Source organism: Equus asinus, chromosome 9 (assembly GCF_041296235.1).
Source record: "Equus asinus isolate D_3611 breed Donkey chromosome 9, EquAss-T2T_v2, whole genome shotgun sequence".
Taxonomy (NCBI): Eukaryota; Metazoa; Chordata; class Mammalia; order Perissodactyla; family Equidae; genus Equus; species Equus asinus.
This window is the reverse complement of record NC_091798.1, coordinates 75,703,007-75,932,148: the sequence shown is the minus strand read 5'-3', so window position 1 is coordinate 75,932,148 and position 229,142 is coordinate 75,703,007. Positions and strand designations below refer to the sequence as shown.

At 39.8% G+C, this 229,142-nt stretch overlaps 1 protein-coding gene and 1 long non-coding RNA gene across 2 annotated transcripts; one reads left to right on the top strand and one right to left on the bottom strand.

Moving 5' to 3' along the window:
• Window positions 1-48,685: 48,685 nt before the first annotated feature.
• ELL2 (elongation factor for RNA polymerase II 2) lies at window positions 48,686-122,261 on the bottom strand. The gene is made up of 12 exons (XM_070517744.1): window positions 122,110-122,261; window positions 106,013-106,060; window positions 79,206-79,327; window positions 74,254-74,417; window positions 67,089-67,348; window positions 63,760-63,884; window positions 63,505-63,592; window positions 61,114-61,684; window positions 58,487-58,553; window positions 54,919-55,090; window positions 52,672-52,716; window positions 48,686-52,580 (listed from the first exon to the last, which is right to left on the bottom strand). The coding sequence occupies exons 1-12, from the start codon at window positions 122,254-122,256 to the stop codon at window positions 52,464-52,466; spliced, it is 1,926 nt and encodes a 641-aa protein (XP_070373845.1). The 5' UTR covers window positions 122,257-122,261; the 3' UTR covers window positions 48,686-52,463.
• Window positions 122,262-122,748: 487 nt separating this feature from the next.
• LOC123289800 (uncharacterized) lies at window positions 122,749-206,953 on the top strand. Its single transcript, XR_006533991.2, has 5 exons — window positions 122,749-123,357; window positions 189,542-189,608; window positions 205,041-205,078; window positions 205,987-206,092; window positions 206,834-206,953. It is a non-coding gene; the product is annotated as an uncharacterized lncRNA (long non-coding RNA).
• Window positions 206,954-229,142: the final 22,189 nt, after the last annotated feature.

Genomic DNA, 229,142 nt, shown 5'->3' with positions numbered 1-229,142 from the left:
TTTGTATCCACAGGCTGATGAGGGCTGGGAAAATTTGGCCACAAATGAACATTTTTTGGGATTTTTCCTTACTTGCCCTTTTGCAGGATTTGACCATGTGGGTCACTGTCCCCCTCTGAAGCTCTCTTCTTCCCAACATCATTAGCAGCTTGATCTTTAAATTCTGCCTGTATCTCTGGGTATCCTGTCTCAGCCTCTTTCTCAGGAATTTTGCCTACACACGTGGTATATCCTAGGCCTTGATCCTCTTCTCACTGTGTACACACCCTCCTTGAAAGATTTTATCTGCATTCTCCGCTCCAGGGGTCACCTTTTTGTTGATGAGTACACATTTATTTGTCTTGTCTAGACCTCTCTCCTAAGCCTCATGAATGGATGGTTCACTGCCTGCTGAGAAGACCCACCTGGGGTTCCTCAGGTGTCTCAGCCTCAGTGTGACCAAAACTGAAGCCACCCTCCTCTGTCTTCCATACCTGCTCATCCTCCCGTGAGTACTGTAGTCTACCCTGTTGGCCAGGGCAGAAACCTGGGAGGCATCTTTACTGCCCTTTCCTCCCCTGCTGTTATGCAGAGTGACCAAGCTCTAACAATTCTGCCTCCTGAGTACCTCTGCAGTCTGCTCCTGCCCTGCCTTGGTGCAGCCCTCACCCGTTCTCCCCTACATCTTGTAGAATCTCCACTTTGACCTCACTGTCTGGCCCTCCACTGCTGCTGGGGTGATCTTTATGTATGCAAATCCCATCATCTTCTCTCTTTTTCTTAGAAGACTTCTGTTTTTCTCTAGGATAAACTCCAGATTCCCTAGTGAGGATGTGGCCCTTGTGACCGGTCCTCATCACCTCCTTGGCCGTATCACCGCCTTTTATTCCAGGTGTATGGAGTCTGAGCCGGCGCCACGCTTCTGCTGCTCAGACCTTCGTTGCTTTGGACTCGCTACTCACTCTCCCTAGAGTGCCTGCCCCCCACCATTTCTGTGTGGCTGACTCCTGCTGGTCCAGCAGGAGCCCGATCACGTGTTGACTTCTCTAGGAAGTACTCCTGAACACATACATCTTTTCCCCATTGGATTGGATGCCCCTCAGCTGAGCTCACACAGTGTTCTGTGCCCTGATCCATTTCATTTTCTTTTTTATTCTTTTTCTGTCATCTACAGTGAGCTCCTTGAGGGCAGAGAAAGGGCTTTCATCCCTGTTTTATCAGAGCCCAAATGTACACTAGTCCTTATCCATCTTACAAACGTTTATTAATTGACTACTTGGGCCCGACAACAAAGATCAGTCATATGCAGACCCAGTCCTTAGCAGTTTACAATCTACTGGGGGACGCAGACAGGGAAAATGGACACAGTGATATAGTGTTTTCTAGGGTAGTATAATAGAAGTTCAAATGGGCACTAGGGGAACCAAAAGAGAGTGCCCATTCCTGCCTGGAGGCTGCTTAGGGAAAGGCTAACAAAGGTGAGCTAGGCTGAGTCTTGAGAGAGGAGATGTTTGTGAGTCTACAAAGTAGGGAAGGGCACTGCAGGCAGAGGGACAGGAAAAGCAAGGATGACATAAACAGCTCGTGGTGTTGAGTGTAGTTGCGTGCAGATGAGAAGATGGGGAGAGACAGCTGGAGAGCAGGCAGATGACGAGTGTCCTTTACCTAGTTAAGGAGTAAGGACTCTACACATAGGCAAAGAAGAGCCATAATGGGTATGTTTGAAGCATGAGGATTTGCAGTTAAATGTTTGATGAATTAAGGACTCTGCCCCACCTCCTGAGTAACACAATGAGTGCCTAAATGCAGTTTGCCCACAGAAGGGCTCTGAGGAGTGGTAGGAATGCTCTGGAGCAGGCAAACCTTTCAGGGTGCTTCAAGGCTCACCCTGGGACCAGTCCTGGCTTTCACAGGACTTGAAATGGTGCAAAGGGGCAGCTCAGCAGGTGATGGGGTCTGAGCTGCCCTCAAGACTTCCCAGACTGCTCCTGGCTGCCCTTGGCCCTTTAGATGTGCTGCTGTGGGGGTCAGGTGAATGAGCCGTGTGACCAGCAGCCCTTTCCAACCTTAGACATGTGAAGATTCTGGTTTGTGGCTGTGCCTGTTTTCAGAGTCAGATCCTGTTTGATGCTCTCTCTGGATCTCTCTAGGTTTGACCACAGAGGACCACTGACTCTGCCTCTAGCTGTAGTCCCTCTGGTCTCACTATTTCCTCCCCTTCCACCTCTATGCCAGGCTGCTCGATGCTGAGCTTGGTAACACTGACAGCTGTTACTATGTACCTACTGTGTGGCAGGCTTGGCACTAAGAGCTTTACATATACTGTCTCTAATCCTCACAGCAACTTTGAAAGACAGACACTTTGGATTCCAAATGACTGGGGAAATAAGGAGAGGGAGGAGGTCCCTGACTTGGAGGACTCGAAGTTCAACCAAACTCAGAAGTATAGGCTGCTTTCCAAGAGGCTCCACCATGTATTTGCACTGTCTCTCTTGTTGTCACCTTTTCTAAGATCCAGGCTCAGTTTAGGGATGGTGTGTCACCTACTAGCACTGGTGACCTGAGAATGCCTGGGTCCCACTGAGGTTTCTTGCTGTCATTTAACTTCAAGACTGTGTCCTTGACCTTTCCAGGTGTTTTACCATATGTAGAGCTCACTGTTGGCCTCACGGAGGGAATGACCCCTATCCCTCTGCTCTCCTTAACCTAATTGTGTCAGGGAAGCCAGACTTAGCCCTTTATTAGGAATCTCTCTATTTGGGGCCCCAAGAAGGAAGCAGCATTATGTTTCTCTCTTTCTTCCCAGCCCTCAATGCCGAGGTAGGACATGTCACAGGACATCATACCTATCTCCTTTGGGATGGGTATGGTTATGATAGATGGAGGGTTAATGATTCCCCTTGGGCTGTGACTTGGACTCCTTCTAAGGGGTTCTGGAGTACTTTGAGGGAAAGCAGGTTGATTTAGATTTCAGAGCATCATCTGAACAAGCAGAATTTAATACCCAGCTTTTGTAGCCCCAGCCTCTAACCAGGTTTATCAATTCAGATATTTTAGGTAGAAAGTAGCATAATTCCCAATTAAAACTGGTTTTGATTAGAGGGGTTCGTTTTCTTGGCTTTCGGGGAGGAGGGAGGTAGGAAGTTGGCTCAGAGGCTCAGTGGTCCAGGGCTGTGGGCAGGTTCTCTGAGATTGTCTTGGTCCTCCCCATCAGGATTGCAGTTTGGCTGCAGCTTGTCCAAGCATCCATCCCCCACATAACCATGTTCAAAGTTAGGAGACAGAGGGTGGCAGAGAAAGGGCATTCCTCCTTCCATGCTTTTGCCCCAGCAGACTTCCCTTATATCTCTTGGGCTGGAACTGCTTTACATGGTCATCTCAAGGTCAGGGTCTCTCTTCCCTAGGCATATTGATGTGTGCTTGATAGCTGAGGTCTTTGGACCAGCAAGCAGAGATAGCACAGTTGTTGGATAATGAACCTTACCATGTGCCGCATGTGGCACTCTGATTTTGTTGTCTATCACCATCCTTTACCATCAAGAGCAGAGGTCTGCTTTTCACTGTGCATCCTTCCCAAGGTAGCTACATCAGAGGGAAAGGGGTTTTCTGTACTGATCACTCCGGTATCTCTTAGGATGCCTTTGGCTGTAAGGAGCAGAAATCCCAACTCAAACTGGCTTAAATAATAATATCCAAAAAACCAAAGTCTGCAATAGAGCTAACTTTGGAGCTGGCATAATTCAGTGGCTTCAACTCCATTTCCCTGCCCTCATCCTTGTGATGAATTGACCCTCAGCCTGGTGGTAAGATGCCTCTTCTCCATGAACAACAATGTCCAGAGGAAATAAGAGGCTTGCTTATGAAGTTTTCCCTCAACAAACCTCACCTTGTGTTATTGGTCCAAATTGCCTTACAGGCTCATTTCTGACCCAAAGATTAGCAAAAGGAATGGAATGAGCCCACTCTTGGAGAAGGTCAGGTCCACGGTCTAGAGTGGAGATGGTTTAGCTTCTCCTGAGGGAAAGGGCTATGTTGGGGAGGAGAGGATTCCTGAGCAAAGCTGGAGTTCTGTAGGAAGCAGGAAGAGGAAAATGGATGTGGAGACGGCAACCAACAGCATTCACCACCAGCTCCTAGGACAAAGTTCTTAGAAGCAGTGAACTGCCAATAAGAACTTTATCTTGCTTAGTCAAACAAAGCTGAAAACACTGAAATAAAAGATGACAGCTTCTGCTGTTTAGTAGACCATTTTATCCACTTCCTTTACAATTCAATGCCTTTCATGCCTAACCGTTTTCAGCAGTTTCATCTCTGTCACTTCCTCTTTCCCCAGGGTAGGTTATCAAAATCATATTTATTTAACCAATAAATATCCCCCAATAGTACGTATCACTCCCTGCCATTTGCAGATAAGAAAGCAGACTCAGGCAGGTGTGGAGACTGTCCAAGGCCCCCGATGAGGAAGTGGAAGCGGTAGACTGAGGTTTCCAGCCCAGCTGTGTCTGGATCCAAATCAGGCGCTCTTTCTGCTGCTCCCCTAAGCAACGTCCGTTGTCGTAGGCCAGTGCAAGGCTGGAAGGGGCCTCAAAGGCTACCTACTCTAGACCCATCGCATGCTTACATCCCTGCCAGGACCTTTTTCTGCTGGGTGCCTGCCCAGCCTGCCCTTGAGGCCGTCTGTGGAACAGCCAGGAATTCTATTCAGTGACACGTATGCGAATGTCGCTCCGGGAGGGTGGAGCCTTCTCTGAGGTGAACTGAATGCCCATACCCAGCACAAACACACCTTTCAAGAGGGACCATTTTATATTTTCATTCAGGATTATGGATCCAGGATGAGGAGGAAAACAGCGCATGTGTGCAAAGACATCATATGAGATACAATCACAGACTTGTTTGTGAGAAAAAAGTGGTCCCAAATGGGGGTGAAGATAAAATCGCATGGCTAGGCTTTTCTGAAACGGCACTGAGCACGTTTCTGCTTGAAGCCTATCAGTGACCTTTCTCCTAGCTGGTAGTACACTGAGTACCCACTCCCTCCTTGAAGCCAGACTTTACCCCGCAGAGCTCATAAAGGCTCAGAAAGCTTAAGTAGACCTTGATGAACTCACCCTATGACTCAGATTAGACATTCCTGTTGTTATCTTATCTCTAGTCTAACTTTTACCTGGATGCCCCTTTTTGTCTATAGACATCCACTCCCTCAAACAGTCTATGAATTGGCTTTAGTTCTTGAGAATTCCTTTGTTGTAAATACAAAATGAAATATTGACAAGTCCTCAACTTAAATTCTCATCAAAGGGGCACTAGTTTCGTAGCGATATATCAATAAAATGGAATACTATGACATGTTTTTAAAAAGAGGGAGAGCTCTGTGAACTGGGTTGGAACAATCTCTAAGATGTGTTGTTAAGCTGTGGCACAATGGCAGCAGTACACTACCATTTGGGTAAAAAGAGGTGGTATGTTGAGTGGGACTTTCTTGTTGCAGTGGAATTGGGAGGCCAAAGCTGGAGATGAACAAGGGTAAATACTGCATCTTCTATAGAAAGCCAACAACAACTGGAGAGACTTCCTTTCTAGGGCTTACTGGAAGATGATAGAACTGACCCCATGATCATCAGTACACACTCCCCACAACCTCCTTCTACCCTGATTAGCCTAGAAAGGAGTGTTGGAGTTTTTCGTTTTCTTCCCACAAGCCAAGTGAGGAGGGCTTCAAGAGAAACATTCTTAAAGATTGAATTATACCTGCAAGAAGGGAGATTGGTATCTCACTTGCCAGTTGGTCTGCTGCTCAGGTTGTTGATACATTGATCTGCCCTGTGCCTACTGAGGTGGGGAGAGGGAGGGCGAAGAACCTTGGGAGAGATAGCAGGGTCTGGCTTGGAAGAGATGTGCTGGTTTCCCGTGGGATGAATGGACACCATGGAGACTGACAGCATTGAGCTATCTTGTTGCCTGTCACAGGGTGAGGAGATCCCGGCAGCAGGAGGCTAGGGAGATTGGAAGAGGTCAACCCCCAGCTGGCTCTGCCTCGTGGGAAAATCATGTGGGAGAGCCCCTCTCTGAAGAACTTACCTGAGAGGCTGCATTAGGATGCCAGCCACTCAGAGAGCATCGCCAGATGGCTAATGTTAGCCGGGAAGCTGTGACCATTCACAGAGAGAGGAGCACAATGGGAGCAGTTAAGAGACATTGACCCTTCCCACCTGCTGTCCCTCCCAGTCCCCAGCCTTGAAAAAGGAGGGGGAGATATCATGGAACCAAGCATGTCCCTCCCGTCTCCACTCCAAGAGCTGTGGCAGGGACAGGAGTGAAGGAGCAGGCATGCCCACTGCAGTGCCCCCAGCCGGTGATGGGGTGAGTTTGAGTTGATATGAGATGAGAGTTTTAAACTAGGTTAGACAAGACTCTTGATAACTAAAGGTGAGCAGAAAGCTATGGGATCTGTTCATCTTTTGCCCAGCCAGTAAAGAAGGGAGATTGGACAGAGCACAGTAATAAGTCATAATCAGTGAAAAATAAAACCACTCCCTGTTAGTTTCCTGCAGCTTCATATATCTGGATATGTGTAGACCTTGTCCAGGTGGACCTGCAAGAAACAAGGAACAGAGACTGACTCTTGGAAGACGACTTGGGGACCAAGTACAGGTCAGGTATGAGAGGAAAACCTGTTTCCTGCATACCTTTTGTGCTGGTTTTTGTTTGCTTGTTACTGTATACATGTATTATACAAAATAGGCAGAAGGCATGCCAAAAGCAGTGAGATGGGACAGGAGGATGGCGCAAGTGGAGACGGGGCCCTCAGATCTCAGAAAGAGCTGGCCAAGTTCAGCTCTTTAGGGTAATGGGCTCACACTGAGGTGCAAATCCCCTTTTTGCCCCAGCAGGAGCAGGGGCAGGGGTGGTGGGAGCTACCCTGCACCCAGTTCATTCCTGAGAAGCAGAGGAGGTGAGGATGAATCAGGACACTCACAGACAAGCCATATGCTGGAACCAGCCACATGTCGCCATCCTGGTGACAGGGGACTGAAGAGGGGCTCTGCTGCATGCAGCCCTCCACCTGCCCGTCCTGCTGCCTAAAGGAATCTCTGACCCACATCTGGGCTCAGGAGGACATTCTCGAATGCTTGGAACCTGACCTTGGTCTTCTACCCAGAGGGATCTCCTGCAAGTGATTGTCTAGAAAAACTCACCTCATTCAAGGATGAGTAGTCAAAGAGGAGCCATCACGAGATCTATGTGCAGATAGTGCAAGAGGAAGGGTCTGGGAGCAGGAAGAGAAGAAGTGTCACCAAAGCATTCCGAGGTATACGTACGAGCATTCTCCTTGTGGCATTGTTGGTGATAATAATAACAACAACCCTAAAACGTGAGAATGACCCAAACTCCCATGAAAAGGGAATTAATTACAAAAATAATCACCACCTGTATAACTGACTACTTTGAAGTCATTAAAAATAAAGTTATATCTGGATGTGCTAATATGGAAAGATCTTCAAGATATATAATTTTAAGTGATTTATTTATTGAATAGGCAATGTGTAGACATATTACAAAATTCTAATAATACAAAACAGTATAAGTGAAATGTAAGTTGCTTCTTCACCCCCTTGTCCCAGCTGCTCAGAGCCTTTCACCAGGAACAGCCACTGTTCCCAGATTCCTGTGCAGAGATATATTATTTATTTTATTTTTTTAAAGTAAGGTCAGAAGAGTGTGTGATTCCATTTGAGTAAAACTGTAAAGTGTATATATACATATGCAGATGTATGTATAAAATATATAACATATACACACACAAATACATGCATGACGTAATATATAAAAGTAATATATATAATATATAAAAGTAATATATATTACTTTTCTGAAAAGTGACTCCGGATGCTTTGAATTAATTAGTTTCCCCTATCTCCTGTAGGGAAAATGAGTAGCAGTCAGATGGAGGTAGGGTAACTTGGTCAAATTGGTGATATTTTATTTTGAAAATATTTTAAATCATAAAATACATTCTCACTGTAAAAGTTTCAAACCATATAAAAGTACAGTCATGTGCTGCATAATACGTTTTCGTCAATGATGGGCCGCATATATGACAGAGGTCCCATAAGATTAGTACCACACAGCCTAGGCATGCAGTAGGCTATACCATCTAGGTTTGTGTAAGTACACTCTATGATGTTTGCACAACAATGAAATTGCCTAATCACACATTTCTGAGAACATTATCACTGTCATGAAGCAACATGTGATTGTCTTTAAGGTCACAGGTGGTCACTGTTCAGATGGCAGTTTGAGGCCTACCAAACAGAAGTATCACGATGCCAGCCAAGAACAAGCAAGAACTGGTGGGATGCTAGGAACCAGGCAGAAGTGCAGTTGTAAAGCTGTGGGAGCCAGTGTCCAGGCTGGCCCCCATGATACTGGCCTCCTGGAATTCGTGCCCTGTGTAGTTCCCTCTCACATTGAATAGGGCTGACCTGTATGAACCAACAGGATGTTGTGGAAACAGTGTACATGACTTCAGAGGCTAGGTCATAAAAGACATTGTGGCCTCTGCTTTGCTTTTTCTTGGGTCACTCACTCTGGGGGAAGTGAGCTGCCATGTTGTGAGGACACTCAAGCAGCCCCATGTAGAGGCCCATGTGGCAAAGAACTGAGGCCTCCAGTCAACAACCATTGAGTGAGCCATCATGGAAGTGGATCCTTCAGCTCCAGTCAGGCCTTTACATGACTGCAGCCACGGCCAACATCTTGACTGCAACCTTATGACAGACTCCAAAACACCCGGTTGTCCCTGGGTTCCTGATCTTAAAAACTGTATGAAATAACAAATGCCTGTTGTCTATGTGGATATGTTTTGGGGTAATTTGTTGCGCTACAATGGAGAATTAATACAAAGGCCTAGCACCCTGGACCTCACCCCACATACCACAGGGAGCTGGAAAGTCAGCTACTCCAGCACCATTTGCAGGTGGGGACAGGATTTCTGCAAAGCACTCACTCAGGGTCAACTTAGGGTATGGTCAGGCTTCAGCGTAAAGATCCTCAGAGCATACAGGTGGGAAGGGATGTTTGGGACATGTGTGTATGTGTGTATGTGTGTGTGTGTGCACAGATACAGATGGAGTGTGTATATGTGAATCAATGTTGTTCCTTTGTGCCCTCCATAAGGAAAAGGAGTTTCCTGTGCCCTCTGCCCCCAGGGCTGCTGTGAACCCTACTTTAGTTATGAAAACTCTTCAGTTTTTTTTTTTTTTTTAACAGTCTTTATGTTTTAGAGCAGTTTTAGGTTCACAGAAAAAATTGAGTGGAAGATACAGAGATTTTCCATATACCTGCTGCCTTCACACATGCTTAGTCTCTCCCATTATCCACATCCCCATCATATTGGTATGTTGGTTACAATTGATAAACCTGTGTGGACATGTCATAATCACCCAAAGCCCATAGTCTACCACAGGGCTCTCCCCTGGTGGCGTACATTCTGTGGGTCTGTAAAAGTGACATGTATCCACCAAGGGCAGTTTCACTGCCCTAAGAATCCTCTGTGGTCTGCTTCTTCATCTCTCCCTCCCAAGTAGGGGCTTTTTGTTTTCCACTTTGTACCTTCTTCATTTCCCATTTTTATACCTCCTTCATTGACTCTTTACCATACGCATGTATTACTTTTATGTTTAACTTTTTACTTATTTAAAGTAATGATTGGGCAGTAAGGATGTGGAGAAAACCAGTGCGGCATAGCCTTCAAAGAACTTTGGCAGAAGGAGATGTGATAAGGCAGTATCTTAAGGAAATAACAGGGCTGAGACAAAGTGTCTTTAGTATGAGGGAGCTTGAGTACATGTTTCTGGTTTTGCAGAAGAAGCAACCAGTTGAAGGTGGAAAATATGAGTGAGTGCGAGGATGCTCGATGGAGCAAGGTCGCAGACAGAGCTGAGGGTAGAAGACAGAGGGCCAGGCAGTGGGGTTAACCTGGCAAGGAGGGGCACATCTTCAGGGGCAGTGCTGGGGTGGTGGGGACAGTAGGGGGGCTTCTGGGCTAAGGATGGGCAAGCCAATTGGCCACAGTGAGACCCCAAGAGACAAGGGATTCTGGACTCTGCTACATGCCTGAAATAGCCAACCATGGGTTCCAGGCTAAAGAGGAGGCACATAGACGCAGGAGAAGATGATGAAAGAGCAGGATGGGGTGGGGTTAACGTCAAAATGAAGATGAAAAACTGGTTCAGTGGCGTGGATTAAAAACATAAAAATAATAAAAAGTTATGCTCAGTGACAGGAAATTCAGGCTCATAAACAAGCACTCAGTGGATGCATGGCTGCATGACTAGATATGAGCGACAGTGTCAGAAATACTGAAACAAAACAAGGGAGGTTTTTGAAAAAGCAGTTTCAAGCCTTTCTTGGGATACATAACTTCATTTTGGCTAAAGTGACCCCACGACTCTATGAGGTCTCTTTGACCAGGGAGGCAGAACTAGAGGAAAGCAAACCACCAAGACCAATTAGTTACCAATGCTTCAAAACATTACATTGATATTTTCAGATTGTCAGGTGAACAGCAGCCGCCTCATTCAGAAGTAGAAGCTACATTCATGCACAACTGGTTCTGAACAGAATTCCTCACACCTGAGCTTAGATGCTCAAAGGAGATGAGTCACTTAAGGACAGAGCATCTTTAATGGGAAAGGACAGCTTGTCCTACCCAGAGACAATCACTGGGCACACATGTATGGAGCTGTCATTTGGAATGACTTGCCCAAAGAGCTTGAGGTCAAACTAAAGCTGAAAGTGGAAAATAAAGATCTAAGCTGACACTAAGCATCAAACAACAAAAGGGTTAGGAGATGAATCAAGAGTCTCTTAGCCCTTCCTTGCCCAGGAATCCTTCCTTTCTTCCTTTCTGTCCAGCATGCTTTCTCCACGTAACAACTCTTAGGTTTCATGATTCCTCCACAGAATACGAGGTTCAATTAAAGATAGAGGAGAAGGATACTTGTAACAAAAACGTTCTTCAGTGGGCTTCTGGTTAATAAATTTTGGCACATCCAAATGATGAAAGAGGATGCAGTTAATAATAACAAGGGAGATTCATAGGTGCTGAGTTTTCTAGGGTCTAAAAATCAAAGTGCAAAAGCATGTGTATAGAACCTTCTCTTTTGTATGAATGTAAAAATGTAGGGTATGAGCGTATTATATATGCACGTGTGTATGTACACATATATGACATATATCAATACTTCCTAACTTGAAAGATTTCCAAGTGAAAAACATCACATTTTAAAAGTTGCAAAATAACATCTGTATCTAAAAAAGTGAGAAATAAAAAAACGATATACGTTCAAGAATCCATGGACTGTGTCTGATGTAAGTGTCCAGAAAAGGGGCCGAAAGGTTACCTAGCCAACTGTGGGCAGTGTGGCCATGGAAGGGCTGGTGCAGGTTTCATCTCTGCTCTGTAGACTTCTGTATTATTTGACACTTGTGCAATTAGGAGGTATTCATGTATTACTTATGTAAGAAAAAAAAGAAACAATAAAGACCAAAAATGAAAACTATGTGATCAACCCTTGATATCTACCTGGGAAATTAGAGATGCAGAAAGGTGGTAATTCAGACCTGAGGTGACATCTCCCAGGTTTATTCAGCACGACCATGCTGGGAACTGAGCAGCAGAGAAGGTCATACAAGAGACGCAACAGAGAGTTTGGTAGCCATCCCAGGTCCAAATCCCTCACTTGTGTAGATTGGGGACCACCAGAGAACTGTGAAGAGACTGGGCTTGAAAGTCCATCTCAAAAGTCATAACCCCCGAGCAGCTACACGGCAGTAGGGAGAGGAGAAGACACAACTACAGCCATATTGAGGTTGCTAAAATGTTCAGGAGAATATGGAATTTTACAGCTTCCTCTTTGGACTCTGAATTACTAAAAAGTGGAACAATTTCTGGAGAAGACAGATTGTCACCCTGTGGCTGGTGATGCCTGAGTGCTGGAGCACAAGACCACCTCGTGGTCCTGTGACGTGAGCCAACGTGTAGGGGCAGGTGGCCATGAAGGCGAGTCTGCAAATGATGGAAACAGCAGATGACCAGCAAATGGGGATCTTATCTGAGAATAAAACTGTCATTCCATAGGAGGAACATCTGAATCTCTACTCAAACTAAGGTGTGGGAAGAGTGATTGGTCTCTGGTGGAACAACAGCCACTGATGGGATGTCTTAGAGACCCAGCCTTTGAGGTCCTTCTTGTGCTCAGGGTGAGCATTGCCTGACTCTAACTGGATTCCCGAGACCCCTCAGGCACCATCTCAGCTGAGATCTGGGGAGAGATACAAGTCAGACTTCTGAATCCCCTATGAAAATTCGGGGAAAAGGTATTTTTCTAAGCACAAAGGTTAGAAATATTGGTGCAGAGGATGCTCATTACGGCGGGGCCAGGCCTGTCTATTTATGATAGGACCCACAGGGCCATCTTGAGTGACATCTCCATTCTCAACCAGCCTGACTGACCTTGAACCCTTCCTGAACTTCACTGCTGAAGAGTAACCAGTCATGTTGTCTCCACAGCGGGAGAGCAGCTGGACCTACAGCTAGTAAAGCTGGTGAAGGAAGAGGAGAGACGAAGTGCTTGTCTATCTCCCTGGGTGAGGGGAGTGCAGCACGGAAGTAGGGGTCCAGGTCCTGCCAGGTAGGGAGATGGGAGTGTACGACACCGCCGTAGAAACCCTGGACCACCAATCTACAGCTTTCCCAAAGCCTGCTGTGGCACTTGATTGCCATCCTGCTCTCTCACATCCCATCTGGCCACCAAGGCAAAAGGGTCTCAGCTTTCCTCTCTCTAATGCCCAATGAGGGTACTAAGGGCTCCACCTCCAACATCCAGGAACCACAAGGGAGACCCAGGAGGAGGAAAGGACTAACAGGATAAGGGGACATCAGCATCTAAACGTATTGACCCGGAGACTGTTGGAGCATGAAAACTTGGACAACACGTGGGGGTTTATCTGAGGACGCACGATGGGGAGATGGAGATTGGGTGGAAAAGCAACCCATAGCACCAGTGAACGGGAAAGCCTTAGGCCTACACATAGTCAGCTTTCAATCCTGGCTACACATGAGATGCACCTGGGGAGCTTTAAAAACACCTGCCTGGGCCCCACCTGGGACCAGTTGAATCAGAACCCCTTGGGTTCATGCTCCTACCAAAGATATTCCACCTTCTGAGGAAGACCCACCCAAAGATGTCGCCTCTGTCCTTGCTAGGGGGCAGGAAATTCCCTTTGTACTCAGGCTCACCTGCCAAACCCTGGGAAGCTCATCTACCCTGTGAAGTGCCGTTTTACTGTGCAAGTTACTCTCCTGTGACATTAAATCCACAAAAGTGAGTCGCAGGTACCCTGGCTGAGAAGTGCCCTTGCCTCCCCTTTGGACGTATCCTCATTTATTCATGGAAAGTATTTCCCCTGATAAAGCACAATGATTTATTGAGAGGAGGGTGTAACAGAGTAGTGGCTTGATGATTCCTGTGTGGACTTTTTTTGTGGCGCGGGTAACTTCCCCTGCCTCCTTACAGAGAAGACGAGCAAGCCTGTGTGTTCTGGATTCCCTTGTCCTGGATGGGAAGGGCCAGTGTCACGCTCTTTTACATTTTAGAATGGAAACATTCTAAAGTTTTGAAGTGAAAGGAGGAGCTAGAGAGAGGCAGGGATGGGAAGTGGGCTTTGAGGGGAAGCAGGGAGTGGCCTGGATCCAATGGCAGAGAGAGGGTGGCAGGTCTTGAGTAGGGGGAACTCGTGTGCCTCACCATCCAGCACCCCGTGCTGTGATACACTTGGGGGGAATTGAGTGAACGAGGCTGTGGAGACTGAGGGTGAGCACTGAGTCTCAGGACCTGGGGGCCAAAGGCGAGTGCTCTGGGCCTGGCCTGGCCTGGAGGTGGTGGAGGAGCTTGCAGGTAGAGCCGAAGGCCAGATGATGAGCAGCTCGCTGGCTGCCACGATGCACACGAGGCCCCTGCCCAATGTTCCTGGATCCTGGAAACTTTAGAATTCTTGAGTTCTTTGATGATCCCAAAGGAGGGGCAGGGGCAGGGTGGCTGGAGACCGAGCCAGATTACATTTTCTTTAGAGAAATTAAGAAACGAGGCAATTCTTATGCTCTAGGGTAGTGGAGGGCTCCCCATCACGCACAGAGGTTTGTCGGTAGATCATTGAGGAAGGGAATTTCTGTCCAGCTTTAAAGAAGGGGGAGAATTGAAGTTTGCTGTGTGGAGAATGGAGAAGGCGTGAAAAGAGCCAGTGGAGCCCCAAGGTGTGGTGGGGAGGGGCTGGCAGAGGAGCTCCTTAGTAGCAGGCGTTCAAAAAGGGACTTGGGGACCTGAAATCTCTGCAGTTTCCTGTGGCCTGTGGATGTCAAGCCCTCCTCTGGCCCTCTAGGACATCTTCCGTGAAGTGGAAACATTCCCTAATGCTTCTGTGCGGGCGGCGTCTCCTCCCCCTTCCTCATTAGAAAGGTTTTAAAGTAACTCTTGCTCGTCATTACCAAAAAATCATATAAAAAGACATACTTCATCTTTTCCTGACTCCTAGCCTCAAGTTCCTCTCTCCAAATGCTACCGTGGTTACCTGATTGCCCAGGTACCCAGCTCTTGTTTCCAGTGATGGTTGTTCATGTATTTTTTCTTAAACAGTAGCCCCTCTGCCCCCTGTTTTACCCTTGCTTTGGTCACGTGACAATTTATCTAGAGTATATGTGGCTCAACTCATTGTTACAATGCTACTTAGTATTTTATTTTATGAATGTTCCATAGGACATTTAACTAGTTTCCTCTTGCTGGGGTTGGGTCGTTTTGGTTTACAGTAACGCTACAGTGAATTTCCTGGTTGTGGGAGTGTGTCCTTTCTGGGAACTCAGACAGGAGGAGAGCCAGGGTGTTGCACGGATAGCTGGAGGGGACTCAGGAGCTTGAAGTCAGAGGACTGAGACAGATGAAATCCCAGGGAAGTATCCATAGTGGGGGATTTTGGGCTTCCTCAGCCCAGGACTGGAGATTTGAGGTGACCCTAAAGAGATCTCGAGGGCTCATCGTTCACTTTCTTGCTCCTCAGAAGCCCAGAAATAGCTTGACTAACCTCCGTGATGTGCTTGCAGGAGAGTCTCAGGGGGAAATTCACCCTTACCTCACCTGCCACACCTACCCACAGGCCCTCCACAAAATTTGATTGAACTGAATATATCTTATTTTTTTGTGAACAAAAATGTAGCATCTGTTTCAGTGTTGTTGTTTTGTTTCCCTTTGGATCTTCCAGGGGAGAACTTTTTTGTCTTTGCAGCCCTAGCAAAAGAGACCTTCCCATTATTTTTGGGACTCAACAGAGGCTTTTTCACATACGTAAGTCGTTTCAGCGACTACCTGATGGCCCTGATACTTTTCACCGTCCTCCTGACTCTGGCTCCGTCTCTTTGGGGCCCTCTTGCTGTTTTGGCAGGTCGAGCAGTGTTCCTCACTTTTGACATCCCCCTGAAGGCTCTGCGCTGTGCGCCTCATGTCAGAGGAGCACAGGTCCTTTGAGTTCCCTGGGTGTCACCAGGCTCCTCTTCTAACACAGGCAAGAGCAGAAATGTTCAAGTTTGGATGTTGGCTTCTTCCAGGACTGGGTCAGTGTTCAAGGATTATGAAACCAAGTGCCTCACCCCCTCATGAACTGAAAAGCAACTATAAATTCCTTTGTGAGGAATAAGTGGTTGGCTGCTGTGTAGATACCTGCTGAGTTTCCTAATAGTTCAATATTGAGATGAGCCATAGGGTAAGTCTGCCTGGCAGCCACTTAATGGACTGCAGGGCCTCATTCTGACACATGGTAACACACCTGGCTGTTGTTACTCATCTGTGGTAATTCCATCCGTTGTACACGAAGAAACTGGTTAAGAAGGAAGGTTTATGTAAAAGAAAAGAGAAAGAGAATTATGCAATCTCCATTTTTGTTTGTTCCTCACCTAGTGAAGTTCTGTGGCAACCTAGCAGAAACACTAGGACCTACTTCAATGACTTGTTTTCAGTTGCGGTGGTGGGGGAGGTCCCCTCAGGAAGTACTGCAGGACTCCTGGCTGGGGTGTACGCAGGACTGATGTTCTGCTGGTCTTCACCGGTATGCTGTAGGGACTAGCAGCAGTTCTGATTGGTTTGGGACCATGCCACAAAGGTGGTAAATATTTTAAATATGTCTGGGTGTATTCTGAAAATCATATTCAACATTATAGAATAATTTTGTTTTACAGAAACAGAAAAGAAGAAAGGGTATTTCTTTTGTAATTCAAACTACAGGAAGTAAAGTTTGGGAAAATCCTTTGGCTGGTGAGATGGGGAAATGCAGAAGATAGAATGGGAAGGAAGAGACTACTGGAGACCATACCAGAATTTGGGATGGTGGTAGTAAGAATTTTGCACTTATCAGAAGGGCACTTTGATGAAACAAGGTTGAGAAACATTCAACTACATAAAATAGAGGTGATTCTGGTAGGTACCAACTGGGGTAATGCACGAAGAAAACCCCTGCTATAACCTCTTCTGTGTATGTTGGTTGGAGAGGGTGCATTGTCAGACACTGAGATTGAAATCACTCAGCCCTGTGGTCATCAGAGGTGTCATTTGCCTTTCTGAGTCTTTGGGGGCTCCTGAGTGGCCTTCCAGTACACCCTTGTTTGTTCTTGTCATTCCGTGCATTCAGGCTTCCATGCTGGAGAAGGGCTTCCTGAAGCAGAGGTCCAAAGAGGACAGTGTGTAGTGGTCAAGAGCATGGCTCCAAGGTCAGGCAGACCTAGTTCTTTGGCTGCCACAGACTGGTCATGTGAATTCAGGCAAGTGACTTCACCTCTCCAAGCCCCAGATTCCTCTTTGGTGAATGGTATTAGATTGGATGGTATTGGAACCTCCCTCAGAGGCGAGGTGAGGATGACATGAGATAATACACTGAAGAATTTCCCATAGTGCCCAGTCCAATGTGAGGCTCGGTAAGTGGCAGCTGAGACTGCTGATACACAGGAGTGGGAGAGAGATTCTGGGAGTTCCATTGCATGCACGGAAGAGGAGATAGAAATGTCATGACGGTTTAGGAACCCCCCTAACCTTGGGAACCTGAAAAGGATGATGATCAGGAACAATGACCGTTAGAAAACTGTAAGACTTCTGAATCTTTGAAATTTTCCCAGTCCTCAGTGTATTTCTAGTTCTAATGAAGAAGAAAATCTTGATCCTTGTTTTCTAGAGTGTCAAAGGTAGATGGAAAGACATGTCCTAGGCCGAGTCGAAGTTATGATCAGAGAAAAACTCCCAGGAAACAGAGTAGATAGAAAAAGCAAAAAGGCTGGTACCCTGGGGCCTGCAGGAAGAAAGAAAAGATAGCTGACAACCAGCCAAGGCTCAAAATACGGCCCTAGGGACTCGCCCTGTGGTTTTTTCCTGACACTCTCCTGGAAGCCAGTTTACCTGGTAACACTCCCTGCATGTGCTCAATCCATGTGCATGGCTTACTACAAACAGACATTTGTTTAATGAACAAAGAATTGAGTGGGCTGGCTAGCTTAGCTAACAGTTCCTGTTATTTAGCTGCTCCCCAGCCCTCCAAAGGCATCAGGTATGCATTATCTGATGAGCACAGAGAGCAGGAGAGCTGGGTAGATGAAGGGAGTACACAGCTGTGGTTTTCGCCTGTTCAACATCCCTTCTTCCAGCAACAGAACCTATCTTTTCCTTTTGGGGAACTGCCCCTCCCCTACTCTTAGCCTTTGGTTTGGGTTCCGTCTTTTAAGACTCACTTCTAACAAGATGTGACCTCTGGTAAGTTCTCAGTTCCCAGGGCCAAGGGTGGGCATGTGACACAGGATGACCAATCAGAATCAAACCAATATCTTCAATGAGGGGCATATCATACAATCCAAGCCAATGAGATGCAAGTTCCCATACCTAGAGCTATTGGGACACAGGTGCTCTCTTCCTGGAGGGCTTTGAGTTTGCATGCCTACAACTGTCGGAGTTTTGCCTTCCCTCCAGGAGAGCCTGAATGAGGATGAAGTCAATCAGAATAAAGCAGAGGCAAGAGAGGGAGAAATAGATGCCTGATGACACCATGTGAGCACCTGCCACCTTAAGCATGCTCCACCCCTGCACTTTCCCATCTCCTGGGCTTGTAAATTCTCTTTTTTTGCTTAATTTGGTTTGAGCTGGGCTTCTTTCACCTGAATACAGCAGGAAACTGAGGGGACACCTTCTGTTTTCTCTTCATCAGCAGAGTAGAAAAGCAAGAGGGTCCTTTTCCTTGTGACCTGAATTATAGATTTCCCACCACTTTTCAAGTTAATCTTTTCGTGCTGACTCTTGGTTTTCCCAATTTATGTCTTGACCCCAGCTCTTGAATTTAGTCTGAAATTAATTCCACATTTTGTAAAATAAGGGGAAACACAAGTTGGTGAGAAAGAGGAAATATTTTACAATAAGAGGATTTTTTGCCAAACGTCTACCAGTGTATTTACTGCTAAGCCTGGCTCAGAGTCAGTGACGGTCAGCGACGTAGCCCCAGGAGGGAGAGGTGCCTTTTTCTTAATTGTAATTTGACAGAGTAGTAAATAGCTTTAAGACAGTAAGTGAAAAGATGGAAAAGAGAAAAAACTCATGTGGACCATGGACATGTATTCTATTACTTTTCAAGTTCTGTGGACATAGGTTTGGGGTTTAGTAAGTATTAAATATGTGTTGCATCTGAGGCTCAATGTCTGTGTCTCTGGTCAGAGAAAATGGATTTCTTAGAACCTAAGAGGTAAATACAAACTGCCTTTAGGTTCCTATGGTTGGACAAACTTGCTTTTCTAATGTGTGGATCAAATGAGATGTGGTTCTTTCTTGTTCCCATGTGTTCTCCCTTCTTCAGCATATCCAAAATGTTCTCCACCGTGTGTGACTTTAGGCAGGTCCCCAGTGTGCTTCAATGTTCTCATCTGTAAAATGAGCAGTTTGGACTAGATCAGTGATTCCAACTTAAAGTAGAAAGAAGAGGGGCTGGCTCGGTGGCATAGCGGTTAAGTTTACCTGCTCCGCTTTGGTGGCCCAGGGTTCACAGGTTTGGATCCTGGGCACAGACCTACACACTGCTCATCAAGCCGTGCTGTGGAGGCATCCCACATACAAAATAGAGGAAGGTTGGCATGGATGTTATCTCAGTGACAATCTTCCTCAAGCAAAAATAGGAAGATTGGCAACAAATGTTAGCTCAGGGCTAATCTCCCTCACCAAAACCAAAAACAAAAAACAGTGGGATTCTTTGTCCAAACATAGCTTGTGCTGAACCCCCAAAACTGGAGCTGTTTAGGCTGAAGTGGGGGTTGACTGTTGGGACTCCTCCTTGCTCGGCCCCCAGGATGGTTCCTGAGGTACCTCCTTGCACCCCTAGGATCCTGGGGGACTCTATGAAACACCCTGCCCAGATGTTCGCCACAGCCCTTTCCAGCTCCAAGCACTACAGTTCTCATTCTCAGTGCCACCTCTTTCATGAAACCTTTCTAGTCCCCTGGCTCACACAGAGTGCTTCTTTTTCTGTGTCACTGTAGCATTTGTGAGTATACCACGCACTCGGCATGTTTGCAAACTGACCTAGATGTGGAGATTTGGCTTCCGTTAAGGCTGGCAGGTCCATGTATTTCTTTTGGGAAGTGGCTCAGAACTTACTTGGGAAACTGAATGTAACTGAAGGAACTCCAGGAAATGGGGAGAAAAGCTTTGTTCACAGACAGGGGAAATCTGGATCTTTGCCTCCTGAGGCAAATCGCCTGTGCTGGCAGAAGCTGAACTGCTAGCCCAGGGCACATCCCAGGCCAAAGCAGGGCCAGCACAGACCTAAGGCTGCCACATTGCTTCTCTCTCAGACTTCCTTTCCCCAGTGCACATATTGGGCAGGCTGTGGTAGTTGGAAGGTCATGGAAGATATCTGCGTCAGCATCACTGGGCCATCCCTGGAGTGGGAGAAGTTACTATTGAAGGCATCACCAGGAGGGGCTATCACTCATGCCCTACCAGCCTTAGTCATCTCTGTACCATTGTGGGTAGAGTTCTGCTTCCTGAATAGAGTGCTTTACCTCTGTCATCCTCACTCCATGGTTCTGTGTAAACTTTAGTGGGCTTGGAAACATACTTCACACGGTGCGATTTCATTCAAGACTGGCTTTGTCCAGTATGGAGCCTAAGCTAGGACCTGTGTGTAGGGAACAGGTTCCTGAGGCTCAGGTAACAACATTATGGTTGGACTACCACCTAGTGGCAGCAAAGAATACTGTGTGTGATGAATGACAGGACTCTTTCAGTGGATGGATAGGAAGCTTTGATCTCCAAATACAATTCCAATGAAAATATGCTTTAAAGCAAAATTATACTGAACAAAAATTTTAGTCTTTTCTTAATATTCCAAAGACATGCCAGTGTCATCATAATGAACACTAGTTATTATTATAGAGTGCTATAAATGTAGGAGATTGAAAAAAATCTGTAAGAAACTTTCCGTTCCATTTAAGTTTCTATTTTAAAAAAATTTGATACATCCAGAAATAATATACCGTGTACCCATTAGAAAGAAAGAAGCTTATATATAGAACTGACTCAGAGATATTAAAAGAAAGAAGTAGGATGTACAGCAGTATAAATAGAGTGCTAAAATTTATGTGAGAAATGCGTTAGGAGATATATATATGTATATATACACACACACATATATATGATTTACAATATAACAATATATGCTTGTTTTGTTACCCTGGAAGGATACCTAATAAACTAATAATTGTGGCGGCCTCTGGAGAGAGGAACCAAGGGAATGGGGAAAGGAATGGAAAGAAAAAAATCTGTATATATGTAATTTGTTGTATCTATGTTTCTTTTATATCTTTTTGATTCTGGCAAGTAATGTGTTACCTATTCAATTAAAAAAATTAAACTATAAAGTCCTTAATAGTACTTACCAATGCATAGCAGCCAGTATTATTATTACTGGTAATAGTAGTAGTTGCAGTAGTCATAATATTGTTGTTTTCCTCTTCCTTCTAGAAAAGCTGAGTGCAGAAAATAAATCTGGTTCTTTGAGCTCTCTGGTTATTTGCATTCTGGATAAGTGGTATTTGAAGGTACTTTCTGGGCAAATTAATTCAGTTCAGGAGCTCAGTGCCAATGAGTCACAGGAAAGAGTTCTCAGTGATGACATTCTTAATACCAGCCTATAAATGATTATCACCATTTAAAGGAGAAAGAAGTAGTTGATTCAGTGAAAACTCACTGCTGAAAAATAATTCAAGCTGCCGGAAGCTCTTCTGAAATACTAAATCTTGGAATCTTTGTGTTGTAAACAGTCTCAAAGATACTCTAGCCCTGTGCTTAATGTTTTCTTGGCCATGGAACTCTTTCTTCTAGTGAAATCTTCTTCCGCAGCTTGTATTTAGGTTTGTAATACATAGAGTCGGCAAGAAGGGAAGCCGTGTGGTTGTCTGTATGTTCGAATTCAATGTACGTGTGAGGTACCACTCATGCTGTGTCACACTGAGTTTTACAACAAACATGCTAACCCATAGACACCTAATAATCATCATTGAAGTAATGGTCTTGGGAGGCAATGAGTTTATTCCAATAGCACTGTCATCAGTCAAGGCAATTTGGGGACTCTTTTGGAATTGCCTTTGTATCACTTTTACTGGTGATGTTACTTTGGGTTGCACTCCTTTGGGAACTAAACACTGCATTATACAGCTCACTCAACTCTCTTAGTCATCAGATTTATCATATATTGTCTATTTCTAAAAATTAAATCTCCCCAAATAATGAGAAGACAATGGTCACAGGTTTCACAGCATGTCACTGTTCCTCTCTAACTCCAGGGGACATTTCATTTTTCAAGGGGTTTAAGGTGACAACCTTCAAAGGGTCTGAAGATGCAAGGAAAGGGATAGATGGGCAAACACGTGCAATTAATTTCCAATTAGCAAATATTCCTCGTGTGAAGTTTTAAAGTGATGGAACAGGTGAGACTATGGTGGGTGGAGGGGACGAGAATGAGAAAGTCTTTTCAAAAGGGGACTCCCACTCACACCTTCCGGATGATGTTAGTATAAAGTATGCGAGAGACTAACTTGGTTCCTATGAAAACAGAAGATGTAAAAATTAAGAGGCAACTACATCCTCTTATTTTCTCCACGAAATATCCAACATTTACAAAGTAGTTCACAAAGTTTAAAGTCAGGTCTCAAGTTAAACCTAGCATTTAACTAGTCATAATACTAATCACACATAATACTAATCATAGTACTGTTTGAATTAATATTTATTCATTTAACTCAGTTGAAATGAAAAAATAAAATTTATAAATATAATTTTAATAACAAATTGTTTTAAATAAGCAACTACATCAATAATTGGTTTTAGATCTGTGCTTGGCGGTTGAGAACAGGGTTGGGAGTGTGGGCTCTGACCCCTCCCCCCAGGTGTGAATTCTCTCTTGACTTTGGGCAAATTACTTAACATCTGATTCCTTCCTCTCACAATTATTACTTTAATCTGATGCCCTCTTCTGAGCCATGAGGCAACAAACTTTCAGGCTACGAGGCTCACAGAGTTGAGGACATATTTAAAAGTGCTTATGGGGCCGGCCCGGTGGTGCAGCGGTTAAGTGCACATGTTCCGCTTTGGCGATCCAGGGTCCACCCGTTGGGATCCTGGGTGCGGACATGGCATCACTTGGCAAGCCATTCTGTGGTAGGTGTCCCACATATAAAGTAGAGGAAGATGGGCATGATGTTAGCTCAGGGCCAGTCTTCCTCAGCAAAAAGAGGAGGATTGGCAGTAGTTAGCTCAGGGCTAATCTTTCTCAAAAAAAACCAAAAACACAAAGGTGCTTATGTTTTATTAGCAAAATGTATTAAGTTCCTACTGTGTAGAGAGAACTAGACAACAGATCACTTTGAGCAAATACAGTTTCTGCCTCAGAGAACAGGCCCCCAGACAAGATTTTAAAACAGTACAATTTGTTTTACCTGATTGATAAAGTGACACATAAATATAGACAAAATTAGAATGTAGAAAATACAAAAAGTAAAAATAAAAAAATTGGTCATAATTTCATCATCTAGAAACAGTACTATTAAGCATTTTGATTTATTTCCATCTAGTTTTTCATTTATTTTTAGTTTGTTAACAAAAGTAATAGATTTCATTTTTTAGAAGACTTTTAGGTTTACAGAGAAATTGAGCAGATAGTACAAATATTTTTCCTATAGCCTTCCCCACACACGGTTCCCTTAGTATTAATATCCTGCATTAGGTGGTACAGTTGTTAAATTGATGAACCAATATTGAAACACTGTTATTAACTCAAGTCCATCATTTACATTAAGTTTTATCTTTGTGTCATTCAGTTCCATGGGTTTTCACAAATGCATGAGATCCCGTGTTCACCATGACAGATTGTGACAATTAGGTTTACCAGTTATCTTTCGTATGTCAGTTCCTACCATGATACGCTTCTGCAGGCAGCATTTTTCTCTGATTTTCACGTCAGAGCCTAACGCAAGCCTTCCTTTACGTTATGGCGCTCCTCCTCCACCTGTTGATAAACTCTCATAAACAGCGTAGAATATGCCAGCCTCTCCTTAATCATTCCCCTAATGGGAGACGCACATGCTGCTGACAACTGTCCACTTATCATATAGGATATTTTAAAGTCAGTTCAGGGAAATAGCTTTTCAGGACCTAGATAACATTCAGAACAAACATCACGTTAGGAAGAAGTGGCTGTGTGGCATCCCCCAGCCCTCCCAGACAAGAGGGTTTTGTCTGAAGGCCTGAGGCCTGAGCCAACTAGAGAGTGCCAGTTTCCCCCAGGGAATGGGGCTCCCCTGGAACCCAGGAAGGGGAGAGGCTGGCATATTCAGCTTCCCTGCTCCCACGGGGAGGACCGGGCTTCAGCATTCCCTTCTCTCTCCCTCTCATCCATCCAGTGCCCCTCAGAGCCTTTAGACGTAAACCTGGCACCATTTTCTTTTGCCCTTAGGACTGGTTGGCTTAATGGAGAAGATAGCACTGCCTGTGGTGGAAGTGAACTTAGGTTTTGATGGACACGTCCGTCTGATTACCCAGCCAGGTCAAACTACCTCCCGGAAACGTCAAACTATGTACCTCTGTCCAGAAAGCTTTCACCAGAGGGCAAAGACTGCCAGGATAATATCCCTCTGCCATTTGTCATTCAAGTGCATGCCAGAATTAATGAGAACAATAGTACTTTTTTTTTTTTTGCTGGGGAACTGATAACCATAAAACTGTTTCTACAGAGCCCTGGAGCATAACCACACTTTCTCATACTTTGGCTCACATTACCCCACAATTCAGTGTGGTGGGTGCCATTATTGCCGCTTTATATTGAGAAGCCTTGGAATCTCTGAAGTTCTCAGAGATGCTGCTGCCGTATGCTGCTCCTTGCATCTGTCCCACAAGTTCCACAGAATGCGGCATGAGGAATGTGGTGGAACTGGAAGTCGAATCCAGGACAGTGCTTTCCCCACCTGCCCCCACAACCTAAGAACAGGCCAGGCTGCCCTTCAGACCCGGTCCATTCCATTCGGAGACGTGTGTGCAAGGCCCAGCCTGCGGGTCCCCACATGGCACTGACGGCCTCTGTGAGAGGCCCTGTTTGTTTTTGCTGTCACAGTCCAGACTGCCCTTGACCTCTGACCCAGAACTCTTTGTTCCAACCATTTCCAGTCTGTTGCCCTGGCTCAAAACAAAGTGGACGAAAGCCCTTTCCTCAAGCCCTGCTTTCATATGCAGGGGGTCAGGAAAACGAGTGGTGTGGTCATGTGGCTGCTGAGTCATTTTGGCCCTGAAATAAACAGTAAACCGCAGCACAGTTCAGGGCCTATAGGGCCCTCACAGCTGGGAAGCAGCAGAGTAAACACCAGCAGCATAGTCTTTGGGCCAGCGAGACCGGGCCTGGACTCCTGCCTCTACTCTTCTGAGCTGTGTAACCTTAGACAGGCCATTTAACCTCTCTGGGCCTCAGTTTCCTCATCTGTAAAGCAGGGTTGATCATAGTGCTTATCTTATAGGGCAGTTGTGAGGATTACAGGAAAAAAAAAAACCCCAAAGGTAAAGTGCTTAGCCTACTGCCTGGCATAAAAGAGTCCTCAGGATATTGTAGTTTTTATTATTCAGTCGCCAGGAAAATCCAGAAGACTCCATCGCCTGGGTCACTGGCGTTCCTAGGACTGTCAGCAAACACTTCTACATTGCCAAAGCAGCAGCACCCTTCCTTGCTTTGTCTTTCGGGCCTTCTGCTTTAACAGATGCGCATGGTTTTCAGTCAGTGACCTCTTAGGCTGGGACAGTCGCCTGGTGATTGTGGCATCCGCCAGCAAATCTCTAAAGAGCCAACGAGATTCTGGCAGAAGCCCACACATGCCGACGCGCTGAGTTTTCTGACATACCCACCCCCGGCCGCGTGGAAGGGTTGACGCTTGACATCAGACCGCTCCACCCCACGGCCGGCTGGAATTGACTTCATCTCCGAGTCAGTCTTGATCGCCTCCTGCTGCCAGCCGGTCCTCCCCGGCTGGGGGATTGGGACAGTCTTTGTTTCCATGTGGGCGAAGTCTTTTGAAAAGGGGAAAGCTCATTAGTTAGCTGTCATCCTGCAACGTGGTTAGGGTATGAGTAATTCTACGAGGAGAGCCAGGGTGCTGGCAGTTTATTAGGCTGACTGTTTTATCTACGTGTACAGAGTAGTGGAGATTAAATGGGATAATTGATGGAGAGGCTTCTGTCAGCTGTAGAATTCCTTCAAATCCAGCAAGGAGGAGGAGGAGAAGGAGATCACAGACAGACACACCCAAATGTCCAACCATGATATAGCTCCCGACAGGGGCGCGTGGACACACACCACACCACACTCCGCAGAGAGGAAAGGATGGCATGTAGCCTGGAGGATTGGTTTGGATAAACGGTGCGTATTTCTGCTACTGTTTTTGTTCTCCTTCCAGTCAGGCCTGGCTGTCGCCCCGAAGCCAACAGGGCACCCAGCGCTGGTCTTTTTGGTCTCCGCGGTCTAGTCCCGTCTGCGGCTCTATCACTCGGCTTCCAGCAGGTGGCGCTGCATCCCGCGTGGACCGGCCGGCCTGGCCTCGCGCCCGGGGAGACCAGAGTTACTGGCAAGTCGGGGAGCGGGTCTTCGCGCGCGGCCGGCGAGCTGCGGCCGTGGCAAACGCAAACGATGACACACCGGCTTGACGAAGGCCTTTGTCAGAAGCAATGGGCGGCTGGTGTCGCCACACAATGGAAAACAAAGTGCTTCTGCCTGCCTGGCCAGAGTTCACGTTTGCTTACCATTGAGTCCAGGGCATTTACAGGCAGAATGAGATCGTGCAGAATTTCAGGATCTTGTCATGACTCAGATTCACTTTCTGTAAACCGGAGTCAACATTACATACACTTCCCCTCACTCTGGGCCATTACTTGAACTTTTAGGTCACTCATTGTATTTGTGCTAACTGAAGAGATTCAAGTATTTCATAAGCACTTTTTTTTTAAGGGCAAAACTAACTTGGCACAGATTTGGATTTCGAGACTTTTGTCATTCGTAGCTCCCAAAACAAGTTGGCCTTGTATATTGTTTACATGTTCAAAAGTGTGTCCTGTATAAATTCAAGCGAAACTTGCCAAATATTTTTCCGGCAGGAAACCCGAGAGGGGCTGGTTCACAGAGACAATGATTGAAACGCAGGTGAGGCGGCCATGAACTGGCAGATCCACCCAGAACTTTTTTTTTTTGCGCCTGGAAAAAAAAAAGTGAATTACTAGAGTCGATCTGTTCTGAGGATTATGGCAGAATTTTGAAATTGGGGGAAAGAGATAAGGTGGAGTTAGAACTGGAGAGAAACAACAGGCCAGGGCAGGACGGGGGGGGGGGGGGGGGGGGGGGGGGCGGTGAAAGGGTGAAGGGAACAAGAAGGAGCCCGAGTAATACCCCGGATTTACATCAGAGAAGCACCTGAAGAGAATTAACTTGAGAGGAGGAGGGGCAGGGAAAGCTTTTCATCTGCAGGACAGCGAGGGGAACAGCTGCTGGCCCGAACTTGAAGGTACAGCAGGTAGCGTCCCCAGGCCGTTCAAAGGTGATTCTCTTACCTGCCTCTCTCCAGCTCTCCTGACTCTTCTCTACTGCATTTAGAGGGGAATACATCCCCATTCTTAGTTTCCGCTAATGGTTCCCTCGGGATTTTTTTCTACTGAAATCCAATCCCACTTCTCACCTAGTGAAATCTCAAATTCTGTTGTCCCCTAAAAGTTCTCCTACAAAAATCTCTACGGCTGGTTGAATTTCTTGTGCTTTTATTTGAGATATATAGTTTTTGGTCCTTTCAGGTTTTTACTAAGAAAAAGGATCCTTGGGGACCCGAGAAGGTAGGACACCGTCTGTGGCCTCTCCCGAGCTCCCTTTTCCTTCCAGGCCTCGCCGGGTGGGGGAGGGGCTCTCCGGGGGCCTGGCTGATTTCTCGCTTTAGTGGAATTGGGTGGGGCTGACCGGAGGGGCGTGACTACCCGGACTGAGCACCTTTTGGACACAAGGATATGGATGTTTCGTCGGAGTGAGCAAGCAAAGAAACAACCTCAACCCCAAACACTGTGAAAACCAAGTCCCGCAGAGTTTAGCTTTGTCGAACTAACCTCACCCCCATCCCCACCCCTCAGGGCACACAGGAAGAATGATGCTCGCTTGTGTAATATGTTCTCATGAGCGTATGCAACGTTATGAGTAATTCTTGGCTTGTAATGTAAATTCCATCCTTTTCTTCCTCAGTCAAGAGACATACTGGGGTTGAAGAAAAGGAAAGAATTCTTATTCTTTGCGTGTGTTTGTATGTGTTTTATATGAGAGAGGAAACATGCAAACTGAAACTTTGCTAAGTAATAGATTATGACTGACCCCGAGGCATCAGGGTAATAGGAAACAGTAAAGCCAAAAGAACCCAAAAACCTGTTATCCCTACACACACATACACACATTCGCACCCATAAAGAACCGTGCTTTGGTATGGCATTTTTAATACCTGACCTTTGTAGAATAGGTAAGGGGGATTCACATCCTTTTGAAGATGGGGGGACTGAGTCTTACAGGGGCCTCAAGTGAATTTCCTGAGACCACGGTACGTCAGAGGTGCAACTAAGCCTTTCGACTTCCAATTCAAGCCTTGGAACTCCTGCCTCCTCTCCTTCGCAAGGGCACTGGGGAGACCAGGTGCAGGTGTGTAAGAGCCTCATCCGTTTTCAGAGGAGCTGAGGGCAGGTGCCTCCTACCATCGGAGGAGGCTGGCCAAGGCCTCAGGTGAGCGCTCCCTGCCTGCTGACGCCAGCGCTCTCTCTCGGCGAGCACGCAGGCAGCCCGCGAGACTGGCTAGACGGTTGCTCAATCGTCTCAGGTTGACAGCGTGGGTTTTCTGTAATTTGAGAGGAGTGTGGTATGTCAGCCAGGCTTTTATCATGAACTCCTCTTCCCTTCCTGAGAATTGTTTGCGTTATGGAGATTTCCTGTCTGTATTTTTAGCGTCTAATTCTCCGTGGTTGCTCAAGCATCTGTGGCCGTGTTTTACTGACTCACGCAGATGCCCTGGTAGAAGTGACGACTTTTGAACAGAAAGCAGTCAGCGTGGAAAGTCCAGGAATTGTCCCATAGCTCGCCTTACGGCTTCCAGCTGATTTTTCACAAGTTTTGTAGATAGCTTACCCTCCAGAATTACAGTTTCATTAGTTACCCTTCTTCATGCTGAATTGGAAAAAAGATATATTCTGGGGTAAAGCAAAAAGGAACCGGAGCAGCAAATATTCCTACGCCGTTGTTTTGGTGGTCCCCTCTCCCTGCTGCCTTTTCCACAGCGGCTGGCTCTCCCGACACCCCGTGTCTGTGGCCTGGCCACGCGGTGAAGTGGCTGAGTCAGGGTTTTGCTGCTTCTCTATAATTACAAATTTTATCACCTCATCTGACATAGAAAGGGTGTTGGTTGGAAATGAAATACGCATTAGAAATAAGCTCTTTAGAAACAGCAAAAAAAAAACAACAACAACAACAAAAAAACCCCAAACAGAAACAAAGCAAAAAACAGGTTTCATAATGTGGAGGCTTTTTTCCAAAAGTCTGGAGCTAGAGGTATGAAGAAACAGGAGTTATCTCCCCTTTCCACCCGTACAATCATGAAAATTAAAACATCCAAATATCACTGTACTTTTCTCGTTCTGTCAACACATCTTCTGGTTATTTTGTTTCACGTCCTCAGCACAGGCACCTGGCTGACGTGCCATGCCAGTTGCCCCTCCTCGGCTTTTCTCCCATCTTCTTCGCTGTCCTCAGTGTCTCTCAAGACCTTATTGAAAATCACCTTCACCTTGAAATCTCGTCTCCCTAGTAGATATTCCTTCATGGTCTATTATTTTGCTTCTGAAACTTAAAAAGAGAATTGTTCTCAGGTCATCCTCTGTGTCCATCACATCCCCAATAGACAGAAGCTCTCCCAGAGTAGAGGCCACGCCTTCTGAGCCTTTGTATTCTCCCTGTGCTTAGTCCTTCCACGGGGTAGTCTCCAGGACAAGTAGCATCCAATCTCAACTCTCTCTCATTTCCAACTTATACCAACCAAGCGCCCTCCCAGACGAGTTAAGAAAAAAGCCCCCTTCTAAACCACAGGTCGTTAGCCCCCAAAATAGCCAGGACGTGCAAACTCATTAAGTTTCCTATTCCGCCTCTACCCAAATATGACCTTGCCAATACCATCTCCTATTAGATGACAGATCCGGATGTTTCTATTGCACGGTTGCTATTTGCCACATGCTTCCTGGACAGGTTTCTAGGTAACCTTAATGGCTGTGCTTCTGGGGAAGGAGGAGTAGAAAATAATTCACCTCCTCGGTAAGTGGTTTTTAAAATATAACAGCAGTTAAAAGCTTTTAAAGAGCAGCTCTCTCCTTCCGGCCGCTCAGACCCTGTTTGCTTTGCGACAGGAGTCCCCCGTAGTGCTTTGCGCTTGGCAACCTCTGACTAGGCCAGAGGGCAGATATAAAGCCAGGAGATTGATTTTTCCACGGAGGGCTTTCGGTGAGGGCTGTGGGAGAGAAATCGCTGGGGGAAGCAGTGGTCAGCGAGCTTACTTCTCCACATGCTCTTCATTCATGTGTAAGGCTCAACAAACTCTTTGTCTCAACAAGCAAATTCCAAACCACAGTGGGAGCAGTGTGTCCTGGAGGTCCTAAGGTGACCAGGGACCTGGAGGGTAAGAGGTTGGGGCCCGTCACAGCTTCTCCTCCCACTTGCATTTCCATCCAAAACTTCAGGGGAAATGTCCTCAAGTTGCTGTGTGTTTTCTTTAATGTGGCCACAGTGGCCACCCAGACTTACTCCGGTGCAGCTGGATCACATGGTTCAAACCAGGCCTGACTGTCCAGTTTTGGAAACTGGGAGGCGTTTTCCCCTTTGCCAAGGCTTGGGTTTACCTTCCCTAGAGCATTGAGCAAGAACCTCCTGTTTACAAAATCCCAGGTCCCGTGGTTTCTTCCTGTCAGGGCAGGAGGAGGAGAGGGAGGCACACAATGACAAGTAGACCTTGCAACTTCGGCCCCTTCGTTCCTGCCCAGCACAAAGTTACCAGGGAAAGAAAAGGCATGGGGAGAGTGCTGGCGGTGAGGGGATGTACTGGCTGTTTGAGCTCAAAAAGTATAATTTAAAAATTCTCACTCCCAATCAAATGAATAGATCTTCTGCATACACTTTTATTTTTTCCAAAACTGTTTCTAAAAGTCGTATATAAATTAAATTTAAAAGCCTACACTATATCTGGGCAATGTAGTTTTTTTTTTCCTAAGAAGTGCTGTTCTGAGTCCTCTAAAAGATGTACACTCTCTAGGGGCTGGCCCGGTGGCAAAGTGGTTAGGTTTGCACATTTTGCTTCAGCAGCCCAGGGTTTGCAGGTTCAGATTGTGGTGCTGACCTATACACTGTTCATCAAGCTATGCGGTGGCAGTGTCCCGCATACAAAATAGGAAGATTGGCACAGATGTTAGCTCAAGGACAATCTTCTTCAAGCAGAAGGAGGAAGATTGGTAACAGATGTTAGCTCATGGCCAATCTTCCTCATAAAAAAAAGATGTACACTGTACCTGGTTTATTTTTTGTGCAAATTTGTATATTTTTTAATATATCAAAGTTTTTTGAAATCATGCCCTCATACAGTATTTGATGATATCAAACAGCTGCTAAATCAACCCCAAAGCTTCTCTGGGTTCCTTTACCCTTTGGTGTTGCCTTGAACAGAAAACCACTTAGGCACAGCAGCCGCGTGCCCATCCAGGTTGACTCTCATGGACATCAATGGTGGGCTTTTCTACCATGGCGTACAAATTGCTTCTCACAGTTATGGAGAACTTGGTTACATAGCATGTCCTAGGCTTTAAAATAAAAAATAATCACGTCCATTTTATATAGTGAATCTTGTGTGACCTAGTTAAAATATGCATGTAAGTGTTTTAGAAGACAAGAAAGGTGGGGGTCATGCAATACTCTATATGTGTGAAAAGATAGCTGTATATATTTTGGTGTTCATCAACTCCATGAAAATAAAGATTCCAAACTACTACCAACATATCATTTGGTTCTAAAGATGGAAAATACTGGGTTTCTACAATTTCCTTAGGTAATTGGGGTTGTGCAAGGGTGGAACCACACGAGCTAAAAAGTGCTTGTTAAGGCAGATTGAGGCTCAACAAGCCCCAGATTTCCAGTAGGATTGAACTCTGAGTCACGTCCACGTTGGGTGCAAGATGCCCTGGGGAGCAGGGAGGGGCAAAAACCAATCTGTAGGACACTAGAAAGCAGGGCCTGCTATGAACCCTAGAGTACCCATGAAACAAAAATATTAAGATTCCTTTTCCCCCAGCCCACCATATATATTTCAAAATAGACTATTCAAAGCCACAACATAAATGTAAAAAATTCTCCCATGGTAACTACCTGGTTGATTAAAATATTTTCAGTTTTTCTTTTCTCTCTGAATTGCCGCTGCCCTAAGCATGTGCGTGGTCTGCCTGTTAGCTGCCTTAGCAAAGCTAGCAAGGTGGGAAGAGGTGGGGAAGGGCAGCTGTCAAGGTAGTCATTGAGAGAATGTGAGTGCAAGGCTAGGGTCAGCTCTAGCTACAGGGATGTGCTCCTGCCCAGCCGCAGGGCCAACAGAGTAAAGAGACAGCCCCAGCAGCATCTCTAGATGTCTGGATTGCAAAATGTATAGAACAGCTCCTTGTAGGTGCCAAGCACTGGATACTTAGTTTACGATTTGCACACATTCATCTTCTGGCTGGAAGGCTGGAGGCAAACGGACAGCTCATTAGGAAAATAACCGAAGAGCTAAATATAATGGAGAAGTAGGCAGCAGATCCCAGACAGATGAGCATGGCTCACAGTCCTTCATGGGAGATCAGAGGCCAAGCCAAACCAATGTGTGTGTCCCTCAAAGGTCAGTCACCCAGGGCTTTGTCACACCAGGAAGGGGAAGGAGTTTCAAAGGGCCTTTTGTGGAGCACACACAGCTCTGGCCCCTGAGATTGAAGTCAGGATCTGGAAACTTGTGTAGCAACCGCTTACACATTCGGTGCTTAGAGACTAGCCAGGGCCCTCCGTCCTCCTTGTTTTTTTTCCTTTTCTTTTTATGAGCACTAAGCTTTCCCCGTAGTTGGGAAAGAGATCCTTAAAAAGCAAAACAAAAATAACCAAAGGTTATTTATTCATTTTTGAATAAAACCAAAGAGTGTTACATAATATTTTTTGTTGGATATTACTCAGAAAACTAAGAAATATATTTTAAAACAATTTAAGATATTATTGTTCATATTATAGATCATATATAGATCATATAGGTAGTGCAATATATATATATATTTCAATATATATATCAAAATATACCAAACTTACGAATAGATCAGCAATAAACTTGTTAAAAATTAAAATATAACCTAAAGTAAATTCTCACTTGTTTTTGACTCCAGTTTCTTTTGCTAGATCCTATCTTCTATGTTTATTATCATTTTTTTCTTTTGCTTAGAATGGCCAATCATGCTTCTCTGTTCTTTTCTATCTTCAGTGAGTGTTATAAACATCAGGAACTTTCTCTCTCAGAAAACCTGGGAATTGTGCCTATGTTTACTATTTTCTCCTGAGTCTTATTTAGTTTTCAATCAGCACACAGTGTTTGTTTCTTTTGTTTACTTAGTTTTCCTAGAGCAGTACCCTCAAGGGCTTTGGGCTTCTCAGATTTTGTGTTGAGGAGTAGCCCACGCCCCCAGAGCAGAAGGCCTAGCCCCCCGGCTCTGGCTGGTGCCCCACTTTCTAATCTAGGGCCTCGGGCTGGTCCTTTAGGTTGTCTGAGATTCAGCTTTTGTGACTGCTGACAGAGTTGTTAAGGGCACCGGACAAAAATAATGACCATAAAAGCACTACTCAAATGTAAATTATGTTACCATTAGTAAAGTTTCTATTTTATTCCAAGACAAAAGAACACTGTAGTCATTCATTTGGTATGTTTTCTTTTTATTCCTATCATTCATTTTACATGTTTTCCCCTTCTATTTCTGTCCATGGTTCTCTTCAAATTTTATAAGCTTAAAATGATGTCGTCATTATTGAGTCATGACTCTGAGTCAGCCGTTGAGGAAGGATATGAATCAGTTGAAATTGAGGGAAGAATCATCTCAGGTCCAGTAGGAGATCATTCTATGGAGTTAACTTCTGTTGGAGACAAGGAACTTTTCTGGTAAAGTTCTAATGAAACCCTAAGTCAAAGTAATAAGCTGGAACTTCTACGGCAAAGAACCAGGGAAGTCAACAGGTAATAAATAGTCAGAGGAATTTACAAATAGCTGCAGAGGGCAGTTTTGAACCTGTAGGCCTAGTAACCTATAATCATCCTTGAAGACAAGAATATCATAATCTCAGCAAGCCGAAGAAAGGAGGCCAACCAGTGAATCAAGTCTATGGTTGTGCAGTGGCTTGCCTTGCAGTTTCAAAAGCTTGCTGACAATAGGTCCTTTTTCTCTCCACCCTTTCATTGAAGTTTCTTGTCCCAGGAGGATTGAACACCTGTTAGAAGCCCATGCTTAAAGCAAATTCCTTAAGCATTGGTCATTATCATCTGCTATGTTTCTATTGTGATTGATGTATTCATAAAGCAACAATTCAAGCTCATCTTATAAAACCCTAGTGCAAGGATCCCCAATCTTTGATTTTGAGCCATAGCCCCCTTTGGAAGTCTGGTTAGAGCTTATAGACTGCTTCTCAGAATGATGTTCTTAAAATATAAAACAAAATACGTAGGATACTAAGGAAACCAATTATATTGAAGCATAGTTATCAAACACATTTTAAAAAATATGTGATATGTAACATTGATGCTTCTTTATTAACACATTAAATAAGATCTACTGATGGGTTTAGTAAGTATTGTATCTTAAAAGTAGTGATGAATGTTAATGATATTTCAAGGTATTGGAAACAACTAATGGTGACAAAGTCATAGGTAACTTATAGTTTGTTACCTATCTTCATAATTGAAAGAAATGCTAAATTTCAGTTACAGGTTAATGAAAATAAATAAATGGGTCTTTTCCCCATCCAAACTTATAGACCTCTAGAATTCTACCCAAGAGCCCCTTGGGCATCTGTAGACCCCAGGGTAAGCCCCTTGCCAGAGTGGCTTCTTTGCTACTGGCCCAAAGGATAGCCACATGGATTAAGAAGAATAGGATTATTTGTATCTTCTTGGTATCTACTTATAAAACCCAGTTTTCACAGCTCATCTCCAAATGGCATACTTCTGTTTAATGACAAGAAATGAAGGCAAAATTCATTTGGGAACAAGAGTCAACGTATGCTTGTTTTGTGTTTTTGCTAAGGTAACCAGATATCCCTACAATATGTAGCCAAGGTTTTAGAGTACGTTTGAAAATAAACTGCTAAAGTCATCTTGACTTTATTTCAGGGCTTCCAGGCCTCTTAGGGAAGCTGAGAAGGCTACAAAAGTGGGCTAATAGCCAGATGGAGGTAAGCTAAGGCCCACATTATGATGTGAGATGAGAGTGGGAGCAGGAAGGGGCAAGAAATGTTTGGGCTCAGGCGTCGGAAGGAGCCCAGGGTGGGCAGAGTTTTGCACAAGTTCATCCCCCAGCCCCAGGCCTGGGGCAGCCACAGAATGTGGGCCAAACAAGGCATTTTTACCAATTTCACAGTGAGTACATTTGCCATCACTTTCCCAGCATGAACTGAGATACCACATGAGTAGTGTTACTGAGTTACCTACCAGTAGTAACTGAGACACCTACCATTTTTTGGTTTGGAGGAACTGGTTTTATTTTAGGGGCTAGAAGGAAGCAAAGAATGTACTGCTGTCCACAGTTAGGCAATATCCGTATAGCATGTGTGTTCAAGGAAGTAACAGGCTTGAATCTTAGCGATAATATGCTGCATTTAACCTTTTCAGTGACATGGTTTTTAATTTCAGCATCAGTTTTTAGATGTTGCTATGATGTTTTTCTTTTAATATGTACAACTTTTGCAGTAAATTATATTAGCATCCACCAAATTTTATAGACATACATATTTAGGTATGGTGGTAATTTTCCTATAGTTAAATTTTGAGACTACCTCCCTCCATAGAACCAGGGATGTAGTCTCAAAATTTATATACGTAATACATAAATTTACATACATATTTAGGTGTGCATATAAAATATGTATTATCTATGCACATATGTATATATGTGTACATGTACAGTTTTGTTTTTCTATGTGTTAGTAGCTAATACTTGGATAAAGGTATCACTTTATTATTAGTATTATTTATTAGCATCACTTTTATAAAATAAAGGATAGTAAACCAAAGGGATGACACTGCGTGCTCATGTTTACTTACTTGTTTGTTCCTGAGTCACATACTCAGTATTTCCAGACAAATGTCTGAGGGAGCAACACATGTTTGATCAAAGTTGAGTTGAAACTGGATGAGGGAACTGCTATGAATAGAAAAAAGGGAATTCAAGTTGTGTGGTCGTTTTAGGAACGGTGGAAATGAGATCATATTCAGAGAACAACAAATTTTCTTTTGAAAATAACTGCTTTTCTGAAATGGTAAATCGCATGTCGTCTAGCTGGGGGACAATACTCATGGCGATGGAGGGAAACAGCCTTGGTGGCCTCTGCTGAAGGCCGAGATTTGGGAGCAGCTTGGTTCCTCATGAGAAGTGGCAGTGCTCAGGGAGCAAGGGGGCAGCTTTCCAGCTTGGCCTAGCTGTTTTCTGTGTTGTTCAATGCCACGTCTTCCCTAGCAGGCTGAGTGTGCCCCATGGCACTCCCAGAGTTTCTTTTGAGTTCTGTGTTTCTGAGAAGCAATGTAGTCTTACTTTGGTCCCAGCTTGGTGGTCACTGGGTTTACTGGAAACTCTCCAGCCATGCTTCATACCATCCTCTGCACTCAAGTGTGGTGATTCTGGCCTGTGGAATCCTCTCATTCTCCATTCTCTTTCACAGAAGGTTAATGGTTAAAGTCCCAGCCAAGGTTCTACACAGGGATGTAGTCTCAAAATTTAACTATAGGAAAACTACTACCATGAAGTTTCCCTAGAATTCATCTTTTTTTTTTTTTTGGTGAGGAAGACTGGCCCTGGGCTAACATCCATGCCAATCTTCCTCTATTTTGTATGTGGGATGCTGGTGCAGCATGGCTTGATGAGTAGCAATCAGGTCCATACCCGGGATCCGAACCTGAGAACCCTGGGCCACCAATGCAGAGCATGTGAACTTAACCACCATGCCACCAGGCTGGACGCATCTTTGCAGTTTTAAATGGAATTGTGAAACATTCGGGGTCCCTTGCTCCCATGAAGAATCTGTTCCCTGCCCTTCTTTATAGAAGCCATTTCCTTCCTGGAACATTTTAAAAACCGCTGCACACAGCGTGCTGGGAGCTGTAGGAGGATTAAGAATGACCTTTAGCTGAGGAACCAGGGAGCACAACTACAGGAGATTCTGACCTATTTTTCTTTTTATGGGTATAATGTTGCACCTCTATGGAAAATACTGGCAATTTCCCAAGCTAGCCTCAAGCAGACTCTAAATATTCTCAGAAAAATGGCCTTCAATCAGTAGAGAAATTGTCTAAATAGACACCAGAGTACAACCGAGTTCAAATCTGCCAAAGGTGTCTCCCATTCAAGGTGAGGGGTGGGGCGCTGGGATTTCTCTTTAAAGGATGGAACATAAGATAAGGTATACATTAGCATAATGCCCTTTCCTTACGCTGGTTATTACCTGACAGTTTGTGGAGCACTTTCATGATTGTCTCATTTGATTTTTTAGAGATAAGGTTAATAGAGCAATGATATAGTAAAGAATTATAAATATAATAACAAGGGGTAAGAACACTCATCTTTTCTAAAAAAAAATCTTCCTATGTATTAAATAGTTAATACAACAGATACAGCAACTAAGGGATGAAGCATGATAAATGAATAGAATTAATTCAGGCAAAAAAAAAAAAAACATTTATGAAACACCTACTATGAGCCAGGCACTGTGCAGGGATCTTGACACACATTGTTCCACTTGATCCTTATAACAGGTTGATAGTGTTAGGTCTTTTACCAAAGGCAAAACTGATGGTCAGAGAGGAGTGGTGTTCCCGAGGGCACATAGTGATGTACGATCTGAGAGGTGAGCCTGTGACTGTCTAACTCCAAAGCCCGTTGTCTTGCCGTCATGCCACCCTGTCTCAAGTTACTTAGGATGAATGTTGCCCATCATTTCTTCTCTTCCCTTTTGACTTTTGTCAACCCTTCAACTGGATGTGATCACACTCTCCATAGCTCATTTCATCATCATGATCACCATGATAATGATGATGATCATTCATTGACCCCATTTAATGCATCTTACTCCTGTTACTGATGGATTTCTCTTCTTACTCATCTTATATGTTCCTTGAAAGTAGGTCTTATTCATTTTTATATCTTAAGCAGCATCTTACATACTGTTCTGCATTTAATATCTACTCAATAATTTTTTTGCCTGAAACTAAATGAAGCAAAGTGCTCATAATTCAGGGAATCTATTAATTAGAGAGTTTGAAAAAAAATGATCTAGCTAAAAGATGGTGGTGAAAGTTGTTTTCTTTACCCATTCCATGAAACCCTCAAAACGCATGAAATTAAAATGAATGAAATTTTGATAAGAAAAGTCCATCTGCAATGAAAGCAGGAAATAGCTAAACTCTCAAATTACATTATTCACCAAATATGGTGAATCTGGACTGGGCAAGGGAGGCTGTAGAGAGTTGAAACGCACCTTCTGGGTTCCAATTAGGATTCAGATTTCTCTGAAAGTAAGTGATATAAGGGGCCCAGGTGAAGTTCTTTTCCTCAGAGCAAGGACTGAGGGTGTGGATGGAACACAGGAGAAAGGCAGAACACCCCTCTGGGGATTTGGTCTACACTGCAGAGAAGAGAGGATGGTCAGACAGATGGAGGGAGGTTATTGGGCAACACATATTTATTCTTTCCAAAATAGAATTCCAAATTAGGAGGCGAGGCAAGGTGGATAAAAAAGTGGTAATGGCAACCAGCCTTGCAGTGATTGATCAGATTCAAACAAGCAGCTACAGATGAACATAAATAATCAAACAAAAGATGAGAGAGCTGGGAGTACCCACCATGATCCTTACTGACATCCTGCTTGGCGATCCACTCACTCAAGAGGTCAGAGAATACGGCAGATATGGCTAAAGACTATTGTGAGCAGTCAGACCCAACGTGAAGCTTTAGCTGTCCCAGCTTTCCCCCTGACTCCTCTCCATAATTTGTAAACAGATAGTATAAGCCAGGAGAGAACTGCCTTCCCTCCAGAGCAGAGTCCCTGTTTTCATGTAGACTTAGGCATATTAATAACATTAAAAGCAAGTAAAAACAAAAAATGGGAACAGAGGAAAGAGACTCAACAATCAAAAGGCAGATGAAAAATAATACTCTTAGGAAGAATTATTCCAGCAAACCAAAAAATTTCAGATGCATATTTATCTATACTTTCAAAGAAATTAAAAAAGTCAACAAGGCCTTTGTGAAAATAATTGTAAAATGAAGAGCTCAAAGAAAAATGGGCAAAAGAAGATAAAGTAAGCTGAGTGATGAAAGAAACTGAGGATAATAAAACCATCATTGAAAGTCATATTAGAACAAACATTGTTGAAAACATATTCAGTGATGCAGATGTCAGACTAAAGAGAATAAAATAGCATTTTCAGGGGGAAAAAACCCCCAAATAAATGAAATTAAGCAGAGAGAAGATGACGACTATTAATATTAAAGACAGCCAACAGACGGTCAGCATGTGGGATAACAGTGTCCCTGAAGTAGAGAACAGAACAAATGGAACAGGAAGTAAAAATGCAAAAATAAAATTAAAGAAAACTCCAGTGAAATAAAGTATGATCCAATTCTGTAGACTGAAAGAGACTTTGGGGGAAAAACACCCCTGATAACAGAATAATCAACGTGAAGGAAGATAGTAAGTCGTTACTGAACTTTAAGGACAATATAAGAAATCCATGGGCATCTAGGCAGAAAAAGCAAGTTTCCTGAAAGGAGGAAAAGAGCAGGTTGACCTCAGATTTCTCAACAGAGATATTCAATGAGAGAAAAAAGTGGACAATAAAATCTGGTTAACTATGAGATGAATCAAAATAAAGTCTTAAGAAAGGGGAAGGCTTAGTGTCAAAGGACTGAGGTAGAATCTTGAGTCCATTTAAATATAGAACTAAACCAAATGCATGCAAAATTATGGTCAAAGAGCAGAATGCATAACTATTGTAAGTCCTAAACATATAAATATATAATCTAATAGTCCAAAATTGTCAGTAGGGAAATTAGCTTTTTTTTCTTCTCTCCTTATTCACAGCATGGAGCCATACCACAAAAGGTTGTTGAATTCAAGAAACAAAACGTACTTGATCGCTTCTAGAAATTGATGTACTTTAAATTTTTGCATTTGTAAGTGATTTCTGAACATCCTCTCAACAGTCTTTAAATTTTTATGGTTTTTCCAGGCTTTAAGAGGATTTGGTGAATAAGGCAAGGTAAGGCAGAGATTGTCAGCAGGGATAGTGACTAAAATGTTAAACCATTTAGTTAAAAAAGAGAATTGGGGCCGGCTCCGTGGCCGAGTGGTTAAGTTCGCGTGCTCCGCTGCAGCGGCCCAGGGTTCAGATCCTGGGTGCGGACATGGCACCGCTCGTCAGGCCATGTTGAGGCGGCGTCCCACATCCCACAACTAGAAGGACCTGCAACTAAGATATACGACTATGTCGGGGGGGGGGGGCAGGGGGGGTGGTGGGTGTTGGGAAATAAAGCAGAAAACAAAAAGATTGGCAACAGTTGTTAGCCCAGGTGCCAATCCTTAAAAAAAAAAAGGAAGATTGGTAACAGTTGTTAGCCTAGGTGCCAATCTTAAAAAAAAAAAAATTTATCTGACTATTGTTGGTGATGATTTCAGTTCTTCATTATTAGGAATAAAATGAATCTTAATCAGGAGTGGTTAAATTATGAAAGCATGATATAAGGAATGTAATATCATACAGCTGTTAAAAAGAATGAAATAAGTCAACAGGGACTAACATTGAATGATGTTTAAGCAATGTTGTTAAGTAAAAAATTAAGTTGCAGATCTATAGTTTGATATCCTGTTTGAACAAAAGAGGAAAGTGTGCACTGTGAGTGGCTACCTCTGGAGCCTGAGGTAGGTGAGTGAGAACAGGGGGCTTCTGCTTTTTATTTTATTTACTATGTAATATTTGAAATTTTTGCAAAGAGCAGAAATGACTTTTTTTTTAACAACAGATTAAGAAAAAGACTGAGAACAAACTAATTTTGGATGACCATAACAGTCATGGTCAGGTAGTTATATAAAGATAATCTGGTGAAAATGATTCGCTTAGGAGCGTCCTTTAAGATTCTGTTCCCACTGCTAGGTGGAAGCTCAGTCTGGTTGTGATGGAGCGCATCCCACCTCCGGGCAGAATACAAAAGGAGGGAGCGGCTCCAATGGTGGATGGGAGCCTGGGAAGGCCGTCAGTGATCCGTGGATTGGCCACACTCAAGTGTGGTGCTGGCAGAAAGGGAGGCATTTTTATAGCCAATGGAGGTGTTTACCCGGTTGAAGAAGCCAGGGCAGTGAGGAACACCTGGCCCAGAGAGCACAGGCGGGGAATAGAAATTTTACCTCCTGTAAATAGGGGTTTATTTCAACATTCTTAGAGGAAAAACTAAATTTCAAGGAGGCAGAACATGAGTGGGCTGTGAGGAGACCTTGCTGGTCCCTCAGGTACCAGGTGCATCTTGGGGATCAGCACCAAGTCTGAGAGGGCAGGCTCCTGAGGCAGGCTGGCAGAAAGCCAGGTACAGCAGAGCTTCGAGATTTGTCTTCTTGTCCTAGTGCTGATATCATGTGATCCCTCTGGGCCTGATTCTGGTGGGATGTCCCACCTCATGCTAAAAAGGGTTTAAAGCGCGGCTCGCTTGAGCACGTCGGCGAAAATGCTTGGAAAAGGCCCAAAGCATTGTGGGTTGTAAAGTGGTCTATACAAAAATATCCACTTCACTTGCCTGCTTGTGCTCATTTGCCCAGAAGTGCTCTTTTCAGCTTCTCTGACCTTTGGGCATCTTTCTCCCTCCCTTCTTGTTTCAGTTTCCTGCTTGTCCACCAATTACCTTGTTTAGAGTCACACCACACAGGTGGTTTGCCTGGCTGCTGACGGGAGAGAACTGGTCAGCAGCTTTAATAGTACAGATGTTCTTTCTTTTTTTCTTAGGGAAACAGCCTCTGATAGGGCTCTATCACTGTGGCCAAGACTTCTTGCTATAACTCCAGAAACCTTTGCCAGTGGAGGGCACCTGCCAATCTTGGCTTTCTGTGCACTCATTCTGCACCAGACCTCAGAGAAGATGGCGGGCTCGCCAATTCCTGGGAAAAGCAGTCACTGTTCCTCCCCAGCTCAGGTTTTCCACGTGAAAGCTCACAGACTGTTTGAGCCACAGGCCACTAAACCGATACCTCTCTATTTTGGAAACTTTCCTCGGAACTTATTAGCAACATGAGAAGGCCACCAGATAACAAGCTCAAGTACTGAAACGCCTCTGATAAGGCAATAATTACCTGAAGTGCCTGGAGCCCAGGAGGGAATCATGTCTGGGCTTCGTCTCCCCAGAATGCTTTGTAAGGGTAAAGGAGCAATGGAGCGAAGAAGTTCAACAACAAAAAAGGAAGATCCTAAGTGGCTTTTGTTAATGAAAAGTGATTTGGATAAACATGCAGTGAGAGCTAAAGGCCTTCTTCCCATGGCCTCTCCAACATGTTCTTTTTCTGGTACATTCTTGTCTCATCCAACTCCTACTCATCCGTCAAATATCAGCTTCCATGCCACTTTCCCAGGGAAGCCTTGCCCTGTTCCCTTACTGTCGTATGTCCCCTTATTCAGTCTCATGGCTACCATTTTATTTTGCAGCATTCACCACAATTGGAATCAAATAATTTGTGTAATTCGCATTTGCCTTGTTCAACGGTGTATTCTCACCACCCAGCACAATGTCTGGGTGCACATAAATATTGTTGGATCAATGCACAGATGCTAGCACTGAAAATTCACAAACATATATAACAGGGTTGAACACACAACTCTTTCTGACAGCTTTAGTTAGAGTCACAAGACAATAGATGCTGTCTACCCCTACGATGTAAAGCAAGATGCCAGACCACACACGCAGGACTTGCAGAGGAGTGTTTCAAGAGAGTTGAGAGTGTGCTTCCCCTTACCACAGGCGAATGGGAGGGGCTTCATGAAGACCACTGAGATGTCGGTGAGGATGTGAAGAAAATGGAAACGGGTGCACTGTTGGTGGAAATGTAAACTGGTGCAGCCACCATGGGAAACAGTATGGGAGTTCCTTAAAAAATCATAAATAGAACTACCATATGACCCAGCAAGGCCACTTCTGAATACTGCACTCCCATGTTCACTGCAAAACTATTCACAATAGCCAAAATATGGAAACAACCTAGATGTCCACTGATGGATGAATGGCTCGAGAAAATGTGGTATATAGATACACAACGGGCTATTATTCAGCCTAAAAAAGAAATCCTGCCATTTGCAACATGAATAGACCCGGAGGATATTATGCTAAATGAAATAAGCCAGGGAACGACAAATACTGTATTTTCTCACTTGTGTGGAATCTAAAATAGACTCATAGAAGCAGGGTAGAATGGTGAGCCCCAGGGGCTGGGGAAGGGGACATGGGGAGATGATGATCAAAGGGTACAATGTAGTTATGCAGGATGAGTAAGTTCTGGAGATGCATAATACAGCATGGTGCCTATAGCTAACAATATTGTATTGCATACTTAAAATTTGCTAATAGGGTAGATCTTAAGTATTCTTATCACACATGCACACAAATAATAAAGAGGCAAGAGGAAAACCTTGGGAGGTGATGGATATATTTGTGGCCTTGATGGTGGTGATGGTTTCATGGATATATACTTATCAACAAATTTATTAAATTGTATACATTAAATATGTACAGCTTTTTACATGTCAATCATACCTGAATAAAATTTTTTTTTTTAAAGAAAAGAAAACCTGATTTGTGACTCCTCAAGCTTGGGGGACACAGAGGGTTGGTATCTGATTCATGCCTGAGGAAAAAAAAACCCCTACAACAGAGTTGAGGAGGCATTTAGGAAGTCACTACACTCTCACAGGTAGCAGGCCCAAAGTGCTCATTTCTGTTAATGGCTGGGGTTGGAGGGCGGATGAGAGACCAGATATAACACCTCTAGATGGCATGTTGGCATAGTCCTTTAGAAAGGGGCCTTAAGCTACTAGCTTCCTGCCTGAAGAGGTGGGGGGTGTGCTATTGGAGGGCTGGCCAAAGGAGAGGCCTGCAACATCCCGAGAGGCCAGAGCAGCTCAGCAGGGCACTGTCCAAGGCGCCCAGCACGGGCTCTGACAATGCCCAGAGGAAGCCAAGGCCAGATTTCAGAGGTGCTGGGAAATAAGACCTCTCCTGCCCCTTATTTCTCCTCCCTACCTTCTGCTCCTTCGACCCTGGGGGATGCTGAGGGGTGGGAGGAGGAGGGAGAATGGCAAGAAGCACTTGGCTTCTAGCCTAAAGCAGGCCTAAGCTGAAAGAGGGGAGAAGTTTTAATTTTAAATGTATTTCAGAGTTTTGGCTATTATACGAGACTAGACTTACTAGTTGCTGAAATGAGACCTGTGCTAAAAGTGACCTCAGGACTTATCATCTAGGAGTAGCTGTCCTGGAGGAATTATGAGACGTGCCAAAGACATCATCGCTGAGGGCAGCCACTACAGTTGGTTTGCAGGGGCACACACAAGAACAAATAGCGGGCCCTGGCTTTATGATTGCCCCACCCACTCCCTGTGGTTGAATGCAACAATCTCTATTTAATCCTCACATAACCATGGTATGTAGGTATCATCCTAATTTACCAGAGATGATGAAAGGAAGATCCAGGGGTTTAGGCAAATAGCCCCGGGTCAGAGGTTGGTAAATCTCAGGAGGACTCAGAGCCAAGTGTAGGACTCTGTGTTCCATTCTTTAGTCTCTACATCACAAAGCATTTTCAACTTTACTTCTCAAACTTCTTATGTCTTGCTTGCAGGTTCCTGGTTCTGACCCAGTCATCTCACTACCTATAAGCCAAGTCATCTTTAATCAAAGAGACAGGAAAAATATAAGATGTGCACCTTCACAGGAGGAGCCATCATAATTCATTCAGGTGAGAATAGTGAGTTAAAAGAAGGGAGGAGCAGGTGGGCTGGTGATAATTGGCTACCACAGCAATAAAGACTTGTCAACAGGGGCAGAGAGAGGGGAAGGGAGTGTGAGGGTAGATAGGAGGCAGCTTTGCCAACACTCCCCAGTGCCTCCTTACAGCTGTTCTCAGCTGCAGAGTTCTGTAGCTCAGGTGGCCATGAGACCCCTGGAGACCCTCTTGGCACTCCTTTGGCAAGGCTGACTTAAATAAACTCTATCCTTGAGAGAAGGAAAAGCTTACAGGTGCAAGAGAGAGTTATTTTCATAGCAGACTTTTCCCCAAAACATCTTACCTGAAATGAACCGTGACAACCCCTCCTAGTAACTAGGTGGCAAGAAGCACTTAAGCTTACAGACAACAAGGCTTTTTAAAAACTCTCCACTATGAAGACAACTGGAAAAGAGAATTAATCGAATATGAAAAGCTAAGCTCAAGTTTGGAACAAATGCATCAGCACTATACCTAAGTTACTGGTAGCCATGATGTTAGGAAGTTAATGTGGTACCTGAAAAGATTCACACAGAAAATTTATTTCATAGAGAAACTGGGAACAGAGACTTTAAAATGTTCTGGGTTGTGTCTATCTCCCATAGGAGCTCCATCACTATTATGCAAAAATCTAAATTAACCCAAAAGGGTTTTCAGTTCTCGCTGGCTGCCTGTTTGTCTGGTATATTGCCACAAAAGAAATAAAAGATGGAAAGAAATAATTAGAAAATAAACAACAAAATTACATATAGAAAACTTACTAGGGCCATGCACCACTCTACATATAGGTTATCACAACAACCCTCCGAGGTAGGTACTGTCCCATGCAAGGTGGGAAACTGAGGCTATAGGATTTTATAAACTTGCCCACTGCTGTAACTTTTGAGGGCAGGATAGGACTCCAAGCCAGGCTGTCTGGCTTGACTCTGTGCTCTAAACCACTTGTGTTTGGCACATCTTGTTTGGCATTTGGCCACTCTCTGTCTTTGTACCCTCTTCCAGCAGTGGCTGGTAGGATGTTCTCAGCCGCCCCCCCCCCCCCCCGCCCCCAGGAAGAGTGTGTAAGCTCTTGGGGTCTCAATCCTGCTCTGCTGTGGGCTAGCATTTAAACATCTTCATTTCATCATCTATGAAATGAAGGCATTTGTTCTGGATGCTGTCGATGGGCTCTGCTAGCTCAATCATTACGAGAATCACAAAGTCCTTTGATTATTGTCAAAATGTCTATGGTTTGGAAGGTTACAGAGGTGCTGGGCAGAAAATAAATGTCGATAAAAGCACATGTCGAATTTAAAGAAAGGAACATGGAGTCCCATAGAGATGCTTTAATGAAGATGCAAAACTGATATACAACACTGTCTTTAGACTGCTGTCCTCTACCATGTCCTTGAGAAGTGAGAAAAAAGCTACTGAAAAAATACCTTAGGAAATGAAATCAGAAACTGTCAGTTATGATAAAAAAATAACTTTTTAAACCATTTCATTTTATATTCCAAACCATTACAGACCAATATAGATGCTCATATCCCAGAGGTGACTAGAGGGGTGAATGCCAATGTTGCAAAGAGATGTCCCCTTTGAAGGTGTCTAGTTAGTTAATCATGGCAAAGGGATTAGTCAGTAAAGTCAAGTCAGTCTGCCATAGGTAACTAATTCCTAAATCATGACCTTGGGAAGATGAAGTGGCAAAGCACACAAACCTGAATGATACAGTGGACCTCTGAGTAATCCAAATCCTCTGGCCACATGAATTTTAAACACGTATGAATGGTCTGCTTCATTCAACCTTGCAATAAATTATTTTTGAGTACCTTCTATATGCCAGGCACTAGGCTAGGAGCTGGGGACACCCTAGTGAACAAGACAGTCTCTCATGGAACTTATTTAATAATACAATTAGCATTTGGTTATAATTGTGATAAATGCCACCAAGGAGACAAGAAAGGCCTTGAGATAGGAGGAGCAACAGGAGGAGACTGGCAAGGTAGATCATGTTGCCCATCTACACCACAGTGGAATTTTGTAAGCCCGCTGGAATCCATGAAGTAGAGAAAGGCAGTTGGCCATTCCTTTAGAAACCGCAGCTTTAGAACTTAAATATGGTGGCTAGCTTTGTGGGCTCATCTTTAGGAAGCAGTCTCCCACATCTCATAGACCCAGATGGGGAATTCTTATCATCCATCTAGAAATGCCCTTACAGTACCAAGTATCTAATCACAGTAAGACAAACCAGCCTGGCTGGCCAGTTGAATTAAGCAAGCAGGAGTTGAAAATGACACATCACCATCACACACAGCAGAATCATCTGACCCCAACTTGAGAATTAAGTATCATAAAAATATCAGAGCCACCTACTGCCACTGACAGCCTCCGGTCTCGTCTCGAAAGGTAAAACCAGTGGAGCAGGTACATGTGGGTCCAGCATTCAGTAAAACAAACCCCAAACACCCCACCTTGAAACCTCATGCCTCTCTCTGCCTTTGGCCCCTTTGCAATCAGTCAAAATGGACTCCTTCTCACCTGGAAAATAATGCTCCAATTCTCGCTACTGCCTTCAGCAGCTAATCCGTTAATTTAGACACCTGTTTTTCATGAACTACAAAGAGCTTTACAAACAGTAATTAAACCTCTTCCAAACCCCAGTAAGAAGGAATATTTCCAATTTACAGCTGAGGAAAGGAGTTAAGGTAAAAGACAAGAACAATGTCAAATGTCTGGGGGTGGCAGGGGAGGGCTACTGACACAATTATAACATTAGGAACCTCATTCATCCTTGAGACTCCTCGTAAACCTCCCCAGAATCATTGTTGGCACTGATCATTCTAGGTTTTAGTACCAATGCTTAATTGAGGCTTTCTTCCTTTCCTCCTCCATTGTTCCTACAGAAAACTTGTAGAAACTGGAGGTTAAGGATCCAGCTAAGAGAATGTCCTGATGTCTAATTCAGAGGGATACCCTCTACAGCTGGAGTCTGTTCCTGAGGCAGCCTTTTAATATGAAGACAGCAAGATTCTAAGAGCGCACCCCTGCCTCCTATCTCCACCTGCACTGCCCCAATCTCCTTCAAACTGCACACATAGCTTTTCTCAAAAAGTACTTTGGCCTCCGAGTTTATCATTTCTGACAAAATAAACTCGCTGAGAATAATCCACTAGACATCACCCTGACCCCCAGATTCTAGGCTCCTTTGAATCAAAAGCATTTGTCAGCCTGTGTGGTATTACTGGAATTTGTGAAGATTACACTAACCCTAAATAGGTCCCAACAAATGAGGGGTGGTATGGAGAAGTGGTTAGGAACAGACACTGGGGCCAGGCTTCTGAGGCTCCACCGTTCACTAGCTGTGTGATGGGCAAGCTCCTTAATTTCTCTAAGCCTCAGTTTACTCACCTATAAAATGGGGATAACAGGTTTGTGGTGAGGAGAAACAGGACAAGGCATGCAAAAAGGGTGTAACCCAGAGGAAACCCTCAATAGATGGTAATTGTGATTATTATCCCCCTAGTAGATGTCACCTCTAGAGGAGACGTCCTTATAACACAGGCAGGTCCCGGAGCAAGTACGCTGCTCTCGCTTTCTAGAGTCACCAGCGATAACCTCTCTATCCCAGGAGGATGTCTTACATGAGGGCACCAGAGAGCACTTTCTTGCAGGGTTTTTCTCTTTTTTTTTTAAGACAAAGTTAAGAGCCTTGAAATGAGACAAGGAAAAACAAGTACCAGAATTGCAAAGTTAACATTTTTATTGAACTGAAATTGTTGTCGAACAACAGGGGCCACCACAGCTGCTGAGCTCTTAACAACTGAGAACTCCCGGTGACATTTTACCTTTGAGAACCCTGACATGTTTGGGGTGGAACAACTGAGAAACAGCGTAAATATAGATATATTTTTAACACTTCAAAATATTTTGAAATGAGCCTCACAGCCTTGCTCAGTTTTCAGGTTACAAAGTACATTGATAACATCTTCTGTTGCCTTCGTTTAGTAGTGTCAGTTAATATCCTTTCCCAAAAAGTTCCTCTCCAAGTGCCGGCTATAGTTTTTCCCCCGTCCAGTACACGTAAGAAAAGGATTTAGTTAACACTTAGGCAAGTAATAAACTGTAAGAACTTCAAAAGTAGTAAAGGCATATACCAAGCATATGGGCTCAACACTCACACTGCCAGAAAGACAATGACCTGGCTAAAGAGTTTCAGCCAAGTTCCAGAAGCAAAGACTGTACTAATGGAAGGGGTAAGGCAACCAAGCAGTGTCGGAACTGATGGACCAGTGGTGTCTAAACCTCATTTCAACATCTTGCTTCCAACATGCAAGTATGTGTTTGGTTTGCATAATAAGGTGAAATACTTTAAGGGAAAAGAAAATTCCTATAAAGGTTAAAAGATCAATCAGAGATGAAGGAAAATTAATACTGAATTTTTACAGTCAATGCATAGAGCAATGATATAAACTGACTACACCAATTACTTTTTGGAGAGCAAGTACTGAACATCTATGACTACTCAGAGCTGAAGTTAACCCCTCTGAATTATTCCAAGGGAAATAAATAACCAACGAGATAGGAAATGAAATCCCCACATAAAAAACAAAACCACATCTAGTTAATGTTCTTTTTGGTTTGTATTAAATCAGCTGTTCGTGCAATCTGGAGTTAACTTATGGGTGTTGGTAAAAATCTTCAAGAATGCTTCAAATTATTTTAGATGAAATGTGATGGAAAAATAACACAACTCATTCTCTCATCCTGACAATGCTGTTTTATACTTTTACTGTTTCTCTATCTCAAAAAAAAAAAACCTAAATAAATTCTTCCACCACAGTAACTGATACTAAGTGGCCACCCATTCCTGCAGCAATTATTTGAGAGAATCTAAAAATCTTACAGTAGGAGATAAAGAATGATTATAAATATTTTAATAGGCTCATGCCCAGCTTCAAAAGGGACGCAGCTGCAGGTAATAGCAGATTCAGAGATTTATGACTCCCAAATTTGTGACTGATAGACATTTTGCAAGATCTGCCCACTGTACACAACAAACATCTAAATTAAGGCTTTTATAGGTAAGTGGTCAAGTGTATGGGTGTGCAATGCTGGATTTTCATAAAGCATCTCCAGCTTCCATTTTACCCTATTTGTAAACCAGAAGATGTGCTGATGTAGGTGGGTAGGAGCTCCAAGGACTGACAATTAACCAACTGAAAGGCTTGTTTGTAAACAAGTTCTGAAATAAGAGTTGGCAGTGAAACAATTGAGAGGGTGCCTCACATCATGTAGAGGGGAAAAGTGATTTGCGCCTGCTGATAGGGACAGGTTTTTAAAAAAGCTGGTAGTTGAACTTCAGTTCAAGACTTGGAGATTTAGAAACCTAAAGATTTAGTGCTACATCCAAGCCAATGGTTCTCCCATTTTAGCTTGCAAAAGTCACCTGGAGGATACGTATGAAAATGCAGATACATGGGCCCTATACCCAGTGATTCTAATTCGGGCGATGGAAGTGGTCCAAGCACTTTGCTTTTGAGAAACACTGCTCCTAGCAAATAGCAGCACACAATCTTTGATTAAAAGGCCAAGATGTCCAAGAAATGACACCAATGAGGTCATTACCTACAGACAAATCCCTCAGGAGACTCCACCATAAAATGAGGATCAAATTTATCCCCAATTAGGTTTCCTTTCCTATGTTTTTTCAACTGAAAGTTTGAAATCAATGAACATTTAAAAATGATTGTACCAATTCTGAGGTAAAAGGAAGAGCACCAGGGATCTCAATGCTAAAAGAAATCCAATTCCCTAGGAGGTCCATACTACACCGAAATCAAATTTCCGCAGTAATGTTACAGAGTTATAGCGCACAGGGTCTTGTTGCATTCTTTGTATAGTTTGTACACTTTTACTTTATTATCTACTTTCCAGTTAATGTTTTAGAAGAACTCCAAAGAGAAAAGTTCATCTACATGCTCTCTCAGGTTTTCTAGACACCAACATTTTCTGGTTTACAACGATAAACAACAAAGTTATTTATTTATTTTTTTTGGATGCTGGAGACAAACATCTTTATTAAAGATACTACCAAAATTTTGGCAAACATTTCAAAACAGATTTGTAAACATAATGCTTCCCTTTTCAACTGGCAGCACTTTGAAACGACAATACGATAAGACAACACAACTTGAATCAACATTAGTTCAAAATCCTTATATTTTGACCACATAACTTATGTTCCCACATGATAAAACAAGTGATAGTTTAAACCAACGTCAACAGATAAACTCCATGAAATGAAAGTTTGTGCTGTTTGATGAATCACAGTATGTTATGGTTAAATATATCTGCTCTTTTTTATATTCCTGGCATCCAGGATGAAAAAAAAAATCTTTAAATATACATTTCATGTAGGTAATAGCTTCTTTGCATATCTCTCTTCAAAAAATACTTTATAGCAGAATATAAATAGGTTTACCTACACATTTAATTTTATAATTTTGTCCCAAAACTATAGATCTGTTTCATTTTCAAAACATATCGATTTCGCCCAACATTAATAAAGCTGACAAACTGTTGAAATGGAAATGCTTTTGTCTTCCACGATAGAAGTAGCAATTTGACAGAAAAAACAAACAAACAAAAAACCTACAGTAACACTCGTCAGTTGTTGAACCTGAGCGTTTGGCCTACGGAGAGTAGCAGCTTTTTTTCCTTCATGCACGCTCACATCCACACCACCTCTGCACACAGACAGGTCGAGCACACGCGTTCAGACGCTGGTAGGCCACAGTGTGCTTCCCACTGCTGTACTCAATTGGGAAGCAGTGTAGCTAATGATTAACCACACTATGTACACAACTAGCAAACACCTTAAGGCAACCATTGCAATGGGGGGTTAACTTGCAGGGCGGATTTACTGTTCTAGATCAAGTCAGCCTGTATATACATACACGTATGTATATCTACACACATACACGGGCTCATACACCTTTCTATTTCTTAACCCTCCAAAACAATGTTTTAAATTTTTTTTGTATTTTGTGCAAATTTCTAAATATTCTACCATTTAAGGCAAAGAGTTTGCATTAAGAAAGGTCAGAAAATAGGCTTATGTTTATCCAAAAGCATTTCACCTTGCACATTACTGTTTTTTTTTTTAAACACACATAACTTTGAGGTGTGGACACTGGATCCCCAATATCTAAAAAAATCATTTCTAATGACAAACACAAGTTTTTAAGGAAAAGAAAAATTGATTTGAAGTATAGACACTGGATCCCCAATATCTAAAAAATAGTTATTTCTATTGACAAACACAAGTCTTGAGGGAAAAAAGCAGCTTCAAAAATGCAGGGAAGCAAAGTAAAATGGAAAAAAAGAAAGCAACTCAAGTTTACTAATACTGAAACTTTCAACAGGCAAAGTTTCATTTTTTTAGAATCTTAGAGCAACTCATTTGGGATTTTAAATAAATAAGCTTAAGTTTATTCACATCTTCTGGTCCAAGCAGGGCTCTAGTGCCATGACTCTGCTTGCTGTTGGTCAAATTCACCTATTAGTCTTTTGATGTGAGCCAGCTTGTTATGAAGATACTCGCATCTGTATTTTTCTTCATGGTAATTGGGACTAGACTGTGGATGAAAAAAATAGTGAGGAATTAGGTTGAAGAATTTATAAAACTTCCCAACTACGGGTCAGAAAACCAACAGTGATGATAACTACCTGCTTGATCTTCTGATATTCTTGTAAGACTTCTTCATGAACATTCTAGAAAATTGAAAATTAGAAATCAGAAGAGAACAACTGTTTTTTTTTTTGGCAATATAAACAGCTAATACACACATTCGGCAAGGGTGTGGGAAATATTGACGATGGGAATGTAAATTGGTACGATCTTTAAGGAAGGCAATTTTGCAACTGCTATCAAAATAGAAGATGGAAAACTGACTCAGCACTTACACTTCTCTTTCAGATTTACTTGTGCCCGAGTGAAATGACGCGTGTACAAGGTTACTTGCTACAGCACTGTTTGTAAGGCAAAAGACAGTAAACAAAATCTAAATGTCCATCAAACCACAGAAAGGAATACTAAGAAACCATTAGAAAAGGAGGAAGTGCTTTATGAACTTATATAAAAAATCCTCTAAGATGCATTATATAGTGAAAAAAGCAAAGTGATCAGATAAAAACTAGACTATTTGTGGTGAACCCGATGCAATCTATACAGAAACTGAAATATAATAATATACACCTGAAATTTATAATAATGTTAAAAGCCAATATGACCTCAATAAAAAAATAATTTAAAAAAGACATTATAATGCAAAACAAAAAGCAAAGTGCAGAATGATTTATATAATTTGATATCATTTCTTTAAAGGGGGAAGGAATAATTATAGTCTAAGAATTTCATTACTTCTAAGATGCACATTTCTTCTCATTTTAATGAAATCAGATAATAAGGTATCATAGTTTAACTTGCTGGAACATAAGACAATGGTGCATCTTATAAATTGATGACTCTCAGATTCACTTAAATATGGTATATCTGTGAATTTGTTTGTGTGTATATGTCTTATACACACACACACACCCCCCCAGATCTCTGAAAGAATACACTGGAAACCAGTACTACTTGATTGTCTCTAGGGAGGGAAACTGGGTGGCTGAGGAAAATGGCTAACCCTTGTGTACCATATAATCTGATGTACTATGGATCTAAGGAGTTTCCAAATGCTTACATTTATTCTGCACAACTCTATAATCACCTCATTTTATGGATGGGGATTTCTGAAGATTTTGAGGCAAGTTAAGTAATTCGCCCAACATCATACAAGTACTAAACAGTCGAGCTGGGAACCAAACCCAGGGAATCGGGCTCCGGAGCCTGCTCCTGATCACTAAGCAATCCTTGGAATTACAGTTTAGTTTAAATACAATCATAGTACACTGGTAAATAACTATGTAGGAAAAAAATCCCAAACCACCAAATCACGGACCTCTTGCACCCACAAACATCAACTCCTCTGGCAAAGTCTTCTATAACTCTAGGCACCTTGTTTAAAAGATTTAGGGCCACTAATAGAAGACATAATGAATCTCTAGGGCGCAGACACTCTCAGGCTGTGTTCCCCATTGTGGGAAAAGCCATCCATCATCTCACATAGGTTCCTGTCAGAACAACGGTAGTGGCCAGGCTGGAAGCGCCATCTATGGCTGTGAAGTGTGACAAAGTTATCTGGCCTATATAAAGAGGGAAAGATTCCTTTTATCATTCCTTTTGCTAAGAGTTATGAGAACATTCAGTACACAGGTCAGGTTCCACTGCTCTTTATCAGCTGTAGCAATACTACCAATTAAAATAGGGAAGTAAAAACAGATTAATACCTGTTAACAAATGTCAGTTGTTGAATAGCTGGAGGCACCAAGCTTTTCTTCACTTAAACATCAAACCTCTCTGGTATTAAGTCCCCTTTATATTCTATATCTTCTCTATTCTATGCCAGACTGAGGTTTTTAAAAAAAATACATTTACTTGAAATACCAGTTTTAGGAAATAGCACTAGATCTAGGAACTGTCGTCTGAGTTCAGTTGGTAATGCAATCAAATACTTCAATGAATCAAATTCAGTATTTTTTTCCTATTTAGTTGTGTTTGGTACTTTTCTCAATATACTATATATCATATTATAGTAAATATATAAGTATATATTACATATTTTATACATATTATATTATATAAAAAATATAGTTATTTTTTCCACGGGCAAGAAATACAGGTTCACTGTGTTTACTTATTTTCAAGAACTATTTCAAATACTCAGTTTCCTAGCTAATTTTAAATGAAGAGTGGTCAGTCTGAGAGAGGACTTGCTCTGAAGGCTAGCAGGATGCCTGGGGATGGGCAAGGCAGAGAAAGAAAGAAGGTAAAATATGAAAATCAGTCCACCTAGGAACAAACGCGTTTACCTGATACTCTTTTGAGCCTGGAGAAAGGCGCTTTCGTTGCGCATCCAGTTTGATAAATCTTCTAGCTACAGTCTCCATTCTGGCATGCAAGGCTCTGTACTCATCGTACTCCGCATTGAAGTCATCCTTGTAATTCTGGCGTTGCTCATAGGAGACGATAGCAATATATTTACTAATAAGAAAAAAAGCAAAAGAGAAATGGAGAGTAGCTACAGAATAAACATAATGTACTAGTCTCAGATTTAAACCAAAGCTTTAGAAACTATATCCATGCATGTTTCCCTGGATTGAATGCTGCTCTGCCATTGTTTGCTGCCACGTTTTTCAAAGACCTTCCAGGTGAAATTATTCCACAGGAGAGCTTAGGCGCTTCAACGAAGGAGAGTAAATGTGAAAAAGACAGGGTGGCAACAGAATTAAAGTGCAACAGTGTAAAAAGAAAACAGTCACGCACACGTGGCTCCCTAAACCTTTCTCTACCCAAAATAATTATCACACTGGCGGCAGAGGCCAACCCATCTGTTATGAGTCACATGGAGACCTCGATTGGTAATGTGAAACCAGGAGGCTGTCATACAGTCACTAAGCGCTGAAGTCCCGCTCTCTCCGGACCTGCTGCTTCCTGAGAGGAGTCTGTCTTTTGGCTTTTCCCACCTGCTGACAGCAAGATGCCTCAGGCCCGTTTCCTCTATCCCTCTCCTCCCAGTTCTGATTAGGCAAATACATAAAATACAAAGGGGAAACTGTTTATCATTTTTTAAAATGAGAGCAGAAAAAAAAAGAAAAAAGGTATATTGCTTTAGTTCTTTTCAAGCACCTAAATGTCATACTATGTGTAATGGGAAGGCAGTGCTGTAGTACTGGTCTAATTTACTTGCTTAATAAAAATGCCACAAATCTGTTTTACTTTGGGGTGTGAATACTTCTAGGGACCTGGTGAGTAAAGGCCATTTTCCAGAGTGTCAGTTTATTCAGTGGTAAATTAAAACAGCATTTTCATATTAAAACAGAGTTACTATTATTTATGGATCAGGGAACGGGGATCACAGCAGGGCCTGGCCTGGGTCTTTGCACTCTGTGCTTCTGTCACGGAATGTAAAATTCCCTTGACTTTTTGAGATAAAAATGAGAGATTTCAAAGCAATTTCAGGCAAGTGGCAGAAGCTTCAGAATGCCCCTGGGGGTACACATACACACTTCACTGCAGGAAAACCTGGAATTCAGTCCCCTCCAAAATGGTTTGAGATAACCTTACCAGTTTTATATAAAACGTGATAGCACAGATGCCTTGTTGGCATGTGAGAAAGTGACGCAGTGAGCAACCTTACTGTCTGCATTAATATTTTTATTCACTCTGAGTTAGTGCAGAGGTTTAATTTTCCAACTGTAATTGGGACAACAGTAGTAAGCTGCCTTGCTGGAGTCTTTGCTGCAAAAGGAGCACCGCCAGCCAAGCCGTGAGGCAGCCCTTTCCAGACTCGGGGCGTCCTGACTGCAGAGCAGAGGGAGCCCAGGGGAGAAAGAGGTTCTCGGGATAAGCAGACGTAAGTGAAATGGCTAAACGGATCATGAAACTCAGGTTCAATTTGTTACATGAAATACTCACTCTGCTTTCTCCAAATCACACCCGGGGCCACACCCTCAGTATTTTATTTAATAATTTCTTTAGGGAAAAACACCAAATGCGCCAACAGTCGTGTTGCTATTAGAGAAGATTGTTTATACTGGCATTTTAACGAAAATCATTCACTATTTTTAACAAAAATTGTTATGGTTCTACAGTTGGCTCTTAATGCAGTGATGGAATGAAATTTTAAACAGTTTGGACAATTCACAACCACAAGTAACAGAAGTATTCTTATTATATAAAAGTTAGGAATACTGTGGTTAAGTATGAATTATTCAGAGGCTGATCATTAAGGTTTTATAATATGTCCTTTTGGTTTTCTTATGAAGCAACTTAAGTTTAAGTTCTGTATGTTTGGTGATCTTTAGAAAATTTACTGTATTTATATACGACAATTTTTGGTTAAAATAAACTGCTTTTACTTAAATTAAGCAAACCATCACATAAGTTACATATTTTCAAGATTTTTTAAAAGAGCTGGAAACATGACAAACACACAGAAATGCACTGAGGCAGACGCAACAAGCATCCTTAGATCAGTAGGTTGAAAACGAGCTTTTAAATACAGAATTAACTGATTGGCAAAACACAGCAACACCCTGAATCCAGGGGGAAACAGAATTATTTTTCAGTCTCCCCATAGGATTTTGTCAGATGTAACAAGTATACATCACTATTATAAAAAAGAGGAATTCAAAATCCGTCACAAGAGAATGAGAGCACGACAGTGCAGTTTATTTGAGGGGGCTGCCTTCCACAAGACTTTTTAAGGAGAAGTGGGTTTGCAGTTGGAGAGGTGACCCACTCATCAGTGGAGCCAGGCGCCGTCCCACAGCTGACCCTCCCTGGGCCAACTTGGTGACGGCTGCTTTTCAAAGCCATCCCCAACCCCTGGCAAACTCTAAAACCATACACTACCTTAGATGAGAGAGTACTCAGCAGGATTTCTTGGGTTCCTTTTAGTTAAGAGATGTTAATCAGCATTATGGTTTCATGCTGTATCATTCCCCAATAAGTATAGCTTTCACACTACCGTTAAGCAAAAGTAACACATCTGAAGTATAAAATGTTCTCTACTCTGGAAATGAGCATTTCATGGGACGTGGAGGGCTAAACAGTATAGTTTAACTTTGTCTACCATGAGATGCTGCTAACAGAGGAAAAATGTCCACATAGCCCAGTTCCATTTTCCATTCTACACCAAGCTGTTTTGCACATTTGTTCATTTTCAAAGCTAGCTAGAGTCAGATCTGTTTGCTCTTTCACTCTCCATTTTTCCAGGCTCTTGCAACTTAATTATTTTCTTCTTACAGAAGCCTTTGAGTCTGTAAAAAAGCTAGAATTATGTGTCCAAGTTATAATTTCTGTGATAACCAGTTACAAAAATGTCCCCAGCTCAGCATTTAGCAACTTGTTGTCATAACAAGAAAAACATTATAACTGGTACTAATGTGAAATGATCAAATTGTGCTATTCTCTCCTCTTAAAATTAATTTGATGGCAGAGCTTTATTTAAATGAAAATCAATCTACCTCTACTTTGTATTAACTGCAGAGGTTTAAGCACTTTATTGGTAATAAACTATCCCTGTGGGGGGCCCAAGTAAATGTCTGTGCATTGACAGACTGTCAGCTTTGAAGAGTCAGATCCCTGAAATCTGCCATAATCAAATGCTGGACCTGGCCCCGGAACAAAGGGCAGGCGTCTCTATACTTAAAGGCCGCAGAGCTGAGCTCAGAGCAGGGGGAGGCACAACCTGCTCAAGCAGACAAGGGTGGATTTGGGACAAGCAGGCTTAATGGCAGCCTTTCAATTGCAGGGGTGGCTCCAGGACTCTATTTCTGGAACTTCTTCTTTTCTGATTTGCAAATTATGGGAAAAGAATTTGCAAACTTTCTAAAATTAAACACTTCTCTCCCATTGGCAGACATCTGAACTTACATCAAATAATCTGGGAGTTCAATTGTTGAAGAAGGCTCCGTGGAGGCAGTGCAACCCTCTTTAACTCCTACAATGAAAAAAAATTCAAGCATTCACCAAACAGTATGGTTATAAAATGCCTATAATTCTAAAATAGATCAGAAACATCTGGAACACTTTTCCTCAAATTCTATTCTTCCATCTCAGTAAGCAACAGTGAGCAAGGAATACAATTGAACACGAACAATAGAGGCCCTATGACCAGCGCCAGCAGAACCGACGCCAGGCATTGAAAGCACCCTGGCTACTGCAGTGTCTGCACAATAAAGGAATTCCATCTTAACCCAAGGTCAATCTTCTATTCTTTCCACAACAGTTGTGGCATCTGCCCAGCAATTCAAAGATTGTGGTGGCAGATGCAGCCAGACAATGGGAGATACAAATTTTACATCAACATCTACTTTTCATAGGATTCAAACAAGGCAGATGAGACAATGAAGTCAGGTAGCAGACTGCTTTGGTCACTGTATTTTTACTGCTACTCTTTCTGTATGCACACAGTGGAATAAGTTTTCCCATCAGTTTAAAGTAATTTAAAATAAGTTATTACTGAATGCCAATTTACACTCCTCTAATCTCTAACCCTCATAATACCACACAGATTTGCTTTTTAAAATGACAAATAAACAGATAAATAAAGTGCCAGTCACTCAGGACTATGCTATGAAAGTGTGTAAAATCCCTCAGTATTCCATTTGTTTGAATGTACCATTTCCAGAGGGTATGTTTAGACTTCTTATTAGGGTCATTTATATCATTCAAAGTAGAATTAAACTTTTAACTCAAACCTTAATTGTGCCTACTGGCAAAACATACATGTTCAATGTAAAACAAAAGTGACTATTTGATAATTCCTTGGTTTAGTATTTGAAATGACAAAGCGCACAATGAATTATGCAGACTCTATGGGCTTATTGTTCATGTGCGTGTGTGTGCGTGTGTGTGTGTGTGTGTATTTAAGTCATGCTTGGGGAAAAGAGCTTGTTTTAACAACAGTCTGAGTCTTAAAGAAAAAGGCATCAGGTACAGGTCACCTGGCTTTGCCTTTGCCACAGACAGCAGATAAGTTCCAATAGATGCAGGGGATGTGGGTCTGGATCTATCCTGTTTGTGATCATCTCAACTGGCTTTGAAAGGCACTACTTCCTGAGCGAGTGATTCAAAAGGACAAGGTCTGCTTCTCCAGGCCTCCAACTCTGAGAACATTCAAACTCTGCTGCAAGTCTCAACATACTGGGATTCAGTCCTCCACTAGCCTGACTCAGGATGAAGGTGGGAAGTGTGGAAAGTGGGGCATTCCCAGGAACCCGACTTACTAACTCTGAACATGAAGTTTTATTGCCTCTTGCCTTTTCCTGACCTGGTAAATTCAAATACGATAGTGTTTGAGGGAAAGAGCTTACACTACCTCTTGGGCCACTACAGTACCATACCGATCTAAATATTTCAACAGATATGCTTTGACATGCAATACACTCAATCCACGTCAATAAAGGCACTGTATCATACCACTCTACAATCAAAGCTTCTCTCATATGATAAAAATGGTCAGTTAAATCTAAGGATTATAGACTTTCAGTGTTACAGGCAAATTACATAAGACAACACTCCTTAAACTCTATTCATTAAAGTAACTTTTCCAAAGTTATATTTTCCTGGGGAATTTTACCTTAGTTACACTGGGTTTAAAATTGGCAGCAATGCTAAATGATAGACTTGAATCTTCCATGTGCTGGCATGCAAAATACTAAGTTTTGGAGGACATTTTTTTTAAAGTAAGAAAAATCTAATTTTGTCATTAGGTTTTCAAGATCACTACACTTGAAGTAAGCAGTCTTTCTACTGATCAGCTTTTCTTTAGAGGTAAAGCATTATTTTAAGGTTCTTTAGGTCTCTAGATATTTGGCTTTTAAAGCTTCCAAAAGCTTGAAATGGTTAATTTTACTAATAACAATTAATGTTAATTTACTACAACAGTGTTCTCAAAATTGAAAAACATTCTTAAGATCTATCAAGCTAATTGCCAATAGCCTCGCATAAGAAGAACTGCTTTCATTCTGAATGATGATGGTGTCATGGATCTGTAAATGTAATTTTACCTTGCCTGTTTTATAAAGATTCTGACATTTCCTCTGTGCTAATATTAATTAAAGCAGGGTGACCCTGTTTCTTTCACAAAGAAGGAAATGAATATTTTTATTGCTAATTATGTGTGTGGTTAAATCAGTTCAAGAATGGCATATAATAGGTCATCTTGAGGTTGCACAATACCATTATGGGGAAAGAGCAAGAAGGTTCGTCTGCTAAAAGGGGGTCTCTGGACAATGACAGGGTCATTTTCAAATGCCATCATCTTATTAACAAATAGAAACCATGTTTAATAGCTGGCTAGAAAGAGACCAAAAATGACTGATGTAAAATGCAAGGAAAAATCTGCTCAAAAGCGCAATACTAAGATTAATAACTAAAGGGAAGTTTATCTGATAAAGAAGCATTACTGATTCTAAACAGCATAATCTCATACTCATGATTGTCCACTCTTCCTGTTCATTTAACACATCTAGTCGGCTTTTACAAATATAAAATACCTTCATTGGAATCCGGACTGGAGTCATTCAGCTTGGCAATTTCCTCTTCTCTTTTAAGGTCCTCTTCTTTTTCCTCAATCATCTCAATGTCGTGCTTTTTTATTTGGTCCTTTTCCCTGTGTTTTTTAGACTTCTTTTTGGACTTTTTGTGAGACATTGAATGGTTTTCTTCCATAGGCTTTGGACACTTTAGTAGAACTGAACCAGGGGGTAAGGTTTCCAGAGAAGTCCTAGAGGTATATTTGTCTTGCTGGTCCTCATAGACACTACCGTTTTGACTAAAACTGTCAACGGGTAGGTCTTGAGTCCCCCGGCCTTCTGGAGTGCTAGGGGAATTGGAGTTCGAGTTTACAGTCTGAGGAGGATTGGAGCCGGGCAGGTGGGCTGAAGGTGGCGGTGGAGGGGTGGAGATGGCGGCAGCTGCAGGGGGCGGCGGGAGGCCTGTGGCCGACTTTTCACTGGTGGGATTCAAATGACCATTTAATGTTGGTGGCACTCTGTTTGTTAGGTGAGATATTCGAGCTTTTTTATTCATTAAAGGATCAATGAAGTCTGAATCTAAAAGCCGTTTCTGGAGGGAAAAAAAAACAGGAAAAAAAATGAGCCAGTGTGCACTAAAATTCAGTACATGTGTGTCTGGTTACCATATGAACAACTAAGTAATTTTATTCATACTTAAGTTTATCGCCAGTGTTGTGTTAACCTTTCTTCAAGCTTAAGCAAAAAGAAAAAACAATCCACAGAAACAAAAGTGAAATAAATTTTCATGTCTAATGTGAAAAAGCAGAATCTGGCAAATAATGTTTCCTGGTGTACTTATACTTTCTGATCATACAGCCCCACCCGAAGTTCCTTGAGAGACTATGCCAATTTATGTGGATTATGCCATTCAGGAGAGTATTCAGTAGAAGTGGCGTCCTTCCTCTGCTGGCCATGGCTGACCTAGTTATAGTGAGAGGAGGAAGCAGTTTGTACCATTTCACTCGGTCAGAACTAACACGGGCAGGTAAAGGGCAATAAGCCTACATTTATTTAATCTCCTCTCATGTGCTAAGATGCTCCAGTTATGAATACTTTGGCTGTCGTTTATTATTTCACCTGTCTTAAGATGGGAATAGCCAGCAACTTCAGAGTAATTTCTCTAAATATCTCTATCATTGCTGAAATGCTATTCAATTCCCTCCCCTCACCTTAACAGATATCTCTTTACCGGATTGGAAAATAAATCTTAATAACTGGTCAATAAAACTGATATGGAATTCCTGTTTCAAAAATTTAAAAAATCATGCTAATATTAGCCCAATCCAGCAACAGCAACAATAATATTCAAATTAAAAAGGAAATTCAGACAGTTGAAAAGTACAAAGCATCCACCCAATAGAATACTGTGGCTTAAACTTCAGCTTGAAAGAAAACTAATAGTTAATCGTTCCATTAATTTATTCTATTTTCAATTTAGTGCCGTCGATTTGGCACCCAGTATATAATCAGATCAGAGTAGAAGCAGCTTCCTAGTAGCTGGGATTGAGAGGGAGGCTTCTATAGACAATGCACATGGAAGGATAGAATTGCTTTTATTTTGTTCCTCACAATAGGTTTCTAACATTTTCTGACGTGTGAATAGCCTTTTGCCCAGGGCAGGCTTACTGTTCACACATCTGTTGGGTCTTCCTAATCCTTGGGAGGAGTGTTCAGAGAGAGGAGCGCTCTCCAGCAGCACTGGGGTAGAGAGGTCTGTCCCACTGTCAGTCCCAAAGACCAGGGAAACTGAGAGAGTTCAAGACTGGCTGGGTCATCTGAGAGCCAGGTGGACTGGAACACTAACACTGCCCAGGATCTCCCCACCTTTTTCCAAGGAGGGTTGAATCTCTTGGGGGAAACTTTAAGCTAGAATGGAGTCTAATCAAATGGAGTCTAATAGATCTAATCAAAAAGTGTTTTAAGAAAACATGTATGAAAATAGCAGAGTTTTTTATTTGCTTATTATAAAAACATGTTTCCCCAAGAATATTTTACTGGAATACACTTCAGATAAAATTAAACATCTTCAATTTTCTATATAATCTAAGACTGGATATAGGACTGGTTAAGTCTTCTAGTTAGTGACCAAATGGAAAAGTAGATCAACCTTATAACAAAATGCAGACTTTAAAAATGGAACAGCAAGATAGACATCAAGTATTTTGACAAGCAGTGCTCTGGTGGAAAACGGTTCTGGGCTTTCAGGACCTGAATTTTAGACTGAGCTCTGCCATGGACTAGGTATATGACTTTGGGGAGGCAAGCTGTGCGGCTTCACTGGGCCTCATTTCTCTCATGTGTAAATCAGAGGACCCGATCTAGATGGCCCCTCAGGTCCGTTTCAGGGCCTTATATAATTTTATGAAATACCTGAGGAGAAGATGCAGTGTCTCTACTAGAACATACTGGAGATTCTGAACGGCTGGTGCTGGCAGCATTCTGAGATGGATTTAGTTTTCTGTAAAGGATACACATGTTCCAGTTATGGAGAGAATTTTTAAATGTTCATGATAGAAAGCTTACCCTTGCTTCTCTTTTCCCAGCTCAACACGAAAATAACGATGACTAAAATAATTACTTATTTGCATCATTTTTTAAACAAAAAGAAATAAAAAAAGAACTTACCTAGAGAGCACTGACTCTAATGACCGTCTGTCTATTTCATTGTATCCAGGCCAGTCTCTTTGAAGCTCTTTAAAAACATAATCCTTTAAGGTATACGAGAGGTCTTTAGGATTCAGATTGGCTACCTGGTACATGGCATGAAAACCAAGCATTAGATCTTTTTGCTATTTCCTAACCTAAAACAGGCAACCTTTGGATTTATCCTGAGAATAACTATAACAAGGGACTGCTAGTTTTGTATATGCCAGATCTTAATAAATGCTGTTTGATTTCATTTGGGGAATTAAAACTTTATATACACAGATGAGTATTTTTTTTCCTGAATATCCACTGCATTTGTCATATTTCTAATCAAATATGGCCCACATTAGGCAAAAAGTGAGGAAGATTCTTTTTAAATCAATTTTTTGACTCCTAGTCAAAGGAGTCCAAAACCCTTTTATGCTAACAACTTCATTATATACTTCTGGCCAATAACTCCACCACTTTTGAGTCACCATAAAAATTCTTGATTAGTTGTATTAAATAGAAACCAAACAGTGCCCAAATGTTGGGTTATAAACTTTCCCTTTAGTAATCAAAAGAAATGATCTCCATAAACAGTATCAATTCTGATAACCGTTTGCCATTTTCTTGGCTCGCTAAACTTGCTCCTTGCAGCTGCCAGCTCTCCTGAAGAACCACTTATTCAAAGTCCTTGAAATTCCCAAAAACCAATAAACTGACCCATAAACCAAAATAACCCCCAAATTACTGTTATTAGTCAGCCAGTTTATTCCCAAATGTAATCTTTAGTTATCCCTTCACTATAATTCCTAGAGCGTCCAGGCCTAGATTCCATTAACAACACAAATGTACGGATTCATACTGTTGCCAAACCAACAGTCATTTTTAAAGCCGGCAGAAAGGTATTCCTCCAGTCATTTCCTACTGGAATGGTCTTTTCTTTTTCTTTCTTTCTTTTTTTTTTTTGAGGAAGATTGGCCCTGTGCTAACTGCTGCCAGTCCTCCTCTTTTTGCTGAGGAAGACTGGCCCTGAGCTAACATACGTGCCCACCTTTCTCTACTTTATATGTGGGATGCCTACCATAGCATGGCTTGCCAAGCAGTGCCATGTACGCATCCGGGATGTGAACCGGTGAACCCTGGGCCGCCAAAGTGGAACGTGCGCACTTAACCGGGCCGGCCCCTGGAATGGTCTTTTCAAAAACTCAAGTTCTTTCTGTGTCTTTTAAAAGTACTATCAAACACATTATGATAGCTTATGCTTTTCTCACAGCTCAGCTGAATACTAATTTAAGGTTAATGTTGTTAGAAAGTAGAAAATGGTAGGCTTATCCAAAAATTCGAATTTGCAAATAAGTTAACATGAGATAACAACCAGATTTCTCAGAGTGAAATAAATACAACAATCCTTAGATTCCCTGTCATCCGCGGCACCACACACACTAACCCCACCCCACCCCTTCTCTAGGCTTCTGTAATTGGACCGCTTCCTGGTTTCCTCTTCCTCCCTTCAGGATCTTTTTTCCTCAAGTCTCCTTTGCTCACTCCTCTTTATGTTGAAGTGCTCAGGACCTGTCTACTATCTTATTTTCTTCATTATCCCCATCTCCTAAGACTACTTCATTGAGCTCTAAGGTTTTCAATACCCAAACTATGTGCTATCTCCTAAATTATAACTCCAGTTCCACTGTCCTCTGAACACCAGACTTTTATATACGTAGCTACCTACTGAACATCTATGTCCACTTGGGTACGTCTGATAGACATCTTCCAAACAGAATGTATGAAAGACAGAATCCCTGATTCCCCTCCATACACCTGTTCCGTTTCCATCCCTCCCAATCTCAGTCAATGACTCAACATCCATTCATTGCTCCATTTAGTTGGTCTGGGGTGGAGTCCAGGCACTGGCATTTTTTAAAAGCTCCCTAGGGGATTCTAATATACAGCTATGATGAGACTATGCTCTAGATTCTACCAAATGATCAACACTAAAGACACTCATGTCTCACTTGCCCAGGAGTTAAGTACACCTACATTTTAAACTATGTATGTATATCTGCATATACATAATCTCATAACTACTGACATATGTCAATAGGAGCCCTCTGTGTGAAGTGCCTCTGCCATCATTTTGCCCTCTCATCCTCTAACCTAGAAGGTAATTACAACCTTTCTGGAGATTCAGTGGCCAAATATCTTGTGATTTGTAACCTGAACTTCCCCCTTCCCCAAATTAAGAAAACGAACACACATGCCCTCATCCTCACTTATTCTTTCATCCTGTCTTTTGAGCTCTTAAAATTGCTGTGTGACATATGAACTTAAATTGTTTCCAAAAAGTGCGCAAATGATTTAATAAAATTCTTGCCCATGATACCTTGGGGATTGTTTAACCCAGAACTGGAGATTATGGTTTCACTCTTGCATAACATTTAGTATCATGTCTTGAATGTAAGAGAGAATGGATGAAAAAACAGACTTACAAGTGTTATTCTTTGAATAGTAGATGAAAATCTGTAGGGTTTTTTTTTAATGATGAAATTTAAGAACAACTTTGGAAATGTTACTGCTTTAGAAAAAAATAAAGAAAACAGATGGACTACTTATGGTGTTTTTAAATGCTAATCAACATTTACGGCCCAAAATCAGTATGAAAAATACAGGAAGTTATAGTCTGACAAACCAGTGATTTTAAAAAATTAATGACTGACTTTTATACTTAAGCTTGCGATTATAAGGAACTGATCAGAGCTGATGCTTTACACATTCAGGTCCTTTAATGACAAGAAGTGACTGATCTCAGCATACCCAATGGCAGAAAAAGGCAGAGTCATACAGGCAGCAAAGAATACGCAGGGCAAGACACCTTCTAAACTGTTAACAGGCAAAAATATTCTAGCTTATCCAAAGACTGATAAAAATACACTGCATAACTTCACGATCTACACCAACAAAAATTAGTTTAGGTAATTCAAGACTAAAAACAGGCAACAAAAACCTCTGGCTTACTTTTTTTTATGGAATTTCAAGGCAAAATTTGTTTAACCCAAATGAAAATAATGACTCAAAATTTTAATTTTTTAATTAATTCAAAAGCCTCTGACTTATAAAACCTAGTATAAATGATCATATTTAGTTCTTATTAAATGTTTAAAGCAAGTTGATTTAACTTAACATTCAGTAGTTATATTTCATATATAATTGATCAAAATGATCCTGAAATTTCTCTACCCCAATAAGAATGATAACAACAACAAGCCTTCTTAATGAACTTCTCAACAAGAAGGTAACCGGAAGGAACTCTCTCCAGCTTTCCTCACCTGCTGCAGAATTGCTCCGAGGGAGTTCTTGTCTTTTTGATTGACACCATCTTTCTGCAGTCGAGCCAGCAGCTCAGGTTTCTTGTAGGCCTTCAGTGCCAGCAAGTGAATCACTCTGTCCCTATATGGCCGCTGAGAAACACTGCTGCTGCCGTGTGTCTTTCGAATCGTATTTGCAGGGTTCATAGGGGTTGACCTTTTCCTCTCAGGCACTGCATCTGAAACAGCTTGAGGCGCTTTCCGAATTTGCACTCTCTTCCCTAAAGTCCAGTGGAAATGACACTGTTACACATTTGTGGGTAATAATATAATGAGCATCTCAGTTTCCACAACTCTGATTTAGGTACCTCTTCATTTCTGAAGGGAATAAACATCACTTTGTTTCAGTTTTTACTTTAAAGAGATAGGCAAACAGAAAGCGGTCTGAATAAATGGCCTAAAATATGAATTAGCAATTTTTTGATGGAATCATTTATTGGAATAAATATGTATTATAGAAGTATTTTGGCGAATTAACTACACATGGATAATAATAGTGACACACACCATAGGAACAGACTGGAAATTTTAAGGTTGTAGGTATTTGAGGTTAAATGGAAATAAACTAATTTCCATGCTCACCTGTGCTATTTACAGAACTTAAATGCACATACTACATGTCATTTCTTTGGCAGACATGAATATAGCGAACAAGCGGAATGTGAGCAACACCTGTTGTTCCTCACTAAAAACACACTCCTGGCTTAGCTGGGCCACTGCCTTAATAATTTCAGATTCAGAAGCCACAGAGAGGGGAGTCAACATCTACAAGGGCATCCATGAGAGAGATTCCTTTTCAACAGGCCATAATGAATTTTAGGAGTCAAAAAAGCAAAAACAGACAAAACCAACCAACCAACAAAACCATCTCAGAGGGCCAGACAAGCAGATCCTCTGTGGTCCTCAGACTACACAGATGAGTTACAGGAATGGGGAAGGCAAAAAGGCCCTCACACCATTCCCATACAGACCAGTGCCATTCACATAATTAACCACTTTCTGCTTAGACTTAATACTGACAAGTGTTTGGGAAGTGGCTACTTCCAGAAAACATTGTGGGCTGAAGTGACCTAGATATTATGTGGATGTGCGAAACCACCAGGACACGGCTGGTCACTGACAACACCTACTAACAATTCCTTATTGAAGAAACGGAAATTAGAATAAAACTGTGTAAGACCCTCATTTCATGATCTCTGAGGTGGAATCTTATAGCTCATTTAGTACACTCTAAGCCCTTAACTCTATGCCCTCTGGTTAAAGAGGGGGAAGAACTGGTAATGACATACAATGTGGGGCAACTGCACTGGGGACAAAACTCAAAACTGGAAACAACGGTAAGAGTCATCTCTTCAGTGCTGTGGTCTGGGGTAAAAAGAGCTTAATGGGGGGAGCTTTACTGAATAGTAATTCTGTCCCTGCTGGGCTCCTGAGGCCTGGCCAGAAGGGCTGTTTGACACCATCCTACCTAGAGTAAAGGAGAAAGGATGAATGATCTCACTGGCTCTTATACTTCCTTACTATCTGGACATAACTAATTGCAAATATCAGATCAAAATATTGCACAACAAACGAACTCAACATGAAAGAGCCTGCCCAATGATAAGAAAAGCTACAAAACTAAGGTACAATTAGTTTTAGAAGTTTAGATCTGGTTTCTGTATTTTTCTTAGACACAGCTAGATCAATGTCAGATGGGCAGGTAACGAATATTTATCAGCACCAATTATGTCTTGAGGGGGGCACTGTGCTAATAGCTATTATACACACCAAGTCTCACAGTAACCTGATGAGGTGGGCATCGGTCCTGTTTCACAGATGAGAAAATTGGGGCTTTCGATGAGATACGCTAAATGGTAAGGTTTAGCATTTGGAAAGTTCTGTGATTAATATCCAAGTTTTCCTACTTGTAGTACTTCTTTGTGGGACAGGCTTTATGAACAAACGCCTATGTCCACTATTGCTTCATGGTAGGCTGCAAGCTCCCTGTGGTTAGGGCTGTGGCTGCTTTGCCCATCAGCAGACCTGGAATCAGTATGTGATGACTAGCAAAGAGTCAGAGTGATTAACAGCAAGAGAGTAAGTAGACAGCAGAGGAGCCAGAATCAATGCAGCCCGTATTTTCTCACGTTGCTAGGCTGCCAGAGTCTGAAGACACATTGAAATTTCTAACATGGCAAATGCACACCTTCCTATCCACTATTTCTCAGTTGCCATAGTGTTAACAAACAGTACTATTCCTTGAAATTTTAATAGGAATTTGTGGGGAAAAAAATAGAGTCAGGGTCACAAAAGTTTAGGAAATGCTATAAATTCCACGTCCTTCTCCCTTTTGAAACCTGTTTAACTTACTCTTCCCCAACCAAGCTGACTGTGGAGCCCTTCCTCCATTCACTCTCTGGGAAGTGGGATGGGCAGAGAATTTTTTTAGCTAAACTCACACACACGATGATAGCTCATTTAGGATTCAAGCAAGCAAGGAAGGCAAATAAAAACAAAACTAGAAAGGGACAGTATTATCACTGTGTTCCAGGCTGCCCTACCTCTTCTGTCTGACCCACCTCTGATCCTCAGTCTCAGGAGAGCCCCAAGGTCTCCTGAGTTTACCCCCACCCATCCCTGAAGTAGGCATAGGGCAGACAAATAACGGAGGCTCACTTCACCCTTAAGAGAGGTGTAAATATGATGCTTGACAAGAAACTAGAATCTGGTCAGGGATATGACTGGAGTCTTACCTGGGGCCTAACGCTAGGATGCCATCAGTCCCTGAATCTCCTACCCCCAAAACTCACTTCCCTTTACCTCATTTTTCTTTTAAACAGCCAGTCATGGGGTAACCCATTTCTTTCAAATGATGAAAGAACAATCCGGCCACACTGAGCCACTGAGTTTTATGCAAAGATCACTTGCTCACTGTCTCCCCAGCAATTTGTGCCTATTCAACCAGGAAGGAGTCCTCTGGTTTAAAGTAAGTCAGCTTAAAGATGAAGAAAACATCAGTGCTCTATGAGTGGTTACTGAATTGAGATGCTAAAGAAAAAAAGTAAAGCAGGAAAATGTCAGGTTCAAAGTTGGCAGAAGAAAGGCTTTATTGTTACTTTTTACATTTGTCTCAGAAAAGCCCTTTTAATAAAGCCTGTGGGAGAACCTAATTCTCCTCCCAGACCCAACTGCTAATCAATTCCCTGGGCTCTTTATATAAACAGCAGCAGTGGGTCCGGCAGGGATGGGTAATCTGGGACTATATCTGAACCGTTGTTTCCTAACAAGGAGTCCACTTCTAGCTTCTCCAATTAATACGAGGTGGTAAAAGTACTGTCCATCTGTCTAATGGCTCTCAGTAAACAATCTGAAAGGAAGGTGTTAAAACAGTACAGCAGACAGAGCAGGCACTGCAGCTGTCTTCTCCAGTTGTTCTTCTGTTCTGTGGAACCTGACCAAGAAGCCCTGGCAACACTGACCCAAGGCTTTAAAATACTGTCAGGACCTTGATGATGGTGTGATTCCATCATGGTTTAAATACATAATCCATTGCAGCGGACTCCATCTCCACTGTCTGGCGTTTGTGATCACTTCTTCAAAGGATTTACTATCAAAATATATAATTTACTGTCTAAAACAGTCACAAAATGTTAGAACTACAAAGGACTTTAGATGTTATCCAGTTCAAACACCCCTTATTTAATATTTGAGAAAATTAAGGCCTGCAGATGCAAAGTCCAAGGTCACTCAAACTTGTACTAACTCCTCAGAAATAAGGACGATGGAGGCAGAAGGTGGGAAAATTGGGGGCAGAAACATAGAATTAGATTGGTTGGGTTATTTTATACACCTAATATTGGCATGTATAAAAATTTGCAATTCAACAAAATTCTGGAATTTAGGTAGGAGTCAGTGAGGTAAACTGGAAGCAGTGGTGATTAGTGACTTTTTTTTTTAATGAAAGGGAAGGATTACAACAAGCCAATAATGCTTATTACCACTGATATAAACGCCACAACTAGAAGTGGAAAAATTACTGAAAAAATGATAATAATGTTTTCTGGGTTAAAGCCTCTCCGGCTCCTCTCCAGGCAGAACAGGCTTTGTTTGTTTTTCAGCCCACAGGAGGACTGCAGCAGCTCACATTCCCAGCGGACTAGGCCAGGTGAACCCTAGGAGCAGTCTCCACCCTCCTAAACTTGGCCTGTGCTCTAACTCGGCTGACAGTGGCCTGGCCTGGCGTTATGCCACCAGAGCCCCACAGTGGGACAGCATTATTCCCATTTGTCCTCTGCCCAGGCTGACACTATTGAAAGAAACCTTGTTCTGTAGAAACCTCTAAGCTGGTGTGCTTTTGGTATTATTTTATATGATATATTAAAATAATGAACTAAAGAGGTATCTCCTATTGTCTTAAGAAAATACAACTTGTTATTGAGGCCAAACCCATATCATTTGCTATTTCTGATACCAACAACTTGCTATGTAAAATGGAGAGGTACTCATAACCTATCTCATACAGTGACTGTGAGATTTAGGTGAGTAACTACAGGTAAAGTGCTAACCAGTGCCTCATGCATGGCAAGCAGTCAATAACTGCTGGGTAATATTAGAACTGAAGGGTGACTGACTAGCATTTTAAAGAAGTGAATGAGTCAGATAGTTTTGAGATACTGAAAAAAGGCAGAAAGTACACACTGAGATGCTCAGAAGGAAAGAAACATGGTAAAGGACTGGCAATAGATAAGGTTAAAAGAAAAAGATCAAAATGTGTCATAACAAAGAGGAGAAAAAATCAAACACAAACATAAAAGCCAATCAGGATACTAGTTTTTGCTCCCCTGTATTCAGAATTGATTGACTTCTCCTAAGAGTAGCATGTCCAGTTTTGAATTTTGAGGTGAAGAATTGGAGGCAGTCCAGAGGGGAGTAATAAAAATAATTAAAGGGTTGGGATACAGGCCATATTAAGAAAAGTTAAAAGGAGCTGGGGTTATTTGACCTAGAGAATAAAGGCTGAGGAGGTTAACGACAAGATTTAAGACCAGAGAAGAACACTGTGCTGTGATGGTAAGCAGCCGGGGCACTGATGACACAGCACAGAGGAAAAGGCTAAACAGAGACGAGGGCTAGTAGAGATCACTGCAAGGTCTCGAGGCAGGAAGAAACGTGTGCGGAGAGGGCAGCCAGCTCTTCTTAGAATGGTGTAGATATAACGTGGGTCAGATTTAAATAGATAACCCCAAATTTTATGTAGTCACTCCCCAAAATGTATATAAATTGTTTGTAGTACCTATGGAAACCCTGCAAGTTCTAAAATTCCTGTGCCACTAGGGAGTGTATAGTCTATGGGATTCTGGGTGCTGAAAAGTCTGTTGTACAAGCTGTGGATGAGCTGTATCTGACCCTATCAAAACAAACAAAAATATGTGAACAGAGAGGACACCCGAGGATCACTCAATGGAAAAGTACAGTAATCATGGCTGATTTTCAAGCTTTGGAATAAATCAAGGTAAGTGGTTTCAGCTATTTATATTGGGAGGAAAAAAAAAATCATTTTGATGGCTTGAGTCTTCTATTCCTTTGTCAAATAAACCAGTCTGTCTCACTCTTTATAAAATGGTGGTACAGGACAGAGGGAAAAAAACACTTTCAAGCAACAAGGACAGCAAATTCATAGTTGGTACTTAAATTTAAATGTGGCAGATCCTGTGCATTTTAAAAACAGTTTAAGATTTAGGCAGAGAAAGTTAATTAAGTTACTTGTGAGGAGAAAGGAAGGAGGTTGGAAGTTGTTACCTCACTGAGCAGGAAAGTGAAAAATCCTCACTGCTGGTAACTTACTGGGAACTGGGCCCTGTGGGTACAGATGCCTGGGGAAGCCATGAATTGTTGTTAAACCAAACTAAATGTATCTAAGCTAAGCCACCAAGTCCCAGGAGCATTGGCTTTGTTCCAAAGAAATACTTATTAAGGATACTAGTGGAGCTTCTCAAAGCTGAATGTATGGTAGCTGGGTCAACAATGGGAAAATAGAGAAGTAGAATTATACCAAACCACAGAAAGATGTTAAGGGATTTGGTTCTTCAAGAGACTGTTTGTGAGAATTTATGTTTCCAAATAAGTATTCTTTCATCATTTATTACCCAGTGACTTGTATTATTAAACTGACTAAGGCCTCAAAAAGCTCATTTGCACTCTTGTAATTCTATTATAGTCATGCTCTGCATAACAATGTTTTGGTCAATGACAAACCGCATAAGATGGTCCCATAAGATTAGTACCACACAGCCTAGGTGTGTAGTAGGCTATACCATCTAAGTTTGTGTAAGTACACTCCGTGATGTTTGCACAATGACAAAAGCACCTAGGGATGCATTTCTCAGACTGTATCCTCGTTGATAAGCGACACATGACTGTACTGTTAGCCACTGTGAATCGACCCTAAAATGGATAGAGTCACTGCTCATAAAGGAGAGACTCATCTTGCTAGTCTGATCTTACTTCCCTTCAATCTGATGGATATTTGAGAGAGCTGATGATAAAGATGTAGGGGGTGGGGCAGGCTCTTAATTAATGAATAGATGAGGATGAGGATCCATAAACGACATCATAATTGAGGTACCGAAGAAGCATCACTCTAATGCTTTGCTATAAGCACAGTTTATAGTTTTGCAATAAAAATTCCTTGTTGTATAAAGTTCCTCTGAAAACGTAAGCAAAACCTGCAAGGTTATCAACTCATAAATTCTACTCAGACTTTATTGTAAAAATAACCCTACGAAAGTGCAAAACAAGAACCATACTGTCCATCATTGAAATTACATCATCCAGTGACAAAAAACACAATGGTACCACTATTACAACCTCACAAGTAAAGTAACTTGACCAGATCCCAAGATTATAAAATAATAACAAATAGCCAACAGAGGATTCATGATTTATAAAAGAAGTAAAAGTTTTAAATCTGTTCTTTAATTAATCAGCAGTCTGAAGAAAATAAATGACTTCTGACCATATTATCCAAAATGTTCTGAAAACTAATTTCTGTTTTCTCATTGAGTTAATATTACCAGTATTTACCGATAGTGATCTTGAATTATTCCCATCAATCAGCGAGAAGGAGAAAGGTATCTATACAAACCTACATATGGTCCACCGGGTTTGATAACTTTTGCGCTTCGGTTGCGGGATTCCTCCTCTGCCTGGGTCATTCTTTCTCGTGTCATCTGATACGAGTCGTTTGTTGCACACACTGTAATTTTATCTTGTATAAATCCCAGGCAATTGAGCTGGGAGGCTCCAGAGCTGACAAGTAAGATGGTGGCTTTGTTAGAGATGCCCCTCATTTTGCACAATAAAGGCAAGCAAGAACTGTGTAATCCTAAAATCAGCAGCCCAAATAATAGCTTTGTAATCCTAAAATAACTGATATTATTATTAATTTTTAAATGTAAAGATTATTTAAAACATTTAAGTTCCTCCTCTTCATTTCATAGCACACTTTTTTTCATATTCTGAATAGAACAGGTGAAATGAGTTCTTAAGAGACCCAATCTACAAAATTTTGAAAAAAATCAGTATCTGGAGTAAAGAGTCTCGATGGGCACTGTAATTCTACTTTCATTTAATAGTCAACTATTTCTAAGAATTATGTGCCACTGATACAAGAAATGTTAAAAGTTTACTTTTAGAGGAACCATAATATGCATGTTTTAGAACTGACTAGATGAAATAGACCTGCCAAAATTTTTAAAAAGATACTAATTTTAATGCTAAAATACTGCCAAACATTAAAACTTACTTTATTATTATTAGCCCAAAGATCCTAAACATTTGTAGAATTTACATTTACCACTTTGTTAAATCTCTATGTAAGATGACCTATTTATATAGCAAATATTTAAGAAAATACTAGACAGATTTTTGCAGAAATATTAAAAGAAACTTTTATTTAAATAATCACGAATATAACATTAGCCCAAAAGATGGCTCTGTTTCAAAGTATTAACGCTAAGATGAGGGGATGATGGTAACAGTTATACTCATATTTTAAAAAGTGATTACTATGGCCTTAAAACAGACTAGAATATAAAAGTAATGAAAATGCCATTGCAGCTCTGATATTTCTATTTCCAAACTTAATTCAAAATAGCTTTGTTATGACGCTAAAAAATAAGAGTTGATAAAACTTTGGTAACTTACTAGAAACTGTCTGTACAAATGCTGTTTTTAAAAGATCACTTCATTCATTTCATAAATATTCATTGGGCAAGAACTGCATGCCAGGCAATGTGTGAGGTATACAGGGTGTGACAAGGACTAAGACAGATGTGGTCCCTCCTTCAATGAGCGCTCTGCCTACCGGGTGACAAGGATGAGCAAACTGGAAATTATAACCGAGTGTGACGAATGTCACAGGGGAAGGGAACCCCCAGGAAGGTACTTCACCTGGACTTGTGGGTGAAGCAAAGGCATCCTAGAGGAAGTGATGCCCGAGCTGATTTAGAAGGATGACCAGACAAGAGGGAAGAAGGATAGAAGTGTTCTAGGGGGATAACCAACCTGTGCAGGCCCAGGCGGAGCAAGGAGGGGGTTTTCAGTTTGGGGAAAGAGAGTTGGAAGGGACAATTAGAGATGAGGCTGAAGAGGGCATGAGAAGTACATCACACAGGGCTTCGGAGGCCATGGATTTTGGACTTTATCCCAAGAATAATGGATGCTGAAAACAAGGGAGAGAAAAATACTCACCTGTATTGGAGAAAGATCAATTTGGATGGAGAATGAATTGCGAGGAAGGGGGACACAAGAGTAAAAGCAGGAGACCAGTTAGCAGGATGCTGAAGGATTATAGGCAAGAAGTGATGGCTTGAACCAGTGTAGGGCAGTGTGAATGCAGAACAGTAGACAGATTCCAGAGATAGGGAGGAGGCAGAATTGACAGGATTTGGTAAGTAATTAGCCACAGGGGGAGAAAAAGGGGATGAAGTTAACGATTGTGCCTAGGGTATTAGGCAGGTGGAGCTGCCATTTATTGAGACACTGGGGTAGGGTTGGAAGAGAGAAAAAGAAATCAGTGTTGTACACAGTGATTTTGAAGAAATGAAGAGAGGTCTCAGGAGGGAACCAAGTATGAAGAACACTAATATTTAAAATAAGCAATAGCACGGGGAAAAGAAGACCACAGGAGACTTAAAAGACACAGCCAAAGAGGTAGAGGGAAATCAGAAGAGCAGTGTGTCAGGGAAGCCACTGGAATCAGAGCAGTCAACAGTATGAAATGGTGGGAACAGTCCAGAATAATAAAGAACCAATAAGCATCTACTGGATGCTTCAAGAGCAAGGAGGTCAAGGGCCCCTTGGGGGAGCAGTTTCAGTGCAATGATGGAGACTAAAGTCAGACTTCAGCCCCAAAAGACAGTGCAAGGGAAGTTGTTTTTGTTTTTATTTTTTAATAAGAGTTGAGCATGTATGAATGCTGAAAAGCCACTGATCCGAGGGGAAGGAGGAAATGAGGGAGGAAGGAAGGTTTAACCCTCAGGGGAAGAGGGTTGGAGGAGGAAGAATGGAAAGAAAAGATTGTAGTAGAGAAGAGACTACAGTATGAAGGTCTGTGCAGGAAGTTTGAATTTCAACATCTCCCTCTATTATTTACCAAGTAATTTACATAGTGAGAATAAGCTGAAGCTATTACCAATCACGGATGAAGTTACAGCTTATACAAGTATACAGCTTATACTATTCAAGGTCAAGAAATAGATCTTCACATGAAAACAAAATAGAGCTAAACCCGGCAAGAAGGTACTCTCTTGAATTCTCTACTCATCCTCAACTGAGTCACCTTAAAAGTTAAATACTTTGACATATGAATATAAACATTCCTGTAGTCTTTCTCTAGCCTCGCTCACAGTTCCTCACATTTGAGTGTGTATTACTGTAGAGGGCTGGATATATTTTCACTAGGTCTGTGAATGGGCAGATTTAAGGAATTTTTAAAAGGTAATTTTGATTTTGGGATTTCCTCCATCTTACATATGAGAAAAGTGAGGTACAAGGAGATTTAAAAAGAAAGATAAGAAAGGAGACTAGTTAAAATGTTTCTGAACATCTGTTTATTGAGCATCTAGTATGAGTTCTAAGACTAGAAAAAGGGTGTCAGAAAGCCCTTGCCGTTGAGGAGCTTGTACTACTGCAGGAGAGACAAGATCTACGGGAAAAATAAAATTCAATTACATAGAAAAAGTAAGGCCAGATTATGAAAAGGTTTGCTTGCTAGGATGAGAACTGAAAGTTTGAGTGCTTTTGTTTTTATAGTGGCAAATTTCAATTTATACCCATACCACACATTTAATACAGCACCTTGGATCATACTAATGCATTTACCCCAATTTTCTCACAATAATGGTTTCTTTTATCTTGCTGCATCATGTATAGTTTTTTTGTGAATGACCTTAATTCCGTCTCTAAACAAGCAAGGTAGAAATAAACACACAAGGTCTTTATGAGGCAAGGGAGAAACTATATTACCTATGATGATATGACTGGTTTTGAAGAGGGGATTAAGTTCCTTAATAAAATTCCTAATGGGACATGGTTCAATTTGGCGTCAAAATGTTCTCACTATAATAAAATAACTCTTATCTAAAGACAAGCATTACAGGTGATGGCACCACAATGAGAAATCAGTGCCCTGTGGTATGTAAAGAACACTGGACTAGGAGTTAGTATAACTCAGTACTCATTTAGCCCAGTTACTAACCAGCTATGCAACTGTGGCTAAGTCATCTGCGAAATGAAGCACTTGAACTGCACAATCACCAAGGTCCCTAATACTTGGTGATTCTATAATCTATTGCAATGCTGTGCCACAGAACTTTCGCAATGTTGAAAATGTTCTGTATAGCCACTAGCCATGTCGCTACTGAGCCTGTAATATGTGGTTAATGTGAGTGAAGAACTAAATTTTTAATTTTATTTCACTTTTATCAACTGAAATGTAAATAGCCACGTGTGGCCAGTGGACAGTGCAGAAAAGGCAATATAATCTATAATGTATGCAATTTATACCAAAAAATATAAGTTTGGGGGTGAGCAATTTTTAGAAAGCAAAATTAACATATACTTAGGGAAAATGGCAGATTAAGATAAAACATACAGTTATTTAGTCACCTTAAATGGGAAGAGAACTTTAGCACTCTTTCAGTGAAGTGTCTTATTCTGTATCCCTGCCTCCTGTGCTCACTTGAAACTAGGTTCCTTTCCTCTCTCTCCAATGCACAGCAAGGCCTACACAGTTTCAAGTACCACGCAGATGAGAGAGAGAGATGCACGGCCCAGGGTACTTTGGGCCAACGTCAGTGTCTCCGGGGAAGCTGGGGGCTCTAGGGGCTTGTCTTTATCCACAGGCAGAACAAACTCCCCCTACTCAAGGGGGCCATTCTTTAATCAGAAACAACCACAGCAAAGAAGAGTGAAACAAGTAGCTTATTGTTTACAGAGGACCTAAGTAGATAAGGGTTCCATGGTACCCTGGGATGTGGGTGTGTATTCTTGTCTTCCTCGCTCCTTTGTTTTTTTTTTTCAAAATCAGAAGTGACTGCTATACTGGGGTTAATTTCCATTCTGCTGCAGAATAAAGATTTTTAAAAGTCTACCTTACAACAAGGCTTGCACAGGGAAGAAGGAAGGAAATATACAAGATATATATATATATATTTTTTTCCTCCTTTGCCCTTGAGTGCGAGCCTTGAGTACACTATAAGGCACTCTTATTTAAATGCACTGAATAAAGACTTTTTTTAAAAACCTCAATCTTGGCTTTAAAACAAACAAACAAACCATGTTTTACAGGCAAAAAATCTGGATGTTTAAAATCCCTCGAGGGCAAAAAACTTAAAATTTTTCTAATGGTATCCCACAGTGACAAATATAATTTCTAGCACATAGTAGTTGCTCATTATTTCTCAAATAAATAAATAAGCTCCACAATTCAATTCAATAAATATTTATGGAATGACTACTATGTATTTTATTAATTTTTTAAGAACCCTCAAAGAAAAATTACTTTCCCTCCAGCATACCTTGAAATGTACTTACCTGGAGAATGTTTGCTGGATGCAGTCAAAGCTGCCCTGAGGGTTGTCTTTACCCACATTTGACAAATAGAAGTTAAAGGTATGCACTTCATTGGGGGGATCATTTTTGGGAATTTTGATAAGCTAAAAGGAGGGAAAGAGAGAAACACCTCAAATTATAAATTTGCCATAGAACGATCTGATAACTGACTTTGTTTTCAAGTGACATTCATTTTATACCCAAGCTCTCTTGAACATTTAAGTTACCAAGTCATTCAAGTAATCTGGCAAGCATGCCTATAACTCACCACATTCATATTTCCATTTTCTACCCTTAAGTATCAGTAGTCAGTAATTAGTTTATAAGAGGAACCCTCTTCATTTCATCTAGTAAATGATTATAATTCAGGTGGAAGAGTTATTAGTGAATTTAATCTCTTCCTTTTTTGAGCAATACAGGTTCTGTCTTTAGCTGACATGACCCTTTGCTGAATACCTTCTAGACATTTAAATAGTCTCTGACAGACAGCCCATATTTAAATCTTTTGTCTCTTATTATATACACGTTTCATATTAATTCTTGCTTCTTTGTGTAATATTTTGAAGAACAACTAGCAGCGTAAGGTGAATGTCATAATTACATTCACATCAAAATGCAGCTGGGTGTTTCTCCCTGCCCTATGAATCCCTTCCTCATCTTCCTCTTCACAGAACAGGGTCAGCAGCCTACAGAGAGGATTCTGCAGGGCACTCCAAGGCTGAGCCCCAGGTAACACTGCTGAACAGGCAGACATTTCTTGCTCTTGCTCAAGGTCTGCTTTCTGTACTAGATGGGAAGCTCCACGAGCGAAGGGATAGGGTTGCTCTAGATGACTGAGCCCCTCTACCAGACACATTTTCCTGGCACAGAGTAGAAGCTCAATAAATGTCTGCAAACAAATGAACTGGAAAATTCTCAGTCTTTCAACTGTTCCACCCTTCCCAGATCCCAAGACTTTCCTTCCCTTGGGTCTGCAGAGGCCACCACAGTGTTAGGTGATAATTATAAAAAAGATTCATTTACATTCAAGAAGGTAAAATATGATCTCCTGCTCTCCAGCATGCGCACCTTACCCCTCCCCCCCCCACCGCTGCCCCCAGAGTCTTAGCAACTTAGTAGACAAGTTGCAACGGGGAAAGTATTTTCTAATTCTCATTCTTCTCCCCCAAATCTGCCCTTTCCATTATTAGAAGATTAACACTCAGAGGTAACTGGCTGCCATATATATATATATATATATATATATATAAATACACCCTGCAACTCTGACTTGTTCACTCAAAGACTCCTAACCTTTGACCTACAGGAAAGAATTTGGAGCCACTAATTCCAACCCACATCCCTCCCCCTAAAAAAGTAAAGGAAGGTAAGAAGAGAGACCATCTACAGTGTGTGGCGCATAGTAGACATGCAATAAATGTTTGTTGAAAGAATGAACGAACAAGGAGAAGAAATAAGTCAAAGAAAAACATCTTTTCAAGGGCGATTCAGAAGACTCATGGAGAGCTTGAAAGGCCAAATTTCACCAAAGATGTTGAGCATTAGATAACTCCACAGTGCCTCCCTCAGCCATGAATCTAAACTATCTCTGACTCCCTATTTTAAATTAGTTACAATTGCTAGAGTAACAAGCTTTTACATTTATTATTTACTCTATAAATTATATCTTTTTTGGGCCCTAAAGTTACTCTTTTATTTCCCCTAGTTCTAAAAGCTGGAACTTTGTGAACAAGTCTTAACTTACTCTGTCCATAAGTACTCATTAGGTTGTCTTACTGGGTGTGCAAACTGAATGCCTAGTTGGTAAACACACATTGGTGAAATAAAATGGAATGTTTTACTTCTTAATCCTACAGAGCTGGAGGAGAGCAGGAGCCAAAGGAATGCTTGCGTGAGACACAGAGAACATAAAGTCCGCCCGCAGGCTGGTGTAACAGCACTCAGTTTTTCTGAGAATAGCAGGACTCTACTGACAGAGAAGGGATGTACATCGTAACCTAAAGCCTTCTTAAGGCCTAGGAGAGGCGGTGGACAGGTGAGGAAGGTGTGAACACTTGAATGAAACTCCTTCCCCAGCCATGACTCACTCAATGTCCATTCACTTCCCTCTCAACCCCTCATGCAGATCTGCAGAACCTGATTGGGGAGATTCTCCTAGTGGTTGTGGGCTCATCTCCAGGCCAGGCTCTGGCTTCAGTTTAGGCCTACGGTCTTCCTTCCTGTGCAGCTCAGGTCTGGGAATGCAGAAACACTTTACCCATCAGAGTATGGAAGATTGTCCCTTTTGGGAGATTCTAAATTGCAACTTTAAAAAGTAGAATCATATAGTTTCTTCTATTTTTCAAGAGTGACTACAGTTTGGACTCATATTCTACAAATGTTCAGTATTCTTTCACTGGAAACTTTTAACTTAATTATTGGAATCTTAAAGCTCAGACATCTACTAAACAGCATTTCAGGAAAGCTCTTAAACATTTATATAACTTAAATGTAGATTTTTTTCCGTTTTCATTCTCTAAACTGTGATTCTTAAGTAACATTTACACTTTCCAAGGTAAAAAATTATCTTCCTATACATTTTTTCATTTTTTAAAACACACACACAGGCAGTGTCTTGTGTAAATTTGGAGGGTTCAATAACAAAAATACCTTGTTTGAACTAATTACTGTGCACACCCCTCAAAGCATTACGGTCTGGCCTGATGGTGGGCACAGAAGGCTTTCCTATTCTTGTACTTTAAAAGTCTCTTGAACAGAAAAAAAAGAAGCTTTAGTCATTTACAAAATATGATCATACACAGAAAAGGAAAAAATCAGGTTAAATAGGAACAAAGTTAAAAAAAGAAAAAGCCTACACAACCAATGCTATGTACCCACTGAAGTGTTTAGAAGCATGTGTTACACATAGATTAAAACAGCAGTTCTCAACAAGGGGCAATTTTGCCCCATAGAGGACATTTGGCCTGGGAGGGTGCCACTGGCATCTACTGGAGACTAGAGATAGTGCCCAACACCCTACAGTGCACAGGACAGCCCCCACAACAAAGGATCACTCAGTCTAAAATGTTAGTAGGGCTGAGGCTAAGAAACTATAGGTTAGAAACAGAAGTAGGTCAGTCCCTTAGAAAAGAAGTCAGAGGGGCTGGCCCCGTGGCCTAGTGGTTAAGTTCAGTGCACTCTGCTTCAGTTCCCAGGCATGGACCTACACCACTCATCGGCAGCCAAGATGTGGTGGTGACCCACATACAAAATAGAGTAAGATTGGCACAGTTGTTAGCTCAGGGCAAATCTTCCTCAGCAAAAAAACAAACAAAAAACCCCCCACAAACAGAGAATTCTGACTTCACTGGCTTCTGAAAAGTAATGAAGTGGAGGAAAAAATGGTATCTTTAAAGCAATTAAGGACCCATCTTATATAAAATAAAAGAAGCCATTTTAACTTCTTTGAAACACTTATTCCAGTTTTATAACTTCCCATCAGATGACACTGAAAGGCAATTAAATGCACCTGAGCCATATTTATATTTAAAGTATACTTAGCTGGAGAGAGAATGTGAAGATTAAGTACTTACTGCAAATTAATTTCTGCCACTTCTCCTAAGCATCACAAAGTCAGTAAATAAACAAATGACTTAACAGGAGTTATAAAAAAAGTACTTCTTTTGGAATGCCTACTCTAGATATCAATTAAAAAAAGGAGGTCTTGAAGAGAGATTAATTTACTAAGAACAAACTCTCAAAGGAGAAAGAATCATTTCAGGATAAAGAAAGTGAAGCTTTGTAGTGACAGTCCCTCAGAATTCTGTTCCCTTGGTAAGTTCCAAAAACCTCACTGGCAATAACAATTAGAAAAGACTAGTGTAGTTTTCAACTTAAAAAAAAGCCACACAGTAACAATTAACTGGAGAGTCCTGGTAATCCCTGCCATCCCTCCTTCTTACATACCACACGTATCGATTAAGGTTCTCAGGCTGCTGACTATCAGCGACGAGCCAGCTTTGTCCTCAACTCTTGGGAAGCAAGGTAGTATGATAGAGAATGACAGCAGGGCTCCTCCACAATCTCTCCTGCCCACTGTCTGACCCTGTGAACAGTGTGCAGATGGGGCCAGGGGCAGACATCAGGGCAAATCATGTTCATTTTGGGACCCAAGAGTGAATCTTGTTGCATATCATGGTATTTTCTTTCAGCTGTGGAGCTGGGCTTGGGGTTGGAGGTTAAAGAATGATGAGGGAACATGGAGTTCTGAGTTTCCACATCACTTTTCCTCAGTAGTATTCAGAGCAGCAGCAATGCAGATGGTACAGCCTGACCTAATCTCAGGCTTTTCCTGTACAAGACCTAAGAGCAAGACAGCACCAAACAATCTTTATATCTTTAAAATTTCAAAAGCTTGAATTACATTGTTTATGGATTTACTATATCTAATTTCCTGAAGAAGATGGTACAAATTGGATACAAATTGTATTTGTATCAATACCTAAATATACTCTTAAGAATGAAACGTATGTACAAAGGATCACTTATGTTTATAGCTGGTAAGTCTGCTTAACGGTTTGGCCCCACAGGCAGTAGGGCAGGAGACTTAATGGAAAGAGCAGGTTGTGTGTGACAATTAGGGCAGGCAAAGCAGCAGGGGGGTGGGGGCTTCATAACTAAACTTTGGTGACCTCAGAGGGGACCAGAGCCTGTGGGACTGTTGAAGGCCACAGCTAAGGTGGGATCTGAGACCTTGTCTAATCTGGAGCATTTCAGACACTAGACTTTCAGAGGAACTTGTGGATACTCTTCACTCCTCTCTTTGATATATAGGAGCCTATACCACAGCTTGTCCAGATAGTGAAATAGGAGTCCTTTCTTTCAGAATGGTTATGAAGCATTTACTTATAAACTGGCCTTTGAATTTATGGAATATGAAGAGGGGGGACGAAAATGAATTGACTGTTACTTGCAGGTGTAGGGTAAGCCTCTGGGGACTGGGCTAACCACCATAGGAGAAGGAATTCTAAGGTCTGATTTAGAAACAATCTTGGAAGAGCATCCCTTTGTGTAACAGGAACTTCTCAATTTTAATTATAGTATTTTAAGCTTTTCCTATAGGTCAATGGAAAAACCTTTATATTTAGGGACTCAGGGTCTACTTGAAATTTTTAGCTAAACGCCTTAAGAATGAGATGTTATTTAAAAAGTATGAAAGGCTAAGATTCCAAACAGTTTCTTATTCAAGATGAAGAAAATAAAAATATACCACCATTTTCTGGGCAACTGGAAAAGCAGATTTAATTTGCATTCCAAAAATGAGAGACTGAAAATCAAAGGCTTAGGACCACAGTCCACAATCCTCCCCCCAAACTCTAGACTGTCTTCGATATAAAGCTATGAAGAAAAAGTTTCAGGAAACTTTCAGACATTTATAATTAACATAAACCCTGTATACCAAGATGTGCAAGTCAAAGCTTCTAATTATTCTGAGACACAAGCTCAGGCATGTGGCAGTGGAATACTGTCTGAAAAGTATTTCCACATCAAGTTACTGACCTATTTACATAAGGATGTGGGGTAGAAGCAAAATGTGCACACTGCTGCAAATTTCTCATATGGGCATGCTAACATCTGCCTAGAAGTCACTGGTATCTTTGCTGCAGAGGTTTCCCACCCTTAAATACTTTCTACTCAATACTGGATTGAGGTACAGGCTAGATTAAAACAGGATCATCCAAGGTTTCTTTTTTCATTTATTTAAAATGAAAGCTTTATTCTTTTGTGGGTATTACAAATTATTTAAACTTATAGAAGCTTTTCTTTGACAGTAACTCTATGAGTTATCCAACCTTTCCTGCTAAGCTGATTGTAAGCACTCAATGGGATGCTCATGACTCAGTAGTATTACAGTTTGATATGACAACTCTCAGTCCTTAAAGCAGACTCATAGAGCTGGCAGGGCTTTTGAGATCGTCTAATCGAATTTCTTCATTTTACAGATTAGGAACAGAGAGAGTCTCAGTGACTTGCTCAAGGTTACAACTCTATTTAAAACTGCAACTCCGGTACTCCGACTCCCTGACCTTGCTCCAAGTTTGTCTAAAACATGTAGCACCCATACTACTTACAGATTATGTTTACTGTCTTTCTCCCCTGACTAGAATATAGTCCTTGGAGGGACATAGGCTTTTGTCCGGTTTCTTCCCTGAATATATCGCCAGTATCTCAAACAGTGTGTATGTGGCACAAAGGAGTCACTCCACACATTTGCTGAATGAATGAAAATGTTGATTAATGCTTGAGCCAGCTCTAGAACTGAAGTGTCTGCTTTCTTTCCACCAATATTTCCAAAGCGTGTTGAAAAGTTTCTGTATATGAAAAAGGGGTTCTATCCTCAAATAAATTTGGGAAATGCCAGGTGAAACAAAACGGATTTCTTTGCTGTAGGTCCTTTCATACTGAATAGTAGTTTTCCAATTCCTAAGACCTCAGAACCCACCTCCTCTATTCCTCCAGTGTCTCAGAAGGCCAACCTGTCTCTTAATATTATTTGACTAATATATTATTTTGCTATATATAAACAATATATCTTAGCTTAGATAGAAAAATTGCAACAAATATTTAAGCATTAGAATTCTTTTTTTCTCAAATCCTTTCCTAACTCTTAATGATTCTGTGATTTCCTAATAATCTAGAAAATTCAGTTTAGTTAGAAAAATGTATTTGCATGTACTGCTCAGGGTCTAGAGTTTAGGGGCAAAATAAATAATGTAGAATCGGAACAGAAAATAGAAACCTCAACCTGAAAGCCACAAGTCCTATTTTTCAGACTTGAGGATTAACATCATGAGTTTAGGTAAGAAAAAAAAGCCTCTCAGATCAGCCCAGATGTGCAAAGCAATGCCGGGTGGGTGTGGGGGTGGAGGGAGGGGAGGCCATCTTTCACTGGCAATAGAAAAAGTTAAGTATTAGAGAAACCAGTAAGGGGTAAATATTCCTTTTGATAAAGACTGGCAGCAGGTGGAAAAGATCCCACATATATTAGAAACATCTGAAATTTCCACACGATAGATACTTTACTGAGAAGAGTAGCACAAAATGCTAAATTTATCTAGAACAAAGAGATATATTGGCAGTTATCCAAAAAAATTCAGGCCGTGTAGCAATTAATATGAATAATTCAGGACAAAATAAGTTTATTTATTTCCCTGCATTCTTCCTCTTTAGCAAGACGTATATTAAGAAAAAAGTAAAGTAGAGTAGCTTTCCCTATTATTCTTCATATAGCTCCTTTAGACCCAGTATTAGAGTTTCTTAAAAAGTTCTCCATGAAAGAGAAGAGTAGGCCAATACTGAGCTTTCTTGGTTCTGTTACTTCCACGGGATATAGTCTTAGTAGAAAAATCATTCCTGAGAATTGCATTTTCATCCCTAATGTATCCTTTTAAGTTTATGGCCATTTTGGGGAACACATCATTGATGGTAACATTTCAAAACGAATTTTAATTGTTTACAAGTAAGCAATAACATCTCCAGAAGTAAAGTGCTAATTTTTAAAAGTCAGATATACCCAAGTTGCTATATAACTGAAACTGAAAAAAACTGCTTTGAGTAATTTTTGGCTCTCTTAATATGGTTTCTCTTAATATGAAACTCGCCTTCTCAATGTCGGTTGCCCAGTGAGATGACACTGATTGATTCATTCATTTAATTCATTTATTCCACAAATATTAACTGAGTACCTACTGTGCCAGGAACTGTTCTAGGTTTCTGTGACACATGAATGAAGAAAACCAACAAAGATCCCTGCCCTGGTGGCACATTTATATATATAGAAATCCAGGAGTGAGATGATAGTAGCTTGGACCAGGAGATGGGGAGAAATGGAGGATTTGGGATATATTTTTGCAGGTAGATGCAACAGAATTCCTAGACAAACTAATGTGAGGAATGAAAGAGAGAAATCAAGAATGACACCAAGGCGTTTTCCCCGAAGGAAGAATGGAGTTGAGTGTATGTGTCTACACACACACACACACACGTACACACATTTACATAGACATACACACATCTGTGTACATATATAGACATGTACACATACATACATATAGTATCTTGGATATGATGATGAGTACCTTACTGTAACTGAATCCATACAAGCTAAGTATACGAAAATACAATTGACCAATGCCGGTTTCACCAGCTAAAAAGGAGCTTCAAAGTAAGTTTTGTTATGACTCATTTTGTAGCTTCATAGCTAAAAATTATTTAAAAGAGACCAGGTGGCTGGGTGTAGCTGGTTGGTAGCTGGGTATTTCCAGGAAAAAAGGGGGGATGACAGTTATCGGCAGGGGAAAGATGCAAATAGCAGATACTAGAGATACTGTATCAGGAAAAAGGTATTCAGACTACGGGGCATGACAAAATAGAAAATTTGTATTTAAAAATGACTGCAGGGGCCGGCCTCATGGCCGAGCGGTTAAGTTCGCGTGCTCTGCTGCAGCGGCCCAGGGTTCGGATTCTGGGCGTGGACATGGCACCGCTCGTCAGGCAACGTTGAGGCGGCGTCCCACATTCCTCAACTAGAAGGACCTGCAACTAAGATACACAGCTGTGTCTGGTGGTGGGGGGGGGAGGTTGGGGAAATAAAGCAGAAAAAAAAAAAATGACTGCAAAATTGAGCTAAATGCCAAAGTAGCTTTTAGAAGAAAAGTGAGAGGGCCACCAAGAGAATCTGAGAAGTTTGTTCAAACTTCATGGCTAGAAAAATCCACAAGTCTTTCTTTGGTGGCAAAAACTAAAACCTCCCATTGAATTCCATAACTCTTATCATAAAACTGCTTTTCATTTTCATTTTATTAACCAGTCCTCTCCGAAATTTAAATATATTCCATAGAATCAATGCTTATATAGAAAAAAATTCTCATCGTATCCCTAAATCTGCCCATCCTCCCACACTATCTATAGTAAACCACAATTCACCTAGTTACTGAGGTTATTGGTATCCTGGGGAGTCAAACTTGACTCCTCTCTCTCTCACAGCACCCCACACCCCCTCAACATCCAGATAATCACAAGTCCTACTGTTTGTTTGTTTTTTTCTCTGAGGAAGGTTGGCCCTGAACTAACATCATGTGTTGCTAGTCTTCCTCTTTTTGCCAGAAGAAGACTGCCCCAGAGCCAACATCTGTGCCAATCTTCCTCCACTTTGTATGTGGGACACTGCCACAGCACGGCTGGATGACTGGCATGCAGGTCCATGCCTGGCATCTGAACCGGCAAACCCCGGGCCACCAAAGCGGAATGTGTGAACCTAACTACTATGCCACCAGGCTGGCTCCAAGTCCTACTGTTATTTCCTAAATTATCTCTCAAATGTATCTCATCTCCCTCCTCTGTTTTGGCTCAATATGACCTTTTGCTTGGACAACTTGTCTTTCAGCCTCTACTTTTGTCTGTTCTCAATCCAATCCTCTAATCATTCAGTTGCCAAAACTAGTTTCATAAAATGCCAATCTGACCATGTCAGTCCCAAGTGTCATTTATTTCTTCATGGTTGCCTACCACTTAACTACTGTAGAGTCTAAGCTCCTTAATAGGACATATGCGGTTCCTTCCCAATAGACCTGGGCTTTAACTCTCCACGTTGAATTTAATGTCTCCAATTCTTGTCTTGGCTTGTGATAGCTTATCCTTTATGTAAGATTCAGCTCAGCAGCCTTTCCCTGAGGGAACCTTGCCTTTCCCAGTGAAGTAAGTTTAGAAGCCTCTTTTCTGGGTCCCCACAGACCCTTGGGCTCAACTCTACTGCTGCCTTCACTGTACTACATGCTAAGTACTTGTTTATATGCCTTCCTCCTCCACCAGACTGTGAGTTCTCTGGGGGCAAGGACCATGGTCTCACTTCATTTATCTGGAACACAGCAGATACCTAATAAATATTTGTTGGATTCATCTAAAGAAACTTGGGACTAGATTAAATTCACTCAGGAGAAGCTTCATGCCAGGGATACTAAAAAATTAGAGACGTATCTGAAATAGATCACTTAGGAGTCTGTGGAAAACCAAGGCTCCCCAGAGCAGGCAAAAATAGATAACCAAATGAAAGGAAGAAAAAAAAAAATCCCACACAGCTACCAGCTGTGTGGTACAAACGTCAGATGAGAAATTTTCTGACCTCTCCTGTGCTATGTTTAGCCGCCAAACCTAGGCCAAGTGGATGCCTAGGTTTGTGGAACTTAAATTTATATTACACATTTTTCTTTTTTAAAAGTATCTTCATCTTTATTAAAATACTCACAGAATACTCTGGCCTCACCAAATTCCATTTGAAAAAAAGATCTAGTATCTTTAAAACCACTTTGCATTTTAAAGGACTCAGGGAGACCACACTAAATAATTCTAAATTTAGTAATTATCCTGGTCATGTTGGAAGCAGAATTTTGTGTTAAAAAAATTATTTGTTTCTCAGAAACAGAGCCCAAACCAGAATTCTACATGGAAAAAAAATCTTAAATAAGAATGTCAATTTCCAAATCCATTGCCAATCTTCTCTCCTTCTTGCTCTCCTGGAGTCTTGAGGACTGCTCTTTCTGCGTCATACCAGGAGGAAACGCTGGTAAACATGAGCGGGCAGAGAATTCATGCATGGCAGTCAGCAACAGTTGTGTAAATCTACGGGGGGAGACTTGTACTTAATAGATGTGACTCTTCAAGATTAACATAAGTTGCTAAAAGTGGCCTAGGCCCTATATTTTGCAAAATACATGGTTTCACCCCAACCTAATCAATGTTACCATGAAAACTTATAAGTTCAATAACATAAACAATACTTAAGTCTTAAGAATATTTTCATATAGATTTGGAAGTATATTCAACTCAATTCTCTGTTCTTCAATATCAACAATACTCAAACTATTTTTTTTAAGCTATAGAACACTTTTTTCACAATAAATCTTATGGGAAACCCACTATGTATTACAAATAGAGTTAAAGCTGCTCTAGTTGAGGAAAGGGATGATGAGGGACTGGGATTGCTGAGGCAGCCACTGTGGTAACATCACAGAATCCTCAGGCTCTGGGGACCAAAGACACAAAGCCATGACTCTACACTAAGGAAAGAGTAACAGCAACAAGACGTACAATAGTTGGGAGATACAATTTTATTAATTACATTTTAATCACATCTTAAATGACAATTACAAAAGAGTGTGTATAGAATATGAACTCTTTACGTGCCATTTTTGGATGAGGATTAATGCCAACTAATGGAGGATACCAAAGAAAGGAAATGGTGTCCTGTTGCTTTGTTCTCTTTCTTCTTTAAAATGCTTTCTTTACTATCGTATCTCTTTGCATTTCCAGTTCAAAGTTGGGTCTCCCCCAATAGCTTGAGAAGAAAAAAGTGAGAACTTCTCTTTTACACACAGATGAAAAGGGAGCAGCACGCACAGACCACATTTAGTGCTGGATTACAGGCCCTGGAGCAAACTGCCCAGTTTCCAACTTTAGCTCCAGAATCTACCATCTGTGTACCTTGGGCAAGTAACATAACCTCATTAATCCTCAGTTTCCACATCAGTAAAATGCGGATAATGATATCATTCACCTCATATGATTGTTGTTACGTTTAAAGAGATAACCCATCTAAGGTGCTTGGCACAACGTTCGTATGTGCCCAAAAACGTTTGCTCTGACGATGTAAAGACAACATTGCGGAACTTCCACTCTGATTTCACCTGTTTGATTCAAGCGAACCCATGCCTGCCTTAGCATAATGGTATGTTTGATTTTTAATGTAATTTTCAAATAGTAATGGATTGGTAATAAGTGTCCTGTGGATAATCAAAAGTTCACAATACTTACTCTGAATTCTCAGTCTTTACAAAAGTAAGGGGCTAGGAACCTTCAAGGTCAACACTTAAGTGTTAGCTTAAATAAAAGCTATCTGGGAAAACAAACAACCAAAAGGACTAGCAATATTTCTAACTGTTGCAAACTCAAAGGACAGAGAGATAAGGTGCAAGAACGAATCAGCCACAACAGGTGTACATGGAAAGCTGAAAAACTACAGATGCCTGCTGTTGCTGTAGAAGGGGAACAAACGCTGCTTCCCAAGTGTCCTATCCATAAAAAATATGCCGCCTTCAGAGCCCAAGAGAGCCCCAGATACCAGCTACAGCACAACAAAGAAACAAAGAAAATAGAATTAAGGGTTCTCATGGGAACCACAACTCTGTGACTTTAAAGCATTCAATCTTCATAAATGCAAGCAATATTTTAGAGTTTGTGGGTTTTTTGTGTCAAAGATATAGGTAGCTCTAAAAATGAATAGTCTATAGTATTTTAAGTTTTATAGATCTTTTTCCAAACATCTTCCCTGAAAATACATTCCTGAGGCAGGGTCCATTTCATAAAATTTATTTCTATTCAGTTTTCCTAAGTCAAATTCACTTGCTAATTTCCTTCAAGCCTATAAAGGAAGTAATAAAATTGTTTCTGATTTTACATGTATAAAGTTATTGATATGCCCAGTGCCTCAAGAGCTAAATTAGAAACTCAGTTCTGATTTCTAAGAGACTTGGTAAGTTTGATGTAAATAAGAGGGGCTGTCAATCTCTTAGATGAACTAATTTATGATTTAAGAAATCATAATCATCTGAAAAGATTCATTTTTAAGGATGGTATGCTTGGGCTGTTGGCAAAGCCATCAAACCTATGCCTTCAAGGAGAGAAAGAGATATGGCAAAGATTTACATATGGACAACTAAGGTAATTACTGCATCTGGATAATTCATATCACAAAACTGTTGCTTGATTATCTTCTAGGTGGTTATTTGATTCTGCTAGGAGGCAGAACCACACACCACAGGTCCCTCTAGAACAATGAAACTATCTGAGGTAGCAAAACATTTTATCCCCTTGCCAATAATTTACTGCATTGCCCCACAAAAATGGTACCCATATCACTAGGCTTCATGAGAAGTTTGTGATGTTCTTTTAAAGAAGACAAGCATCTAAAGATCAGGGCAGAAACTCAAAAGCACTAAATTATTAGCATAAATAAGGGTAAAGAGAAATGGCAACATAGCAAAATATATGGAAAGGTAGAGAAATAGAGTAATTATTTTATAAAGTTAGAGAAATAGAGTAATTATTTCAAAGAAAGTCCACTAATTACTAAAATAAAAACTTCTCCCCACTATATTGGGAGAAACAAATAATATAAAGAAATAGAAACTCAAAACCACTCCTAGCAATATCAGATGGTGACAGTAAAACATTTGTTTACTTCATGATGTCCTAAAATAGCATAATATTTTACCTGTGCCAGATATTATCAAGCAAATCACACTGTGAAACAGTTTTTAAACTTTATCAAATTGATTAATTTTGAAATTTAAAAAACATGTATTCAACATCGGCCAGGGGAAACACCTTGTGGCAGGCACTTTCAAACAGCTGTGGCAACAGCAGCAGCAGCTTTCGGGGGGCGGTGGCTGGTGTTGTGGGTGGGGGGATTTGGTGACCGTTATCAGAAACTTTAAAAGTCATTCCACACCTAGGAAACTGGCCTGAAGAAACAGTTAGAAATGGCAATAAAGAATTAACACATAAGGATGTTCATTATACCATTACTATATAAGTTAACAGGAGAATGGCTAAAGAAATGCTAGTGTATTTATAAAATGAAACGTTAGGTAAATACTTAAAACTAACGTTTACTATTTAATGACATAGGAAAATGATCACAATACATTTTAAATGTAAAAAGCAGGATATAGGGGCTGGCCCAGTGGCACAGCGGTTAAGTGCGCATGTTCCGCTTCTCGACGGCCGGGGGTTCACCGGTTCGGATCCCAGGTGCAGAGACGGCACCTCTTGGCATGCCATGCTGTGGTAGGCATCCCACATATAAAGTAGAGGAAGATGGGCAAGGATGTTAGCTCAGGGCCAGTCTTCCTCAGCAAAAAGAGGAGGACTGGCAGTAGTTAGCTCAGGGCTAATCCTCCTCAAAAAAAAAAAATAAAAAGGATATAAAAAAGCACTAAACACACTGTGACTACAACTTTTAAGAATGTGTGTGTGGATATGAAAAAAAGATAAGAAGAAATCCAACAACACTAAACTGGTTTTCACTGTTGGGGACACTTATTCATCTTTATCCTTGTATGTACTTTACACAATTCTAAAATGTGGATTCATTTGTTTTTCAATCAGAAAAACAATAAAGCCTTCTTTAAAAAATAATAATTAGATTTTAAGTTATCACTATGACATTTGCCCTTCGTGACTGAATCACCTCAAATAAATGAGAGTTGTTTTTTTTTTTTTTACAGAATCAGAAATTGTGAAATTTAAGACTTTATCCAAAATTAATCCTGGACTCATAATTATTGTATTCTTCAAGTTCTCTAAGGAAGGAAGAGAACATTATCTTCCTTAAAAAACAAAACAAAATTGCAAGCATCCATAGGAGAAAGTTTTTCTTTACAGCCACATAAAAAACTTTTAGGGGCCGGCCCCGATGCCGAGTGGTTAAGCTTTTGCGCTCTGCTTCTGTAGCCCAGGGTTTCGCCAGTTTGAATCCTGGGCATAGACAGAGCACCACTCATCAAGCCACACTGAGGCGGCATCCCACACGCCACAACTAGAAGGACCCAACTAAAAACACACACTATGTACTGGGGGACTTTGGGAGAAAAAGGAAAAATAAAATCTTAAAAAAAAAACAACACACAAAAAACTTTTTAAACAGCTTTTAAACTTTTTAAGCTTTTAAACTTTTTAAACTTTTTAAACCTTTTAAAGCTTTTTAAGCTTTTAAACTTTTTAAACAGCTATGGAAATATATCAGCAACATCTTACTGTTCAGAAGAAATGGAACACCTAAGTAACATCCTACCTAGACTGTAAAGACCGACTTTAATGAATTACCAACACAACTAGATTAAGAGAACACTAGGGGCCAGCCTGGTGGCGCAGCGTTAAGTTCTCACGTTGCTCTTCAGGCGGCCCAGGGATCACTGGTTTGGATCCTGGGTGCAGACATGGCAACGCTTGGCAAGTCATGCTGTGGCAGGCATCCCACATGTAAAGCAGAGGAAGATGGGCATGGGTGTTAGCTCAGGGCCAGTCTGCCTCAGCAAAAAGAGGAGAACTGGCAGCAGATGTTAGCTCAGGGCTAATCTTCCTCAAAAAAAAAAAAAAAAAAAAAAGAGAACACTAAAAAGCATCCAGATTAGTCATAAGAATGAATTTCTTAGTACTGATTAGTAGAGTATTACTACATTCATAAATATGGCTATGCCTTATATTCTCATTCTAAAATAAGATATCCTCAACATAACGTATTGAGTGGTTATTCAACACTCTAAGCTTAAAGTATTATAAAAGACTGCACTTTTCCCACGGCTGCTTAAGTACCAACCCTCTACTACTGTGGGCCCAACACAGTTATCCTTAATCAGTTCTCTACTGCATTCTGAGTTTTATAACCTGAAGCTCCCTAAGAGTCTTATCTTTTTAAATTCAACTAACTACTACTTTTCATTCCCATAACCTGTCCTTTCTAGACTGGACCCATTCCTAGGAAAGTTCACAATGCCACTGCTTCAAAGCGCCAAGTGTTAACTCAGAAAGGAAAGAAGCCTCTCCTTCCACACCCTTGATAACGCCAGCAGCTCTGCCGGTACCTTCCTTCCACTGGGGAGAAAGATCACAGACGGGGAGAAAACTTGCTTTCTTCACTGATAGATGACAAAGCAACTCTATCAAGTAGTTGACCAGCAAGATATTTAGCTGGTGTCTAGCTATAGATAACTTCTCAAGATCTGCCTTTTCTATGTTCCTTGTCAACCCGTTTTTTAAACCTTGAATTTTCAGCCTTTCTCCTCCATTCTTGACATATTTAAACTTGACATCTCAAAACCTTTATGTTTATAGAATGATTAGGAAATATAAACATATATATATAAGCATATATAAATATGTTTATATACACACACACACATATATATATAAAATATATCTCATTAGTAAATCACCAGCAATGACATTTCAGTTGTGGCATTTAACATTTTCTTTGTAGGTTTATGTTTGTGTTTGCGTATTTAACTTTTAAAAAGTTAGTATAATGGTATGTATAATGTCTTATTACTTATTGATTAATTAGAAGAAATTAATAACTTCAAAAGTTTCCAACCTAAATACATGGAGAGTCTTGCCATTTACCACTTACATATTCTCTTATACCCATCAGTAAAGTATAATAGCTCTTTAGATAGGTCTAGAATAACGGGAATATACCTCACCTTTGGTACTTTATAATTTTTTGTTGCTACCATAAATGAGATAATTTTTACACTGAAATTCTTAATTGCTAGAGCTTAGGGAGGTCAGTGATTTTTTAAAATTATGTTTATCATTTATTGGGTACTTGCTATGTGCCAAACACTTTGCTAGGTTCTAACATTATAAGACTTTGGCCTATGTCTTTTGACTTTAGATTGGAGATATGGCTAAAGAAATGGTCTAACAAACAAGAGGCATTTCAAAATCTGCACCCATATACATGCCTTCCCACTAGCTACCACACACGAACTTTCTTTGCTGCTATCTAAAGTCAATCTCTCCTCCGAATGCTAGACTCCATCTCTTTAACCTATTCAAGCAAGGACACTACTCCAGCAAGACGACTTCTCTCTCCTACATCATCAACTTTTGCTTTCTACTGGATCATTCACTTTATAAACATTCTGCTATTTCTCCCAATTTAAAAGAAACTTCTCTTCACTCCACCCTCCCACTATTGGACCAGTGATTTTTAAACAGTTATTTCTGAACTGACTACCTTGCTGAAGAAAATCCTAAAATTTCTTATAGTTTTTTACTTGTACTTGGATTAACTGCAGATACTGGGAAATTGCCCCCTCTTGTCTATAGTTTTTATTACATTTTCTTTTCTATTACATTACTGAGCATTCTCAGAACAATGTTAAACTACAGAGATGATAGCAGGCATGTGTATTTTATTGTTAACATTAATAAGGATATTTCTATTGTCTTATCACTAAGTATGGTAACTGGCTATAAGTTTGACAAAGATATTTTTCATCATGTTAAGGACCAAATGCCTTTTTGGCATCTACTGAAATACATTCTGATTTTTCTCATTTAACCCATGAAAATGACAGATTATATTTAAAGTTAGTGATAATGAGAACAAACTTTATGTAATATTTGTTTCTAGAAAGTAAATACAGCTTGATAGTTATGAAGCTTGATGATATAATGAACACCTGTAAACTCACTGCCCAACTTAAGAAATAGAACATTAGCAATAATATATCTACCCATCTGCTTCTCTCCTATCCCTTCTGCCTGCCTTTCCCTATTAGCTGCCAGAGAGAACAACTATTCTAACTTTTGTGATTATCATTCATTTTGTTCTTAATTTTAATTGTTTTTTTGGTGAGGAAGATTGGCTCTGAGCCAACATCTGTTGCCAATCTTCCTCTGTTTTGTATGTGGGATGCCATCACAGCATGGCTCGATGAGCAGCATGTAGGTCTGAGCCTGGGATCCCAACCTGTGAACCCTGGGACACTGAAGTAGAGTGTGTAAAATTAACGACTATGCCAACGGGTTGGCCCCTCTTTTTATTGTTTTTCATAATTTATCATGTGTGTATACCTACACAACATATTGTTTGATTTTGCCTGTAATTAAACTTTATAAAATCAGTGACATACCATATGTAGTCTTCTGCCCAATTAAGAGTCTTTACTGCCATGTTGTACAGATCTAAGTCACAGCCTTTCACTGTTGTGTACTCTTCCACTGAATCAATACATCACAGTTTCTCTCTATTAGCCTGCCATTGTTCTTAATTAGTGTGAACAAAATTTGGCAAAACGAGCTTCAAATTCCTTAAATGTTAGCAATTAAAAGTACCAAGACTCATAAGTATTCATAAGTAAATCAGTTATCTTAACAGTTGAAAAAAATAACTTAAAATTTAGCTTTATACAAGAAGGCCATGAGTAAATACACCTTTTTTTCTTCTCACTACTAGACTTCCATGTATAATTCAATCCTATAAAATGTCCTTTGGAGTTTCTTCTTTAAAATCATGTTGTTCCAAATCCACAAACGACAATGCCTCCTGGGCAGCTCCATCTTCGTAGAATGAGGTGATGAGTATTACCTGAACACCTCATATACAGCACGTCCCAAACCAAACACACCCCATGTCTCCTACCTCAATCTGTTCTTTCCTGTGTTTCAGATCTTTAATAAGGGCCACACCATCATAAATATGGAGCTATCCTTGACTCCTCCCTTTTCTTCCTTCCCATACATAAGGAATAACTAAGTCAAGGTAACTACTGGATAAGCATGTTAAAATGCAAATCTGACCACATGGCTCCCTGGCTAAAAGTTTTTAAATAGATGATAACCTGCAGTGTTTTTTAAACCACAGATTGTGACCCATTGGAAGGTCATGACATTAATTTAGTGGATTGTGATCAGGATTCTTTTAAAATGAAATAGAATAGAAAATATCAGAGTACAATATGAAGGATAAATACTGTGCTGTGAAACTTTCGTTTTAGCTGTGTGAATGTGTACACCTATATGAGTAAGGGGTCACAAGGTAAAATGATTTTCTTACTGGGAATTGTTTCTAAATGTGTTTGAAACATCGACTTGCAGTAGTTTTCTCCCATTGGGAGGTCAGAGGTCTCACTCAGAAAATGATGAAATTCGTGCACCTTCTCCTGAGAATGCATACATACCCACACGTATGCATATTCTTATCACATTCTTAATCATAATGAACCTGGCTATCATAAGAAAATCTAGGGGAAAAAATTTTAAAGTCCAGATTTCCAGACCTCATTACAGCCCCCCAGGGAGATTTGATAGATAAGAGGCACTGATCACTAGAAATTCAAACTCCTTAAGAAGGTGGGAACATTTGCCACAACTGTTTACCACTTTGTGCAGAACTACGGGCCTGAAAGGCACCGTCCTCCTCTGACCAGTCAACTCCCGGTAATCCTTCAAACCTCAGCTCAAACACCACCTCTCCTCTGAGATCTTCCTGACTGTTCCTCTTCCCTTCCCTAGTTGAGGAGGTACTCAACAAATGTTTATGTCAGTGTGAGAATGAATAAATGCTCATCAGACATTTACTCTAGGCAGCTGATCAGTGTAGTGATGAGAGCAGGCTTGGGAATCAGATGGGTAGATTTGAGTGCAGGCCCCCTCACTCACTAATTGTGTGAGCTTCAAAAAGTAATTTAACTTCAGAGCCATAGTTTACACATCAGCAAAATGGGAGTATCTGCTTCACAGCATTCCTGTGAGGATTAAATGAGAATATATGTAAAGTGCTTAGCATAGGGTTCTTAACATGTAATAAATATTCAATAAATTTTAGCTGGAATTATTGAAAAATAATTAGAACCTATAAACAAAATAATAGAATAGATAATTGTGCATTTATGCTAAATATAGTATAAATTATAAGACTAGTTAGAGAGATGTGAAAATTCTTAGCCTGAAAAGGGCAAATTCATTAGCCTCAAAGCACGTCTCCGACCTTTTTAAGTCTTTAAGTCAGTAAAACTCTTTTCTTCTAAACTTGTTTTCAAAACAAGCCACTTTTATAAGTAAAAGTTTTTAACATAAAAACAAATTTGAGAACATTTTTATTTCATACTCTTGTTCCTTCCAGTTTAAATCACAATTCAAGAATGGTTATAAAAATATACCTTTCCTGTAAATTCTCCAGATTATCTAACATATCAAGTAAACAAGCAAGATAGTCAAGGGTGGGGTCAGGAAAGAAAACTTTTGAAAAGATTCTATTTAGATAAAATCTTATTGCAGAACACAGAACTCTCTAAATATTTCTACTGCATTGCTGTAGTTCATTGAACCTAAGATGCCAGCAATTGTAAGACTATTCATGATGGTGTATCTCACTGCATAATATAAAATGCTGACAAACTATGACACAACACTAAGATGCCATTAATAATGAGATGCATTCCAATTACAAAGATGCTAAATCTTAAAAAGAAATCATACTTTGAAATCAATGACACATAGTATTTTTTTATGTTTAACACTGTTTGAAATAAGATCTGGGGCTTTGACACATTCAAAGTTGTTTTTCCTGCTTTAAATTTTGACTTTTCTTTTTAATAAAAGTATAATAAGCTCATCTTGTGTGCCTAGGATAGGACCTTGCACATAATAAGAGGTCAAAATACATTTAAATAATGCTCACGGTTCAAATTTAGGGGTAGTTTTGCTATAAGAACCAAAAGGTGTTACAGAATGGTAAAAGATTATTATTTTCCAAGCTTAAACAAGTTGAGTGCTATTCAAGTGTCAATGTCTGTAATACAGAGGATTCAATTTCACAAGTTTCAGTTTGGTGGGAAACAAAAAGGCAAGCCATCAGTGGCAGATTTTTTTGACAAATAGATGATGTCACTTAAAAACAAGAGCTGGCAATTCAAGGTCCTGTTTACCTCTGTCTACACAGTGTCTACCGTGGTGCCTGGTACACAGTGAGTATTCAGAAATGTTTGTTGAATGAAGACAGTAAGCTTGACTCACTGCTAAGAATGCAACTGATGTTATCTGCAGCAGCTTCAGATTTCAATTATAGTGCCAATCTCTGCTTTCCAAAGTGATGCAGTTTGGTGAAGGACACAGCAGGATGGTTTTGCCTTCAACTCTTGTTCATGATCACGTTTTGGGAAGCTTAACCTGCTGCAGCCCACACTGGAGCCTGTGTGAGGCAGTGGTCAGTGAGGACTTTGTGAAAGTTTCCACAGGCACCACCAACACACAAAGTCAACCTCCCACCCTCCACAATTCTGCATTCTTCCAGGGTAGGGGGTGGGCTGGGTCCCCTTTACGTCTCTAGTGCCTGTAGTGGTACCTGGCCTCGGTGTAAAGACATGGATGGCGAATTTAGCTCATTGCTCTCCTTATTTAGAAACCCCACAGCTATTTCTTATCCAGAAAGAACAGGAAGGCAGAGGTGTGTGGCAACATAAAATAGAGAAGTTGGTCAATTTACAATAGCTTCAAACTATGATTCTAGTTATTGTTTGAGATGATATAAGTTTCCAGAATGTCAGCCCATACCCCTGGCCAAATATAAGATTTTACATATATATAATTATATATGTTATATATTACACATAAAATTACATTATACATAAAATTATACTATATATAATACAATCTTTGATATATATCAAAGTTAAAGATTTCTTTCAAATTAGGTAATTTACTATTGTATTACCTTAGTAAACTAACATGTGGTTAAAGAGTTATAATTCAATATGAATACTGAAATGTTATCTACACATGTCAACCACGCTAATATTAAAAAAATTAAAACAGAACTGCCATTACAAAAGGATATAATTTTAACATCCTTCTGGTATTAATTATGTTCAGAGATGAGTATATAAAGGTAGCTGTTAGTCAGCAACCTTTGAGCAGACTGACTAAACACAACTGTTGGCAAAACCAGTTGGCTAGCCAAAGCAAAACAGCAGGGGAAAGCAGTCAGGCTGCAGGCATATCATCTAAGCAGGAATGGCAGTGTTGGGGATTTATTTTTATCTCTGCTGCTGTTTCAAGCTGATAGTTATCTTTGCTTCCCAGGTATCAAGTAGGTTAGAGAAGGGTAGTCTGCAGGAAGCATCTGCAGGTGGGTTGAAATTGCCTACTAATTTCAATACTGTATAATTTGGTTTTTCAAACCCAATCTTCTCCCAAGCCCCTCAAAGGAAAATAAATAATTAACAAAATATTTCTGAATGCTTTGCTAAGTTTGGAAGTTAAAAAAAAAGAAAAGAAAAATCCAACCCTCTGTTCTTTAATGATGCTACTGTAAGAGTTTTATAGCATTAATCAAGTCTTTAAAGTTTGCAGTTAAATGCTGATTTAATCTTCAGAAGGTCACTGTGCCTTTTTGAAAGGCATACATTTAAAATTTGTTTGGCTGGCTATTCCTCGTTCATTCTTGGAAAAGTGTGTGACTCTATTTTACAGGAGACACTGCATGGTACTTATAGAAAATATTTTCTATTTTCAGTCTTTTTCTTAAAAATAATTTCTAAATTATATATGCAAAACTAACTTATTTTCTAAAGTCTCTGGGACTGCTAAGTCTCAAATAAGCAATTAAATTGGAAAGAATTTTGCAACAACATTCTTACAACAAATATGGAGTTAATACTGGGGCCTGGAATCCCCTTTACTATGACAAAGTGAACATTATTTCTTATTGCCCTGGGGCAAGTGTTCCCAGGACTTGAGTCCTTTAGGCCACAGGCAAATCCACTCTGCAAGGCCACCACATGCCATCAGATGTGGCCATTATTTGCTGTTGAAAACTTTGCCATTTCAGATTTTATCTGAATTATAAACATACCACAGATTTACCTTTTTGTGTATGTGTGTGTACACAGATTTTAACAGGCCTTCTGGAATTTTACATACCTCTCACCAGGATATAACATTTTGCATCTACTGAAAGCTTTGTTTAAAACGCTGATTCATACCAATCAAAAATACACACATAAGCCTTGTTCCTGACAGTCCCATTTCTATAGAAGTTCTGAGTGGAAGGTTCTGGCTAAGTCCTATGTTATTCTTTCCTGAATATTACTCTGTACATGTTTGTCAGACTCTGAGTTCCCAGAGGGCAGAGCCCATGTCTTACCCATCCCCATATCTCTGCACACTAAGCACTTAGCAAAGCACTTGGCACCCGCAAGGGCTGAAAGAACCTTTGTGTGACAAAAAAAAAAGAAAAAAAGAACGAGAAATCTATTAGTACATCCACTGATTAGGCACCTATTTATAGTTTACTGTGAAGAATAATTACGTTAGTAGAAAACTACATCAGTAACAACTGCCATTACTTGAAAATACTGAGTTAACTTGCTTCCAGCACCTCTCCTTTTAAAGCCGTGCAGCCCAGTGGGGAGAACTTGTCCCTGGCAGTGTGAAGACCAAGACTTTAGTTACAGCGCTGCCTCCATAAGCGGTGTGTCTTTAGATAAGAAACTTTCAAACATAAAAATACAGAGTTGAGTTTTTAAAACTTCACCAGGACACAGAGTTTCGGAAAATTTTTACCTGCCACATTTTCAGTATCCAGTTAAAATATAAGAGACAGAACTGTCCTGATTTGTATAAAGCTTGCCTGACAATAAATATGTAGATTTTGGAAACTGGTTGCATTATATACCAACACACCCCTTTGAATGTTGTAACTTGAACACCTCAATACTGTAGCCCATGTGAATTTTATCAGCTACATTTTCCATTCAATTAGAATGGTCTAAACAAATTTATAATCCTAGTAAACCTTTAGTTATGAGTATCCTAGGTATGAATTAGAGGATAATTGGTTGACCTATATTCCTTAGAATCAAAAGGCTTTTTTGGCTGATTTATTCAGCTCCTGAGATTCATGCTCTAAACATCAAAATGAACTGTTCTCATTTTGCCTTGTCTTTCTGAATCCAGAAAATGCCATCAATTTCCTGAGCACCCTCTTCCACTAAGGGAAAGGGGTGAGATGAATTGTAAAAGACACAATTTACATTTTTTATGTTATAAAAGCTGCTGCCCAACTGTGATGATAAAAATCCAGGTAATCAATGATTCTCAAAATTTTCACTCTTTAACAGCATACTGCTGTACTTTGTTTAATGTTCCAATTTGCATTTATTTAGAAGAAAACTTCAACTTAAGAGAACATGTTCAGGCACAAAAGTAAATACGCTTAAGACCTAACCTGCCAAGACCCAAATTCTGACCTTCTAAAGACATTACTGAGAAGAAAAAAGTATCCTATAATTAGTAACAAGAAACAGCATAACCCTGCAGTGCTTAGCATCAGGGAAACAAAATATAATCTTAACACTAAATGTTCACTTCTAAAATGATATTTTAACAATACTTCAGTTATGCTTCAAATACGCCTATATATGACACTATCATGATAGTTATTGTGTATTTTTAATCAGGTTTGAAGTAAAAAGACTGTAAATTTGTTAGATTTGCCAAATTCTTTCTAGGAAAACTTTCAAAGTTTCTGAAACACTGTATTAAAACATGACTAAAATTTCTCATTAAGAAAAAAGTATCTTTTGTGGGAAATCTAAATTTAAACCTTCCAACTCAAAGTCCTAAATGTTTTCCACATAGGAAAACTCTGTACGCTGACCTCTTCAGTTTTTAAAGCAATCAGCAGAGGCAATGTTAAATTATCATGGCTCTCGAGAAAAACAGAGGAGCACTGTAGAGAAGACCCTCACATTTGTGGTTCTGCGTATTCCCTGTGGGCTGTGCCAACCCACTCTCTCCCCTGTAATGACTCTTTGTTTTTACTAAGTCCCAAAGGGCTGGTGAGAGCTCTGCAAAGAGAAGGGGGAAGGGTGGATGGAATGCAGCTGCAGGCTCTGAAACAATGCTGAGTCCATATATTTTGTTCCCAGTTAGAATAATAAAAAGGGGACTGCAGTGGGGGTGGGGTCACGGAGACAGAACCCAGAGTAAGTAAGGTAGGGCCAAGTATCCCATAGATCTGTCTGCAGCCTCCTCCCCCCACCCCCGACTTCTACTCTACCAAATCCAATAACCATTCATTTGGGTTAAAAAGCTTATCTGTTAAAACTCAAACACCCATTAAGATTTAAACCTATCAGTCATTTACATCTAAGTTACTTTTATCAGTGAACTGTACTACTCAGGCAAGTAATGGGGTAGGAAGAGAGAATGAAGCTTGCAAAGATAAACTGAGGATGCTTGGACACAACAGACAGGAAAGCTTGTGGGGGGAGGTAGGTAGGAGAATTCAGAAAAGGAGGTCCAAGGTCTCAAATATAACTGTCTGCTTTGCAAGGGTGCCTAGGGCCTAGAAGCAATGGGTATGCCAAAGAAAACCATATTCCTTCGAAGACTACTAAAAGCTGCAAAGGTCTGAATCAAGACTTTGAAAGCCAGTACATGTTGGTTCCTCATTCTCATTATTCAGTCTAACCTGATGCCTCCTAAGAAAAATGTCCTTCACCAGCATTTCCCTGGCCTCCATGTCTCGACTGTGAGAATGAGAGAATTAAAAGAAGCACATCCCAAACAAGGTCACAGCTGCTAGAGAGGGAAAAGCAGCTCAAACCTTACTCTCTTCTCCTAGCTCTTGCCCTCTCCTCCCTGATACACCTCACTGAAAATCCATGGAGCCCTTCAGGGTTCAGGGACTCAGGCCTGCCTCTGGAACATCCCTTCAGATATTATTGATGCTACTAAAATTCGCTACTAAATTTAAATAAATGGCCCCAAATCAATACCTCAAAAATAGAATCAGCATGAGCTAAAAGACTACCTAAAAAGCTTTAAAACAGAATTCAGAAGAATGCTTGTTCATATTAGGATCTCATTCAAGAACACTCAGTTACTGAGGGAGGAAAAAAAAGGTCTTCATTGTAAAGCTATCATGTAGAAGCAAAGCTCTGACATCCACACATAAACATCTCCTTCAAGTTAGCATGACACAAGATTTAGAAGAACTCTTAGTTGGTACTGAATGATATAATTAGTCTCTTGACTCTTGATATGTTTTCAATTTATAAAGTTTAGAAAGACTGTATTTATTTACATTGAATTTTTGCATTTTGTGACATAATAAACAAAAATTCACAAGTATGCAGATTTACAATAAGCAGGAACAGGACTGTCCCCCTTCAGCTTGCCTTTTATCTATAGCTCTAAAATCCATTTACAGATATTCTAATTCTCCATACTATAGCCAGTATATAGAGACAAATTCAGAAATGCATATTAATTTAAGTGAAGAAATGACTGAGTCTAATTAATATTAAATATTAATAGTAATAATTAGGTGCCCGGCCCCATGGCCGAGCGGTTAAGTTCGCATGCTCCGGTGCGGTGGCCCAGGGTTTCGCTGGTTTGGATCCTGGGCGCTGACATGGTACTGCTCATCAAGCCATGCTGAGGCGGCATCCCACATGCCACAACTAGAAGAACCCACAGCTAAAAATAAACAACTAGGTACCGGGGGGCTTTGGGGAAAAAAAGGAAAAATAAAATCTTAAAAAAAAAATTAATAATTAAAAAAATAATACTGACACTACTTCTGTAAAGTTTATCATCTATTACAAACAAAATTCATAGGTACATTTTATGAGTTATCACTTATTATGCTTTTAAATGCAGCAATAAAATAGACACCACACTTTGTTTATTCTGTATACTGGAAAAATTCAATTTTCTATTTATACATTTCATTTCCTACTATGTACAATCAAAGAAATTAAGTCTATAGACAGCAAAAATTTGTTAATAGTAACAACAATCACATAATCACAACTTGCCTGAAATTAATAATTCCTTACATTTGCTTAATTTTGGTAAACAAAACACATTCTCATAATACTTTGATGTATGTTATATACTTCCATAAAAATGTTAAAAAAATGGAATATCCATGATTTGGGGAAAAACTATTCTCAATAAGTACATCTGAATTATTTTTTAAATAAATCAAGAAAAGAAGATAATTCAAGTGTCTTAAAGTTGTCAGAAATTTACAAAGTTCACAAAGTCACAAAGTTCACAAAATAGGAGTGACATTATAGTAAGTGGCACAAGTGAAAACAAATTTTAAGAGTTAAAATATAACAGTTTGTAAGAAGACTATTAGATTTTCTTGCTAAATCAGTAAGAGTACTCACCCCTTGGAGCCCTTGGAACTGAATCGAAGGCCGAAAAGGAATTAAATTCTATCAAAAGAAACATAAGAAATAAACAGATCAACCTTGGTTACCGTGACACGGAACTAAATAAACTTTAAATCTGTGCATTTAGTGCTTTAGTCTGTGAAAAAATCTTTTCATTATATACTTATGTTTTACATATTAAGTCGCCTTAAGGAACAATATCACACTGTTGACACTTCTCTGAATTACACAACCAAAGGTATTAGTAGACTAATCATTTTTTGCCAAATCATGTCAGTCTTCTTCAAAAACCTGATTAGCTACATTGCCAAAAGATACCTTTAGAATGGAAGGCAGGTTTTGGTGGGGTTTCCTCCTTCTAAGGAAATTCAAGTTAGCATTAATCTATATTCTATTATTATTCAAAAAATGGATAAACATCTTCTTGGAAAAATATTATAATAGATACTATTATCATTGTTCTACCACCATAAAAAGACCATGTAATTTTAGACTTATCAGCAGAATCAAAGTACTACTGATGACAAATTCATTCCTTGGTGTGGGAGAAGTGGGTTTTTAAAAAGGGAAGGATAAAAAGGTAATGCTGGAAACTCTAAAACAATTTTTAGTAATGATTCATTCTAATTCATGGTGTTTCATGAAAATATAAAATATAGATTAATGCTAACGTGAATTTCCTTAGAAGGAGAAAACCCCACCCAAACCTACCTTCCATAGCTAAACCTCTTCCTGAAGTAATGGCAGCGGGCCTACAGAAGCCCTGAGGAGCCCCTCATACAGTGGAAGTTAAGGTGGCCCTACAATTTAGGTAACACAGATCCAGGTTCCAGCTTTTGCAATATTTCAACCAGCCCTGCCTCCCGACTCTCCCTTCAAATCACAAACACTGAATATCTCCTCTGAGGCTGGTTACACTTTCCTCCCTGACTCCTTGCAACCCAGAGGCTGTCTTCAGCTCACCACCTGACTCTGAAATTCTCTATCAAGTTTATCAATTCTTTTTAGTCAAAAAAATGCTAACTTTTCTCATTTCAAATTGCTCACTTCTCCACTGGATATCACAACTTCCTTACACTCAGAGACACCCGGTCGTCCTAGCTCTTTGATCACGCCTCCATTTCCAAAGTCAGTGCCCTTCCCTTTCCTCTTTCTAGATTCACTCCCTCCTGGAGGCTCACCTTGCCTTTATGGTGATGACTCTGAACATCTTCTCTATTCCTCAACTTGCATCTCTCTACAACCTGCTACTTATCACTGCTGAGGACATTTTGCATTAGAAACTGTCAACGACAGCAAAACTAGCTAACACTAAACGAACTCCTCTGCCTGACCCCCCACATCCCCCAACCAAACTGGCACCTCTTTCCCACTTTTCTGGCAAGGATATTTCTTTTCAGTTCTCCAGGCTCACACCTTAAATTTAATTTATAGTCTCTTCTCCCCTTCTGCACACCATATTCTATTTGGCAATTACACACTGCCAGAATCACAGAATTCCAAATCCAGAGATAATATAGTTGATGCCCACCCCCCACAGGCCCTGTGACCCATTACTAACTAAGCTGGGGCCAGAACCCCGGACTCAATCCTCCTATTGTGCCATGCTGCTTTTCTTCTACCACCTTGTGCTCCACACACACCTACTATGGGAGATTTAAGAGTGGGGGGCCTAGTTCTTCATGCCAGAGGGTTCACATCTTAGCTGGGGAACATTTCAGAATGATTAACTACTAGGCCAGGTACTACTGGGAGGTGCAGCAAGAATTCTCAAAAAGGAGAGAAGAGTATGGGTTAGAAGAGATACCAGAAAAGCCAAAGGACTTATGGAAAAGATAGATCTTGAGCAGCAATTTTGAAAAGACAAACTACAGGGAGAGGGTGTTCCCTGAGCAAAAAAGAAGGGAGGCAGAAAAGGGTGCTGTGTGGGCAGAGGACAGGTCTCTGGGTGTGTACAGAGTTCTTTCACACCTGAAATACAACACAAAAGATGAGAACTGGACCTTGCTATCCCTGCCTAATCTTTCCTTGACCTCAAAATTTGTCTTCAGTTTCAGCTTCTATCCACTACAGAATAAACAAGACTAATTTAAATTTCAGGCCTCAGGATTTCAAAACGTTTATCACCTTGTAACATAACCCTGCCCTAATCCCCTCCATTACCCCCTCAAGACGGCCTTTAAGTCTTGCCTTTGACATGATAAACAATTGCAGGCTCTTCTAATTTTTGGAATATGAAAGTGAGTTGCTGAAAGAAGTGTTTCAGGAAAGCAGCTCTTTCAGTCATGTGTGAGAAAGATGGAAAGAGATGGACTGGGGCTAGAGAAAAGGATTAGAGATCAGCTCCAAGGGATGCTTTATTTAGAAATACTCTGTTGATAAAGGCCTAAATTAGTATGACTTCATCTGGAGCAAACATAAGATGATGGAATGAGCAGACATTCTCAAGGAAGAGTGATAAAATGTGCTGAAAGCTTGAATATCAGGTACCAAAGAAAAATAAAGCCCTAGACTCCATCAAATAAGCTCTTAGTCTCTACTTTGAAAGCCCCTGGGCTGTTTCAGGCCCTATCACCAAACACCCAGATAAAGGCCTTCCTCTCTTCCTTCAATTCCTTCCAAACGCTGTTCATCATTCAAACGGCCAGTGGAAGTTCTCTCAGACACCACATGGCATGTCACACAGCCTGCGGCAGTGGGTCTCCTCCCACTGAGTTCTATGGAAGCAAAGCAAACTCCTCCATATGTAAAACAGACCCTCCAACTACAGGACCAACCAGTTTCATCTTCCACTTCCTCCCAACTGTGGCTCAGCTGTGTTAACCTTTGTTTTTTTTTGTTTTGTAAACATTTTGCTCTCTATTTCTACCTTCTTCCTGTTCCTTCAACCTGGAATACCTTCTGAAAAACACTAATTTGCTAATCCATACCAATCACTTACTTAACATTCAAGTTCAAGATTATTTCCTCAGCAAGGCCTTCCCTTGGATAAATCAGGAATCAAAAGACTCACTGTGTTTAAGGACCCAAGGCAGGTAAATGTGCAAGAGACCAGTTGTAAAGGAGTGGAGAGTACCTGGAGAATGAATGTCCAACTGAGAAAGGATTCAAATTTAAAAACGACAGACCTTTTTCTAGCCAAATAAAACACTGCTGCCACCATTTTGCTAACTCTAAACTATGCCCACTTTGAGTTAATTCATGTTAGCTGGTGTTTTTCCAGAAGCCTGTGTCTATGATTCCACTACAGTGGCAGTGTATTTTTTCATATGTTGTCCTACTCCTAGTTGTTATGATACAGAGGAGTCTAATACATATTTAACTTACAAGTATTTACCTACATTATGCTCAGCTTAAAAAAAGAAATATCGTAAAATCACCTTGGCCATGTTCTCTTTATATAGGCAGTACACTACTATAAACATTATACACTTTACCAATTACTAGTCAGGGTTGTATAGACCCAACAATACAACTATTCTTTACATCAATTTAGGAACTTTCCAGAGTAATTTTGACTTCACCCAATTTTTTGCCTCATCACCTGAATTTAGAACCTAACCTCCTGATATGCTTGTGGTTCTATCTTTATTGCTTGATACCTCAAATAAAAATGATCACTTACATAGTGTTGTAATGTACAGAGCATTTTATATCTATCGTCTCAAGTGAGCTTCCTAAAACCAGCCCTTGGTGGTAGGAAGGCATCATTATCCCCGGAGAGAGAGAAATGAGTCTCCAACAGGTAAAGTGCAAGTGCATTGCTCAAAATCACCAAGCTTGTGAAGAGCAGAGCTAGACCTCAAATCCAAGCCTCTTAATTCCAAAAACAGACCCCTCTCCTTCTCTTGCCTCTGTAACAGGTTACCTCCTAGTGCTGAACATTTAAAAGCTCTTAAATGTTCATTTAGTTCTTCTGGCATTTTTTCCCCAAGGAAAATGAATTTCATAACAATTTCCAAAGTTCAGTTTCTGATTAAATACAAACTAAAAAGTAATAGTTCTTTGCTATAAGGACCAAATATAAGAAAGGAACATATATAAACATTTGTGTTATCATTTCTCATTTAAAAAGTAACAAAACCCTGATCTACGGGATAGTTGTGGGTGCTTATCCAAACAGGACAAACTAAGATCACCACTACTGAAAAACTCCTTTAAGATATCTGACCACCCAGAAGAGAAAAATACATGAGAGAAACTCAAATGCTTTATTGATTTTAATCCCAATTTTAGAAGAAGATGTTACCAGGCTATAGTTCTTGAATGTTGTAAAAAATGCAACAGGAGGAGATAGCTAGAACCCCATACCACTTATTATGCATCTGACCACTGTGTTCAGGGCACAGCCACAGGAATAAGTTCTAAAAGTCAATACCATTATAAGCAAATGTCTCAAGCATCTTAGTTTGTCGTCTAAATGTTTTTTACCCTAAGTTAATTGCACAAACATGACCTCAACTTGTATATTTTTTCAAATGCAATTCAATTTAAAAGGATAATGTAATTACAGGTGGCCAAATATGATATAGCATGTATTAATATAATATTTAACTTAAGTGCATTTCAATCAAAAATGAGTTTCAACAGGGCTTCAACTTTTGATTTTTAGCTCTAATTAAATATATGCACACCAAGTAGCTCTTTTGAAAATCAGGTAACTCGAGGGTTTAACTGAATAGTAGTTGAGCTATAAGTAAGATGGCGATCTTGTATCTTCATCCAGCCAAGAAACACAGTGCAGACTGGGACTGGCTAGGGAAACTACTTTTGACAAATGCTTCAACAACCTGATAAAAATGATGGGTCTGTTAAACTTCAGTCAATCCACTGTTTTTAGAGCTCCTGAATTAACCCTCTATATCTCTGGGAATGTGGGGCATTCTTAAGCAAAGAATAAAAGGGTAGGCAACACTAAAATGCTCAAAAGTTTGTTTATATTCTTGACATCTGCCCTTACAAACCAATTCTATTACAACAAAAATTCCTCTAGGACCAAAGAAATCTATGTCCACTTATTTCCAGGGCTTATTCTTCACAATATATCAGGACTATAAAAGTAATATGTAATTTACTAATTAATTTTACTAAGTAATCTTAATTTTACCAAGTAATATTAATTTCTGACATGATTCTTTCAGGATGGGAGAGAAGGAATAAAGCTCAAGTTTCTTTGGAGTTTAATAAAAGAAAGTTACTTATCCTATAAAAGTTGTTATAACCATTTCTTGATTATTTACATATTGCTTATCCATGTAGACAAATTAAATCTATGGTTACTTTTACTCTATCAACCACCATTGGTTTGGTCAATACACAAATATAAGAAATAGCATTCTGGGCCCAGAAAAGAGTAATTTCTCTAAGAAGTGCATTATAGAAATCTTTCTAACTTTATTCCCTAAGGTTAGAGATGTACGTGAAACAGCTTCAGCTTCCCTTCTGAACTCATCATGGAACTTCAACTTAACCCAAAGTTAACTCGTGAATTATTTCATTCAAGAATTCTTTAAAATCAACCAGAAGGCATTTATTAAATACTTGGTATTTCTCTGAGTACTTAAGCCACATTATAAGTCATGATAATGATAGTACAAAAAAAATTCCAGTCAAATATAATTTTGGAACTTTGCCAAAACCAGAAAACTTTCTATAAATGGTGATGGGTCAGGAGATTGCTTTAAGTGTGATTGTTTTAAGAAATAATTATGGTTACCTAGTTACCATTTATTGGGAGCTTAGAATGTGTCAGGCTCTATAATCATTTTTACCATCACCGCCGGGAATCCTCAGAACACCCTTATGGGGTAGAGACTGATTTCCACTTCTCAGGTAAGTCCTATGAATTACCTAAGGTTACACAGCTAATAAGTGACGGGGGACTCAAACCTTGGCCTGTCTCACTTTAAGAACTGTGCTCTTACCCACCACTTCAAAAAATCTAGTACTTTGCTTTGTGAGTCAATCCAACCCTATAAGTAGGGGAAACTCCCCCTCTGCAGATTTAGAAGAACCAGATTAAAGAACATAAGGAATAAAGAATAATTTCTTATTCTAAAGAATAATTTCTTTCTAGTCATTATAGCATAGAATAGAGAGAAATATAAAAGTGATTACCAAAACAGTAGTGAGAAGATTAAAAACCTAATCTATTTAACACAATTTTTGTTTTGAAAGATAGCTTCTGGAAAACTGTAGCTATCTGATGCAGGTCAAATTTTTAAAAAAATTATTTTCTTTAATCTTACCATTTCAAAGAAAGCTCTTAAAAGAACACAGAAAGCAAAAATCTAAACTGAACAACCAGCCAAAAAGTTGGTTACTATGAACTAATCTTTAAACCAACAACACTTGAAGCATAATATCTCATCATTTTTTCCAAGATAGAGCTTATGTGGACTTTATAACTGTATAACAAGCTTACATGTCAAATCTGACTATAAATGCAAACGAAGATTTGTTCTTTGGGATCATGATCTCTAGAGTAGAAGTATAACAAGCAGTAAAATAAACTTGCATTGGAAGATAAGATTATTTTTAAAATACTAGAAACTGATAAAATGAAGCATCTAAAATACTTTGACAAAGGAAGATATTAGAAGGCTTGAAACTGAGAAATTACATGATCATATTTAAAGTTTTAAAAAGATCACACTGACTGCTGTGTGGAGAATGCATTATGGGGGGAAGAGTGGAAGCTTGGAGGCTAGCTGGAAGTCCATGGCAGTAGTCCTCAAGAGAGATGATGGTGGCTGAGACTAGAGCAGTAGTGATAGATGGGATTAGATTTCAGATGTTTGAAGACTGACAAGACTTGATGCTGGAACAAATAAGTCAAGAAAAGAGGAGACAAATCATGGATGACTAGTCAATTACTAGGCAACTGGTGAAGAGTACTGCCAGTTACTAAGATGGGGAACACTCAGGAAGATACAGGTTTGAGGAGTGAAATTAAGAACTGTGTTCGAATCTGTTAAGTTTGAGATACCTATTAAACTTGATAAGGAGATAAGGTGTTGGAATAAGTGTCTGGAGTTGGAGGAACGTCAGAGCTGGAGATAAATATTTGGAAGTCACTAACATGCAGATGGCACTCAAATCCAAAAGACTAGATGAGCTCACCTAGGGAGAGGGAATAGATAAAGAGAAAGGAGCTAGGCTTTCCAACATTCAGAGGACAGTCAAGCAGAGGATAGTCAGGAGAGGAGACTGAAAAAGAATGGGCAAGGAGGCAGGAGGGAAATTAGAAGTGTGTTTCTAACAGGAAGGAGTGGTCAACAGGATGGAATGCTGCTGAGGTCAGGTAAGACAGGAACAGAGAGAGGACCACTGGACTTGACAACAAGGGACCCAGTCAGGTTCAATCTCAGGGGTGTGGTAAAGATAACCCAATGGGAATGGGCTGAGCAGAGAATGGGAGTTGAAAAAGCAGACACTGTTTCTCAGATACATCCTCACACATAATCCTTCTCTCTTTAGGAGTCTCCCTTGAACACAGGCTTTATTGCGTTTATTTTTTCACACATCTGCCTGTTTCTACTAAAGCACAAGCACTTTCTTGATGGCAAGGACCATCCGCGACTTATTCAGCTTTATATTTCCAAAGCATAGTTCTATGCCTGGCACATGTCAGAAGATTAATAAACGTGTGCTAAATGAATATTTGTTAGTTATAATTCTGACTCCTATTTCTTAATCTTTTATTAAAGAAAAAAACAGGGGCTGGCTCCGTGGCCCAATGGTTAACTTCGAGTGCTCCACTTTGGCAGCCCGGGGTTTATCAGTTTGGATGCTGGGTGCAGACCTACACACTTCATCAAGCCATGCTGTGGCAGCATCCCACATAGAATAACTAGAATGACTTACAACTGGGATATACAACTACGTACTGGGACTTTGGGGAGAAAAAAAAACAAAAAAGAAAAAACATCTCAGGACACTCACCTGAGATTTTACTACATGGATATGCTTTCTAGTTCTTTGAGACACAATGGTTTCCAATAATGGAAACCAAAAGCAATGATTATAAGTAAATGTTATTTTAAAATATTCTGACATTTACGTTTCCTGGTAAACATGTTTAGATCCTAAAGTATTTCAATGAATCTTATTAGAAAGTTCAAGCCCGGCTCCACTCTTAAGTAAGCTCACCATTCAGTGGAAAAGTCTTCTAGCCAAGGTTATCTCCATGGACCATGAACCAAGCGCCCATACCTAGTTCATGACAATGTACACATAGAACAAAAGCTTTATGTACTCATGATTGTTTTTTGTTTTGTTTTTCATAACGAAACTGTCAAACAAAAAGAGGAGAATCAAAACACCAAAACAGAAATGGAGGTAATCTGGAAGAAGTGAAAACATTGACCTTTTCGAGGCCTTTAGGAACCACTTAAAAATGATGCTTGAAATGTTAATCCAGGCACATTATAGAATTGCTTAACATTTCAATAATCATTAGAGACAGAAACCACAGAAGGTCTGATCTTCTTGTTAAAATCAAATTTGATTTTCATATTATCTCAGCTCTATGATGGTCTTAAGTCCAATTTATATAGAAAGTTATTGAATAAAGGAAGTCCACAAAAATACAAACAAAATAAAATCCATGCTCAAAACCAAAATTCCTCCACCTAATAATTTCGATTTCCCCCAAAACATCACCAATCCCCCACATTTCCATCCAAACAGAAAACAGTTCATATAGGACATGTAAACAATATAGCATTGTTCCAGTCTAGCCTCAGACCCCCAAATATACTCCTCAAATATAAAACATCTAATCAAACCTAAGTTTCTTGGTCACCATACAAAAGACTGAGTGAATATTCACTAAAATAGTACTCAACATTATCTCCCCACTCCACTCTCCCAACTACTTCTGATTTCCCTTTTTCTACTAAGGGTACCTCTCCTAGTGCTGATGGCTAGAAATCTCGATTCAATCGTTTAAAACCTGTTGCTAAATTTTATAGATTCTATTCACCTCTAATGTCTCCCACAAGCACCCTGATTTAGACCTCAATCATCTCTGGCCTGGACCACATACTTCTTCCCAACTTGTCTACTTCCTTCCAGATTCACCTTATGTTCATCATGTACACCAAGGCCAGAATAATCCTAAAGCATAGCTCAAATCACCTTAGATTTCTACTCAGTTTCTCCTTAGTGTTGACAGAATAAAATCCAACCTGCTCCAATCTGCCTTCCTTCTCTTAAATCCAACTATACTTTTCTCCTGCACTCCAGGTTAAGTGGAACAAGGTCTTCCTTTCAACTCTCAGAGCCTGCCCTAGCTTTTCCACTGCTGTCTTTTCCTTGCTTGTGCCATTCCTTCTGTTAGAGATGTGGTCCCCCATCCAGTCTCTGCCTACTAAAATCTTGCCAAAATCCTTTAAGACCGAAGGATCTTTAGGTTTTTTAGAACAATAATGTATAGGATCCCCAATAAGACAAGAAACTTATGCCATTTTACTACCAATCTAGTTACTAGGAAACTAGTAGCCAAATGTTCTTGTCTGTTGAGTTCAATTCAAGGTGCTAAGTTGATTTAGGAATCTTTAAGGAGAATATATAGCCTAATTAATAAGATTCTCTCTTCTTATATCCTATCTTAAATTGGGAAATGCTAGGTTTGGCCTTTGCTGGCAAAGTATTAGGCCCTTAAACCAGTTTTTTCTAAAGGTTTAACAGGGTTCTCAAGAGCCATAATGCCACAACAGAAATCATAGATAGATAAATAAACTGGAAGAGAGAAAGGGAGGGAGGGAAAGAAAAGAAAGAGCAACTCTTCCTGAAATCTCACGTGAGTTATGCCATGTTTTTCGGCTTCAATTTGGCTATGGAGACACGGCCATTAATTTACTGTATTCTACTCCAGACTTGCTTTTCTAGATATTTAGTAAGTCATGGGAAACGCTGTATGGAGCTGAGGTATACAGGAGAGGCAAACCTGGGGCTATATACATGCTGTTGTCTTTATTCCAAAACTTAGCTCATCTTAAATACAGAAATATCCAAAGCACAATTTAGATGACATCTTCTCAAACACACCAAATACATTTGGCCCAAACTGGCAAATAAGTGGGCTGGACTCTGGTGCCAGGCTCCTAAGCTTCTCTGTGGTCACTGCAAAGTGCTACAAATGACCCAGAAATGGTTCAGCTGAAATTCTCATTTTCCTCCCTCTGCTGGCTTTATCACAAATTACATAATAAGCAGTATGAGCACAGCTTCCATCGTTTTTTACAAGTGCAAATGGAGCAGCTGGATCTGGTGATTGTCCTCAGTAAGCTTTCCTGTAAATCATTCCAAGAATTCTACGCCCCTTTCCTTTTAAATTCTTTTCTTGAACATGTTCCAATCCTTCACATATGTTCTTTCTTTCTCCTCCCAATTCTGGTGCCAAGGTTCCCTGTCTATCTTTTTAGGCAATCTGGCTACTTCTTTTCACTAGGAGGAGCACCCTTCTTTGCACTGAGCATCTGATCATTTGAATAAACTTCAAACACTTACTGCAACATGGGGCACAAACTTGACTTGATAAAAAGCATTTAAGATCAAGTTCAGCCTGAAGATTGGTCTAAGTTAAAAGTTAGTAACATTAACTTATTTATATTAAACCTGGCTACATTTAAAAAGTACAACAAAAGGAATCTGCTAATGCAAACCTCATTGTATTACTTAAACATGTTTGCTAGCAGTGGCAGCTCTGTGCTGGCAGGTCTGGACACTTGAGTGGTACTTTAAGGAGAAAAGGGTCTGTATTTATAAGGCAGATTACTGGACACACACACACACTCAAAATTCTTTGAAGGCAGGCAGAGAAAGAAGAGACAAGAAATAAAGTAAAGTTTGAGACTTTTCTGTGCTTTAAACCACAAAGAATCAAATGTTGAAAAGTTCACCTGGTAGACAGACAGGCAAAGGAGAGGAAATCACCTACCCCATGACCTGTGGGATCAGTGATTTTAAAAGATCAAGGAACACTATAAAAGGAGCTATCATGAAGGACAGTAACTTTGGAGGTTTAAATAAGACTTTATGCTTTGACTGGAAATAATAGTCTCTGATAATACTGAGAGAGACTGAATTCTTCATGTAAAATTAAGTGTAAGCATATTTTTACAAATTTTCAAAACACTATCATTTTCCTAGAAGACAGTAATCAAGGCAGGAAAATTTACTTAAAGCCAATAATTAGAGTTGACAAGAGAATGTGTTACGAGAATCCTTCTTAAAGGAATCTGCTTTCCGGTCTTCAGGCATAGAGAATGAATGACCCCTGACCTCAAAGGCATATATGCAAGACTTTTTATATAAGTGTTGGATAAACTTGATAATATTATTCGAGCCACCACCTTTGAAACTTTGAGTAAACATTTAAAAAAAATAAATTGACAGGCTCAGCAATGACAGAATCTGAAAACAATATTTTGATACGATTTTTGTTAAAGTTGTCCCTTGGTATCCATGGGGGATTGGTTCCAGGACCCCCCAGGATACCAAAATCCTAGGATGCTCAAGTCCCTTATATAAAATGGCATCATATTTGCATATTTAAATCATCTCTAGATTACTTATAATATCTAATACAATGTAAATGATATGTAAATCGTTGTTATACAGTATTGTTTAGGGAATAATGACAAGAAAAAAAGGTCTGTACATGTTCAGTACAGACACAACCGTCGTAGGCCTTTTGATCCACGGAGTCACTGACAGCAAGGGCCGACTACTACAAATGAGTTACTCAGATATCAAAATAAAGCCAGCTACATTACTGAAGAAATTAGGTAAAATATATTTTACAATTTTGGGTTTTAATTTTAAATATAGTTTTAGCATACATTTGGGAGAAATACATAATTACAGTAACATATGCTCCTTTAAAATATGTACAGTTTATACAGACCACCTAATAAAAGACATCAATTTAGAATGACTATAAAGTTGTAATTTGTGATTTTATTTATTTAGTAACTTGTCCCTTCATTCAAAATAATTTATCTACAGTAAAAAAAAAAGTAGCTTTGCAATATGTCCTAGATATCTGAATTAGTATGTCTAAATTTATTCTGCAAACTATGAAAATAACTTTCCAGTTAACACTTTTTTATACTAATCCATTTGAAATTGAGCAGAAAACAACTTTTAGGAGATATTTACTCCAACCACAGCTCCCATTCCTAGACTCACAATGTCTCTCTTCCCCATCCCAGTCCCTGTTTAGAAAGGTTCCCAAGTTAGCATTCTTCATTTCTTCTCTAAAAATAGAAAACTTGAATTGCCTGTCATCTGAAACAGTGAGGAACTGTTTCCAATTAAAGATTCTGTTTCCATGAACCCTAATAATTTTGTATACTTGCTCAATTATATCTAAAGAACTGCATTCTGCCTAAACCAAACTTTCCTAAAATTCCTAAATTTACCTCCCTAAAGCCTTACGTCAAGTGGATTAATTTAGATGAGTAAATACAACAGACAAAATAACCTGGATAATAGCTCTCTGATGCTTAATTTGGAGAATTAACCTGTTGAAACTTCTGGCTTAGAAAGTCATTAGGAGATGAGGAATAACAGTCATAACCTTGCACAGGCCAAAGCCACTCGGAGGCCACTTGTTAAGCATCAAGCACCTTCCTATCCAAGCACAGGAATGGCAAGGCAGTTTTATGTGAGAAATTAAAGGCATTTTCTTTCCAGAGAGAATAGGCGTGATCATCAGAAACTTCTTCCCAATTAGTCAACACATGCCAACATATTTCCAAAGAGCAGCTACAATTTAAAGCCACAAGCCCTACTTCTGATAAGAGTGGAAGGTGTAAAAGACCAAACAAGTATCCTTCTACTAGAGGATAAAAGCTCAGCCAGATGCCTACTGCTGGCAGCTGTTACTGTGCTGATGGGGGAGCCCTGGTCCGGCCTGAGCCAGGAGGAGGGGCACTGAGGACACATTCATTCGTGGGAGGCTTAACTGAACATGCGAGAGGATCCTGTAGTAAGTACCAACAGTGTGTACGATCACCCTAAGGATCCCTCATTTCTTTTTCTTCAGTCTCTTCCCACTTTTCACCCATCTTGGAGTAACAGTTTTACCCCAATTCCTGCTTTTCCAAGCCCCTTTAAAAAGTGTTTCCGTGGCTGAAGTGACAGTGATGCCTGGGGGCAGGAGATGGTTGAGTCAGAAACAAGGCAGTGTCAGCTTATTTCTTCCTCCTCTCCCTGTACGGCACTGCTTCTACTACCAGCTTTTCAATAGAAAAGGAATCCTAGGATTAACTCAGTTTACCTGGCTCCACACTCAGAAAGGTGGAGGGACTTGGAAAAGTCGTCTTTCCTTTCCCTTCTCTGTCTCTGTATATACTGACCAGACCCATTAATTGGCATGCACAGAGATGGAAAAAGATAGTAATGATATTAATAGGTAACAGAAGTAGTTAGGAGCAAAGAAAGGCATTGAGTTCGGTACCTTCGACTATGAAATAAAATAAAATAAAATAAAAAATCAAGAACTAAGAGGTGAGTTAGGAGAGAAAGAATTTTTGATTTCCTGTCTCCTGGAAGACATGGGTATATAAATGTGGGAGCTTTTGGAGTCAAAGCAGTCCAACCTTAATCCCAAGCATGTAAACACTAAAGTGTAGGTGGCAGAGATGAAGGTAGGAAAACAAACAGCACTCCCTTCCTGGGCCCCAGCCGTCATGCAGATCAGTGAGCCCAGGGAGCCTCTCTGTCACCTAACTCTCCCTGGGTACTATCCCTTCCTTGTGTGGGCCTCCTCACCCACCTCTTCCCTGCCAAGTGTACAGCGTCTGTCAATCTGGCTATAATCAACTACGGTTTGCCTGTTGTTCCCCCAAGGTGGCTGGCTGACCTACTGTCCCCAGAGATGCCTCTTCCCATCCTCTGTGTGTCAGCCTTTCTCTGCTCCCTGGGTCTGTTTCCCAGAAAGTTGGCCTCCTCTGCTGGCTTCTTCCTCTCTGGCCTCTGTGTTTTTTCCTCTTTACATTCCCTGACCTACCTTCTTCCCACTGTCATTCCTTCCCACAACCTCCCCTTGGAACAGGCAGGCTTATCTCTCCATCTTGCAGCGCTGAGTTCCTCTCCAGTGCCCTCTGCCTGCCTATCTGGCTTCCCCCATATGGGCCTCCCACTCCATGCTGGCGCTGCTCTCTTCCCCGCAGGTGCACCTGTCTGGGAGTATTTACTGATACACACACTTTTCTATTTCTTATATCTCCTTCCATTCCTATTGCTGGGTGTACACTGACCTCCCAGCATACATGAGACTCTTTTTCCCTGGGATTTCATGGTATGCAGGAAGGTGTCTTTCTCCCTGTGTATGCAGTCCTCCCTCTCCTCCCAAATCTGAGTGTTTCTTACCATATGCTTCTCTGGTGGGTAACATATGTGTCCTGGAGTGTACATCCATGTGTCCACTCAATTCTGTGAGTGGCCCCCTGTGAGCATGCTCACCTCCATGAGAGCCTGCTGTTTACATGTACATTATCATGTGAGTTCATGTACTTCCCAAGCTGTGCCTCCTCCTGTGTGCACACATATGCAGGGGGTTTCTCTGAACTGAGTCTCCCTTGGGGCATGTCTCCCTTGCCCCAGGTTCACACGCCCTTAGTGAACCAGGGTTCACACCTCTCCTGTGGCTCTGCCTCCAACTCTGTCTCTTCCTTTTATGCATTTAAAGTGCCTGGCACTAGTGGGAGCTCAACAGATGTTAATTCTTTTCTCCACTTTTATCTGAATAACTATGTGAGTCTGTATCTGGGTATCCCTCTGGCCCTCTGTGTCTGTTTTATGAGATCAGTTAATTGGAGCATGTTTCCTCGGTATGGACTGGGCGATTTGTCAGGATGCCCCATGGGTTCTATCTCCCTCCGACCCTCTCTCCTTTCAGCGTAAATGTTACCCGTCCTCATATGGTATATATCCCTCTCCTTCTGCAATGTGTCCACTCCTGTCTTCCTCATCCACACACCGCACTGCATGTCCATAAACGGCTTCCTCATGCACCCGGGTTGCGGCGTCTCCTCTGTGCGCCTCTCTCTCCTTTTTTCAACGTGAAAATGCGTTCCTGCGTTTGTACTCCAATTGTGGTGCATGTGAGTCCGTACGACCCTTCGCTGCACTCGAGCTGTGTCCCCCTAGGTCTCTCGCCGGAAGGCGGTGCGGGGCAAGCAACGGGAGTCTCTGGCCGGGACGCAGTGTGTTCTCCCCCTTACTCCACGTCTCCCTATGTCTCCCTATCCGTAAGTTCGCCCGAGACGCGGCGCGTCTTTCGGGTACGAGGAGCCTCTGTGAATCTCTCTCCTCCGTAACCAATGTCTTGTTGCCGGTGAGCGCTGGGTGTGTGTGGCTCCTCGGTACGCGGTGCTGCTGCGTCTCTGGGAACACGAAGCGCCTGTGTCCCAGAGTCCCTGGGATTGCAAGGTGTGTCCTCTTCCCCCCTCGTACACGGAGCGCCTGTGTCCCAGCTTTTGCGAGTACACGGTGTGCCTGCCCCATATGCGGAGTGCCTGTGTCCCCAAGTCCCTGCGAGTATAAGGTGTGCCCCACTTCCAGACGCGGAGCGCTGGTGTCCCTGTCTTTACGGGTCCACGGTGACTATATATTACCCCCCCCAACACAGAAGGCTTGTATCCGCAGGTCCTCCCGGGTGCGTTACCCTGTCGCCGCGCGCGCCCCCCGCCCCCGCCGTGGAGAGCGTGGTCATCTCACTTGTCGCCCGTGTGCCTCTCCCTCACTGGCACAGAAAAAGCCAGGAAACCCGCGGGCGCCGTCGGAAAGCCCCGCAGCGGCAGCGCAGCCGAGCCAGGGCTGCGGCTGCCTCGGCCCCACCGCCAGGGGCCGCCCGCCCGCCCGCCTCCCAACGTCCGGGCGCCCGGCCGGCTCGGGACCGCGGCGTCAGCGACCCTGCCCGGCCCTGCCCAGCTCGGAGCCGCGGGCGCTGACGGCAGCGGCAGCGAGCCACGGCTCCACCGGCCCCCTGCCGGGTGCCCGGGACCCAGGGAGGCGCGGCCGGGCGGCGAGGGGAACCCTCTTCCTCCCCGAGCCCGGCTGGTCGGCCCCCTCACCTTGTGGCTCTGGTAGGTCTCGAGCGCTCGGATAGCCGTCTCGGTGAGCTTCACATGCAGTACGGTGATGTTGTCCTGCCCCAGCCGTCCGCACGACAGCCCATAGCGCTGCTCCTCCCGCAGGCCCGCCGCCCCCCCTGCCGCCATCTTAAACTCCCCGGGGTGCCGCCGCCGACGCCGCTCCGGCTCTAGCCTCCACTGCGGCCGCGGCTGCTCGGGCTTCTGCAGCCGCCGCCACAGCTACGGCCATCCCGCTGCTGACGTACTGTCATATACTGCGCGCAGCCAGACCTCGGGCTGCCACCGCCGCCACCCGCCCCACCCTCCGGCCCCGCGCCCCGCCCCGGGCTCTTCTCATTGGCCCCGTTCCCTCCCAGCACCGCCCTCATTGGCCGCCTTTCACTCTCACGGAGGCGGGGCCCAAAGTCGCTGGAGTTTTGCTCCCGGGACGGGACGTCCGAGAGGTGAGAGGCTGACGTCGAGGTGACGCGCCAACTTAATCGCATCTGACGTCACGTCTGGTCGTCTTGGATCGCTGGCTGCGATTGGCCAGGCTTGCCTGGGGGATCCCCTGCTAATTGGGTGTCCAGGTTGCCTGTTCTGACTACCTGGAGTCTGAGCCCCGGCGCTGTGGGGGGTAGTAGTGGAGAGTCGGGAGAGTAGGGGAGAGCCTCTTCCTACGCTGGTGGTCCTCAGAGAGGAGGACCCCCGCCTCACATGTGTGGCCAAGTAAGGACTTCATCCCCCGACGGCTGCAGAAGCTTGTGGAGCTGAGTGTGTGCGTGTGAGGGAAGACGCAGTAGGTGGAGTCACTGGAGAGCTTCTCCTCAAAACTCAGTTTAGCGCTGTTGTGGAGCAGATGGAATGGAGGAGGACCTTTTTCTTCGTCCTTTCGCCTTAAACTTGACATTAGAGAGTCGACCCTGGGCTTTCGGAGTTGTACTGGATTGTGTGGAGCATCTTAAGTTCCACACCAAGCCTAAGGCTGAAACGCCTTTGGTGGGCGTAGTATTATAGAGAATTGAACTTCAAGGTCTTGCCCACGCCATGCCCGCTTGTGATCCCAGAGGAACATATTCCGTTCCACGGGGGTTCGCCAGAGGGGCAGGGTTGTGCCTTTGTATAGGACGTGGAGAGGCACTCTTGGTTGGCGTGGTATCTCCTTTCAAAGGACCGTAGAAGAGTAGAACTGGCCTTGACCTAAATTAAAAGAGACATCGCCACTCTCGTTCTCCGGCTCTGTTTGAGGTCTGTCCATTTTATTTCACAGGGATGTGGGAAAAACCTAGCAAGGGTTTAAGCTACTGAGCGGCGGAGATGCCGGTGTGCGGAGGCCGGGCATGCTTTCCGTTCCTCGCGATGCTCCGTGTGTAGGCGTGGCTAGAGGAGGGCGCCTAATCAAAAGCCCTCTTCAGGCTGTGTGTGCATAGATTGACAGATGGGCTTCGCGTCAGAGAGGAGGAATTAACTGGGCGATGAGAAACGTCAGATAAAAACAAACCATTGAAAGGCTTGGAGCTGCTGAAAGGCTGTTTAAAAATATTACTTTTTTCTGTTTTTTGAAGTTTGAGACCCTTGCTGTTCCCCTCAGGTTGGAAAACCTTGTGGTGTTTTACAGGGATTCCCCGGAAAAAATTATAGGCATTTAGTCAGTATTCCGCATCCTTTTTCATTGGATGGGGCTATGATTTTCCAGAAAGGTCCAGGTGGGAGTTTTTCATGATTCATCGTCCCTGCGCTTGCATAAATCCCTTCCCCAGCCTAGAGGTACACTACCTCTTGATTCAGACCCTCAAGCCTTTTATGGGTGTAATGTGAGTTACAGAACTAATTCTCCTTCCATAGAGTATGGGCGAAGTGAAAACACCCGTATTAAGTGTTGTTCCATCGCAGGAGAGCGTTTTTAAAATTGACTTAATTTCAATCCACTAGAATTGGCTAGCTGTTAAAACATGATTAACACTTGTTAATTTAGTTTCGAGTGTTAATTATCTTAAAGTCATTGACTAGAGAAACTAAGGCAATCACAAAAAAATTAAAAAAATAATTTTGTACTTGAATTATTCTTTTCTTGTGTTTGCTTTGCTTTGATGGGGAAGAACTGACCACGTATCTAAAGGCTTAATTATTCGGGAGGTGTGTGTGTGGGGAAGTTTGACCAAAACAAGTAAAACCTGTATCCCACTGCTTTTCCGGTGAAGGTGGGTAAATCCCCGCCCACATGGCATCTTAATTTGGCCTCTTGTTACTCAGAACTTCTGATGACATCCAAGGGGTGGGGGAGTAGCAAGGGTGGTTTTCACTGTAGTTTTCAAATGTCTGACCTCCGGCCCTTTACTAGTAATTGATTTTCTTTTTTTAATTGTGGTAGGAAAATTTTTCTCATGCCCTATTTTCATGGGTAAAATAATCTTTCAGTGGATAATATATTATTGTAGTGAGTTATTGTTTGTGTCTTTCCCCTTTTGAGCTTTTTGGCTATGGAAGGAAGCAGTGACCATGTACAAAATAATATGGTAATCTAATAGTGGGTCTCTTCATTGCATAGTACACATTATGCCTGCCTGAATCAGATGAGCAAGTTGTGATGCTGATAAGTGTAATTCATTTTGAAGAGGCTGATGAAAGCTGCTCTTTGGGAAGTTTGCCATTTTATAGATATTTTCTGTATCATTATTCGGTTTAAATAATTAACAAGTAATTATTGAATGCGAATTAAGTGTAAAGTGTTGTGGGGGATTTAAAAATTAAACGGTATAATCTCTTATTTAAAGGAATTTTCTGTTTAAATATGGCCAATGAACCAACACTCAAAGCAGAGCAATTAGAGAATTAAATGCTAATTTGGGGGGTGGTAGTGATAAGCTCAAAAATTCAGAGAAAGGAGAAGTCTAGAGAGGTTTTGTGGAGGTGGTGGAACTTGAATATCTCTTGAGGGCTGAGTAGATTCTAGATAAGTGGGGGTGGTATAGATGGGGAGAGGCCAACTAAAAATTATCTCAGTGATCATTCTAGCTGAACCCATTCATTTTATGAATGAGGAAACTGAAACACCGTTAATTTAAAAGCAACCTGCCTAGCCTATTACAACCAGGAGAGATAGGGTCTGAATCAGCTCTTTTAAGTGTCTATCTAGACACTATATACACTGAGTAGCTATTGTTTGGATTTAATAACTGAGAAGAAATCTGTTTTATATGACAGTTCAGTGCAAGGAAAATGTGAAAAGGAAGTAACCTGATGCAGAGCCCGCTCTATTTCTGATGCCTTGTGTACAGTGCAGGCAGAGGACGTGTGAACGTCAAGGCCTTCACTGGCCTTCAAATGCCGGGCCACCCCTCAATCCTGCTTGCCATATATTTAATGACCATTTCTCACTTCTCCTTTGGAGCTGAGCTCACCAATTCAGATGACTTCAGGGACCATTGGGTACTCAAAATGAGTGAAGCAGGCCAAATACAATGCCACATGGACTGAAGGTGCTGGACTGTGGTGAACTTGGGGTATTTAAAGGGCTCAGTGGTTTCCTGGTCCAGCTGACTGTTGCCAGGTGAACATGCTGGGGCCCAGTGTTGTCCAGTCTTCTAATTTTTCAAGAAAAACTGGAAATCGCAGATTTTTACATAGGCTTTCTGACTTTGATTGGTTGGCACCTAACTAAGATTTTCAGTAAACATTTTGTGGACATTAAATAAGTCTTTGGGCCTGAGTTAACCCACAGCTTTCTAGTTTTCAACCTCTGTTTTAGTGATTTCCAGTGCAGAAAGCCATTATCTTATACCTGTCTTACTAGTTTTGTGATTTATTTCTTAAAGCCACCTGTAAAAAAGTTCCTACTAATGTCTTAATACAAGACAACGTCTTCTGTTATGAAGAGAACACAGAAACTTACAGAGTTATAGCAGAGAAACTCTCTGGAAGAAGAATTTCCAAGGGGAATTCTTTCCTCTTGGAATTCCCTCTCCTTAAAGCCTCCTGCCCCTATGGTGTTTGACCCCGCATCATTACACAGGTCTCCTTTCAAGACTTTGCCCAGTCCTGTGCAAAAATCTCCTCCTTTCCTCAGAGACAACTGAAGTAGGAGCTTGGTGATTTTGAGAGAACGTCACTAAATATTTTTAGAGAATAAAAGTGAAATACTTACAGGAAGGACATAAGTATTTGTTGCCTAAACACGGATTTTAAGCTGAACAATTATTGTATCATGTGTGATTATTTTTTATTCCATTTAAGTGTAAGAAATGTCACATTGCGTTATTTTTTGTCATCATTATTGACAAATCAGGCTCTGAGTTCCCCATCTCACTGTGCGGTAGTACAATAAATCCACAGGTCTGGGAAAGGTCCCAGAATGTATGGGGAGGGCTCTCTGGTCTGTTTCCATCACTGCTGGTATCCAATAGAAGCTCAAGAATTTCCCTTTAGGAAGGGTTTGGGATTGGGTGCAGTCTGGGTGGAAGGAACCTAGGTGATCTGAATTGAAACTGGGTTCATGTAGAAAACATACTAATTTTATTTAGATTGTATATTTATTTGGCAATGGGTTTGGGAGTGGCACTGATGGGAATTGTGAGAAGAGAGGCTGAAACTCTTCCTAGCTACTACTTGGCACCAAAACATTTATGATGATGGTCTACCTCATTTCCTGAGAGGTATAGCTCCTCTGGGAACTTTGCTGAGACTGGCAGCATTGGGGTATCAAGTCCAACCTTCCTCTCCAGATGTGCACTTTTCTGGGGAGCTGAAAGGACAGTGGACTTGGGCTGTGCCTGTCCTGGGATTGGCAGCCTCTGCCCCTTCCCAATCTTGTGGAAAGTTAGCCCAGCTCTAGACTTTCACCTCTGTGTTTTCTTAGTCTCCAAAGTTCTTTCCTCCTCCTAGGACAGTCTGATTCTTTTAAAAATTGTGATCTGGGAGTAAGGAAAGTGCTCCCCACCTCCCTGATATCCTTTTCTCCAGTTCCAATCCTTTCTTAATTTTTGGTGGGGCTGAGTAGAAGGCTAGGTGAGCAGGACTCTCTCTCATTCATTCAGATATATGGAAAACACAACTCTAGCTTCCTAAGACTCAGATACTCAATCTTCACTAGCATTTTTCTGGCCTTCTTTCCTTCTCTGTTCCTTGTGTTTCTCCAGTTGAAAATTTGTCTCTAGGAAGTTGTGTGTCCTTTGTAAGCAAAAAGACTCAGGTTCAATTCTCCTGCACACCAAGAAAACTCCCTTCTGTACTGATTGAGAAAAATGTTCTATCCATGGAATTGCATGATATAGTGGCCAAAGTGTCTCTTTCTCTCACATGATAATTGTTTCTATGGTTTTTCAGCATAGTGCAAAGTGCCTGAAAGCTGTCAGATAAGCACTGAGAATGAGAAGGTAGTAAAGAGTGACCTCACAACTCTTACTGTTTCTGTGCTGTTTTGTATTGAAAAGGAGCATGTGTATTTCTGAATAAACTGAGAAGGTAGGAAGACTAGAGGGGGCAAAATGCCTGTTCAACTTTTCAGTTTCAAACATGCTAATAGTGGGCAAAATACCGTCAACATCAAGAACAATATTGATAATTAATAATAGCTTATTCTTAGGTGGGCCCTGGTGGCCTAGTGGTTAAGTTCAGCACACTCCACTTTGGTGGCCTGGGTTCAGTTCCTGGGTGTGGCAACAGATGTTAGCTCAGGGAGACTCTTCCTCAGCAAAAATAAATAAATAATAATAATAGCTTACTCTTGATGGGGCTTTGCAGTTTAAAAGCAATTGTTACATTGTCTTTTTGAATTTTCTCTCTACCCTGTGAGGTAGCCGTTGTTTTATATTCATTTTACCTTTGAGGTAACTGAGGCTTAGAGAGGCTGTGTTTCACCCAGTCAGTAAGTGACAGAGCCTGGTCAGAACCTAAGATTTCCTTTTCCAAATCTAACACTTCTGTCTGTGAACGTGACTCTAAAGTTTGAGGAATTATACTGAATATGTCAAGTTGTCTCAGTAAAATTAATAAAGAGGAACTGGTTGATTCTACCTTTTTGGGCAGCTTGGGAGTTGGTTTTGTTGTTGGTATTGAAAGCAAGGCTTAAGTCATTTGAATCACTCCCTCTATGCAAACAGCAAATATCCTATTAAATAGTAAGAAGGCAAATAAAATGATCTATTCAGCTTTGGTTTATTATAGCTAGCGTATTGACTTTAGTGAGATTTATGAAAGCTAATTCTCTTTTTATGTGTGGCATAGATAATTTGTGATATGTTAGAACTCTTGGTATAACAAGCACAGTGCATAGGTGCCCATTTGAAAATGTTCGTGTTATAATTTTAAATTATAAGGATTTACAGTTTACATCTTTGCTATTATTGTGTCTTGTTCATATCTATGATTTATTTGATAATGAATCATTGGTCAAAAGCACAATCTCCAGTGGTATCACTTGTTCCCATGGGAAAATAGCACTTACTTTATAATGTGGTTTCCAGAACATATTATGGCAAAAAGTAGAGAATAAATACATCACACATGTGAACACAGAAGACTTTTCTGTTTCTACTCAGAGAATTAGAATTGCAGTCTTCCTGATCCCATTTTGTTTTCAATCAGCCTTTTATTCAAGCATCGTATTTATCTTCTTTGAGCTTTTGATGTGTTATGGTGTACTATTTGGGAGCTTTTGCTGTTGCTTTGGATTTTGGAAATTTAAAAGCCAACATGACCCTTATAGGTTAAAATATTTACACAATTAGAAACATGGCAGTATAGCCTAATAAGGGATGTAAGATATGAGGATAAGAGATATTAGATGAGAAATGCCATACAGGCGCTAATTCATTGATTTAGGAGTTCTGGATTGCTAGAACATATTCAGCTCAGAGCATTGGGGAAAACTTCGTAGAAGAGTTAGCATTGGAATATCAAAGGTTTGTAGCTGTGATAATGGGAGTCTTGAAACATTCTAAGTGTAGGAATCTTATAAGCAGTGGTTTGTTATCGTGAGGTGTTTTGAGGGAAAGATAATGATCTGGCTTACCTGGCATAGGGGGCACGTGAAGGTGGTTATGACAGATGGGGCCAGAAAGATGGGTTGGAGACAGATTGTGAAGAGAGCTTTCAGTATTGGTTAAGGACTATGGAGTTTTATCTGTGAACAGTGGGGAACTTTTGGAGTCTTCTGACCAGAAAGTAGCATAATCTCACCCATATGTTAGGACTGTCCAGGTGATAGCAGTATGAGCAATGGATTGGCATGGAGGGATACTGGAAAAAGGAAGCTGAATTAGGAGGCAAAACGTAATAAGGCCTGTGCGAGGGTCTTCATAATGGGAATGAAGAAGAGGAGGAGGATGTGAAAGGCTCTGTGAAGGTAGACTTGACTAATTTTGGCAGCTTTATTTGGGTACGAGAGGTGAGTGAGCATGAGGAACCGAAAATAACTACTAGCTTCAAGTTTGGTTTATTAGAAGATAGTATTGATATGAAAAGAAATAAGGAAATCAGGAGTAGGAGCTGGTTTAGGTTAGAGGTAGTGGTAGAATATATGAATGAAAATGTTTGGCAGTCTTTTGGAAATGTGAGTCTTGGGCCTCAGAGTCCATCCCATTGAGATAATAGTAGTTGTGGAACTGGACAGGTTTTCTGAGGGAGGTTATGAGGAAAGAGGAAGAGAAGAGAAAGAACTGGGAGGTGTTCCCAATCCATGCCCTCCGTAAAGGCTGTACACCTCCTTCCCATTTAGAATCACGGCTATGGTGGGCCACACTACTCACAGGGGGTATCTGTGTTTGTGTGTCCCTGTATATATTTCCAAGATTTTCCCAAAAGTGACATCATGCTCAGTCACTTGCATTCAGTTGTGTGTTTTGGAGTGGGAGAAGAGGGGAGTGGAATTAACGCTGCTCCTTAGGCATTGCACTTATTCAGTGCACACCCACGGAGAGGTGTTGACTTGCATACCTCATCCATTGGGTGTGTTATGACAGAAAGTAGGTATTGTAGGCAGTAATGGGGTGCCTGAAGACACCTTATTCTGAATTGTGCGAGGAACAAGAGATTATTGAGAAGAGAGAAAGCAGGGAGACCAATGATCAGAGGAGGCTCTGTATCATTTAGAAGTTCGAAAGAGGGTACTATCAGTGGAAATAATGAACGGTGTGGAGCTGTTCTTCAATAACTGGTTATGTGCAAAAAGCATTTAAGAGTAAGAGATCATTGCTACTGGTAGTAGTCACATACTTACTGAGTAAAGTTTGCTGGGTGTACATTGAATATTGTCTATCCTAAATGCATCGAAAGTTCAGTTCAATGATAGGGAATATTAACAACTGGAAAAGGAAAAGAATACATTTGTCTCCAAGGGCTGTTATTGTTACTCAGAGCAGTAATGCTGCCTTCAAATTGTTATAGCAAATTAATTTTAACAATGACTAATCAACAGATATGTGTTTGGTAATCTGTAATTTGATTTTGGAAGCAGGGCCATTAACTGAGAATAAGGAGAACTGCTTGTCTGTTTCTGATTCGGTCCCTCTAATCCTTGACTTGAATAAATCACTTCTCTTACGTGTAAAACGATTTGAGGCGATTTAAATACTCTAGTTATTTGAATTGTGATATTTCTCTTCAATATTTTTCAACTGAGCCAACATAAAAAATATAAAAAGTATAAAGTATGATTTGATTTACCTGCAAAAAAGTATTAGTCTCATATTGCTGTATAAATGTATCAAATCAAAATGTTGTACACCTTAAACTTACACAATGTTATATGTCAATTATGTCTCAATTAAAAGAAAAGAGTATTATCCTCTAACAGGGATATTTATAGTCATTGAAAACAACAGTTCAGAATGTTAATGATCTATTGTGACTCTGACCCCTGGTGAAAAAATGGTCCTGGAGTCAGCAGATTGTATTAAACTTCAATAGTATAGAAAGCCAAGCAGCATGATTTAGCTTTGTCCAATGTTGACAAATCTTGTATTTTGCATGGAGGAATAGCTCTGTCCTATGTAGATTTTGGTTTGGTCAGTGTCTTTGCTTCAATTTTAGTTTCCTGAATCTTTACGGAAAAATGTTTCTATCTTGTGGTTTTAAAATTAACCTGTTTTTTACATACTCGTTCTAAGCATATAGGTTTGAATAGATTGATTGAATGTTATTTTTGAATATTTTCCAAAACGGAACTATGGCGTTGGAAATTTACTTTAAATATAGAGAATTCAAAAGCATTTTTTGGTTTGCAATGACAATTATTCCAGAAAGTGTACTGTAAAATTAAGTATTAGCTCAGAATAAACTATTTAAAATTTATTTTTAGTTTGCATACAGTAAAATTTACTCTTTTTGTTTTATACATTTGACACACAGAACAGTTTTATCGACCCCCAGAAACTCCCTTGTGCTGTTCCTTTGTAGTCAGACTGTCTGCCTCCGACTCTTAACCCCTAGCAACCACTGATCTGTTCTCCATCCCTATAGTTCTGCTTTTCCAGAATGCCATATAAATGGAATTATACAGCATGTAACCTTTTCAGGCTGGTTTCTTCCACTTAGCATGATGCATTTGAGATTCATCCATGTTGTTGCATGTATCTGTAGTTTGTTCCTTTTTATTGTTGAATAGTATTTCATTGTGTGGATGCTCCACAGTTTCTTTAGTCACCAGTTAAAGGACATTTGCATTATATCCAATTTTTGGTGACTCTGAATAAAGCTGCTATAAACATTCACACATGGTTTTTATGTGAACATAAGTCTTCATCTCTATTGGGCAAATACCTAAGAGTAGGATTAACTGCATATAGTAAGTGTATATTTAATTTTATAATTAACTGCCAAACTCTTTACAAAGTGGCTGTACCATTTTTCATTTGAGAGTTCATTTTCTCATTGTGCTTTTAATTTGAATTTCCCTAATGACCAGTGATATAGAGTATCTTTTCATGTGCTTGTTTGCCATCCTTGTATCTTCGTTTTTTAAGTGTCTTTTCAGATCTTTTGTTCATTTTTAAAATTGGGTTGTTTGTTTTGATATTGTTGAGGTTTGAAAATTCTTTATATAATCTGGATACAAATTTTTTGTCAGATATGTGATTTGTAAATATTTTCCCCCAGTCTGTAGCTTGTTTTGTAATTCTCTTAATGTGTCTTTTGCAGAGCAAACTGTGTCATTTTATAGAGCAAAAAAAGTTTTTAATTTTGATGAAGTCCAATTTATCCATTTTTTGTGGACAGTGCTTTTGGTGTTATGTCTAAGGACTCTCTGCTTAGCTCAAAGTCACAAAACTTTTCCTGTATGTTTTCGCCAAATCTTTTATAGTTTTATATTTACATTTAAGTCTGTTGTTTATTTTGAGTTAATCTCCATATAAAGTGTGAGGTATGTGACTAGGTTCATTTTTTTGCTTATAGATTTGCACCATTTGTTAAAAAGACAGTCTTTTCTCCATTGACTTGCCTTTGCACCTACGTCAAAAATCAATTGACCATAATATTTATGTGGATCTATTTCTGGACTCTCTATTCTTTATTGACCCATGTGTCTATCCTTTTGCCAATACCACACATTGACATGATTATTGTAGCTTTATAGTAAAATTAAATTTAAACATCTCTGCTAGAAAGAAACAAGTTTTCTGTAGGACTCTAGTCAATTTCCTTTTCAATCTTCTTATCCAAGCAAAATGAATTATTTCTCAACAATTTTAATGTCTTCCATCTTCATTCAGTTTATATATTGATTATAAACATGGGCTATAGCCATACTTCTTATGTGTCTTCCCTGGATAGAAAAAGACCCCTGTGGACTGTAGCATTTAAGTAGAGCTTTCTCTGCATCACAGTCAAAATGCAAAAATTTGCAAAAGAATACTAAGCCACTATCTGCTGAAGTTCCCTTGATGGTCTTCCCCTCCTCTTACAGGCCCCCCCACCACCCAGCCCGAGCTGCTTGGGTTGTGGTGACACCCTACCACCCATTGACAACCAGCTTCCTGTCTGGTGGAGTGGTGGTTGGTGAAAAGCAGCTGTTATAATTCATCCCATTTAAGATTTCTGCCTTTTGAGAAGTGAGGCTAATAGAGCCAGGCTGAATGGTGTCTGATTGGGAGAATTTTATTTCTGAAAGACGTTTGATTTCTAGTGCCTCAGCAATAGAACTTTTTATTCTTTAACAGGTACATTCTGATTTCCAGTTTCTGTGTGAGCTCAGTTAGATAGATAAATGTTGTTTTCATCAAGTGTTTGTATTGGCTGTTATTTCTTCCTGAAAAAAACAAACAAGCATGGAAATTTCTGTAAAAAAGGTTGTGTTACCAATTCTTTAATAGTTTTACAAGCTTTCAGGCTTCTGATATTCGCCAAAAGGCAAAAAATTCTCTGCTCAAGATATGACCTGTATGTTTTGGATTTGGTGAAAGAAGTTTCCAGTGCCTGTGGAGATAGTGTCACATCCCTTGAGGACATGGCCTTTCTCTGGGACTGCTGAAGCCAATTTCATCGCCATTTTTTTTCCGGTCATTTTGTTAGCTCAGATAGACTTACGAATATTATTTAAAGCAGAATATTTGTTAGGAGGTTGAAGAAGTTTGCAATCATATGGACAAGTTTTTGTGCCAGTCAGTAAATACCTTGAAAAGAACAATATAAGAAAAATAAATTATAAAACGCTGGTAAGAGAAAAGCATACTGATTTTTATTAGTTACCCCAAATTAACATCGTCCTTACTTTAGAGAAGATGAGAGAGCATGACGATGAAGGAGAAAGATAGTGATTAAGTTCAGGACATACCGATCCTGGAACCAGCCGTGTGCATGGGGGAGAGAGGAGCCTGTTGCCAGCAGCCTTGTACAGGATGGGCCAGATTTCTATAGAGATGCTGTATAGTCTTTGCTACATGCTGAATCATGCCTCTAAATATGAGAAAGTCAAACTGTGGCTGGAATTTTTCTAATACTAAGAAGTGCTGGTTTCCTATAGCCAACTAAAGCTGTGTTAGAAGTTCAACATTTTATAACATTTGGTAGTAACAAGTGATTTTTAGCTTTGGATTGGTGATACCTTAGGGCAGAAGTTCTCAGACTTTAAAGTACATAAGAATCCCCTGGGGAACTTGTTAAAATTTAGGTCCCTGGGCTCCAGCCCTCAAAGGTTTGGATTTAGCAGATCTGAGGAGTGGCTAAGAATCTGCATTTTTAACAACAACCTCACTCCGTTTAGCACTCTGAGTCATCTCTCAAGAAGTTGCAAAATCCTCCTAACAAAAACTATTGTCCCTCAACTGAATTTTTAAAATACTATTTCACTTAGTACAAGTAGGTGTTATGAAACCTAACGATGATTGAGCTTCGGAGTTCCAAAGAGGTTAGCAGTAACTAGTTAAGATCCCCCAGGTGTGAACTAAGATATAACATGCAGTGAGCAGTATGCGGAGACTTAAGTTAGATTTCTTTCAATTAGAAGTTATTAGTTACACAATTTCCATTTCCAGGTCATCTGCGCATCCACAGATGGTATTAGATAAGGGAGGTAGACCAGGCATAAATACCTAGGGAATTTCATGAGGTTCTTTATAATCATTTATTGCCTGCTGTGCTGTTAATGATGTTACTCAGGATCCCATTAGGTTAGCTGTGAATATAGTAATTGGTCCCTTCTCAAAAGCCAGGGGGTGTCAAATCCTGTGGCTCCACCCCATTCTGGTCCTGTTGGAGACAAGATAGAAATTGTTGCCTGTGATCTTCAAGGACACTTTCCTTTCTGGGGACAAGGCACATGTGCTCCAAAGTAGATTTCTTAAAACACAGCAAGAGTCCCTAGAGAGTTCTCTAATTCAGGCAGGCACTTATGACCTACTTTTAAAAGTAATTTGAAAAGCCTATCAAACACAAGCAATCAAAATCTAGGTTCTCCATCAGGTATTCTGTAGTCTTAGCACTGAATTGTTTCTATCTTCCCACATCAACAGCTTAAATATATTTTGGACAGGGTTTTTCCCTCTCTTTGTTGATGCTTAGGTAAGATGGAACATTTCTAGTTTCTGGACTCAAAGCAACTGCACAAATGAATACGATATGATATAAATTGGTTCTCCCTGTACATAACAAAGGGAAGGAAATTTGCTGACCTGGTGTTCAAAGTTCTGCAGCTTGCAGAATTAGAATACCCAAGCCAGAGGTTATTTCTTCCCCTTGGAAGACATATGCTTTTGTTCTTCTATGTACCTGATGAAACTTTTCAAGGGAAAACTTTGACAAGGCCAAGAGATTCATAGAAATTTCCAGAGTTGGAACATCGAATCCCATCTCTTACCTAATTTTTGAATCTCATTTTGCTTCTACTTTAACTCTCCCACTTAATTGACAGCTTCTTACGGGAGAGGTTTCTATCTTACTCATATACATTTTTAATCACCATGAGATTACATTAATAATCAAATGCACCTTCTTGAGCAAGAAGGCTTCATTTTGTGTGGTTGGCCTAAATATTTGTGAATTTGATCATTAAGTTGGTAGGTGTCTTTTGTCATTCCCTATTTTCCAGTTGCATGGGTTTGGCTGCCACATCTCCTCAATTCAGATCCTTGCCCTGTCACCCACTAGTTTTGTGACTCTGGACAAGTTACTTAACCTTTCTGTGCCTCAGTTTTCTTTTCTGTAAATGATAGCATGATCCTGAGCACCACCAGCCAGACTGTGTTGTCTTAATTTTAACCGTTTCAGGATGTCTGTGCAAGATTCCTGTCATCTCCCCTATTTGCACTGCTGCCTTTAGTTCTTCCTAAAATCAGTCTGCATTTTCTGCATTTACTCATTTCTGGTTATATCTTGTCCAATAGAATTCTGCAGTGTCAAGAATTGTATGGCAGCACTCAAGGCTCTAAGAAGATGGTTTGAAGGATTGTGAGATTGTTTAGCAAAATACGGGCTATGTTACAGCCTGGTGTGATCCTGGACCTGCCACTTAGTTCAATTTACCTCGATAAGCCTCAATTCCTTACAAGTAAAATAGAGATGATGATAGTACCTATGTCAGAAGGTGTCTTATTAAATGATTTAACACATGTAAAAGCACTCAGAATGATGACTAGTACATAAAATAGATACCATGCCCAAGCGCCACCCCAAGATTCTGATTAAATTAATCTAGGGTGGGGCTCACGCATCTGTGTATGTAAGAAGCTCCCTAGGTGACTCTAATGTGGAGTGAGGATTGAGAACCACTGAACTAGATGATTCTCAAAGTCTACCCTAATTAGCAGTGGTATGGGCTTTCGTGCTTATGCTTCCTGTCCTTTCATTTTATAGTTTAAGTTCTGTCCAGAAAGTACTATGGGAAGACAGAAGTTATTTGAAAGCTGTTGAAAGAAGGACAGATTAACAGTTACAATTATTTAGTATGTACTTACTGGATATACTTTATTATGATAGCTTCCCCATGATTCTAAGTCAAGCAATTTTTCAATTAAAAATAATAAGGAGTTTTAGGCTGCTTCAACTCACTGTCTGGAAATCACTGGTTTAAAAAAAGCCTTCATGATTCAGTTAAAAAAGTCAGTATATGTATGCTCATGTAGAACAGAAGTTAAATTAATTGGGTGTTTGGTGTCTGGTATGTTGTAACGAATTGGATTATCAGGTGGTGACTTAATTGGGCTATTGAATGAATTAACACCCCTTAAAATGTGGGAAATTCACACTTAGTTTCATCATTCCTGTCAGTGAACTGGTGGCAGTATCCAAAAGATCAAAGTACATTTCTGAAAAAAATCCAAGTAGTTCTCATTAAAGAATAATGAGTATCAAGAGGCATTAGGGCCCTATCTGGTAATGCTTCGAATGTCTCCTGTAATATTCACTGCAGGCAAACTGGGGAAATACAGAGAAATAGAAAGAAGAAAACTAAAAATCACCTGTAATTCCATACTCTAAAACAATGATTACTAAAAACTTTATATACCAGCTCCTCCCAGCCACAATTACATACATTAATGAGATTAACATTGGGGTCATACTACAGAAAAAATTTTGCATTTATCTTATTGAAGTCACTAAGAGCACGTTGCAAGACAAAATAACTTTTAAGCTTTTGTTTTCTTCTCAGTTATACATGAGAGATGCTAAATAATAATATTATAAATTCAAGATAAAGGATGTAAGTAAAAGAAAGATTGACAATACCCAGGGCAGCCAAGACAATGAAGAATAAATAATGTGTGTTATTTCTGAATATCACTTTTTTATTCATCAATAAATTACAGTCACATGTCGCTTATCGATGGGGATATGTTCTGAGAAATGAGTCACTGGGCAATTTCGTTGTGCGAACATCACAGAATATACTTACAGAAACCTAGAGGGTATAGCCTACTATACACCTAGGCTATTTGGTACTAATTTTATGGGACTGCTGTCGTATATGCAGTCCATCGCTGACTGAAATGTCGTTATGCAGCACATGACTATTTATGAGGAAGAGCTGAAAAATGCAGAGATTTAAAATTATTTATGGAAAAAGTACAGGATCTCAAAAATGCTTCAGAGAGAATTGGTTGAAGTTCACTAGTGATCTTTTAGGGAGTGGCTCAATGAGTACTTATTTTATGAATGAATTAAGGAAGAACTAAACATATTGGAATATAAATATAGTCCCTAAAACCTTAAATCTTTTCTCTCTTCCCAGACTTATTCCAAAATCCCAGTTTTTTCCACTATATTCTGCCACTTAGGAATTTTAATTTTTAAAAGTGAGAGAAGAGTTACTGCTGATTATATCTTCTTTTTTTAAAAAATGTAGAAAATATGGAAGCACACCTGGGTACCAGTAGGTATAGACACAAAGAATTGGGAGATCTGTGCTTACAATTCTTGGTGCTGGCTTATATTTTCCATGGTGGAAAGTCTCCCTTCAGAGGGACAAGCAAACCTTATGTTGCTGAAGGATTCCTGTAGCCATCTTGTAATGAAGGCTGCCTTTGGTACCCGTTGGAGTTCACCATTAGGCCCATGAACTTGCCATACAGGTCCTGGAAGTCTATCTTTTGATTCCCAAAGGCCTCTGCAGCACTGACTATGTAATTTGCCAGGCCAAGTATAAAATGAAAATGTGGAGAGCCTTGTTCAAAAAGCAAAGAAGTTAAAATATAAAACTGTTTTCCTTTCTTCTACAGTCTTTCTCTTGTCAACTTAAAAATAAAATTTGCCTGTTATTTTGTCCTCAGAATGAGTTTATTGCCCAAAGAATTGTAATTTGGGATGTGCCAGCTATGGTGAACCATAGACAAATCCAGAAAACAAAGAAGGGGAGCTTGCTTTTATAGAGCAAAAAGGGGAGTAGGGAGAGGCTTTTCTAAAGGAAAGTCCATTGCGGGGAACAACAGTTCAGGGCAGCAACAGCTTCTCGTTGGCTGAACCGAGGTATTTCTCATTGGGTGGGGAGAGAAATCTTCCTTCAGTAGTAAAGTAGTTTTACTTCCTGTGGAAGATGCAAGCCTACCAGCTCTTCCTGTTTGGTGTAATTGATAAGGTATGATAGGGCACGAGAGCTCCCCCTACAGCTTTTCCCAACTCTGCTTTAGTTAAGGTTTCTTTTATTAATGTCCATGCTCTCAATCTGAAATGGCATTTTTATTTGCTCTTTAATGTTTCCCATCTTCAGGCATGGGGATGCTTGCCCAGCAAATGCAGATTCTCACATCACTGCATCCTGTGACTAAGCACACATACCACCCACCGGCTGCTGGGTTCCTACTTCTACCAGCCACTGGATAGACTCGTGTCTTGGCAGGAGGCAGAGAAGTCATGCCAGGCCTCTCCCCTTTCCCTGGGCCTACTGCCTGTGGGAACCCACAGTGGATGGGGTACCTCCGAGGGTAGTGCAACCTCCGTGCTGGAACATGCTTGGTACCTGGATTGGAGGTGGGTAGGAGGCTCTTTTCCACCCATCAGTTGCCTGTGAACACCGCATGGCGCTGCCATTCTGGGACAGGAATGGCTGCCACTATGCCTTGTCCTGGGATGTCTCAAGGAGCAACACAACCCTTCTGTCTGTGTCCATAGCGCTGTTGGGGCTGGAGGTCAGCAGCAGTAGCTGAGTGAGGACCAGGAGGAGGACGGTGAGGGGTCCCAAAGTTCCAGGGCAGCTGAGAACCCCTACCAGCGAGGCAGGGAAGTGGGCAGGTGGGTAAACTGAGGCTCCAGCTCCTGATGCATGCTCTGTGATCTCATAGGACTTCACTTATAAAACACAAAGGCATAGATAAAATTATTAAGAATTTGAAGACAGAGTATTAAACCTCATGGAGGAGGAAAGTCTTTCTAGCCAGTACCCTGTGTGACTGAACCAGCTGCATACCAATGAAGCAGGCCCTGGGCCTCTGGAATAACCTTTCTGACACTGAAATGAAGGAATTTTTTTGAAAGGACAATAAATACTTGAATATCATTTTTATTTCTTGTACAGCAATACTTCTAAACTTTAATGTGCATATGAATCATCTAAGATTCTTGTTAAAATGCAGAATTCTAATTTAGTAGGTCTGGAGTGGGGCCTGAGATTCTGTATTTCTAACAAGTTCCCAGCTGATGCCAAAGCTGGTGTGGGAACCACCCTTCCACACCTCCCCTACCCCCACACCCCTTAAAAACATTTTATTTCGAAGTAATTATAGATCACAAAAAATTGCAAAAATAGTACATAGACTTTCATGTACCCTTCACCCAACTTGCAATGGTGACATTTTATATGTAATACAATTCACTAACTAATATGACTGTAATATAATATCAAAACCAGGAAATTGATATTGATACAACACTGTTACCTAGACTACAGACCCGATTCCATTTTCAGCATTTTTTACTTGCATATATGTGTGTGTGTGTATAGTTGTATGTAATTTCATCCCGTGTATAGATTTGTGTAACTACCACCACAATCAAGATATGGAACTATTCTCTCACTACAGAGGAACTTCCTCATGCTACCCCTTTAATTCATGTCCCCTAAGGATGTACACGATGCATTGGGAATTCTGAATAATTCATTTAATAACAATACCTACTCTTTCCTCACAGTGAGAATTGTCTCTAGAATGCAGCAAACCATGAGCTTGGCAGTTTGAAGTGCACTAAAGCAATGAGGTGAGAATAAGCTTGGGGGCAAAAATAACCCTGATTCCTGGAGGGAAATATAGTAGCCCTTGTCCAAGTGCCATCTGCTCATCCTGGGGTGCGCCAAAGTCAAATGGAAATTTGGGGGAATCATTTTACTTAACAGAGCCATGATGAAAATAAGAACCAGATACACCTAGTAGATCTCCAGGACTCAGTAGGGAAATTGATAAATATTAATTGATAATGATGAAGTAAGATGTTTGTCATCATAATGTTCAGAGGGCTTGCTAATTGCTTTATCTGTGCATCAGACAGCCTCCAAACTTCACACATAAGACTTGTTATCTAAGAAATGCCCTGTAAAAAGGCAATGTATATCAGAACTTTGGTAAATATGACTCATAATTATCAACCTCTCTTGGGACTATGCCTGCCTATCTTTGTATTTTGGTGGTATCACCTAGTGGTTAAGCACATTACTCTTATCAGCTGTGTGACTTTGGCCAAGTGACTTAACATCTCTATCCCCGTTTCCTTATCTGTAAACGGAAGATGGTTATAGGACGTAACTCGTAGGGTTGTTGCACAGGTAAAGCACATAGAACAGTGCCTTGCAGATTGTAAATGCTCAGTGGCAATTAATAGTATCATTAATATTAGGACTGGGCCCTCCTTGGTGCCTTCTACTAACAATTGCTCCATATTTTGCTTCTTTATGTCCAAACTATTGATCTCAACAACTTTTATATTAAGCATGTATAGATTTTTAAGGATAGAGATTCTTTTAACTGTAATCCTTCACTGTACAGACTAAGGTTAAGCTCACAGGCTCTGGGTTCAAGTCCCAGACTAAATATACAGCTTGGATAGGGAACTTCCCTAAGTCGTAGTTTCCTTATCTATAATCAAGGGGTTAGTAACTGTACTGACCTCATAAACTTGTTGTGAGGAGTCAATGAAATCATGTAAGGTGCTTGGCATATAATTAACACTTTATTGATGTTAACTGTTATTTTTTTTTTATTGATTCCTGGTTTTCCCCATAAGTGTAGCTAGCCCACAGAGTTCCAGGGGTACTTGGGAGAAGTGACATTAAACCAAATATAAAAGAGCTTCTCTCCAGCCCAGTGGCTGGTCACACCTTGAGGATAAAGGAGTTGGAGCGCCTAACAAGATTCCCATATGCTGCAGAGACTACTAATTATCCCCCATCCCTATCTTCTTCCTTTTAGTAATTGAACCCTGCCTCTTGCCAGTTTTTAGGAGGGCGCATGGCCAATAGAGCCAGAAATCACATGTTTCCAGGCTGCCTTGTAAATAGCTGCGGCCATGTTTTCTGCCAATGGAATGTGTACAACTTCTGCACTTCCTGACAATTTGCTTGTCTTCTACTTCCTTGCTTTCCCTTTCTCTTTACTGAGAATGTGATAGCCCATTGACGTTGTGGGGGACCAGCTTCTACTCTGTAAGCAAGGCCATACCCTGAGGATTGGCAGAGCAACAAGACAGCTTTAATTTGATTCCCTGGACAACTTTATGGGGCAGAGCTACCTTTTCCACATTGGCCTACCTGCATGGTAGTGGACTGTTGAATAAGAAGGAAGTAAACTTTTATCTTGTTGGTGCCACTATAATTTGGAGTCTCTTGGTTATAGCAGTTTAGATTGTGTCCTAACTAATTGATCAGACCCATCTGCAAAGGTGTTAAATGCTGGGACATACACATTTTAATAAGATCCTCCAGCAACTGTGATGCCAGCAGTCTAGGGACTATACTTTGAAAATACAGCACCAGTGTGCTCTAAAGATGGCTCCCTGCCTCTAAGCAAAATAGAAGTTTTGGAAGGGGGTCTAGAATTTAGAAGATGGGAACATCCCTTGTTAAACTTTCATTGTATTGGAACTGACATTTCTTCAAGAATTCTAAAATAATTAACATGCCACCTCATTTTACATTAGCAGTAGGGTTACCTTTTAAGTTAAAAAAATTGATTTACGAAAATGAATGCCCAAGATGTTTTTTACAATGTTATTCATAATGCCCCAAAAGAGTGAAAATAATTTGGTTATCAGGCCATTGATTCAGTTCTCAACCATGGAATTAAAAAGATGAGGTGATTCCATATATATTGTCTAAGATGCCCAAGATGTTTGAAGCTAAAAATAAACAAATAAATATTCAAATAATAGAAGCCGTACACAAAAGAATACATATGATAATACTCTACTTAAAACCAAAATAGGAAAAGTTATAGTGCTTAATGATGTGTGCTTAGGCAGTAAAATTCAAAAGAAGAACAAGGAATTGATGACTCTAAAAGTCAGGATAGTGGAACCTTTAAAGAGGGAGGGTGGGGGTGGGAGTGATTAGGAGGAGTCAGGAGGAGGGCTTCCAGGGTGCTGGCAATGCTTTACTTTTCACTCTGGGTGGTGATTGAAGGGGGTTCACTTTGTTGTTTTGGACACTTATCTATGTGTATACAGATTAGATTTCACAATAAAAACCATATTTCATAACTGCATTAAGCATGTATATATTCTCTATATATTCATATATATATTAGGCATATAAATGTATATATATTTATGTGTGTGTATTTGTATATTCCTGTGTGTTCATAAACAGTTTCACAAAGGATACATACACACAAAAAGAAAGAACTATAGGCATTTGTTATTACCTTTGGATAGTGGGAATGCCGAGTAGGGAAAATTTCTCTTTGCCTTTTACCATAATTTGTGTTTTCTCCATAATCATGTGTTGCTTTGTTTTAAAATATCCCCTCAAATGTTGATGTGAATATAGATTATTCCATTTTTACATGCCTCTGTATTTGAATTTTCTTCATAATCGCGTGTTACTTTAAAAATATTTTCTCAAAATTTGCATATGTATACATATGTGTATATGTATGTGTATATTGTGTATAGATATTTACATATGCTTGCAGAATTCTGGGATGATACTTGTAAAACTCTTAACAGTGGTAACTTCTTAGGGGTGCACCTGAGGATAATGCAGTAAGTGAGAGGAGAACTTTCACTTTTTACTTAATATACTTCTGATACATTTGAATATTTTCTTTTACATTAAACATGTACTACCTTTAAATTTATAGCACATGCCTAAGGTGGGATATAGTGTACAGTATTTCAGCGTATTTTGTTTGATAGGCAGAATATACTTGGAGGGATAGAAAAAGGTCTACTTGAAAATGTGTCCGATTTGGGGAGAAGGCTGATCTACTGGAAAAGATACCCTAGAATACAAACCTATACCCCTGCCCCAAAACACACATGTCAAAGCTTCTGATAATGGGCTATTCTGATGGAATCTTTGAAATTAAACCAAGGCAGGAATGTTCAAAACCAAGCACAGGTCCTCGCCTATGGAAGTTATTTAAGACCTATTTTTTATTTTATTTTTTTTACTTTTCTTCTTCTTCTTCCCCAAATCCCCCCACTACATAGTTGTATATTTTAGTTGTAGGTCCTTCTGGTTGTGTAGTGTGGGATGCCGCCCCAGCATGGCCTGATGGGCAGTGCTAGGTCCGCACCCAGGATTGGAACCCACGAAACCCTGGGCTGCTGAAGTGTAGTGCGCGAACTTAACCACTCAGCCACAGGGCTGGCCCCCTCAAGAGTTATTTGTTGAATTTATTGGAAAACAGTACAGTGTTTAAAGTGATAGTTCACCTATTAAAATTTCACTGCTTGTTGATGCTTTATGTTTTGTAATATGTTAGGTACTTTTTTAGTGAGAGTGTTGAGAGGTACAGAACATGATTGATAGGATGCAAGTGGGTGATTTAGTCTTCTTTTTAAGAGCATAGAATACTTTTCAAATTGTTAATTAACAGTGATACTATATCCTAATTGTGCTGTGAAGCTCAGGGTAAATGATCTAAAATTCAATAGGAATGACTCAGCCAGACAAGAAAAATTCACTTGAAGACTAAATATATTATAGGGAAACAGCACTAGTCTTAATCAAAGCTCTGATACTGAAACTCTATGAGTAATCTAAGTAGGTTCAATACTTCGTTGCTGATAATTAGATATTTGCCAACAAATGATAATCAATAATAATGTTTTGTTGGCAGCAGAGGCAATCAGGCATATAAATACAGAAGTGAGCTACTTGCCGAAACAGAACGTTTCTGGGATAATGTCTAGCACTGGTATGAAACTGTGTTGCTTAGAACAGTAGGAATTATCCACATGTGGCTACTGAGCACTTGAAATGTTGCTAGTCTGAATTGAGATGTCTTGTGTCAAATGCACAGTAGATTTTGAAGACTTAGTTTGACAGATGGAAGGAAAACAATATTATTAAAATATTCATAGTATTTTATTATGATTACATATTGAAATGATAATATTTCGAATATATTGAGATGAAAAAAGTATTGTGAAAATTAACTTCACTTGTTTCTTTTTATTTTTTTAATTAAAAAATTTAAAATTATCAATGTGGCTCACATTTGTAGCTCACTTACGTTTCTGTTAGTGCCGGTATAGAAGGTTTGAATTAGAAATGAACCAAGAATCTGCATTTTCACCTCCCTTGCTTTCCAGACAGGAAAAAGAATTCCATGGGAGTCAGTGCTTTGCTCAAAGGCACAAACATGGTTGGAAAGAAGTGAGGAGTAGAGGTTCCATCTTTTGATTCTGTCTTCTGTTTTCTAGCTTACACACCTGCCTCCTCATGGAAGATTCGAGGCCAGAAAAACAGACTTCATTAGGACACTTACAAATCGGAGACAGTATTTCTTTAAACTTTTAAGAACTAGACAATGATTAAAAAAAAATTCTAGGCATTTGGAATAGGATTGAGAGTAGATAGGGGTTAGAAGACTTTAAGTTTCTGTTTTACATACCTCAGTGTTATTTTTAAACCTTGGGCATGTATTACTATTAAGTAAGAGAAAAAAAGGCCTGAGGTGGGGGTGGGGGGCGTGCAGCAGACAGATAAGATTCAAAAGAAACCATGGCTAGAAATTTGAGTCTTGGAAATATGTAAGTGGCTTCTTCTTCCATTATCTTCTTTCACATCTCTAAACACCCTTAGCTAACTCTTTCTACTTTGTTTGGGGTGTTTTACTTTTTACATTGCTAAAGCAAAATCCACTGGTGCAAACTAATTTTTGGTGCAGCTGTAGTAACTCGAAAAACTCATGTTTCCCCTGCTTTTGTAAGCAGCAGGCCATAAGAATGATTGGTGATTTCGTTTCAAGAGAATTTAAGTCCTGCTTTCTGAAGGGCGCTTGCCAGCAGACTAGATGCTTCTATTTGAAGCCATTTGCTACAGTCATCCTCCAGATACTTTGCTCATGGCTTTTAGAGCTGTTACTTCTAAAGGAAGCTTCTTAGAACACAAGTTCATTTAGCTTCAGAACATACACAGCCTCCTTACTGGAGCAGCTGTGCTGAGTTCCTGAATGGAGAGATGATTTCCACAGGGCATTTTATAGCCACACACCATTCCTAAGGATAATCTAAAACACAAATTATTTTTATTTTTACTCGTTTATTGTCGGAGAGAAAGACATACTTGGCCAGTCTGAGGGGTAATGTTTACAGCAGCATTTTCTATTTTTGTGGCAGTTTCCTTCAAGCTCTTGCATTGTTGACTTTCTTTCTCACCCCAGAACCATTTAGTGGTCTCCTAAGCCAAGACAATGTTGCCTGTGTTTAACAGGACAGTTGGAATACCTATAGGTATGGTATAAATTCCTATGTTTAACTTTTTGTCAGCATTCTCATTTTCTCTTCTTATTTCACCACTTTCAAGCCTTTTCAGCCCCTGAAACAAAATATAGTCCTGTCCTGGAGGCTGATGTCTTCTTCTCTAACCACTTTTGTGAGGCAAGTGCAAAGGTTCTGAAGGGACTTTTGGATTTGATTTTTTAAAAGTTATTTGCCAAGTACATACTCAGAATCTGAACCTGTGTAGAAGCTGTAATTTCAGTCTCTTGAAGTCCAAAATCTGCTTTCATTCATTTCACAATCCTAATTTTAAGCACCGACTAAGTGCCAGGGTAGGGTTACATCCATTAGAAGTAACCTTGGCAGCTCATCACAAGAAAAAAATAAATTTGTAACTAAGTGTGGTGAGGGATGTTAACTACACTTACTGTGGTGATCATTTTGCAGTATATACAAATACTGAGTCATTATGTTTTACCCTGAAACTATAATGTTATATGTTAATTATATCTCAATTTAAAAAAAAAGAAGTAATCTTGGCAGAGTGAAAAACGCTGCACAGAGGCCCTTGGACCCCACCTAAGGACCTTTGGAGTGGCAGAAAGAGGGGATGGAAAAGTTGAAGTTGACAAGCCTGGGAGAGCTGAGCATTCCCACCTCTGGAAATAGTCAGATACTATACATGCCAGCCTTTGTCTGCCCTTGGGTTTCTGAGTTGCTGCATAGGGTTTTAAATTCTGAGCTGAGCTTTCCTGACCTTAGCTTGTTTGCTGTCCCCACAGTTCCAGAAGCTGGAGCATTTACATATAACTTTCACCTGGGCCCTGGTCTCAGCTCTATCAAAATACCAGCTATGTGACCTCACCCTAGCTAGGAGTAGCTGCTGTTGGTCATTTACTCTGATCTGCAGAAGGAAGGAGTGGGACTCTTTTTAGCATTAAACTGTTAGCCATGCTTAAGACAAGAGGTAGAGGTAGAACATTATCCCAGTTCCCTTTTGGAAATGGTTGTCCACTACCAGGGGGCCTTGGTCACACTGGTGGTGTTGCACAGTCAAAGTTTCAGGGATATGCATGTGCCTAGGCTCTTCCCCAGACCAATTAAATAAAAATGTCTGGGGAGTGGGACCGTGGGAAGAGTAGATAGGAAAAGCACACTAGCTAATATGCAGCCAGTGTTGAGAACCACTGGTAGTGAAAGTATCAGGCCTTGAGAGGGTTAGATGTGGGTGTAAAATCCAGAATTTACCACTTATTAGTTGTAAATCCATGAGCAAGTCACTTAATCTCTCTGAGCCTCAGTTTCCTTTTCTGTAAAATGAGGACAAAATTATACCTTCCTCAAAGGTAGCTATGTAGCACATAGTAGATACTTAGTGAATAGTACTTATTATTCTACAGCTGTTTTGTCCAAATGATAACCCTTAGTCATATGTGACTGTATAAAATGAAATAAAGTTAAAACTTTTGTTCCCAAGTCCCACTAGCCACATTTCAAGTGCTCAGCAGCCATGTGTGTCTAGTGGCTACACATTGAACAGCAGAGACATTAAACATTTCCTTCATTACAGAAAGTTCTATTGGCTGGAAAACGCTAGTATATAAGGATCTGCTTCACTAAGGGCTAATTTTATTCAGAGAAAATTCACTTTTAACTCTGTTCTGGAAAACCCACTACGTTTGTTTCTGTCAGGTAAACAACAGACTTTTTGGCTTGGGAAGAGAAGTGAAGGAAATCCAGGAACCACCTCTTCCGTGGAGCCTTTTTTTCCTTGTTCCTATATACCTGTAAATGAGTTTACCTAGAAGTAAACAAACAACTGGGAACGGCCAATCGATTGTTCAGATACTGATCTCTCTTCCCCTCCTCCCCACCCTACAAGTTCTGAGGCCACACTTACTATTTAGTTCATTTTTTGAAGTAGAACATTAACTTTTTCCTGCTCTATTTTTTTCTTTTTTTCTTTTTTTTTTGCTGAGGAAGATTCACCCTGAGCTAACATCTGTGCCAGTCTTCCTCTATTTTGTATGTGGGTCATCACTACAGCATGGCTGCCGATGAGTGGTGTAGGTTTGTGTGTGGGAACTGAAGCTGGGCTGCCAAAGCAGGGTGCACTGTACTTAACCCCTAGGCCACAGGGCTGGCCCCTTCCTGCCCTATTTTTTTAGCACCACAGGCACTGTGAGTGAAGCTTCTGGGGTGTGTGTGTGTGTTTGCTGGAAAGTGGAAGAGGAAGGGGCAAAAGGGGGAAGAAAGAGCTAGCATTGGTAAGGGAAGTCACTAAATATCTGTCAGTGGGAAAAGAAAGACCATAGATAGTATGTGTTTTATGATTTTATTATCAATAATGTTTATTTCAGGTAGTTTGATATCTCTTCTATTCTAAAAATTCTTTAGTGTCATTTTGATTTGCCCGTAGTGGGGAAGCGCGAAGGCTCTGAAGTCAGACCTCCTGCGTTCAAACCATGCTCCAGTATTTACTGAGTGACCTTGGGCAGGTTGCTTAACCTTTCTAAGTCTCAGTTTCTCCATCTGCAAAATGAAGGTAAATGTTAATATCTACATCTCATAGGATTGTTGAAAGGATTAAGTGAAAAGATACTTGTAAAGTCCTTAGTATAGTGTCTAATGCCAGATAGGTACTCAATGAATTTTTAAAAATTATTTAGAGAAAAAAAATGATATTTCATTGTCAGTAAACAAATGAGGCTATACTTTTAACTACAACATGTATAGGATATATATATTCCTCACAGGAGATTTAAAATAGAACGCTCTTGTCCTTTTCTCACATCGTCTAGAATGAGTAGACCTCTGTTTCTCAGAGAACATTTATAGTTTCTGTGTTACATAAATGTTCCACTTGCACTACTGTACTTGTTTAGTTAAGCACAGGCCTAGCAGCTGGGGAAGTGTCAAAGTCTGAAGAGCAAATGTATTGTTGATTTGAGCTACTGTGTGCTGAAAATTGCTAATATAACTAAGCAGTCTCAAAAACAAGGAAAATAGTTGTTCTTGATGGAAAAGGGACCACAACCTACTGCTTAAATTTACTTTATATTTATTTTGTCTTCCTGCAATGATGTTTTTGTTGGCAAGGTTACTTTATTATTTTTTTAAATGCAAAAACATGCTATGTCTTTTGGGTTTTTTATTCTTTAGACATTTCACACTCTTTTGTTTTGCTATGCAGTGTGACAGTGTGACATACCTAAAAACTAACTCCCCAGTGAGTGGAAAGTGCTATCATTTATGTTTAGTAAGGAAGCTGTATTGGTTCATATAGCTGTTGTCCCAGCTGAAATAACATAGCAGATTGGTGCTGTTTGAACACTGTTAATTGCTGAAAGTTCTTAAACTAGTAAATAGGCCTGATAACCTGGAATCTAAGCAGTAACCCAAACAGACCAGACCACTTTTGATAAGATAAACACTCTACTAACCTTAAGCATTCCCTTTGGATTGTCATCCAGTGGTATGAAATGTTAAACTAAAAATGTTTTTTTCTATTCAAAAAGACTTCAGGAAAAATTGTTTGGGATATTTGAAACCCAGTTAAAGGTCATTATGTCTAGTGTATGATTAGTAATTATCAGCCATGCTGATAGAGTACTTACTGTATCGTTAGCTCATGAGAGTTGAACAGTAAAGGTAGACCAGTTCATAACAGAAAGTCCTGATTTATAAGATCACACTGTACCCTGTCATTTCTGTTTGTGCAACTGCAAGCAAACAGTAATAACTCTAATAAGGGAACAATGAGCTTTTAATAAATAAAATGTAATATAAGTTCTTTATTAGCTATCTTAAATCTCAAAACTGGAAAGCTTTCTAGAATAAAACTCCACTTTTATTCAGCATTTGAAATATTCATTGGAAGCACAACTCTAAAATTTCTTCCATTTTCCAGTAGAGCGTTCATATTAAAATTGTTTGAAGTGTTTTATTTAATAATTTAAAAATTATTTTTAATTAAATATTGCTCATGTGAACCATGCCCATTCCCTTAACCCTAGAAATGGAGATTGGAACAGAACAAAAATGACCAGAATGTGGTGTCATGTCCAAAGAGTCAGGAGATAGCAGTTTTAGAGTACTACCAACTCATTTTGTGGACTTAGACAAATATTTTCAACTCTCTGTGCCTCCATTTGATAAGGAAGTTTCCTTATCAATCAAGTACAGAGTGTAAACTAGTTTTAAAAATTTTTTTCCAGCTCAGAAATTCAATAATACTGGGGGGATTTGGGGAGAAAAAGCAGAAAAGAAAAACAGTAACAACAAAAAAGATTGGCAACAGTCGTTAGCTCAGGTGCCAATCTTAAAAAAAAAAAAAAGAAATTCAATAGTAAGGTAAATTTTTATAAGATTAAAAAAATCTTATTGTTTTCTTGGCTCACTGTTGAAAAATAGCATGTAGGAAGAAAAAGAAAACATCTAGCCTCCAGTAAGAGTATAGTGTATTAATTTCTTGTCTTTTGTTCTACACTTAAAAAAAATTAGAGTTGAGCTCATACAGCATACGCATATGTTTAATATTATAGTGTTATTAAAAGCTTTTTATGAACATCATTTTTAAATGACTAGGTAAATATAATAACTTATTTTCCTATTGGACATTTAAGTATTATCAATTGTTTTATATTATGACTAATGCTTTAATGAAAATATTTGTCCATAACGGTCACTCTTCCCTCTGACACTATTTAGCATTATTTCCGTAGGATAGAGTCTCAGAAGTGGAATTTTTAAGTCAAAGATATGAATAATTTTAAGGTTTTTGTGTATTTGCTTTCCAAAGGAGTTAACCTAACTGTATTACCATTAAAAATACATTACAGAAATATGCCCATTTTACCACAACGTGGATGGCATTGAATGATTTTACTAAGATTTTAATATTTTCCCATGTTTGATCTTTTAGGATTTGAAATTTTAAGCAAGCAGGAAGCCATTAATTTCATATAGTCAAATTCATTTGACACACAGCTAGGCTCTATTTCATGATCACAGACTGTATGTCTACTAGTTGTTGGTGAACTTTAAGATTGAAGGTTGGCTTAGCACAGATTGTGATTATGACTCTACTCTAAGGATATTTTAAGGATAATAACATAAATTTGTCTATCTATTTTTTCCTGTCTAGCTTTAAAAAGTATTTGAGGCAATGTTAGGTTCTGCTTTCAGCAATGGCTGAGTGAGATCTTACTAAACTGACCTTCTCCAGATAACAACTGTAGCCTCTAGAACATGTATATATTTTTATAACAATTAACAGCAGCTCCTTGAAAGTACAGGAGAGTAGACAGAAGCAGACAGATCCTGGTGAGAAATTCATGTTTCGAGGAGGTAAGGGAAATTGAAGACTTAAATAGGTAGAGAGATAAACCTTGTTTATAGGTGAGAAAACTCCGTGTTATTAAGATGGCAGTTCTCCTAAAATTGACACATGGAGTTATTGCAACCCCAATTACAATCCTAGCAGGCTTTTTTTTTTTTTTTTTAAGATTTTATTTTTCCTTTTTCTCCTGCCTCAGCATGGCCTGATGACCTGTGCCATGTCCGTGCCCAGGATTTGAACTGGCGAAACCCTGGGCCACCAAAACAAAGCGCGTGAACATAACCACTTGGCCATGGGGCCAGCCCCCCTAGTGGGCTTTTACAAAGGAATTTGACTTCAAGGTTAACATCATTAGTGATGCCATGTGGACAGCTGATATTATATGATGAGAAGTGCACTTAACCTCTATGGCATTCTTTCAGAAAACCCATGATCCCAGTCTAATCATGAGAAAAACATCAAATAAACCAAGTTAGGGGACGTTTTACAAAATACCTGACCAATATTCCTCAGGACCATTAAGGTCATGCATGAAAAACAAGACAAGTCTGAGAACTGTCACAGATCAGAAGAGAGAGGGGAGATAAGATGACTAAATGCAATGTGGTATTCTAGATTGGATCCTGGAACAGAAAGAGGATTCATGGAAAAACTAGTGAAATCCAAATGAAGTCTTCAATTTAGTTAATAGCAATGTACCAATGCTGGTTTCTTAGTTTTGACAGATGTACCATGGTAACGTAAGATGGTAACATTAAGGGAAACAGAAAGTGGATGAGGGGTATATGTCAACTCTTCATACTGTCTTTGCACCATTTCTGTAAACTCTTGATACTATCTTTGCAACTTTTCTTCAAATCTAAAATTATTCCAAAATAAAAAGTTTATTAAAGAAATCAACAAGGTTATTCTAAAATATATGGAAAGGCAAACGACCTAAAATAGCCAAAACAATTTTGAAAAAGAAGAATGAGCTATTTAGACTACCTAATTTCGTGACTTATTATAAAGCTACAATAATCAAGACTGTATGGTATTGGCATAAGGATAGACATATGGAAATAGAACAGAATAGAGGGCTCAGTAACAGATCACCATTTATATGATCAATTGATTTTCTGATAAAGTGCCAAGGTAATCTAATGGAGGAAAGGATAGTCTTTTCAACAAATGGTGCTAGAACAACTGAATATCTGTATGGAAAAAATGAACTTTGATCCTTACCTGAACCTTACACAGAAATGAACTCAACATGGATTGTAGACTTAAATGTAAGAGCTAAAGCTATAAAACTTCTAAAAAAAAAAATAGAGAGAAAATCTTTGTGGCTTTGGGTTAGGCTAGTGCTTCTCAACTGGGAGCAGTTTTGTCCTTCAAGGGACATTGGCACTGTCTGGAGACATTTTTTAATTGTTACACTGGGGTGAGGAGCATCCTGTTGAAATCTAATGCATAGATGCCGAGCATACTGATAAACATCCTACAATGTATAGGTCAGCTCCCTACAACAAAAAATTATCCAATCCAAAATGTCAATAGTACAGAGGTTAAGAAAGACTGGGTTAATCAAAGACTTCTTAAATAGATCACAAAAATCATGAGTCGTAAAAGAAAACAAGTAACAAAATGAACTTACTGAAAATTTAAAACTTTTCTGTTTCTGAAAGACAGTTAAGAAAATAAAAAGGCACCAAAGACTTGGAGAAAGTATTTACAAAACATATATCTGACAAAAGGCTCAGATTCAGAATATATAAAGAACTCTTATAATCAATAATAAGAAAAAAAGCCTAATAAAAATATTGGCAAAGAATTTGAACAGACACTTCAAAAAAGAACCTATAAATATGACCAATAAGCACATGAAAAGATGCTCAACATCACTAGTCTTCAGGGAAATAAAAATTAAAATCATAATGAGATACCACTACACACTGAGTAGAATGGCTAAGTTTAAAAAGCTTGGCACCATCAAGTGTTGACAAAGGTGTGGAGCAACTGGACCTCTCATATATTGCTGGTGGGATTGCAAAATGGTTCAGCTACTTTGAAAAATGGCTTAGCACTGTCTTATACGATTAGCATATACCTATAGGACCCAGCATTTCTACTTCACAGGTATTTACTCAAGAGAAATGAAAACATATGTCCATACAGACACTTGTATATGAATGTTTCTAACCACATTGTTCATAATAGCCTCAAATGAAACAATCCAATTATCCTTCAACTGATTAATGGATAAACAAGTTGTGGTATAACCATACTATGGAATTCTATTTGGCCATAAAGAAGGAACAAAATACTGATATTCAACAACATGGATGAATTTCAAAAACCTTATACTAAGTGAAAGAAATCACAAAATTATGTTCTGTATGATTATATTCATATAAAATTCTAGAAAAGGTAAAACTATGGTGACAGAAAGCAGATCAATGGTTACCTGAGGCTGGGTATCAAGGGAGGGGATCAATTGCAAAGAGGACATTTTTCAAGGTGATAGAAATATTCTGTAACTTGATTGTGCTGATAGTTACAGGATTATATACAATTATGAAAACTCATCAAACTCTACATTTAAAGTGAGTGACTTTTATGTTAAATTTAACCAATATAAATATAAATTGAAAAAAGAATTTGAGACTTTGAAATTAATAACACACTATTAAATGAATATGAACCAAATAATAAAGGAGAAGAGTTAACTATTCCTAAAAAACAGTTAAAGGTAATTATTATAATTGAGCTCTAAATTTAGCTTCAAGGTTCCTGGTAGGTAATACAAAAATAAAAACTGCATTTGGTATATACTTTTCATTGTACCATAAATGGAAGAATATTTGCCTGTCTGAAGATGATACATTTTTATAAGCAGGAAAGAGTGATTTTCCATGAGAATTTTCTCTTAAGAACATTAAATACCACACTGGGCGACATTTTCTAAAGGACTGAAAAAAGTTGGAAGTATTCTTCATATGCTTGACTCTTACACTGACCATGGATAAACCATTTTTTTTCTAGGAGCAAGGGTAAAGGACATAGCTTCTCATTGTTCTACTGCTTGGAGCAGCTTTTCAGTCAGTAACCTGACCAAGACAATTGATGTGAGCTCAAGAACAAAGGTGTGGTTGAAGTCTTTGGAGAAGGACTGAGGTGTTATCTAAAAATGAAGCTTGTAGATGTTGATATTTTTATAAGAATCAAATACCCTGCCCCAAGTGGAACTCATCCCCCCAGCAAGGGATTTTATCTGTTTAAATATTTAGACGAGCATTCTGTTGAATCCCTAATTTTTATATTACATGGAGAGAAGACAAATTCCATTGATAAGGCTATTTCATTCAATAGTTACCTGCTTCTACTATAAAACTTTAATATGGATCGTGTACAGTGTTTTGATTTGAGCTGGTCTGTAGCCTGATAAACCTACCAAGTTATCTTTAAGACATAGCCTCGGCTAATTACATTAGTTTACCTATTGAATTATTTAGTATTTTCTATCTGAGTGTTGCTGAAATTTGTTATGTGGAAAATGAAGATTTGGGTCATAGGATACTTGATACTGGATTGTTATTGATTTCTGAAGCAACTGATCAACAGATTCAGTTACATGTTGTGGTCTCAGGTCCTTAGCAGAGAGGAGGATTCTTGCATTCCCATCTGCTGTGCCAGGATCCAGTTCATGCTGTTTAATTAAGTATGGCTGTGGTTGAAGAGGAGGAGGCTTTGGAAACAGTTATATTAGATCCCTTTGGGGGTTAGACTATGCTCTCTGAAGTGCTAATCCCTTCCCATTCCAATTCCAAATACCTCTGCAGTGGACTGAATGTATATGTCTCCCCCAAATTCATATGTTGAAATCCTAATCCCCAAAATGATGGTAGTAGGAGGCAGGGCCTTTGGGACGTGATTAGTTCATGAGGGAGAGCCTTCATGAATGGTATTAGTGCCCTTTTAAAAGAGACCACAGAGAGATCCATCAGCCATGTGAGCATGTGAGGATACAGTGAAAAGAGAGTCTGTGAACCAGGAAGCAGGCTCTCATTAGACGCCAAATATGCTAATGCCTGACCTTGGACTTCTAAACTTCCAGAACTGTGAGAGATAAAATTTCTGCCATTTATAAGCTACTTGGTTTATGATATTTTTATTATAGCAGCCCGAAAGACAAAGACAACCACGTACATTCTGTGCATGACCCGGATCTGGGCAATGAGAGTACGGCTTACCCCTGACCACTGTAAGAAGCAGTATAGCAGAGTGGCTAAAAGTCTAGGTTCTGGAGATAGACTTTGTGGTAGACATATGACATCATAGCAGCTCAAAATTTCTTGACCATCCACATCATGTTTTGATGGTTCCCTGCATTGTGAATTTCAGCTTTCCAAAGTAGCATAAAAACAAAAACAAAAACAAAAATCTATGTTTCCAAGTCTCCCCTGTAGCTAGTGTCCAGATATGTGACCAGTTTGATGCACCAAGAAAGACCTTGACTCAGAAGTGACCTATGGGAGGAAACAGGCTGGTCACAAAGCATCACTTTGCTGGCTCTAGAATGAATGGCGAAAGCCAACCCTATTTAGGATCAGTGGTGGCAGCAACTTGATTCATCCACTTCTTGAGTGTGTTACTGACAGAAAGCCTCAACGCTGGCTGACCCAGCTTAAAGCTCTAACTTTAAGACTCAACTCAAGTGTTTTTTCTATGATAATTTTCCTGCCTCTGGTAAGTCAATCCCGTCCTCCTTTGTGCCCTCCTTTAACATTGATAATTATTTTCATGATATTGATAGTTTTATAGTGGTTTCTTTGGATACTCTTTATTCTAGAAACAAGCTCATATATAAAAATTTTCAGTACCGAGAATATTATATGAGGGCAGTCTGGCACATAATTATCAGAACCTAATGGAGACATCAATTATTCTACTGTGTTACAATTGTTTGTGATGTGAGTCCTCTCGAGGCCTCAGCACAGCAATGATTCTCAGACTTTAGTGTACATAAAAAAATCACCTGTAAAGCTTTTTAAGATGTGTGTTCCTGGGCCCTACCTACAGAGATTCTGATTCATTTTTAATAACTTTTCAGGTGATTCAGATACAGATGGTCCATAGACCATACTTTTTTAAACATTGGACTATACTTGAGCTCCTTACACATCTTTCATGCTTATTAATCCTCATTCCTCAATGTTAGTCCAGTGCCTGGTACATGGTAGGTACTCTATAAGTATTTGTTTAATGGCTGAATTTGTTCATCGCATGATAAACAGTAACGGACAGAAATATTGAAAACAATGACATTTTACATATACAAGTGCTCAAAAATCTGAGAATGCTTTGGAACCAAAGAAGCAAATTGAGTAATATTTTTCTGTACAGTCATTCAACAGGTTCTCTACTTCAGGGTCAAACTTCTGGTTCAGTGGATTTCTCAACCAAAGCCAGGATTCATTTTCCATGCATGGTCAAACATAAGATACTACATAGTGATTTATCACATATTTATTCACATATGTATCAGGGGAAATTGTACCCATATGTCTGATGTGTTTATCACCAAAGAAGGTGTCTTTCCAGAGCTTTAGTGCTTGTGATCTGTCAGGACTTCCTTTCCTACCACTGTTCTATCCTTCCCCTCTCTGACACTATGTCTAGGTGTGAGGAGCTTAAAATTTGAGAAAAATAGCATTTGTGAAATAGTACCTTCTGAGATATAATTATGTATTGATGATGTGGAGATAACAATCACGGGGCTCAGATGAAAGCCAAGTTATTTCTCTAGCTTCTGCTCTTTATCTTCCTGAGTTTGAGTAGTTAGGTATGATAACAGAGCTAACAACAGGTGAACATGGTTTGGCAAGAGAAGAGATAGATCTGGAACAAAGATGTGTAGCTCAAAGCACTCAAAATAGATATACTCACCCACTGGCCCCAGTTGAGGAGGTCTTATACTGCTCATTTCCAGCTGTGGGAATTCTGACTGCTGTGCAGTGTGTTGTTGAGATAACCCCTCCTACAGAAAGACTTCCTCGATTTTCCCCCATTCACATCCAGTAGGAACTTTTGCCATCCTCGGAAACTCTATTTCAGTTAATCCTGTGAATCCTCTGTGTCTCTTCTGTCAGATTGTTAGCATTCTGAGAGCAAGGTTACCTGCTAGACATGGACTCCATAAAAATGTGAATGAGTCGCTGCCAAAGGGCCCATGTTTCCGTGCTGTCCCTGGAAGAACTGGGACAAATATGCTAAAATGTACTAAGGGCTTTTGAGAGAGTTTTTGTAGGGGGTATGCAGTGGGGAAGGGTATGAATCTTAAGATAAGGAGAGTAGAGAGCTTCTGGAAAGTGGCGGTATATCCATATAATGGAATAGTAAATGACAGTGAAGAGGACCATCTTTTCAAGGGATATAAGTGGAGCAATGATTCATGCACTTGTCTTTTTAAAATACAACTTAGCGGGGCTGGCCTCATGGAGTAGTGGTTAAAGTTCGGCGTGCTCTGCTTCTGTGGCCTGGGTTTGCGGGTTCGGATCCCAGATATGGACCTACACTGCTTGTCAGCCATAGTATGGTGGCTTGGCACAGATTTTAGCACAGTGCTAATCTTCCTCAAGCAAAAAAAAGAGGAAGATTGACAACAGATGTTAGCTCAGGACTACTCTTCCTCAGCAAAATAAACCACCCAAAAACAAAAAAAAAAACAAAGAATAACTTAGGTATAATTTACATATTATTAAATTCATCCATTTCAAGTGTACAATTCAATGATTATTGGTAACTTTACTGAGTGGTGCAACCATCACAATAAATGAGTTTTAGAACATTTTCATCCTACCAACAAGATTACTTATGCCCATTTACAGTTATTCCCATTCCTACTCGCAGTCCCAGGCAACTACTAATCTATTTTCTGTTTATAAGGTTGCCTTTTCTGGACACTTCATATAAACGGAATCATACAATATACGGTCTCTTATGTCTGGCTCCTTTCTCTTTGCTTTCTGTTTTTGAGGCTCATCTGTGATGTAGCATATGTTGGTAGTTCCTTTTTATTGCCAAGTAGTATCCCAGTACATGGATATATCACATTCAGTATATCCATTCACTGGTTGATTGAAATTCAGGTTGTTTGCAAATTTGGGGCTACCATGAGTAATGCTGGTGTTGAAGATTTCTATGCCAATCTTGGTATAGACATATGTTTTGTTTTTATTTCTCTTGGGTAGATATCTAGGGGTAGAATTGCAGAATAATTGGTAGTTTTATGTTTAGCTTTTTGAGAAACTGCCAAAGCATTTCTAAAAGTGGCTGCACCATTTTATATTCCCACTAGTGATGTATGAGGCGTCATTTCTCCACATCCTCACCAACATTTGTTATTGTCTGTCTTATTATATTATAACCTTTCTAGTGAGTAAGAAATGGTATCTCATTCTTATTTGCGTTTCCCTAATGACTAAAGATGTTGAACATCTTTTGATGTCTGTATTAGCCACTAGCCATTTGTATATCTTCTTTAGTGAAATATCAGCTCATATATTTTGCCCATTTTTTTATTGGGTCATTTGTCTTTTTATTAAGGGGTTATAAGAGTTCTTTGTGTATTTCAGGTATAAATCCTTCATCAGATATGTGTTTTGCAAATATTTTCTCACACTCTGTTGCTTGTCTTTTAATTTTATTAGTGATGTCTTTTGTAGTGCAAAAGTTTTAAAGTTTGATGATGTCCAATTTACCAACTTTTTCTTTTGTGGAATGTGTTTTTGGTGTCACATCTAAAAAAGTATTTGCCTTACTTAAAGTCTCAAAGATTTTCTCCTATATTTTTTTCTATTTAGCTCTTACATTAAGTCTCTGATCCACGTGAGTTAATTTTTGTATATGATCTGAGGTAAAAGTCTAAGTTCATCATTTTGCATGTGGACATCCAATTGTTTTCACTTGTTTTGTAAACTGACATCTATTAGGTGCTTGGCTCTAGGGTAGGCACTGGTGATGCAAAGATAAATGATATAATTTCTAACTTCAAGTACAGTCTAGGGAGGTGTATATCCATAATTAGATTGTAGAACAGAGGAACACACCAGGAATCAAGATCTGGTGACTTCAAGAAGAATGACTCTGAGGTAAAATCAAGGGGATGGCTTTGGTGTCCTCAGGGAAAATACCTGTACATATTAGTCTAGTGTAATGGTTTCAGCTTCTTTGGTCTCTTAACATATTAGTTTGTCACTGTCTGTTCTAAGGCGTATCTCAAAAAATGTATGACTAATGAAGAGTTCAAATACAACTGTTTGCTAATGATTTTTTTTTAAACCACTTGATATGCTTAGAGTAGGGGTTATAGTGATATCTTAGAATTGATCACATCCCAGGTTATACCTTGAGAACTTCTCCCATGTGAACATTATTAGAAAAATGGCTGAGGGGCCAGCCTGGTGGTGCAGCGGTTAAGTTCGCACATTCTGCTTTTCAGTGGCTCGGGGTTTGCCGGTTCCGATCCTGGGTGTGGATGTGGCACCGCTTGGCAAAAGCCATGCTGTGTTAGGCGTCCCACATATAAAGTAAAGGAAGATGAGCATGGATGTTAGCTCAAGGCCAGTCTCCCTCGGCAAAAAGAGGAGGATTGGCAGTAGTTAGCTCAGGGCTAATCTTCCTCAAAAATAAATAAATAAATAAATAAAATTAAAAAATGGCTGAAAACTCTGGTTTAGTGAATAAAGATCCAACTAGGAGTCAAGAGACTTGGTTCTAGGACTACCACTAATGGCTTTGTGTTCTTGGAATATCATTTAATTTCTGAGACCCTCAATTTGCTCCCAGTATAAAGTGGCAGTTCATTTCTAAGATCTTTTCCTTGGAATGTTCTATTTATTCCTTCAGTCAGCATTTATTGAGTACTCACTTTGTGCCAGGCACTGTTGGGCACTATTAATCAAGGGCAGGACAGAGATGCCAGATGCTTTTATAGAAAGGGATGTGAAAACAAATCATTAAAAGATAATATTGCACATTTTATGCTAGTCCTATGATTCCCTTGGTGTAGAAATGCATCTCTCTCTGACCGAGGAGTTAACTGGGAAGGATGAAACAAGAAGGAAAATGATCCTAAGGACCAGCTTAGAGAATGTGCCCTGCAGGAGAAAATTCACGTGTCAGACATGTGACAGAGGAGTTCCAGCCTGTAGAGCTGCAACCAGCCTTTGGACAATGAGATTTCCTTACATTGTAGTAAAAAGGTATATTTCCTTAAGAGAAGTAAAAGGGAAGGGTATATAACACCTGGGACTATGTAAAGAACTTGACAGATATTAGGTATCCAATTCTCTTTATTGCATTGAAAATTAGAATGGATATTTCTTATATTTCAGGTTTTCCCAAAGAGCAAACCTTCAGTATAAGACATTTTGTTAGGAAGTATGTTTTAATATATTGCAAGAACATGAATCTGATATAAATCAACTTCATGCCCCTGTTCCCAAGACTTGTCTTTCAGATTCTGAGTAACATCAATACATTTTCTGAACTTCTTTATATAACTACAGCACCTTCAGACTTGAACCTAAATTATCTAATAGTCTTTCACGTAATGTACAGAAACTAAACTTCTGACTTTTGAAGGCTTTTCAGACCAAAGCATCTGTGCTCATTTGGCTTGAGATCCCCCTCCAATTCTCCCCTGTTGCCTCCACATACATGTACATTTTCTCTTCTTGACAGTAGATAGTCTTATTTGTGAGTAGTGGAACTGTTTGCAAAGTTATAAGAAAATTAAGGTAACATTACATTACATTCATATAATTATATAATCTTTACTGGGCAGATATACCATTTAGGAGCAACCATTGTTCAAGTGTACTTAGATATGCCTTAGTTATACATTGTGTTTTGAAAAAGACTTGTCTTGGTCTATTAGTCAGGGTGCTTGGTTGCAAGTGACAGAAATCAGACTCAAATTAACTCAAGAAAAAAGGGAATTTATTGGCCCTTAACTAGCAAGTCAAGGTCTGGGACTGGCTTTATCACAGTTGAATCTAGGGACTCATCAGAATTATGGGCTCTCTCACCCTCTGTCACTCAATTCAGCCTTCTGGGTATTATCATCATTCTCAGGCAGATTCTCAGCATGTAGTTGTCCAAGATAGCCACTGGCAGCTCCAGATTTGTCTGGTCTTTATAAGTTGAGATCAGAGGAAGAAAGACTCTTTGGGGTCCATATACTGAATCTCATCAGGGGACTCTGATTGGTCCTACTTGGGTAGTTTGCTTAACCCTTGCACCAATCTCTGTGAACAGCAGAAGAAGGTATAACTAGAAGGAATGACTAGCCCAAGAACTGCCCCAGCTCATGAACCCAGGGCATAGCAAGGCCCTCTGATTGACAAATTATCCAGATCCACATAGGGTGAAAGAGGAGCAGGTCCCCAGTGGATACCAGGCAGACACAAACAACAGATGTCCACCACATTTGGTAAGGTGTTATTAAACACTTTTAAGTGAAAGGAGCACTAGCTTTCATTTGCCACAAATGTGCGAAGGTGCTATTAATAATATTGCAACATTTGTTTATCTTTGAAACCATCTCAAATATTGCAGGGATATGTTTAACTCATTCTTTCTTTATCTCCCTTATGGTAATATAATACCTTTCACTAAATTGGCAGTCAGTGTCAACTCTTAGTTTTGATTTTCAAATTTTGTCAATATTTTGTAACTATTCTCATTGTGATTGCTTGCACAGACTATGTTTATTTCACAATAAAAATCACAAATATTATAGTTGAGAGAGATCATTTAAAAAGTCATTTCTCTTTAATAACTTAGATATGTTGATGGTGTTTGGTTACCTAGAATTAAAAAAGTTTTTTTGAATGGAATTTGTCTCAAATCCTTCCTAAAGACTAGAAAAGAGTTTTTAAATGACCACAATTATCAGCTTCAGCTAAACCACATTTCCCTGTTATAGAGCCTATACACATGTTCATATGTTCCCATATCTTGACCCTGATAAGCTTTCTGATATGGGAAAATTCCAAAACACATATGAAGGAGAGAATTACATTCAGGCATTTAAAATAGCAAATCCAAATACAGTAATCTTTTTTTTTTCATACTCATAAATTAGGACAGCTCCAGCTTTTAAAATAGAATAAGATGAAGGGGTGGCATACATGTAGAATAAACCAACATTTAAATATAGCACATTAGAGTTCTTTGCATATCAAAGATGAGTAATAAAATAAGTTCATTTTGGCTTTCGAAAACATGCTGGATGTTGGGTGGTCGTACTATGTGACCATGCCCTCTAGAGCTTTACAGGGCCTCTGTCATAGGATGAAATAAGAGGTGAAATCATTACAAAAAGACCCTGCTGTATTGTTATCATTAAATCTCTTTGGACTATGTCCATTGTAGATACATTATATACAGAAATTCTGTGTATATGGTTCATTTTAGCAGGATCATCTCTTCTTCCTTCAATCTGGGCATAAAATTAAGGCATTATGGACAGAATGACTTATTTCTAGGAAACACATACTGAAATATTAGTGGTAAAGGGCATGATGTCTCCAACTTATTCTCAGATGGTTTAGAACAACAACAATAATGACATGATATTCTATTATATAAATGTTTCATAATTTATTAACTCAGTCCTATGTGAATATTTTTATGTGGAGGTAAATGAGAAAACTGGGTAACTTCAACTCAGGTGATTGAGTTTTCTTCAAGTATCTTTATTATTTGGCTTGAAACGCTATATATTCCAAAATTTTAGACCATATTCCAAAGTCACTATATATGCCATCAGAGTTAATAATTGAGTTGACTATACACTTAAAATATTATCTCAAAGGACTTCTGGTAAAAGGTGGGAATGGAGTCATTAATAGATGTGAGATTTCAACACCACATTAGAAGATAGAAAGCAGAGAATAATATGAAACATGAGTCTCCAGTTTGAAAGGGCCTAGCACAGTGAATGAAAAGAAATCCTTGTAAAGCAAGTCTTCATAAAATTTTAGCACCCTAGGATTCAAGAAAAAATTCTGGAAGACCAGGTCACATACAATAGGTAATAGAATAGCACAGTACATTTCAGTAGCAATTTTGGAAGATAGAAGACAATAAAGCAAAGCCAGTAGAATTCTGAGAAAAAATGGTTTGCAGCCTAGAATTCTGTACTCAGCCAGGCAAACAATTATGAGGGTAGAATAAAGACAGCGTTAGATAAATAAAGTTTAAAAATATTACTTCCGTGTAGTTTTTTTGTAAGCAGCTAGAAGATCTATCCCAAGAAAATGAGGGCACAACCCAAGAAAAACAGTCTGGAGGCCCAAGAAACTGTGGCTCCAACACAGGAGATTGCTGAAGGAAGTCTCAGCTTCGCATCAAGCCTGGAGAGCCACCAGTTGCAGACTGGAGCAAGAGGATAGAAGTTCCATAATAGAAATAGGGGGAAGAAATGAAATAGTTGGGTTATCTGATAACTCTAGACTGCTCAGAAAGTAATGTTGATAGGTCTCTGACAAATCTGATGGAGCATTTGGAAAAAATTATCAAAATTTCTAATATTGATAAATTCAGGAATTTCAGTATAAATATGTTATTTAGAAGCACAGAGGTTAAATAACTAGAAGAAATAGCTATACAGATGAAAGTGATTACTCATGGGGAAGACTGATGGATTTGATTATCAGCTTTTTATTACTTTGATTATATTAGCAATTGTATCAGTTTTATTAGTTAAAATCAAGTGGAAATAAAAGCAGTTCAAACTGAAATAAAACATTTATAGATCTTAATAATAGGGGAAACTGGGTGTGGGGTATATGGGAACTCTTCTTCACAATTTTTCTGTAAATCTAAAACTTTTCTAAAAAACAAAGTCCCTTAAAAAATTGAATTGGAGGTGCCGACCCCGTGGCCCAGCGGTCAAGTTCGCCCTCTCTCCTTCTTTGGCGGCGCGGGGTTTCGCCAGTTCGGATCCTGGGCGCGGACATGGCACGGCTCATCAGACCATGTTGAGGTCGCGTCCCACATAGCACAACTAGAGGCACTCACAACTAGAATATACAACTATGTACCAGGGGGCTTTGGGGAGAATGAAAAAGAAGATTGGCAACAGGTGTTAGCTCAGGTGCGAATCTTTAAAAAAAAAAAATTGGAGAAACAAAAAAGCAGCAAAGGAAAGAGTACAGTATAATGTATACTATATCTTATATTAAATATAGTACAATAAAATTAATGAGCATCAAAATATACTATAAATAAAATCAATTTCATTATTGATTTTCAAAACAAAATAAATTATTAAAAATAAAATATGGTATTATTGTTAATAAATACTGTCTATACATTATATGCCTTACATTCTGAGTTATTCAATATTACCAGTCAATTTATTCTTTATGGATCCTCTTGATTTTTAAAATAATAAATGAATGCCCATTTTTAAGATTAAGTGGTAGACTATTTTTCCATCAGTGGATTAATATAGTTTTCGAGTATGATTATTCAAGTTTGCCTCTTCACCCCCATTTAAGTGTCCTAAACCACTAAGAACACACCACATTAGAGGTTGTGCAGGACTGGTCAGGGGTGGGGTGTTCAATGAGCACATCTGGCTAGGCCACATCTTTGAAATGTTGTGCTATCTGTTGTTGGGCATTATTGCTCTCCTGTTCCTCTCCATCAGTTTGTCTAAATAGCGGTCCTGTTTCATAGGAATTAAGTGATTTATCTGCTGATCTAGAGGCATAGTGGAGCTTAGAAATCAAGCCCTCTGATACCAGGGGCAGGAGTATAGCTTTGTCCTGGGGCACCAAAGTTGTGTGGTGTCTACTGTTGCTGTCATCATAGTAGACACTAAACTTGGAAGCATAAACTCCAGGATAGTGAGATTGACCTTGAAGCAAAACCGTGGTGAGCATATGGTGCTTGGATTGGACTCTCTAGCATGTTTTACTTATTTCCTTATTACTTTCTATACTTTTTAAATTCCATTTTATATTGTAAGAACTAGATATTGCAGAAAGTCCTCTCATACCTTGTTTTCTCTCAGTAGATCCCAAAATGAAAATGACAGCCCTGCAATAGCTAAATATCTAAGCTTTAAAAACGTATTTTAAAAGCCCTAATTGGCATAATAACCTGTAATTTTCTTTTCTTTTTTGGCATCACCCATTTTACATCTTGTACTTCCAGTTTCCCTCGATCACATAATTATCAGATATTCTTGTGGAGTTTAAAAGGTGGTTTTGATGTCATATTCTTCAATTAATTGACCAGTTTGCTTCCATTAAAGGTAATCTCTTGTGCTTGAACTTCCTGCCTATGGGACATAGTTTACTTCAGTAGTATCCTTTGAGGCTTTTTTCCTGTTATGTTGACTTTAATACTAGCTCCTGGTCCAAGCAAGAAATCTTGGAGGTGATACAGAGAATGTTTTTCTCATTGTTTTGCACATTAAGCTCCCCAAAGAATAATACTATTTCTGGGTGGAAGATTGAATTGACCATCTTTGGTTCTTTTGATTTTCATTGTGTGAATAATGGCTAAATAAACTTCATTCCTTTGACCATTTGCTTGATTTTTGAACTTGGTTACAGCTCTTTTGTAGGCTATTATGGACTGAATGTTTGTGTCCTTTCAAAATTCATATGTTGAATCCCTACGCCCTCAATGCAGTAGTATTTGGAGGTGGGCCTTTGGGAGATATTTAGGTTTAGATAAAGTCATAAGGGTGGTGCCTTAATGATGGAATTAATGCCCTTATAAGAAGAGGTAAAACACAAGAGATATCTCTTTCCATGAGCATGCACTGAGCAAAGGCCATGGGAGCACACAATGAGAAAGTGGCTGTCTACAAGACAGGAAGAGGGACCTCACCAAGAACTGAATCTGCCAGCACCTTGATCTTGGCCTTCCCAGCCTTCAGAACTGTGAGAAATAACTGTCCTGTTGTTTAAGGCAACAAATTGGTCTATGGTATTTGTTATAGCAGCCTGATTATCTAAGACACGGGCCTTCTCCAACTTTTTCAGGTTTTGGATTCAATATAAATAGAATAGGGTGATTAAACCTTAACTAGTACGGAGCATATAGAGGTGATATTCTCCTACTTCCTTTAGACCTAACACCCATTCATTTTTCCTGGTACCATACTCTAAAACCAAGTATAAAAATAGATTATTTTTGGAGACAATATCTTTATGTTCAGAAGCATCTTATTTGTCCTTTCATTTGGCCATACCTAGAATTTTTTTCAACAACCTAGATGCGTGCTGTAGTGTAAATATCTCATTTTTTCCTTTCTCTGGAGTCCATTCCCTTACAATCTGGTTAAAATGCGTTGTTTTCCTTGGAAAATCTCTTTTTCCCATTTTCAGTCCTCAGGATGTGGTTGAAGGGAGGCTTACCTCATCCGTGGCTCCTTGAGCATGTTATTCAGACCAGGACAATCAGAGAAATATATTCTCCTAATCACGCTGATTGGTTCTGAGATGGACATGTGACTCATTTGAAGCCAATGAGATACAGTTCCAAGTCTTGCTGAAATCACTGGGAGAGAGGCTCAAACCCATGCAGAGGGACGCAATGCTGAGAGATGGAGAGAGGGGGAGAAACCATGATATTATTCTATTACCTGGATATAGTTTTATCTGAATTTACGCCAGACTTTTTGATCATGTGAGCCAATAAATTTCCTCTTTGGCTGAGGTCAATTTCAACTGTATCTTTATTAATTATAACTTAAAGAGTGCTAAATAACGTGATTACCAAGTTCCCAGACAGTGAGAAGCATGAGGAGAGAGAGAATATATTAGATGACAGAATGAAAATCCAGAAAGATCTTGGCTATAAAGAAGAGCAACAACAATAAGATAAAATGTAGTAGTGATGAATGTAAGGTCCCATACCTGCTCCAAATCATCAACTGGGCAAAATGAGGATGAGGCTGACCTGGATAAATAGTCGCCCATATGAAAAAGATTTAGTGGTTTTAGTGAATTGTCAGTTCAATCACGATTATTAATGTGATAAACTGCTAAGAATATGTTGTATTCTGTTCTATTAACCTGTTCGTCTATTCTTGTGCCCATGCCACACTGTGCCATACTGTCTTAATTACTATAGCTAAATTTATGATGGAAAATTGACATGATGGAACTTTTTCACACAAAAGAATAATTTAAAAAAATTATTGATGCCTCCCAGTACGCCATTGGAGTTCCCAGTGGCATTCCTTGTGGCATGCTTAGGGTTCCCAAAGCATGCCACAAGAAACCAGCTTTGTGCCTAAAGAGCCATATTTTCAATTATTTCAAGTTAGCATTATTTACAATATCCTTCTTGATAAGCATTTTCCATTTCCACAATTCAGTTAGTTTTTGAGGTTTGTACAAAATTTTCTAGGAAATGGTTTCCTCATCTTAAAAGAATGACTGATTTTCAATTAACTTGAATGATCTAATTAAATATAATTATATCAAATATGTCTATACCTAAACACTATTGAAATGAAATACCTAAGAGCCAAAATATATGTCTTATTGTCAAGGATTATGGGTTCATATAACAAAAAAAAATCTAATTTCTACAATAAATATTAGCCAAAAAATTGAGGCAGAATTGTGAGACCTTGCCTATAGTGCAAATACAGTTAGATATTTAAAACAAGGCAAAAAAAAGTATAGAAAATGCATCTAGTGCAGTGATCCCCCACGTATGCCTAGCCAAACATGGGAGAAAGCTATGTTCCAGTTTCCTCCCAAGTATTAAGGGTAGTTCTTAGAACTGTGGTTCTCCAACATGAACAGGCTTCTCTATTCACGACTCCTTCTCTTAATTCACAATACACAATCCCATTAGGAAGGAGCAGGAATGGAATAAGGCTCTGTGTCAGTCAGGGTTCTGCAGATTAATAAAACCAATATATGTACTATGAATATATAAAGAGATTTGTTTTAAGGAATTGGCTTATGAGATTGTGGGGACTGACAAGTCAGAAATCAGTAGGGCAGGCAGGCTGGCAGGCTGCAATCTCAGGCAGGAGTTTTGGGGCAGTCTTGGGGCAGAATTCTTTTTTCTCCAGGACACCTCAATTTTTGCTCTTAAGGCCTTCAACTGATTGATGAGGCCCACTCACATTATTGAGTGCAATCTCCATTACTTAAAGCCAACTGATTGTAAATATTAACCACATTTACAAAAATACTTTCACAGCAACACCTAGATTAGTGTTTAGTTAAACAACTGGGAACTACAGCGTAGCCAAGTTGACACACAGACTAATCATCACCACGTCTTTATGTGGCAACCATGCTGACAGAAGGAAGTCTCTGGAAATTTTTCAGACATAGGCCACCCTGTTCAAGGGTGTCTGGGGACAGGAGGAAGAACAGGTGTCACCTCTTGCCCTTTCTTCCCTCTAGACATCCTCTACTCTGCTTCCTCAGTGATTGTGCAGCTGTGGTGATGAGCAGAGGGGAAGCGGTGATCTAGATAAGCTAGGAAATAACAGTTTAATCATTTCTGGGAAACTTGGGTGTAAGAGGTCAAAATCTAGATGGTTTTGTGACGGTTCTTGACAAATAGCTCTTGTGGGGTCAGGATGAAGTGCATCATTTTTTTTGTGAAAACAGTGCCCTTTGCTTCACTTTACTGACAAGAGTCTAACTAAGGTTTTACTTTGAAATGCCACCTATGGGAGCTGTTTGGGCCTCCCTTCTCCCCTTGGCATGAAATTATAATATTCAATAATCAATTAATGCTATCAGACTAGTAGCTAGGCTCAAGACTAATGGGGGAGTTGAGGTTCCCAAATCCCTTGCTTTTAGAACCTCTGAAGTATGTCTTCTTATGGCTGCTTTATGCTAAAAACCTGTGAAGTGGGACACAGAGAATAGGAACGGTAATGGAAAGACTGGGTCCTGGATAAGCATGAAGTTATTCACTATTTAAAAGTCTTGAAGGTATAATCCAAAATATGGGTCATGGAAAATTTTAAGGACATAGCAATGTTATGAGACAATCTGACAGTCCTACGTTGTGTAATAGCCCAGTTAAATAATGAAGGATAGGAATGAAAAATAAGACTTAAGCAGCATGATAAGGAGATGAAATTTTGTTTTCAACTTTCCCTTTAGAAACATGGATAGTTAATAAAACCCTGTGGAAATTACTTTCCTGTCTTCCCCTAATAAAACCTGACCAATGAGAAAATGTAACATATGACACACTAATGAAATAGTTAACAAAATAAACACAGACTTCCTCTATTTCAGAGTAATTTCAGCCAAGAAATGAAATAGCTAACAAAAGCCACAGAGTTATTATCGTCCAATACAGGCAAAGCGTTTACTAAAACCATAATCCCCAAAGTTGACACTAACTGAAAATACCGTGGAAAGATTGTCCAGTATTTGCCCCAGTGACGTTTTAGCAGTCTCTACCTCTAGGATATCAACAGAGTTTATTTTATTATTTTAAAGGAAAAGATTTCAATTTACTCAAATTGTGTCAAGACTAGCACTTAGCCAGTCCGGTCATTTTTTTTTCTTTACCCGTGGTTAAAAAATAACCAAAAAACAAACAATCCAAATTGTGGGTGGGGGGTGTGGAGAAAAGCATACTTACATGATGCTTTTGTAAAGGCAAATTTAAATCATTTCTGTACTTGAAAAATTTTAGTAATCTTTCACTTCCCAGTTGAGGCCAAGTGGGAAGCAGTGTGGCAGTGCTGTTTGGAATTCCTAGGGACTGGACAAAGCTTCAGTAAGACTCCTTCCTTGGTTCCTCTCAACCACAAAGAAAAGTGCTTTGTTTTCTCCGAAGAGAACTTACACAGAATCTCAGCAGAAACATCTGCTGTTTTACAGAAAATAAAACTACCAAGGTATGTCCTGTACAGCTAGAAGCAAGACAACAGACAGCTGTTAGGACGTCTACTTCCATTGCATTACCTGATGAAACAGATCAATTAGGCACTCTACTTCTAACATATTACTGTGATAAAAACAGGTTAATGCTATTTTTTATGAAGGAAAGACATCAAAGCAATTTTGGCCTTATTTTCATATGAGTAGGAAAAACTGTATATTTTTCCCTTCTGTGTTTATAAGGCCGCAGAATCAGGGTGTCCAGTCCTCGCTTTCTCAGAACTTGATGGTACACTTTTTTTGCCAGGATAATCTGATTGATTCCAAATAGAAGTCAGGCCTTCTGGCATGGTTAAATGTCATATGCTAGGTCATATTTTTGCTAATTTATTTCTTAACACATTAAAAAAATTTTCTACTCCTAAGTGTCAATTAGTAAAGCTTCTGATTGAGCCAAGGAACTAGTGCTTGATCCTTTGAGTTTGAGTGTAATCAGTCTGATGCTTTCTCACATTTCTCCCAACTGACCGAGTTTAATAAAATCCTTCTATTTTGTTGGGACACTTTGGGTAGAAAGTTCAGTTGTTTCTGAACTTGGGACAAGTTTGGGTAGACCTTTTCTTGGGACAACTTAGGTGGAAGGTGGGACACTGAGTAGAAAGTTCAGTTGTTTGAGACCAAGCTAGCCAGTCCCCCCAGGCCACATGGACACTCAGAAATTCATGAGAGTGAGGTACTCTGTTGACTATCTCCAACTTGATTTGCCAGTTCTGATTAATTATGCCATTGTTTAAAATGGATGAAGACTCAAATGAGAAAAAAAAAATCTACCAAAAAGCTTTCACTGCTGATTCAACATAACAACAGTTATTTTGTGGGTTGTGACGTCAATGTCTGATTATTATAGTCCAATTTTGCTGTCTTTTCCTTTAAAGTACAAGGAAAATTGTGTGAAGAGGCAGGGACCAAATATCCTGCAAACGTGTATAGGAAAGCTGAAGAGGCAGGAAGCTAAATTAAAGTTTGGTTTGTGTCCACAAATATTGGGAGCAATGGGAAAATGTAGAGAGACACTTTTATCGTCATTTGTTGGTTCTTCTAGTTTTTCAATTTCTCAGCAGAACCCAGGATGAAAGTCATTCTATAGTAAACAAATGATTTCATGGTAATGGAGTTAAATCTTGCAAAAAAAGGAGTCAAAAAACTTTCTGGAAATATTTGTTTATATTTCTCTGGCTGCTTAGCATCCAGGTAAAACTGAATGCTGAGGATAAATCCTAAGTACTTCAAAAAATTTGATCCTATTAGAACATGTACTTCCTAATTCCCATGTCAGTCAGTGTTCAAAATGCTTGATTTTGGGAAAATAAAACTGTTGCTAAAACTGACCATACTCTGTGGCCACACTTAAGATTTTGCTAAGCCAGTGAAAATATGTCTAAGATTGCTGTAATGCACATGCTCACCATGAAACCAGTCTTTTCAATATAGTATTTCTGTATCTTTGGGGAGAATTCACTAGAGCACAGCTGCTCAGGTGTGCACACATGGTGTGAAATCATGTCAGGAGGCCAAAAAGAGTTTTTGGTTTTTTCCAACATAAAAAAACAATAGGATTTGAGTTAGTCAGAAAGGTCTGGGGAAGCTTTCCCAAGAAAATACTGTTAAGCTGAGATCTAAAAGACAAATAGATTTCCTTTAGCCACATGATTGACCAAGGTCTAAAAGCAAAAAGAAAACAAAATGTTCAGTGCAGCTGAATGGCTCCATTAATTAATTAACTAATTAATTAATTAAATCTTGAGTGTCTTCTATGTGCACAACATAGGCTAAACTCTAGGGATATGATGGCCAGCCAAAATACACTCAGACATGGTCCTTGTGTCAATTCCTCTCTGTGGAGGGAGGCAAACACTGATCAAATTACAGAAACAAATGTAAAATCATAATTCTGTTAAATAGAACAAGATGCTGTAGGAACATACACAAAGGGAATGTGAACTAATTGAGGCTGCCAAGGAAGGCTTTTCTGTGGAAGTCACAACTGAGCGGAGGTCTGCGTAAGAATTAAATAGCTGGAGAGGAGAGCACGGTGTTTCAGGCGGAGGGAACAGCACGTGCAAAAATTTGACTGCCCAACTTTACTAGAGAAGCTTCTGCTCTCCTTACAAATAACACAACAGCGTTTTACAACAGCAAGAGTGTGAAAGACTTTTCAGTTGAAATTCTAAATAAATCACAGAGTGGCTGAAAGAGTAAATTAGTTAGTCAAGGGCCTTAAACTAGGTTACGGTGGGGACAGTGAGTTTGATGTGCGCTGAGGCAGTGGACTAAGAAAGGAGAGGGAAATGTAGAAAGAAGAGCTCAGTACCATCTGGGAAGGAGAGGCTCTGGGCCCTGGGCTTCAGAGGGCCCTCAAATCACAAATATATGCAGCACATAAACAATAAATTATTTAAAAACCAGAGGCATGTTTGTCACTAAACATTCATACTTGTGACTAACACTTATCAGGCCGCAGGGAAATTCTTTTCCACATCTTTTACCCTACCTCCTGGAAATAAAAAGCATTTGGATCCGAATACTATGACATATTGTGGCTCATATTATTTCCAACATGAGAAAAGGAGAAGGCTTCAGACTCGAGGGAGGATTTGAATGGCAGAAGCACTTAAATAAGAGAAAAGATAAATTAATTAACTTGTCAAATCCTTCTCATAGCATGAATGCAATAGGTACTTGCATAATGAAGGTTCATTTCCCACTAGTGCTGAGCATCCATTTTCTTGCTTCTCTCCATATAAAGCAATTCATGATTCTGGAATTAGTCCAGATGTGCTTAGTATTTTCAGTTATTGCCTATGATGGCTAAGGAATATTGTGCAATTTTAAACAGTTCATATTGCTCTTAAATTTGTATGCATCTCTATCTAGGTGTGATATACTTAAAGTGTGATACCAAATCTTAACATTGGCAGCTAAAGGGATATTGAATGTTGGAAATGCAAATAGTTTTACTTTTATAAAAATATTTAATAAAGTTAATTAAATTTTCAAATATTCAAAATTTCAGCATTTAATTTTGCTTTATAATTGGATATTCATTATAGTTTATACTTTGCCTTTTAACTTTAATAATTTTGTATATTTTAGAAGAAAAATAACTATTAACACATTTTAATTTTCCTATATTTTTTCAGATTGTAACTTTTGTTGCATATTGAACATGCAGTTTCTTTCCACTTATAAAAACCACTTTCTTTAAATTTTAAGTTTTCAAACCTTTTAAAAGTGAAGTAGCTAAACTTAGATCTGTTTTTTTCTAAGCCTTTGCTAAATATTATTAATATAATAGCAAATAAATATGTGGATATATTCAAAATTAATTTCATTTTCTGCCAAAAATCACAACTTACTATTTGAGAAATTTTCTGCTGTTTTAGTTAACTGTTCTAGTATATTTTGAATCTTGTTTAAATCTAATTGCTTTAGCAGCATTTGATCAGCCCTCCCATTGTTTATCCACCAGTATCTATTAGATTAAATTCAATGTTTTTCTCAAGATGTTTCACCTTTGGACAGATCCTGAAAGTACTATATTTGATGTTTAAACTCTTTCAAAGAATGTGAATAATATCAGCAGTATTGAGACCATGTCTCTTAGGAACAAATTCACACTATGTACTATAAATGGCACAAAGATTCCTTCTGGATTTTTTGCCAAAATAACCTCTGTTATTATCAACTACATCAGCACCAATATCATAGTTTTGTCCTCAACAAGCTTTTAAATCAGAGCCTAAAATTGAAGTTGTTTTTTCAATTCTTCCCTCAAGTAAAACCCGTAGTTTTTACAATAGATATGAAACCAGTGAAATATCTACTAATTTCAACTTCCTTGTTTTTTACAATATTTGAGCATGGTATGTGAAATGAATGTTCACTTCTGAACTTAGACTTGCTTGAAAAATTTTATTAATAATTCCATTTGCCAGTGTCTCAGCAGAGCTAAGTTCTTCACATGGAATGAGTAAAAACCATGTAAAATTTCGGCCCAAGAAAAGTTGTCTAATTTGGTATTTCCTGTAAGTAGAACTCAAATTGGGTGAGAATCTTGATTTAAAAACACAGTTAGTAATTTTAGTGAACCAAAAAGGCAAGAAAAATATATTTTATAAAATATATAATATTTTATGAATTATGATTGTCTTTTATTACTACTCATCCAAATATGACTCAGACAGATGCAATGATTAAATTCAGTGGTCTTTGTTATTTTGCTGATTTTCAGTCATATAAAACCCATAGCTTTGCATATATTTAAAAAAATTTGTTTTTATGAAGTTATTTGTCAAGATGGGAAGATAAGACACATTTTAGCTAATAATTTTGCCAATGATAAATTGTTATTGCAAAAATATTACAAAATATTTTAATTTCATCATATACGTTGCTATCACATTGTGATTTTTCACAATTCTCTATTCTGCTCTGGCCCTCATTCCCAATAATCTAAAAGATTAAAAAGTAAAATGTAGGGGCTGGCCCCATGGCATAGTGGTTAAGTTCACGTGCTCCACCTTGGCAGCCCAGGGTTCATAAGTTCAGATCCTGGACACAGACCTGCATACCACTGATCATGCTTTGGCGGCATCCCGCATACAAAATAGAGGAAGATTGGCACAGATGTTAGCAATCTTCCTCAAACAAAAAGAGGAAGATTGGCAACAGATGTTAGCTCAGGGCCAATCCTCCTCACCAAAAAAAAAGTAAAATGTAGTTGTATAAAATTTAAAGATATTTTAATAGAAAATATAAATTAAACTTTTCAAATTAATGATTACAATTTTCCATTGCATAAACATGGTAGAATTTTTAATATTTCATTTTATTCCAATGGCAATTTTGTTAGCCTGATTTGTAACTTTAAATACGGGGCCTTTGTTTGCCTTCTTGCCCCAGTATTGCCCAGATAGAGGGCAATGGACCAGCCTGTTGGACAGTTGCCCAGCAGCCCAGGCTTGCTCAGCCTCATTTAGGTTAATTATTGGTAGGATAAGATTGTGGAAAGCTTGGAGTTAGACCACATGAAAACAGACAACAAGCAACACTATTTGCAATCCCTTGAAAGATTTAGAGCAGGGTGGAAAGAGCTTAAGAATACCAGATGCCTGGGGATGAGAGTAAGGGGGAAGAGGTTATATTTAAGTGGTACTCTGCACCACCTCTTCTCCCCTTCATCCTCCACCCCCGCTCTGGGACTTCCCACACTGAAGACAAGTGCCCACGAGCTAGATGGTATTACCTAGGCTTAGCCCTAATGCTTACAAAAACCACTTGTGCACTTAATCTCGCCTGTATGAGTTTCTCATTTAGAAATTGTGAGTTAGAATATTAACCTATTATACCATATTGCTTTGATAGGTAGTAGGTAAAAATAATTATAAAATACTTGGCAAAAATAAAGCCTCAATGAGTGTGCCATGATAATATTTCCTATCCTTATAATACATTGAAAACTTATTTATCATGTAGTTATCACCTATTTGCTATATTTCCACTTATTTGTTAATTAGTTTTTTGGAAGTATTTTTATGTGGATGATTAAAAAATTACCAGAGATTTAAATGAACTTTCTTCAGATCTCATTATAGGCTTCTTTTCCCAGAGCATGACCCTCCCCCCGCAAAAAAAAAAAAAAAAAAAAAGAAAAAGGAAAAGAAAAATATCTACCTTGCACAGAGGAAAATTCAGTTCTATTCGTTTTCTCTGTTTAGGTCTTCTGGTGGCAATTAACAGATGGTCCTTGTTTTCTATTTGATAAACCAATGGCAAACGTGTGCTTCATCTTTAGCCTGCAGAAGTAGTTTGTCATCTGAGGCTGTGTGTCAGAGTCTGGCATAGCACTGAGCTGGATTTACAAACCACTTTTCCCACCCACTTGGTAGGTTATTTCATTTCTCAGTCATACTAGTTCAAACACCAGATTCATATAGATACTTTCCCTCACTTTTTAGTTGAAGTCACTTTGCCCTACTATTTTTGTTCTATTTTCAGGATCAGTCCTTGAGAAAACAAAGTAAAAAGTTAACAGTGTTTGAAAAGTGTAACAAAAATCTTTTTCAAAAAAATATATATCAAAGTGATTTTATTTTATTATTATCTTTTTATTGAGACAAAAATCTTGCTTTTTCTTTTTTCTTCTCTTAAGTGACTATGGTCTATATCAATATAGATCACAATACAGGGAAATATCTACTCTGTTTTATTTTTCCGTCCATGTAATAGAAGCCTGTACTATATGTTAATGGGTAACAGATTACTACAACAGTTAGTGGCTTAAAACAACAAACATGTATTGTCTCACAGTTTCTGTGAGTCAGGAATTAGGGAGCAGATTAGCTGGGGCGCTCTGACTCAGGGTGTCTCATGAAGTTGCAATCAACATGTCAGCTGGGACTGCAGTCATCTGTAGGCTTGACTGGTGTTGAAGAAACTGCTTCAAAGATGGCTCATTCCCATGACTGTTGGCAATTTCCCACCACATGGGCCTCTCCAAAGGGTTGCTCAACTATCCTCACCGCATGGTAGCTAGATCTCCCCGAGTAAGTGACCTAGCCTTTGAGGTCACTTATCATTATGTCTGCTGTTTTATTGGTCATACAGACCAATCCTGATACAATGTGGGAGGAAGAATATCAGAGCATGAATACCAAGAGGTGGGGTCAGTAGGGGCCAGAGTGGAGACTGGCTGCCAAAAACAGGGGTGTGTTTGGAGCACTCAGCAACTAGCATTTTGAGGCCAAAATGCATCCAGGAGAAGTTGTGTCCTTTGAGTTCTTGAATATTCCTTAATCTTTGAGATATGTATTGGCTGCCATTTGGGCAATGGTGAAAAAATGTTGGACTTGGGAAACAGAAATGTCAGTTCAAATTTTAGCTCTTGCCTCTACCTTTGGAAGAGGCTTGATCTAAATCTGACTATCCCAGTTTGTTTTTCTTTAAAATGGAGGAATTAATACACATCCATCTATGCTGAGTAGATTGTATGCAAGACTAAAGCCATATCTCTAACTATAGCGCCAGGCATACAAGAGCTAAACAAATGCCAGTTTCCTTTCTCCTTCCCCTCAAGATACTCTAAGGCAGAATTTCCCAAAAGTTGTGCTATGAAATATCACTTTTCATCTTGCCATCCCTCCAAAGCGCCTGGGTCTGTCACCTTTGGCTGACAGTGGCTTCCTCCAGTATGCCAAACAATTATTAGCATTGTATATGTTTATCATTGTGAAAACCTTTGGGAAGCACTTCTCTAAAAGAGAATTTCCTTAAAATAGCCACTCAAAAAGACATGTAATAAGGTACTCAAGATCTAAATATCTATAGCAGTCCCTAAGAGAATTGTTTCATCATAGGCATGAGAACATTTTTAGCAACATCTTAGAACTATCTTCCCAAACTTTCCTGATCCTAAAAGCAGAGATTCAGACCTAAATAAAAGTCTCCAAGGGAAGGGGCTGGGAATCTGTAGTTTTACCAAGGATTCCTGAAATTCTTGAGATTTGGTGTGTCTAGGAAATACTATGTCTGGTGAATTTACCTGTAGAAAGTGGAACCTGGGGAGTTGGAGAGGGAGTGGTGGGCACCTAGAAAAAAGGGAGGAAGTATTGAGATTTTCTCTCATAGAAATTCTGGCATAGTCGCTGATTTAGCATTTTCAGGTCCATGTGTGTGTGTGTGTGTGTGTATGTATGTATGTAAAGTGGGGAGTGGGACAGAAATCTGTGACTACTTTATTTGCAATTCATTCAGTGTAACTAGAATATAGGAAGTACTCCCTATGTTTAAGACATCTTACTATGTAGTGACCTCCCCATCCCTGCTCAGCTACACTCATGTGATGAAACTAAGCAAAACATGTCTCTTCTCCTGCTCTGTGTTTGATAGTATTACTCTAGCTGTAACTCAAATGCCCATCATGGCTAATGAAATGCGATGAAGGAAACTGACTAGTTTAAGATGATAGAGAGAAAAATCTCTAAGGGTAATTTTAGTGAAAAAAACAAGATAAAATATTGTGACTATAATATATTACCTTTGTGTATAAAAGGGAAAGTAAGACTATGTATGCATATTTTCTTATAATTTGCCAAAAAAACTCTAGAAAAATACACAAGAAACTACTAAAAAGAGATTACCTTGAGAGAAGTTGGGGCAGATGGGTAGATAAGACAGAAGTGAGAGTGAGAGTTTTCACTATACATCATTTTAAGAAATATTTTGAACTAAATGAATTTATTACCTTTTTATTTTCTTATTTTTGGTGCCTTTTTTTCTCTCTTTTTATTTTTTTTGAGGAAGATTAGCCCTGTGCTAACATCTGCCACCAATCCTCCTCTTTTTGCTGAGGAAGACTGGCCCTGAGCTAACATCTGTGCCTGTCTTCTTCTACTCTATATGTGGGATGCCTGCCACAGCATGGCTTGCCATGTGGTGCCATGTCCGCACCCGGGATCCGAACTGGCTGACCTAGGGCTGCCAAAGTGGAGCATGTGCACTTAACCACTGCGCCACCAGGCCGGCCAGGTGCCATTTTTACTGAAGTATAATTGGCATACAATATCATACTAGTTTCAGGTGTACACCATAGTGATTCAGTATTTATATGCATTACAAAATGATCACCATGATAAGTCTAGTTACCATCTGTCACCATACAAAGTTATTACAACTTTATTGACTGTATTCTCTGTGCTGTACTTTACATCCCCGTGTTACTTATTTTATAACTAGAAGTTTGTACCTCTTAATCTCCTTCACCTATTTCACCCATCCCTCAATGCCTCCCCCATCTGATAACCACTAGTTTGTTTCCTGTATCTATGGGTCCATTTCTGTTTTGTTTTGCTTGTTCTTTTATTTTGTTTTTTAGATTCCACATATAAGTGAAATCATATAGTATTTGTCTTTCTCTGTCTAATTTATTTCACTTAGCATAATAACCTCTAAGTCCATCCATGTTGTTGCAAATGGCAAGATTTCATTCTTTTTTATGGCTGTGTAATATTCCATTGCATATACATGCCACATCTTCTTTATCTATTCATTTGTCTAGTGATGAACACTTAGGTTTCTTCCATATATTGGCTATTGTAAATTATGCTGCAATGAACAAAGTGGTACATATGTCTCTTTGAATTAGTGTTTTTGTTTTCTTCTGATAAATTTCCAGAAGTGGAATTGCTAGATCATGTGGTAGTTCTATTTTTAATTTTTGGGGGAACCTCCATGTTGTTTTCCATAGTGGATGCACCAATTTACATTCCCACCAACAGTATAGGAGGGTTCCCTTTTCTCCACATCCTCGTCAACCCGTTATTTTTTGTCTGTTTGATAATAGCCATTCTGATAGGCGTGAGGTGGTATCTCATTGTGGTTTTGGTTTGCATTTCCCTAATAATTAGTGACGTTGAGCATCTTTTCATGTGCCTGTTGGCTATCTGTATGTCTTTGGAAAAGTGTCTGTTCAAATCCTCTGCCCATTTTTCAGTCAAGTTGTTTGTTTTTTTGATATTAAGTTGTGTAAGTTCTTTTTATATTTTGGATATAACTGCTTATCAGATGTATGATTTGAAAATACCCTCTCTCATTCAGTAGATTGCCTTTTCATTTTTTTTTTTAAGATTTTATTTTTTTCCTTTTTCTCCCCAAAGCCCCCCGGAACATAGTTGTATATTCTTTGTTGTGGGTCCTTCTAGTTGTGGCATGTAGGACGCTGCCTCAGCATGGTTTGATGAGCCGTGCCATGTCCGTGCCCAGGATTCGAACCAACGAAACACTGGGCTGCCTGCAGTGGAGCATGCAAACTTAACCACTCAGCCACGGGGCCAGCCCCTACCTTTTCATTTTTTTGATGGTTTCCTTCACTGTGTGTAAGCTTTTTAATTTGATGTAATCCCATTTCTTTATTTTTGCTTTTATTTCCCTTGCCTGAGAAGATGGGTCCAAAAAAATATTGCTAAGACAATGTCAAAGAGCTAACTGCCTATGTTTTCTTCTAGGAGTTTTATGGTTTTAGGTCTTACATTCGAGTTTTTAATCCATTTTTCATTTCTTTTTGTACATGGTGTAAGATAGTGGTCCAGTTTCATTCTTTTGCATGTAACTGTCCAGTTTTCTCAACACCATTTATTGAAGAGACTGTCTTTTCCCCATTGTATATTCTTGCCTCCTTTGTCATAGGTTAATTCACTGTATATACATGGGTTTATTTCTGGATTCTTTACTTTATTCCACTGATCCTATGTCTGTTTTTGTGCCAGTACCATACTGTTTTGATTGCTATAGATTTATAGTATAGTTTGAAATCATGGAACAGCTTTGTTCTTCTTTCTTAGGATTGCTTAGGGCCAGGCTGGTGGTATAGTGGTTACATTTGTGCACTCCACTTCAGCGGTCTGAGGTCCATGGGTTTGGATCCTGGGCACAGACCTACACACTGCTTGTCAAGCCATGCTATGGCTGCATCCCACATACAAAATAGAGGAAGATTAGCACAGATGTTCGTTCAGGGCCAATCTTCCTCACCAAAAAAAAAAAAAAAAAAAAGATTTGTCTGGTTATTTGGGATCTTTTGTGGTTCCAAACAAATTTTAGGATTCTTTGTTCTAGTTTTGTGAAAAATGCCATTGGTATTTTGATGGGGATTGCATTGAATCTGTAGATTGCTTTGGCTAGCATGGGCATTTTAACAGTATTAATTCTTCCAAGCCATGAGCATGGTATATTTTTCCATTTATTTGTGTCATCTTAAATTTCTTTCATCAATGTCTTATAGTTTTTGGAGTATGGGTCTCTCACCTTCTTGGTTAAATTTATTCCTAAGTATTTTATTCTTTTTGATGCAATTGTAAGTGGGATTCTTTTCTCCATTTCTCTTTCTGATAGCTTGTTATTAGTGTATAGAAACACAACTGGTTTCTGTATGTTAATTTTATATCATGCTACTCTACTGAATTTATTAGTTCTTATAGTTTTTTGGTGGAGTTTTTAGGGTTTTCTATATTTGGTATCATGTTATCTGCAAATAGCGACAATCTTACTTCTTCTTTTCCAATTTGGATGCCTTTTTTTCCTTTTTCTTGTCTAACTGCTGTGGCTAGGACTTCCAATACTATGTTGAATAAAAGTGGTGAGAGTGGGCATCCCCATCCTCATCTTGTTCCTGAACTTAGAGGAAAAGCTTTCAGCTTTTCACCATTGAGTATGACGTTAGTTGTGGGCTTGTCATATATGGCCTTTATTATGTTGAGGTACGTTCCTTCTATATTCACTTTGTGGAGTGTTTTATTGTAAATGGATGTTGAATTTTATCAAAAATTTTTTCTGGATCTATTGAGATAATTGTATGATTTTTATCCTTCATTTTGTTAATGTAGTGTATCACATTGATTGTTTTGTGGATGTTGAAACATCCTTGCATCCCTGGAATAAATCCCACTTGATTGTGGTGTACGATCCTTTTAATCTATTGTATTTGGTTTGCTAATATTTTGTTGAGGATTTTTGCATCTATGTTTATCAGGGATATTTCCTCTTCAATTTTTTAAAATACATTGAGAAGGATAGGTATTAACTTTTCTTTAAATATTTGGTAGAATTCACCTGTGAAGCTGTCTGGTCCTGGACTTTTGTTTTTTGGGAGTTGTAAAATTACTCGTTCAATTTCTTTACGTGTAATTAGTCTATTCATATTTTCTGTTTCTTCATGATTCAGTCTTGAAAGGTTGTGTGTTTCCAGAAATTTATCCATTTCTTCTAGTTTTCCAATTTGTTGGCATATAATTGTTCATAGTAGCCTTTTATGATCATTTGTATTTCTGTGGTGTCAGTTGTAATTTCTTCCCTTTCATTTCTGATTTTATTTATTTGGATTCTCTTTTTTTCTAGGCTGGCTAAAGGTTTATCAATTTTGTTTATCTTTTCAAAGAACCAGCTTTTATTTTCATTAATCCTTTCTATTGTTTTTTGGTGTCTATTTCATTTATTTTCATTCTGATCTTTATTGTTTCCTTCCTTCTACTAACTTTGGGTTTTGTTTGTTCTTTTTCTAGTTCCTTTAAGTGTAAAGTTAGATTGTTTATTTGAGATATTTTCTTGTTTCTTGAGGTAGGCCTGTATTGCTATGAACTTCTCTTTTAGAACTGCTTTTACTGTGTCCCATAGATTTTGGAAAGTTAGTTTCCATTTTCATTTGTCTCAACATATTTTTGATTTCCTCCTTGATTTCTTCATTGACCCATTGGTTGTTTACTAGCATGTTGTTTAGTCTCCATGTTTTTGTATTTTTTCCAGTTTTATTTTTGTAAGTGATTTCTAGTTTTATTCAGTTGTAGTTGGAAAAGATGCTTGATATGATTTCAGTCTTCTGAGTTAATTGAGACTTGTTTTGTGGCCTAACATGATCTTTCTTGTAGAATGTTCCATGTGCCCTTGAAAAGAATGTGTATTCTGCAGTTTTTGGATGGAATGTTCTGTTTATATCTGTTAAGTCCATCTGGTCTAATGTGTCATTTAAGGCCAATGTTTCCTATTGATTTTCTGTCTGGATGAACTATCCATTAATGTAAGTGGGGTATTAAAGTCCCCTACTATTATTATATTACTGTCAATTACTCCGTTTATGTCTGTTAATATTTGCTTTATACATTTAGGTGCTCCTATGCTGGGTGCATAAATATTTACGAATGTTATATCCTCTTCTTAGATTGACTCCTTTATCATTGTGTAATGCCCTTCTTTGTCTTTTGTTACAGTCTTTGTTTTAAAGTCTAGTTTGTCTGATATGAATGTTGCTGCCCTGGCTGTCTTTCTATTTCTATTTTCATGGAATATCTTTTCCATCCCTTCACTTTCAGTCTGAGTGTGTCTTTAGATCTGGAGTGAGTCTCTTGTAGGCAGCATATAGATGGGTCATGTGTGTTTTTCCATTCAGCCACCCTATGTCTTTTGATTGGAGCATTTAGTCCATTCATATTTAAAGTAATTATTGATAGATATGTACTTATTGCCATTTTGTTAGTTGTTATCTAGTTGGTTTTAATAATTCTTCTATGTTTCTTTCTTCCTCTCTTGGTTTCTTCCCTTGTGGTTTGATGGTTTGACGTTTGGGTTCCTTTTTCTTTATTTTTTTGTGTATCTATTGTAGTTTTTTGGTTGTTTAGGTGCCATGAGGTTCATATATATCAACATATATATATATATATATGTATATGGCAGTCTATTTTAAGATGAAAGTTGCTTAAGTTTGAGCACATTCTAAAAGTGCTACATTTTTACTCCCCCCCCCATGTTTTATGTTGGTTTTGTTTTTTTTTTTTTTTTGCTGGAAAAGATTTGCTCTGAGCTAACATCTGTTGCCAATCTTCCTCTTTTTTTTCCCCTCCCCAAAGCCCCAGTACATAGTTGTATATTCTAGTTGTAAGTCCAGCTAGTTCCTCTATGTGAGCTGCTGCCACAGCAAGTCTACTGACAGACAAGTGGTGTAGTTCTATGCCTGGAAATGGAACCCAGGCCACTGAAGTGGAGCATGCTGAACTTTAACTGCTGGGCCATCAGGGCTGGCTCTATGTTTTCTATTTTTGATGTTATATTTTTACATCTTTTTATTTTGTGTATCCCTTAACTATTTATTGTAGTTATAGTTGATTTTGCTACTTTTGCCTTTTAACCCTCATACTAGCTTTTTAAGTGGCAGATCCATTGCCTTTATTTAAATATTTGCCTTTACTAGTGAGATTTTTTTCTTTCATTATTTTCTTATTTCTGGTTATGGCTTTTTCTTTTCCACTTGAAGAACACCCTTTAATATTTCTTGTAAGGCCATTTTAGTGGTGATGAACTCCTTTAATTTTTGCCTGTCTGGGAAACTCTTCATCTGTCCTTCAATTCTGAATGATAACCTTGTTTGGTAGAATATTCTTGGTTTTAAGTTTTTCCTTTCATCATTTTAAATAGATCATTCCACTCCCTTCTGGCCTGCAAAGTTTCTGCTGAAAAATCAGCTGATAGTCTTATGAGGGTTCTCTTGTATGTGTCTTGTTGTTTTTCTCTTGCTGCCTTTAAGATTCTCTCTTTATCTTTTACTTTTGCGATTTTAATTATAATACATCAGTGTGAATCACTTTGGGTTCATCTTGTTTGGAGCTCTCTGTGCTTCCTGGACCTGAATGTCTGATTCTTTCCTCAGGTTAGGGAAGTTTTCAGCCATTATTTCTTCAAATATCTTCTGCCCCTTTCTCTCTCTCTTCTGGGACATCTATAACGCAAATGTTAGTGTGCTTAATGTTGTCTCAGATGTCCCTTAAACTATCTTCATTTTTTAGAATTCTTTTTTTCTTTTTGCTGTTCTAATTGGGTGATTTCCACTATTTTGTTTTCCAGATTGCTGATGCATTCTTCTGCATCATCTAATCTGCTGTTGATTCCCTCTAGCATATTTTTTATTTCAGTTATTTTATTCTTCAGGTCTGATTGGTTCTTTCTTAAATTTTCTAAGTCTTTGTTGAAAGTCTTACTGTGTTCCCTCATTCTTCTCCCAAGTTTGGTGAACATCTTTATGACCATTACTTTGAACTCTTTATCAGATAAATTACTTATCTCTGTTCCATTAGGGTCTTTTTTTCTGGCGTTTTGTCTTGTTTTTTCATTTGGAACATATACCTTTGTGTCTTCATTTTGTTTGACTTTCTCTGTTTGATTTTAAGAATTAGGCAAAACACCTACCTCTCCCAGTTTTGAAGGAGTGGCCTCATATAGGAGTGTCTCCTGTATAGATTGCATGTGCTTGGCAGCTTTGGCAGGCCAGCTGGAGCTGGAGTATGTGGGGGCCAAAGGGGTCCCAGTGTGTGTTGCACATGGGCTACGTTGGTGGGATGGCTAGAGCTGGTATGGGCTAGGGACCCAGGTCGTGCTTTGGCAACCTTAGCAGGCCAGCTAGAACATCTGGGCTCTGTTCCCCCTTGCCTATCAAGGTCAGGGGGGAACACAAAAAATGGGGCTTGGCAGCACGTCTGACTCCAGAGAGAGAGTTCCCATGTTCCTTGCCCATTTGGCAGATACTGTAGAATTAATAAGTGGAATTTCCTTCCCGTATAGTCCAGGTGATTTTTAAACTCCTGGTGTTTTTCTTGTACCCCAGGGCAAGCAAGCCTCCACCTGGGCCCCTCAGTGACATCCTCCCTGCTGCAGGTCGTGGCATTGGGGGTGGGGTTTCTGTGGATACTGTGTCTCTGTCTCTCCTATCCACTCTATGTGGTTCCTCTATTGTTTGTTTTACAGAAACTGTTCAATCAGCCCTCAGTTCTTCTTCAGCAGGAATTACTTTATATATAAGTGTAGCTTCAGTGTGTCCATAGAAGGAGGTGAGTTCAGGGTCTTCCTATGCCAATACCTTTTTAACAAAACAAAATATAACAATATGCAGGCCAAACCAGACAATACTGCAGACTTAATTTGGCCCATGAACTGCCACTTGAGACCTCTGTATTACACAAATTGCTAAACTTAAATCATTGAAGTCTGAATCATTGATTAATTCATTCAGTAAGTATTTATTAAATGCCTCCTAAGATCCAGTCTTCATGTTCAGGAGCCAGGGCACTATCTCTGGCCTCAAGGAACCTTCTATCTCTAGATTCTAGGGGCCCTTTTTGGTGAATATTTGAAAAGAAATATGTTTTAGCTGTTTTTGGCAATTTAAGCTAATTAGTAAGTGTTTCCAGATTGAATCTCCAGAGAATACGTAAGACTTGCTTGCAGATTAGCAATACAATTTTTTATAATACACAATTAATGTTTAAGACCATAAAAATATTTTGATCTTAACTATTTTAAAACAAATCTTTCTTAGCATTGTTTATTCTATTAATTCATTAGGCAAATACTTTTTTCATTATCTCAAGATAAACTTAAACCCAAGCCAAGTCAAATTGTTCAAATTCTAGATAAAATGAATACGTATTAGCAAAGCTTAAATATATTTGCAAATAAAATGTTTGAGAGCACACTGTTCTCAATGAGACGCAGGAAATATGAATAAAGAGAGGAGAGGGAACCAGGAATAAAATAGAAATCCAATCTATTTTCCCTTGTAGAAAAAAAAAATAAATGTAACATAACCTCTTTGAATCTGGTAATCTAATCTTGACACTTATAATCTTATCTCTTCTGGAGGTGTATTTTGGCTTCTTTCTCCACTTTGCCCTCCCAACCCCCCAGTGACTCCCGGAAATGTACAGTTCATGTAGAAAAGCAATATGTTCTGCCCTCTGATAGAATGGAGACTTGTGTTCCCCAAGCACCTGGAAAAGTGCCAATAGAAGTTTAGATTGGCTCAAATGTAGAAATATATTTGCCACCGTGATACTGGGAAACATTTCAGGCTTCTGGATTATTAAAGGTTCTGCTGCCTGAAAATCCTATTCATAAGTCTACTTTGCTATGACTAATTGTTAGGGAGGCAGCAGAGTTACTCAAGACTAATATTAGTTTTGAACTGACCTTAATATCTTTAGAAAGCCTAACTATCTGTGTGGAGCAGTGTTTCTGATCAGGATGTTACCTTGAGAGACCCAGAGGTTAAATAACTTTATCTGAGAAGATGAAGATTCATTAACATTTTGTCATGTATTTCTGGATAAATGATTTCTTCTGGGTGAAAAAACAAGAAAGCCATCATTATATGTTGTTTAATGAAACTTGTTCTACTTTGGGAGTCAATAATGTATCTAGTAGATTTTTGCCTCTGTTTCAGTTATCTTTTGCTACATCACAAAGCACCCCAAAATTTAGTGGCTTAAAATGGCAATTCACCCTCAGGGAGGAGAAGCATAAACCCCTACTCCTTACATGTAGTTTGCTCATGATGACTTCCTTCTAAAGAGCCCTGTATGGAAGGGAGGTAAGGAATATCTCAGCCATAAGAGATCAAGGTCAGTATCAACAGCAATAAATCATGTTGACAGTATATATCCTTGATTTGATGGGATGAAAATGACTCTCTACTTCTGTGGTCTTCCTTCCAAAAACCCCAGTCTAATCACAAGAAAAACATCAGACAAGTTCCAATAGAAGGGCATCCTATAAAATACTTGATCATTGCTCCTCAAAACTGGCAAGGTCATCAAAAAGGAAATTCTGAGAAACTGTCATAACCAAGATGAACCTAAGGAGACAATAACTAGTAAATGTAATGTGGGATTCTGGGTAAGATCATGAAGCAGAGAAAGAAATTAGGCAGAAACTAAGAAAATCTAAATAAATTACTATGGACTTTATTTAATAGTAGTGTACTAATATATATTCACTAATTTTAACAAATGTACCACATAATGTATGATGTTAATAATAAGAGAAATTGGGTGGGAGGGCATATAAGAACTCTGTATAATGGTCTCATTTTTTCTATAAATCTAAAACTCTTCTTTAAAATAAGTTCTATTAAAAAAAAAAAAGCTAGTCATAGGACCCAGATTTGAGGGGAGGGGACTACAAAAGATGTGAATGGCAGGAGGTGTGGTCCGTGGGGGGACCATCTACAATAGCATCCGTTCCACTGATTTTCTTCTGAGTGCTCATATCTCTACCCCTATTCTCAGTTCAAATGGCTCACCCTCTGGTTCCAGAGGTAGAGCCAGTGACTTGGGCATAAGGCAACCAGTTAGTTTCATCTCCCTTATCAGAATCAGGGAATTGCATCTCCTTTGCCACAGGATTGTTTCAGGAGTGGGCAGTGACTTAAGCCAGGGCAATTAGAGTAATTCTAGGACTGTTAAAAAAGTCCTTCTGCCCTTGAACTTGGGTATATATGAGGTGGGAGCTCTGCCTCTTATCTTGCCATCAGGAGGGGAGAACTTGGAGGTGCTGGGAATAACCAACTGGAATCTGAGAAAGAAGTCTACAAAATGGGGGTAGCTGGTGGGGTTAGAGCCAAAAGATGGAAAAAACAAGCTGTGGAACATGAGGGAACCTGGAATCCATCCCTGCTGGGGGAATCTCTGCTGCTGGAGATTCTCAATTATGCAAGCCAGTAGTCTCTTTTTGGCTTAAGGCAGTTTGATTTGAGATTTTTTAGGTCTCTTACAATGGAAAAAGTTCCCAAATGATACAATGAAACAATGAATTGTCCTCTAGTTTATTTCTATGTTAAATATGATCAGAATATGAATTCATTTTTAGACTGCTGCTTTTTTTTGAAGCTGCTATGTTTATTTCCAGATAATTCAATATTTATCTGAAGATAAACTTGCAAAGAGTAAATTAGTTAATATGCTTAAAACATTTAAAAGTATTGCATAGCACACAGGATGTGCCCAATAAATGTTAGACATTACTTATTCTTATTATTTCAGCTTACTTTAAAGGGCTAAACGCTTGTTATGGAACCTCCCATCTGGCCTTAAATATACATGTAGTTATTACAGTAAAAGATTAGAGGAGTCATATGGTAAGTGGCTAAAGGTGTGTGTTTTATAATCTGATAGGTCTGGGTTCAAATTCCAGCCCTGCTCCTCACTTGCTGTGTAGCCTACAAGTTGCTTAACCTCTCTGAGCCTCATTTCATCCTCCTAAAAATTAGAATAAAAGTACCTCATGGAGTAAAATTAATAATACTTTCAAAGGCCCAGTTTCAGTGCCTAACACAGAATAGATGTTCCATCAAGTGTAATTATATTATTTTATATTGTGTGAAGATAGAATGCTGAAATTTTAAAAGACTGGTGAAATAAATCAAGAATTCATGTAAGTGACAGTGTATCTTGTATCAATGTATGTATCACCTATCCAAAAATTAAAATTAATAAAACAAAGTTGCTCTAAAAATTTATAAAATATGTTTATTATAGGAGAAGTGATTGCTAGTATATTTGAAAATTTGGGCTACATACTTTTTCTAAGATACAAGAATAAAACACTAACTCAAAATGTATTCTGCTGTCCTTTAGTTAGCAGATCATATTTGTTCAAAGTCAACTATGTTCTTCTAAAATTCTAAATGAACAAATTGCACCATGCTGAGCAGTAAGTTGAAAGAGATACCTATTTGTTAGATGATCTCAGTGTCATAAAATTAACCTCATAGTCAATAAAGGGCATCAAATTCAAATTATTTAAAAAAAAATAAGGGGACTGAGAAATATTGTTATATGAATCCATTTTAAATATAGAATAGCTTTTAAGAAACAAGCCAATGCTAATGTTTTAATTATTGTAATGGGATCCTTTTGGTTACAAGTAAGAAAATCCAAATAAAATTATTTTCTCATCTAACAAGCATGGAGGTAGGGTGGCTTGTTGCTTAGTGCTGTCATGATGGACCCAGAGTTTTCTGTCTTTTTTCTAGCTCCCTTCATGGTCACAAGATGACTGCAGCAATTCCAGCTATCACAAACTCACACCAACGCCCAGAGGTAAGAAAAGAGGACCTCTCCTTGTATCTCCATAGAAGAGCTAAGCAACCTTTTCAGAAGCGACTTCCCCACTGTCCCATACTGCAGAGACTTCCCGTCAAGTCTCATTGGTCAGAACTGGGTCGTAAGGGAAATAAAAGTACTATGATTGGTTTAGATGACCTAAGAGTCACCTCTGCGGACTGGGGCTGGAGCACTTGGCCATGTGGATGAGCACAGGTACTTGTATGGATGGAAGAAGAGGGGAATGGGTGCTGGGTAGACAAACAAAAGCCCTGCTAGACTGATAAGCACCAATCCAAAAAATCAGAAAAAGAATTAAGTTGATGAAAGCATATTCACCAAATATTATGCAATAGTTAGAGGGAATAAGTGCACAGCAACATATGTGGATCTTCAAAGCATAGTACTCAGTGAAAACAGTAAAAGAAAAAAATCTCTTCTATAATATTCATGTCACTTAAAAACGCATGAACATGGGAACTTTCACACACTGCTGTTAGGTGTGTAAATCCTAATAGCTGATGGGTGTTAGCTTCTGGTGGGCTGGATGGTGGTTGCATGGGTTTGTTTATTTGTGAAAATTCATAGAGCTGTACAGTTATGACCTGTGCATTTTTTATATGTATGTTAAATTTAAATTTTTTTCTTTAAAAAATCATGCAGAGGCTTGCCATGTGGCATAGTGGTTAAATTTGGCGTGTTCAGCATTGGCAGCCCAGGTTGGGATCCCGGATGTGGACCTACACCACTCATTGGCAGCTGTGCTGTAGCAGTGACCCACATACAAAATAGGAGAGGATTGGCACAGATGTTAGCTCAGGGACAATCTCCCTCAGCAAAAAACCCACAAAAAACCATGCACATGGGAAATAGTATTCATTTAATTAATATTCAGTACCTTTTGCCAGGCACTGTCTAGGCACTGGAAATACAAAGGAAACTCAGTCCCTGCCTTCATCAAGCTTAATTCTAATGACAAAAGTAAATGTAATAATGACAGCAGGTAATACTTAGTGTGGCTTGTGTGCCAGATAGAATTGTAACCATATGAGGTAGATGCTATCATCATCCCTATTTTAGAGCTGAGGAACTTGAGGCACAGGGCTACCTGCTGAAGCTCATGTAGTAAGTGGTAGAGTGAGAATTCAAGCCTTGTAACTCTAACTCTAGGGTCTGGCTTTCAACCATGATGTCCTATTGCCTCTCATTGTAGTGAGGGGAGACAGACAAAAAACAAAGATAGGTACAAAAAATATCTCAGGTGGCAACAATTATAACTGAGGAAAACCACAATATAGAGACATACAGTGTTAAGGAAGATTACTGTTTTAAATAGGGTGATTAGGGAAGTTTCCTTCCCTCCTCCTTTTTTAAAATAAAGCGATATTTGAACAAAGCCATGAAGGAAATGAGTGAGCCATGTGGATATCTGAGTAATAAGCATTTTAGGTGGAAGAAACAGCAAGGGCAAAGAACCTGAAGTACTTAGTAAGTTCAAGAAATAGCTAGGAGGCCAGCGCGGCTAAAGAAAATGAGATGGGGGAGAGTAGGAAGAGATGAAGTTAGAGTTAGCGGGCACCATATCATGTATGGCCTTGTAGGCCAGTGTTTGTACTTTATAAGGATATATACATATACAATGATATACATAGTAAATATGAGCAAGTGCTTACCATAAAGAGGGGAATGGGTGAAGGGATATTGAGTAAAAGAAATAAAGACAACAAGGAGGGACCTAGCGCCACCTAATAAGCTAGTGTTGTGAACTGAGTATTATTAACTCAGTTCTACACCTGAGTTGTGAGGTAGGGTTAGCAACAACTCTGGTGTAGTCTTTAACCAAAGAGGACTCTATACTCTATCTCCATCCCACCATAAATCATCTAAGTATTTAAAACGATTGCATCAAATCTCTACTTCAAGGAAAAGAGATATGCCCTTAGTGGATTAGGACTTCTCCATTTCTGATGATTCATTCCCATGAGGGCAGCAGTATCTACAACAGACAGCACTGCCTCTGGCCTGCAATATGACGAGACACCTCTTTTCCTTTTGACAAAACATCTTACCAAAATAGTATTAAGACATGGTCCCTAAAAACATCTATCTATATATATATATCAATCTTTTAAAAACTGTATAACCTAATGGTTTAATTTTTCCTAGGAATGTCTGGCATGTTGACAAACTACATCCGTTGATGCTTAAATCATTGCGATTTCTTCAAAACAAACATCCTGCATGCACACCGATAAACCCTAAGAAGAAGTATCAATACAAATACTTATTATTTGTGTTTAAAATTAACTGGGCTATTTTTTTTGCCCAGAAAAAAAGAAAAGTCTACAATTCATTCATAGTAAGAGAGATCCTGATTTAGGTTAGAGAGGTTTTGATTTTATTTAGGCTAATTATTGTGAATTCTGCCTACTTTATTTTTGGGTTCTCAAGACCGAGAAAAGTGTCTTGTAAAAAAGGACAATCGTCCTGTAACAATTCAGATGAAATAATACTTAAAAGCATTGTATACTGGGAGTTCAGAAGTTGTATCTTAGACTTCATTAAAGACTTTCAAAGAAAAAAGAAGAGTGGAAGGAGAAGTATCGTTTGTGATTTGACTCTCAAATGAGCTTCTAGGTTTCAGGTCTACGTTAAAATGGAATTGTAAGAGGGATGGGCACTCTGTACATTAATTTATAATGCATTCATTCATCTGTTCGCTATTTATTGAATGTCTCCTGAATGTCAAAACACTGTGCCAAGTAGATGAGGGAAAACAGACACAGTCTTGCCTTCATAGTGCTACAGAATAGCAAGACAGTGGACATCAGTTAAGTAGTCACACAAGCACATATAAAACTGCAAATGTGACAAGCATTGTGGAGAAGAGTCTCATGGTGTAATGAGAGCCTGTAAGGAGGACTTTGGACTAGTCAGGTTGGTTAGGGAAGACTGCTCTGGAGACATGAAAATTAAATTCAGATCCAAAGGAAGAAGGTAGGAATTAACTTGGTGAAGGAGGAAAGGAAAAGGGCATAAAATAGAGGGAAAAGCAATAAGAGGGAACAGAAATGAAAGAAAGTCAAGAGGGCTGGAATTCTTGGTTAAAGAAAAGAGGAGTAAGGATGAAGTTCATATTCATTTATTCATTTAATCAAAATTTATTGAGTGCCTTCTGTGTGCCAAATCTTGTTCTAGGTGCTGGGAATGTTACAGAATGTTGACTTAGTTGTAAAAGGAAAGAAAAGATATTTAAAAGTTTTAGCCATGTGGGGATGGGGATGGGTCGAAGATGTGATCATATTCATGTTTTGCAAAGATAACCAGCTCCAATATGGAGAATGGATGAGAAGAGGCCAGAGTGGATTCTGTGGACCAATTAAGAGGCTATCACAGTAGTCCAGTTGAGAGACAATGATAACTTGGATGAGGAGAGTGATGCTGGAGATGATGATAACTGGGTGGTTTCAAGAGATAATTTAGGAAGCAAAATAGGACATCGTGATAGGTTGAGAGGGCAGGAAGCGAAATGTCAAGGATGTGTCTGATGTTTCTAGTTCACACAGCTGGATGAGTTACATAAAATGATGTCAATAATAATCAACATTACCAGCTGCTTTGACCTGAGTTTTGGGGTGGTGAGGAGCTGTGGGTACAAATTACTGAGGTATAATCTTTAGTCAAAGTAGAGTCTGTTCTCCAACTCACCATAAATAACCAAAAATGATTGCCTCAAATCTCTACTTTTTTTTTTTTTTTTTGGACAAAGTAGACACGTTCTAAGTATGTTGGAGCTTCACCATTTCTGATTCTCCATGAGAACAGGGAAGCCTTTCACAAACTGTGCTGCTTTGGCCATGCAATGTTGCCAAGAATCCTTTTACCCTTTAGATGCAGCATCTTCTGACAAGAGCAATAAGACATAGTTCTTGAAGAGCAAAGTAAGTATCCAATGGAGGGGGTGAAGCAAGGGCTGGAGAAGAATATATACCATGTTCTCAGTTGGGAGCCAGGTAAGATCAAAGCCCAGAGCATAGAGATGCAGCCTGTGAGTCTGGAGCATAGGGAGAGCCATCTGACCTGGTGTGAGATCAGGCTGAAGGAGCATCAGGCTGAGGTGACATCCTGGTGGACCCTTTGCACTTTGCTAAGGTTTGACTTGACCCGAAGGGCAATGGGGAGACTTTGAAAAGGTTAAGAAAATGTCAAGAACAAGATTAGATTTACATTTTAGAAAGATGACTTTATAATAATTTAAGGTGTTCTTATTATGCACTTTTTCTGTACGTGTTATTTTCACAATAAAAATTATTTTTTAAAAAGGAAAGCTCATTTTGTCTACCATGTAGATTGGTTAGACTCAGAATATGAGACAAGATCCAGGGAGACCATTTTGGAAGCTATTACAACAAGAGGATGCTAAAATGGAGGGGAGGATTTGACCTTTGGAGCCGGGAAGACTTAAATTTGAATGGACCCTAGCTCTGCCGTTTCTGGACTGTGTGAGCTTGGGCAGCTATTTTTCCTCTTTGGGTCTCAGTTTTTTCATCTGTAAAAATATGAGTAACAATACCTCAATACATTATTCTCCATTGTGAGAATTATGTGTAAGTTCCCCACATATAGTACTCTCAGTAAGCCTACTTTTTATTAATTTTAACAATGAAAAAATTCTAAATTAAGGCAGAAGCATGGGAATGGAGAGGGGAGAGTAGATGGTAGTAATATTAAGGAGTAGATTTTACAAGCCTCAGGGACTGAATGAATGAATGTAGGGGAGCTGCCATACTTCCCAGGGATCCCACTTGAGCAGGATTAGGCAGATGGTGATTCCATTCACTTAGAAAGAGAAAACAGGAAGAAGGTCAGGGGTATTGGTTTGAAGGGGAGCTTTGTGAATGAGGGGAATTATGAACTCAGTGTGGGACCTGTTACACATGAGATGCCCTGAAGGCAGTTGGCTCTAGGGGTCTACAACTCTATGGGAGAGTTGAGGTTCCAGGATAGACATTGGGGAGGTGGTACTTTCTAAGGAAAATGTGTTCAGAGGAATGAGTAGAGGGCCAGGGTTAGAGCCATAGGAGGCATGAGCATTTTAAGAGGATGACAACAGAACAGGAAGCAAAAAAGGAGGATGAGAAAAGAAAATGGTCATATACGTCAAGAGGAGAAGCAGGGGTTAAAAGCCAAGAGAGAAGAAAATTTCAAAAGGAAGGGAGTGGTTAATATTGTCAACTGCCACAGAGATGTCAGCTAAGGTTTGCACTGGAAATAAAAATGTGTTGGATTCAGCACCTGGGAGTGGGGGGTAAGAGTGGTGTCACAGTTTTGCCAGAGACCTTGAGTGGAGTGGTAGGGCTGGAATCCAGATTGCAGTCTGTGGAAGAGTGGGCAAGAGGTAAGAAGTAGACATGGGGTAGAAGTGACCTCTGTTCTTTCTGTGAGGAGAAAGAAAAAATTGGGGATGATAGAGTTTTGTTTGTTAGTTTTAAGAAATGAACCCTTGGGTATGCAGGGAAGTAGCCAAACTAGAGAGAGAAAGAATAAGGGTGATTCTCAACTATGTGGGAGGGGGTGGAATTTGCCGGCACAGGTGAAGGAATTAGCCAGAAACCAGAAAAGGGAGGTCACTTCCTCTGGAATGAGAGGAAAGCTGGCATCCATGGGTACAGATAAAAATAGATAAAAGCGTAGGTTGGGGAAGTGCAAGATGTTAAGGAAGTTCACAGTGCTGATCTCAATAGTCTTCGTGAAGACGCCTGTGGAGAGAATGGCAGTGGCCACTGAGCATGAGGGTTAGGAAGAGCAGACTTGGTTTTATTAAGCTGTTTTGGGGCCAGGAGCAGTTGCTCACAAGTGGACTCTGGAAGGGCTTTTTGGGCCGTGTTCCAGTCCCCGCTGGTGTTGAAAGTAGTTCGCTGGCTGGGTACCCTCCACCAGTGTTCCCTGTTGGAGTGCCAGGACTGAGGAAGGGGCTGATAGAAGCCAAAGGACTGAGGAGAGATGGAAGGGCAGGGGCTGACTGGGAGAAGAGAGTCAAAGGGCACTCCTGGATCCGAGGATTTAGGCCATGGTGGATAGCAGGACTGGTAAGTGTGTGTTTAGGAATTTGAGGCCATGGTTTTAGCAAAGTGGCCTCTCTTCCTCCTCCCCTAACACCTGTAATCTGAACAGAAAGGCACTGGGGTGGGGCACGTGGTTATCTGCAAGGCTGTTTTTAGTTGGTCCCTGATTGGTGGTCTCTGTTGGTTTCTCTTTCCTAGGAGGAGACAGCAGCTTTAAAAACCGTAATTAAAAAGAAATGGTTTATGTAATTTGAGCTCTTTGGACAATGGAAACACAGAAACGATGTTAAAATACTTGTGAGACAAAAGCAGTATTTACAGAGGCATTACAAACAACTTAGGCCCTGTTGTAAATTAAGTTAAAAAATCATTACAAGACAATGCTTGGGTTACTCTTTCTTCTTTTCTTAAATTGCCCTTAATCTTTTATGTCTTATCTTAGTGAGAGGAAATAAAATGGGTTATAAGTGGTTTTTATACTGGATTTTTCATTCAAGCTATTTTGTGTATGAGTGTGCCAATCAAGGAGCCCCTCTTTGCATTTTGTGGTGTTAGATGTCAAGTGTTAGTGCTAAATAGGAATATCAGTAGGAGTTAATATCAGTAACTAAAATTCTTTGCAGTTTTTTTTTTTAGGAAGATTGGCTCTGAGCTAACATCTGCTACCTATCCTCTTTTTTGCTGAGAAGGATTGGCCCTGAGCTAACGTCTGTGCCCATCTTCCTCTATTTTATATGTGGGACGCCTGCCACAGCATCGCTTGATAAGTGGTGTGTAGGTCTGCACCCGGGTTCCGGACTAGTGAACCCTGGGCTGCCAAAGTGAAGCATACAAACTTAACCAGTACCCTACTGGGCTGACCCCTTTTTGTAGTTTTTTTTAAATGATAGGAATAAAGTATTGAAATCAAACTTTTCAGGAATTTGTCTTTCAAATAAAAATATTTTAAAAATTCTGGCAGGAGGTGGGCAAAGTAAGCAGCCAGTCTGGGGTTGGAGGTAACAGGATAGTTCTGGCAGGGACCACTTGTGCCAATAAATGTTTGCTGCCAAGTGCTGCCTTTTTAAAGGAATGCTTCCCCTTTGATGGGTTCTCTTCCTAGGGTGCCTTGAACTGGTCTGCTTTGGGGAGGGAGTGGGAGATAAATTAAGCCTTTCAGGGGAGTCCATCCATGACTCTTGTGGGTGATGGGGTTAGTGTAATGGCAGCAGGATTTCCTGCAAGAAGTTTACCAGGTGCTATAAAAATGTCAGGAAGACTGTTCATAGTACCACTGTTCTTAATAACCCCAAAATGGAAACACAAAAATGTCAACTATGGGAGAATGGATAAATACATTATAGTTACTTCTCACAGTGGAATATTTATTTGCAATGAATGAAAGTACAGATATACACAATACCCAGATGAATCTGTCACAGAGTCATTTCTTTTGAGTAAAAAAGGAAAATCCCAGAAAACTATATATAGTACAATACCATTATTGTAACATTCAGAATTAGGCAAAGAAATAATAAACACAAAGTTCAGGATAGTGGTTACCCCTGAGTGGTGAGGGTGGAGGGCACACAGAGAGTGGCATGGAAAGAGCGTATAAATAGATGTAAGTTATTGTTAATAACGTTGTTTGGGTTAGATGATGTATTCATGGGTGTTTATATATTATTTAAAATAAAATAAGTAAAATAAAGAGAGCCATGAATTGATTGATGGAGATAGTGCGTTAGAAACCAAAGAAATATACATTTCAAGCAGCATGACATTGTGGGCAGCAAATATGACCATAATGTGGGCCCTCTTGGCAAGCCCAGCCCTTCTCACCTGGTGAGCAAGACCATAGAGACTTTTCCCACAGGAGTTTACCTTCTAGTATTTATTGAAGATGGACTGCAAACAGACAAAGAATTTCAGAAAGTCATAAGTGCCATGAAAAAGATGAAAACAAAAACATAACATTATCTCTTTGAGGAGGCATGTCTTTAGGATAAGTGCCCAGAAATAGACTAGTTGAATGGAAGAGTATGGACATTTAAATTTTTGATAAATACTGCCAAGTTACTCTACAAAAAAGGTTGTGCTAATTTACATTTCCACAACCTTGTTTTCCCACATCCTTGCCAACAACGGTGATTATCAATCTCTTGGCTTAGCCAACTGGCAAAAAATAGTATCTCATTTTTCCTTCAAACAACTAATTTTTAGATGAGATTTTGGTTTGAGAGTCACTAGTAAATTGAAGACTCTGTGCGCACATTTCTGTTCCATTATTGGTGGAAGAATGGCTGTAGTTGTATTTGCCTAAAAATTCTTTGGGAACAGGTGTGCCCTGTGATTAGATCTATTACTCTGATTCATTTGGTCAGAAGTAGTACTTACCTAAAACACTTGGGGAGAGAAGGGGAGAGAAGGGAGATGTACTTGGTGCTTTTATATGCCAAGTGGTGGGCTAGGTGCATTCTACATGGTCCCTCATTTAGTTTCTTCGTGGCAGCCCTCTGAGGAAGTTTGGAGCCTCAGAAAATTGAAGACCTTGCCTTAGTCATACAGTTAGGAAGTGATTCAACCAGCTCTCATTTCATTTCTCATAGCTTTTTTTCCTTAAGCCTAAGAGAAGACATCAACATCTTAAGGATTTAGTCTTTTAACAAGTCTATTCTAGTGGTTCTCAGTCTTAGCTGTGCCTTGAAATCTCCTGAGGAGCCTGAAAAAATATTCACTCCGGGGTTCTACTCCCAGAGATTCTGATGTAATTGGTCTGATGTGCAGCCTGGACATTAGGATTTAACAAAACTCCCAGGGGGTTCTACTGTTCAGGCAAGATTGAGAGCCACTGGTCTAATTCAATGATCTACAGATTTTTTTAGACTTGTATTACCTATAATTTGATTTTGTGACACTCTTTTGCCACCTTATCTCCTAAAAGTTTTGTGATTTTTTTTTTCCTTTGGTATATTTTGAGATTTTTGGAAAAATTCTGTGATAGACTTTGGGATAATTGCAAATATCCTGGTGCAGATGGGTAGAAGGACTGCATTACTAAATTGAGGTCAGGAATTGCTGAGCTAATTATTTCTCAGATCTTTATTGCAGTTTTAAAAATCTGTAAACCAACTGCAGCATGACATAAGCAGTCTTCTTCTTGAAGATGAGTATCAGCAAAATATTAGTATCACTTATGACTTTTCACAAATACATTTTCATCTGTTGCCAAACGTCAAAAAGGGCAGCACAGGAAGCTCAAAAGAGGAAATAAGTCAGCTGTAATCAATAAAATCTCATTCAAATGTTACTCAGTTTTATGGGAATATTTACCCACTGCCCTATAAAAGTAAAATGCCTTCTGATTGCCTCCCACGTACCTGTGATGAGCTTAGTTGGTAAAGATATTTCTCCCATCTATGATATAAGATGCCTTCCCCAAGCCACAACGCAGCTTTAGAAAAGCTAGACACAATTGTTTAGGCAGCTCAAATGGGAATCCTAATACCTCCTACCTATTCAGTTGTTGTGGTTTATACCTTAATATGTGTGGATCTTTGATATTGCATTTCTTGGTGGTTGGGCAGCTGTTACAGGAGAGGCGTGTCGTCTCTAGCAGAGACCTTGTTTTTTCTTTTCCAAAACACTTATTATTGTTGTTGTTGTTAATATTTTAACTTGTAGGTGTTTTCAAGCCAGTTTAATGTAACTCTGCCTCTGTGTCCTGGGAGCTTTTCCCTTCTCCTTCCAGTCTTCTTTTCTAGAAGTCTCATTCGTCATGGCCTAGTCCTGAGATCAGCCTTGCAAAAACCATGCACCAGGAAAGAGACCCAGTGTGGTGGCATAGGAAAAGCCAGGCTTGGTAGACTTTGCTTTTAATTCTTCATTAATGATTTCCTGTGGAATTTTGAGTTATTCTATGTCATAATTTCCTTCATCTATAAAATGGAGATAATAGTTCCTGAAGAGCCAACAATAGATTGTATGTGAAAGCACTTTGAAATATATAAAGTGTGGTACATTTCAGTATTATTTATATGTAACTAGTTCATTTTCCTTCTAATATCTACCAAGTCAGTGAAATGAACTAGAAACCATCTTGAAGCTGCACTGTGGTATGTGATGAGCGTGTGAAATTAAAGGCAGACGCCTGGTGTGAATCATTTCATCTCACCTTAGTTTCCATTTTTAAAATGAGGATAATAGATAGAAGCCATCTCAGAGGGTGGACGGATTAAGACTATCATGAATATGAAAGTACTTTGAAAATGGCAAAGCAACTCATTAAGCAAACATTAGATAATTCTTTGTTTAAATTTGGGTGCCTGACCCATCCTTGAAGTCATTAAGAATTGTTCTTCAAGTCAGGCATCTTTTACCTCAGCCCCCAAGGCCTGGAATCTCAGTGCTACTTTCAGAATTCCCACTTTCTCCCATTTTGCTGCTCCTTTGCTAGGTCCTCCCATCGGGACATCTCTACCCTCGGGCCCTTCCTTCTTTCACCTTCTTTACTACCACCTCTCCCCCAAATTACATTGACATTTTCCTACCCTTGGTTTTATTTTCTTACTTAGGAAATTACACTTCTATTAATATAGATTAAGATTACATTAGCATTTTAGCAGCTGATTTATAGCTGCTTGTGGCTAGCATTTTAGGTGACTAGTTAATTTGTTGAATTAATCCAAAATAAATGTTACTAGATTGCGTTGTTCCTCCAGAGAGTATATTGTATTTTAGCAATGACCCAGAGTACCGGAACCCAAAGTAATGACGAATATAAGTATTTCAGGTCTGTGTTAGGTTTGAGGTAAATGTTTAAGGAAGCATGTGCCTTTGTTACAATCCAAAGTATTCCTTCTAGTCAGTTCTTCACTCTACAAAACTGTAGTGCTGCTCCTAGATGGCAAAATAAGTAATAAAATAAAAATCACATTTTTTTCCCTTTTTGGATTCTGATGCAGTTATTTAATACTATCTTGATTATATTTTAAATAATTTTAATAACATCATATAGTAATATATATTGTAATTCTTTTGTTGATCTTTGATTCAAATACAAGATGATGAGCTTAAAATATTACACAAATCCTCTGAAGCACATGTGTAACATGACATCCCTGTCCTTAAAAAAATCTCCAGTCCATTCTGTTCCTACTTTTAATAGCATTCTAGAATGTTTTCTACTAAAAAAAAATTCTCAATATCCTCCTTTTTTAGAAAAGCATCATTTTTAGGAGGATATTTTTTTTAACCATAGAATTTCTAAAATCAGCTGACTTACTCCTAGTCATGTATACCTAACATGGAGTGGTTGATTTTTGAAACTTTTCTGTAAACGCACAGGAAACAGTAAAAACAACTAAAAAACCAAACCAAACAAACATCTCTGACTATTCCAGAGATTTTTCTTCCTGGGAGTTATGTTTTGCTTTCTTCCAGGCATTTTACTAAGTCATAAATTTCAACAGTAAACAAATCTTCTACAACTACTTTTGTGTAGCCCCCCAAAATGTGCTTCTCCTGGATAACTAATGACTTTTAAGGCAATCTTATATAAACAATGTCTCCTTTTCATGGCCATGAGACTGTTAGGGCTGAAAGAGACTGAGGGATTATGTAGCCCCAACTCTATTTATTCTCAGATGTGGAAACTGGGCCCCAAGGAGGTCACAATTTACTTGACGTCGTACAGACGATTCACTTTATTGGGTAGTTCTTGAGAAAGAGTATAAATGGACATATCTAGATATGAGATAAGAAATATCTGAGTTGTGTTGGTTTGTTAATGAACTATTTGCCATTTCATCTTTCAGATGTTATTTATCCATGCTTCTGTTTTCCTGGCATGGTGGAATAACAGAAGCAGGTTTCCTGCCCTATTGCTGAGCTTGGAAGAGATTTATATATAATACAGATGTTCAGGGAGGAGTAAAGAGAGTAGTCTCTTTTTTGAAATTTACCCTTCCCTGGCCTAGGATGGTCTTAGTTCTTAGAAAAATAAGATTTTCATTTTTTTGAGGAAGATTAGCCCTGAGCTAACATCTGCCACCAATCCTCCTCTTTTTGCTGAGGAAGACTGGCCCTGAGCTAACATCTGTGCCTGTCTTCTTCTACTCTATATGTGGGATGCCTACCACAGCATGGCTTGCCAAGCAGTGTGTAGGTGCGCACCTGGGATCCGAACTGGCGAACCCGGGCCACCAAAGTGGAACGTTTGCACTTAGCCGCTGAGCTACCAGGCCGGCCCCAAGAAAAATAAGATTTTAAAGTATGTATTTTGGGGGGACCCCTAGCATACCTGAGGGAAAACTTAGTTTGGACACTTTCAGGGCTGGGCCATCACTTCTGGCTCCATTGCTTCTAATTGTTTGAAAATTTTTCATTATATTGGGTTGAAATCTATTCTCTATAATTTCTACCCACAAATCCTAGTCCTTCGTTCTGGAGAAACACAGACCTAATATATTCAATCAACTCCTTTTTTCCTCTTGAAGGCCTCTCCTTTCTAGAGTAAACACCCCCAAACTCTTCAACTTTTCTCCATAGGGCATTATTTTCAGACCTCTGATTGCTGTTCTTAGGACTCAGTCTGGTTTTGAATTGTGCCTTTTAAAATGTGAGGCCAAGAACTGAGTATCTCTCCGGATGTGGTTGTCCATTACGGGATATATGGCAGAACCAGAACATCTGCTGGCTATGTTAATAGAGACAAATGCATTTGCTTTCTTGGTAGTTGCTTTTATACTCTTGACACATATTAAACTTGGAAACAACTAACCCCCCTGGATATTTTCTGCATGAAATGTTATCATATCAGGTCTCCTCCAGTCTATGTTTGTGCAATTAAATATTTTGAACTGACATTTATCTATGTTAGACATTATATTTTGGTTTCATTGTGGCAAGAGTATTTAAATTCTTGACCTTGTCCTTGATTGAGATCATTTGTGTACTTTCCTTGTGGTAGAGCAGTCTTCAGCATTTTGAAAGGGGGGAGGGTGCCTTATTTTTCTTAGAACTATCTAGCAAAGGAAGCACTGTTTCTTGACCTTATCCTAGGTCTCATTTAAAAAAAATTGTGTGAGTGTGTAGTGTGTTTATACTACATAGTAGATAGTATGGTTTACTACCCAGATCTCTCCTTCAGAACCAAGCCACTAATTCTCCCAGTAACTGGGAAAGTTGGAGGCTAAGAGCACTAAGCTAAGTCCCTCTCTGGGTATTGCCCTCAACCAAAGAATTGTCTCACACCAGATCACACCACCTTCCGGGAGGCAGCCTACATATAATGACTGGTCAGGCAGGGGAATGAATGCTCAATCTCATTGCTGTGAAGAAGGGCCATCTCAGTTCTGGAGATTCCCAGTGTGACAACTGAATCCTTTGTTGTGTGACTGCACTGAAGTTCAACTCCTCTCTGTCCACACCTATTTCCTTCACTCCCTCACAGGTGCCCATGCCAAATACCCTCCTCAATAAACTTTCTGCGCTCAAATCTCCTTCAGAATCTATTTCCTAGGGAAACTGACCTAAGCGATTTGGTACTAAAAGTGCTCGGAGGAAGCTGAATCTAATACTGCAGCTGGCTGGCAATGGTGGATAATCCTTATCATGAAGTAACCATTCAATTATTTATGCTTTCACTGGTGATGAGCTGGGATGGAAAAGAATGAACAGGCTGGTGCAACATCTCAGATCTTTGAGAGGTGAAAGTATTAATTATAGGAACAATGGAATTGGATGGCTCTTGCCGAGTGTTATTAACGCATAGGAGAAAGACCATGATTTATTACCAACTGAAGAAGAATTGTGAAAGTCAGGGGCAGTAGGGGGAGGGCTCCTTAGCAGCAAATAAAAAAACTCATCTCCTACAGCTTGAGGGCAGAAAATGCTGAGAACTACAATCAGGATTTAATTTTAAGAGTAGTACGTTTACAGAAAACGTTAAATTTTCAGCCCCAGCAAATTTGCCATGCCAAGGTCACATGACAAATTTTACTATGCCAAATTTTCCCACATTGGGAAAAGAATAAGACCCTCAAACTTGAGATGGGAACATCTGGGTCAAGGCAGCTAGCTCTCCCTGAACCTTCAAGGCTTGCAAAGTAGCTTTTTCTTTCTGTTAGAGACTGCCCCCCCTTTACCTGAAGGCAACGTTTGAGGGTATTATGCTAAGTGAGATAAGTCAGATGGAGAAAGACAAATACTGTATGACTTCACTCCTGCATGGGAGATAAACAAACAAACAAGCACAAAGATAAGGAGAACAGATTAGTGGTTGCCAGAGAGGAAGGGAGTAGGGGAAGGGCAAAAAGGGTAAAGGGGCACATATGTATGGTGATGGGTAAAAACTAGACTGTTGGTGGTGTACACAATGCAGTCTATACAGAAGCTGAAATGTAATAATGTATGCCTGAAATTTATACAGTGTTATATGTGTAAATATGACCTCAATAAAATAATTAAAATGTAAAAAAAAAGAAAAAAAACCAACCCCCTAAAAAACAGCCACATAGATCCTCCTCAGATCCTGACTTCAAGTCCAACTTAACCTGGCCAGGGAAGTGCTAAGCTTGCTAAGAATGAAAGAGACTAAACCCTAAAGGAGCTTCAGGACTCAGGAGGATGGATAATCAGGAAGCTGAGGGCAACTGTCTTAATAAAAAGCCAACAATCCTTTGCTCAGGTTTTGGACCTGAGCCGGTTTTCAGACTTAGAAGCCATGAATTGAAGGAAAGGCTAGGTCCTCAGGAACAAGCACCCTGCAACAGTGTGGCAAATGTGTGTTAACCTAAAAGGAAAGAGTCAAAATGAGAGGCAGAGAGGCATTTATTTTGGAGTCAAAGAATTGCAATTTGGGGGGCCGGCCCTGTGCCCCAGTGGTTAAGTTCACGCGCTCTGCTTCAGCGGCCCGGGTTTCGCCGGTTCAAATCCTGGGCATGGACATGGCACCACTCATCAGGCCATGCTGAGGTGGCGTCCCACATGCCACAACTATAAGGACCCACAACTAAAAATAAACAACTATGTACCAGGGTGCTTTGGGGAGAAGAAGGAAAAATTAAAAAAATTTTAAAATTAAAAAAAAAAGAATTGTAGGTTGGGGAGGACAGATTCAAGTAGAAACCCAAATAGTGTCCCAAGTACAGGAGAGGGCTCGGGTTTTTATGGAAAAAAGGGAAGAAGATGAGGTAAGTTGTATTAAAGAAGAGTTCATTGGTGCTAGATGAGGTAAGACTACGTTTGTACTTCATAGATTGGCTAGAGATTCAGTCATCAGGTAAAAGGCTAGACTTGTCCTTCATTGATTGGTTATCGATTTGGTCATCAGCAAAGTCCAATTTTATCAGTCCTTACAAACAGGATATTCTTGTCCTTACAGACTTCTTGGAATGTTGGCGGTTTGGTCCAGTTTGGAAGGTAAAGAAAACAAGATGTGCAAGGCAATTCCTCTGAAATGGCTGCTCCAGCTCTATTTTAATATGGTTCCACTCATGTCATATTTCACACGTATATGGTAATGTTTCTCCCAGTCCTTCCCCAAAGGACCTAAGGCCATCTACTTAGGTAACCATATACTGGGAAAAGGGGAATACTCAAACATTTTGAGGACTGTTGGAGACAGGGTCCAGATTAACACTGATACCTAGAGACCTAGGGTCCTCTGTTGTGGGAGGGGGGTAGGGTCTATGAAGGCTAGTAATAAATGGAAGCCTGGCTCAGGTCTGGCTCACAATGGGTCCAATGGGTCCACTGGGTCCACAGATCCACTTTGTGGTCTCTTTCTTTTTTTTCTTTTTGAGGAAGATTGGCCCTGAGCTAACCTCTGTTGCCAATCTTCCTCTTTTTGCTTGAGGAAGATTATTGCTGAGCTAACATCTGTGCCAATCCTCCTCTGTTTTATGTGGGCTGCTGCCATAGCGTGGCTTGACAAGTGGTGCTATGTCTATGCCTGGGATCCAAACCTGTGAACCCTGGGACGGTGAAGTGGAACACACAAACTTAACCACTATGCCACCAGGCTGACCAGTCTGGTCCCTTTCTTGGGCTCTGAATGTGTAATTGGAATGGGTATATAGGTAGTTGGTAGAACTTCCATGTTGGTTCTTTGCCCTATGGGGTAAGAATTATCATATTGAGGAAGGCCATGTGGAAGCCTCTGAAATTGCCCTCAACCCCAGCCAAGAGAGTAAATCAACAACAATATCATATCCTGGAGGCAATGAACAGAGATTAGTGCCACCCTTAAAGACCTAAAGGATATAGTGGTCCCTATCATATCCATATGTATTTACCAGTCTTGTCTGGCCTCTTCAAAAACTATACAGATCCTGGAGGATTAAAGTGAACTACTGCAAACTCCACCAAGTAATAACCCAATTGCAGCTGCTGTGCCAGATGTATCTTTGCTAGAACAGATCAACACAGCCTCAGGTAAATGGTACATGAGCATTAGTCTGGTGTCTGTGTTCTTTTCCGTTCCTAACAGGAAGGGGGATCAGAAACAGTTTGCATTCACTAGAATGATAATAGTCCTAGGGTTATATGAACTCTCTCACCTTCTAACATAATATAGTCCAAAGGGACATGCACCATCTGGACATTCTACAGTATATAGCATTCATCCTCTATATCAATAACACCACATTAATCAGACTGGATGAACGAAAAATGGCAAGTATGCTGGAAGTGTTGGTAGATAGTACATATGCTTTAGATGGTGGAAGATAAACCCAATGAAGATTCAACACTTGCCACAATAGTGAAGTTTTCTGAAGTCCATTCATCTGGGGCATGCTGGGATGTCTGTCCAAAATAAATAAAGAACAAATTCTTGCATTTCAAACCTCCTATCATCAAGAAGTAAGTACAACATCTGCTAGGCCTCTTAAGTTCTGGAGGCAGTATATTCCATATTTGAGAACATTTATTCAACATATTTTCTCAATGATATAAAAGGCTGCCATCTTTGAGTAGGGCCCATAGCAGGAAAGCACTCTGCACTAGTTCTCGGCTGTGGTACATGTGGCCTTGCTGCTTAGGCTATATGACCAAGCAGACTCTGAAAAGAGAGCTGTTGCTGGTTGGAAAAGATACTGTGTGGAGTTTGTGGAAAGCTCCCTATATTAGTGTGCTTTGGCTGCCATAAAAAAACAGAAATTTATTTTCTCACAGATCTGAAGGCCAGAAGTTCCAGACCAAGGTCCAGCAGGATCAGTTTCTGGTGAGAGCTCTTCCTGGCTTGCAGATGCCTGCCTTCTCACTGTGTCCTCATATGGCCTTTCCTGAGTGCACGGGCAGAGAGAGAGACAGAGACAGAGAGAGAGAGAGAGAGAGCGAGCGAGCTCTCTTGTGTCTCTTCTTATTAGGACATTAATCCTATTGGATCAGGGCTCTAACCTTATAACCTCATTTAGCCTTAATTACTTCCTTAAAGGACCCATGTCCAAGTACAGCTCCACTAGGGGGTTAGGGCTTCAACATACGAATTTTGTGGGACACAAACATTCAGTCTTTAACACCTCCAAAGAAGAATCACAATGCAGACCCATGCACATGCCATATAGAGAATTATATAACATTTAATAAACAGCTCCTGGGGTGCTACAGGGCTCTAGACTATGGGATACCAAATGATCATGCAACCCAAATTGTCTATCATGAGCTGGGTTGGGTCACACCACCGTCTATTGTAAAGAAAAGTTGTACGTTAATGAATCCCATGCCATTCACCATTGTTGCGCTGGTGCTTCTTTCTTGGCTCACAAGGGGGCTGCAGGGACAGGAGTCCTAAGACTAGATAACAGAGGAGAAAAAAGCCTTGAGCTTGATTCAAAGATGAGTGGGTATAACCAAAAATAGACTGCTGCATTACTGCCCCTCAGAGGTGGCCCTGAAAGATGAGGGGAAATCCTCCCAATGGGTAGAATTTTGGGTGGTTCTCTTCTTATCCATTGTGTGTGGAAGGAGAAGTAGCCTGAAGTAAGAATATTTATAAACTCACAGGCTACGGAAAATGGTTTGTCTGGTTGGTCAGGGAATGGGAAGGAGAAAGATTAGAAGATAAGGGATAAAGAGTTCTGGAGAGAAGCATATAGATGGACACATGGGAGTGGGCACATAGTATGAAGATATTTATATCACATATTAATCTCCACCAGAGAACATCCATCATGGGAGAGGCACTAAACAAGCAAGTAGACCAAATGACTTAGCTGACATCAGCAAATCTCTGTCGTTGGCCGTCTCAATGCTGACAATGGGAACATAAGTGGAATTGGCGTGGTGGCAGTAATGGAGGCTATGCACAGACCAACAGCATGAGTTCTCCCTTACAGAGTTCATCTAGTTACTGCTGCTGCTGAATGCACAAATTCCAGCCATAGATACTGACTTAGTCAGTTCAGGCTGCTTCAACAAAGTGCCATAGACTGAGTGGCTTATAAACAAATTTATTTTTCACAGTTCTGTAGAGTCTGAGATCAGGGTGTTAGCATAGTCAAATTCTGGTGAGGGCCTTCTTCCAGGTTGCAGACTGCCAGCTTCTCATTATATCCTCACATGGTGGAGAGCAGAAAAATGAAGCAAGCTGTCTTGTGATTCTTGTAAGGGCACTTATCCCATTCATGAGCTATACTCTCATGACCTCATCTAATCCTAATTACCTTCCAAAGGCCCCACCACCTAATGCCATCACATTGCAGGGGTAGGGTTTCAACATATGAATATTGGGGGGACACACACATTCAATTAATAACTGAGACCAATGCTGAGTCTCCTGTTTGGCATCATCCCTCAAGAAGACCAACCAACAACTGGTGTCAGTTTGATTACATTGGACCCTTTTCACCCTGGAATCAGCATGTGTTTTGAGTGTCGGTTTGCCTTATCTTCCTGTAGGGCATCAATCAGCACCACTATCCCACATCTTGGAGAGTGTTTGATCTACCAGCATGGAATCTATATAACGTTGTCTCAAACCAAGGAACCCTTTTCGCAGCAAAGGAGATGTGGAAGTGGATACATGATCATAGGATCTGCTGGCCTTTTCAAATACCACACCACCCAGAAGCTGCCTGTCTAGTCGAGTGATAGAATGACCTTGTAAAAGCACAAATGAGATCCTAGCTTGGAAACAATAACCTGTAAGGATGGAGTGTAAGTGCAGCTTATCCCCTCAATCAACCATCATTATATGGTTCTGTGTGTCCAAGAGGTGGAATACATGGATCCAGGGACCAAGGGTTGGAGGTAGAAACAGTCCCATTTACCAACTCTCTCAGTGGTCCTTTGGACAATTTGGGCTTCCTGTCCCCATGACTCTGAGATCTGTGGGTTTAGAGGTCCTGTTTCCGAGAAGAGGAACACTTCCATCAAGGGACAGTATTACAGTCCTATTAAACTTTAAGTTATGTTGACACCCCATTGCTTCTGGTTCCTCAGGCCAAGAGACAAGCAGTTAAGAAAAGGAGTTACCATCCTGGCAGGAGTAATTGACCCTGAAGAGAAAGCAGTAAGTCTGATGCTACACAGTGGGGTATGGAAAAATCTATTTAGCACTTAGGTGATCCACTGGGGAATTTCTTAGTATTCCTTTGCCCAATTTTAAGAGTAAATGGAAAAATACATCAGTCACGGCCTGAGAAGGGCATGATGACTAGGGACACAGTCCTCTCAGGGATGAGATCTGGGTGACCCCACAAATTAAACTACCAGAAGAGTGTAGTGAAGAGTGTAGCACCAGACGAGTGCTAGCTGAGCATAAGAATAATCTAGAATGGGTAATAGAGGAGGGAGACAATGAGTATCGGCTATAGCCATGAGACCAGCTGCAGTGAGTTTGTCCCACTAACTTCTTACTTGTAAACATCCTCAGGAAAAGAGGCCAGTTAGACTCTTGGAGGACTTTTCCCCAGAACTTATTATATGAAGCAAGTGGATAGAAGTGGTGCAAGTGCTGGACTGTAGTGGATATCGTGTGCTGCTGAGATCCTTCCCCTCAGTACTGAGGCACTCAGTTGCTGGACAGTTGACGGCTGATAATTCTCAGCTAAGTCCCTTCCTGGGCATTACCCTCAGCTGAAGGTAGCCACCTCACCCAAGGTTATGCCTCTCCCTGGGGGATAGCCCACACTGAATGACTGGTCAATGTGGGATTATAAAGCTGAGTCCCTTGACTTAAGTGGTACAACTCAGAAGGACCATCTCAGCTCTGGAGAACCCTGTGAGATTGCTGAGACCTTTGTTGCAAATGCAGTATGGTTCAACTCCTCCCTGTGCCCATTCCTACTTCCTCTACTCCTCCATAATTGTTGATTCTGAGGGCATATCTCAAGAACTTTCCTGCACAGAATCATCTATCTCAGAGTCCATTTCCCAGGGGACACATCTGAAGTCGTACCATTTCTTATTCTGGTAGGTCAGCAAAGATCAGAGACCCCATTCAAGCTCATTACACACAGACATACAACTGTACTTCAATATACAATCCTGCTGTATGGTCTTATTTAGTTGGAGGCTGTCATAGGCACTTTCCATGCCTTATTTTATTTAATACTTTCAACAATCCTGAAGGTAGCTACCTGTCATTCCCAATTTACACGTGAGGAAACTGAAGCACAGAGAAGTTAGGTGTGTTGCTGAATTCACACAAGTAGCACCTAAGCTGGGATTTGAAGTTCATAATTCTGCCTCCTACTGTACTAAGCTGTTACAAAGGCTTTTGGAACACAAGATAGTATGTGTTTGCTGGAGGCTCCTAATCCATCCTTAGTTTGAACTGAGCATGTGAGACTGTAGGTGGGGGCCTCCGAAGCAGTACAGGATCCATTCATAAGTTTATCTGTGGGACAGCTAGACTGGTGGTCATTGTGGCTTATCCTCAGATGAAAACAGGGGAGTAATTTAACTTGGTAACTTCTTCAGGATGATATAGCTGTTAAAGGGTTTTAAGTGACCTAGATTTGTGTGTCCTGTTGGCCATGAGAATGAGAAAGAAAATGGTAACAAAAGGGACAGTATTCTTTTTTTGCTTTGACTTCAGTATTTGTTGATGCTATTAACCAGGTGGTAGTTGGAAGCCTGGCTTGGTTCTTTTGTCTTTTGTTGCCATAGACAATAGTGAATGTTGAAGAGAGATTATGTCAGGGGATGGAGAAAGTTAGAGAACCTCATAAACCAAGGGTCTCAAGCGTTTCTCTAAGTTGCTTTGCTCATAGCTATCTTTGGTTATGTCATGTTGCAAATACATTTGGCATTAGAGTACTACAGACAGCTGTTGAGTGATGGGCAAAAGTATGGAATTGCAGCTCTCATAAAGATTTCATTTTTGTGCATTCACTAAATTGATGATGATTAAATTTAAAGACTTCAGCCTTTTCTAATTACAGAATGTGCTTCAAATGCTGACCATGGGAGTGATTATCGTGGTGAAGTCTCTTGGTGCTATCTGTCTACAGTTTATTGCATTTGTGAAACTTCTCTTCATCCTGCCTGATCTTCACGAGTGATAATTTATTGTCTGTGGTTTGTGTTATGTGGCCTACAGGGGAAAAAAGTTACCTGCTTAACTATTTAAACAGTCATAAGTCTATAGTTTCCTGAAATAACCCCAGTCTAATGTTCTCAGAAAAGTGTGAAATTCCCTGTTCTGGGAATTGTTTTTTGCTTCTGATTCTTACCCTCAGTGACATCCACGCTGGTATCTAATTTCCTTGCTAAGTGAGATAAATTTAAAAGCATAAAAATTAACAAAAAATTCTCAAAAATATAGCCAGACCAGCTGTCTCCCCTGCTCAACTCCCTTTATCCTCTTTCCACTGACCTCACATGTTGGTAATGGCTGTATATTGAGGTATGTTTCTAGATGAAAGTTTTTAGAGGATAATTATCTTCTGGTACTTGGTATTCCTGTTACCAATATATCTTAGATATGATTTTCTTCTAAAAGTATTTTTTAAAAATCCCTAATGAGTGAATTCAAAAGGGTAGAGTTTGATGACAGTGGTAGTAAATTTTTTCTTGGGTGTAAAGCATGAACACTGGTCATTTTTTTGCTTTTTTCCATCACTATTTCTTGAAACTTTGAAAGGACATCAATGAATCAAATCAGCTTCCCAAAATGTCAGTGGAATAAGCATAGCTGAGAGTTATTGTCTCTTTTATTTTAAAAAAGCTTCAGTGCTATGAAGAAAAAACTTATTGAGGAGAGGAGCACAAGAGAGCCTTTTAGGGTGCTGGAAATGCTTTATATCCTCATCTGGAGTGGTGGTTGCGTGACAGTATATATGTGTGTGTGTATTTGTGTATATACGTAGAAATTCATCCAGTTTAATACTTAAGACTTGGGCTTTATACAGTGTATATGGTAAACCACAATGAAGCAAATTAATTTCTAGTTTTAAAGGGTCTTTTATTATAAAGCATTTAGAACATGAGACAAGGTAAGGGAAATAATTTTTTAAAGTGTAAGGTACTGGGCAACCAGAAGAGATCATGATCTAGAAATAACTAGCATTTTTGGTATACGAAGTAGCTGGTCCTCCACCCTCTAACCCTGGACCTCTTAAACTCTGCTTCAGTCCCTCAACCTCATGCCAGAGCGGGAGTTCTCTTTGTGCCAGGATGACTCTTACCTCTGCCCTGCTGTGGAACTTAAAGGTTTAATTCTAGGGCAATTAACCTCCAGATCTTCCTCAAAATCTGTCGCCTTACTGTGATTTAATAAAATAGCACATGTTGTCCCTGGGATAATCGTGGACAAAGTTTCCAATGGTTGGAGGGCAATTCAATGGAGTCAGGGGCTGCATTAAGGAAATCTATTATAGAGGAAGAAAGGACACATCATAAGAGTGTAATGAGGATGAGAACAGGCTAGAACACTTACATTCCTGTTAGCACTTTGTTAAAAGCATTTCGTGACAGAAAACTGCTAGTGCTGGCAGATTAATGAAGAGAGGACAAGAAAAACTGTTCTGTGAGCTCCAAACTAGGTCTATCATTAAATTGGTTTAAACGTTACTTGGACACCGTCGAATTATAGTATATCCTTTTAGTGTGACTCTGGCCCATAGAGTCAGCCTGAACAATAGGGCCCTCAGAGCCAGCCTGGCTGCCTTTTGCTATCGTGGCATTTGATCTTTTATGATTTTTGCACACCGTTTTCCCCCCGACTCTGTATTGTTCCATTCGTTCCCATTGCTTGCTATTTGATGATAGCTTCTCTAACTGCTTCTGTTTCTATTTTTATACCTCTGCTCTTTCCGCCTTTTCCCTCCCATTTTCAGTTCTTTCCTGGTCTTGTTTTAAGGCAGCTTGGGTACAAATTCTTGCTGTTCTTCCTCTCATCTTTGTCTCCCTTAACAGCCAGCTCAAGTTTCACATCTCTCACTGCTTCAGCCTATACTGGTCTCTCCTTTCCTGCTGTACTTGCTGTCTGTGACTTTCTATGTGGCACTATATAATTTCTGACCTCATTTCTTAAGTGATTCATATGAATGGCTTGCTTCTCCAGCTTTCTTGGAGGGAAAACATCACCTTCATTTTGTATCCACTTTAGGGGATAGCACAGTGTTGTAGAGGTATTAGGTAAGCAAAATATACCTGTGTAGCGAACAAATTATGTATTCAAGTCTTCTATAACATCAGGCACTCAATCTTTTGTTTAAAGTTAATGCCATGTAAAAATGGGTACGTAGGATATTATTTTGAATCTCAAATAATCTGATTCTTAAAGTTATATTCTTTATTTACTTTTAATTTTCCTTTTATAATTCAGTCTGACAAGAGGGGCCATCTGTGTATGTGTGGGAAATCCTTTGTGCAATATAGGCTTTCAGTAAATACAGGTTTTAAATAATGCAATGTGGATATGGCTCAATATAATCTCTAAATAACTACCAGGACTCTTCAATAAGGGAAATACTTTTCTGATGGATCATTCAAAACACATTTGTAGTAGACTTTTAAACTGTTAATAATCATAGAGACTGTCTTAATTGCTTTTGGAGTAAAGAATTCTTTTGTAATATGAAGAACCACTTGCTAATTCATCTGTTTTGCTAGACTGGATTTTCTTAAATTGGCTTGCTTTAAAATGGGTATACTTGTGCTTTAAAAAGCTCCAGAGACCTTCCATCCATCTACAAATACAAAAATAGCAATAATGACTGACAGTCCCCCCCTTCCCCTGTCAGTTATGGGGACTATTTAAGGTTCTATCTTTTTCATGCTCCAGAAATAATATGGGGTTTAAATTCAACTGCCTTTAATCTGAAACACTGACTGAGCTCCAAACCACTTAGCAGCCTGCCATTTTTCAATGGGAGGGGAAAACAGCGATGTAATTTACTGTCCACATTTTATAATTTCCCCTTTAAAAAACTTGCTTACACAGTTCCTGTATTTGCAGAGACTAGAGAGTGAGACAGCTTTTAAATGTGGCCCTGGCTGGGCGATGCTGGGAAGCCCAAGCAGCTGACAGGCTACCCTAGCTGGTGCAAGGTGATGAGAGATAAGGGGCTCTGGGAATAAAGGTGTCAGGGAGAGTATGAGGGAAGATGTAAGCTACACAACAGGTTTGACAAGCCAAAGGGTAAGCACAGTATGGGAGGGACAGAGGCTCATGGCTGACCTGCGCTGCTGAACTCAGGTGTACATCTAGGTAACAGTCGTATCATTGTTTTCATCAGGCAGCAGCATTTACTGGGTACTGACTCACTGCTTGGGAGTTTCTTCACCATTACTCTCTCTGAACCCTGATCTCTTAGAGATTCAGCCGAAGGAACGTCTGTCCTCGCATATTATCTTTATTACTGAACAGGCAGTGTCTGCCCTGGACCTTGTCTAGGAAAACTGGATAAGAGGTGAGATTCCTGAGGCCTTACCCTCAGGGTGATGTTCTACCCTTCCAAGACTTTCCTTGCACTCGTTGTCCCTGTGCTTGATTGCCTCACATTCTTCAGCAGTTTTCTTCTTCTTCTGTTCACTTCCAGCTCCATCCATTCATGGAGCAGTTACTGAGCCTCTACCATGAGAAGGCACATACTGGAGAGACACTGTATTAGCCATGGTTCTCAGAGAAATAGAATCAATAGATATAGGGTGTATATGTGACACAAGATAGATATGTATATATATATATATATATATATATATATATACAGCTACACCCCTGCCTCATAGGGTCAATCAATCTATCTTTCCATCTTTCTATCTATCTATCTATCTATCTATCTATCTATCATCTATCTCTCTATCTATCTATCTGTCTATCATCTATCTATTTATCTATCTACCTATCTATCTAGATTTATTTTAAGGAATTGGATTGTGGATGATGGCAAGTCCAAAATATGCAGGGTAGGCCAGCAGGCTGCAGACCCAGGGAAGAGCTGATGTTGCAGCTCAAGTCTGAAGGCAGTCTGGAGGCTGCCTTCCCTCTTCCTTGGGGAGGTCAGTCTCTTTTCTATTAAGGCCTTCAACTGATTGGATGAGACCTAATCAATTATGAAGAGTAATCTGCTTTGCTAAAAATTTATTGATTTAAATATTAATCTCATCTAAAAAATACCTTCACAACAACATCTAGACTAGTGTTTGGCCAAATGTCTGGGTACCATGGCCTAGTCAAGATGACACATAAAATTAACCATCACAGGTACTATGACTTTACAAAGGAAAATAATGTAGGCCCTTGTCCTAAATAAATACATGTATAATTAGAGAGACTCTTACATGAATAACTATAAATCAAGTTGTGAGCCTTATGATAGTTCTGTATCAGCTATAAACAAAGAGCTTTGGGAATCTGGAGGAAAGATGGATTAATTCTGACTGGGGGTAGTAAGAAAGGCTTTGGAAGATGGGTGCACTTTGTGGTGGATGTTGAAGGAGGATTTTGCTAAGTGAAGAAAGGTAAGGACTCGGGGAGAGGAAAACATCCTAGATCCAGTAAAAACAGAATTTGTTCATGAATTCATATATTCTCTAAAATTCTATCAAGTATAATTTCCATCCCTCTAACTGTTCCAGGTGCTGATGGAATGCAAAGAGGATGCATCTTTGCTCCGAATGAATAATGAAAGTGGTTACTATTTGTAGAGTGCTGCTTGCCATGTGTCAGTTACTATGCCAAATGTTTACTCTCATTATCGCAATTATTGTCCTACTACCCTGTGGGAAAGGTTCTCAGTGATGAAGCTCAGCCAGTACAATTTGATATCAGTGGACTGTGAGGGATATACTGAGCATACTCCTGGGGTACAGGAAGGACAGGGAGTTGCCCAGACAGAGAGGCTGGGGCTAAAGGGCACAGTTCTTTCATCGCTAGGCTGGGCCTGGAGCAGGCAGGACTTGAGCCCAGCCTTAGCTCACACTCCAGATGATTCTGAGCAGTTCTGGTATAGATGGAAGCTTGTGTGACAGTACCCAGGGGAATGGAATCTATAATAGTGCTGTCTTTGATTCTTTGCTAAATTTGCTTCCACTAAAGTAATCACTCTCATTATATGAAGGAAACCGAGAGTTAGAGAAGTTAAGTGAATTTCTCAGAATTCCACAGCTAGTGGGTTGAGGTTCAACCTATGGCTGCCTGCCATCAAAACTTCTGTGCTTTCCGCTAAGCCACACTGCCTTAACTCCCTGGCTAATGGAAAAAACAGCGATTGCTATGGTCTGAATGTTTGTGCCCCTCTACCTCAAATTCATATGTTGGAGTCCTAATGCCCAATGTGATGTGGTATTGGGGGGGGGGGGCCTTTGGGAGGTGATTAGGTCATGAAGGGGGAGCCCCCTTGAGTGGGATTAGTGCTCTTATAAAAGAGACCCGTAGAGCTCCCTCATCTTCCACCTTCCCTCAGGCCTTCCACCATGGGAGGATACAACGAGAAGTTGGCAGCCCGGAAGAGGGCCCTCACCCTGCTCTCTGACTTCTAGCTTCCAGAACTATGAGAAATAATTTTCTGTTGTTTATAAGCTATCCAGTCTGTGGCATTTTTTTTTATGGCAGGTCGATGGACTAAGACAGTGATGTAAACTAATGACTTCAAAGGAGTGGGGTCAGTGCTATAATGGAGGTATCTTTAAGGCACAGATGATAGAGCAATGTGAGCGAAGGTATATACATTGCAAGGTATGCTGAAGTAAGGGGGCCTGGAAGCCTAGGTAGCCAACGAAGCCGGAACCAAGATGGAGGCAATGGGAATGGAAATGAGGGACTTAATATTAGAGTATTTTATAAGTCCAGAAGATAAAACTTAGTAACTGCTTTTGGGAAAGTGGAGCAACTTATGTGTCAGTGCACTTAGTTGCAAGCAAAGGTATACCCTCCGCTAAGTGAAATAGAAAAAGGATTATGGAAGAGTATTTCTTAGGCCAAAGGATTTCCAGGAGATCCAGAGTCAGGCTTGGGGGCCACACAGCCAGGAACCCTGCTGATACCATACCCTGGGGCCCCAATGATGAAGAGTGCACTGTTTGTACCACTGGGCACTGCATATCACGCTGCAAGTAACCACTGATGCTGGGTATGGGATACCAGAACCTCCACCACTGCTTGACCCAAACTGCACACCTCTACTTCCAACCTCATGAAAGTGGATACTCTACAGCTCTGGCTTCCTCACTGGGTCAAAAGCCTATCTTTTCAAAGAACCAGCTTTCAGCTTCATTGATTTTCTATATTTTTCTCTTCCTTATTTCATTTATTTCCACTCTAACCATTATTTCCTTCCTGCTTCTAGCTTTGCGTGGATTTAGTTTGCTCTATTCTAGGTAGTCTGGCAGCAAGGGAGGCTGGGAAAGGGAGGTTCTGGCTTCCACTCTTGGGAGCTTGAGGAATTTCTCAAATATAGAATAGATATTTACAAAATGCTGGTAGCCACAAACATGCCTGCTCCAGGTGATGAAGGAGAGGGAGGTATCAAAACTGATTCCAAGTTTTCTCAAATGGGTGGCTGGTGATGGTGTGACCAAGGTAAGGAAAATGGGAGCAGGAATAGATTTGTGGGGCTAAAAAAAATTGTTTTTGAATACATTGAATATAAGATATCTGCAGCACATCAGTGTGGAGACAGTTGTACAATAGGCAGCTAGAAGTTTGGGTCCCAGGCTCAAGATGGCAGGTAGGGCTAGAGATGCAGATTTGGGAACCAATATATAGATGTGGGAATAGATAAGGTTGATCAGGAAGTGCATAACCCTGGTGAATGTTGCCTCTGAAGGGCAGATATAAGAGGAGGAAGACCCACTCAAGGATTGTGAGGGGAAGAAGTTGGGAGGTAGAATGAGAATCCAAAGACTGAGAAAACTAGAGTGTCATGGAAATCAAAGATATGAAGCAAGGAGATGGTGATTAAGAGAGTGAAATGCTGCAGAGAAATAAGTAGAGTGAAGGCTAAGCCTCACTGGGTCTTACAGTTAGGAACCCATTGGTGGGGTGTGGAAGTCCTTTTGCCTTAGACCAAGATCATGGTCCGTTAAGCGAAGACAGTCAGGTACCCTATACCTCTCCTAGCCCCCACCCAATATATACCTTTCAGCCCTTTGTGCCCACCCTGTCCTCAGCGTCCCTTCTCTTAAACCTCCCAGTTTCCTTCTCAAGACTACCTTACCCTACATTTTGTAACAACAAATTCTTCTCTAAACCAGCACCCCATTTTAATTCACTTCCAAGCTATGCCTTTCCTAGCCTCACTGTTCACTCAGTTCCCACCTTCTTCTCCTTCTCAGGCCCCACCCTTTCTCAGTCTCTTTGTTATTTCTCCAATTTCAGGGTCGTTTATCTAGCACCCCATATCAGTCTCCAGACCCAAACCAGTTCCCCAACTTCCATCCTTCCCATCCCGGTTCCTGGATGTACCTGCCACCCACCAGTGGCATTCCTATTTTCCCCACAGTTCTCTCAGTACTTCCTGTACCAGAGCCCTCACCTGTAACCACCATTTTCCTGGCCCTGGGACTGTTGCTCTCAGTCTTTGGAGACTTTGCTGGCCAGCCTTTGTCCTACTTTTCTCTGCCTGTCTCTCACATTTCTAGTCCTTTCTCTCACTTTGGATGCTGTATTTCTCTCTGGCTTATGGTTCTTCCTTACTTTTATACCTGTTCTTTTTCCTTCTCTGCTAATTTCAAAAAAGATACATCTAAAAAGGTCCTTATCTTTCAGAGAGACACATACCGAAATATTTATTGATGCAATGATATGATGACTGGGATTTGATTCAAAATGTTTGGGATGGGGGCAAGTGGATGGGTATAAATGGAGACATGACTGGTTATGAGTTCATAATTTTTGAAGATGCTGAGTACCTGGGGGATCCTTGTTTTTGCCTATTTTTGTATATATTTAAAAATTTCCGTGAAAAAGATTTTAATGAAAAAAGTTTAAATGTATGTAAGGAAACAAAATGAATTGATATTAAAAAAAAACTGTTAAGTAATACCAGTACAAATATGGCAAAAATATGATATGGCGAAAATTATGAAGGTGATATCTAAATGCCTGAAGTGGGGAAAATGCTAAGATAATAGAGAAGGAGCTCAGAATGAGTAGGGATACAGAGCCTTAGAGCCAGCTTGAGGGAAAAGGGAAGGAATCTTAGCAATTCCATTGTTTAGGCCTGACCCTCTGGTGAAGGAGTCCACATGCTCTCCAGGGTGTGAGGGCCTGGGGAGGAGTGGGACTTGAGTGAAGAATTTTGAGGCAGCCGTTGTGGGGAAGGGGAAGGAAGCCAGCTGGAGGTAAGCTGCTGCTGAGGCTGGAGAGGACGAATCTGCAGTGGGTGCTCAGTGATATCTTAACAATCTAGATAGTCTTCTAAGTGACTCTAAGGACTCTCTCAGGTGCTTCAGGTTTTCTGCAAAACGTGAGAAGTCTTTTCTGTAAATCAGTAGAGACTTAAACTGACTGTAGAACCTATTTGTCTAGAAAAATCTGTTTTACCTACTGGGTTTCAGGGAGAATTTTTACTGAAAAAAGTTCCACTGCTAAAATGTTGGACTAAATAAGCATTATCCCTGGTTTAGCTGTTTACTTTCTGATGTGTTATGCATTTGCTGCTACTTTTGTCGTAGATGTTAGGGGGGTACAACGATGAACATTGAGTCTGTCTCAAAGAGAGCAGAATTTTGGAAGTGGCTGTTGCTCTTTGGAGTGGCTCATAAAGGTTATTTGCCTTCAGTTTGGTTAAGGCAGTGATTTTCAACCTATGGACATGTGCATGCACACACACACCACACACACACACACACACACACACACATAATTTTGCATATAATTTCAAGGGGTTCAAAGAGAGAGATCCCAGCTAAAAACCCCAGCTCTGAGCCACATGGCAGGAAACCTTAATGTGGAACATGTCCATTTGTGTTTAGCAAACAGAAGACTCATTTTTGGCGCTTAGAAATGATGACCAGTATTGTCACTAAGATGGTATATTCTCCAGGCCTCTAATTTTGAAACTTGACCTTCTTACCTCAGTCTAAGAAAATTTACTGGAAGTTATTCATTTAAGTCTAACTCAAAGTCTTTTATCCCATTGATGTGAGATAATTTCCTAATATGTAAAACACTTGTAACAGTATAACATGTTCTTATAGTACAAGTTGTATTTTATTTTATATTTTAAAAATAAATTATGTGTGCGCACAGACTTAATTGAGTGAATCAGCAGCTGTCCTGCCACATTTAAGAGGCAGAAAGGAGGGAACTACCATTTATAGAGCATTTAGGACACATTAGGTGCTCTGAGTGTCACTTGTTTTGTCAACACAGTAGTGCCCTTAGGCAGATATTACTTTTTCTATTTGAATGATACAAACCAGAGGTTCAAAAAGTCTAATACATTCACTCAAGATGATCAGTTAATAAGTGGCTGAGCCAGCATTGAAATCTAACTTTCTTCTAAGTCTTTGCTTAACAGAGAACACTGGATATTTGTCGTTTTTTGGCTCCCTTGTATCCATTTCTCTCTTTTTTGGAGAACTGTTCCCTCTGTTCCCCTCCCCCCAACCCCATACTCTGATATGCCCTTGAAACAATTAAGTAACCCTGCCTCATGACTCCAGTTAGGAAAATCACAATCTCTGAGTTTTTTAAATCTTGCATGGAGAGACTCAAAGATTGAAAACTTTGTCAGAACTAATTCTTTCTAGTAGTAACATCATGAATGAACTAACTGTTGGTTCCTGCTACCTAGGCCCCCTGAGCTACCCTCCTGGTTCCATAGATTTCTCTTTGATTCTGTGAGCTATTCAATATCCTTTAATAAATTTATTTCTTTTGTAGGTTATGTAGTGCTATGGACTGAATTGTGCCCTTCCCCTCCTATAATTCATATGTTGATGCCCTAATCTCCAATGTGATAGTGTTTGGTTATGGGGACTTTAGGACATAGTTCGATTTCAGTGAAGTCATAAAGGTGAGGCCCTCATGATGAGATTAATGTCCTTATAAGGTGAGATATCAGAGAGCTTGCTTCTTCTCTCTTTGCCATGTGAGAACACAGAAGAAGGCAACTGTCTGCAAGCCAGGAAGAGAGCCGTCACTGGGCAACCGAGTTGACAGCACCTTGATCTTGGACTTCTCAGACTCCTGAACTGTGAGAAATAAAGAACTGTTGTTTAAGCCACCCAGTGTATGGTATTTTGTCATGACAGCCCAAGCTGACTAATACAGATAGTTTCTGTTGTTTGCTACCAAAGAATTGACTACTATACAAAATGAGTAGTGAGAAGACACAGTTTAACTTTTAGTACCCTGGTTCTGAGTTGAAGAAGAAAGGACAAAAGTCAAGCCAGCAAATTTAGTGACTTACTATCATTTCTAGGAGGAAAAGTTTTTTGGATAAGGAGGGAGTCAAAACTATTTCATAGCATAGGATTTGGGAATTATTAATGGATTAAACTTATTCTTACTCTCCTTGTATCTTGACTGCACATTCTTCATTCCTAACTTGATCATGATTTAGCTCTATGTGGTGATAAGCCAATGCAGAGTCAGAAAATAAAGTGGCCCAGGATAACTTTTCCTTTGGGATGCAGAACTGGTGAGATGAAAGCTAATCCCTAGAAAGTGGTCTGCCAGGAAGAAAAGCTGCACTGAAATGGGCACCTAAATTTTTCCTTCCTACTTGTTTGCTTTGGTCTTAAAGAGTGTATGAAATTCATACTGCAGGGATTTCTTCATTGGCTCCCAGTCACCTCTTCCTAACATAGGTTCATCTTTTATTTTTAGAGCTTTGTTTTGATCTATATGTCTTTTAGCTCTGAGTAGTGCATTCCATGAGATGATTCAATTCTGAGAAATCAAGCCAGGTGAAGATGAAATATGAGGTTTTACCATCTCTACAATACTTTTCATCTGGTTTTAAAGATGTATACCTTCCTATCAGTATTTCTTGGCATCATCTATATTTTTGCCTGTTGCTTGCAGAATATTTTGGGCTGAATGGTGTCCTAGCAATCATGCAGTTCACCCTTCTTATCGTACGGATAAGGAAGTAGAGGCTTAGAGAAGTAACTGACTTGATAGTAATTATGTAGTTCGTTAGCGACCAAATAGGGACTTGAACACAGTTTTTCAGATTTCCAGTTTAGCATGCATTCTACTTCCACAAGCTACCAACTAATTGACCAAGCTAAGAGAATGAAAGCAATTCCCATTCAACCCAAACTAAAGAAAAATGTGGAAATGGGGGCTGGCCCGATGGCCAAGTGGTTAAGTTTGTGTACTCTGCCCTGGCAGCCCAGGATTCGTGGGTTCAGATCCTGGGCGTAGACCTTTGCACTGCTCATCCAGCCACGCTGTGGTGACATCCCATGTAGAAGAACTAGAATGACTTACAACTAGGATATACAACTATGTGCTGGGGCTTTGGGGAGAGAAAAAAAGAGGAAGATTGGCAACAGATGTTAGCTCAGGGCCAAACTTCCAAAAAAAAAAAAAAAAAAGGAAAGAAAGAAAAATATGGACAAGAAGAAGAAATAGAGTTTTCAAAATATAGAGTTTCATTGAGCAAAAGGGGGAGATTTTGAGGCATGTGGAGGAAAGAGGCAGAAGTATTGCTTTTTGGAAGGATTGCTTTCAAGCCTATTGCCAGCTTGCTTTTTTCTCTGGGCAAGGGCCTGAATGTTTATTTCATGGGTTAAATGATCCTTTTAAGGTAAATGAAACACTATCTCATTTCCTTGTGAGCAAAAATTTAAAAGAGAATTTTTTTTCCCCTTGAGAGTTTGTCACATTAAATCCACTTGGTTTGAGCATCTGTGTTGAAAACAGGCTAAGGGGAACTGCAACTTTATCTTATTTCTCTAATTGGCGTCTGTGCCTTCCTGTCTTGTGAGAAGTGAGTGTTGTCTGGGCACTCTGCTCCTTTTCCAGCTCTAGAGTGAACATCCGGTGTCCACTTGATGGCTCATCTCTTTCTGGACAACCATGCCCTAGGTCAGGATGGTTTGTTTTCAGTATAGGGCCAGCTGTGCCAGGATTATCTTTTCAGAGTTGGAAACCACAAGTTTGGACCCTGAGGCAAAAGGCTGAGAATAAAAATGTAAAGAAAAAGGTCAAATAACACTTTGTTGGATTGTTGACTTTCTGTTTGAAGCGGAGTCTGTCTTTAGTGTTCTTCAGTATCTCTGCTCTGAACATATTGCTCTAAAGAACATGTGATGAAAAGTCATAAATATTAAGTGAAAACACACATTCTTCTCCTTTCCTCTTGGCAACAAAAGCAAATATGAAAAAGGAGTAGGACAGTGGAAATTTATAATCTTCCTTCTGAATAAAGAGGTGTTTCTTGATAACACTAAGGGCTTGGCTTCTGGGCCTGGGTTCCCAAATCCCTCTGCGTGTAAATAAAAGACAAGGATTAAAGCAAACATTTTGGTGAGGAAAATTGCTTTGGAGCCATCCTTACCATAATGGGCTGCTGAAGTTGAGTAATTAGTAGCTACAGAATTTAGAGCAGGATTTTAGGAAGTCAGTCTCTCTGCAGTTGAAAGCATATGCCATGTCATAAGAATTTGCTGTGTTGTAAGACTATTCAGTGAATTCTTTGGAACAAAGAAAAAGGAAATAATAAACATCAAGTTCAGTAATTGAACCTTATTTTATTTTGTAACGTTGGTTATTTTTTCCCTTGTATTTAGATTATACTTACAAACTTTTGAATCCTAAAACCCTGTGATTTTTAATAAAGGTCAACAACAATATAAACAAACATTTAAAACAACTAATTCAGAATCACATCTCCCCCACACAATGATACATACTTTTGCGTAATAGTTTCTAGTTCTTTTCATAGACCTATGTGTTTTATAATATTTATAACCATGCTATTTTACATTATGCTTTTTGTCATGTAACATTCTGTCTCTCAACATTAAAATTTCCCATCGTTTTATATCATATTAAAGTTGCTATTTTAAAAGATTGCATAATATTTTATATTACCTATCTTAATTTGCTAACTTCTATTGGCCACTTGGGTAGTTTTCAACTTATTAAATTACATTATAGAAATATAGATGTATATTATAGATAACATTGTATTGAGCATCTTCATGTCTAGAGCTTTTTATTTTATTAGTATTTAGTTGAATTACTTTCTCATAATTAAATTCCCCAAAATGGTATAAAGGTTAAAGTTTATGAACGTCTTTATGATTCTTGCTGTATATCGACATATTGCTTTCTAAAGCGTTTATATAATATGACCATATGACTTCCTCTGCAGTGTTATGTGTATTGAGTATTATCATTTGTTTCTTTTTATTTTCATTTCTTTGATTATTACTGGAATGGACATTTTTCTTTGTGGATTTTGTTTTGTTGTTCTTGCTAGTTGTATTTATTTTGATGTGAATTGTCTATGACGCTTTAACAACTTATTTTTTCCTGTTTAATAGTTTCTCTGAGGAACAGTACACTTCGACTTCTGGACACTTGACTGTCTATTCTAAAATGATCTTCAGGGGGCCCGCCCGATGGCGCAGTGGTTAAGTTTGCATGTTCCACTTTGGCGGCCTGGGGTTAGCCGGTTCGGATCCCCAGTGTGGACATGGCGCTGCTTGGCAAAAGCCATTCTGTGGTAGGCGTCCCACATATAAAGTAGAGGAAGATGAGCATGGATGTTAGCTCAGGGCCAGTCTTCCTCAGCAAAAAGAGGAAGATTGGCAGTAGTTAGCTCAGGGCTAATCTTCCTTAAGAAAATAAAAAAACTAAAGTGATCTTCAGGCCAGGAACATTAGAACAATTTGTTTTTAGGTGAGATTTGTCTGAAGCTGTCTCACTACATTTTAGCTGAAATAAGTATTTGTACCATGAGCAAACTATCCCATCTTGTTCTGTGTCCTCATATGGCAGAGAAAGAGTGAGAGAGTGAGAGAGAGAGAGAGAGAGCTCTCTCTGGTGTCACTTCTTAAAAGCGCATTAATCCCAACGCGGGGCTCCACCGTTACTACCTCATCCAACCCTAATTACCTCCCAAAGTCTCCATCTCCAAATACTATCACATTGGAGATTAGGGCTTCAACATATGAATTTGGGGGGACACAAACATTCAGTTGTTAACACTCCCCTTCTCCCTCAGGTCACTCCAGCCTCTAGCCAAGTACACACCTCCAAATTAAGGAGAACTTGGTGAGTGTTAAAGACGGAAGTAAAATTTCATGAACACCTGATATAGCTTTTAAAAAATCTAATCAGTAGATAGGGAACAGAATGAAACAAACAAACAAGAACAGTGTGGAAGGAAAGTAGTTGGAGCATTTTATGTCAGGGTCAATCACTAAGCATGATTTGTCTTGTGGGTATTGATGGTGGCATGTGGTGTGAGTTGGTATTTAAGAGTCCATTTGAAAGAGTATTTTTATGTCTTGTAACTCATGCTTTCTGAATTTTGAGGCCCTCTCTTGAACAATAGGGATGGAGCTTCTTAATGGCAGGTAACCTAGCAGTACTAGGAATTAACCTTTTTGGTACTTTCTCTCCTCCTGCTCCTCCCTTTCCCTTCATTTCATTCCCTACCCACAACCCTTGCCCTAAGCTCCCACATACCAACTAACATCAGCCTAGTTACACATCTGGCTATTTGTTTATTTTCTTTTGTGATCAGAGAGGAATCAATATTCTGTCAAGGAGGTAAGAAGGCTGGTCTTTTCACAAGAGCTGTTTTGTAGGTAAATACAAACATGATAACTCGAGGGTTTAAAAACACTTTTAAGTAAGTATGTTCTTTAATTCTGTGATTCTTAAGCTTGAATAGTTATTTTAGGATTTAAAAAAATCCCCTCAGTTGATACTTTAAAAAATATAAGTAGTTTGTAGAATCTGAATGTCTTATTTGCACATTGTAAAAAATACAAACATTACAAAAAGTTATACCGTGAAAAGTAAATTTCCTTCCTATCCCACATTCGCAGTTCCTTTGTCTCTCTTCTCCTCAGAGGCAACCACTACAATATCTTGCTAGTGCCCTTTAGAAACGCTGTCTATATAATCAAATTTAAAAATATTATTTATATAACCCTGTTTTTAAAAACCCAAATAGGAAATATTATATATGCCTTGTTTTTATTTTTAGTTTTTGTAATTTTAACTTAACTATGTCTTGTTTCTTAGAGATTGGTCCACATCAGTGCATATAGCTTTTTTCTATTCTTTTTACTGGCTGTATGATGAGGACATGCTGTAATTTATTAGGCTAGCCCCCTATTAATAGGAATTTAGATTATTCTAGTTTTTTAAAAAACAAACCCCACTGCAATGAAAAGCCTTGTATGTATGTGTTTGTGCATTTATGCACATATATCTGTAATATATTTGTAGGCTGAATAATGGCATGAAGAGAAATGTGGTGTTGTAGTAGTTAAAAGCATGGATATTAGACTCTTACTATCCACTACCTGCCTACCACTTACTAGCCCTATAACACAGGGACAAGTTACTTAACTTTCTGTGCCTCAGTTTCCTCATTTGTAAAATGAGTGTAAATAATATTGCATACCTTAGAGATATATTATGAGAATTAAGGGAGCTAATATAAGTACAGCATTCTGATATCAGTATATGATGTTTGCCACAAATTATCTTGTTAGAATAATTTGCTAGAAGCAAGGGCCTTCTCTTTAGAAACATCCTGCTATTATTGGAGAGTAGCTTTTTTTCCTTGATAAAGAAGAACTTGCTGCTGAACTTGTTACAAGTATCTATGTAATTGATGCTTACTTTTAGCTCAAAGGAGATGGTTAGGAGGGTAAACTGAGAGTAGGAGTGTTTACTGTAGGTAGAAGTGGGAGGCTGAATTTAGTCTCATTTGTTTTTGAAAGTTGGATTAAAGGGCATCATTTTGGCCTTCGATGTCCTTGTCTGTTATATGCATGGATTAGATTATGATTCCTAAAGTAACTTCTAGCTCAAACAATTATGTCTGTGCTTATTCTGTTCTCAAAATGAGATGTGATTTATATGGCTTAGACAATTTTGAGAGATAAATTTAAATCCTGACTCATATAACAGTGTGATTTTGCACATGTTGTTCCCTCTGCATGGAATGACCTTCACCCTTGTCTGACTGTGTAGCTGAGCTTTGACTCATCCTCAGGGACTTAGCTTTGGCTGGGCCTTCACTGTGAAGCCTTTCCTGAGTGCCATAGCTGAGTTAGGCACTTTCTCCCTTTGAGCTGTCTTAGGCTCTGTGTTGTGTGGTAGAATAAGAGTTTTCAAATATTAACTGATAGTTTTATTTGTCACCACAGACTCAGCTTTGGTATTATATTTTTGATGCATCAAGGAAGAGATAACACAGTGTTTTCTTGGATTTTAAGTTTCAAAAGTCTTGGCTCCTCAGGGAATGGGAAGGTACATGTGCGTAGATAAACCAATGACCAGGAGAAGACATGCTGAGCAGGTAAAGCTTCCATGGTCTGGAAGAGAGAAAGTGCTCCAGACAGGAGAAAGCAAGAGGTAAGTAGACACTGTGGGCCTCTCACAAAGGAGTGAGGCTCTCAGCTTGGTCCTTTCCCCCATGTCAGCACAGGCAAAAGGAGAATGACAGAAATCCCCCAGAAGTGGGCAGAATCCGAGCATAGAGGGAACCCAGGTTCCCTTTCCTGGATAAAGCCCAGGGAGGTGAGAAGAACCCAGAGTAGAAATGGCTATATAGGGCACCCAAGAGGATAGGTCTGAGGGAACTTGCAGAGGTTCCATAGATCCTAGCATGGCATGGGAGCAGAGGATGATATTCCTGTGCTCTGAGAGGAACGTGGAAGTGATGAAGGGCTGAGGATGGTCCTGCTGAGTTTCCTGGGCCCAGTGTGGTGTGCAAGCCACAGAATGGTCCCAGGTATCTTAAGGGAGCAAGGGAGTTAAAGAGAGTTGGGCCCTAAGGTATTTTTGATAGGGAACATGAACAGAATAAGGAGTGACCTGCATGGACCAACTACTCAAGATAGTTGGAGGACATCTTCGCAAATACCCTAGACCAGATGCTTATCCACTCACTCCCAGCCTGCCCCAGAGAAATGAAGATTCGGTTTCTGCAACTGGGGAAACAGGAACTCCATGGTGGAACTTTGTTACAATTTTTAAAAATTTAAATAGAGATTCCTAGCATCTCTAATATTTCTCCATTGCATTGTTAATGTTAGATTCCTTATCTGCTTCTCTGGATCACAAGCTCTTTGAGGGAAGGCACTAAGTCTTCATTTTCTATTTTATTTGTTCTTGTACCTTGCAAGTGCTGGCATAGAAGAAGCCTATAGTAAGCTTTAGAATGAGTAAACGGACATGTGTTGGATGGCTATTCTGTGCCACAACCTACCTGGGGCTTTCACAGCCCTGTGAACTAGGCATCTCCATTTTGCAGTTGAGAGTACTAAGGCACAGGGAGCTGATAGAACTTGTTCATGGGCCATAAGAAGCAGATCTAGCATTCACACTCTAGGCCCTCTGACACCAGATTGCCTTCCTAGGTAAAAATGTTCTTTTCTCTTACTGTCCGAATATAACAGGAATAAGGATGAAAATTAATGTTTCAATTTTGGTGAATTTTTACATATTTCTTGCTTTACTACTTTCAAAATAAAGAACAGAGTGTCCTGCTCATTTTACCTTTTTAATTAGTCACAAATTAGAAAAAAAATTACTTAGTACAGTATGGCCATGATATCACAAGTATAATAAAAGCACAGATAAAGCTTAATATTTTTGTTAATACTGCCTTGTTTATTTATAAAAGAATATATGTTCTTTGTAGATGATAGGTTAAAATCAGAAAAGTATAAGAAGTGAAAATTCACTTATAATTTCACTTTCGATAGATAGCCACTATTAACTTTCAGTTATATTTCACCCTGATTTAAGAAGATTAGAAAATTTCTATCAATACTTTGTTTATATGTCGTTATGTCATGAGTGTTCTGCAAGGTACAGGATGTTTAGTGTTCATGGAACCAAACCTGCTTGGACTGTCGTTCTCAGTGGGAGAAA

Bases quoted from the DNA above. Each gene is read 5' to 3' on its own strand.
- ELL2 (XM_070517744.1), bottom strand. From the start codon at position 122,256: ATGGCGGCAGGGGGGGCGGCGGGCCTGCGGGAGGAGCAGCGCTATGGG. The intron at 63,885-67,088 runs GTGAGGAAAGCT...GCCATGTACCAG, and splicing joins TCGGAGCAATTCTGCAGCAG to GTAGCCAATCTGAATCCTAA. The intron at 58,554-61,113 runs GTATTTTATATT...TTTTCATTGTAG, and splicing joins CAGTCCGGATTCCAATGAAG to GAGTTAAAGAGGGTTGCACT.